Below are 248,540 nucleotides of genomic sequence, written 5' to 3' on the forward strand. Positions count from 1 at the left end.
AAAAATGGTACAGAGAAGTCCCCTGTACTCTTCACTCCATGTTCCCCACTGGTAACATTTTACATAATTTTAGGATAAAAACAGAACCAGGAAATTGTTATCAGCACAATTCATAGACCTTATTAAAATTTCATCAGCTTCACATATATGCATCTGTGTGTAGGTGTGTGTGCCTGTGCATATAATTCTAGGCAATTTTATCACTTATGTAGATTTGAGTAACAACCACCACTGACCAGAACAGTTATTACCAAATGTAAGGGGAAGTTTGAAATGAGACATTTCATGAGACAGAAGGGGGAAGGGACAGACACAGAGAAGGAGAGGGAGAGGGAGAGGGCAAGAGAGTGAATTAAGTCTAAGAGACTCAAGATCTTGTGGAAATCAGCTATCTAAAAAGACGATCAATTCAATGATATGCAAGAACTACATGTGGCCAACAGTGCAGTGAAATCTTCTCATTGAGGAATCCCTTAAGATTACTAAAGATAAGGAAACAATTTATATGAGACACAAAGACACAAAACTATTCAGGTAAGACCAGATCTGCCTGCAGGAATATCAGAATAGTACACAATAGCCAGAATGCATATGTAATGAGTCCAGGCAAGCAGATGCAGAGGAATGCGAGAATATCTCCCTTTATCAGAGAAGAGATCAAGGGGCACGTGTCCACCAAGGTTGGGCTGTACGATTTCTCTACAGGGACACTGGGGGCTTTTGGGGCCAGACAATTCTCTGTTGGGCATGCTTTTATATGCTGCCCAGATCTTTAGCACTTCTGGCCCTTGGCCACCTGACACCATGAAAACAAAGTATGTTCAACAAAATAAGTATCTAGAGGTTGTGATAATAACCCCAAGCAAAAAGCACAAACCCATTCTTCGTCAGAAGAATAATCTTCTCCCCCACTTCCTCGAGGCTGTGTTTCCACTCAAAGGATCTTTCTTTTTTGTTGTTGTTGTTTTGTTTTTTTCCCCAGAGACAGCCAATAATGGGAGATCTGGATTTTTTTTGGATCTGGATTTTTAAAGTCATTTTTATATGTGCTTTTATTATGGAAAGTGACCGTTTTCTTACACGTGACTGACTTCCGTCTCTGCTGGTCTATCCTGAGTAGGCCTGAGCTCATACCACCAAAAAGTGAACAGTACTGAAAGGAAAGAAGGGGTTACCATTCTATCACAGCTGAAATTTAAAAATAAGGGTACAAATTATACAAAAGGCCTTGGTTGGGATTTTATTAAAGTATTTTAATGACACTCAGGGAAGACTGATTTGTTAAATTCTAGCAACGCTTATTCTATCAACTTGAGTTAAGAATTACAAGGAGGTTTAACTTTTAAGAAAAGGAGAGTTCAATTCAATGTGGGCTTATCCTTTGTTGTATTAACACTAAGCTAAGTACTGTAGACTCTTCAAAAGAAGTACTAGTTTTGGTACTTGATCTCAAGAAACTTAGTTTCACTGGGGTAATAATTTATTAACCCTGAAAATAGAGATATTAGATATAGTTCCCATCAGAAGTAAGTATAAAAAGAGGTAAGCCTAGGGAAGAGGTGTTTATGACTCCTGAGAGGCACAAAAATCTTTCTAGAGGAGGATGGGAGTGGGGAGCTGGGGTAGAGGTTTGCAACAGGGTTGCAAAGGGAGAAGGAAGGCTGTTTAAGGAAACTTAGTTATTGCAGGTAATAGTCAACACATTTCAAGACAAAAGAGAGCAGAAGCTTGTTAAGCAAGACTGAAGAAATAAAATGTTGAGGAAGGGAGCCATTGTCTCTCTCACTTTCATCACCGTTTTAAAGTTACAGGCCAAGTAACAGCCTTTGACACCAGAGCATAAGAGGTATTCTAGGAATTAGAGAGGATGGACATTCTATTGCATCAACACCTATGACATTCTCCATTAGACTCTCTATGGTTCTCAGCCATGACCTAATTTCTATGCACTCTAACTAGGTTCCTAGGGGTCTTGTGGATCAATACCCCTTATTTTTATAGTCTTAATTTTAACACATGTAGGTGTTTAGAAGGAAGTAATTAAATGTTTTGAAGCTCCTTTCTAGTGGAAATGAATCAAGAATAATATCTTGGTATTTTGTGTAATTAGTGCTGTTTTGATTATATTCTCTGTTTTTATTCTGCTGTTTCCTTTGGGAGGTAAATCACAGCGTGGGAACAGGGATATTTAGCACCCAACTAAAATTTGCTTTGCCAAAACAGATAGTTCAGCTAAGAGTAAGCTTGTGTGCTATCAGAAGCACACTGTAAAGCACTGAAATACGGCATGTGGCATTAGTCTTTTTTTCTCTAACTGTGCAAGAACCCTGTCCTGAGGGGCCATGGCCTTGGCTCATGGGAACTTGTGTGATGGCCACTTTACATCAGCATTGTCCTGGCTTCATGAAAAGATATGGAAATGTGAGTAGAGGGAGCAGTCGAATGCTCTTTCTAAGTGGGAATGAAGAAGGGGTTGAATGGAGAGTGCTTCTTTCTTTGACTCTGGCAGTCATTTAAGTTTCTCTGTTCATAATGGAAATAATGAGCTGGTATTTAAATCTACTTTTTAAAATTATTGGAATTTTATAAAATGATTGAAATTGTCTGTCCCTGAATGAACTAATCCAGCAGAGGCTGGGGTTCCACTGTTCTGCCCATTGTCCCCTATGGGCCTCTGAGGAGTCCCTTCTTTTGTTTATTCATCGGTCTTTTATCTGCTTTGAGCACTCTGGCTCCAGTTTTGAGATAAATTCTGCTCAAAATAGCAAGAGGCAATCCTGATGGATGCTACTGCATTAAGAACGTGCTGAGTATCTTCACCAGAGGCAGCAGATTCTGAGGCTGGATTTTTCTCACTGGTGAATAAAACAAATGAGGACAATTAGGCACTGCTAAGATAAAAATCGCTGTCACAGTTGTTTTTCTGAGCATAGTGACTGCTTCTTTAAACATCTAATTGAATTCCAAAACGAATTATGCTTCCATTCAGGTAAAATGAAATTTATAATGTTGAAATTTGTATATTAATCTATTTTTTAAAGATTCTATTTATTTATTCATGATAGTCATACGGGGGGGCGGGGGCAGAGACACAGGCAGAGGGAGAAGCAGGCTCTATGCAGGGAGCCCAATGTGGGACTCGATCTCGGGTCTCCAGGATCACACCCTGGGCCAAGGGCAGGCACTAAACCGCTGCGCCACCCAGGAATCTGAATCTGTATTTATAATCTGCTAGTGAGGTTAAATGACCCTGTGGTTTTATTAAAGTTTGTGTATTAGTCACAGTTTTCCATAAAAACAGCTCTGTTCCCCTTTCACCCTCCCCAGGGCTGGAGTTTGTGATGGAGAATCCAGAGACACATCCATTGTATGGTCTGGCTTGGGACACTAAATCTAATTCAATCCTTACATTTTACAGAAGGGGACCCAGGCTCAGAGGAAACTCTTGAAATTTTTTCACAGGAGTGAGATTCAGTGTGGTATTTTTAAGCACCATAGTTTAAAAGTCATTTATCATAAGACAAAACCAATATTGCAAAGGTAAACTAAAGAGGGCAGCTCTTGAGCAATATTATATCAAGTTGTAATTGAGGTAAACAATCGATCAAAATCTAAGTTTAGCTAGTGTACATATTCCTTGGAGAATGAGATCCCTATCAGTACAGTATCTGATACATCACAATTTAAACACTCTTACTGCTTTCACGAGCAAGGGCAATTCTATACGACCAGAATATAGCAGTTTATAAACAAAGTCCCTGTCTTTCAGGTTGGACTCTAAGAAGCGATAATTATAGTGGAGAAAATAAATAATAATTAATAATGACAATTCTCATAGTTATCAAAGAATGAATATAATCATTGTGTACGAGCTACTGCGCCCTTCACTGGCATTTTATTTAAACTTCCCTATTCTTTGCAGCTACATAAAGATAAATGTACTTGGGTTGCTGAGGGTGGAACCTGCTTGGGTCAAGGTCCCCAATCCTGCTAGTCCTCGTGGACGATCTTGACTGAAACTGCACTTTCTCGTCCAGCAAGGAGGCAACTCTCTTTGCAATTGCTTCCCAAATGTAAACCGACAGGGTGCCAACTCAGACTCGCGGTTATTTGGGTGGGGGCAGGGTGGAAGACAGTTTGATAGTTTGTTCGGTTCGTTTAGTTAAAAGTAGAAAGATGGGATCCCTGGATGGTCTAGTGGTTTAGCGCCGCCTTAGGCCAAGGGCGTGATCCTGGAGACTGAGGTTCGAGTCCCACGTCGGGCTCCCTGCATGGAGCCTGCTTCTCCCTCTGCCTGTGTCTCTGCCTCTCTCTCTCTCTCTCTGTGTGTGTCTCTCATGAATGAATAAATAAAATCTTAAAAAAAATAGAAAGATGAGGATGGAGGAAGTGGCGATCTTAAGTTGTTACATGTGTGTAACAACCCTTTTGACACAGCCCCACCCTTGAAACCACACGCCGTCAAATCAACTGTTAGAGAAGCGTTCTTATCTCACAACCTTGTGGCCGGTGTCCCGGCAGCAGGTGGCGCGCAGCCTTAAAGCCGTCCACGCCTCGGGTCCCTCCTGCCGCCCTTGGCCGGGCGCGGACGCGGGCCCAGCGCGCCCCCCTCGCGGGGTTCCGCAGCGCGGGCATCGCCCACACTCCCCGCCCAGCCCCGGCCGCCCCTCCTCCTGCCCACCCTCTGGGCGGGGCCCGGGGGGCGCGGCTCTCGGCCGGGGGAGGCGGCCGCGCCGACTGCCCCGAGCTGCGGCGGCTGCGAGGCGGCCAGTCTTCCCCCGGCGAGCCGGGCGCGCGCGGCCGCGATGAGCTGGGAGCTGCTGCTCTGGCTGCTGGCGCTGAGCGCGCTGCTCGCGCTCCTGGTGCAGCTGCTGCGCTTCGTCCGCGCCGATGGCGACCTGACCCTGCTGTGGGCCGAGTGGCAGGGGCGACGCCCAGGTGAGGCCCGGCCGCGCGCCTCCGGAGCGGGAGGCCGGGCTCCGTGCGGCCGCCCCCGCGCGCCCCGCAGCCCTGGGGGCGTGCAGCCTGCAGCCTGGGGCGGCCGGGGGTGGGGAGGACGGAGCCGGGCCGAGGTGGCTGGCGGTCGTGCCCCGTGGTCTCCGGTCGGGGTCGGCGAGGGCTTGCCCGCGGGCCGAAGCAAGGGGGCGCTGCGCTGCGCTGGGCGGGGCGGGGCGCCCTCGGGGCTCGCGGCTCCGACCGGCTCCCCGCTTCCCTGCTGCGTCAGCGGCGGGGCCCCCTTGGAGAAACAGCGCCCGGCCCCGCAGTTTGTGGGCAAGCCTTCTTTCGAGAACCGGAGCCCGGTTTTTCTACTTCCTGAACTTGTTCCTTCTCCCTGAATTGTGAAATAAAATGAGATAATCCGGAGTGACTCCCCTAACTAGCCGAGGTCTAGAAGTATCTCCCCAGTTAGAACTGGATTTGGCGTGGAGAGAGATCATTACTCGCATGCTCAGGGGCGTTCAGCCCATCCCACTGTTACCTGTACCCTGGTGAAAATTTGGTGTCGTTCACTAAACACATTCTTTGTGCGACAGCGATGTGCTCCGCCCTTTGCACACCTGACCCCTGGCCTTTACGGACTCTTACAAAGTAGGCATCATTAATCTTACTTTCCACACAGGGAAACCAGGCTTTGGATCCCTAAGGACTTGGGGCAGTGGGGTTTCCCTGGACTTCGTTTCCTGGACCCAAAAAGCATGTGAGGAACTTTCCTGGGAAGCGATAGCAGTTCAGGAGATAGACTCTGCTTTCAAAAAGGTCCTGGGAGGGAAGGGAAGAGATAGGGCTCCTCAGGGTGTCAAACCTGGTTCTTGAGAATCAGATAAAATCTCAGATGGTACCGTGTTTTGTGTCCCTCCAAAGCCCAACCCTACTGGACAAAATTTTATTCCTTAATGTTTCATTTCTCTCGTTGCATTTTCTTGGGAAGAACATCTGGAGTGCTGCCATTATTGGGTGCATGGGAAATGCACCTATGCGAGGTCAACGCTACAAAGCTATGGCAAATAGATGGTTGGGATTGTCAGGCCTTCTCTTGATGGGTCTTTCTCTTGCCTGATGGCTGCCTTGTGGCTGCTTTGTGGACATTTACATTTGACCCCCAGCGCTTTTGTGTTAACTTGGACTTTGAGATTACCTAAAAATAGCTTTTTTAAAAGAATTTAATTCTGCAAAAGTCATTGGATCCATCAGTTATGGCAAGTGGTGAAGAGGAAGAATGTTGACGATGTCTGAATGAATGAATATCTGACAACTAGTTATATTAAGGTTTTCACCTATTAAGCAAAAATTAAAAGTTGACTAAAACTAATTTTTAAGAAATTTGTTAATCTGTTCAATGTTTTGCTGGAAAAATAATTTTGAAGGATTTTAAGATACATTTAATTACATTGCTATTATTATGAACTTATGTAATAGGCTAATTTGCATACTAATTTGATAGGTTATCATTTATCTAATTAGGTTATTTATCTAAGTAGATAAATGACATTAAAAGTTATTCTGCAGGGATCCCTGGGTGGCGCAGCGGTTTGGCGCCTGCCTTTGGCCCAGGGCGCGATCCTGGAGACCCGGGATCGAATCCCACATCGGGCTCCCGGTGCATGGAGCCTGCTTCTCCCTCTGCCTGTGTCTCTGCCTCTCTCTCTCTCTCTCTCTGTGACTATCATAAATAAATAAAAATTAAAAAAAAAAGTTATTCTGCAAATACTATAATAAAATTACATGGTAATGGCTTTTAAATTTTAATTTAACTTTTAACTTAATTTTTAAATTTAGTCATTTAAAAAAATGCATTGACTGAAGAATAAGCTTTCTTGAACTTTTTTATGTATAAAGCACAGATATATGTATGTACAGTACATAAACAGATATATAGTATATCTGGTGTTAAAATTTCATGGGAGAGTTTTTTGGAAACAAAAATGCTTAGAAAGACTACTGAGGTTTGGGAGAGTGATAATAAAACAAAGTTAAAGGCACATGGAGGGGATCCCTGGGTGGCTCAGCAGTTTAGCCCCTGCCTTCGGCCTAGGGGGTGATCCTGGAGACCCAGGACCAAGTCTCGTATCAGGCTCCCTGCATAGAGCCCGCTTCTCCCTCTGCCTGTCTCTCTGCCCCCCTCTCTCTCTCTCTCTCTCTCTCTCTCTCTCTCTCTCTGAAATGTCTCTCATGAATGAATAAATAAAATCTTTAAAAAAATTGTTTAAAGGCACATGGTGATGCACTCAGGTTCCCATCAGGTTCTCAGAATAATTTAGACTGGAAAGATGGGCAGACTCTATTAAGGTACAAAATATATGTATTTTAAATAAATAAACAAATTCTCCTTGTCTTCTCCATAGGTTTATGTTTTTGTCACCTTAAAAAAATAGATAATATATTCACATGCTACAAAATTTAATGATACAAAAATAATATGGTGAAAAGTTGCCCCCAGCCACCACATATGCCTCTCTGGAGGCAACTAATATTTCCCACCTAGAGAAATTCTAGAGAAATTCTCCATCTTCCAAGCATATATATCACATGGTAAAATTTAAGGGTGACTAATTTTAGATCCTGCTCCTAGTTCCAGAAAGATCCCTGGCACTAGTCCAGAGTAGGGAATGTCACCAGCAGCACTGTGCCAGAGGAAAACTTGGGTTTTAGTTGGCAATAGCCTCCATCTGAGTGACCTGTGAGATGACTGCCAAGAAAGATTAGGCAAGCCTAGGAGGCTTGTCATGTCTGAAGCAACAAATGGCAGTGCACAACAGATGCCTTCTAAATAACTGCTTGTATGTATCTGCCTCTGTGCTGGACCCTGGGACGCCCCAGTGACTGAGCCAGCCGTTGTGGAGACCCCATGGGTATCCTGGATCCTTCCTTTCTGGCCACTTCTCTTCAATAGGAATATTGACCAACTAGAGTTTGTGCAGAGGGATATGAGCCAAAGAGTGGGGAAACCTGAAGCCACGTCCTCTGAGGGAAGGTCGCAGACGTTGGAAGTGTTTATTTAGCCTTCGAGAAGCAAGAGATGAGAGAATTTAGGGAAGACACGTAAGCCATCTTCAAATTCGCCAAGGATTGTCATGTGCAGTCAGGCCTGATGTATTCTTAATGTTGGCACAAGGCAGAGCCGCTGCCAACTGCCACAGGGCAGGAGAAGTTAAAGGTATATCACAGTATAAGAAAGAATCCTTGGGGATCCCTGGGTGGTCGGCGGTTTGGCGCCTGCCTTTGGCCAGGGCATGATCCTGGGGCCTCGGGATCGAGTCCCACGTCGGGCTCCCAGCTTGGAGCCTGCTTCTCCCTCCTCCTGTGTCTCTGCCTCTCTCTCTCTACGTCTATGATGAATAAATAAATAAATAAATAAATAAATAAATAAATAAATAAACCTTTTTTTTTTAAATAAATAAATCTTAAAAAAAAAAAAAAAAAGAAAGAATCCTTGACCCCTTGAAGGATGAGACTCCTCCAGAAAAGGAGGGGGTGCTTTGGAGATAACTAGCTTCCTCATCCTGTGAAGGAATTAAGTAGACATTAGTTAGTAGCTTGAGGAGAAAATTCTCAAACTGGGTTGGGGTTGAACTCTCTCGTGAAGTTTTCTGTCTAACTCTGAGAATCTGCTTTCAGAGACTCTGTAGGGGTGCCATTATGTCTGCTAGATTCTATGGAAGTGGTAAACAAAAATTGATGCTAAATACAAGTTTTCTTCTTCAGGGTGGGAAGAAGGGGGCCAGAACTACAGGTGAACTAAGGTCAGCATGAGCCTGGGGGGTTTTCATCATTGGTTTTAAGTAATATTTGCTTAGTAGTGTAAACATGAAGAAATTTTTATTAATTTTATGCTGGTTAATGAGTAGTTAACAATATTTACTCTGTAGTCTTGGGTATTACAGAACTTTGGAACAAGGAGTTTTCAATGAGTGAATACATGATTATCTGAATATACATTCTGCTATTCCCGATGGAGTCCTCTGTTGTGCATTTCCATAAAAGCACATCATATGATAGGAAGACGTTGTAGCCTAGACATAGGCTATTTGGGATGTTTCCAACTTTAGTTCAGATCTTTACATGAAACCTCTTTTCTGAAGGCAAGGTGTATTTTCTTGAATGGCTAAGAAACAGTTGGGCTTTAAAATATTGATCATATTAAAATGTGGACACCATGGGCTAGTCGTCAGAGTGTGGGCTTTGGAACTAGATGTACTTGGGCTTATATCCCAGCCCTGCTAGGGTTGTTGGGTCTTTACTCAACAGTTACTGGGCATCCCCGGTGGCGCAGCGGTTTAGCGCCGCCTGCAGCCCAGGGCTGATCCTGGAGACCCTGGATCGAGTCCCCCGTCAGGCTCCCTGCATGGAGCCTGCTTCTCCCTCTGCCTGTGTCTCTGCCTCTCTCTCTCTCTGTGTCTCTAGGAATAAATAAATAAAATCTTAAAAAAAAATACTCAACAGTTACTGATGGAGTTCTTACTATATTCCAGGCTTTGTGCTAGGCCCTGAACAGTGAACAAGGCAGACAGGGTCCCAGCCTTAAGGGAGTATGCAGTCTAGTGAGGCAAATTCATGTGTATGATCCTCAGTTTCCTTTTTTACAAAATTAAGAGAATTCTTATTTCATAAGTTTCTTGTGAAGGTTTCAATAAGGTAATGTGTTTAAGCACATAGAAGTCATAGAACTATATTAAGCCATTATAGTTAGTAACCCCATTGCCCCTGGCTGAACACATGAGAACACATACGTTATTGCGTGAATATTTTATGTTTTGCTGCTAAAAAGTCTATTTGTTAAACAGGTTAGCAATAATTAGTTGACATTTCATTAGGCACTGAATATGTATCAGACACTGCTCTGGAGACTTATTTTAACTCATTTTTCTCAACAGTGCTATGAGGGAGGTTTTATTATTTATCCAGTGGAAAATTAAGGAACCAAGTTTTCTCATGGAGGCATTTCATTGTTCTGGGTGACAGAACCAAAATTTGAACCCTGGCCGTCTCCAGAGCTTATACCGTTAACCTGACAGTTAGGTTTTAGATTTGACTAAAAGAGTAAACTGATTTCCCAATTTTAATTTTTATGATCTAAAATCAGAAGTCTGTGTGGTAAGTGATGCCTTGTTTATTGTTTTTTGCAAAGATATTTGAGAAAGAAAGAGAGCACGAGCGGGGGATGGGGGCAGAGGCAGAGGGACAAACTCATTCCCCATTGAAAAGGGAGACGGATATGGGGCTTGATCCCAGGATGCTGAAATCATGCGAAGTCCAATGCTTAACCGACTGAGCCATCCAGATAGCTTGCTGTTTTTGATAACACATATTTTAATAAAGGAAGTACACAGGAGTGTTGTACCACAATGTACCACAATACCACAATATCCTGTCCTACAATGCAAGTTAAGTTTTTCATTGGAGAAAAGGAGAATAAACCACTACTCATTGCTTGAGTGCTATAACATTTTTTACAGTCTTTAACAAGAACATAATTGGGCAGGCAGAGTATAGCATTTCATTTCTCTATCATGTGCATTTCATCTTGGGTGAGCAGTTATTTTCCAAGATGGAAGCTCAGGCATTTGGGGAGCACTTTTACAAAATGGCCTTCACTTGATAGGTATCAGATACGATTGGCAAATGGGGAAAACAAAAATCCAGAATGATTCCACCGTGCTGTACGGTAGAACTTGGTATATTCAGAGTCATCATCAATACCTCCATTGCAAGAAATCAGAATAATAGAAATCAAAACTGTCGTGGGGAAAAAAACAAAACAAAACTGTCATGGGACCTTTAGTGATCATCTTATCTGAATCCTTCATCATGGGTAATGAAAGTAAGAAGGTGAGTCCAGACAGACTTTTTGTCCACTTAGTCTTACCTTTCTTAGTTGAATATATAGATAAATAGACCCTTGGAGTCAGACCATCGAGTTTACAAGGCTCACCCTAAATAAAGTCTGGAAAATGCACCCAAGAGTGGAATATCCAACATAATGTGTTGATAATTGTTACTAGTAAGATTTGTATTCACGCTTTTTAAAAAAATTAGGTAGGTGCTTTCTGAGGATATTTAATTTAAAACATTTTTAAGTCACTTTATTGAAGTATGATTAGCATGTTAAAAAACTGTATATTTAATGTATACAACTCAGTTTGAGGTAAGTGTATACCTGTGAGATCATCACCAGAATCAAGACCAAAATATAGGATATTAAAAATTAGAAACTCCACACATTATGTGTTCATATTTAGTGGTAGTGTTTAAGACTATCCTTTTGGTAATCTTTTATTTATAGGTATAATCCATAACTTATTTTCTGCCTTTACTCCATACTTGTTTCTCACTAGAATGGGAGCTGACTGATATGGTGATATGGGTGACTGGAGCATCGAGTGGGATTGGTGAGGAGCTGGTTTACCAGCTGTCTAAACTAGGAGTCTCCCTTGTGCTGTCAGCCAGAAGAGTGCAGGAGCTGGAAAGGGTGAAGAGAAGGTGCCTTGGTGAGTAAATCTAAAATGGCAGCAATGCTTCCTAGAAATAAACCAGAATCCAAATTCAAATACAATTTTGAGAATTTTAGAGGAAAGAGTGGGATTTTCCTGGGCAATCCACTCTGGTTCCAAATGCTTCAAATGCTCAGATCCAAATCCTCTTCCTTTGGGCATCCTCTCATTAGCTGCCCTGGCCTTTTTCTTCTCTTTTTCTGACACCTTTCTACTTTTCTTTGTTTTGTTTTTTAAGTTTTAGTTTTAATTCCATTTAGTTTACATACAATGTTGTATTAGTTTCGAGTGTACAATGTAGACATTCAACACTTCCGAACAACACCCAGTGCTCATCACAAGTGCCTTCCTTAATTCCCATCACCTATATCCCCCATCACCCAGCCACCTCCCCTCGGGCCACCATCAGTTTGTTCTCTATACTTAAGAGTCCACTTCTTGGTTTGCTTCTCTCTCTCTCTTTTTTCCCTATACTTGTTTGTTTTGTTTTTCAGAGCTTGCTTTGGCAGCACATATACAAAATTGTTTTGTTTCTGAAATTCCACATATGAGTGAAACCATGTGGTATTTGTTTTTCTCTGAATGGCTTACATCACTGAGCATAATATTAACTCTATTGCATCCGCATCGTTGCAGATTCTTCCCATTTCTTTAGTTGGGTTCTTTGTTTTTTGGGGGTTGTTTTTGTAAGTATCCAATATATATTTTGGATACTAGCTTTTTGCTGGATATGTCATTTGGAAATATCTTCTCCCATTCCAGAGGTTGCCTTTTAGTTTTGTTGATTGTTTCCTTGGCTGTGCAGAAGATTTTTATTTTGGTGTAGTCCCAATAGCTTTTGTTTCCTTGCCTCTGGAGACATAGCTAGGAAAAAGTTGCTACAGCTAATGTCAAAGAAGTTACTGCCTGTGTTCTCTTCTAGGATTTTTTTTATTATTATTATTAAGTAGGCTGCACACCCAGCCTGGAGCCCACCCAGCCTGGAGCCCACCATGAGGCTTGACCTCAAGCGACCCTGAGAGCAAGACCTCAGCTGAGATCAGGAGTCAGATGCTTAACCGACTCAGCCACCCCTCCCTTCTAGGATTTTGATGATTTCCTGTCTCACATTTAGGTGTTTTATCCATTTTGAATTTATTTTTGGGTATGGTGTAAGAAAATGGTCCAGATTTCATTTTTTTGCATGTGGCGGTCTAGTTTTCCCAACACCATTGTTGAAGAGACTGCCTTTTTTCTATTGGATATTCTTTCCTGCTTTGTCAAAGATTAATTGACTGAATAATTGTGGGTTTATTTCTGGATTTTTTCTGTTCTGTTCCATTGATTCATGTGTGCCTTTCTACGTTTCTTTTGCTCTGACTCTTGGTATTAGGGAATGACCACCAATTCTCTCAAATGCTGGTGGGTTTTCAGTGACCACAAATCTTACATTCTTTTATCTTAAAGAACAGTTTGGTTCTTATGTATGGCATACATGTATGTAATCATAGAAGCTTAATTAGAAAGGATCCTTCATTTTGATAAAATGTCAGATATTAAAGTCATATGGGATACTGTAATATTTTTATCAAAATGAAAGAACAAAAAATGAAAGAACAGGCATTAAATTAGGTCTTAAGATGCAGCTTGAGATAATATTCGTATTCACAGAATATAGAGCGACAATGTTCATTTTTATTTTTTGGTTTGAGTTTGGTATAGTTATGTTCACTTGAAAGCAGTCTCAAGTAATAAAATAAAAATGTCTCATGGGACATTTAGTACCTAAAATTAGATAATTTTGAATTTTCAAGCAGACCTTTTTTTTTTTTTTTTTGGTCATCTCTCTACTTGTCATTCCTTTAACATCTTTGTTTTAGTTTGCTGATGATGTTAACCACCCAAAAAAGAGAGTCAGTAGCCAAGGCCTCTTGTGTTTTGCACTGGAACACTTCTTATGGTGATTGTTCCTCCAGCTGTTGAGTTTGCAAGTCCTATACTGGCAGAAAAGCACCATGTCGGCATTTCTTGGCTGATTATTTTCCTTTTTTCTGTCTGATCATTGGTGCAAACATTTCCATTTCTTTTAAAACAGGTCATGTTTCACAGTTTACACTTTGCCCATAAAACCTTTCTACCTCTTATGTTTTCCCTACTGGCTTATTTTTCTTATTGGCATTCTAGTTGTATTTTGAAGTTAGAGTCTTATTCTTCTGATGAACAGTAATAGAAAGGGCCAGTATAGGTCAACATGTTTTTTTTTTTTTTAAGAATTTTATTTATTTATTCATGAGAGACACAGAGAGAGAGGCAGAGACATAGGCAGAGGGAGAAGCAAGTTCCTCGCAGGGAACCCAATGCGGGACTCTATCCCTGGACCTGGGAACACGCCCTGAGCTGAAGGCAGATGCTCAACCACTGAGCTACACAGGTGTACCTCAACATATATCTTGATTGGCAATTTCAGGATTGTGTCCTGTTCCTTGTTTGCTTCCTGGAATCCTTTTCTCTGGAAGGAAGATTCTGTGTCATGTGACTGTGGAATTCTGAATGCCTTACGAGTATAAAACATAAATGTTTTTTTTTTTTTAATTTTTTTTTTTATTTATTTATGATAGTCACAGAGAGAGGCAGAGACACAGGCAGAGGGAGAAGCAGGCTCCACGCACCGGAAGCCCGACGTGGGACTCGATCCCGGGTCTCCAGGATCGCGCCCTGGGCCAAAGGCAGGCGCCAAACCACTGCGCCACCCAGGGATCCCCATAAATGGTTTTTATTTTTCTTTCTTTTTTTTTTTTTTTAATCTTTTTTTTAAATTTTTATTTATTTATGATAGTCACAGAGAGAGAGAGAGAGAGAGAGAGAGAGAGAGAGGCAGAGACACAGGCAGAGGGAGAAGCAGGCTCCATGCACCGGGAGCCCGATGTGGGATTCGATCCTGGGTCTCCAGGATCGCGCCGTGGGCCAAAGGCAGGCGCCAAACCGCTGCGCCACCCAGGGATCCCTGGTTTTTATTTTTCAATGTGTGTTAAAGAGCAGCTATACTCTGTGAACCTATCATAAGACAAATATACCTCTGTACTTGAAGAAATAGCTCTAAAAAATTTTTTTTAGCTTGTAGCATAATCTTGATTTCTTCTAGAGTCTGTTCCAGTGTTAGACTATATATATTCCAATTGAAGAGAGCCATTCTACTTCCTGTGTACCCAGCCAGCTTTTTGTCTGATAAGATGTTTCCTTATTACCACCAGTCCTCTTGGGCACTGAGAGAAATTCTTCTACAAGGCCACCCAGAAATGAGTTCGTTGCCAAGTCCAGTTGTAAGAGCAGGTATTAAACTGAATTCAAGTAGAAAGAAGCTTGATTGAACTATCTCATGACTTCTACACTAATTTTTAAATGTTTTTATTTAGAGAATGGCATTTTAAAAGAAAAAGATATATTCGTTTTACCGCTTGACCTGACCGACAGAAGTTCCCATGAAGCCGCTACCAAAGCGGTACTCCAGGAGTTTGGTAAAGTAAGGAGCTATTTTGAATTGATAAGTCTTGCCTTGATATAGCAACAACAGAGATTCCTGTCTTTGTTCTATCATTGAAAGGGCTTGGGGCAAATGGGTCCATGTAGTGAGATCAGTGCCCATGAGTCTCTTACACTCGAAGTCGTTGTCTTTATGCAATTAGTACTTTCCATACCTTAACAAGTGCTAATTCCTTGATATGGAACACAAGAAGGTAAAAATTCACTCTGCCTTTCATTTTTATGACATTTAGAAATTCCGTAGGTGAATTCTGGTTTTTATTTTATCTCTTTATTGCTGACTTCTGGAAATTCACCATTCCGTTGATTTTCCAAGTTAATGATACCACCAGCCATCCCTAAGAATTCCATCGTTCCATTTACAGGTCATCCTCAAAGTGCCCCTTTTTCTGATTTTATTTAACTAGATCGACATTCTGGTCAACAATGGTGGACAATCCCAGCGTTCTTTGTGTGTGGACACCAACCTGGATGTGTTCAAGGAGCTAATGGAGCTTAACTACTTAGGGACAGTGTCCTTGACAATGTGTGTTCTGCCTCACATGATCGAGAGGAAGCAAGGAAAGATTGTTACTGTGAATAGCCTCCTGGGTATCATATCTGCACCCCTCTCTAGTGGATATTGTGCCAGCAAACATGCTCTTCGGGTAAGGCTGCTCAAACTCAACTCTGATGGTACTGATCTAAATAGGCATATGGGAGATATGGCCATCAATGCAAGAGGTCATTGGAATTGGGCAGTGATGTAGGGAGACAGCAAGAGACCCAAGGAGACCTTTGGTGAGGACATCCCCAGAAGATGCTAAAGACTTAAATCTCACATGCCTCTTCTGAATTCAGCAAACATGTATTGAGTATCTATCTACATTTTTGCCATGCCCTTGCACTGCCACAGATCCTGGGGATATAAAGATAAGAAACTGTCCCCACCCTCAAGAAATGTATAGTCTAGTCAACCTGTCACCCATATCCTCATGTCTACCACATTTTCATGGCAAATTTGGGATCTACCCCTCGTTTCTTCCGCACACACTTGAGGATGTACTTGTCCTTCCTGTTTCTGTGACTTCTTTATCCTTCCCCATTGTAGTTGGTATTTATCACACACACACACACACACACACACACACACACACACACACACGAAATAGGAGCTCCCCATGGGATGATTAGCCCTAGGTTTTATATCACTACTGGGACTGGGCTTGACTCTATTGACCAAGGCTTCACTGAAAGAAGAAAATCTAGTCAAAGCAGAGGCTAGGAGAAAATCTTGATTTGGGTTGCATAACTTACTAGATGTAAATGTTGGAAGCAAATGCAGTTTTAGTGCTGGCTTAAGAGTGGATATGAAGAGGTATTAAATTGTAACATGGAACAAATTAGAGCCTAAAGCCAAGACACATAATTTATAATTAATGCTGTTGAGGGTCAATGTAAGTAGAATGTTTCACTGTTGGAATAATGAGATGCAACATCTGAATGGTCATCACACTTTCATGAAGATCTGAAACTTTGGTTCTTTAGGGTACCCTGTTTCTGCTGTGGAGAGCAAACAGTTGCAAACTGGTGAACCAGGATGCTACCCTAATGATTTCCCCATATTTGGTAATAGGGTAGTAGTCACTTCCTGCAAAACAACTGGGCAAGTCTCAGGCAGACAGATGAGGGAAGGCAGCCAAGTTTCTCATTGACATGCACAGTGCTTTCAATAAAACACAACTGCATTGTCTGGCCTGGCTTCCAGGACTCACTGTTTTATTACTGGATTTGATCCTCTGATACAAGGTAGCAGGTTGAGACTCTAGTTCCTTAAGCCAGTAGCTGAACACTGGCACCAGGAGGCACTTTTTTGAAGAACAGTTTCCTACCCTGATTCCTGATAAGCTGTAGAGTCAATTTGTTTATCGCTGGAAAGTTCACACCCTATACCAGTTGTGACTTCAAACAAAGAGATGTATTAGCATCTGAAGGATTTGTGTTCATGGTGTCCTGTCTCCTCTTTTGTTATAGAAAGGCAAAAGGTTAAGGGTAGGGGAATTCCTGAATTTACAAAGCCTTTTTTCCTGTCCATCTGGGTCAGGTGCTTTGTAAGTCTGTCTGACAGTGTGAACCCTTACAGTCTGTTCGTTAGTGGTCAGCATTAAGAGCTGGTAACTGTTTAATGTTACCATAAATGAACACACTCTGGGTTAGCTGTTTAGGCTTTTCAATAGTTAACTCAGCTTATACAAATGTAGTCTTTGAACATTTCCTAATTTAGGAAAAAGAGACGAGGAGAAGTAGATGTTTACTCCCTAGTTGGTCTTGAAATGGCCAGTATCTTAAAGTCTAGAGGGTCTGGCTTGTTTTTACAAAAGCCGTCAAGTTAAGCAGTCGTATTACATTTTTAACCAGCCATGTACTCTCTTGCTAACCCTAAACATTTTGCTGAAATGAATTGTCCATTAAAATAGTAATAGAAATAAAAAAAGTTAAATCCTTTCTAATAATTTCTGTTAAGTACTACTAACCCCTCTCACTGCCTCTGGTGCTAACATTGGCACTGTAGACCACTTTGAGGGATAAAAGAAGCCCAACCTCAGTGATTCTTAAAGGAGAACATACACCTTTGGAATGGGGAGCTGGGGACTGGTGTGAAGGTATGTCTGAAAAATCTCCAGGGATAGTTTTTCACTTGTGTAGCACCTACCATAAAAAAAATCACTGATGTTATGAGCCACCACTGTCAAAGGGGTGAACTATTCATACTGGAAGATGATGACACCTAAGGATGCCTGTTCTAGATTCCTCCAGTATTACAGTTAAAAATGTTTAATAAGCTTGCCGAGTTCTATTACTTTGTCCTTTACTTGGCATTTCAAAACATATTTTGATAATGGGCCACTCTTGTCCCTCATAAAAAGTTGAAGAAAAGTAATTCCATGCTAATAGCAAACATGAGATATGTATATTTAATTTTATTTGTTGCCCTTTTTTTTTTTTTTTGGCCTCTTAGGGTTTTTTTAATTGCCTCCGGGTTGAACTTGCTGAGTACCCAGGTATAGTAATTTCTAACATCTGCCCAGGACCTGTGCAATCAAATATCGTGAAGAACTCCCTAACTGAAGAAGTAACAAAGGTAAAAATGTCTAGCTGGAGAATAATTTGGATGCTTTATTAGTTATCTATTTGTATTATACCACTCTGTCTCAGGGCTTAAAATTTTTTCTAACATGTTAGACTAACATGTTATCACATTATGAATTGTTTACAAAACTTAACTCATGGCATTAGGAACACTGTTAAGGTTAGCTGATGGTGCTTTGGCATTCAGTTTTAATAAAGGCTAAAGAAATTGATAAGATACTGCTTAGAAGTAATCCACTATTATGTGGGCTGTCAGTATTTTTAAAACCCAGTTTCTATCAATTCACAAGTTATAGCAACATTGAAAGGTTCTATGTGGCTGAATTTTAGTACATCAAATCTTACTGGAATTTCAAAGAGGGGCTAAAAGTGAAAAAGCCTTGGTGAATTGTGATAATTTAGGTTAGCTTCACCTGTACCAACCAACCACAAGCCTGTGTTTCCCTTGGCTCATGGATTACGCATAGTGAGTTCCCCAGTAGATGACAAATGTCTTCTGAAGAATCCAGTATCACTCAATAATACAAAATCCCACTAAAGATCATGAAATTTTCTTTCTTCTTCATAAAGATCACTTTCTACTGAGATGTAGATCGATTTATGATTCTATGTAAAAGTTTACAAATTTATATTTTCACATTTTCTGTGAGGCTCTAAGGTAAAATAGAATGAGCATGCTGTTATAGGAATCAAGTGACTTGGAATGTAGACCTGGTTACTGCTAATGATCTGTGTGAGCATAGAAGAGTCACTAACTTCCTGGCCTCAGTTTATGTATTCATAGAGTGGTGGTGGGTTAACTAGATGAGCAATACCAGATTTGTTCACTACCAGAAACTGCTTTTATCTTCTTCCTCCATTTTATCCCTATGAACTCCACGTTTTATAGAATTTCACTTGCTAAATATATTAATACTTTGTTTAAAAACTTTCATTGCCAAAATGACATATAATTACCAGTAAATACATTAAAGGCGATCTAATAAAAGCAAAGAACTTTCATCTTTTATTTAGCCTGTACAATCTTATCTGGTAAGTGTATGATTTCTTTTAGCTTTTTGAAATTTTACAAATAGCTTATAGACAGACACTCATTAGTACCTGTGGGGCTACGAAGGGGAATGAGGTCCCAATGAAAAAGTCACTAAATGACCTATGCATCCTTTCTAGCTTAAGAGTTCTATGAAATATCTTGGTTAAAATACTCAGCATTCACTTATTTTTTTTAACGTTTTCTTAGTCTATAGGCATTGATACAGTCCAGTCCCACAAGATGGCGACCAGTCGTTGTGTGCGGCTGATGTTAATCAGCATGGCCAATGATTTGAAAGAAGTTTGGATTGCGGATCAACCTTTTTTGTTAGTGGTATATTTGTGGCAATATATGCCAACCTGGGCTTGGTGGCTAACCAACATATTAGGGAAGAAAAGAATTGAGAACTTTAAGAATGGTTTGGTAAGACCAGTTTATACAATTCTTAATCAGTCTTGTAGTAAAGTTATGGTATTTTTTAGTGCTTGAAAACTTTTTAGTAACCCTCCACCAACGTGATGTAAGAATTGTGTCCCCCATGCCTATCTGTTGGTTTATTATAAATTACTACTGGTCTTGGAGAAAGAAGTTTCTACAAGGTAAAAACAAATCATACATTGCCATTTTATCTTCAACACTTCCTGACTGATTGGTGTATGTGTCAGAATACTCTTTTGCTCCTGTTCTTCACCACAAGTTCCTACCTCGTATCATCTCCTTGGGTTGCTACCTGGCATGCCCTCCCAATTTCTCCCCAGGACATGTACCTTAGCTCTGTGCTTAATGCTCTCAAAGCACTCTTAACACTCACACACTCTCTGTATAGTGCTGCTTCCTTTGGCCTCATTCTGGAAGCACTGTGTACCTATGAGATGTACCAAAATGTCCGTGTCTGAAAAAAATATAGTGATTATTCATTCTTTAGGCCCTCATTCTTACAGAAAAGTGAGGAATGTTTTGAACTATTTCTCAGAAAATTGTGACCATCACAGGAGTTTAATGTATAAAGAGCACAGAAAATGTAATGGGTTAAGCTAAAAATTATGGATACAATTATGCAAAGAAAGCCCATTTCTGTGGATAGTTTTTATTGTTAAAGTATTTTTTCAATGACTACTAGAAATAAGGTAGCAGGGATCGATACATAAAGAGAATTATTCAGTGGGAGCATACAATATGTATCATTATATAACCTACCAATATTTAAACAATCCACAAATTGTTAGGCACTTAATTTGTTACCAGTTTTTGCAGGACAGTGAACATGAATCTGTGAAAAAAGCAAAAACAAACTAAAATACTTAAAGAGACTTAAAGATTATAAAACTTCCATGATACACTAACAAGTCCAGAGCTTGAAAAAAATCATGAAGGGGGCTATTCATTTCTACCAAGGTGTAATGTGGGCCGTTTAGAAGTGTTTTGGTAATGTTGGGATATAGAAATGTGGGATGGCTCCAAAGGTAGAGCTTCAGCAAAGATTTACATGTGAATTTTAAAGTCAGAGGACAGCTGATATAGTGATATTGTGCCCATTGATGGATAAGAGTTGAGAATGAAAGGCCTCCATACTAGAGAGGTGACATAGCATCCTGGTTAAGAGCTTGGAGCCTCGTACCAGGCTCCCTGCAATGAAATCCCAGCTCTATCCTATGACCTCATCCCTCAGTCTCAGGCAGGTTCTTTCCTGTAAGTCAATCTTCCCATCTACAAAATGATGCACTTAGTCATAGGATTGTCATGGCGATTGAGTTAGTTAGTTTATGGAAAGCACTTAAAACATATCTTGGAACGTTATGTTAGAAACTAGCCCTTAATGCTTTTCTTTTGATGGTAGTAGGATATTTAGCTAATAGTAAAGATCATAGAGTTAAGCAATAGGGTGAAGAGAGAATACATTATAGAAGTGATTGTTTTTGAAGGAAGAGGGGACCAGGGCTAGAGTTTTGGTACTACAGTATCAATTGTGCTATTTGGAATGTCCACAGTAACATTATTTTGTTTTGTGTACAGATCATCTAACTGTAAAATGTAAATATTACTCAGTAAATCAAGCATTTGATTATGTCTAGTCTTTGCTAAAATGATGGCCTTTCTCTTCCTAACACCAACTTTAATATATTGCTTATTACGTGGTCTTTTCTTTTTAAAAGATTTTATTTATTTGAGAGACAGAGACAGCAGAAGCAGAGGGGAGGGGCAGAAGCAGAGGGAGAGGAAGAAGCAGTTTCTGCTGCTCAAGGAACCCAACATGGGGTGGGGCTCAATCCCAGGACCCCAGGATCATGACCTGAGCCGAAAGCAGGTGCTTAACTGACCAAGCCACCCAGGTGCCCCTGCTTATTGAATGGTCTTATTGCTAATCACTTTTTAAATGATTATAGACGAGGCATCCTTTCATGTCTCAAGAACATTTCTGAGATAAAATACATTTTTTACACTCCATATGACCTTAAAAATTTTTTTTCCTTTTGTACTCAGTTTTCTCTTCCCTTTTTTCCCCACCCATTATTTTGTATTGCATGTATATATGCAATACAGATATATATATAGATCTCCTTTATTAAAGAACTTTTTAAAATATTTATTTATCTATGAGACACACACACACAGAGAGGCAGAGACACAGGCAGAAGGAGAAGCAGGCTCCATGCAGGGAACCCGAGGTGGGACTCGATCCCAGGACTCCAGGATCAAACCCTGGGCCAAAGGCAGGCCCTTAAGTGCTGAGCCACCCAGGGATCCCTCATATATCTATCTCCTTTTTGAAATTTGCCTATAAGGCATATATATTAAGGTAATGCCAATAAAGCTAAATGTACTTGTTGATAATACTTGAATTTCTGTTTAGAGTAGGAACATTATGTCTGGAACTTTGTTTTTATGAGTGTATATCATTTTTCAGGATCAAGAACAATAACTGCACTGAATTGTTATATTTTTTTATCTTAGTGCAAATTGTTAGAAGTGGTAAATGCATATCTTCCCAAATGAAATGTCATGTTTTAAGGATTATTGAGTTGCCTTGGTTTACTCTGTTAAGCAGTGTACTAGAAATTCATAAATCATTTTAGAGTTGTCTGTCAGATACTTAATTCTAAATACCCTGACCAATTCTTTGTATTTATTTAGTTTTCTTTTTTAAAGATCTATTTTTTTTTTTGAGAGAATGCACATGCATAGGTGTGAGCAGTGGGGGAGGGGCAGAGGGAGAGGCTCTCAAGCTGACTCCATGCTGAGTGTGGAGTCCCAATGCGGGGCTTGATCTCACGACCCCGATATCATGACTTGAGCTGAAATCAAGAGTTGGAGGGCTTAACCATGTGAGCTACCCAGACGCCCCAATTCTTTGTATTTATTATAGGTATGAAAGACATGTTGGTCCAGAATAATAATAAGACGTTTCAGCATTTAAGAAGTGGCATGAGCAGATGCCCATGATATTTATGCCTGATAGAGGATGTAATAATACTAAGCCCTACAGAGATATTTTTCTGTAGATCTAGAATTCTGGCTATGACTTTTATTCTAATTTGAGCATTTGCCAGGTTTTAAAGGATTCTTAACAGTGAATCATAATGATATAGCTCCTAAAAACAGAAGGAATTGGTAAAATAAAACAAAAAAAAACTAGTAAATATGAGGTAAATATGAGGAGTTGATTCATGTTCTTTCACTTTGTTATAGGATGCAGATATCTCTTACTTTAAAACCTGGAAGACAAAACATGATTGAAGGAGTGCTTGCATTTTTTTAGACCGCTGGAGGAAGAAATGAAAACTGCAATCTTCTTATACACTGAAGATTAACTTCGGATTTTATTTTTCAGTAGATAAAGCTTTTCTTTCAACATGTAATAATAAATAAAAGATTGCCACGAATCTTGCAATAAAGATATTAACACATGCTGCATTCTTGGATAAAATGGTTTTTGTTTTTTTTTTTTTTTTTTGGTACTTGTTTCATTAGTTTCAGAGGTAGAGTTTAGTGACTCATCAGTTGCATACAACACCCAGTGCTATTTCAAATGCCCTCCTTAATGCCCATCACCTTGACAACCCATCCCCCTACCCATCTCCTCTCCAGCAAAAAGCATTTTGAAATGCTTCAGCATATATTTTTAAAATCTAGGTTAGTAGAAATGCTAACCAAAAAATTATAGCAACCCACTAGACATAAACGTATGGACTATTATATGAAACAGAGTGCGGGATAATGAGCAGATATAAAGATGTAGCTGAAGTGGACCTGCCTCTAAGGTACTTAAACTCTCAGAAGACCTGACAGGTACAAGTGACTATAATTTGAAGCAGTGGGTAGGGCTCATAGCAGCCATTATTAGACATCTGTCCTATGGCGTTTGCTGTTGAGGTGCTTTGTAGGAGATAATTCATTTATTCCTAACAGCCCACTAAGGTATGCATGGTATTATCCACCTTTATAGAGGAAGAGATGCTCAAAGCAAGTAGGTATTACTTTCCCAAAGTCACAGAGCTAGTAAGAGGTAAAGCTAGGATTAAATTCAACTCAGGAAAACTCCATTGGCAACTCTTTAGTTATTATTAATTTTACTTTTTTTATCATCAAGAGGGATGTAGAGAAGAAAAATGTTTCTTTTTTATAAGCAGTTAATAGTTTAGCTAGTCAACATACATAAAATAACTAGAATAGTTGGGTAAGTTCGAGGCCACTCAGGTGGCTATCCTTAACAAAAGGGGGGAGGTGACAGGTATACCATGGGGTACAGCAGCAATGGAATAAATGAACACATGGCAACATGCTTATATCCTAGAAGAGTGGCAATGAGTAGAGGACATAAATGATGAGCCATAACACAATTCTGTTTACATGCACTTAAACTTACATGCATGGAAGGTAGCGCTCATTTTATAAGAAAACATACAATAAAAAGATATACATTAGATTTATTAAAATGGTAACTCAGGATGAGGAAGGCAATGAATGAGGGTACAGTATGGGGATAAAATCTAATACACAAGAGGGCTCTTGCACAACCAGTGATGAAAACGGGCATTATGATTAATTGAATACACCACACCTGAGGTTAAAAAAAAAATTGTTGGAACAATTCTAGAATGCTACAAAATAATGTCACATGGCATGGTACTATAAGCACAAATAATTAAGAAAAGGGAGAGATTTGAATATAGAATAGTGCAAGGTGAACATGATAATCACTATGCTATGGAAACTCCTCCGGGGCAGTTAGAATAGTGTGGAAATCCTTTGTGGAGAAGGTAATTTGCACTGAGCCTTGAAAGGGTGGAATTTAGATGGTTTCAAGAGACTGTTATCCAGGTCAGTTCTGTCATTAAATCTCCAAGACCTTGTCATTATGGTCACCAATGTTTAGGGTTTGTTGAGAGTATGCCAGTCTTCCAGAATGTAATGAATGAAAACTCACAGCATAGTATGAGGATGAAGGAACGAGTTCGGTTTGCTCAATTACTCCAGCCAATGAAGAGTAGAAGAGGCATAAACAAAACGATCTTTACAAATTCATCTGTATGGCATTTTTCTATGACATATACAATTATGTACCTTTCTGTGTTATAAACCCTCTCTTCCTCGGTCTTTTTTGTGAGCAGTCCAAGATGGAAAGGCAGCTTTTTGTCAAAGATCGTCAAGAGCTATGAAACCAACTGTTCACATACATTTAGAAGTTTATTATTTTGCTCTGACCTCTCATTTCCTAATCATCTCGACTGGCCCTTTGAAATAGGAAGGAAATGATGTGCTCATTCTATCAATGCTGAAAGTGAGGCAGAGATGGGGTTGTGCAAAGTGACAACTGGTGAGCCGGTTAGAAGAGTCACCAGCAGAAGCTATGGCTTCAGGCTTAGTCTGCTGACTACTGGGTGCTGCAGTAAGTCACATCAGACCTCAGGCACAATCAGTTATTCAGGGGCGAAATAAACATCTTATTAAGTAAATAAATAACCTATTATTTTTAACACCTCTACTGAAGTATAATTGATGTACTATGGCTCCACATATTTAAAACATACAATTTGAAATGTTTTGACATGTAGGCCACACTTGTGAAACTATTATTAGCACAATAAAGAGAGCAAACATATCCCTCAGCCTCCAGAGTTCTTTTGTGCCCCTTTTTAATTGCTGCCCCTGCCTATCCCACCCCAGGTGACCAATGATGTACTTTCTGTCACTATAGATTTGTTTGCATTTTCTAGGGTTTATATACATAATGCTGGTGGGAATGTAAAATGGTACAACTGATTTGAAAAAGTTTGGCAATTTCTTAAAAGTTAAAAATACACCTACCATATGATTCAGCCATTCTAGATCTAGGTATTTTCCCAAGAGAAATGAAAACATATGTCCATACAAACACTTGCAAATGAATGTTCGTAACAGCTTTTACATAATAGTGCCAAACTGTAAAAAACCCAAATGTCCATCAACAGATGAATGAAATAAACATATTGTGGATTATTCCATACAATGGAGTATTAGCAAGAAAAATGATCTATTGATACATGCAACAATATGGCTGAATCTAAAAGAAGAGCATCTGAGTCTGGATTATTCTTTTTCAGGAGATTTTAAATTAAAAATTCAATTTATTTAATGGTTATAAGATATTGGGATTGTCTATTTCATCTTTTTAAATTTTGGTTGAGTTTTAGTAGTGTGTGGCCAAAATCAAGAGTCGGATGCTTAACCAACTGAATCACCAGGCACCAGGAAGCAGCCATAGCTTAATATTTTTTATTGGCTACAATGGATATGGAATTTAGAAAATGCTTACCATTTTTTAAAAATTGAAATATCACTGACAGATAACATTGTATTAGTTTTAGGTATATATAATGATTGAATATTTGTATATATTATTCTGAAATGATCACCACAGTATGTCTAGTTAACATCTGTCACCATACAGAGTTATAAATTTTTTTTTTTTGTTTGTGATGAGAACTTTTAAGATATACTCTTAGCAACTTTCAGGCGAGCGATATGGCATTATTAACTATAGTATCATGCCTCCCCATGACTTATTTATAACTGGAAGTTTGTACATTTTGATCTTCACCCATTTCATCCTCCCCTACCCTCTTCCTCATGCAACCATCAACTTCTTCTCTGTACCTATAAGCAGCAAAAGAATGAAAATTCTGTTCGTATTATGAAAATTTTTCTCCTATTTCTTTCTGCCTTTAGATATCTAAGACACTAGTAACCACTAGTCCTAGTGGGTCAAGTAATTCTCCAGAAGCAGTATATTTAATTGAGAAGAAATTCTTAAGGAGTCACATCTACAGAATGGTCTCTAGCAGTCACTCATTATGTTGTACCCAAACACTTAATTCTGATGAACAAGATAAACCTGTATCCTTTCACATATATCAAAAAGATACTGGGAAAGGAAGGAAAATATTTTATTGGAAGATGTTTTATTAAAAGCTTTTAAGGTTTCTGAATTAAAGCATATGAAAAGAAAATGAATAGATCATATGAAGACACTCAGACCATGTTAAACGTTAAAACAGCACGAAGTTTGAAAATACTATAAAATTTAATATTTCGAATAAATATAATCACATTATGCAACTTTCAATAGGACCCATTATCATTACATGAAAACACTGATATATGTGTATATCTTCTAAGTAAAAGTCAACATTGTTGTTGACTTCTGTAAGGCAAGTCACTTATCACATATTTAAGAAAACATTAAGAAACTCATTACATATCTTATACAAATGTTTCATATTTGCTAAAGTCTACTACAGTTCATAGGGCACAAATATTGGCCAACTAGTTCTAACTTTTATGTTAGACAAAGTTTGTTTGCTTTTTTAATCATTAAGATAGCTAAGAGAATCAACTTTACACAGCTTGCTTTTCCCAGGCATCTGACTTGTAGGAGGAAAAAGAGAAGTTCAGTGAAATTATAAGGAATAACATTGTTACTCTTCTAGAATGAAAAAATAAAAACATCTCAATTGATGATAATACACTTACAAGTCAAAAGGGGCTCTAATACAAGTGTATGTGGAGAGGTTTTGAAGAATAAATTGGATATCCCAAGGGAGGATCAGCTGCTTGTACCGTAAGGTTTCTTAAAAGTAGTGGATGAGCTTGTATACTATATCGTTCCTCATCATCGTTTGTGGCATAAAGCAATTCCCATGAAAGATTGGCCCACTGACCTCTAACAGCTTCAGCATTTAACTTCCCAACTTGGACCAACATTTCTTGAAGAGTAAGTACTCTCCCAGTGTAAACTCCCTTTAAAGTATAAAAAGGGGGATAAAGAGATTACATTCAAGCCTTTATATTTTATTTATAAACTCAGAGAAAAATTCCATTGTGGTTAGGCAAATTTAAACAGAAAGTAGTGTATTAAAATGTACACACAAGTTACTTGTCTTCATGATCAAGAATCACCTCTATTTGGTAGCTCTCTGAATAAGCTTGAAATGACATTCATTCAATAACCCAAACAGCAAAATCTCAGCACTTCTCTTTCCTTTCCTTCTCTATTCCTTCATCCCATCCGGCTTCAACAGAGTTAAGTCAGTCATAAATACTAGTCAGTGGATAATTACACAATAGACTCTTTTTAAAAACAGTGTTATTGAGATATAATTCACATTCCATACCATTTACTCATGTAAAGTGTATAATATTTTTAGCATATTCAAATATATATAAATATCTCTACAATTTTAGAACATTTTCATGACCTCAAAAAAGAAACCCTGTACTCTTTAGCAATTACCCTCCTATCCCTTTATTCTCTCAGTCAGAAGCAACCACTAATGTACTTTCCATCTCTATAGTTTTGCCTTTTCATATGAATGGAATAATAAAAAATGTGGTCTTTTGTGACTGGCTTCTTTAACTTAGCATAATGTTTTCAAGCCTCATTCATGCAGCATATATCAGTATTTCATTTCTTTTTATGGTGGACTAATACTCCATTGTATGGATAAAACACAATTTCTTATTGATTCATAGTTGATGGATACTTGGACTTTTTCCACCTTTTGTCAGTTATGAATAATGCTACTATAAACATTGATGTACAAGTTTCTATGTGGAACTATGCTTTCATTCCTCTTGGGTGTATGTGTACTTAGGAATAGAATTGAGTCATATGGTAACTCTAAGTTTAATCATTTAAGAAACTGCCAAAATGTAAAATGATTCTGCCAGCACTATATTAGGGTTCTAATTCTCCATATCCTCACCAATACTTATCTGCTTTTTTAATTCCAGCCATCATAGTATGTCCTATATGAAGTGATATATCAACGTGGTTTTGGTTTGCATTTCTCTTATGCCAAATGATGTTCAACATCTTTTCATGGGCTTATTTTTGCCCATTTGTATTATCTCCTTTGAATAGATTATCTATAGAGATACTTTGCTCATATTTTAAATAAAAATGCCCTTTTATTATTGAGTTTTAAGAGTTCTTAGAATATTCTAGTAACAAGTTCCTTATCAGATATATGCAAATATTTTTCCCTTTCTGTGAGTTGTCTTTTCGCTTTCTTGATTGTATTTTTTTTTAAAGATTTTATTTATTTACTTGACAGAGAGAGAGAGCATAAGCAGGGGGAGTGGCAGGCAGAGGGAGATGGAGAAGCAGGCTCCTCACCAAGCAAGAAGCCTGATGTGGGGCTCATTCCCAGGATCCTGAGATCATGACCTGAGCCAAAGGCAGATGCTTACCCTACTGAGCCACCCAGGTGCCTCTGATTGTATCTTTTAAAGCACAAAGGTTTTTTTTTACTCTAGATGAAGTCCTATTTATCTATTTTTGTTTTGTTTTCATGCCTTTGGTGTTATATCTCAGAATCCAAGGCCATATTTGAGATATAAAGATCTACTCCTATGTTCTCTTCTAAGATTTTTATAGTGTTAGCTCTTATATTTAGGTCTTTGAGTTCATTTTTGAATATAGTATGAAGTAAGGGTCTGCAGTTGGCTGAATACTATAACTTAAAGAAGACATATCCCAGTCCTAATGGTAGCTGTAAATTTTATTTGGACTATGTCTTTGCTGATGTAATTAAGAATCTTGAGTTAAGATCATTCTGAATTTAGGTCATCTTAAATCCAGTGGTTGATACCCTTAGAAAGGGATGGGAGAACTGACATGGGGTATATAGAAAAGGCAGCCATGTGAAGACAGAAGCAGTGATTGGAGTTATGCTGACACAAGCCAAGGAATGTGAGAGGTCACCAGCAGCTGGAAGAAGCAAGATTCTTCCCTAACATCTCTGGACAGAGTGTGGCCCTGATGGCATCTTGATTTCAGGTTTTTGACGTCCAGAATTGTGAGAGAATAAATTTTTGTTGTTTCAAGCCACTCAGTTTGCAGTAATTTGTTGCAGCAGCTCTGGAAACTACTACAGAGTCCAATGGCATTCTTTGAATGTGACTGTCTCAATACCACTTGTTGAACAGGTTTGAAATTCCTATGAATTTTAAAATCAGCTTGACAATTTCACAAAAAGGCCAGCTGAGATTCTGATAGGGACTGTACCAAATCTGTGAATCAAATGGGGAGTATTGCCATCATATCATTTTGAAGCACGAACGTCAGTTGTTTTTCCATTTTATTAAATCTTTATTTCTTCCAACGTTTTACAGTTTTCAGAGAGTAAGTTTTGTGCTTTTCTTGTTAAATTTCTTCCTAAGTATTTTATTCTTTTTGATGCTATTAAGTAGAATTGTTTTAACTTCATTTTTGGATTGTTCATTCCTAGTGTATGCAAATACAACAGATTTTTGTATGTTTATCTTGTAACCTGTAACCATGCTGAACTAATTAGTTTTAAGTTTTTTAGAGAATTCCTTAGATTTTCTATATGCAAGATCATGTTATCTGTGAATAGAGATAACTTTACTTCTTCCTTTCCAATCTGAGTATTTTTTTCCTTGCTTTATTACTTTGGCTAGAATCTCTAGTATAATGTTTAATAAAAATGATGAATAAAATCCTTGTCTTATTACTGATCTTAAGGAAAGCATTCAGCCTTTCATAAGTATGAATGTTAACTGTGGGTTTTTCATAGATATCTTTATCAAATTGAGGAAGCTCCTTTCTATTCCTAATTTAAGTGTTTTTAGTATGAAAGGTATTGGATTTTGTCAAATGCTTTTTCTGTATCTACTGAAATGACTACACAGTTTTTTTTATTCAATTGATATGGTATATTACAGTAATTGATTTTTGGATGTTAAAGAAACCCCACATTCCTGGGATAAATACCACTTTGTCATGGTGTCTCATTCTGTTTATATGTTGGTGGACTCAGTTTGCTATTATTTTGTTACAGATTTTTACATCCATATTGATAAGAGATATTAGTCTGTAGTTTTCTCTCCTTGTAATGTCTTTATGTGACATTAAAGACATTTTAATGTCTTTAATGCTTTTGGTATCAGGGTAATGCAGGCTTCATAGAATGTGTTGGTAAGTGCTCCTTTTTCTTCTATTTTTTTGTAAGAGTTTTTGAAGAACTGGTACTATTCTTTAAAATATTTGGTAGAACTATGTAACAAAGCCATCTAGTTCTCAGATTTTCTTTACGGTTAGTATTTTGATTATTACTTGTTATAGGTCTGTTCAGATTACTTCTTCTTGAATCAGTTTCAGTAGTTTGTATTTGTAGGAATATGTACATTTCATCTAAGTTATATAATTCACTGGCATACAAGTGTTCACAGTATTCCTTGATCATCATTTTTATTCTTATAAGGTCAGTAGTAATGTTCCCTTTTTTTGTATTTCATAATCACCTTTCTTATCTTTATTAATTTTTCTTCTGTATGCTTTTAGTTTCCTCTTTTTCCAGAAGTGTTATAAGGTGGAAAGTTAAGTTATTGATTTGAAATCTTTCTTCTTTTTAAATAGGCATTTTAAAGCTACAAATTTTGTTCTAAAGACTGCTTTAATTGCCTCTTACAGGTTTTGGTATACTGTGTCTTCTTCATTGTCATTTATCTCTTGGTATATTCTAATTTTTTCTTTGACCACTGGTGACTTGGCACATGTTGTGATTTCCATATATCTGTAAGTTTCCTAAATTTCTTCCTCTTACTGATTTTTAATTTCATTTTCTTTTGGTCAGAGGATAACCTTTGTAGAATTTCAATCCTTTGAAATGTATTTTGTTTTATGTCTTAGTATATGATTTATCCTGGAGATTGTTCCATGTACACTTCAGAAAAATGCATATTCTACTGTATTTAGGTGGAATATTAAATAGATGTTTGTCTGCTGTTACAGGTTTATAGCATTGTTCAAGTATTTTTCTGCTGATCTGCCTACTTGTTCTATCCATGACTGAAAGTAGGGTTTTGAAATCTTAAATTATTATTGCTGAATTTTCTATTTCTCTATTCATTTCTGTCAATTTTGCCTCATAGATTTTGATGATTCATTTAGCTCCACTGAACAGGACTGACACTTTTATCACTATAAAATGTCCCTCTTATTCTCTAGTAACATTTTTTTTGTTTCAAAGTCTATTATTTTATTCTTTATTTAACTTAAATTCAATTAGCCAATATATAGTACACCCTTAGTTTCAGATGTGTTCAATAATTTATCAGTTGCGTGTAAAACCCAGAGCTCATTACATCATGTACCCTTCTTAAAGTTTATTATCTTCTGACAGTAGTCTAGATACTTCAGTTTTCTTGTTGCTGCTTGCCTGATATATCTTTTTCACCTTTTTACTTTCGGTTTTTTTTTTTTTTATCCAGTCTGACAATCTCTTTCAACTGTTTAATCTTTTAATGTTAGTTACTATTGATATAGCTGGATTTAAGTCTGTCATTTTCCTTTTGTCTTCTAATCTCATCTTTATCCCTCTATTCCTCCTTTACGGCTTTCTTTTGCCTTAAGTGAATATCCTCTAATGCAGAAGTTTAATTTCTTTAATGATTTATTTTTTAAGATTTTACTTATTTATTTATGAGAGGCACACAGAGAGAGAGGCAGAGACACACGCAGAGGGAGAAGCAGGCTCCATGCAGGGAGCCTGACTTGGGACTCGATCCCGGGACTCCAGCATCAGGCCCTGGGCTGAAGGCGGCGCTAAACCGCTGAGCCACCCGGCTGCCCTGATTTTTTTTTTTTTCTTTTTTCTTTTTTTTTTGCCCTGATTTTTTCACTTAAAACTATTTCCTCAGTGGTTGCTCTAGGGCTTGCCATGAATAACTTATTAGAATCAGCATTAGTTTATACTTTTTGGTGAGATATATAAAAAATAATCCTGTATAGTTCTATTCTCCTTTTGCCACTTTTTGTGGTATTGTTATACATATTACATCTTTAATGTTACAAACCCAATAGTATATTGTTATAATTATTTTACATACTTTTATATCTTTTAAAGAAACTGAGAAGAAAACAAGTATATATTTATTGCTTTTGCTACATTAACTTTTTATTTATTATTTCTGGTTCTCTTTTACTCCTATGGATTCAAGTTACCATCTGGAATCATTTCTTTTGCTTAGTATAGCTGTGCTTCCGCTGACTTCCATTCTGCAATTATTGGCAAATACACCTTTCTATGTGATATAGACACAAAAATGCACTGAAATCAGGAAGAATGACACCTTCAACTTTGGTCTTTCTCAGGATTGCTTTGGGTATTTGGGGTCTTTTGTGTCTCCATACAAATTTTGGATTGTCTGTTCTATTTCTGTGAAAAGTGCCACTGGAATTTTGATAGGTATTGCAATGAATCTGTAGACTGCTTTGGGTAGTATGCACATTTTAATAGTACTAATTCTTCCAATCCATCTTTCCATTTATTTGTGTCTTCTTAAATTTCTTTAATCAATGTATTATAGTTTTCGATGTACAGGTCTTTTACTTCCTTGGTTAAATTTACGCCAAGGCATTTTATTTTTTTTGATGCAATTGTAACTTGTTTTAGCTTCCCTTTCTGATAGCCTGCTATTAATGTATAGAAACACAATAATTTTTGTATATTGATTTTGTATCCTGCAACTTTACTAAATTTGCCTATTATTTCTAAGTTTTTTAGTAGAGTACTTAGGACTTCCTATACATAATATCATGTCATCTGCAAACAGTGACACTTTTACTTCTTCCTTTCCAAACTGGATGACTATTTCTTTTTCTTGCCTCATTGCTGGGGCAGGACTTCTGATACTATGTAAGAGTGGGTATCCTTATCTTATTCCTAATCTTAGAGAAAAGGCTTTCAGCTTTTCACCATGGAGTATGAAGCTGGCAGTGGGCTGTCATATATGGCCTTATTATTGAGGTACTTTCCTTCTATATCCACTTTGTTGCCTACTTTATTTTCTTCTTTAAGTATGGTTTCTTTCAGCCCTTTGAACATTTTTATAATGGCTACTTTGAAATCTTTGTTAAATCTGACATCTTAGTCACTCATAGGCAATACCCCCTCCCTGGTGCATGGATCTGACTTTCCTGTTTCTTATGTCTTATAATTCGTGCTGGATATTTTATGTAACACCACTGCAATTCTGAGCATTGAACCTTGCCCCCCTGTCCCTTATCCTAGGGCTTGTTATTTATTTGCTTGTTAGTTTAGTAAGTGGCTGGATGACTTTAGTGAAATTAATCCCTAACCTTCCCAACAAGTATGAAGCCTCTGATGTAGTTCCTCAGGGACTGCAGCCTTGTGAATGTTCACAATTACGATGAGATGGCAGTGGTTTTAGCAGGGCTCTCTTCATCTATAATTGCTCACACTCAACTGCTAAGCTCCAATGATTGCCAGGTGGTTGCTTTGTTTTCAACAATGACCTGGGAAGTAAATTGTTTTATAGACTGATCCAATTAAACATGGACACTTTTGACCCCAGGAGGGCTCTTCTCTATGGATTCTTTCCCTGGATCTATTTACCTATTCAGCCTAAAGTTCAGTTTATGTCTCTAACAAATTTACCCGCAGCCCCTTAATTACTTTTTACCATAAGCTCCATTGTTTTTGAGAGCATCTTAGGTGTCAATGTATACATACTGCTGCAAATAAACTAATTTTCTGTGGGAGAAATTTAGAGTTCTCTTTTTCAATGGTCTGCTTCTCCCACTGGGCAAAATCTCTGAGCCAGAGCTCTGTATCTGGGGATGAGACAATGGCATGCTTCTCTCTGAGAGACACCTCTGCTTTAGGAGGCAGAAGGGGAGCAGTACCTCAGGCCTTCTTGGCTTGCCTCTCCCAGTGTGGAACCTCCACCTTCCAAGGAGGTAAGGGTGGCCAGGGCCCCATTATTCTCAGTGGCACCAAATACAGGGTAAAGTCTCCACCCAAAGTGATGGGGTGGCCAAAAAGGAATTCTCACCTCTTAACTATACATGCTCAGAATCTAACCTCACAACAGGCAGCTAAGATAGGAAACGCCGAAGCCCTGACTCTCCCAGGAAAACAGTCCTCCAACTAGATAGGAGCTGAAGTGAGGGGGAACTCTTCTTGTTCATATCAGTCTGGGTGGAATTTCTGTCTTAAGTTGGGAAGGAATGGGTCTTGGTTCAAATACTGCAGTCCCTCACTCTTCTTACTGGGTTTTAGTTGAAACTCTTGAATAAATGTTTCTTCATTTGCATATGCCCTGAGGACCATTCCAAGTCTTTAAATGGTTGTTTTTTAAAAATAACTTTTGGGTGCCTGGGTGGCTCAGTCCGTTAAGTGTCTGCCTTCAGCTCAGGTTGTGATCTCAGGGTCCTGAGATCAAGCTCCATGTCAGGCTCCCTGCTCAGTGGGGAGCCTACTTCTCCCTCTCCCCACTGCTTGTTCTTTTTCTCTCTCTCGCTATCTGAAATAAATAAAACCTTAAAAAAAATAACTTTCATTATTTTTGATGGAGAGCACATCTGTGGAGCTCCTCAAGCTGCAATACCAGATATGAAACCTATAATGAGCTTATAACATTGAATCACATTGTGCACACTTGATGACATTTTAAATGTAATGAGAAGAACCACTAATTTCTTTAAAAAAAAAGAAACTCCTGGGGATCCTAGGTGGCTCAGTGGTTTAGCGCCTGCCTTCGGCCCAGGGCGTGATCCTGGACTCCCGGGATCATGTCCCACATCAGGCTCCCTGCATGAAGCCTGCTTCTCTCTGCCTGTCTCTCTCTCTCTCTGTCTCATGAATAAATAAATAAAATCTAAAAAAAAACAAAACAAAACTCCCGGAGTCTCTGATTTTTCACAGGTCAGAGTTGCTTCAAATAAAAAATAGAAAAAAAATATAACATAGAAGTCAGCAAAAGAAATACTCTGCCACTTATAAATTAATTTTTCTTCTAGGAGTCAAGTCCAAAATGATAAGTCATGACTCAAATTTGGCATAGGAATATAATCCATGTAGTCAAATATGTTATAGCAATTTAAGAAATTAAGTTTACTTGGCTATCTTATAGGTCAGTTATTACACAATGGCTACACATTTTTAATTGGCTCACATTACGTTTCCAAAAGTAAATAGTCATTCTAGGATTGTACTATGTTGGCCATAAAGTCACGGTTGCAAATGCCTTAACAAGATAATTAATATATCCATACCCAGAATGTTGTATCTCTATCAACTAGTTCAAATACTTTATAACTGATTTCTGTTAATATACAAAAATGTTTAAAAACACATTTTTAACCTTACCATATTAGGGTCATATCCCAGAGAAAACAAGTATGGTTTTTCTTGTAAAACTGCTTCCTTCCACTTTTCATCAGATACCAAACCAATGTACCAGTCAGTTTCATATTCTTCAAGGCAATTAGTCAGCTCTTTAAAGTCTTCTAATGAACCTAAACTTGCTTTATCAATCATTAATTTCAGAGTATACCTTAAAAATGGAGAAACAAAGAATTTTAGAATTTTTAATAAAATTTATAAAATCAACCTTATAGGTGAAATAGATTTTGTTCAATCAATATTTTTAAGACACTGCACTGAAATCATACATATTTCAGATAAAAAGATCAAGGAGAATGATGGAGTGAAGTGAAAGTGAATACATTAAGTCATATGAAAAACAGGTTCTCCACATAAACAAAATAAAAAGAAGTCGAAATTAAAATGTACTCTTGATATAATCACTGTACATGCTAAGCATCTTTTTCCCCATTTTTAGGAAAGTGATTATTTCTGAAAGTTAGAAATGAAGTATCTCCTTCTAGGTTATTTTAAAAAAATCAGTATTTTCTACCAGTAATTTACATATAATCAAAATGAATTACCTGAAAGCTTTCAGTGCTAGTTGGAACAGTTCTGGCTTTTCTGTGAGCCAATCCAAGGCAAGAGACCAAGGCAAAACACCACTGTAAACTCTCAATAAATGACCAGGACTGGGAACCATATTATCTACTCCAAATAAACTAAAATAACAAGTCATTACTGCATGAACATAAAAGTCTTTTAAAACTTTGTCCTTTGCAATTTCTTCCAGTACATTTGAGGCATTTTCTTCTGAATGAAAACATTCCAACTGCCTTAAAACAAATTGATACCACTCTTCTGGAAATAATGAGCTCATCTCCCTCATTTTGGAATTAGGCAAACAATTAGATGTCCACTCTTCAGGTAAGCTTAACAAGTGAGAATGAGAACAACTGAACTCCAGGAGAGGGATATATGCCATATCTTTTGGTTTTCCTTTGTCAACCACAGGGTATCCCAATATAACTGACTTGTAAAGACTGCTTTCAGGAACTGTGCCTAAAAAATGATCGCCAACCTCCTGTGCTTCTAGTGATCCTGGAATAGGCAAATTTATATCTGGTACAACCTTTAATTGATCTTTTTCTTTTCCTTTTTTGATAGTTGGCTCATCGCCAAAAATATTATCATCAGACCAGTCATCCAAAATTTCTGAATTTAAACTATCTGTGTCTTCTGGCGATTGGGTTTGTAGTGAAGCAGTCAAAGCAGGCAGGATTATTGGGGATGCTTTCCCTTTATTTTCCATTTTGTGAACAACCTCCTGCACGTTGGGTCTTCTGGAGCAGTACTGAACAAGTATCCACACAAGTACTTTAATAAGGTCACCATTAAATTCTTTTAAATTGTCATGAGAATCGATTATGCCAGATAGAACATTCCTGGCATCAGAATAGAGTTTTACTGGCAAAACAGTACAAGGTGTCAAGACATTTCCAAAGTGTTCATTAATAGAACATATTCTTGAAGATTCTTGTTCAAAGGCACTTTGAAAAACTTCATCAACTCTTTGAGCTTCAGCAGTATGACAGGACGTCTCTTGCAATTCTAACCCCTAAACAGGAAATAAAAAGTACTTCAGTTTATGATCACTTATTACACAGAGAAAAGCAACTACTTTTGTATGTGCCCACATACTGGATTATAATTAAAATATAGAAAACGCAAAAAAATTTATTTAACTCAAGAACTATACCTTTACTCAAACTTATTGCCACTTAAACACACTTGATGTTGCATACAGATGAAAAATGCTATTTTAAAAGAAATTATAGAAATGCCACTAGAAATTACCAAAACAATTTAATTGACTATGACTGCAATTTTGAATGACTATATGTATAGTCAAGGTCAAATCACACTTACAAAAAACTTTTTAATATAAAATTTTTTTGGAGGGTAAGAGGTAAAATTGGAATTATATAGCATATACAGTTTTTTATCCTACTTTATATGAAAGCATTATTCTACTGTATGGATATGCCACAATGATTTACTCATTTTCCTGTTCCAGTTTTTAATTATAACATCATCATCATCATCATCATATAGATTTATGTATTTGGTTACTGCCTGTCTCATCTAACTATAATGTAAACTCCATAAAGCAGCTCTCTTTTGGATACTATACCTGCAATGTCTAAACCAGTACTTGGCACACAATAGGTATGTAGCAAATATATGCTGACAGAATGAATATTATGGATGTGTTTTTATTTACTTTTTACTTATTTCCTTTTTATTTTTTTTAAAAGACTTTATTTATTTATTCATGAGAGACAGAGAGAGAGGCAGAGACACAGGCAGAGGGAGAAGCAGGCTCCATGCAGGGAGTCTGACGCAGGACCTGATCCCGGAACTCCAAGATTACGCCCTGGGCTGAAGGCAGGCAATAAACCGCGGAGCCACCCAGGGATCCCCTTATTTATTTCCTTTTTAAAGATGTATCCATTCATTTGAAGGGAGGGAGGAGTAAAGGGAGAGGAGACAGTACCAAGTAGACTCTGCACCCAGTGTGGAGCCCAATGTGGGGGCTCAATCGCATGATCCCAAGATCATGACATGAGCCAAAACCAACTCTGATGCCCAACCAACTGCGTCACCCAGGACCCCTGAATGTGTTTTTATGTGAATTTTAAACACATTTTTGTTACTTCTCTACAAGGAACCACTTGAAGAGGATGAACCAGGTCACTGTTTTCTGTTATTATTGCTACCATTGTTCATTTATTTACACATATTCACAAAATTACCAGTGCCTTTAATAAAAGACAATGCTGTCAGGCTGTATTAGGATCCAAGCAGTGAGTCGGGAATGTGACATCAGAAGCCATTTTTAAATCATGGCTTTACCAGGTGTTAGTACATAATCATGAGTAGATCACTTATCCAGAGAATCCTTTTCTTTCTCTTTCAAAGAAAACTAATCCTTGCACATAGGGTTGTGAAGATTTAAGTAATAAAAGTGCCTTGTTGGGGTGCCTGGGTGGCTTCATCAGTTAAGCCTTGGACTCTAGATTTCGGCTCAGGTCATGACCTCAGGGTCCTGAGATCTAGCCCCACTACAAGGGCTCCATGCTGGGCGTGGAGCCTGCTTAAGATTCTTTCTTTACTTCTCCCTCTGCCCCTCCCCTCTAACAATCTCTTTCTAAAAAATAATTTTTTAAAAAGTGCTTTGTAAACTTTAAAGCATACAATAAATAAATATTGGTAAGATGATATTGCTAAGCCACCTTGTGTCCAAATAAATGAAAAAGAAAAAAGTATGTCATCAAAAAAGTGTAATCTTTACATATATGACAGAGCACAAAAGATCAATAAAGGATCCACATTATTTGGTATTATTAAACATACCATTTTAAAAATACAGCCTAAATGAAGCAGTATGTCCTCAATATTTTGCATGAGTTTTTGCCTTCTCTTACCTGTACAGGTTAGACTAGGTTCTCAAACTTTAGGTAAGTCAGAACCACTGGAGGGCAGTTAAAACAGACTGTCGGGCCCCCCCTTCTTGTTTCTGATTCAGTAGGTCTGAAGTGGTGCCCAAGAATGTCCATTTCTAATAAGTTCCAGGAGATGTTAGTATTACTAATCTAGGGAGCTTAATTTAGAGAACCACTGGGCAAAAGAAAAAGCTTTTCAGTCACCAGCAATTTTATCCTGTTGGTGCTAAGACAAAACATTCATTCATTCACCACTATTCATTCAACAAATATTTATCAAGGGCCTATTATGTGCCAGACACTGTTCCAGGGGCTTAGGATATGTCTCTTCAGAGAGCCCTGCCCTTGTGACATTTACATTAGAGAGTAAAGGGGACACAGACAATCAACAATGAAAATAATAATTATATAGTTTGTTAGAAGGTATAAGTGCTATAAAAATAAAGAAAAAGTAAAGCAAGCCAAAGATGACTGGGAGTGCCAGGATGGGTGTGGGAATACAATTTTAAATAGGATAGCCCTAGTAGATCTCACTGAGAAGGTGACATTTGAGAAAGACTTGAAGGTGGTAAGGGAGTTAGCTGTGTGCTTATGTGAAGGAGGGGTGTTCAAGGTAGAGAGAAGAGCCAGTAGGCTGGAGTAGAGAAGATTCAAGATTCAAGTAGTAAGATGAGGCCAAGAGGAAATAGAGAGCCTGACCATCCAGGGCCCTTGGCTTTTACTCTGAATAAAAAAAAAAAAAAAAAGAGATACACTGTATGGTTTTGAGTAGAGAATTGACATGATATGAGTTAGATTTTAAAGATAACTAGTTGAGAAAAGACATAGGGAGGCACAGGTAGAAAGAAGCAGGGAGACCATTTAGGAGGCTATTGCAATTACCTGGAAAGAGATAGAGAGCTAATTGTAGGGTGGTGAGAAATGGTGGGATATAGGATATGGCTTAAACACAGAGCCAACAGGATTCTTGTTGGAGTGCATGCGGGGTATGAAGTAAACAGAAGTGAAATATCACTGGACTAAAGATCAGATGCTTTGGGGCTGAGCAACCAGAAGTATGGGGTTGTCACCAAAGACTGCCAGGCTCTGGGGCAGTCTGATATTAAGTAAGAGGTCAAGAAAGGTACCTGGGTGGCTCAGCTGGTTAAGTGTCTGCTTTGGGCTCAAGTCATGATCCCAGGGTTCTGGGATGGAGCCTGGTATCCAGCTCCCTGCTCAGCAGGGAGTCTGCTTCTCTCTCTTCCTCAGCCCCTCCCCCACTCATGCTGTCTCTCAAATATATAAATAAAATCTTAAAAAAAAAAAAAAAGAGGTCAAGTGAAAGAGAAGGAACCATTAAAGGAGACTGACAAGGACTGACCCATGAAATAAGCTAAAAAAAGACACTGTGTCAAATGCTGCAGACAGGTCAAATAAGACCAGGTCTGAGAACCAGTCACTGGATTTAGTAATGTGATAGCCACTGGAAACTTGGACAGTTTTGGTACAGTAACAGACAACAGGGTCAAAAACCTAGGGTAAGTTGAAGAGAAATGGGAGAAATGAAATTTGATGTTTGATTATAAGTAATTCTACTAAGGCATTTTGCTTTAAAAAGAGGAGAAAAACAGGGTGAAGCAGGGGAGTAAGGATCAGAATAAGCTTTTTTATTACATTGAGAATGCTTACGTGATGTAGGAGTGAAAAAATATTACTGAGTCACACTTTTGAGATGCTCAACTGAATAAGGATAAAAAGAACAGGACTGGACAAAAAGAGGGCAGGTGTATTTTGTTACTATGCTCTATTATGCAATCAACAGTAGCCTACCTATCAACATGTGCGTATTGAAATACACTTTAAAAATCCCTAGGTGTTTTCACAGGTTGATAAATTGATACTTTTTTTTTTAAATTGATACTCTTAAATTGAAATATTAAGTGTATGATATGTCTGTAACAGGTAAAAAAATTTTACACACGTGCTATAAAAATACTAGAAAGAGGTTTCAAATGTACAATGACCTTAATGTTAATACAGCAGTACGTATAACCACATTCTAGAATCATTATCCATATTAAACGATCCTGAAAACGGCCCAAGTAATGAGACCCAGGTAAGAGGAGACCTAAAACAAATTAGAGAAAAAAGGTAAGTAATATTCAAGCTTGTTTTATTTTTCCATGTGAATCTTCAAAATTGATAGCACATTTGGAATGATTCATAGCTCCTTTTATTCTCTCTTTATATCAAGAATAGAAACAATTATTCATTGCATATCAGGGGGCTAAATTAAAGCTCTTTACTGGAACTGGAACAGGAACAGAAGAGAAAATCTATAGGTGATAATAAATAAAATTTCAAGGATATATTTTCTAGAGAAACAAGTAGAATCTGCTATATAAAATCCTAAATACAGTAGGAAAAATACTAAAAGTATCAAAGTATTAAATGTAAAAAATGTATAAAACTCAATTTCACATTAATTATTTACTTAAAGCATTATGGACACTTTTATAGAGGCATATAAAAATGTTTTGTGGTGTTAAAATTTACATTAAATGCTAACTATCACACTGTACAAAAACTTTAAAAAATTAGTTTTCTCTCAACATTAAGTGTCTGAGATTTGCCCATTGTTGACTGCAAATAGCTCATTATTCATTGTACCTATAGTTGAGAATTCACTGTATGACTGTAGCTTAATTTGAATATTCATTTCACTGTTAAAAGCACATTCAATATATTTCCTATATTTCCAGTTTTTCTCTATCATAAATAATACTGCAGGGATTAGCTTTGTGTAAGTCTGCTTATACAATGTGCTGTACAGTAAAGAGTTAAAATAGCAGAACTGATGGCTACCCTTTAAAAGTCCTACTTGCAAAGCTGGTTGATGGTGGTGACCCTGATAAAAGTCTCACTGTGCCTAAACAGTTTGTACAACCAATAGTTTATTATTTTTTTAAGATTTTATTTATTTATTTATGAGAGACACAGAGAGAGGCAGAGAGAGAAGCAGGCTCCATGCAAGGAGCCCGATGTAGGACTTGATCCTGGGACTCCAGGACCACACCCTGGGCTGACAGCAGGCACTAAATCACTGAGCCATCCAAGGATCCCCCTGTACAAACAATACAGTTTATACTGGACACCTGCTTTCCTTCTGGGAGTCTGGAATTTTGGTACATGCTAGGTAGAGGGTCTCAAATAAGCTTTCCTAGTAGTCACCATATATACAAGTTGTGACAACATATGGGTGGGGAATTAAGCACATTCTGTGGCATTCTATTGGGAGAGGACATCTGGAAGCTTGCACCATGTTTTACTCTACCTAACTTTTCTGTTCATTGATTTTATTCCGCATCCTTTTGTTATAATAAATCTTAGCCGTGAGTCCAAAGATATATTGAGCTCTGCCAGTCCTCTCGTGAATCACCAAACCTAGATATGGGCTTGGGGACCCCCAAACCACATGTGTAGAAGTTCCTCCAGGGATCCCTGGGTGGCGCAGCGGTTTGGCGCCTGCCTTTGGCCCAGGGCGCGATCCTGGAGACCCGGGATCGAATCCCACGTCGGGCTCCCGGTGCATGGAGCCTGCTTCTCCCTCTGCCTGTGTCTCTGCCTCTCTCTCTCTCTCTCTGACTATCATAAATAAAAAAAATAAAAAAAAAAGAAGTTCCTCCAGAATTAGAATCTAATTAGAATTATGGAACCTAAAGCTAAATCCCTAGGTTATGGGATATGTACACCTTTACTACAGACTATTTACTCTTCAAGGTGGTTCTATGAATTTATATTTCCTTCCGGGAGGGTATGAAAGTTCCCATTCCACATACCCTAGCCAGTATTTGGTAATTTTAAACTTTTATATTTCTGCCAGCCAGATATATGTGAAATGCTATCTCATTGTTTTTTTTTTTTTTGTCCCCAGGGAAACTTTATGACACACTTCTTTGGTGAGTATAACTGATTTGATTATAAAGTATTAATTTCTACCTATTTATTACTTCAGATGTAAGTCAAATCTCACAGGTATTTTTATTTTTATTTTTTTTTCCACAGGTATTTTTAAAAGTGGCATAGTATTAGATAATAAACATTAATTAGAAGTGGATGAAAAGATTAAAAGGGTATTTTCTTTGAGAAAGAAATATTATTCATTAAAGAATTTATACTACAAAGTTTTTCCTAGATTACCTAGCATATTTTAGATAATAGATAATTAGAAAAGTTCAATCCAAGTAAGCATTTCATTAAAATTCCAATTTGAAATTGCTATTCTGCCTGGAATAGGTTTGCCAAGATGTCACTGGAGATTTCTGAAACAAGTTTCAAGAGCTAAGGCATATGGTAGGAGACAACACACTACTGTCATCAGCTTGTGCCTAACCTAAAACTAACCTCAAGAAGTTCAATATAGTTGAATTTGTAGTTGGCAAACAATGAAAGTATTAATTCATAAAATTAGTTCATCCTCATCAAAAATATTTTTCCTTATGGATACTTGCATAGTACTTCATTTTTGGGAGACTACCGATCATTGACCACAGCTTTTGTTATCTTGCCCTGTAACCTTGTCAGACTGCTTACGTTGCTATACAATAACTAATAAGATATGAACAAACTCTCATAAGCCCTTCAATCTGATATTAAAGCTAATTCTTCCTATTTATGGATCTAAGCCATTGCATCTACTTGATGTGAACACCCTATAAATTCATGGAAATTTTGGGAGATAGGTGTTTTCATGGTATAGTGGTGGGATTAGAACCTGATTTTATTCAAGGAAATGTTTTTAAAAAATGTCAAATTACCTTAATGAAATTTTTTCTTACTATTTTTATATTATTTACCTCAAAATAAGAAGAGATATACTTCTATTTCATATTTAGTCCTTCTGCCATATATCAAAAATATTAAAATCTACATAATGGTTGGATAAAAGACTTTTTCTCTATGTTCATGTTTTTGTACTTTACATTAGTGAGGATTTTTAAAGCACAACCCATGTACTTACCTAAACTTCCAGCTGCCATTGCAGACTGCAATGCAGTGGTCAAACTTGGGATCATCTGGTAGTAGTATACTGTATCTGCACACACGCAGGCTGTGGTGCCCACTGCTCCTGGCCAAATCTGAATAGGTCGGGAAAAGCCCACCAAGAACAAAGGAAGGGTGAAGAGGGGGAGTAAGGGAGAGGAGAGTAGTGTAGAAAAAACTATGAAGACCAACACGAATGGAAAGAAGACAATGTTGAGTATACATAAAGAGGTGGTTGACTTTCGACGTTTTTTCTCAGTCCACGATGCCAAAAGTACAGTCACAGCGAATTGTAGTTTAGAGATGAACTGAATCAGACGATCACGCATGATACCAACCTGTAGAAATGTAAAAATGATTTTTTTTAATTTTCAAAGACTTCATGAATTTTCAAGATCATATAAGGAAAACTGTAGAATTTTATTATGGCTGTAACATTTTTGAGGAAATAGTCCTTATATGAGATTCTTTGTTATAATTTTTTCCAACCTCACAAATAATAAATGTCTACATTTTTAAAAGTTTGGGCTCTCTTAGAAAAAAAGTAATACTAAAGAGAACCAACAGAGTGCTAGCTATGTCTCAAGGTTGACTAACTTTTCTATTTTATGCTTGTTAGGTCACAAGAACCAGAAGTGGTAAATAGCTAAGCAACTATCCTTAATTCATCCTTATTTTAGAGAGTATTTTATAAATTAAGAAACAGAAGCCATGCCAAAGACAAACTTAATAGATTGCAGTTATACTAAGTTATGTTCATACAAATCATGCAAAGTATGTTTTTTTTTAAAGATTTTATTTATTCATGAGAGAGAGAGAGAGAGAGAGAGAGAGAGGCAGATACACAGGCAGAGGGAGAAGCAGGCTCCATGTAGGGAACCCGACGACGTGTAACTTGATCCCGGGTCTCTGTGATCACACCCGGGCCAAAGGCGGCACTAAACCACTGGGGCACTGGGGCTGCCTGCAAAGTATGTTCTTTAATCAAAACAGAATTAAATCAGCAATAGGAATAAAAAAAAAAATAGAAAGACATCTTGAAATTAAAAGACACATTGCTGGGGTGCCTGGCTGGCTCAACTGGTAGACCATGCAAGCCTTGATCTTGGGGTTGTAAGTTTGACCACACTGAGTGTAGAGAGTTCTTAAAAATAAAATCTTACAAAAAAAAAAAAAAAAAAAACTTACCAAAAAAAATTTAGACATTTTTTTTTTAATTTTAATTTTTTATTTATGATAGTCACACAGAGAGAGAGAGGCAGAGACACAGGCAGAGGGAGAAGCAGGCTCCATGCACCGGGAACCCAATGTGGGATTTGATCCCGGGTCTCCAGGATCGCGCCCTGGGCCAAAGGCAGGCGCCAAACTGCTGCGCCACCCAGGGATCCCCCCCCCCCAAAAATTTAAAAGACACATTGCTAAACAACCAACAGGTCAAAGAAGACATCACACAAAAAAATGAGAAAACATTTTGAGGGGATCCCTGGGTGGCTCAGCGGTTCAGCACCTGCCTTTGGCCCAGGGCGTGATCCTGGAGTCCCGGATCGAGTCCCCGTCGACTCCCTGTATGGAGTCTGCTTCTCTTCACCCTCTGCCTGGTTGTCTCGGCTCTCTCTCTCCTCCCCTTCTTATGTCTATCATGATGATAAATAAAAATCTTTAAAAAAAAAAAAAAAAGAAACATTTTGAGAGGAATGAAACAAAATCCAACATACCAAAACTTGTGTTTCAGCTAAACATGCTCAGAGGGCGAATTTAATAAGCTATCTTTAAATGACTACTTTAGAAGATCTTAAATCAATAACCTAATCTTCCACCTAGGAAACTAGAGAAACTATAACAAAGAACATACTGAAACCTCAATAACAGAAGGAAGAATATAAAGATAGGCAAGAAATTTAATAAAATAGAGGCATATAAAAACAAGAGAAAATCATGAATCAAAAGCTAGTTTTTTGAGATCAATAAAAGGACAAACTTTAGCGACACTGACCAAGAACAGAACAAGAAGACTCAAATTATTAAAATCAGAATGAAAGTAACTTTACACCAATCTTACAAAAAAAAAATTAGATTATAAGAGAATACTAGAACTATAGCTGATAAATTTAATCACTTAGAATAATTTGGCAAGTTCTTGAAAAACATAAATCTACTCAAGAAGAATAGAAAAACTGAACAGAGCTGTAAAAAGTAAAGAAATTGAATCTGTAATTTTAAAGCTACTCACAGAGAAAACTGAGGCTTACGAATGGCTTCATATAATATAATACTACATACCAACAAAAATTTTTTTAGATACTCTCAAATATAATCAAAACTTTTAAGAATAAGTAATGAAATTCTACCTCATTCTAGGAATTAGTGCTATTTGATATTGAAACCAAAAAGATATGACAAAAAAGAAATCCACAGATACCAGGTAAATACAACCACACAAACATACTAGCCACCAAATCCTGCAACCTATAAGCAGGATTAGACACCATGACCAAATGGGCATTTATTCTTAGAAGGCAATGTTGGTCTAACAACCAGAAATCAACATATTACACCATGTTAACCAGATTAAAGGACAAAAACCACACATGACTCAGAAAACGTCCTCTGACAAAATCACTTTAAACACTCTTTAATGATGAAAAGATCAACCAATAGAAGGGAAACTTCCTCAACAGTGCAAAAGAACATCTACAATACTGATATTGTTCTAATGGTAAAAGACAAACATCAACTTAATGGAGAAGACTGAATGCTTTCCTCATAATATGGTCTACTTTTCTTTTTTCTTTTTTTTTTTTGATGTCTACTTTTCTACTCAATATTATTACTGAGGTTGTGGCATAGGACATGTAGGTAAGACATTTAGAATAGAAAAGGAGAAGTAAAAATATCTCTATTATATCTAATTTGCAGATAATCGTAGATGTCTTACGCATTACAAAGTGTCTTAAAAAATCTACTAAAAATCGGGCAGCTTGGGTGGCACAGCGGTTTTAGGCACCACCTTCAGCTCCAGGGCGTGATCCTGGGATCTAATGGAGTCCACATCAGGCTTCCTGCATGGAGCCTTGCTTCTCCCTCTGCCTGTGTCTCTCTGCCTCTCCTGTCTCTGTCTCTTGTGAATAAATAAATAAAATCTTTAAAAAAAAATCTAAAAATCTGCTAGAACTAATAGAAGTTAGGTTTTAGGACACAAGATTAATATTAAAAAAATCAACTGTACTCTAAACTCAAGCAATAAACAAGCTAAAAAATGAATTAAGAAAACAATTCCATTTATAATATCATCAAAAATAATAATATACTTAGAAAAAAATTAATAGAAGTGTAAAACTTGTAACACTGAAAACTACAAATCATCGTTGAAATAAAGATCTTAAATATAAAGACATGTCATGTTGATGGGTCGGAAGAATTAACATTTTTAAGATGGCAATTGATCTACACATTTGAGGTAATCTAGCAAAGTTTTAGATATCTTCTTGCAAAAACTGAAAAGCTGAAACAATTATTTACATGGTAATGCAAGGGCACTGGGTCAAAACAATCTTACTTCCCGACTTCAAAACCTACTACAAAGTATAGTAATAAAGATAGGATAATACGAGCCTAAGGATAGACACACAGATAAATGGAAAAGAATTGAGAATCCAGAAATAAACTCTTACATGTTTCATTTGATTTTTGACCAGAGTATCAAAAAAAGACATTTCAATAAATGATGCCGGGACAATTATATATACCATATATAAAAGAATGGATTTGGAACCCCACCTCACATCATATACAAAAATAAACTCAAAGTGAATCATAGACTCAAATGTAGGACCTAAAACTGTAAAACTCTTAGAAAAAAACACAGTAAATCTTTATGATTTGGGATTGGCAGTGTTTATTAGATATGACCCCAACAATACAAGAGATGGAAGAAAAACGAAATAAACAACTTCAGCAAGATCAAAAACTTCTTTGCTTCAAAGCATATTATCAAGAAGGAGAAAGACAGCCTATACAATGGGGGAAAATTTTTGTTCATCATATATATGTCAAGGAACTTGTATCCAGAATATATAAAGAACTGTTAAATTCAACAATAAAAGAGCAAGCCATGAAGTGGAAGTGAAATCCCAGTCCTAGGTATATATAGTTAAAAGGAATGAAAACATGTGTCCAAAAAAAGCCCTATGTTCAAAAACATGTACACAAATGTTCATAGCAGCACTACTCATTATAGACAAAAAGTGAAATCAACCTAAAAATCAATCATCTGATAAATAACACAACCGGAGAAACAGAAAGTACAATAATGGTTGCTGGGGCTGGAATGGGGGGACGTGTGAGATGGAGAGTGGAAATAGGAAATGACGTTAATGTGTGTGAGATTTCTTTTTGGGATGTTGAAAATGGTCTAAAATTAAGACTGTGGTGATGGTTGTAGGATTCTACTACTGAACTAACAGAGTAAGCGGGTGATTTATGGTATGTGAAATACGTCTCAATAAAGCTATTAAAATACAGGATGCCCGGGTGGCTCAGCGGTTGAGCGTCTGCCTTCAGCCCAGGGCATGATCCTGGAGTCCCGGGATTGAGTCCCACATCGGGCTTCCTTCATGGAGCCTGCTTCTCCTTCTGCCTGTGTCTCTGCCTCTCTCTCTCTCTCTCTGTCTTTCATGAATAGATAAATAAAAAAAATAAATAAATAGAGCTATTAAAACATATGCTTACCAGTAAGAGTCTGATTCCTGTATCCAGGCTTCTGTTCCACCACACATCCGTACTGGAGATCAGCAAGTGTACTACTGACACAATGACTGTCTCTAATAAAGCATTTTCTGTACTCTGCCATACCTGTAGTACCAGAGAATCCACTTTATTAGGTAGAGTTTAATGATTTAAGTAAATTGGTAGAATAAACAACATTGCAATTACATTTAGCAGTACAAAAATACTGTTGGATGCTTATCTGGATTACCTTTCTAAAGGCTCTTGTGAATCCAATGGAGACAGACACAGAGTGGAGCCCCTGTAAGGAACTGTCCAGTGAAAGAAATGCTATCATAGCAAAGGGTGACACTAGGACAAAAAAAAAAAAAAAAAAAAGAGAGAGAGAGAGAAACAAATTTAAAGCAAAATAACTGCTTCTACCATATTTTATTTTGGCTAATATGATTTTTATGAGCACATTTAAGCAATTAACTGAAAAAAAATTAAGAAACAAACATAAAAGAATAAACGCCTGCATGCTGTATACTGCAAAAATATGGGAATTCCATATAGATTTTATCTTCCTACCTAGATTTAGCAAAATCCGTCTGACAACACCAATCTTCACGAGTCTTGTTTGCTTCTCTAAGAATAAAGTCACAGTTTGCACATCCTTTGGATACAAAGGGTTTCGGACAATTCCAAAGATATAAACACTTTGAATTTCTCTAAGTATCCATAGTATTATAAGCAATATCATCAAAATATAGCCAACAATAGCCTGAGGACTGTTATTGGAAATCTGTGGGAAACGAGCAAAGTGATGCAGCAAACTAGTTTCTGTGAGAGCCAAGACTAATATGATGATGTAGAAAAGGCATTCTTTCCAAGTAAACTGTTTTTCTGAACCACTGGGTGAAGCTTTAGATTTGGTTCCAACTCTGGTGACACTGTGTTTGAAGACAAGACTCATGTCACTTAGGTTAAGACTTAGTAAGAATCCCAGTCCAGTCATGAAAAGAACCACACCAACAGTACTGGGAATGAAATATGATGTTACAGCTGTTCCAGCAGAAATGGTGAACATTATTAATAACCTGTAGAGAAAAAGAAAGATTTGCTTTAAAAATTTAAAAATTATACTTTAAGAATAAGTTACATACAACTTTAATATTTAAGATGATTACCATAAGTGAGTTGACATAGATGAGCCTCCAAGGCCAAACTCTAAAACCTGCTCCATTGCCCATAAGAAAAGTGCATCAGGTGGGGGCAGAGTCCCAAGTGCCCAAAGAAAGGGTAAAAATATAAATAAGATGTGTAAAATCTGATTCATTTGTTCTAAAGCTGGTACATTTACCATAAACCTATAAGAAAAAGGATACATTTAAATCATACCAAATGATATACCGAAGAGGATCTTTCCAGGAAAAACAATGCATGCAACCCACTCCCCAAAACAAAGGAACACTTACAAAAAGATCCTAGTCCCAAACTGCAAAAGACCGACATTAATAAATTGTGACCATTGTCCTTCCCCTTTATCAGCGACTATCCTTACTCAATTGCGTAGATTAGCACTTAGAAAATATGTGGATTCAGGGATGCCTGGGTGGCTCAGTGGTTAAGCACCTGCCTTCAGCTCAGGGAGTGATCCTGGAGTCCGGGGATCAAGTCCCACATCGGGCTCCCTGCGTGGAGCCTGCTTCTCTCTCTGCCTGTGTCTCTGCCTCTCTCTTCTCTCTGTCTCTCTCATGAATAAATAAATAAAATCTTTAAAAACAATTTGTGGATTCAAATGTAGAAAGAAGGAAGAAGTCAATAAAAGCAATTTACTTAGAATATAATTGAATTTAGGGATTTGTAAAGCTGAACTGAGCCAAGAGCAGAAATATTTCACTCTTAATTGTCTAAACTACATTGGCTGAAACTCTACCAATGATTCTTGAGTTTAAAAATTTCTAATTTAAAATTGTAACTCTGGGAAAGCCAAAGCCTTACTGATGTTCTTACCATTAGTTGCCAACAAAGAGAGCTCTTCTTACTTCCCACCATACTGTCTTAACCCCCAGACCCAGAATTTGAAGTCAGTAGAATTAGTATCAGGAGTCGAGAATATTACATTATGAATGTGCCTCTATGGGTTAAAGCCTAGGAACTTAACTAGCATTTTTTTTTAATTAAAAAAAATTTAAAACATTTTATTTGACAGAGAGAGAGAGAGAGACTGAGACTGTGAGAGCACACAAGTACACAGAGTGGCAACAGAGGGAGAAGAAGCAGGCTCTTAGCTGAGCAGAGAGCCTAAAACGGGGCTTGATCCCAGGACCCTGAGATCATGACTTGAGCTCAAGGCAGATATTTAACCTACCGAGCCACCCAGGTGCCCCTTAATTGGCATTTATAATACTGTTTTTATTTTATATAAATAGTGGTATGGAATTGAGAATACAAACTTGTAAAATAAAATCTCATAAATTAGAGATGGCTTCTATAAGGTGGAGAAATCGGTTCTTGGTACAGCACATACCCGTTAAATATAGTATTATATGGTTTTAAATAATTTAACAAAAATGTAGAACATAAGAGAATAAACACTATGAATATCTTACTAATTCTTTAGAATAAAGTTGACCAAACATTTTGTCTGGAAACCAATAATGTCAGAATACAGGTTCCAAAAATAACTTGCAAAAGAGAAAACTAAATCTCAAAACTTATAGCATAATTGTACTTGAATACCTGAGCTGCTAAGAATCAAAGTCAAGGAGAAGGCAACTTCTGTAATAATTACCCACTTAAGTGTATGTTAACAGCCCAGAAGCAAATGTATAGCAAATATGGATTATAATAATGACACAATGTGTTTGGTTACACAGATATCAGGACTATGTTGGTTAATGCACTCTGTCTCAGAATGTATGTCCTTCAAATTTTATAAGCAGAGAATTAATGAATACAAGGTTAACAATGTGATGCTAAATTAGAGGAGAATCTTTTTTGTAGTATAGTTTTAAAATACATTTCATTTTCATTCTGGGAAGAAAATACGCAAGTAACAAAAAAAAAAGGAAAATCAAACCACACATAATAAACTGCAGGAAGGTCAAGGAAAACATGCAGATCTGTAGTTATTTTTCTTGTTAACGACAACATTTCTAACATATTCAACAACAGTATAATTTATGTAAAATAATGTATACTCAAGAAATATTTTACCCAAATTCGATTTAACCTCCCCAAATCTTCTTATTCTTAAGCAATGACACAGAGAATCTGTCTATATAGAAGAATATCATACACAAAAATAAGCATACATAACTTAAGCAACCAAACACTGTGATCACTTTCCTGTATGACTTAGACTCAAATAATGATTATTGTGGTTAAGTCTTTCAAATAATATGATTATTGTGGTTAAGTCTTTTTATATGGAAAATATGTTTAAATTCTATTTCTGATAATGTAACAGGAATTTTCTATGGTAAAATATCTCAGCTTTCAAGAGATATTTTTGAATATCTAACAGTTATAAAAACATTTCCAATTCTGTATATTCACTAAGATCCACATGCCCAGAAAAAAAGTATTTATAGTAACTAAGATAATATAAATATGCATCATTCATTGAAACAATTCCTGAGATCTAAGAACTAAAAAGCACTAAAGATTTAACACTTGTCTTTAATAAAAATGCACAGAAAAGTCACTTAAAATTATTAATACACAAGTATACTGAGTAGAATAAACAGGGAAAGAGAAAATATTATTATACTGTGACGCTGGTCTCTTCAACTTTTACATTCTCTGAAATAAAATTAAGACACAATTTAATTTATCTGACAACTGTCCAAACTTCAACAGTGCACACATTTCATACATTATTTATCTACAGTATCATACCTACCATATAAAGATCATCTTGATTCTTATTTTGTTTAAATTTCTAAGTTAAGTGGGAGGTAACTGTTATGCACAAATATGTCAATCTTTTTCTATAAAAATAGATTTTGGCCTGCTTTTGTCTTTTCCTTTTAGTAGAAAAAAAAAAGTGAACTGTCTTTGTAATGATCAAACTATAAACATTAAAACTGTATATTAAATCCAACTAGAATTTAGTAAAAAACATTATGCTTTTTCATTTAGAAATGGTAATGCAGTCAAGGTAACCAAATTATAAATTAACTGAGATTTAAAAAAATTTTCAAGTACTTAGGGCATAGTTTTAAATGTAAAGATGTAATATAGGCAGGTATGGAATTTCTGATTTCAAAAATAGCACAATGAGACAATAACTACAGAATCTAAATTCTGGGGGTGCCTGCGTGGCTCAGTCGGTTGAGTGTCTGCCTTCCACTGGGTACATGATCCTGGGGTTCTAGGATGGGCGTGGGACTGGGAGTCTCAGAGTCAGGCTCTCTGCTCAGAAGGGGGCCTGCTTCTCCTTCTCCCTTTGTGCTCTCTCATGGTGGAGAAAGAGAGAAAAAGCTCTCTAGTTTTTCTTCTTATAAGGGCACGAATCCCATTAGAATAGGACCACCCTTATGACCTAATTACCTCCCAGAGACCTCCATCTCCAAATACCATCACATTGAGGGGTTAGGGCTTCAACATATGAATCTTGAGGGGGCATATACATTTATTCCATAACATTCCATCCCAGTCTCCCAAATTCATGTTCTTCCTACATGCACAATACATTCATTCTATCCCAACAGTCTTAACAAATTCCAGCATCAACTCTAAAATCTATAGTTCAAAGTTTACCTAACTACCATCTAAATCAGATATAGGTGATACTTGAGGTACACTCTATACTGAAGCAAAATATCTCTCCAGCTGTGAACCTGTGAAATCAGGCAATTTATGTGCTTCTAAAACAAAATGGTGGGACAGCCCCAGGATGGACATTCTTATTCAAGAAGGGATAAACAGAAAGGAAGGAAGGGGTGGCAGGCTCCAAAAAAGTCCCAATAGCAAGGCAAATTCCATTAGATCTTAAGGCTGGGAAAGAATCCTCTTTGGTTTCTCACACTGCCCTCCAGGCCTCCAGGGTTGCAATAATTACCCAAACAGCTCTAGATGGGGGGTCCCATTCCCAAGGCTCTGTAGGGCAGTACCAGTCCCAAGGCTTCCAGCTTCTAGTTTGTTGAAACCAAGGAAAAATATCCCTGACAATCTCTGAATCACTTTTGGGGTCATTTTTCCCTCTTCTTAAACACCTGTCAAATCTAAGAAATCTAACAGCCTTAGTTCATTCATCTTGTCTCTGACCCCTTTCATTGAAACAGAGTATTTTTGGTCATACAACCCCATAAACTATTTAGTGGTAGGCCAGTCACACTCTTGGTGCTCACTTCAGAATATGCTTTCTCTCTCTCTCTCTCTTTTTTTTTTTTGTAATACAGATAGGCCAAAAATTTTCCAAACCTTCAAGTTCTGGTTCATTTTTACTTATCAATTCCTTCTTCAATTCATCTCTCCTTTCATACAGTCAGGAGGAATCAAGGTGTTCTTTCAAACACTTGCTTAGAAATATCCTCACCTCTATATCCAATTTCATCACTCTCAAGTTCTACTTTCCACAAAACTTTAGAAAATGGTTTGGCCAAGTGCCACTTTATAGCAATAATCACCTTTCCTCCAGTTTCCAATAATAGATTCGCATTCCTAACACTTCACCAGAAATGCCTTTAAGTCCATATTTCTAGCATGTACCTCAAAACTCTTCAGCCTCTACCCATTACCCAATTTTAAAGCCACTTCCACATTTTTACTTATCTGTTACAAGAGCAACCCACTTCTTGGTATCAAAATCTGTCTTAATCAGTTTGGGCTGCCATAATGAAATGCCACAGACTGAGTGGTTTACATAACAGAAATTATTCTGGAGGCTAGAAGTTCAAGATCAGCATGCCAGCATTGTCAGGTTCTGCTGAGAACTCTCTTCCTGGTTTGCAGACAGCAGCCTTCTTACTGTATCCACATACAGTGGGGAGAGAGAGAGATAGATTAAGCTCTCCAGTGTTTCTTCTTAAAAGAGAACTAATCCCATCAGACCAGGGCCCCATCCTCATTTTCCTAATTATCTGGCAAAGACCTCATCTCCAAACACTGTCACACTGGGGGATGGGCTTCAACATATGAATCTGAGTTTGGACATGAATATTTAGTTTATTACATGCCTATACATTTCTACCTGGACACAAACTTGTGAAAGAGAAAGCTACAATCTACAGAAACAGAAAAATAAAAGTCAGATTTAGAAAAGGCAAGTAAAGAGGGTTATCTAACAATTATATAAATAGTTTGGTAAACAATTTTGTTTAAAAACTCTTATTTTCTATTTTTCTACTATAACATAAAAATTATCACTATTCCTTCTAATAGTTACAACAGAATTAGAAATGCTATTCATCTTAAATTTACTTAATCTGTACATAATATTTATGTGTATAATTTAAAATTCTTCATTAGACCCTCATAGGAAAGTTTCATCTCTTTTCATAAGTCTCAGCCAGGCTATCTTACAGATTCACAGATCCTTACTTAAAGTGAAACAAAGAATTGAAATTTTGCTTATTTATCTTACCTTATAAAGGATTTTCTTTTACTTTTCAATAAAGTTTAGAGACTGTGTTAGCATTCATGTTTTAACAGAGATTACTCCTAAGAGATTAATCATCAAAACAATCTTATCATCCAATGGTTTGGTCTTGATGATTTCAATTCATAGATCCATTTTCTTAATACTAAGGAGAGCTCATATTATGCATGCTTAAAAACAAAGCAAGTTATAAAGTATCTGATAACTTATTACCTGTGTGCAAGATCTACAGAAACAAAGACAAAAATATAAAGAGGTCTCATAAGAGGAGTGATTTCATAAGTATCCTGGGTTTGGAAAGTCGCAGTCTCTGCAGCTGTGTTTACAATTAATGAATATTCTCCTATACATAATGTCATCCATCCAAAGACAAACAGTAGAACAGTGCCTCCTGCACTGTTATACAGCAGGGATATTCTATTTGGGAGCAGATACCATGTTCCAAGACCACACATTAACCCAGCAAGAAAAGAATGAAGAACTGTATTGGCTATGTATTTCTTGCCAGGAATTAGAAATTTGATCGTTTCAGCACCAGCACAACTTGTAAAGTCATGTTCATCTTCCTCTGCTAAGATATCTGTGGTTAGCATTCTTTCTACTGAAACCGATTTGTTTCTGGCATATAAACTTGTGAACTGGACGATAAATGCAGCAAAAAGCATTAGTCCACCTGAAAGTGCTGCTGTGTAGTAGTCTTCCAAAATGCCCAATTGATACAAAAGTGTTCCTAAACCACCCCAAACCCATGGCATCAGAAAAAGGATAATTTGATTAACATATACATAAGGAGGGGCACAATAGCCTAATTTGAATCGAGGGCCTCCAAGAAAAGTCTGTGGAAAACGCTTCAGAAAGAAGTCCTGTTTGTAATCATTCAGCAGAGGCACATCTGGACTCATCCTTCTTATTCAGGATTATTGTGAAAGCCGCATCTTCTTCTGTAACACAGCAGTCTCTAAGAAAAAGAAAAAAAGTCACTATTTGACCATGTCATACTTAAAAGATGGTGAGGGGAACCCCACATTTCTATTTTATCTCCTTAATTCCTTCAAGGACAAGATTTATAATTTCACCTCTCTAGCTCTTCCCCATTGCCTCACACACATGGGGCACTAAACAAATAGTCATGAAGTTGTTTTTTCACTTGAAAAAGAATCATTCACTACTATTTATTTAGATATTTGGGATTAGATCTTAAATTAGCTACCATTTTTAGATTTTTAAGTCAAAGAAAAGTGCAAAAAGCCAGTTCTTCCAATGCAAATCCGCCAGTGATTTAACTGTTTCCCTAAGAGTTTCTGATGTTTGTTTTTAAACTCTCCCTCTATTATAATGGTTAGTAAAATTTTTCTCTAAGGGCTGAAGAGTAAATATTTCAGCTTTTGTGGACCATATGATCTCAGCTACAATGACTCAATTCTGCTGTTGTATATTTGACAGGAGCACCAAGACCATTCAATGGGGGAAAGGATGGTCTTTGCAATAAATGGTGCCAGGAAAACTGAGTATCCATGTGCAAAAGAATGAAATTAGACCCTTAACATCATATACAAAAATTAACTCAAAATAGATCTAAGTGTAAGACCTAAAACAATAAAGCTCCTAGAAGAAAACATAGAACAAAAGCTTCCAATACTAGATTTGGCAGTGGCTTCTTGGATATGACACCAAAGATAACACACAGGTAACAAAAGGAAAATAGACAAATTAGACTTCATGAAAATTTAAAAATTGTGTGCATCAGACACTATCAACAGAGTGATATTTTGTCACAGAATGGGACAAAATATCTACATATCTAACTGATAAAGGATTACTATCCACAATATATAGACAGCTCCTAAAACTCAACAATAAAACAATTCAATCATTGGCAAAGGACTTGAATAGACATTTCTCCAAAGAAGATATACAAATGGCACAATAAATACATGAAAAGATGCTCAACACCATGAATCATTAGAGAAATGCAAATCAAAACTATAACAAGATATACTACACACTCATTAGGATGGCTCCTATCAGAAAAATAGGAAACAAGTATTGGTGAGGATGTGGAAAACCAGAACTGTGGATGACAGTATGATGGTTCCTCAAAAAGTTAAAATCGAACTACCATATGATTTAGGTATTTGACTTCTGGCTATATACCCAAACAAGTGAAAGCAGGGTACCAAAGATATATTTGTAACTCATGTTCATAGCAGCATTATTCACAATAACTGAAACACAGAAGCAACCCAAGTGTCCACCAAAGGATGAATGGATAAACAAAATGTGGCATATACCTATAATGGATATCATCCAACCTTAAAAGGAAGAAAATCCTGCAATATCCTATAACATTGATGAAACTTAAGGACATTATGCTAACAAAACAAGTCAGTTACAATAAGGCAAATACTGCATAATTTCACTAAGACAAGGTACTTAGTGTGGTCAAAATCATAGCAGGTTGAATGGTGGTTGCCATGGGCTGAGGAAAGAGAATGGGAGTTCCTGTTTAATGGGCATAAAGTTTCACAAGGTGAAGAGAGTCACAGGGATGAATGATGGTAATGACTGCACAACAATGTGAATGTATTTAATGCCATGGACTATACACTTAAAAATGGTTAAGACAGTAAACATTGTATGTATTTTACCACAAATGCACAAATTTAAAGCCATCTTAAAATAGCCTTTCTTCCTTTCCTTTTCCTTCCTTTCATTCTTTTCTTTAGTTTAAAACAGTCTTTCAGGGGCACTTGGGTAGCTCAGTGGTTGAGCATCTGTCTGCCTTCAGCTCAGGTCATGATCCGGGGATCCAGGGATCGAGTTCTGAATCAGGTTCCCCACAGAGAGCCTGCTTCTCCCTCTGCCTAAGACTCTACCTGTTTCTTTGGTCTCTCATGAATAAATAAATAAAATCTTAATCAAAACAAAACAGTCTTCCTGCAAGTCAGTTCTACTCAACCAACATCAGTCCTAGAGAGAGCTTGCAGGCATCATGAAAGTTTTGAGGAGTGCCATTAAGAATCACTACCTTAGAATACCTCTTGTTCTACTGTTAGGAAGTTCTTTAAACTGTAAACACTTACCATTTTTTTTTTATCTTTTGGCCATTGGTCTTAGTTCTACACAGAACAGGTCATAGCTTTTACATATGTGACAGCCCTGCAAGTACTCACAAAATAAGAGAACTACAGGGCCAAATGGAACCTTAGTCATTGATGGTTCAATCTCAAGGAATAAAAAGTAGTCTCCCCTCTGGATGAGCTTAACTCCTGTCCTGATGTCAGGTTCAGTGTACTCCTCTATTCTAATATGATTGTTCGGGGCGACCCGGATGGTTCAGCGGTTTGGCGCCACCTTTGGCCCAGGGCGTGGTCATGGAGACCTGGGATCGAGTCCCACATTGGGCTCCCTGCATGGAGCCTGCTTCTCCCTCTGCCTGTGTCTCTGCCTCTCTCTCTCTGTGTCTCTATGAATAAATAAATAAAATCTTTTAAAAAAATATGATTGTTCTATAGAAGCCAAAGGGTAAGTAAGGGCATACTCCTGTGAATGGGTATAAATATTCTGGTTTAAATTATCCACAGAAGATGCCATCAGAAGGGAAAATGAACTCAGATGTCTGGCCTGGGCTTTTTCAAGAGACTGGATGTGCCTGGAATTTATTCAGAGTCAGGTAAAAGCTAGTCCTTTCTGCTCCACTGAGGCAAATCAGTCAGGAACAAGGTGAGATGGCTTGCTGGGAAAGGAAGCCAGAAACTGAAGACACCTTATGAACCAGACTATCTAGCTGCATATTACTACCCATATTCATTTACCTTTTACTACTTTGGAATCTTTGGTAGAGCTTAGTTGAAATGTTATTACCCATTTGATGGAATACTCTGTGATTATATTCCAAACTGAAATATTCTGAAGATCTGTTGTTTATGTGGAAACAGAAAGGTGCATTAGTTGAAAAGTGAAAGACACACTGATGATCTCATTTGCACTTTCAAAAATAAAAAGTACACACACTTATGGTTGTATACAGTTTGTACAGGTGTAAAAAATTCCAGATAGTATACACGCTAGGGTGTGCTTGTGTGCCTGTGTATTTTACATGGAACATTTTGATACCTCCTCAAATTACCAAATAACCTCTAGAACTCTCAGCCCCATGCCCCACAAACAGGTTCATGCAGTCTTTTCTTTCTGGGTGCTTCTGCTCATGCCCTCTCCTTTGCCTAGGATGTCCTTTCTTTTGCTCCCTAATTGGTATTCTTGATCAACTTTCAAGATTGAGTCTAATCCTTTCTGAAAATTCCCCAGAGTACTCTCTTCTCTTTGCGTAGTAAACATTGATTGTTCATACCACTCATCTTGTAACATATATCAACATAGGGCATTTCTTCTATTGTTCACCTCTTTATGTGTTATTTTTTCATATATACATCTTTACTAATACGTTATTTGTGGGCAGGGGTCAAATCTTGAGACACTTCCAATTCTCCATTAATATTTAGTAAAATATTTTGGCATGGAGAGAAACGTGATACATTAATGGTGTAGCTTAAATAAGATGATTAAAATTAAAACATTAAATACTGCTGTTTACAAGGGAAGTTGGGAGTGTTTACTTTTATTTGTTTTGTTTTAAAGATTTTATTTATTTATTCAGGAGAGACACACAGAGAGAGAGGCAGAGACACAGGTAGAGGGAGATGCAGGCTCCATGCAGGGAGTCTGATGTGGGACTCGATCCCGGGTCTCCAGGATCAGGCCCTGGGCTGAAGGCGGCAACAAACCACTGAGCCACCTGGGCTGCCCAGTTCACTGTTTTTGAAAACCTCTTCCTACATACTCTGCTTCACTCACAACAATAAACTTGTAAACTCTTTATTCTTGTTTTTTAAATGTTTAAAAATATCTTAATTTATTTTTAATATAGAATAAATAATGAAAGTACTTCTTGATAGTAATAAACATGGCTAGGTTTCTGCAATGGAGAAGGAAATGGCTGGAGAATTTTAACATGTCAGAAATCCATGCTACATTCTAACTTCCTTCATTATCAGGAAAGAGAAGCTAGATCATACTAGTGAAGAAAAGCAGAGATAAAATAGCAAGTACAAGAATGAAAATGAGGCAGGAGCAATCAATAAAGAAGTGAGAGCACATTGAGAAGTATGCAAAGAGTGTTCATACTTGAGTTCCCTCAAGACACCTTAGAAGCATTTGGGAGAGGGGCACCTGGATGGCTCAGTTGGTTAAGCATCTGCCTTTGGTTCAGGTCATGATCTCAGGGTCCTGTTCAGCAAGGAGTCTGCTTCTTCCTCTCCCACTGCACAGGCACTCTCTCAAATAAATAAAATCTTAAAAAAAAAAAAAAAGCAGCAGCAAGTGGGAGGACACTGAGATGGTGATTTGAATTATTTTTAATGTGACAGTGAAAGCAAGGCTGTAATATACAGAATTATTTGCCTTATACAATGTTTCTTAAAAAGGGGCTCATGGCCAAAGAAGTTTGAGAAATAACACACTAGACTGTTATCTTGAAGGGTCACAGTAGATATCAGCAAACTGAAGACTTTGAGACATCTTTGAAGTTAAAAAGAAAAAACAAAACACAACAACACACTACTGCAAACCTGCATTAAATGTATCATTTGAATTTTCCAAAATTACTTGAACAGGGAACTCATCTTTCCCAAGATATCTAGCAACAGTTCATGTGTGTAGTGTTCTATTTAAACCACTTTAAGAAATATTGGTTGAGCTTCAGTTAGGATCTTAAAGATTTAGCTAAGCCAAGAGAATTAAAAAAGATATACCAATCAAGTAGAAATTCACAACGGTAGACAAGGAAAGAGATTATGATGGAAATTTGACAAGTGACAAGTATATCAGGTTGCTGAAAAGCTTATTTCTAATATGGGTATATTTTCTCTAATATTTTAAGGATAAAGGAAGATTGTAGGACAGATGCTAGAAATTCATTAAAGCAAAAATTATGATAAACTGATACTGTGATTTTTAATTACAGATTTAAATATTTAAAAAATATTTTCTTCATAGGAAGCAACACTTAACATTTATACAGAGACCTTCTAAATCCTAATCTGGATTACTGGAATGGAAAGTAAAATCAGAATAATTAAAATTTAACTTCCTGAGATTTTTGCATATATTCTTAGAGATAATTCCTAAGGAGACTAATGCATTTGTATGGCTGCTGCCTCCAACAAGTTAAAATGAAATGTGTCTCAAGGCTTAGGGGAAAAAAAAATGCCATAAAAGAAAGGTTAAGGGATAAAGATGGCATCACAACATTGATTTTGGCCATATGCTTTCTTCATATGCTACTCTGAAAGTGGGCCAACAAAGTAGCCATAGAAACGCTGCTTTGTTTGGAATTTGAGCCATGTTTCTTATGCATTATCCAGAAGGCTGAGAAATAGATCAATTTGGCAATATGCTAGGAGGGAATTCTTATTTTTCAGCTTTAACGCAGGAATCAGGCATGATATCAACCTGAAAAACCCCTTTAAAAAAAAAAAAAAGATAACAAAAAGTAGCATTTTGGTGGGATTACAATAAACATATAGTTTTCTTAGTTTGGCAAACAGAATTCCTAAAAAAAGAAGTTTTAGCCAATTGTCTGATTTTTATTTAGTGAAGTTTACTTGTTTTTAACCTATCATATTATTTTTATTGATTGGTTAATTTCATTCATTGAACCCACAGTTTTTTTTTTCTGTTCTATTAGATTCAGATTTTTTTGTTGTTAAGAACACTTAACATGAGATATATCCTTTTAACAATTTTTTAAAAAAGATTTTATCTATATATTCATGAGAGACACACAGAGAGAGAGGCAGAGACACAGGGAGAGAGAGAAGCAGGCTCCATGCAGGGAGCCCGATGTGGGACTTGATCCTGGGACTCCAGGATCACGCCCTGGGCCGAAGAGGGGCGTTCAACCACTGAGCCACCGAGGTGTCCCCTTTTAACAAATTTTTAAGCATATAATACAGTATTGTTAAGTAAAAACAGAATGCTGTAGAGTAGATCTCTAGAACTTACTCATCTTGTACAACTAAAACTTTATATGGCAAGTCTTCCACCTATTTCTTCCTCTTCTAAGTTCCTAGTAATCTTCATTTTACTGTTTCAACAAGTCTGACAATTTTAGATACCTTATATAAGTAGAATCCTACAGTATTTGTCCTTTTCTGACTGGCTTATTTCACTATGTCTTCAAAGTTTACCCATGTGATCACATATGGTAGGATTTTCTTCCCTTTTAGGGCTAGCCAATATTCTATCATATGTATATAACACATTTTCTTTATCCATTCACCCACTGACAGATACTAGGTTCCTTCTACTTTTTGGCTAAGGTGAATAATGGTGCAATGAACACAGGAGGCAAGTATCTCTTCAAGATTCTGATATCAATTCTTTCAGATAAATACCCTTAAGTGGGATTGCTGGATCATATGGTAGCTCTATTTGTAATTTTTTGAGGACCTTCCACACTATTCTCCATAGCAGATGCATCATTTTGCACCCTACCTACACTCTACAAGGGTTCCAATTTTTCTACATCCTTGCCAACATTTGTTATTTTTCTTCTTTTTTTTTAAATAATTGTCATCCTCACAGGTGTGAGGTAACATTGAATCCACATATATTTATTGAGCACTTCTGCACTGTGCCTCAACTGTATTTTATTATACTTTCAGGAAACTTACTATATCCTAATATATTTGTCAAATTTTATTAAATCTGCTCTCATATTTTATTTTTTTAAAATTTTAAAAAGATTTTATTTATTCATGAGAGAGAGAGAGAGAGAGAGAGAGAGAGAGAGAGGCAGAGACACAGGCAGAGGGAGAGGCAGGCTCATGTGGGACTTGATCCCGGGACTCCAGGATCAGGCCCTGGGCTGAAGGCGGCCCTAAATTGCTGAGCCACCTGGGCTGCCCTTATTTTTAATTTTTAAAAGTACATCTTTAATTCCTAGATGTTCCCCTTTTTATAGGATCCTATTATTTCATTAATATGGTCTTTCTGAGAATATTCACTTTACATGAGTGTGTACATGCAGATAAATGTCATTTAATTTCTCTGTAAATTGTCTCTTTATGTCCTTTGCCCCTTTTTCTTTTAAAGTGTTCATTTCTCTTATTAATTTGAAAAACTTTTTTTATATGAAGGATATTAAGTCTGACATATGTTCTAATCTTTTTTTCTCCCCCTATGTTAACTTGTGCTTGAAGCACTGTTAGAAGATGCTGGTAAGAATTAGAGTTCATTTTGACAGTTGTTAATATAGACAAATATGTTAACCTTCCTTTCATAGAGAGATAGCTAGCTAAATGAAAATTTAATACTCTCCACATATTTAAACTTTTGAATTCCTACAATGTACTAGGTAATGGTAATAAGACTGCTATCTGATCCAAAGAAGTTTATAATGGGGGGGGGGTAGTTTATCATTTCCCTCTCAAATAATTATTACTGGTAAAAGTAACTCTGGATTTACTTTCATTTTCATGATCAAGAGAATAAGCAATACACAGTTTATAAATAACATAAAATTTTTAAACAAAATTAACTCATCAAGAAAAATTAATTTCTGCTTTTTTTTTTTAAAGATTTTTAAAAAATCTTTTGGGATCCCTGGGTGGCGCAGCGGTTTGGCGCCTGCCTTTGGCCCAGGGCGCGATTCTGGAGACCCCGGATCGAGTCCCACGTCGGGCTCCCGGTGCATGGAGCCTGCTTCTCCCTCTGCCTGTGTCTCTGCCTCTCTCTCTGTGTGTGTGTGACTATCATAAATAAATTTAAAAAAAAAAAAAAAAAAGATTTTTAAAAAATCTTTTAAATCCCGGGATCCCCAATTTCTGCTTGTTTAAAAAATGCCTACACAAACTTTATCAGCAATAAATAGAATGTCTTCATCCACGTTCCTAAAAAAAGTATTTTTAAAAATCTGAAAGGAAAAAAATAAATAAATAAAATAAAAATGTGAAAGGAAATATACTGAAGTTCTACTTTTCTAAGCATCACACCTTTATTAATTTGGAAAAAAACACAAATTCGGGATGCCTGGGTGGCTCAGTGCTTGAGTGTCTGTCTGCCTTTGGCTCAGGCTGTGATCCCAGGGTCCTTCTCCCTCTGCCTATGCTTCTCTGTGTGTGTTTCTCATGAATAAATAAATAAAATCTTTTTTTTTTTTTTTTTTTAAAGAGGGGATCCCTGGGTGGCTCAGTGGTTTAGCGCCTGCCTTTGGCCCAGGGCATGGTCCTGGAGTCCCAGGACCCAGTCCGTCGGGCTCCCAGTAAGGAGCCTGCTTCTCCCTCTGCCTGTGTCTCTGCCTCTCTCTTTCTATCATGAATGAATAAATAAAATCTTAAAAAAAAAAAAAAAAAAAGAAAACAAAAACTTGATGTCTGGAAAAGAAACAAAATGGTTTACTCAAAAACATTCTAGAACACAACCTAATTCTCGTTTGCACTGGATACAATGACTTGTTACTGTGAAAGAAGTTCTAAAAAGCAAAAACCCGTGGACTTTTTGATAGCCAAGTGCTAACAGTTGAGGATATTAATAGGAATCTAGAGATGCAAAGATAGCTACCCCTATAATCCTGAAAATACTCTATGAATCTTAACTAAATGCCATACAATGGACAGTTAAATTCTTGAAGAGCCTTTTGAAAGACATTTAGTGCTAAAACATGAAAAACACATTTCATGTTATAGTTTATCAATTATGTAGTAAGCACCCAAAAGAGTCTTAAAATGAAAGACTGTATCATCTCCTTATCTACAAAATGGCATTTATTCAAATTCAAGATTTTAGAAGGGTCTTTGACTCTAAGAGCTTTCTGTAAATTCACAGGAATTAGAGAGAAAACTATAACTGGATGGAAAGGGTAAGTAGATAGCTCAAAGGATCTATTTATTGCAGAAATTGGGAAAGCTTCACAGGTAGAATGATGAGTTGTCAGTTCTACAATTCACCTTTCCCAAGTGCACAACAGTAGAATATGAATTGTTAGCATTCTGTTACTTTAGGGGAAAAATAAGATGGTAGAAAATAGCCAAAAGTCACATCCTCACATCACAAATGTGCAGCAGGGCCAGCTGACACGTTTCCTTCTCTCCCAATTTACCCTTTCCACACTGTATATCTTACCAATTATAAATTCAATTAATTCAACTTAATTAATTCAAGTTTTTCTTTCAAAATCAAGTATCAGGTAAATGAAGTCTACCATTCACATGGAGTACTAGAAGTAAACCAACTTACTTTACAGAAAACTGAGAACCAGTGAAATTAAGTGACTTAACCAACACACCATGTCAGTTGGTGCCTGAGTTTTTCAGTCGTACTAAGTCATTGCCAAATGAAAGGGAATTTTATTTTTTGAGGCTAGAAAAAATAGAAGGTAATTTGGGAGAAAGAGTTTTCAGGGAAAAGAGGGCCTAAGAGGAATCTCCAAAATGTCAAATTGGAAACTTTTGTCAGCCTAGCCAGCATGAGGACACTGACATGCAAGCAAGACTCAACAAGAGTTAACAAGTGGGAAAGTGTCTAGAAGAAAAAGGTTCTCACTATCAAGAAAATGAAAACAACCCATAGAATGGAAAGAAACATTTTACAAATCACATATATGATATGGGACTTACACCTAGAATATATAAGGAACCCTTATAACTCAATGGTGAAAAAAACAAGTCACTTTAAAGGATTAAAATAGACATTTCTCCAAAGATAATATACAAATAGCCAATAATCACACAAGACACATCAGAAAAGAGAAATGCAAACCAAATCCATGAGTTATCACTTCAAACCCACTTGACTGGTTATGAAAAAGATGGACAATAACAAGTATTGTTGAGATTGTGGAAAAAATAGAACCTGCAAGTCGCAAGTTAAAATGGCCCAGCTGAAAAAAAAAATAAAAAAATAAAATAAAATAAAATGGCCCAGCTGCCTTCAAAACTAGTCTGGCAGTTCCTAAAAAGGCTAAACTTAGAGTTACCATATGACTTAGCAATTCTATTCCTGGGTATTCACCTAAGAAGAATAAGAATATAAGACTACACAAAAATCTGTACAGGAACATTCACAGCAAAAATATGAATAGTCAAGAAGTGGAAACACCCGAAACGTCCACTAACAGATGAATAAAATGTAATAAATCCACTCGACGGAATATTAGGCTACAAACAAGAATGAAGTCCTGACATATGCTACAACATGGATGAACCTTGAAAACTGAATGCTAAGTGGAAGAAGACAATCACAAAAGGCCACACGTTGATGTTGTATGCTTTCATTTATATGAAATGTCTGGAACGTGCAAATCTATAAAGACAAGAGAACAGGTTAATGTTTGCCTAAGGCTGGAGGAGATAGTGACAAAGACGGGAGGGAATAATCCTAAAGGGTACAGGGCTTTTTTGAAGGGGGATGAAATGTTCTAAAATTGACTGTAGTTATAACTGCACAATTCTCTGAATATACTAAAAACAACTGTACACTTTTTTAAAATGTTTAATACATCCAAAAATGTGTAATGTACACTTTTAATGAGTGAATTCACTTTTAATGAGTGAATCCTACGTAATGTGAATTATATTTCAACAAAGTTCTTACAAAAGAAAAAAAAAAAACAGGTAAGGTCCCCAACCAGGTCTTGTCTAATAACTCGAAGGAAACTTAAGAGTGGCTGACAGATGTCTCAGTTAAATTATTAAAATGGCAGTATCTCTGGTCATGAGTCTGGCTCTGGATGTTACGATAAAGGTTTGGAGATTTGGCATGGGTGGCAGTGGACACTCAATAATATAAAGGATAGCCTTTACCCTAATCGTAAGAATGATTTAAAAAAAAAAAAAAAACCTCACCTAACATTATATAGTTGAATAAAAGAGAAATGGTTGGTAAAGAACAAATAATCAGGGTAGCCCGCGAAGCGCAGCGGTTTAGCGCCACCTTCAGCCCAGGGAGTGACCCTGGGGACCCAGGATCGAGTCCCACGTCGGGCTCCCTGCATGGAGCCTGCTTCTCCCTCTGCCTGTGTCTCTGCCCCCCCCCCATGTCTCTCGTGAATAAATAAATAAAATCTTAAAAAAAAAAAAACCCACCCAGATAATCACTCCACAGGTCTGATAAACAACCTCTGTTGCTGCAGAGTTCACTGAAGTAAAACGCTGGTCCTTGATAGGGTTGTGAAGAGACCCAGCAGATGGTCATTCATGTTCAAGGGGCCAGAAGCTGACTACGTTTGGGCAAAAGTGGTTTAGCTGGAGGTAAGGAATGAGCGCAGTATTACCCTAGGGACGCAACTTACAAACTTTATTGAGAATAACAAGGACATCACTAAATCAAGACGCAACGGGCCACTGTCCATTTCGCAAGCATCTCTTAGAAACAAAACGCGGCAACTCAACGGGCTACAGCAGTCGTTTGAAAGAAAGTTAAAGTCCCACTGTATAGATGCCTCCAGCCACTGAGTTCACCTTCTGTCTAAAAAGCGCAATAACCGCACTTAAAGGTCGTATAACGAAGAACGAGGAAATCTGTGGGAATCAAAACTGCAAAGAAACGCGTAGCTCTGCACGGGCTTGGAAATCAAGGTGGGCAAGAAGTCCCCAGGTGGGTGTCGGGGAATCAAACGTACCTCGAGTCACCCGAGGGAAGAGGCGAGGCGAAGGAATCCCGGGAACTGCATTTCTGCAGGTAAACCCGGGGTGGGCGACGCCGCCCGGAGGCTCCCTGCGACCCGAACGCGGACGCGGAGAAGCGCAGGCGGCCGCGCCGCCAGCTCCCCGCGCTCGCTCCGGCGCCCGCTCCGCGTTTCCATGGCTAACGTCAACTCCCGCGCGCTCCGCCGCCGCCGAGGGCTCGCCCCGCCCCTCGGCTTGCGCTCGCCTCAGGGGCGCTTCCCCGCTCGGCGGCTGGGCGGGGCGAGGCGGGGCTGGCGGGAGAGGCCCAGGCTCCCTCCTCAACCCGCGACTGCGGGCGGCGGGAGCCTCTCGAGTTCCGGCCGCCCCCCGGGGCCGCGAGGCCTCCACCCGGGCGAGAGAGAAAGGTCTCAGCCTCAGCCGTGAACTTTCACCCGGAGCCCCGCCCCTACGCAAGAGCGTCGTTTCCCTGGTGACGGGACGTGTCCGAGGGGCGGGTGGCGCTTTCCGGCCGATTGACGTGCGTGTGGCCGCCATTTCGCGAGCTTTGGCTTCCCGAGGGTCTGCCTGCCGACTTCCGCTAACAGCGTCCGCGCTTTGCCGGTCCCTCCCCTGCTCGCCGCCGGTGATGCTTGCTTGTAAGGGCTGCTTCCTACGTCCTCTTCGGCTTGGAAGATTGGAGCTGAGTCGATGTGCCAGCGGTTGCCCTTTTTTGCCTGTTTCTTTTCTCCCTGAGGAGGTTTGTGGCTGCATTTTAAATGCAAGGAACCAGAATGTCCTTCACTGCATCATTGCTACTAAGGAGGCGTCTGTTTAATTAATAAGGCAAAGCCCCTCCCCCCACCCCCCGTATCCTAATCGGAACAAAACAACAAAACCAAACCCCGTGGCGGACTGTTGTACTTAGAGGCAGTTTAAGATGCGGGAATCTCTACAGGGTGGCCACAGAGTCCCAGTCCCAGTTTTGCTGGTTTAAAGTTACACGCCCAATGGAGTTAGAGTCCTTGCCCGTGTTCTGGACATCACCAGATTGCCAGTTGGAAGCCCACGAGGCGGCCCCTCAGAGCGTTAGACTGGTTCATTGGTCTCCAGTGATTTAGAGGCTCTTTGAGGGAACCCAAGTCCATTTGTCAGTGTTGAGGTGCTTGGGTTTCCCTAAGTGATTGACACTCTAGCAGTTCTGCCTACTTGGGACTCCTGAGCGCTCCAGGACGGCCTTGTTTGGATCTCTTTAACCTCAAGGCTGTAAATGCGACCTTTGTTTGTTTTCTGGCTTTCCTGGAGATGATGTCTTAGTTCTTAAGTATCTAGGTTTTCAGGCCATAATAGGACGACTTTTTGTGCTATGATGAAAAGAAAGCCAAAGCATTCTTTTATATATAGATATAAATATATGTAAAAGGTACTATAGATATAGATACCTATATACAAAAGATACCACTCTATTCAGAGGGAAAGTGTAGTTTATTTTACGTGTGTGGAAGACAACCCTGTGCAGTTTTTTTTTTTTCTTTTTTAAGGTTTATTCAGAGAGAGAGAGGCAGAGACAGGCAGAGGGAGAAGCAGGCTCCAAGCAGGGAGCCCAACGAGGGACTCGATCCCGGGTCTCCAGGGTCACGCCCTGGGCTGAAGGTGGCGCTAAACCGCTGAGCCACCTGGGCTGCCTCCCTGTGCAGTTTCAATGATGTACCTACACTTGTCTTCAAAGACACAGTTGGTGGATAGAACCCTTCAGGTTGGATCTGAAGGGGGAATGGACTCCGTGATTCCCCACATTGTGGGGGAAAGACATAACCTTAGTCATCGTGGGTCAGGGTACCACATTAAGCATCTTTGGGGCATCTGCAACTGCTTGGAAGTCAGGGTAGTGTGTCAAGCAAGAGTAGAGGCTCTGGAGTCAGGAAGCCCAAATTGTTGGAACCCTGACATAACAGCTCACTGCTTGTGTGATACATGATTGTAAAGTAGCAGTAATAATAGAGACAATTTATTGCACAGGGAATTGGGTAGATTGGATTACATTAACTGACGATCGCTTAGTTAGGCACAGCTTCAGTGCTTAGAGTGAACTATTCTCTTTACATAGAGAGGCCATATTTTTGTCACCTTAAATTAGTATAATTCAATCAGAATATTTTTGTTTTTGCGGTACCTGCTGCAGATACTTGGTTGTTAAAATTTTCTCTTTTTTCTAGTATGTTTATTACTTTGCACTAGGAATAAAATTAGTAAATTTACAGTACAAGGCCTTTGGTTATTTGTATATAAAAAGTATTCATTCATCATTTATTGAAATAGTGGAGGCTGTTTGCCAGGAACCATAACTATTGCTATAGATACAAAATCAAGTAACACAAGATCTGTATCCTCAAGGAATTTACCAGAATATAATGAGAGACTTAAGGACATCAGTAATTACAGAGTGTGTGATAAACAGGCACTGCAGCCGATAAACAGGCACTGCAGCCATAGAAACACTGAAGTGGGACATAGGAATCATTCTAGGGAAATTCAAGATGGCCGCAACGGAAGTATAAAAAAATAAATACTAGTTAGCTGGTGAAGATGCGGGAGAAGAGGTATTCCAGAATGAGGAACATTATCCATTCAATTAGCAAATATTTTGAACATAAGTCAGGTATATATGGACCCTATTTAATCTTGACCTTATGGAGGTAGCTTATTCTCATTTCATATATAAGGACTCTGAGCCTCAGAAAAGTAAGTGAGATTTGGAATTGAGCCTATATCTGTATGTCTTCAAGATCCATATTTTTTTCTGTTTACTCTGCTGATTGACACAAAATGAAATATTACCAAGAATCTAAAGCTGCTGCTTCAGCCAGAGAAAATGTTTAACCCAGCCATTATCATGGCATACATGTTTTTGTGTAATGGTGATGCCTGTTTTCAAGTTACTCCTCTTGCCAAAGAGTAAAAAACAAATGAACAAAAGAATCCAGAATTATAAAATCCTCACTCTGCCCTATTGCCCACAGACCACTGACCAGAGGGCTCTGAAAATAATACAGAGCTGCAGCACAGGGTAAGATTATTTAAAATGGAGAAGTGGCTTCAGGGAATTTGGAAGCTGAGTTTCCAGGACAAAGAAACAGAAAAGCTAAATTTTGGGAAAGGTTTGAGCCTAAGCTTCAAGCTGTGTGACCAAAAAGTCTGAGGTACCCCAAAGTAGGCATAAGAAGAATAGATTTGGAAAGAAAGATCATCCACTTGAGACATTATGTGTTTTAAAGGCCTGTGGGACATGTCCAGTTGCAGATACAGGATTAGACCTTGGTCACGACCTAGAGATTTAGAAGTGTTCTACGCTTAAAATAAGTTATATGAAATCATGAGATTGAAAGAGAATGCCAAAGTTTGGATATTAGTAAACATAAAGGAAACCATTAGGAGAGAGAAAAGGGCCTACAAAATGAGATGATTTTTTACACGGCTTTTGAAATTCATCTAATTTCTTTATGTCACAAAACATGATGATGTATATAAATGTATATAAAGACCCTGTGAATGGACATGTCATCATAGGTAGCAATTTTAGTATGCTCACAGGCATATGAGTTGGGTGACATTGAGTTATGAGGATATTAAAGACCGGGAGTAGGATATAATGGTAAGTGAAATAAAGTCCGAGAAAGACAAATACCACATGCTTTCACTTATATGTGAAATCTGAAACAAAAAGCAGAAACAGACCGATTAATACAGAGAACAAATTGATGGTTGCCAGAGTGGAGGAGGATTGTAGAATGTGCAAAATGGATGAAAGACAGCGATTCAGGCTTCCAATTAGGGAATGAGTAAGTCACAGAGATAAAAGGCTCACCGTAGGGAATATAGTCAGTGGTATTGTAATAGGACAGTATGGTGACAGGTGGTAGCTGCACTTAAAGTGAGCATCGTATAACTTATAAACTTGTCCAGTCTGTGTTGTACACCAAAAACTAATGTAACATTTTGTATCAACTATATTTTAATAAAATAAGACAAGGAGTAATATAAATATAATATATTATATATATATTTATATATATATATAAATAAATATAATAGTTAATTATAAAGTTTCATATTGAAACTTTAATATAAAAAAGAATTTCATGCTAGGTAAACATTCATAAATAGGACCATAAACAATACATAATGTAATTGTAGCTTGTTATTAGTTTTAAACTGTCGTAAAATACATTACATTTGGAATTACAATTCTGAAAAGTTTAATTTCTGATGAGCATAGGGTGAAAAGGATAGAATTTCTCAGATATTGGTTTTAAGAATTTTTAATTTTCTTAAATTTCATTATTCACATCAGTAACTTAACAGATTAGATTTTTAATTTTAGGAGTGCTTTAGTTAATACTATTTTAAAAAGTTGTTCCAAAAAACGTTTTAGGTATTCATTTATTTTTATTTATTTATTTATTTATGATAGTCAGAGAGAGAGAGAGAGGCAGAGACATAGGCAGAGGGAGAAGCAGGCTCCATGCACTGGAAGCCAGATGTGGGATTCGATCCCGGGTCTCCAGGATCGCGCCCTGGGCCAAAGGCAGGCGCCAAACCGCTGCGCCACCCAGGGATCCCTAGGTATTCATTTAAAAAGAGCACAGTAGAATTATTGGTAGATTGAAAAATCACTAAAATTGAAATATTTAAAAGGCCAGAGTTTTGTTTTTAAAATTATGTTAAATTTTGTAAGAGTTTGTGAATATAACTTTCACTGAAAGATCAAACTCTGTAAATATCCACGTGTATTCATGATTTGACTCTACAAAAATTAAGGTACACATGGATCTGAATTAAAACAATTTCCCCTTATTTTGGCACATGTAAATAAGAACTGACTGCAAATGAAATTTCATAATCTATTCCCAGGGTTCTACACTAAGATTGGAACATAAATTAACTTCTATTGATGCAGTTACCAAGGATATGTCTTAGTAATACTAATTTCTAAAGCTAGAGGTGGAGTTCTTAGACGTCCTTTTCCCGGCATTTAACTGATAACTTCTTTATAAATGTACGGATTGTTTACGATTATGTGAATGTTATCATCACTTTCCTTTAGAATGAACATATAAGGATGTGCAGTGAGCAAGTTGCCTGATAAAATTTCTGTTTGAAATTGTAATTGAATGTGTGTGTCGGGGGGAGGGTGGAGAGGAAGTTCAGTGTAATTAGTCTAAAGGTAGAAGAAAGTTTATATACTCTCACAGTCTTTCCAGAGTCATGATACTATTGCTGTTGAATGGAAAAGTCCACACTTGTTAGAATTACTTCCTACAGCTTATGTTGTGATGCCTGCTTTAGGTTAATAAGTTTAAAAATATAAAAATTGGAGGTTACTCACAGATAAATATTTAAGGGAAATGAAACCACATCTAGCAAAAAAAAAAAAAAAGCCACAAAAACCTTGTACATAAACTATATCAACAAAATTTATACATGAAATATAAATAACAGCAATATCAACAATAACCAGTGTTGGTGGGTTAGTTAGTAGATTGCAAACTTTGAAACTTAGTTTGGCTCTTTAGTTCCCTTTGACAGAGAAATTTCATTTCTAAAAAAGATATCCCACCTTTACAGATTTCTCACCTAAGTATGCAGTGATATTTGTACAAAGGTATACTCAGAACTTAGCAAAACACAAAACATTCTTCCATAGAGAGCAGGTTAAATTAGGTTAAAAGGGAATATATGTGTGTGTGTTGCTCTGCAAATGTGTCTAACTTAAAAAATTTAAAAATTCCAGTTTTTATAAAGTTATAGTATGATCTTATGTTAAAACCTAGATGTAAGCATGAGCATGCTTTGGATATGCTTATTTTGAAGGATACATAAGGAGCTATGAAAGAAGTTAACCTTGAGAAGTTAATTGGGGATTGATGAGAAGGGGAACTTTTGCTTTTTATGTCACTCTTTTGTGCTATTAATGTATTTTTACAACACATATTACTTTTATCATCTTCAGATAAATAATTATACACAAAATTAAACTGACAATAAAAAATATCTCTACACTTCCAAAAAAACCCACTTGGCATAGGGGAGTTTTGTTTTTTATAATAGTACACTTATGCAGAAAATGACTGAAATATATAGTTGGCTAGTTTCTATGAGTAAATGATTACAGTATTCATGCTTTCGTGGGGAGAGAAATGCTGTTATTTTCAAATATTATATTACAGTTGGAAATCACAATAAGTTACTTGGCATATCAGTGCATTTTGAGCTCTGGTAATCAGAGACTGCTTTAGAATCTGGACTACTCCAATGATATATCTGTAGGAATCCCTAAAGTGAGTTTATTTTATACTAAATGAGAGCCTTTGGGCTGAATTTATATATATATTCTCAAGATTAGAATTTCTTTGTAATGTTGCACATAAAATTTTTAGTATGTAAATTTTACATGTATTAGTGTTATTTATACAGATATGTATATGTAAACTACTTGTACATACGTAAAACATATATAACAAAATATATGGGAATCCTATTTTATTGAACTAGCAATAACTAAACGTTAATGGAAATTTTCATATGTGACTTATCTTTTAGCAATATAATTTTTTTGTAAGATTTTACTTTTATGTCATCTCTACACCCAACGTGGAGCTTGAACTCACAACCCTGAGATCAAGTCCCATGTTCCACCAGTTGAGCCAGCCAGGTGCCCCTAGTAACATAACTTTTTAAAAATGATTTTATTTATTTAAGAGAGAGTGAGTGAGCAAGAGAGAGAGAGCACCAGCTGGGGTTGGGGGGAGGTTGTGGGGAGCACAGGGGGTGAAGAAGAAGCTGACTTCCCACTGAGCAGGGATTCTGATGCAGGGCTCCATCCAGGGATTCCAGGATCATGACCTGAGCCAAAGGCAGACACTTAACCAGTTGAACCACCCAGGCACCCTTAGAAACATAATTTTTAAGTACAGCAATTTTGGTGGGTGCCTGGGTGGCTCAGTCAGTTGAGCATCCCAACTCTTGATTTTGGCTCAGATTATATCAGGGTCATAGATGGAGCCCTGAGTTGGGCTCCATGCTAGGTGTGGAGCCTGCTTAAGATTCTCTCTTTCCTCCTCCTGTTGCCTCTCCCCACCCCACCCCTAAAAAAAAGTACAATTTTTAATAAAACTTATTCCAAGAATTAGACAAATTTTTTAAAAATGAGAGCTGCATTTTAGGCTTATAATTTAAATGAAAACCAATGTATAGAAATGAACATTAAAATAATAATTAAACCTACTGAATTAAAATACTGTTACGGGGACACTTGGATGGCTCAGCGGTTGAGTGCCTCAGCTCAGGTCCTGATCCCAGGATCTGGGATCGAGTCCCACATCAGGCTCCTTTTGGGGAGCCTGCTTCTCCCTCTGCCTATGTCTCTGCCTCTCTCTCTCTCTCTCTTTGTGTATTTCATGAATAAATAAATAAAAATCTTTAAAAATAAATAAACTGTTACGTATGAATTTCAAGCCAAATATTGGATTCACTTTTCACGTAGAAATTTTCCTCCTAGGGATCCCTGGGTGGCCCAGTAGTTTAGTGCCTGCCTTTGGCCCAGGGCGCGATCCTGGAGACTTGGGATCGAATCCCATGTTGGGCTCCCGGTGCATGGAGCCTGCTTCTCCCTCTGCCTATGTCTCTGCCTTTCTCTCTCTGTGTGACTATCATAAATAAAAATTAAAAAAAAAACTTAAAATTTTTCCTCGTAAAAGACTTTGTAACTAGAAAACATATATAACAACAAAGAGCAGCATATGCAGGAAAGATGTATTAACTTGTGGAAGCAACCATGTATTAAGAACCAAACAGGGGAGGTAAGGGGGGGGGGGAATAGGGTAACAGGTGATGAGGATTAAAGAGGACACTTGTTGGGATGAGGGTATGTAAATTCTACACCTGAAATGAATCTTACACTGCATGTTAACTGGAATTTAAATAAAAACTTGGAAAAAAAAACTATGTATCATTTTTGTGTTGTTTTTTTTTTTTTAATATAAAGCTAGTCTGAATTTTTTTTTCCTGTGAATCTTCTCCCTTATAACTTTTCCTCTTGGCAACAATGAATAAAATTTTAGAAACAAGCTTTCTTTAAGAGCACATAGGTCCTGTCAAACACGTGTAATAAAAACCAACAAATATGGGCTGCCCTGGTGGTGCAGCGGTTTAGCACCGCCTGCAGCCCAGGGAGTGATCCTGAAGACCCTGGATCGAGTCCCACGTCAGGCTCTCTCCATGGAGCCTGCTTCTCCCTCTGCCTGTGTCTCTGCCTCTCATTCTGTGTGTCTCTATGAATGAATAAATAAAATCTTAAAAAAAAACCCAACAAATATTCATGTTCTCTGCTGAAAAACTCAGATGAAACTATTTGTATTCTGAATGGCACAGTTAGTGTAGAGGCATATACTTGGCATCCCACGATTCAGTCTGTATCCCTGTGCAACTTGTCCCTCCATCATTGGTATACTCACATATACTCTGGGCTAGAACACTGGATTAGGAAAACTTACAAGTTATATTTACTCTGTAAAAGGACTTCTTTTTTAAAATCTGTGTCCCTTTCCCCCAACATTTTCTTTAAAAATATAGTGCATCTTAAAAATTCTAACCTGAATGTGATGTGGATTCCTCCAGGAAAAATTTTTATTAGTTTTTGTTCTGGTGCACATAGTGAATAATGTTTGCCTTATGAGAAAGTGAACAGTAGGGCCCTAAGCTAATTTCCCCTCCTTTTAGTTACAGCATTAATATCCCATCCATTATTACCTCCTCCCAAGGAAAATGACCCATTCTGTTCAGAAACAAAAGTCCTACTGGAGAATGCTCTGAAATACTTTGTCCCTTTTTCATAATCCCTATTTGCTAGACAAATATTTTCTTCACCCCTTATCAAAGCATTAACTTAAGTGATTTCTTCCCTTTTGGATAAATAGACATGGGAACCTCAGATAACAGCATGGAAATTTAAGAAAACAGTATTCTTAGTGTGAAAGAAATTCATGCAAATTTTTTAAATAAAGATTTTACTTATTTATGAGAGATGCAGAGACTTAGGCAGAGGGAGAAGCAGGCTCCCTGTGGGGAGCCCGATGTGGGACTTGATCCCAGAACTGGGATCATACCCTGAGCCAAAGGCAGACGCTCAACCATCGAGCCACCCAGGCGTCCCAAATTGATGCAAATTTTTAAGGTGTGTAACTTTTCTAAATAATCACACTTTACACATAGGAATGAGCTTTATTTACTGTTAAGCAGGCCAAAACATGATTATCATTGGAAAATTGAATTCTACTGACTTCAGTATTGACCACTTTTCCTGGGACAGTGATTGCTGTCAGTATTAACATTAGGTAATTTGTCACCCTAATCAGAATTCATTAACAATTTACTGAGGGCTCTCTCTTTAAGATCAATTAAATAAAAATGTGAAAGCCAGTATTGTTAAGATTTCTGGTACATAATAGTCAAATTATTTTATGTTTAGCCTCTTTGATTAAAAGTAATGGTCAAGGATGTTGAAGCCATGGAAGGTGATTTTGAAGATAGAGAAGTGCTGGAGCTATCCAGGCAGCAATCAGAAACAATTAGGAAAAATGGTACCAAATGCTTCATTCTTTCTCTAGGCTGCATGACAAATTACATTTAATATTTCAGGCTTGTTGCATTTTAAAATAAAGGCCTCCAACTAAGCAATTTTCAAGATAACTCCAATCAAAAGATATTGCTTAAAATTTTCTTATTGCCATAGAAATGAAAAGAGTGATTGTCTATGTTGATTAAATTGAAAATTGCTTTGGGAAGAATTTGACAGTTTTGTAACATTCCCATTATCATTTACAACCCATGAAGAAGAATTGAGTACTACATTGAATATCAGGATAGTTTAAATCTTTTTATTTGATAATTTTATTCTAGTAGTTTAACATAAAGAGGGTACCTTATGTGTATTTTTAATGGATATATAATTTATTTTTATTATGATTCTTTAAAACTATTCTCAGTTAGATCAAATAAAACATATAGCATAATGTATATACCAAAACTATTTGTTGATTCCTACTATGCAAAATTTTGTCAGTTTGGCAGATACAAAGATGAAAAAGAAACATTAATGTCAGAAACTCAGTTTAATGGCTAGAAAATTCACAAGAAAAAATAAGACAAAGAAAACTTAAAACCAATTACATTTTGGTTATGACGAGTTGATGGCTGATACTATTTTGTTTGCTTATACATAAATGCTAAGTAGAAGTTATATCTACCCAATACTTAAGATGGCAAGTTAGGAAAGTGACCCCACAATACAATTTTATGTTTATTTATTTTTTTAATTTTTATTTATTTATGATAGTCACACACACACACACACACACAGAGAGAGAGAGAGAGGGGCAGAGGGAGAAGCAGGCTCCATGCACCGGGAGCCTGATGTGGGATTTGATCCCAGGTCTCCAGGATCGTGCCCTGGGCCAAAGGCAGGCGCCAAACCGCTGCGCCACCCAGGGATCCCCAATTTTATGTTTAGAAAGTTTGTAATTGAATGAAATTACATTACACCCGGAAATGTATAGTAAAATATTTACATACCAAGAAAGACCTTTATGCTGGCAAGAAGATTCATTTTTTAATGGACCTTCTGATTTGCAGGCCAAAAAATTTTTAAATTGTTTAAGGTAGTCTAAAATGCAATGGCTATCGTAAATTAGCAAACAAAATAAAATTCAGTAATGCTGAGGATTAAGTTAAATGGAATTCTCATTTATTTATTCTCGAATTCAATTAGTAAACATAGATTGTGTGTTTACCAGGTGATAGGCAGCTTGTTAGAGAATTAGAGATGCCTGGAAGGATAACTCCCTCCAGTCATGGGTCACTGCAGTGAGACTGCTAGGGTGATACAAATTGTTATGATCCCTTTGGAAATAAATTTAGTGATATTTGTCAACTCTATAAAAATGTGTAAACTTTTTAACTGATTAATACCTTCCTATGGAATATATTCAACAGAAGAAAAGGATTTATGAACATAGGTTTATCACATATTTCTAAAGTAAAATTGGAAGCAACTCGAATATTCAAAGTTTCAATGATTAAGAAAATAATAGTGTCTCCCTTTGGTTGAATATAATCCAGATGATATATCCAAAATGATAATTTGGGGCTTTGTAATATGGAAAATGCTTAGATGTATAATGCAGAAAAAATAAAAAATATAAAGTATTACAATTCTGTAAAAATAAACAAATGAGAAAACTTTTGGATTTTAGAAAATAATAGCCATGTTAGCATGGTTAGATGATCATTTCAGTGTTTGTTTTTGAAATGCACACTATTTAAAAATAATAAAATATTTTAATATATAAAAGTAGTTCTCAACTGAACTCTTGTGCATTGCCTGTGGGAATATAAAATGGCACAGCTGCTGTGGAAAATGTTATGGTGGCTCCTCAAAAAATTAAACATAGAATTACCATATTGCTCAGAAATTCTACTTCTGGGTATATACCTCAGAGAAGTGAAAGCAGGGAGTTGAAGAGATATTTGTACACCAATGTTCATAGTAGCATTATTCATAACAGCAGCATTATTCCATGAAAGGTGACAGCAAACCAAGTTAATTGATGGATGACTGGGTAAGCAAAAGGTGGTATGTACTTACCATGGAATATTATTCAGCCTTAGAAGGAAACTGTGACACATGCTATGACATGGATGGACTTTGAAGACATAATGCTAAGTGAAATAAGCCAGTCATAAAAAGACAAATACTGTATGATTCTACTTATATGACAATAATCAAATTCATAGAGACAGAAAATAAAATGGCTTACAGGAGGGGGAATAGGGAGTAGTTTAAAGGGTACAGAATATCCGTTTTGCAAGGTGAAAAGAGATCTAGAGATAGATGGTGGTGATGGTTACACAACACTGTGAATGTACTCAATGCCACTGATCTGTACAATTGAAAATGGTTGGGGATCCCTGGGGGGCTCAGTGGTTTAGCGCCTGCCTTTGGCCAGGGTGTGATCTTGGAGTCCCGGGATTGAGTCCCACATCAGGTTCCCTGTGAGGAGCCTGCTTCTCCCTCTACCTGTGTCTCTGCCTCTCTCTCTCTCTCTCTCTCTCTCTCTCTCTGTCCCTCATGAATAAATAAATAAATCTTTAAAAAAAAGGTTCAGATGGTAAATTTTATGTATATTCCACCACATTTGAAAAAAATATTAAAATGGTAAATTTTGTGTTCTGTATATTTTACTACAATAAAAAGTTTTTAAGTGGTTGAAGCTACGAATGGATTTCTAGATATGCATCAGAAGTTGAAAAGAGGGCTAGTCAATAGACTTAAAAGTACAGTACGGTGAAAAAATCAAAAGCATAAAGCTGTTAGAAAAAGAATTTGATATCATCAAATTCTGTTGCATTATGCTCAAATTTATGATTTGAAATTTTTCTACTTACTCTTCATGCTTTTCTAAGCTTGTGTATGTTGGTAGTAGCCAAGAAATTTAATTGTCAGACTGAAATGAACTTTTAATGTTCAATCACAATTTTAGGGGTGAAAAGAGATGCTTGTGTTAGAGGTGAGAAACCAGAGGTCCAGAGAAGTTAGGATTTTATAGATGGGTAATGGGTCCTTTGACTTTTATTACTATATTATTTAAGTTGTATACCACCTTATACAGGCCAGATTGTAATCTTAAAAAAAAAAACCTTATGAAACATTTAATTATTTCTTCCCTGTTAAGAAAGTCTTATATCAAATGTGATTTCCTATGGTATAGCTTCACTCTATGTCTTACTCCTGCTTTTGAGTTTCTCAAGCAATTAACTTCGCAGCTTTTCTTTCCCCAGGCCATAGTTCCTTTGATCCTAAGAGAAGTTACATTTTGTTTACTTTTAAAGCTAATCTGTTTTATGAATTGATGACCAAATATCCTTACTATTGTGGGAAGTGGGGGAATTGTATTTCTTCGTTACTCTTTAATTGTAGAACTCAAAACAGAAAGGATATCATCTTCTACATCTTATGCATTGCACTATGTCAGAACACTTTCGGTTGCAAATGACAGCAATTGAATTCCCCAAATGACTTATCAATTCATGTAGGATTGATTAAGGATAGATTTTAAGAAAAAACTGCATCCAAAGGCTCAAAGACCATCGTCAGGACTTTCTCCACTTTTGGTTTTGCATTGCTTTATTCTTCAAATAGATTCCTAATGGCCTACAAATGCCTTCAGAGGCTTCACACTCATAGTGGAAAAAATTAATCACTGTCCCGATGTCCATATCTCAAGTTCAGGTCCTGTGTGCCCACCCCTATCATCGGCAGCCCCAACACTAACCTGATTAGAAATTCTTTTCATCAGTAAGTTAAGGAAATGGTAGAGACGTTTGTGAAAGTTACAGGAAAAACTGTATGGATATATTATTTGTAGCATTGTCTACTTCTGCTGAGAAGAGCACAATGAATAATCCAGTTATTTCTATTTATTTGTAGGTTCCATATGATTTTTGATGGAAGCAAGGAACTTCTGTGTTGACTCTTAGTTCTAATCCCACTTTTCTATTTGTGCAGAATAAACCTGGGCCCATAGCAAAGGATGGGGAAAGCTATGTAAACAACAAAGAACTGGAACTCCCTAAATCCCCAGCCAACTTATACTTGACAGGAAGATAATAAGCTCCTTCATTTTCTCAATGTAAAAACTCTTCCAGGTTATGATTGCCATAAGTACAACGGATAAGTTACTATGGATACATAACACTTGATTACATTATCTGATTATATACAGCATAAACCACACTCAGACTTAACATCCCCAGACATTTTCCCAATATAGAGCTAGCCAGACTGTAGGTTATTTTGCCTTTAATTCTCATGTACTTCATGTGTGTGAGTTTGGTTGTTTTTGTTTTCATCATAATATCACTTTCATATGGTGGGGCTCCCATTGCCAGGACAACCTATAGTAGTCATGAGGAAGTCTTCACCAAAACCTTAATCCTTGGTAGGTAGCATCCTTAGCTTTCTTTCAACTCCTTGGGTTGAAAAAAATGCAAAACATTCTTTTTTTCTGTTGGGTTTCCCATTTTGTCTAATGTTCCTCAAAGTTTCTTTTTTTTTATTTTTCTTTTTCTTTTTTTTTTTTTCAAAGTTTCTATGTATATACTTCTTGAATATACTAATCAAACACATTTTATTTCTACTAACCTTGATAAAAACCAATCTTCAATACACTACATTCCCTTTAGATTGATATAGCTTTACTCAGCATTTTGGACATTAAAGACACACATGAATTATTTTTAAGTGTTTAGGAAAGACATGAAAATCTTCATTAAGAATTTCTAGATTAAGATAGGCAAATGAATCACTGTCCCCCAATTTCTAACAAAATAACAACTACAACAACAGAAACAATAAAAAAAGTCACCATCAGCAACCACAGAGGAGGGCCTAACCATAAACCTTAAATACTGGTTGCCAGTAAAGGAAACAGAAAAATTCTGGAGCATGGCACAGGGCTACAGCTAATAAGATTTAATAATAAAGAAAAAGAATTCTTTAGGCTTTTAGCCCAAAATAGTAAATTACCTACAATTGAGGGGGGAAAAAGCCACAGTACAGTTGGCGGTGGAGTGTGGCCGGGAGCTTAATGAGCTGGATGCGCAATGCTATAGATTGCTGTACTGCACAACAGATTTGGTGCTTAGTCAAGCATGGTTTTGAAGAGAGTTTTTTCAACCAGGAAAACTGATTTGTGCAAATTATCCACAAGATTCTTGGCTCAGATCACAAATGAAGATTTGTTTAAGGACAGCCTTTTGGCAGATATTACATCTAAATGCTCTGAAAATTTCTCGGGAAAGACATTCACTAGTTACACAGATGTATGGTTTACTTTACTCAATCCTGGAGAAATTTAATCTTTGCAAACTTGACAAGGGTAGTCTGGCCCCTTTACTTAGGCTGAAATTAATTTCCAGAAAAATCAGTGATGGTCTGATGACACTTCTAAAATTATGGACTTTAAGACTAAATTTCAATGTTTACAGGATTTCAAACTTTAAGAATATGAACTAATTGTGCAGTTAGTTTTCTCAATAATGATAATGAGAATGAATAGTTATAAGTGGAATTTAGTGAACTGAAAATTAAATAGTGACATTGGAGTACCAGAATTCTATAGACCTTGCAGGAGTAATATGTAAAAATACTGTGCAAAGATTTTTATCCATAATTAAAGTTCCTGTATTTGGGAACACTTTTTTTTTTCCATGAGGCTGATTTAAAAATATGGCTCCCAGAATTGAAGTCTGTATTTCATGCAGCACATCACAACTCCAACCTCACATTAACATCTTGCTGTAGAAGAAAAAGATGTCAGGTATCAGTTCCAAACAGATGAGTAACAAATAATAAAAAAGACCAGCTTTGGTGAAACATTACAAATTTGCAACCGCCTTAGGCCTGAAGGTAAGAGGAGGGAGTTTGCTAGAATCCAGAAAGTTTTAGGAGAGCCCAAGAGGAGCTGGGGCCCTTGTAAAGGAATTACTACTAAAGCCTAAATTTTATTCTTCTCCCTTTCTTTGATATACTGCCAGTGTGTCCCATTGGCTAAACCCACCTGCCAGATAGAGAGACAGAGATCTCTAATTGATGTTGTCAGTTGATTTTTGTCAATTGATGAGTTATTCTCTAGAATCACAACGTAGGAAAAAGGTGGTGAGTATATCTGGAAGGGCAAATGGAAGCTAGCACATTTTATTTTAGTAAGAGTGCAGTCAATTATATTTCTGGCTGTTAATTTTTGTTTTATCTGATCTCCTTTATTTAGGTTATATGACAGGTCCTTGAAGTCTTCTAAGATTGTAATTCTTAGGGGAAATAATTTCATAGATCATGGAATTGGCTCTGATATTGTTTTCTTTGTTATACTGATATGTTCAGTTGAAGATTTGATACGGTATATATTTGAGTTTTTGGTCTCCCAGATGGTGAAGTATACATCTTTTATAAATGTAAAAGAACAATAATAGTATATTGTCATGAACTAGAAATGATCTACTATGTGGAAAGACAGCTCTTTAATTTATATATTTCTTTTTGTTACTTGTGTATCTTCTATTCTCTGCCAAAACATTATTCATGTGCTTAGCTGTTTAATATATAGGCCATTTAGGGGTACCTCAGTAGCTCAGTCGGTTAGGTGTCTGCCTTTGGCTCCAGCCATGATCTTGGGGTCCTGGAATTGAGCCCCATGTCAGGCTCCCTGCTCAACGGGGAGTCTGCTTCTCCCTTTACCCCTACCTCCCAACTGGTGTGTGCATGTACTCTCTCTGTTTCTCAAATAAATAAATAAAAATATTAAAAAAATAGTATATAGGCCAGTTAGCTGTAGTAGGCTTGATCACACATACATGAAAAAGTGACACATATCAAAGGAATAGTTATCAATTTTTAAAAACTTATAAGCCCATAAATTTCTAGTATTTTTTAAATGATCTTATACCATCAGTTAAATTAGTGAGTAGATTTTAGAATTTTTTTAAAAAATCATTTTTATTCTTTTCCCGCCACATATTATTGAAGGACTCATTATAAACACAATAAATACAATTATAAAATTCAGTGAGAAACAAAACAGTATATATTAATAATTGTTCTCTGGGTAAAATAACTTAAATGTTTATGATCCAATAAGGGAGGTAAACTTCTTTATAATCAATATGAATAAAATTACCTTGATACTAATATTCTGCTTTGTTTTCACTTGATTTTCCTCATCTAGGCTTCTCATAGTATTCTTTTTTGATCTTTTGAATATGATTGAAAGTGATTAAAAATATGCAGCATCTAACATTAGAAACAACTACTTCACTTTCTGAGTTATAAGAGAAATGGCTTCCAACCAAAAATTAATTTTCTTTCATTTTTTTGTTTCTGCCATGAAAATAATACTCTTTAAAAATTAAGTTTGGCCTTTATTATCTTTAATAACTGTTTTTGATGATTTCTTTTCTAAGTATTGAAGTCAACCAAAATACTCATGTTGTAAGTACATATTTCTACTCTTATTTTCTTACGATGCACTGAAAAAAACCTGAAATTAGCATTGTATTGAAACGGTTCTTGTGACACTAAGAAATCTTCAGTGTTGTAGAAGTCCATTGTAGCTGTTGTTTAAATCCTTGATAATGTCAATATTAGTCAGTTAATAATACTAAGTCTAAAGAGAATAAATAAATATGTAGAGCACTTAATAACAGAAAAAAGGATGATGATTATATGGCTAATTCTTTTTTTGAGAGTTAACAAATAGCCCAACCTGTTAACATTAATACATGTTTGGATTTTAGTCTTACTCAGTTTCTAAATTATTTATAGATGTTTTAGATTTGGTTCTATAGATATACCTTCATTCAAAACATAGTAGTAATATAATACGATATTAGTTCTTGGCCATAAGCAACTTTCAAGGTTATGTCCTCAGTACAGGACATACTTTATACACTTTCTTCAGCTATATTTTTGTAAAATTGTAAATTATTAACAACTATCACCATGAGGCTCTCACTATAAATCATTGAAAATAAAATTTTATTTATTTTAGTTACCAAAGGAGGAAAGAATATTGATACATTCAATAAAAGTTTCCCCAAAATGTAAAAAAAAACTTTTCTGATTGACTGTCAGCTAATTAAGAAAACATTAGGCCATTCAATCACTCCACAGTATTCTATGTGTTACATGAGTTATTCTAGATTAGTTTTCTTTTTCAAGTTTTTGTAATTGTACACTTGCATCTTTGTCACTAACTCTAAATTAGCCTTGTTTTTAAAGAATGGTAAGTTTGACATATATAGTGTACTTATTGCTATAGTCTATAATGTTAAATTGTTACAATTATATGAGACCTATATGTTGTATTTTTATTTGCATGTATATGTGTATGTGGTATGTACATATGAAATTCACAGATGTACACTATATTGTTGCTTAAAAACTCCAAAGGTGGCAATTTAAAGACTATTCTGTTGCTAATAATGGCTTAATATCTAAAACTGAACAGAGTCCTTCACAAGGTAAATTAACCAGGGAAATATGCCAATTTTGACTTCATTTCCATCCTATTGAATGACTGCATTCATTCTCTTTAGATTTAAAGCTCTTCATTCTACTGTTCCTCAACACTCTTTATAGAATTCCAGCTTGCTTTTCACCTTTTAACAGTTTAACATAGATGGCTGGATCAAGTCCATTGTTCCAATTGTATGTAGCTTAAAAAGCTCTGCAGTATTTTACTCTTTCCATTGTATCTGGCTTCCCTGAGTGCTCTGCTCACTGCATTTTACTCCTGCTCTCTCTGTTTTCTAAATCCATTTATGCCTATTCTTTCTCAAGACACTTGTTCATCTGGGAGCTCAAATTGACTTCTCCCCATTCTATTTCCTTAACTAAAAATGCACCATTAAGGTTGATTGAACTCTTTTAAAGCACTTCATAAAAAAGTGAAAGACCATAAGAAAGTAGGCTACCAGTGTTTGTAAATACCTGTTTTCAGTCAAAATGATGGGAAGAAATAAGAAATAACTAGAAACTTAAAAATGTCATTGATATTTTTTTTACAGATTAGCCTCTTTTGGTTGATCTTTGAGAAACATACTTGCAAAACATTTTGGGGAGGAAGAAAAGATAAAGGGAGCATTATGCTATAATTAAAGATTATAATTATGTTATAATTAAAGATGGAACTAAAGTTTAGTAGAGCTAAACTGCTAAAATGAACTAAAACATTTTCTAGAAAAGAATGTTTTATAGTAAGCAAGGTGTAAAACATGCAGGTCCCTGATTAAAATCTACAGCTTTTATACCACATGATCTTATTTTTTTTATTTAAAATAAAGATGTTATTTAAAAATAAATGTAACCAAAAATGGCTTACAAAAATAGTAAGATCATCACTAACCTTTCCCCCCCTTTGTAATATTTAAAAATCTAACTCTTTTGGTATGAAATATATTTAAACATTTGTAAGTTATTTAGAATGTTATCCATAGCCTATGGAAATACTAATTTTTAATGAGAAAAATAAAAATCTATTTTAATTTTAAACAGCATTTCAGAATCACGTGTATTTTATATAGAAAATGATGATGTTGGTGAATTGGTTTTTGATATCTTGAAGAGACCATACAGTTAAAGAAAGGTCTAATAAATAAAACATAAATGGCTAATAATTTGATTTCAGATGATTACAACTTTCAAAGCTACTTCTGAATTCCTTTGAATATTTTTTTTCTTTTTTAAAGTTTTTATTTATTTATTCATGCTAGCCACACAGAGAGAGACAGAGACACAGGCAGAGGGGGAAGCAGGCTCCCTGTATGGAGAGCCCAATGTGGGACTCGATCCTGGGACTCCAGGATCACACCCTGAGCTGAAGGCAGACATACGCAACCACTGAGCACCCAGGTGTCCCTCTGGATATTTCTACATTCAAGTTACTGCATTTCACGTTTTGGCTATAAAATCATTCATTTTATCGTAATTGTAAGGAAAAATCCTCACCAAAACAAAAATTTAAGATAGAAAAAATGCACAAATTTGGTTTTTTTTTTTTAAGACTTTATTTATTCATGAGAGATACAGAAAAAGAGAGGCAGAGACACAGGCAGAGGGAGAAGGAGGCTCCATGCAGGGAGCCCGACTTCTGGACTCAGTCCCGGGACTCCAGGATCACGCCCTGGGCTGAAGGTGGCGCTAAACCACTGAGCCACCCAGGCTGCCCACAAATTTGGTTTTGAGAAGTGTCTTTTCAGTAGTTTGCAAAACATTTCTTTTTCTTTTTCTTTTTTTTAAAGAAGGAGGGAAAGGAGGGGCAGAGGGAGAGAGAAAATCTTTAGCAGGCTCCATGCCCAGCACAGAGCTTGACGCTGGGCTGGACCTCACAACCCTGAGATCATGACCTGAGCTGCAATCAAGATTTGGATGCTTAACCAACTGAGCCACCCAAATGCCCAGATTAAAAAACATTTTTATTCATCAATAAAATAAAAATAGTAATAAAGAATATTATAATTCATATTTTTAAAAGATAAAAACTTCTGGAAATAAAATATTACTAAAAAATAACCGTGTGCTTCTTGACTTAGTTCTTAAAGGCGACTGTGAACTAAAATTCCAATTTTTAAAAAAGATTTTATTTATTTATTTGAGAGAGACAGAGAGAGAGAGAGAGAGAGAGAGAGCACGAGCAGGGGGAGGGGCAGACGGAGAGGGAGAAGCAGACTCCTCCCACCGCAGTGGGGAGCCTAACTTGGGGCTCACTCCCAGGACCCTGAGGACCTGAGCTGAAGACAGATCCTTAACTGACTGAGCCACCCAGGTGCCCCCTAAAATTGCAATTTATACAGTTTTTCTTTAAAACTATTTCAAAACAAAACAAAACAAAACAAGAAACTATTTCAATAGGGGCACCTGGCTGGCTTAGTTGGTAGAGTGAGACTCTTGATCTTGGGGTTGTAAGTTTGAGCCCCAGGTTGGGTGTACTTAAAAAAATAATAAAAATCTTAAAAAGTAGCATTCAATAGTGAAGGCAAGCACAGAGAGATGAATAAGAAAGCAAGTAAGCACTTGGAAGTCGTCCAGAAGCTCTAAGTATTATAACAGAGGAATCTAACAAATCAGCCAGTTTCTACCTCATAAAAATAATTGATTTGATCTGATTCATTGAATAGCCAACAGAACTTGGCCATAAGTGCTTGCTTCTACTCTTATAGAACTATAAATATTTTACTTCTTTTTATGTAACATTTAATTGAAACTAAAAGCCTATAGCATAACTAACAATAAGATCTAATGTTCTAAAACAAACACTTCTCATAATATATGAAAGATACGAATAAATAATGAAATGGCATGTTACTTAAATATAAGGATTATTTTAAAACTGGCCATTGGGATCCCTGGGTGGCGCAGCGGTTTAGCACCTGCCTTTGGCCCAGGGCGCGATCCTGGAGACCCGGGATCGAATCTCACGTCGGGCTCCCGGTGCATGGAGCCTGCTTTTCCCTCTGCCTGTGTCTCTGCCTCTCTCTCTCTCTCTCTCTCTGTGTGACTATCATAAATAAATAAAAAATTTAAAAAAATAAAACTGGCCATGAATGCCTACAAACATACATATGCAGTGCACATTAAATATTCTAAGCAAAACTATGTTCACAACCATAGTTAATTTTGTGTCAATAATCAGAGAAGTCTAGAACTATAAAAATAGAAGTAAATAATAAATTTCTTATTGAATAATTATAGTCAATCTTCATATATAGAAATTGAAAGATCACTTTGATATTGTCTATATTCAGTTCAGCATTGTAGGCTCCTCATTTATAAAGTGCCCTAATTTTTAGCTTTCCACATTGTTTGTGGAATTGTTTTTAATTTAAAACAAGTCATGTATTCATGCATATGGCTACATACAAAATAAATCTATCAGGACATTTGCTGGGAGCAAAGGACTAATTTTACTGTAGAAATTATGCATTTTCCCTAAGCTAAATACACTGGAAGATAATGATAGTTTACAGTTTTTAATATATTAGGGCTCTATGACAGCTGGTTACATAGCACATGAATAATAATTAAATGTTGATTCACTCATAGTAATTGAAAAAGTAATGAATTGGGAGTTGAAAAAAAATCTAGGATTTGATATGATATCTACTCTTTTCCTTATGCCCATTTCTTTATCTATAAATGGAGAAAATACATTTCATATCTACTCCATAGAGTGGGTTATTAGGATAACCATGTAAAATATGGGCTAGTGGTTTGTAAATTTAAAGTACTACTTGCCTGTTTTATCGTAATCAGTTGTGAAGTATGTTACAAAAAATTTGTAACTATAACTTAAATTCCTCAGTGTGTGTATTATTTACTTAAATAATTCAGGGCAGATCTAAAGTCACTCTTATAAAAACATCCCTCGTGTTCAATTACATCTTTTTGTTTTGTCAAACAGGAAAGGGATGAAGTTTTAGCTATTGTTTTATGAACTGCACATAACCAATGGCTTAACCCATCTAAGCAATCCCAGGGGAGCATGTTGTCTATCATGTCAGTGTCATCTGCTCTCATGGCAGAAAAGATTCAGAACTGTGCAACTTATGCTAGTAATCATCTCCCTCATTGCTTTATATGAAATTATTTAGCATGTATTCATATTAAAATGTTCTAAAGGTTGGATTCATGTCTGTTTTCTGTATAGTACCTAGCAATGCCTAAGTACATGTTCACATTATTTTTCGTGTTACTATCAAATTATGTATTATTACTGGGGTCCCTGGGTGGCTCACTTGGTTAAGCATCTGACTCTTGATTTTGGCTCAGGTCATGATCTCAGAGTTGTGAGATTGAGCCCTGCATGGGCTCTGTGCTGAGCATGGAGCCTACTTAAGATTCTCTCTCTTCCCCTCTTCCCTTCTCTCTCTCTAAAAACAATTTTAAAAATTTAAACAATTTAAAACAATTAAAAAATATGTATTACAAATTAATTTACTTTCAAGAAGAAATTCAGATATAATTAAAAATTTACAATAAAATGGTAAGATATATCTAAATTTAATGATGTATAGTACATAAAAATCAAATGATAGATCTCAAATATATTACAAATGCATAGAAAAAATGGCTACAAGAAAGTGTGCTAAATGTTAAAGGAATGCTGAATAATGAGGTATGTTTTTCCTGCTTCATACTTTTCTAATTCTTGAAAATTCCTTTTCTCTAAGTGAAAGACAGTTACATTTACTTTTCCCACTCAGTTTATTATTTAAAGATAATTGTCATTACAAAAGCAACATATATTCAGTATTTCATTTATACAAAATCATAAAAGAAAAAAGCCGATGATACCAAGTTAGTAACAGAGAACAGACCATCATTGGAGCACTGCAAGGAAAGCAGTTGTCAAAACTAAAGAGCAATAAAGACATCTTCTGGACATCTTAAGAACTGCATAGTTGTTTTTTAAACAAAGGATCTTATTTCCACCTAAGAGCAATAGTTGTTTAAAAACCACCCATTAAGAAGTATCAAATCAATCTATTAAGTTTGAAATTTTAAATGTTACATGATTATTTCATAAACATACAGCATTTAAAGACGAAAAGATACAAATTATCGCGTATGCATTGGAATTAGTTTCCAAAATATCTTTCAGCCTATTTCCAGGTAGATATAAAATACACACATTTTAGTAAAAATTTATTTTCATGTAAGGGACATCTAAAATAGTAGGAAAACTACATGCAGTGTTGAACCAATACCTGGAAAATTTTAGTAGAATAATTCATGAATCATACAGGCCATTTATATAAAAATATGATTGGCAAGTTAGTCATTAATTTAAAGAACTATATTTAATAAAACAATGTAATTCAAAACCATATTTGATTGATTTGTGATCTGTCTGAGTACTATGCAGCGTAACGTTTTAGAAAAATTATTTCCAGTGAAATACAATTGTTAAGGGTCTTGAATTTAAATGTGTCCACTCAGTTTGTCCTTTTTAGCCTAAAACTGCTTGTAAAATTATATTACTATGGGTACAATTAACAAATCCTTTATTTGAAATAGTACTTTTTTATTCTTAGAGCATGAATACATGGTTGCACCAACTCTTAGCCACCTTTAGAAAGTACTACTGATGCCCATAATTTGCATCTCTAAACAAATCCGAGGGAAGATACGGTTTAAGGTATTTTTTCCCAATTATAGTCCTAAAATACTAATTTGTAGCTCAGTGAACAAAGTTCAACTTGCTTTAGTAATAGTTGTGTTTGGTAAGAAATGTATGCTTTAGTTTTAGGTAACTCCAACTAAATAATTATTCAACAAATAAAATATACTTATTTACTAGAATTGCCTTTTTTAGTATCTTAATATGACAGGCTACAATAAGATTTTGTAACTAAATGCTTCCAATACTAGGACTAAATATTTGATTCTCTGTTTTATGACTTATTTTCTTAGTGGATCAGCTAATTTAAGGTAATTCTGCAGTAAAAAATTTTATATGTGTTCAATTTCAAAAAGACAGTACAACAGAGAAAGTGATCCTATTCTCGGACATCTAAAAATCAGGTTATCCTAAGGAGTCAGCAGAATGTGACCAGACTAGCAGGGAAGTCAGTAGAGCGAGAGCCAGGCCTACCCTAGATCTGCTGCTGAGTTGGTCACTGATATATGACTGGAGCTTGGCTATCAAGAAGCTGGATGACAGGAAATAACTGGAAATCTAGGTGGACAGGTGTTGAGCAACAGAGTGGATTCCTGATGAGAAGTTGCAGGTTCTCAGGCACTGAGCTGGCTACTAGGGCTAGCCTCTCCCAGAGGAGAGGCTTGAAGAATTTAAAAAATTCTTGGGCTTTGTGATTTCAGAATTGAATTTTTCTCTTGTTGAAAATACAAGTGAACTGCTTTGCATATTTGAGAAGTGATTTGGGAGAGAATGCAATTACAAGTGTTTATTTCAGTGTTCATATAAGTATTAGATGAGCACTATTCTACTTCTACAGCCATTACTAAGCCTCTTAGAATTATGATCTAAATACACAGGACTTTGGGAAAGTTGGGTGAATGTGGGAGAAGAAGCCTTATGCTGACAGTTTTTCCCAGCTCTCAGTAAGCAAATAATAGTAAAACACAATATTTCCTATTTTTATACATGACTAGCAGATTTGGGGAGTGTTTTTTTTTAATGATGAGAAATGATATTAAAACACAGAATAATTTTACCTTCCCTCATCCGGGTTGCTCTGGTACATCTGTGTAGTTGGAGATGGCATACTCTGATGTGATAAAAGAGGTGGAGAGAGATTTATCCCTCTGAGTTGCCGAAAAGCTATTTCTGCATGGATGCTCCGAGGATTATTTGTCAGAATGCCTGCATTCTTGTTTTTTTTGTCTGAAATTAGGAATTGTGGAACAATGAGAAACACACTAAGTAATAAAATGAATTAAGTAATAAAGCTTTGTTGCCCTTTTGTTGAATGTGTGCTGTACATATTTCGTAACATGTATTAAACATCTTAAATAAAAATATAGAATTGGAATAGATTTCTAGCACTTAATGCTGCTTAAATTTCTCTGAGTTGGTGAATCTATTTGATTGTTTCTAGGTAATTTTTTAAAATATAAATATCTAGAGCTCTGTATCATAATAAATGTACAGATAAAGTGACCATAATTCTATTTTTTTATTATTTATGATAGGCACACAGTGAGAGAGAGAGAGAGAGGCAGAGACACAGGCAGAGGGAGAAGCAGGCTCCATGCACCGGGAGCCCGATGTGGGATTCGATCCCGGGTCTCCAGGATCGTGCCCTGGGCCAAAGGCAGGCGCTAAACCGCTGCGCCACCCAGGGATCCCAGTGACCATAATTCTAAAACAAACAAACAAAACAAACAAACAAAACAAAACTGCAGCAACAGTCTGGAAACAGGAGAGAAATTACAGGACTTTTCAAGAAAAACATAAAAAATAGTCACACTACAAATCCTGAAGACAGAAATCTGAGAAGGATGTTATGGAGATGAATCCAGGGTTGAACTAGTGCCGAAAAAAAAAAAGATATTAATGACATTCCTGAAGATGACGTTGTACTGTTGAGGAAGCTAATAATTTGGCATTATCTCACTTTATTGACAGTTATGTCTACTAGACAAAAGCATAAAAATTCTCACTATGACTAAAATCTTAAGTATTTAGAAGTATGAGATATAAGTTGAACAAAAAATATCTTTTTTTTAAATTTTTTATTTATTTATGATAGTCACACAGGGAGAGAGAGAGAGAGAGAGGCAGAGACATAGGCATAGGCAGAGGGAGAAGCAGGCTCCATGCACTGGGAGCTCGACGTGGGATTCGATCCCGGGTCTCCAGGATCGCGCCCTGGGCCAAAGGCAGGCGCCAAACCGCTGCGCCACCCAGGGATCCCAACAAAAAATAATATCTTAACAAAGTAAATTATTTTGGGTTTCTTTTGACTGAGCTTCCTTTAAAAATAATCACACAGAGCAATCTATTATCCTTAGTAGACTCTTAGACCATTTTATAATTACTGTGATTTTGAATTTTATTCTCTAATAGTGATCCCATGCAAAGTGGGATGTAATAAGGAATGGAAGAGGTGAAGATCTGGAAATACACAAAAGTCTTTATCTACCCTAAACTAAAATGTATATGATAGAAGGAATTATTTCCATGCCCTGTCCTTTTAATGGACTCCCTGCTTTAGAGCTCTTCCTCTTGAAATTCTTCTCTAGTATTAGCTTCATGGTTTACTTGTGGTTTCAAGGATAAAGTCTGATCTCTTTGTGCTCCAAGAATTGTTGTCACAGATAGTTTTAAACCTTTGACTTTCTACTTTTAGAGGGACACACAGATGAATTGGTTTTAGCAGTCATGTGCTATGAAATACATAAAATGAAACAAAAGCTTTGAAAATAATTAATTCAAGAAATAATTGTGCAAGTATCACAAAGTTCACATTATGAGCAAATGTTTAGGTACAACATATTAGTAGTTGAGCAAAACCTCAAAATACTATAGTCTCTGAAGTCAGAATGACTACATGAAACTTGAACAAATGTGCAATTTTAGGAAATGTAAATTTAAAAATGCAGTTTTAAGAAATAATGGAAGTCAAAGTGAGATTTTTGTTTCAAATGCAGTGTTTTGTTCATTTGCTTTTACATTCACTAAGAAACTCTGTGAAAATACCTTCAACTTCAGGAGTTAAAGTGAAGTCAGATCCCAAGTAATGGCTAAATCCCCCAGGCATTATTACATTCGTAATCTTTATGGGAGGAGCTTTCACTTGGCCAAATGATCCACCATCCATTGGAGAGCTGGTAACAGGAATAAACTACATAATAAAAGAAAAAGAGTTAAGAACAGCTCACCTTCCAAAATTCAGATCAATAGATTCAGTCCTTATCACAAGCCCTTTTTGATAATCAACTTAAAATTCTTTAGTTCAGGAGTTATATGACTAAACTGAGTTGGTTTGAGGCAGAACCTGTGAGAGACTGTTGAACCTTTAACCTCCTTCAGAACCTTACTTCTGGCTTTTCAGATGGCGTCATCCTCATCACGTATGATGGCGCTTCCCCCTTTCCAAAGGGTCTTAACAAGGTAAGTGCAGAAATGAGAATTAAGTTTTCCTCCTTTGTTTCTTTTTTACTGAGCGGGAGTTTTCAGTTGGTAAGAGTTGTATCTTCTACATCTTCATTTTCCTCATCAGGTGCCTTGCAGTTAGTTAATTAGTTTTTCAAAAACAAACAAGTAAATAAATTGGGGACTAAGGAAAGCATCTTATAACAATCACTTCTAATGAACGTGCTCTCTAAATGGTGTTTACATTTTAAGTTAATTGAGGATTAGGAGGCTTTTAAAAGAATTTCAGGAATCAGCAAACAGAAGAGGGAAGTATTTTAGGCTGGAGACTCTTGGTTTCTCTAGAATTTTATGCTTGCTCTGTCTTAAGACTGACCTTGTTTCTATTTTTAAAAATATGAATTCTTAATATATGATTCAACTTATTTAGACATACAGGCTTTTGTCATTTGTGTAAAATGACTGATTGCCCTGTTTCAATAGTCGTTACCAAGAAGGTAGCTTTATAATGAGCACTAAAGTATCAGGCTTTTTACTAAAGCTAGTCATCCCAAATTCCCTAACTAATTCTTTTGTAGGAGTTCCCATCACTAATTTAGAATGCTGTCCAATTTTCTTCTGAAGCCAAAAGCACTAGAATCTTCTAGTTTAAAGGTCAACTTTAGAGTTCATGGATTCCCTCTTTACTTGCTGTTAAAAAAGGAGGAGCAGTAACTGAAAGAAAAATAAATTAGACTGAACTGACAAATTCTGTTTTTGTGTCTCCTTAGTAGCTCAGTTTTGTTCTAGCCATGAAAATAAACATTATTATTGAAATTTTAAAAAGATTTTATTTATTCATGAGTGACACAGAGAGAGAAGCAGAGACATAGGCAGAGGGAGAAGCAGGCTCCCTGCAGGAAGCCTGATGCGGGACTGGGCCCCAGGACCCTGGAATCACCACCTGAGCCAAAGGCAGATGCACAACCACTAAGCCACCCAGATGTCCCTGTTATTATTGAATCTTAAAATAGATTTCTCTAAAATAAAGACTTGAAATATTCCCTTTATTTTATTAACCTGTATAGATGAATCATAAAAAAATAATGATTTTTAATAAAATGTTCACATATAGAGTAAGTGGAAAAATCATTAAGTTCTTATTATAGATGGCACTGACTCAAATGGCAAGATTATGTGTCTAGATCCACTCAAGACATATTATCGTATCATAGTATGGTAATGGGAAAAATCTGACTTTACTATGTGAAAAATGGAAAAGAATAGCCGAGAAGCAAATCCTTTAGTGAAATACTCATCAATTAAAATTTGAGTTTATGGACTTTTTCTGCTATATGAAACTAATCAAAAAATACATATGAAAATTGGGATCTTTAAAGCTAAGTGATTTCTTTATATGTAATTTAGCGAATTTATACATAATTTTTCAAATTTAGTCAACATTACCTTAAAATAGAATTTATAAATTTCAATGTGATAGTTTTTATAGGTCTCTCACTGGAGCCCTTACAAATATGGTATGGGAGGCCGAATAATGCCCCCTCAAAAGATGTCCACATCCGACTCTCCAAAACCTGTGAATACATTACCTTCCATGGCAAAAAGGGACTTTGCAAGCATAATTACATTGAGTTTAGAGATGGGGAGATTATCTTGGATTATCTAGGTGGTGCCAGTACAGTCACAAGAGTCCCTATAAGAGAGATGGATCAGGAGGATCAGAGACAGAGAAGATGTGATAATGGAATCAGAAGTTGAAATGATGCTATTGCTGGAAGAGGGCCATCAGCCAACGAATGCAGGTTGCTTCTAGAAATTTGATAAGGCAAAGAACAAATTCTCTCCTTGAGCTCCAGAAGGAATGCAGAACTAACTGCCAATGTTTAGCCCTGTAAGACTAGTTTTGGTTTTCTGACCTCCAGAATTGTCAGATAGTAAATTTGTGTTGTTTCAAGCCACTTAATTTGAGGCAATTTGTTGAAGCAGCAATAGCAGGCTAAAGTTTCCTTTAGTTTTCCACTTCTGGAAGTAAGAAGTGACTTGCTCCTGGAATACAGAATAGAGAAAAGGAAAGGAGGCTTAAATCACTGACCTAATTTTTTTTTTCTCTCTTTTGAAAGACTGGGGCCTGCGACAGTAATTTCAGTAGATCACATTAGATGGTGCTCTTTCTTAGTTATAGCATAGAAATAAGCAGCTAAGATTTTTTTCACAAAGCATAGTTTTCAGAACAATTTTTGTAGATATTGCCTACAGAGGAACCAATTTCCTTTGCCTAATCCAGATAATCTTTATTAACATTGTACAACTTTAAGTCTTGCAGGCCTCTGTGGCTACTTTGACCTATAATAGAAACTCCTTGGTTAACCAAAAAAAGTTAAGGTTAATGAAAATATTCAGGGAATAGTAAGGAATTATGTGTATAATTCATGTCTATTTTTAAAATTTAAAACATAAATGCACATGCACTCATCAATCTTGTGATGAAGGGCTAAGGCCTCTTCTGTAAGTAAGAGTCCCTCGATTGGTATTTTATCTAATTGTTCGTAGACAAATCCATCCTTAAAGTTTTGCCTACAATTTCCAGTTTGGGTTTCTTGAAAGTACCAAGAATTTAAAGACATGTGGAGAAAATTTGAACACAAAAGCTGTCAAAATTTTAAAAATAATTTTTCCACATACTGTGCCTGAATTTTTATAATTTTTTCCCATATTTTACAAATTTTTTTCCCCAACTTAATCTGACATTATTTGTGCATGTATGTTTGAGATTGATCTTTACCCAGATTTTTCAAAGTATCTCATTTTGGTTTTCATAGAAACATAGAAATAATAATTTTAAATTTGCATTTGTAGCATTTCTGTTTATTTAAGATAAAAGAACTGACATGTAAGTTTTTGAAAAAACATAGCCAACTCTTGATAAATGTGTGAATCTATTGCTGAAGGCAGAAGTGGACTGGAGAGGAGCCTCTAGTATCAAACTTCCAGTATGCTCTGAGAATCAATTTGGTTTGCAGAAGGGATGGAGAGTATTGGGGAATCCACTGACTTAACTAAAAGTATCTACAGTAGTCTTACCTCTTTTCTCTTCAATATGCATTTTAAGAGTAATTTTTGTTCACTGACTAATGTCCTTGCTCTCTGACTTTCACTTACATTAGAGGTTCACTTATCTTCTTACTGCCCCACCCTAGTCTAAATCTTATAATCTCCCTCTTGGATTATTCTAAAAGCCTCTTAACTGGTTTCCCTGCTTCCAGCCTCTTTCTCAAACCTTGCAAAGGCACAGCTCTATTAAGGTTACTTTTTGTTCAGAAACCATAGCTTTTCTCTGTCTAGTCTTGTGAAGGATGGTCATGAAGAATCCTGGTGGTCAAGGACATAATTTCCTAATGATATCCTTTTGTGGCTTCTGTCTCTAATCTCTTTCATGTCATGGTCAGATACCTTTTTTAGCGTTTGTGGGTAAAATGTGCAATTTTTCTGGCCAACAAGAAAAGCAGTTCACATCTCCCTTCTTAGATGAACTACCTAGTCTGGAGAGCTGAGGTCACAACTTCTCTTCCTATCTGCTAAACTCTAAGAGCTTGTTAGTTTCTGTTTATAGAAGTGATATGTTATAGATTCTTACTCTCTAGCATTATCTTGTATATTGAACAAGAGGTACACAGATTTTAAATAATTTTCTTTATGCCAAATTACATTATGGAAAAAGGAGCTTCCGTGGAAATTTGTGGTTGTGTGGATGTGCTCTATTCACCAGGTCAAGGTGCTTTTGACAGTAATCACTAAAATACATATTAAAGAAATCTACAAAAACATCTTAGCCCAGATTTACCCAGTAAATTGATTTTAATTTACTAATAATTACATATTTTAAAAGGAAAAGTATAAATAGAAATATTACCAAAGTTTTCTTTGATTGTAGCTCAGAGAAGTGAAATTCAGCTTTTGCCCTATCCTCTGAATTCACAGGAATTCCATCTAACATCTGTAAGTTAGGCAACCGAAATATGAGCACGTGGCGATGTAATGTTTTCCTGCAAATCTGAATAAAGTTAAAAATAACAATTTATTCCTTTAAAAAACCTTTTATTTCAAAGATTAACCTTTATAGAGAAGGCAATTTAACACAGGTAGTAAAAATGACAGGTAATAGCTAATTTGTTATAGTAGATGATACAAATATGGGCTTCCTTTTTGAAAGTTTTCTCAGTTCCCTATTATACTAAATGAAGATCCAAGCTTTTCTTTATTGTTATTTTTTAAAATTTAAATTCAATTAGCCATCACCAGTTACACCTACCTCCCCTCCAGCGACCCTCGTTCCTTTCCCATAGTTAAGAGTCTCTCATGACTTGTCTCCCTCTCTGATTTCTTCCCATTCCGTTTTCCCTCCCTTCTGCTATGATTCTCTGTGCTGTTTCTTATATTCTTCATATGAATGAAACCATAAGATAATTTTATTATTTTGCTCAGCATAATACCCTCCAGTTCCATCCACATTGATGCAAATGGTAAGATTTCATCCTTTCTGATGGCTGAGTAATATTCCGGTATATATATATATATATATATATATATATATATATATATATATATATATACCACATCTCCTTTATCCATTAATCTGCCAATGGACAAGTCAGCTCTTTCCATATTTTGGCTATTGTGGACATTGCTGTTATAAACATTGGGGTGCAGGTGCTCCTTCAGATCACTACATTTATATCTTTGGGGTAAATACCTAGTAGTGCAATTGCTGCCCTAGTCAATTAACTTCTTGAGGAACGTCCATACTGTTTTCCAAAGTGGCTGCACCACCAGTTTGCATTCCCTCCAACAGTGTAAGAGGGTTCCCTTTTCTCCACATCCTTACCAGCATTTGTTGTTTCCTGACTTGTTAATTTTAGCCGTTCCGACTGGTGTGGGGTGGTATCTCATTGTGGTTTTGATTTGTATTTCCCTGATGCCAAGTGATGTTGAACATTTTCTCATGCATCTGTTGGCCATTTGTATGTCTTCTTTGAAGAAATGTCTGTTCATGTCTTCAATGGATTTTTTGACTGGATTATTTGTTTCTTGGGTGTTGAGTTTGGTAAGTTCTTATAGATCTTGGAAACTAGCCCTTTATCTGATAAAGAGATTTGCAAATATCTTCTCCCATTCCATAGGTTGCCTTATAGTTTTGTTGTATCCTTTGCTGTGCAAAAGTTTTTTTTATCCTGACGAAGTCCCAATAGTTCATTTTTGCTTTTGTTTCTTTTGCCTTTGGAAACGTGTCTAGTAAGAAGTTGCTGTGGTCAAAGTTGAAGAGGCTGCTGCCTATGTTCTCCTCTAGGATTTTGATGGATTCCTGTCTCACATTTCGGTCTTTCATCCATTTTGAGTTTATCTTCACGTGTGGTGTAAGAAAATGGTCCAGTTTCATTCTTCTGCATGTTGCTGTCCAGTTTTTTCAACACCATTTGTTGAAGAGACTATCTTTTTTCCATTGGATATTGTTTCCTGCTTTGTTGAAGATTCATTGACCGTAGAGTTTAGGGTCCATTTCTGGGTTCTCTATTTTGTTCTTTTTTTTTTTTTTATAAATTAATTTTTATTGGTGTTCAATTTACCAACATACAGAATAACACCCAGTGCTCATCCCGTCAAGTGTACCCCTCAGTGCCCGTCACCCATTCACCCCCACCCCCCACCCTCCTCCCCCTCCACCACCCCTAGTTCATTTCCCAGAGTTAGAAGTCTTTATGTTCTGTCTCCCTTTCTGATATTTCTCACACATTTCTTCTCCCTTCCCTTATATTCCCTTTCACTATTATTCATATTCCCCAAATGAATGAGAACATACACTGTTTGTCCTTCTCCGGTTACTGTGGCCAAGTTCAAAAAGGGTGTTGCCTGAGTTCTCCTCTGGGATTTTGATGGAATCTTGTCTCACATTTAGATCTTTCATCTATTTTGAGTTTATCTTTGTGTATGGTGCAAGAGAGTGGTCCAGTTTCATTCTTCTGCATGTGGATGTCCAATTTTCCCAGCACCATTTATTGAAGAGAGTGTCTTCCAGTGGATCGTCTTTCCTCCTTTATCGTATATTAGTTGAGCATAAAGTTCAGGGTCCACTTCTGGGTTCTCTGTTCTGTTCCATTGATCTATATGTCTGTTTTTGTGCCAGTACCACCCTGTCTTGATGAACACAGCTTTGTAGTACAACCTGAAATCTGGCATTGTGATGCCCCCAGATATGGTTTTCTTTTTTTAAAATTCCCCTGGCTGTTTGGGGTCTTTTCTGATTCCACACAAATCTTAAAATAATTTGTTCTAAGTCTCTGAAGAAAGTCCATGGTATTTTGATAGGGATTGCATTATACGTGTAAATTGCCCTGGGTAACATTGACATTTTCACAATATTAATTCTGCCAATCCATGAGCATGGAATATTTTTCCATCTCTTTGTGTCTTCCTCAATTTCTTTCAGAAGTGTTCTGTAGTTTTTAGGGTATATTTTGAGAACCATTTGAATGGTAAATGGTTCTCCAACCTTTTATTTTCAGGTTGTAGGTGTCCTTCTGTCTAAAATGAGTCTCTTGTAGACAGCAAATAGATGGGTCCTGTTTTTTTATCCAGTCTGAAACTCTGCGCCTTTTGATGGGGTCATTAAGCCCATTCACGTTCAGAGTTACTTGAACTTCTTCTTAAAGGGGAGTTTTAAGAGTCCCCCTTAAAATTTCTTGCAGAGCTGGTTTGGAGGTCACATATTCTTTCAGTTCCTGCCTGTCTTGGAAGCTCTTTATCTCTCCTTCCATTTTGAATGAGAGCCTTGCTGGATAAAGTATTCTTGGTTGCATGTTCTTCTCATTTAGGACCCTGAATATATCCTGCCAGCCCTTTCTGGCCTGCCAGGTCTCTGTGGAGAGGTCTGCTGTTACCCTAATATTCCTCCCCATGAAAGTCAGGGACTTCTTGTCTCTTGCTGCTTTAAGGATCTTCTCTTTATCTTTGGAATTTGCAAGCTTCACTATTAGATGTCGAGGTGTTGAACGGTTTTTATTGATTTTAGGGGGGGGATCTCTCTATTTCCTGGATCTGAATGCCTGTTTCCCTTCCCAGATTGGGAAAGTTTTCAGCTAGGATTTGTTCAAATACATATTCTGGCCCTCTGTCCCTTTCGGCGCCCTCGGGAACCCCAATTAAACGTAGGTTTTTCTTCCTTAGACTGTCATTTATTTGCCTTAATCTGTCTTCATGGTTCCTTAATTGATTGTCTCTTTTTTCCTCAGTTTCCCTCTTTGCCATTAACTTGTCTTCTATGTCACTCACTCGTTCTTCCACCTCGTTAACCCTCGTCGTTAGGACTTCTAGTTTGGATTGCATCTCATTCAATTGATTTTTAATTTCTGCCTGATTGGATCTAAATTCTGCAGTCATGAAGTCTCGTGAGTCCTTAATGCTTTTTTCTAGAGCCACCAGTAGCTGTAGAATAGTGCTTCTGGATTGGCTTTCTGACATTGAAGTGTAATCCAGATTTTGTAACTCTGTGGGAGAGAGGACTGTTTCTGATTCTTTCTTTTGAGGTGAGGTTTTCCTTCTAGTCATTTTGCTCAGTGCAGAGTGGCCAAAAACAAGTTGTATTGGAACACGGGGGAGTATCACTGGTCCGTCTAGCTGGTCTTCTGGGGGAGGGGCCTGCTGTGCTGATTCTCAGGTGTTAGCACTTGGGGGAGCTGCTCTGCCCCTGCCTGCTGCAGGGCTCAGCGGGGGTTGTTTACCCCGTGGGGCCCCAGGAGGAACAGCAGCAGTTGCTATGGCAGCTCTGGAAGCCTGGATTCAGCCTCCGCAGGAACTACGGGGCTCTCCGTCCGCAGGGCCTGGAGACTCCCGGGCAGGGCCGCTGACCTGCTCAGCTCGGGGCAGGAGCGTCCTCGCTGTCTCGGGCCCTCCCGGCCTCTGCCTGTCCCGGGGGAGGCCGGATCCTGGGCTGTGTCCCGGCGCCCTGTGCTCCGGGGCCTGCGCTGGTGGATTCGCGCTCCCGCCCCGCAGCTCCCTCCCTGGAGCCGCTCCCGAGCCCCTCCGAGCTGCTCCGGTCGGTCCCTCCGTGCGCGCTGCAGCCCTTAGGGAGCTCGGAGCACTCCCCTGCGCTCGCAGGTGCCTGTTAGTGTCCCCGGGAGCCCGAGGGCATCCCCGCCCTCCTGGGTCCTGCTCCAACTCCCTGCGAGCCCCTTTCCGCCCGCCCGGGAAGGTTGGTGCAGCTCCTGCTCCTCCGGGACGGGGCTCTCCTGTCCTGGGGACACTCGCCCCGGCCTCAGCCCGGCTCCTCGCGGGGCCCCTCCCCCTCGGAGGCCTTTTGTTCCTTTATTTCTTTTTCCCCGTCTTCCTACCTTGATAGAAGCGCGGACTCTTCTCACTGTAGCATTCCAGCTGGTCTCTCTTTAGATCTCAGGCCGAATTCGTAGATTTTCAGGATGATTTGAAGGTTATCTAGGTATTTTGGTGGGGACAGGTGATTTGGGGACCCTGCTCTTCCGCCATCTTGCCCCTCCCCTCTCTATTTTGTTCTTTGATCTATGTGTCTGTTTTTGTTCCAGTCCCATACCATCTTAATGATTACAGTTTTGTAATATAGCTTGAAGTCTGGCATTGTGATGCCACCAGCTTTGGTTTTCTTTTTCAACATTCCTCTAGCTATTCTGGGTCTTCTGGTTCTATACAAATTTTAGGATGATCTGTTCTAGCCTTGTGAAAATGTTGATTTTATTTTGATAGGGATTGTACTGAATGTGTAGATTTCTCTGGGTAGCATAGACATATTAACAATATTTGTTTTTCCAATCCATGAGCATGGAAAGTTTTTCCATTTCTTTTTTTTTTAAGATTTTTATTTTTATTTATTTGAGAGGGAGAGAGAGAGAAGGAATGGGGGTGGAGGGGCATAAGGGGAGGAGGAAACTGACTACCTGTTAAGCAGGGACCCTGATGTGGGGCTTGATCCCAGGACACTGGGATCGTGACCTGAACTGAAAGAAGACACTTAAGTGACGGAGGCACCCAGGTGCTACCATTTTTCCATTTCTTTGTGTCTTCTTCAATTTCTTTCATAAGCGCTCTGTAGTTTTTAAGAGTACAGATACTTTATATCTTTGGTTAGGTTTATTCCTAGGTATCCTATGGTTTTTGGTGCAATTGTAAATGGGATTGACTCCTTTAATTTCTCTTTCTTCTGTCTCATTGTTAGTGTATAGAAATGCAACTGATTTCTGTGCATTGATTTTATATCCTGCCACTGATGAATTCCTGTATGAGTTCTAGCAATTTTGGGGTAGAGTCTTTTGGGTTTTCTGTATAGAGTATCATATCTGCAAAGAGTGAGAGTTTGACTTCTTTGCCAGTTTGAATGCCTTTTATTTCTTTTTGTTGTCTGATTGCTGAGGCTAGGACTTCTAGTATTATGTTGAACAGCAGTGGTGAGAGTGGACATCCTGCCATGTTCCTGATTAATTGTAAAACTGAAAAAGCCATGCTTTTATGCATGGAGGACTGTATCATTTATTGATCCAAAAATTTTGATCAACCTTAGGGGAAAAGCTTCAATTTTTCCCCATTGAGAATGATATTCACTGTGGGATTTTCATATATGGCTTTTATGATATTGAAATATGTTCCCTCCATCCCCACTCTGTGGAGAGTTTTAATCAGAGAAGGATGCTGTATTTTGTCAGGTGCTTTTTCTGCATCAGCTGAAAGGATCATATGGTTCTTTTCCTTTCTTTTATTAATGTGATGTATCATGTTGATTGATTTGCAGATGTTGAACCACCCTTACATCCCAGGAATAAATCCCACTTGGTTGTGGTGAATAAACCTTTTACTGTACTGTTGGATTTTATTGGCTATATCTTGGGGAGAAGTTTGGCATCCATATTAATCCAGGATATTGGCCTATAATTCTCCTTTTTGGTGGGGTCTTTGTTTTTTGGATCAGGGTAATGCTGGCCTTATAGAATGAGTTTGGAAGTTTTCCTTCTATTTGTATTTTTTTGAAACAGCTTCAGAAGAATAGGTATTAATTCTTAAATGTTTGATAGAATCCCCCTGGGAAGCCATCTGGCCCTGGACTCTTGTTTGTTGGGAGATTTTTGATTACTGCTTCAGTCTCCTTGCTGGTTATGGGTCTGTTCAGGTTTTCTATTTCCTCCTGCTTCAGTTTCAGTAGGTTATGCATTTCTAGGAACGCATCCATTTCTTCCTTGCCTAATTTGTTGGCATATAGTTGCTCATAATTTCTTAAAATTGTTTGTATTTCCTTGGTGTTGGTTGTGAATTCTCCTCTTTTATTCACGATCTTATTAATTTGGGTCCTTTCTCTTTTCCTTTTCCTTTTGATAAGATAATAGAAAGACTAGGAGTTTATCAATCTTATTCTTTTAAAGAACCAGCTCCTAGATTCATTTATCTGTCCTACTGTTCTTTTGGTTTCTATTTCATTGATTTCTACCCTAATCTTTATTATTTCTCATCTCCTGCTTGGTTTAGGCTTTATTTGCTGTTCTTTCTCTAGCTCCTTTAGGTGTGTGGTTAAGTTGTATATCTGAGACTTGTTTCTTGAGGAAGGCCTGTATTGCTACGTACTTCCCTGTTAGGACTACCTTTGCTGCATTCCAAAAGTTTTGAATATTTGTGTTTTCATTTTCATTTGTTTCCATGAATTTTTAAAATTCTTTAATTTCCTGGTTGACTCATTCATTCTTTAGTAGGATGCTCTTTAACCCCTAAGTATTTGAAGTTCTTCCAAATTTCCTCTTGTGATTGAGTTCAAGTTTCAAAGCATTGTGATCCGAAAATATGCAGGGAATGATCCCAATCTTTTGGAACCAGTTGAGACCTGATTTGTGACCCAGTATGTGATCTATTCTAGAGAATGTTCCATGTGTACTTGAGAAGATTGTGTATTCTGTTCCTTTGGTTGGAATGCTCTCAATATATCTATGAAGTCCATCTGGTCCAGTGTGTCATTCAAAGCCCTTGTTTCCTTGTTGATCTTCTGCTTAGATGGTCTTGTCCATTGTGGTGAGTAGGGTGCAAAGTCCCCACTATTATTGTATTATTATCAATGTGTTTCTTTAATTTTGTTATTAACTGGTTTATATAATTGGCTGCTCCCATGTTAGGAGCATAAATATTTATAATTGTTAGATCTTCTTGTTGGATAGACCCTTTAAGGATGATATGGTATCCCTCTTCATCCCTTACTAGTCTTTGGTTTAAAATCTAATTTATATGATATAAGGATTGCTACCCCACCTTTCTTTTGATGTCATTAACATGATAAATGGTTCTTAATTCCCTCACTTTCAATCTGGAGGTGTCTTTGGGCCTAAAATCAATCTCTTTGTAGACAGTATATGGATGAATCTTGCTTTTTTAATCCAATCTGATACCCTGTGTTTTTTGATTGGAGGATTTAGCCCATTTACATTAAGAGTAACTACTGAAAGATATGACATTTAGTGCCACTGTATTACCTATAAAGTCACTGTCTCTGTATATTATCTCTGTTCCTTTCCAGCCTATGTTGCTTTTGGGCTCTCTCTTCATTTACAAGATCCCCTTTAATATTTTTTGCAGGGCTGCTTTAATGATCACAAATTCTTTTAGTTTCTGTTTGTCCCGGAAGCCCTTTATCTCTCCTTCCACTCTGAATGACAGCCTTGTGGGATAAAGTATTCTTGGCTGCATATTTTTCTCATTTAGTACCCTGAATTTGTCATGTCAGTCCTTTCTGGCCTGCCAGGTCTCTGTGGATAGGTCAGCTGCCAGTCTAATGTTTCTACATTTGTAGGCGGTTAAGGATCTCTTATCTCAAGCTGCTTTCAGGATTTTCTCTTTACCTCTGAAATTTGTAAGCTTCACTATTATATGTCAGGGTGTTGATCTATTTTGATTGATTTTGAGGGGGGTTCTCTGTGCCTCCTGGATTTGAATGCCTGTTTCCTTCCCCAGATTTGGGAAGGTCTCAGCTATTATTTGTTCAAATATGCCTTCTGCCCCTCTCTCTCCCTATCCTCTTTCTCAGGGGAAATAGTTATTCTAATTATTCTATAATAGTGTTATTCTAATAGTGTTATTTTAATAGTGTTTAGCTTTTATGGTATTGCTGATCTCTTGAAGCTCCCCTGCCCCCATGAACCAGTAATTGGTAATTGTTTATCTCTCTTTGCCTCAGTTTTCTTATTCTCCATGATTTTATCTTCTATATCACTGATTCTCTCCTACGCATTTATCCTAGCAGTAAGAGCCTCCATTGTTGATTGCATCTCAGCAATATCCTTTTTTTTTTAACCTGATTAGATCTTTGTTCTTATATTTCTCCAGAAAGGGATTTTCTAGTGTCTTCTATGATTTTTTAAGCCCAGCTAATATCTTTATAATTGTTATTCTGAATTCCACCTCCAACATTTTACCAATTTTACCAATATCCATATTTATTAAGTCTCTGGCAGTGAGTACTGCCTCTTGTTCTTTTTTCTGGGAGTTTTCCTTCTGATCATTTTGTTCAGAGAAGAATAGATGAACGAAAAAAGAAAACAATAAATAAAAATATCAACCATGAGCCTAGCAAAATATACACTAGACAAATCAGAAGAGATCAGAAATGAAAAAAGAAAAAAAGGGGGAGGGGAGAAAGAGAGAAAAATATAATCAAACAGGTGGACAGAACAGAGTGATACATTTGGCCCTCAGTGTATTTTGGTCTGTTTGTTAGAAGACCCAGATCCCAAAATTGTAAAGAAAGAAAAACTTTTATATATAAAGAATAAAATTGAATACAGTGAAAGGAAGCCAAAAATGAAGAATATATCTATAAAAGGTAAATGTAAAAATGAAAATTAAAAAAAAGACTTAAAAGAGTTAATAAGAAACTAATTGAAAAGGAAAAAAAAGAAAAAAGAAAAAATCTTAAACTGAAAGACTAAAGAATCATGAGGAAAAAACCTTGAATTCTACATACTATTTCCCCAAGTGTTGAGGTTTTTCAGTTCTGTGTGATCTGTAAAGTTGGTATTAGCTGGATGTTCCTGTTGGTCTTCTGGGGGAAGGGCCTGTTACACTAATTCTCAGGTGTCTGCCTGGGTGGAGTTGTACCACATTTGCCAGGGGGCCAGGCTCAGGGTAAGTTGCACTGGATTGCTCTATGTGCCTTTTGTTCCCTAATGGCTTTCTGCACCTCTTTAGAGGATGAAAATAAAAATGATGGGACCCTGATCTCCAGCCCTGGAGCTGCAACATCGCAGCCCCCACTCTTCAGTACACCCTCATGGAAAAGCAGTTAATCACTTTTGTCTTCCTGATTTCCAATCTCACTCTGTGTTCACCCAGCCTGTAACCAAGCATTTTTTTGTTTGTTTGTTTTGTTTTTATCTGAGACACGCCCAATTTTGAGTCTCAAAGCCCTGCAGATTCTTGCCTTGCACACTCACACCACTCCTTCCTGGGGAAGGGAGAGGGTCTCCCTGCAGTTGTGCCACTTGCCGGGCCCCTGCTCAGAAACTGGTCTCCATATCCTGCCCCAGTTCGCAGTTTATGGCAACCCCAAGCTGAAGACCCACCCCTGTGTTTGCTAATTGTAGCTGGCTCCCTCCCCCTCCAATGCTTGGGATCTCTGCCACACTCAGGCCCCCTCATTCTTTCTGTGACCCTGGGGGTTCCTAAGACTACACTATTCCACCTAGAATTCTGTCCCGATTCATTACCTGAGCACCTTTCAGGGACGTTCCTCACCAGAGCAGATTTCTAAAAGTTCAGATTTTGTGCTCCGCTGCTATATCACGTTCCAGTAGCCAGCTTAGGCTCACGGAGGCTCCCTCCCACCCTGTGGTTTATCTTCCAATAAATCCCCTCAGATTCACTTCTCTGCACTGCCTACCCTGCAAAAGGTGGTCCCTTTTCTATTTGTAGAGTTGTAGCAATTCCTTTTTTTAGATTGCAGGTCAAATTTACAGGTGTTCAGAATGATTTGATAGCTATCTAGCTGAATTCATGGGACCAGATGAAAACTAGGATCCTCTGCTCCTCCACCGTTTTCCTCCCTCTCTTGAACTTTTAAAAATTTTATTAAAAAAATATTTTAAAAATATTTTATTTATTCATGAGAGAGAGAGAGAGAGAGAGAGAGAGAGAGGAGAGGCAGAAACATAGGCAGAGGGAGAAGCAGGCTCCATGCAGGGAGCCTGATGTGGCACTCAATCCGGATCCTGGGATCATGTCCTGAGCCAAAGGCAGATGCTCAACCACTGAGCCACCCAGGGGCCCCTGAATTTTTTATTTTTTAATCAAAACTACCATTTAGAAGTTTAGTCTCTTTTTAGAGTATATAATATTGTTCATTAACTATAGGCAACCCAATTCATGGATAGATTATGTTATAAAAATTCACTTATAAGTAATTACTTTGAAACTTATATAGTATTTTCCCATAGGTACTATCCAATATAATTCAATACACGTCTACTGAATTGTATTGTATGATCCTCACTTTGTAATTTGTCAGCCTACTTTAAAAAATATTTGTATGTGTGCATAAGAAGGTATACAGAAGGGCATTGGTGGCGCAGCGGTTTAGCGCCACCTGCAGCCCGGGGTGTGATCCTGGCTTGTGTCCCATGTCCGGCTCCCTGCATGGAGCCTGCTTCTCCCTCTGCCTGTGTCTCTGCCTCTCTCTCTCTCTCTCTGTGTCTCTCATGAATAAGTAAATAAAATCTTTTTTTTTTTTTTAAAGAAGGTATACATTAGGGCATCTGGGTGGCTCCGTCAGTTAAGCATCCAATGCTGGACCTCAGCTCAGGTCTTTTTTTTTTTTTTTTTTTTCAGCTCAGGTCTTAATCTCAGGATTGTGAGTTCAAGCCCCATGTTGGGAGCCTGCTTTAAAAACAAAACAAAACAAAACAAACAACAACAACAACAAAAAACAGAAAGAAAAAGAAAAGGTGTACAGAAAGAGTTAATGTAGTAGGCCTGAAACTGCTGTCTTTAGAAAGGTCTGCTTGTGGGGATAGCTCTTGACTTGTGTTTCGCACTTGAATTTTGGAAGTGTTCCTACCATTCCTTAACTGATTAAGGGTAGTTCACTGTGCCTAGATTGCTTAAAAAAAGATATGACTTATGTTCAACTTGCTCTCCTTCTGGGAGTCTGGAATTTTGGTATGTGATACGCATAGGGTACATATGTGACCAGCTTCCCACAAAATTCTTGAATGCTAAGTCTAATAGAATTCCCTGGGTAGAAACATAAACACATGTTGCTGCATTTTTGTTGCTGGGTGAAGAGTGAAGAATGTGTCCTGTGTGACCCCTCATGAGGGAGAAAGAACATAAGGAAGGCTACATATCAATTCCTCCAGACTCTGCCTGTGTCTTTCTCTATCATCACCTGGCTGTGCATCCTCACTATGTCTTTGTAATAAATTTTAGCCATGAGTACAATTATATGCTAAGTCCCATGAGTCCTTCTGGCAAATATCTGAATGTGGGGGTGATCTTGGGGACTGACAACACAGAAAAGCTATGTAGCACTGTTTGTGATCATGAAAAAAAAGAAAAAGAAAGAAACTTTCATCAAAAGGGAATGAATAAACAATCTATTTTTAAATGTAGTATATAAATAAACATTAATGGAGAGAGATCTCTCTAAGATATATAATGGAGTTAAACATAATTAACTGCATTCTAGGCCAGAAAGAAAGTTTCATAAATACCAAAGAATATATAAAATAGACTGTCTTCTCTGATTAAAATGCAGTAACAGAAAATGACAAAAAGATAACCAAAAAAGCCTCATAGGTTTGAAATTCACACACACACTCAGACAGATACCTCTCAATCATTCACGAATTAAAGAAGAAATCTTTTGGAGATTTTAAGAAATAAAGAACAGGAGAAACACAACATATCAAAACTTTTAGGATGCTGTTAAGCATATTTTGAAACCTAAAATTTATTCAGTTAGAAGAAATATTAGAAATTAATGAGCTAGATATCCTACTTAAGATTTTTTTTTTTTAAAGTATATTCCAGGGCAGCCTGGGTGTCTCAGCGGTTTAGTGCTGCCTTCAGCCCAGGGTGTGATCCTGGAGACCCGAATCGAATCCTGTGTCAGGCTTCCTGCATGGAGCCTGTTTCTCCCTCTGCCTGTGTCTCTGCCTCTCTTTCTATGTCTCTCATGAATAAATAAATAAAATCTTTTTTTAAAAAAAGTAAATTCCATTTTAACATTTGTTCTTCCAATCCATGAGCATGGGATATCTTTCCATTTGTTTGTACTCTCTTCAATTTCTTTCATCAGTTTTTATCATTTTCAGAGTACAGGTTTTTCACCTCTTTATCAATTTTAGCAGCTTTTTGGTGGAGTCTTTCAGGTTTCCTACTTAGAGTATCATGTCATCTGCAAATAGTGAAAGTTTTACTTCTTCCTCGCTGATTTAGCTGCCCTTTATTTCTTTTTGTTGTATGATTGCTGTGGCCAGGACTTGCAATATTAGTTGAATAAAAATGGTGAGAGTGCACATCCCTATCTTGTTCCTAACCATAGTGGAAAATTCTCAGTTTTTCCCCAGTGAGGATGATATTAGCCATGGGTTTTTCATAGATGGCCTTTAATATGTTCCCTCTAAACCTACTTTGTGCAGGGTTTTTTTTTTTTTTTAATCATGACTGGATGTTGTACTATGTCAAATGCTTTTACTGCGTCTATTGAAATGATCATGTGATTCTTATCCTTTCTTCTATCAATGTGATGTATTTGCACATAATGTGAACCACACTTGCAACCCAGGAATAAATCCCACTTGACGGTCGTGAATAATTTTTTAAATATTGGTAGATTTTGTTTGCTAGTATTTTGTTGAGGATTTTTGCATCTATGTTCATCAGAGATATTGGCCTATAGTTCTCTCTTTTTTTGTGGTTTATTTATTTGGTTTTATTTGAAAGTTTTCTAGTTTTTGGATTAGGTTGAGAAGAATAGGTAATAACTCTTCTTTAGATGTTTGGTAGAATTCACCTATAAAGCCATTTGGTCTTGGACTTTGTTGGGAGCTTTTTGATTACTGATTCAATTTTTTTGCTGGTTATTCATGTATTCAAATTTTTTATTGCTTCCTGTTTCAGTTTTAGTAATTAATATGTTTCCAGAAATTTATCTATTCCTTCTAGATTGTACAATTTCCTGGCATGTAGTTTTTCATAATATTCTCTTATAATTGTATTTCTGTGGTGTTGGCTGTGATTTCTCCTATTTCATTTGTGCTTTTATTTGAGTACTTTTCCTCTTTTTCTGTTGGTTTAAGTCTGGCTAAGGGTTTATCACTTTTCTTAATTTTTTTTAAAGAACCAACTCCAGATTTCATTGATATGTTCTATTGTCTTTTTTTTTTTAGTTTCTGTAATATTTATTTCTGCTCTAATCTTTATTATTTCCTTCCTTCTGCTGGTTTTATGCTTCATTTGTTGTTCTTTTTCTAGATCCTGTAGATGTAAGGTTAGGTTGTTTATTTGAAATTTTTCTATCTTCTTGAGGTAGGCCGGTATTTCTATATACTTTTTTTTATATATATATACTTTCCTTTTAGAACTGCTATTGCTGTATCCCAGAGGTTTTGGACTATCATGTTTCCATGCTTTTTTAAAATTTTTTTCCTGACTGACCCATTGATTGTTTAGTAGCATGTTATTGAACTTTCCATGTATTTGGAGGTCTTTCCAGATTTTTTCTTATGGTTGACTTCAAGTTTCTTTTCTTTTCTTTTCTTTCTCTTTTCTTTCTTTTCTTTCTTTCTTCTTTATTTCTTCTTTTCTTTCTTTCTTTCTTTCTTTCTTTTCTTTCTTCTTTCTTCTAGATTCATTTTTTGAGAGAGTGTGTGCACAGGGGCAGGGGCAGAAGGAAAGAAAGAATCCTCCAGCAGACTCCCCACTAAGTGTAGAGCCTGATGCAGGGCTTGATCCCAGGACACTAAGATTGTGATCTAAGCTGAAATCCAGAGCCAGCCTCTCAACCTACTGGGTCACCTAGGTACCCCTGATTTCAAGTTTCATAGTGTTGTGGTCAGAAAAGGTACATGGTTTCACTTTGATCTTCTTGAATTTGTTGAAACCTGTTTTGTGGCCTAATTTGTGATCTTTTCTGGAGAATGTGTCAGGTGTACTTGAAAAGAATGTGTGTTCTGCGTTTTAGGATGGAGTGTTCTGAATATATCATTTAGGTCTATCTGGGCCAGCGTGTCATTGAAAGCCATTGTTTCCTTGTTGATTTTCTGTTTAGGTGATCTGTCCATTGATGCAAGTGGGGTATTAGAGTCCTGTACTATTATTGTGTTATTATCAATTAGTTCCTTTATGTTTGTTTTTAATTGTTTTATGTAGTTGGGTCCTCCCATGTTGGGTGCATAAATATTTATAATTGTTACATCTTCTTGTTGGATTATCCCCTTTATTATTATATTGTACCCTTCTTTGTCTCTTCTTAAAATGTTTATAGTAACCAAAGCAATATACACATTCAATGCAATACCTATCAAAATACCAATGGCATTTTTCACAGAGCTAGAACAAACAATCCTATAATTTGTAGGCAAACACAAGAGGCCCCAAATAGCCAATGCAATCTTGAAAAAGAAAAGCAAAGCTGGAGGCATCACAATTCCAGACTTTAAGTTGTATTGCAAAGCTCTAATAATCAAAATAGTATGGTATTGGCACAAAAATAAGACACATAGATCAATGAAACAGAATAGAAAACCCAGAAATGAACCCACAATTATATGGTCAATTAATCTTCAACAAAGCAGGAAAGAATATCCAATGGGAAAAAGATAGTCTCTTCAACAAATGGTGTTGGAAAAACTGGACAGCTCCATTCAAAAGAATGAAATTAGACCACTTTCTTACACCATACATAAATTTTTTTTTAAATTTTTTATTTATTTATGATAGTCACACAGAATGAGAGAGAGAGGCAGAGACATATGCAGAGGGAGAAGCAGGCTCCATGCACCGGGAGCCTGACGTGGGATTCGATCCTGGGTCTCCAGGATCGCACCCTGGGCCAAAGGCAGGCGCTAAACCTCTGCACCACCCAGGGATCCCACCTTACATAAAAATTAATTCAAAATGGATTAAAGACCTAAATATGAGAACTGAAACAATAAAAGTCCTAGAAGAGAACACAGGGTAGTAACTTCTTTGACATCAGCCATAGCAACTTCTTTCTAGATAAGTCTCCCGAGGCAAGGGAGACAATACAAGCAAAAATAGACTATTAGGACTATATCAAAATGAAAAGCTTCTGTGCAGCCAAAGGAAACAACCAATAAAACTAAAAGACAACTTACTGAATGGGAGAAGATATATGCAAATGACATATATGGTAAAGGATTAGTACCCAAAATTTATAAAGAACTTAAAACTCAACACCCCAAAAATGAATAACCCAACTAAAAAATAAACAGAAGACATAAATAGACATTTTTCTAAAGAAACATACAGATGGCCAACAGACACATGAAAAGATGCTCAACATGACTTATTATCAAGTCAAAACCAAATCAAATCAAAACCACAATGAGATATCACCTCACATCTGTCAGGATGGCTAAGATCAGAAAGAGACAAAAGGTGTTGGTGAGGATGTGGAGAAAAGGGAATCCTCTTTCACTATGGGAATGCAAACTGATGCAGCCATTCTAGAAAACAGTATGGAGGTTCCTCAAAAAATTAAATATAGACCTACCCTATGATCCAGCAATCATACTACTGGGTATTTACCTAAAGAATACAAAAGCACTAAAAAAAAAAAAAAGAATACAAAAGCACTAATTCAAGCATATATGCACCTTGATGTTTATAACAGCATTATGTACAATAGCCAAATTATGGAAATAGCCCACCTGTCCACTGATTGATGAATGGATAAAGAAGATGTGGTATATAATGGAATATTATTCAGTCATTAAAAACTAATGAAAATTTGCCATTTGCAATGACACAGATGAGCTAGAGTATAATGCAAAGTCAAATAAGTCAGAGAAAGACAAACACCATATGATTTTACTCATACGTGGAATTTAAGAAACAAAAAAAAATGAGCAGAGAGAAAATCAAGGGAGAGAGACAAGCAAACCAAGAAATAGGCTCTTAACTACAGAGAACAAATTGATGGTTATTACCAGAAGGGAAGTGGGTGGGAGGATGGGTTAAATAGGTGATGTGGATGAAGGAATACAGTTATAATTATGTAATGAGTACCAGGTGATGCATGGAAGTGTTTAATCACTATATTGTACACTTGAAACTAATATTATGCTGTATGCTAACTGGAATTTAAATAAAAACTTAATTAAAAGCTGAACCATAGAATCAGTATTATGCTAAAAATAGTTTCAATAAGTAATGCTAAAAATTTCAATAAAAATGTTAAAAATAATAAAGTCAGAAAAGTGAATTCCAAGAAACAGAGAGAAGGAAATAATAAAGGGTGGGAATTATTGAAATAAAAACCAAATAAATAAACCATTGATAAAACCAAAATATGGTTCTTTGAAAAGATTAATACAATAGACAAACCTTTAGCAAGACTTATCAAGAATAAAAGAGAAAATGCAAAAATCAACAAATTTAGGTATAAAAAAGATGACAAAACACAAATATAGTGGAGATTTTAAAAATTCATCAGTTTTATGATAGCAATACATTTAAAATTTATATAAAATGGACAAATTTATAGAAAAATATAAATTCTCAATATTGACTTTTGAAGGAATAGAAAATATGATTGAATTGATAGCCATTAAATAATTTGAACAGGTAGTTTTAAATCTAACCTCAAAAAATACTGAGTCCAGATTGTTTTAGAGACCTAATTATCCTTCAGGGAACACATGGGTTTTTCCTATATAAGCTAATTCGTAGACTAGCAAGAGAGAGCTCCCAATTAATTTTATGAGGCAAGAACAGCCTTGACAAACTTAAAAGAATAGCATAAGATGATAATTATAGATCAGTTTTACTTATTTCCATAAATACAGATATAATACCTGAAATCTTGGCAAACTGAATCCAGCGAAGTGTAAGAAGTGTAAAACATGACCCAAAAGTATTGAACTCAGGATTAATGATGGTTTAACACTATTGTCTATTGATGTAATTTACATATTAACAGATTAAAGAGGAAACTGCATTGCCAATTATTCAAAATCCATAACCATTCATGATAAAAATAGGGTAAACTGAATTAGAAAGGAGCTTCCTTAAAATGCTGAAGATTATCTACCTACAACCTATAGCAAACTAATATTTAATAGCAACAATTTCGAAGCATTTTTTAAAGATTTTATTTATTTATTCATGAGAGACACAGAAAAAGAGAGGCAGAGACATAGGCAGAGGGAGAAGCAGGCTCCATGCAGGGAGACTGAGGTGGGACTATCCTGGAACTCCAGGATTGCACTCTGAGCCCAAGGCAGAAGCTCAACCCACTGAGCCACCCAGGCATCCCTGGAAGCACTTTTTTTTTTTTTTTAAAGATTTATTTATTTATTTATTTATTTATTTATTTATTTATTTATTTATTTATTTATTTATTTATAGAGACACAGAGAGAGAGAGAGAGAGAATGAGAGAGAGAGAGAGAGACAGGCAGAGGGAGAAGCAGGCTCCATGCAGGGAGCCCGTTGTGGGACTCCATCCAGGGTCTCCAGGATCACGCCCTGGGCTGCAGGCGGCGCTAAACCGCTGCGCCAATGGGGCTGCCTAGAAGCAATTTTGAAGTCAGTTACCTAAGATCAGTGCTTCTATTTAACACTTTTCTGGGTGAAAAGAGCTCTCTGATATGGCACTACTGGGCTCTCTCAACCCCTTTACCCCTCTACTAGGAGCAGAGTGACCTAATTGATAAACTTGGGAAAATTAAACTGAGCATGTTTAGCTTCTCCTTCCTGTCTTGGGAAGGAATATATTGCTACAGAATGCCCTCTCTTCCTCCAGCAGCTCTTCTTCTCCTATGTGGAAAGAATTTGGTTAAGTATTTCCTGTTGTTGGGAGATCATGATTACCTATTTTTGGGATCTGTTAGCGGGCCTGTTTGACTTTCTTATGAAGCTAAGCAAAATATTTTCACCTCTCCATCTGCCATGTCATATTTGTCAATTTGTTCAGATGTTAAATGAAAAGGTGCTACTTATTTGATCCTTCCAAAGCCTCCAACAGCAAAAACAGCAGATTTTTCCTCAAATTAATTTACATATTCCATGCAATTCCAAATAAAATGTCAACAAGACTGTCACATAACTTCAAAAGCTGTTTCCTAGAACTCTTAGTAAGTGTAAAGGGTCAAGAACAGCTGAGACAGTGAGGAGAGAAAAAAAGGAGAAGAAGGAAGGGAAGGAAAATTGGAAGCACTTACTCTACCTGACACCAAGACTTAATATAAAACCTTAGTAATTAACTAGTATAATATTGGTACAGGGGTTGACAATAGTCCAATGACTAGAACCCTGAAACAGATCCTCTTATATATGACAATGGCAGATTATATTATCATCAGTTGGAAGAGGACAGTAAATAAATTATGCTTGGATAACTATCTATATATATGGAAACCAATAAATTCTCACATATAAAAATTGATTATGTACAAGTATAATTGAATTAACCGACAAATTAGAAAAGTAACATACTCACAGGATTGCCATACACTGTAAGCTCTCTGAGAGAAGAGATACCATCAAGTTTTTCCAGCTCTGCCATATCCTATTGAAAAGTTAATCAATAAATTACTTAGTGGTTAGATCTAATATCTTTAAATATATGCTAATTTGAAGTAATCATATGGAAGTAATGGATTGCAGCTAGTTCTTGATTGAATTCTCCAAAGTGAGCTTGAGTGACACATTCTGTATTGTTGATTAAGAACAAATCTATGTACTATTGATTCCAAATGTATGACTGGTAAAGATGATATTTTAGCAGGGAAGTTGGCCATGTGGCAGCAATTGCAAGAAAAGACCAAATTTCTTCTCAGAAAATTATGGTCTAGGTCTGAGATTATATTTGGTTAATTCCCCCAGAGGATTGACCCAGAAGTGTGGGAGAGATGGTGAATCCAGTCTAAATAATTTTAAATACATCCCTAACCGTAAAGGAACATGTGATATTGAGTGGACTACATCCTTATATATTTTCTTAGTGTATATATAGTTGAAAAAGTATTTTTCTAGTGGAATGACTTGTCTTCCCTACTGGATGGGGTTATTTATTATTACCTATTTAACACTGGTGAAAGTTTGCAAGTACATTTTAATTTTTGCAAAATTATTTTAAAAAATGCTATTTCTGACAAAATTTAGGTGACAAGCTCAGTTTCAGTTTGCTGCTAGTTTATAGTATTAAAATAAAATTATTGATATGTTCTTATTCTTATTTGGAATGACAAGTAGACATAGCAAATTCACCCAGTAACTATAAAGAAACTTAGACTTAATTTTAGACCTTTGGAAGTGGAATTTAAATGCTGATTTTCATAATTTTGATCTTAGAAGTATCATAAGGGAGGACTCTGGAAAAGCTTTGATAGTCCATTATCTGTAGAGATATTATGCATTTGACCTACAGGTAGTTCCTGTATGTGGAACCAAAGCCTGACTGGAAAGCACAGAAATGTGAAAAGTCTTCTGAATTATTTTCTCAAATTAAACAGATTTTGGCAGTGTTCACTAGTGAAATATTTCTAATTAAAATGTTTGTTTCTCCAAACAATCCAATCATGAAATGGGCAAAAGACATGAAGAGAAATCTCACAGAGGAAGACATAGACATGGCCAACAAGCACATGAGAAAATGCTCTGCATCACTTGCCATCAGGGAAATACAAATCAAAACCACAATGAGATACCACCTCACACCAGTGAGAATGGGGAAAATTAATAAGGCAGGAAACAACAAATGTTGGAGAGGATGTGGAGAAAAGGGAACCCTCTTACACCGTTGGTGGGAATGTGAACTGGTGCAGCCACTCTGGAAAACTGTGTGGAGGTTCCTCAAAGAATTAAAAATAGACCTGCCCTACGACCCAGCAATTGCACTGTTAGGGATTTACCCCGAAGATTCAGATGCAATGAAACGCCGGGGCACCTGCACCCCGATGTTTCTAGCAGCCATGTCCACAATAGCCAAACTGTGGAAGGAGCCTCGGTGCCCATCGAAAGATGAATGGATAAAGATGTGGTTTATGTATACAATGGAATATTACTCAGCCATTAGAAACAACAAATACCCACCATTTGCTTCAACGTGGATGGAACTGGAGGGTATTATGCTGAGTGAAGTAAGTCAATCGGAGAAGGACAAACAGTGTATGTTCTCACTCATTTGGGGAATATGAATAATAGTGAAGGGGAATATAAGGGAAGGGAGAAGAAATGTGTGGGAGATATCAGAAAGGGACACAGAACATAAAGACTTCTAACTCTGGGAAATGAACTAGGGGTGGTGGAAGGGGAGGAGGGCGGGGGGTGGGGGTGAATGGGTGACGGGCACGGAGGGGGACACTTGACGGGATGAGCACTGGGTGTTATTCTGTATGTTGGTAAATTGAACACCAATAAAAATTAATTTATAAAAAAAATGTTTGTTTCTCCTGGAATATGTTAATATGAGAAACCGAGTGTTAAATTTGTAGAGGATAATGCTGGTATAAAGAGACATCAAGAAAACTAATATGTTCATAATTGGGGAAGAGGGCCAATGGCTTCCCAATTTTAATGTAGAGTAGTTTTTACAATGGAGTTGCTGTGCCACCTAGATTTGGTAAATTTTCAGGAATTTTGTGAGATGGTGTTCAGCTTGAAATTGACCATGGTGGAAAAAATCATACTGCCAATTAAATTGGCAAATACTATTGATAAGGACCCCCTCCTCCCCTGAAGAGCAGGCCATTAAACATTAACCAGCACACCAATAGTGGTTACCTTTTGAGTACATTTTCAGGATAAGCTCTATGGCAATCATGGTAATAGTTAGATTGGCGCCTTTCATTTAGGGCAAGAAATAGCAGTGGATTATTTCCTGGAGTCATTTCTAGCCTTAGGTGATTACTGAGATGTTTTTTTATTTTTATTTATTTTATTTTATTTTTATTTTTTTTTTGATTACTGAGATGTTTAAAAGCAGACACGGTTGTTTGATCGCAGATAGGGGAATCATTTAGACACAGAAACCAAATAGGACTGTAAAGCTGATTAAATAAGTCACCTTTCAGTCATGTTTCTGGGATTCTAACAGCAAAGGCAGGACTATAGGCAACAATTTTCCAAATCTATATTATAGGTCCTGATGGCTAAGTGAAAAGTTTCACACTGGAATCTTATCAAGAATATGCAGTTTATGAAAGTTTTTAAAATTGGTTAATGCAGGGCAGCATATACCTTCATCTGAAGTATTTGTTTTCTTAATTTTTCTATGCCTTTTCCCTCCTACTCTAGACATCTTTATCAACCCAAGGGTTATAATCTGATTTCCCATTTGTGGGAATTAATGCTGGTGTTAGCTTACCCATGTTGGTCTAAATCTAGAGAAAAAAAATCTCTCCCATAAAAGAAAATATGAATGGAGAGTTAAGAATTTTGAAGAACATAATATCTTCAGTAGAATTAAACAGAATCTCCAACTCAACTTCTTACTCCTCTTAATGTTTCCCAGCTAAATGTATGTTCATATTAAGGTACTATAATATTAATAGAATGAGTTTGATTGTATAATGATCAATCTAAATTAAAGGAAAATACTATTTCAAGGATAAAAATAATGTTGGGTTGATCATTAAATAATCAATATCCCTTCATTCCATGTTATATGCATAATTTCTCATGATTTATCATATAGGTTGTCTATTAGCTACATTAAATTTTTATAAAAAATTACCTTGACTAGCATTATCCTGCTTTTTACTGGGTTGGAAGTTGTTACAACAGTGGATCTGCCATTCATTCTCTTCTTTTAGTGGGTTAGAAGGGTGGGGATGTGAGGCAAGGACACTCCTGGGGAAAAGCAGGTTACCTGGTCTAATCACTTTATAATTATGTGGATAAATAGCTCTGCTGTCAAATAGACCAATGATATTTGATAGGAAGAAGGTCCTTATTTATGAAATATTCTTAGTACAGGATCTCCCTGGTTATAGTGAATAAACCTACAACAATGGAATTATCAAGCATGGTTCCCTATTAAAATAATCACATAAGCACAAGAAGAAAATGGAGGTATTTCATAAATGAAACATTCCCTTTTATATGGATCACTCAAAATCTCTCTTTTTTTTTAAAGATTTTATTTATTTATTCATGAGAGGCACAGAGAGAGAGAGAGGCAGAGACACAGGCAGAGGGAGAAGCAGGCTCCATGCAGGGAGCCCAATGTGGGACTTGATCCTGGGTCTCCAAGATCACACCCTGGGTGGAAGGCGGCGCTAAACCGCTGAGCCACTGGGGCTGCCCGGATCACTCAAAGTCTCACTTGGAGATCTTATATTTTACTCTAAGCTAGAGAGTATGTAAAAAGAAAGGACCTGAGAAGCCACAGGAGTGTATCCTTGAAATTATAGTAAAGCTTGATACTGGGTAAGATCTCTTAAGTCTGATATGACAATCCTTTGCGTCAGCTTAGTTGCTATCACTGGAAAGATTTCCCATAGGATTGCAATTTTCCCAATTTAGATATCCTCTGGATAAAGCTTTGTAAGAATCATTGCATTTGGAAGGCTTTTCTCAGATGAATGTTTGAATTTTGAAAAATTAGTTGTATGCCATTTTTCTCTGTATGTATATTTCCTAGTTGCTATGTAGGACAGGGCTCATGATTTTTTTCTAGCATTGAACAGGCTTTTATATCACCCCAGAAGGGGCTCCCTGAACTCTAGCAAGTAAAGCCACAAATATTAATGGCATAATTACTATGTATCAGGTACTATGCTACATACTGATACAAATGTGGGCAAGATATAGTTGGTCTCTGTTCTTGGGTAGAAGTCCACATTTCATTTTGTCTTTGAGATTGTTTAGAGGTATGGGCAGAAGTAAAATTGGTAAAAGGAGAGCTAACATCATCACCAAAACACTGAGAGAAATGTTAGGGCTGTGTTAGGCTATGTATACCTTCAACAGTCTTATCTGCATACTGTATCAGGAGAGAGTCTGAGCAGGCTCAGTTGGGATAGGGCCTAAAGGAAAGCCTAATTCAGCCTAAAGGTTGAATTCTGAGCAGGTAAAACCAAAGCAGGACCTTATCTAAGGGAAGCCTTAAGTGTGTAGAGATGGAATATTAAGGCTAAATAAGGGCCATTATCAGGAACCAATTCAAATGTCAGTCAGATCAAGGACAAATGCCAAGTTTAAAGGGCCACAGGAAGGCTGGGATTGAGATGCAGAAATAGCTTGGACCAAGAGTAGCTAGGAACAAAAGAGATCTATTAGAGAGAACTGCTGAGAGGAGCTTAGAACATTTAGAGCTAACTCTTTTTTTAGCAGGTGGATGCATGTGGGTTGGTTGGATTTATAAGTCAGAGTGGACATCTTTGCATCATCAACAGACTATTTATATACCTTTGTTTCACAGAGTATTTACATGACATAAAACAAGTTAGCACATTAGCAAAGTTTTCATTGGTGTGTTTGGAACTTTTATGTTTAAGAGGAGTTAAGTCTTATAAATTTCATTTAAAAACTCCAAAATAATGTTACCTGGATTTTATTATATCCTAGGAAGAGTTTCTCTAATTTTACCAAAGGTTGTAATCTGCTCAACTCTCGTAGTCTGTTTTCCTCCAGGTGAAGTGCCAACAGAGAGCTTGGTTTGGCAAAGGCACTGTCATTAAATGCTCTGATGCGGTTATGGTCCACTACCAATTCCTGAAGGACTACTAAATTGTCAAGCCCTTCAATTTGACTGATTTCATTTCCTGGAGAAATATAAGTCATGATATGTCAGGTGAGCCCGAACTTTCTGAATAAAAGGTTACCCATTTTACTTAAATATTTTTTTTAAAGATTTTATTTATTTATTCATAGAGACACAGAGAGAGAATGAGAGGCAGAGACAGGCAGAGGGAGAAGCAGGCTCCATGCAGAGAGCCCGATTTGGGACTCCATCCAGGGTCTCCAGGATCACGCACTGGCTGCAGGCAGCGCCAAACCGCTGCGCCACCGGGACTGCCCTTTACTTAAATATTTTTTGTAAAATGATTTCTTAAAAAGTAAAACTGTTAAAAAGAACATATTTACAAAGAGAAATAGAATGTATTGCTCCATCTCCATTTCAGCCATCATCATCAAATAATATTTGGTAAAATTTCTCCTTTATGTTTGAAAGACCAAGATATGATGTATTAAATGTATGTAATTGACCCAATCTGTCTGTTTAGTAATTGAGTACTAAAATAGTTGGTATTGACAAAAGTAGATGTATAAAAGTGCTGCAGAAGAGATACTTCCTGAGGATCTATTATTCTAATATTATTCTATTACGCATTCAAATAGGTATATTTAAGTATTTATTAAAATAAATGAATTATTGTGTTTTAATTTGGAAAAATGTACCTTAGTTATGCTGTTATTTCCTTCCCAACATATTTTTGCACCACAACCACATACAAAAAGTAAAAATGAATTAAACGTTCATTACATTCTTTGAAATTTCAATCCTTTCTTTATAACCTGATTTCTCTCTACTATAGCAATCACTAACTTTGTAAGTATTAATGGTAATGATATTCATGAGAGGGGGACCCTTGAGTTGACAAAATGCTTTTTTTTATATATATAAAGATTTTATTTATTCATGAGAGACACAGGCAGAGAGAGAAGCAGGTTCCATGCGGGAGCCTGACATGGGACTCGATTCCAGGTCTCCAGGATCACACCCTGGGCCAAAGGCAGGTGGTCAACTGCTGAGCCACCCAGGGATCCCGACAAAATGCCTTTATACGTGTTTTCTACTAGACTCTCAGGATAGACAGGGAAAATATCATTTTTTAAGAATCAGAAAAATGAGGGTCAAGAATTAAGTAACTTGGACATAGACATAAAAGTAGGCCTAGACAGCAGGCCTAACCTACACAGCAGGCCTAACCTAGATCTTTACATTTTAGGCTCAGTGTTGCTTCTATTATACCATACTATATATCATTTTCATTCACTACTCATCCTCCTCGTTTGTTATGGGCGCCTACCAAATTCATATATTGAAGTCTTACCTCCTAGTATCTCAGAATGTGACTGCATTTGGGAATAGGGTCTTTAAAGAGGTAACTATGGTTAAATGAGTTCATTGAGGTGAGCTCTAATCCAGTATGACTGGTATTTTTGTAAGAAAATATTCGGACAAAGATACCCATAGAGGGAAGACCATCTGAAGACACAGAGGTCATCTAATAAACCAAAAAAAGATGGCCTCAGAACTAACCCTGCTGACATCTTGATCTTGGCCTTCTAGTCTAGATCTGTGAGGAAATAAATATGTTGTTTGAGCCATCCAGCTTGTGGTACTTTGTTATGGCAGCTCTAGCAAACTAATACATCACTGAATGTGTGATCCTGTGATCTTGGAATTTGTCTCCTTGAAATGTAACATATTTTATCAAATTTAAGGCTACAAAAATTGTTAAGATATGTCAGTATTTATGTATACTAAGAAAAAAAATTGGTTAGGTAAACTATGACATGCTATCAATTAATAACATAGCCAGATTTCAGATATGTTAAAGGAATAAGTGTCTCAAAATTGGTGAACTATGGTAAATTTATTTTGTACCATTCTTATAAAGAAGTTTATAAATCACAACCTTCAATAAAATTGCTCAGATAACTAAATCACAGATTTTGGAACTTTACCAGTGCCTTACTTATAAATGAAAAAAAGTTTATTCAAGTCAGATTGAGAGAAAGTGTTTCAGTTGTGTTAATATATTAATTTTATAAGATTATGTAGTTAGACTATCACTTTTAATATTTTAAAGCCAGGGGTATAAAAATTATACAGAATAGTTTCAAGTGCTAAATAATGTTTGCCATAGCATATTTTTGGCCACTACTCATTTTAGAATGCTCATTAAACATATTTAAGAAAGGAAATTCCAAAAACAACTATACGGAATGTGATTTCAGGGATCTTACATTTCTTTAACTAGGAGCATTTACCATTGTTTGAAAAACTCCCACTTACTTAACTAAATAGTTAAATTTTAGATAAATTTGACCTCTAATCCTTAAGATTCTAACTTGCTTCCCTACAGCCTCACTCTGCCTTTCCCTAAAGATTCCACCTTCCCCATATTCTTGCAAATTTAACACAACAGGTGAACTGTAGGTTCATAAGCTCTCTCATGGACCCTGGCATGGCTTCATCTAATCACTGCTTATGTTTGTGTACTCTCCTACAGCTTTTTCCCCTCTTGTCCCTTTAGATTGATCTTAGAATTATCTCTTCTGTTTAGTCGTTAACCTAACTTATCTCTTTATAAACCTCCAAATGTGTTCTGAACCTCACTAGCCACCTTCTGAATTCTTACCTTCTTTTTAGGGAGAAGCTTCTTGAGTATACAACCTCTATCTGTTGCCTGTAGTATCTATGCAACCACTTCCCTCTACATTGTTTTTGAGTTTTACTCTTCCCACATTTCCAAACTGGATTCTCTTAACACTTACCAGTGGTCTTCTTTTTGTTGAATCCAGTTTTCTTTAAAAAAAAAAAAAATCCAACACTTTTTTTTCAAAGGTCTCATTCTTCCCATCATTTGACTTTGAGGCCATTTATCCTTTCTTTTTCTGACATTTAGAGTCTGCATTTCTTGGTTTTCTTTCAAAATTTCTTGTATGACTGCTTTGCTATTTCTTTTTTCACCAGCCTTCTTAATGCTGGGTTGGGGGCATAGTGGGATGTGTGTATGGGGGTTTGTCTCCACACCTCTTTTGGCCTTTCATTCTTTCTCTATGCTTTTTTCCTAAGTAAGCACATATACTTCACCTGTCACCTCCTTTGGTATAATTCCAAAATACACATTTCTAGTCCTAACCTGTGGTCCAGTACTACTGCTTTAAAAAGTTTCCATTTTTACATCTCAAAATTATCACAACACAAACTGATTGTTCCCTATTGCAAATTAGCAACCTTTCCCAGTGACTTTACCTAGCTTTAGTACCTCCTATTGCCCAATCTCCTAATGAAATAATGAAAACATCTTGAACTATTTTTCCTCTCCTTATATATCTAATTAGTCACTAAGTCCTACTATTTCTTTCTTTTAAAATGCATTTTTGAATTACCATTTACTCCTCCTTTCCACTGACACTACTCTAGCCCAGACCTTTATTATGTCCTTTGTGTTGAATAGAAGATGCATGTGCTTTGGAGTCAGACAGAGCTGTGTTTGACTCTGCAACACACCATTCACTGGTGCAAATGTTGGCAAATTACTTAGCCCTACTGAGATTTAACTTCTTTCTTTGTAAGATGCATATAAAATTATTTACCATGTTGAATTACTGTGAAGATCGAATGAGATAATCTATGTAGACGAATACCTTGCCTAATGACTCAATAAATGATAACCATAATTGTCAGAGTCAATTGCCTCAGTCTCTGTATAAGGCTGCTCCAATCTGATTTGCCATGCTAGACATGGCAAAAGAACACATTCCCTTTTTACATTATTAGATTTAAACAGACTTTCCAGGGTTAAGTTGTCTGCTTTTTTCATATGTTACTGTATCTTTTAAAAGATCTGTCATCTGTGCTCATTTTCTTATTCTTTTAAGGCTAAGTCTCTGTGTTTTTGATGCAATTCACAGGACCTTTGATAGGCAAAAAGGTGCATTAAAATTTTTTAAATATGGTCTAGAAAAGCCTGTCTTTCAGAAAAAAGTTACCATATGCAGATCAACTATACAAGTATCTCCCCACATGTCTCAATGATGGGTCTTCCAACCTTTCTTCTATGTCATTAAATAATTGTTAGACTAATGTTCCAAACTGTTTCTTCCTCATTCCACTTTTCTAAAGGTTTATAACTCCTACCCATTTTCAACTGCAAAATGAGCATTCTATATCAAATTGGTCATGTTTAGAGGCTTTATAACTCTCTCAGAGAACTGCATACTCTTTGTTTTTATCAGGTTGGTCCCTTTTCAAATGCTGGCCCACAGACAACACAACTGTGCTCTTGTGACTTTTTTCCTCCCCACCACTTGCAAAACTCTTGGTCATACTTAACCCCAATATAAATTCTATCAATCATTCAAAAAGTCCCGTATATGTTTCAATTTCAGAGAAAACTCTAAACTTCTACAGCACTTAGGGACGCCTGGGTGGCTCAGTGGTTGAACGTCTGCCTTCAGCTCTGGGTGTGATCCTGGAGTCCCAGGATCGGGTCCCGCATCATGCTCCCTGCATGGAGCCTGTTTCTCCCTCTGCTTATGTCTCTGCCTGTGTGTGTGTGTGTGTTTCTCATGAATAAATAAATAAAATCTTAAAAAAATAAACTTCTGCACTTAAATTAGTAACACATAGTTACTCAGAACTAATTCATCATTAAAAAAAAATAAAAAGAATTGATTCATCTTTCTTTCAGTATGTCTCCAGAGGCAGATCTTAAACTAGTTTAGAATAAGGATCTCAACTATATGTAATGACAATAATATAGTGTTTCTGTATATTTCTTATACTTAGCCCAAATCTGGGTTTAATAAGTACTTGTGAATTACTGGTTATTTCTATTGGTTTTTTAGTTGAACGTGAGGTAAAAGTAAATTATGATATAATACCATACACAGCCCCAGAACATTGCATTTTCTAGGGCTAGAAACACAATATTCTCTAGCCCTAGAATATTGCATTTACATTATTTATGTAAATAACACAAGAAAAACCAATTTGTGATTACTAAAACATTTTTATCAATCTGTTTTAAGTAAATGTTGATGCTAATTTTGCTTATTAAAACAATATTTTCAAATCAATTTATTAATAAAGACTCACACATTGACAATGTTGCTACTCACCCTGCAGAAAGAGGAATTTTAAATTTCTTAGCCTATTAAGTTGTAGCTGAATTAAATTACAAATTCCATTGTAGCCCAAATGAAGCACTTCTAAACTGTGCATTATTGGAGGCAAATTTTCACTGCTCATTATATCTCTGAAACACAAGCATAAGTTTGAGCCCATAAATTTAATTTCAAATGAGTTGTATCAGAAAAAAAAACTGACATGTACTTACTATAAGTTGAAGTTTAAAAATATTAGTTTAGTAGTAAATCAGAATTAAATGATAATCTTATCTTTTTGTATTTCATATAATAATCACTTTTTTAAATTTAAATTCAGTTTGGCAACATATAACACTCAGTGCATTATGCACTTTTTATTCTTAAAAAAATATTTTTATATGGTAAAGAACAAAGTACAGAAAGACTTAAAGACTTACTTGAAATGAAAACCAAGTGCCAGCACAATCAATCAAAAAAACGGAAAAAAGATGCATCCAGATTGGAAAAGAATAAGTAAAACTGTCTTTATTCTCAGATACATGATTTTGTATTTAAAATATCCTAAAGAATCCACCAAAAAACTATTATTGCACTAATAAATGAGTTAAGTATGATTAATATACAAACATTAATTGAATATCTCCATATTATCAATAAACTGAGAATGAAATTAAGAATTCTACTCATAATATTTTTAAAAAGAACAAAATGCTTCAGAAAAAATTTAACAACAGTTGTATAAAATGTATACACAGAAAATACAAAACATTGCTGAGATAAATTAAAGATTATGTAAATGGAGAAATATTTTATGTTCATTGATTAGAAGACTCACTATTACTAAAACAGCAGTTCTCCCCAAATTGATCAATTGATTCAATGCAATCTCCATCAAAAGTCTAGCAGGATCCTCCCCCCCATTCAAAAAATGTCCTTATTTATAAGGAAATGTAAAGAACTCAGAATATTCAAAATAATTTTTAAAAAGAAAAAAAGTTGAAGGGTGTATAATCTCTGATTTCAAAACTTTTAAGCTGTGGTAATCAAACCAGTCTGGTACTGGCAAAAGGACAGACAGATCAATGGAATATGATTAAGAATCCAGGAATAGGGGAATCCCTGGGTGGCTCAGCAGTTTAGTGCCTGCCTTTGGCCCAGGGTGCGATCCTGGGGTCCCGGGATCAAGTCCCGTGTCGGGCTCCCAGCATGGAGCCTGCTTCTCCCTCCTCCTGTGTCTCTGCCTCTGTGTGTGTGTGTGTGTGTGTGTGTGTGTGTCTCTATCATGAATAAATAAATAAATAATTAAAAAAAAATCTTAAAAAAAAAAAGCATCCAGGAATAAATTTTACTGGTCAATTGATTTTCAACAAAGATACCAAGGCAACTTAATGACAGAAAGGGAAAGGATGCTTGGACAAATGGATAGCCACATACAAAAAGAAGAATTTGAGCTAACATTATACCTTGTAAAATACACAAACATTAATTCAGAATGGATCTTAATCCTAAATGAAAAAAACAAAAAATTGTTCGAATAAAATGTGAGAAAATCTTTTTGATGTTAGGGTAGCACCAAAATCACAATCGGTAAGAGGAAAAGTTGATAAATTGGACTTAGTCAAAATTAAAATTCCTTTAAAAGACACCATTTAATTAAGAAGGGCACATGATGTGATGAGCACTGGGTGTTATACATAACTGATGAACTACTGAAAACTGCATCTGAAACTAATGATGTACTATATGTTGGCTAATTGAATTTAAATAAAAAAAAGACACCATTTAAGAAAAGATAAGTCCTTTAGAGAAAATGCTTATAAATCATGAAATACCACTTCAAATCCTTAAGGCTATAGTAAAAAAGACAATAAGAAGTATTGGTGGGGATATAGAGAAATTAGAATCCTCATAAACTGTTCTTATTAATGAAAACTGGTGTAACCACTTTGGAAAATAGTTTGGCAGCTTCTTACAAAGTTAAACATGAAATTACCATATGACCCAGAATTTCACTCCTAGATTTCTACTAAGAAATGAAAACATAAGTGTTTCCAAATACATCTACACAACTGTTTATAGCAGCATTATTATTATTACTAGCCCCAAAGTGGAAGCAATCCAGATGTCTATCAACTGGTGAATGGATAAATGGCATGTGGCATATCCATCCAATGCAATACCCAGAATATTCAGCAATAGAAAGGGATGAACTACTAACAGATGCTACAGTATAAATGAACCTCAGAAACATTATGTTAAATATAAGAAGTCAGATACAAAAGACAACATATATGATTCTATTTATAGGAAATGTCTAGAAAACATAACTCTATGGAAAGTGAATTTTAGTGGTTTCTTGGAGCTAGAACTGGGAAAGGGAACTGACCAAAAATGGACATGATGATCTTTTTTGGTGTGATGGAAATGTTCTAAAAGTGTATTGTGGTAATAGATGCACAACTATGAATTTAGGAAAAATTATACACCTAAAATGAGTGAATTTGGTATGTAAACTGTACTTCAGTAAAGCTGTTGAAAACTATGGATAGTCCCAATATAAAGGATATGTACAAATCAAATATTCATAGGAGCTTTAATCAAACTAGCCTCAAATTGGAAACAACCCGAATGCCCATCAACAATAAATGGATAAACAATTTGTCATATAATCTATAATGGTATGCTACTAAGCAGTAAAATGAAGTGAATGGCTGACACTTGCAACAACATATATGAATCTCAAAAGAATTATGCTAAGTGAAAGAAGCCAGACACAAAAGACTCCTTACTAAATGATTGCAATCATAAGAAATTTTAGAGAAAGGCAAAATTATAGTGATAGAAAACAGATCAGTGGTTGTTTCCAGGATCCAGGGTGTTGGGGAGGAGATTGCAAAAAGATGTAAGTTTTGGGGATGGGAATAGTTTACTTTGATTGTAGTAATGGGTGCTCGCTTCGGCAGCACATATACTAAAATTGATTGTAGTAATGGTTATATGACTGAATATATATATTTTTAAAGATTTTATTTATTTATTCAAGAGAGAGACACACACACACACACAGAGAGAGAGAGAGAGAGAGAGAGAGAGAGAGGCAGAGACACAGGTAGAGGGAGAAGCAGGCTCCATGCAGGAAGCCTGATGTGGGACTTGATCCCGGATCTCCAGGATCACACCCTGGGCCGAAGGCGGTGTCAAACTGCCGGGCCACTGGGCTGCCCTGACTGAATACGTTTGTCAAAATTCATTAAACTTAAGTTGGTGAGTTTTATTATATGTAAATTATACTTCAATAAAGGTGGGTAAAACCACAATTCCTCATTGGAATAACTGGAATGAAAATATTCTGTGTTGGAGATATGTGTATCTCTTCATGTTCTACCAAAAATGTGTAGGAAGGTGGGAGTTAAGTCCTCATCTTCTTTGTCAAGGATCTTTTCCATTGGTACTGGGGCATTAAGTGACCAGATAAATAATTTAGGAACACAAACAAAACAAAGGTTAAAAGAAACCTAAGTCCATGCTACTTTCATGGGGTGATGAAAACACTTTGGAATTAGATGGTCATAGTGGTTGCATAACTTTATATATATACTAAAATACTCGGTGAATTGTATATAAAGGATGAGTGTTATGGTTTGTGAATTGTATCTCAAAAAAAAGCATTAAACTTAGAATATCTTTTCTTTTCTTTTTTTTTTTTACAATATAGGTATGAAATGCAGGAAGTAGGGAAAAAGCAATGACAAAGGACTATTTTGAATATCTTTTTATTTGTGATATTTATTATTACAATGTAGCTATTAAATAAGTATTAAAGTAAGATAAATGTAGATTACTGCTATCACTAATGTGACTAACTGCTTTATAAACTCCCAACCAAAATTGTTTATAATTGTGGAAGAAAGATAGTACCTGTTTATTTTTGAAGTTCCTTGTTGTCCATAGCCACTTGAAGGCACTTTCTGGTAGAGTAACTGCCTGTTGGTCAAGTGAGTCTGAGGTTTTACTCTGGGTATGATGGATTCAATATGATTATAATTGAGGCACAAGACCTACAGAAAGAACACCTTATTAATAAGACATTTAAATATGAAAACTACTGTATATATATTTTTGGCTTTAGATTATTAACATCCTAAAAACTATTAAGATGGTATAGGCAAAATGTGAACTATCCAACATAATTTAATAATATATCAGTGTTAAAAATGGCATACATTTTTATATCCCAAATGGTCTGGACTTGGCTTTGAATGTGTTTTTTTTTCACAATCTGACTTACTGGGAAATGACAATATTTTAAACAAAATAATGGAGACCCTAGAAAGCTGTTCAACATTCTCAATCAGCACTCCTGACTTCTTCAAGCCTGATATAGGTGAAATAATTCTTTGTTGGAGAGTTTAAAAGGCCTTTGTAGATGGCTTAGCCAAAGGTATAGGACAGGAGGCAATAAGGTTGCTTTAAGAACTTCAGTATCTTCCAATTTCATTCCATACCTGCTCATTATAGAGGAACCCTTCCAAAATAAATGATAGCCTCAGAAGGAAAAATCTATGTATAATTGGGGTTCCAGAGAGTGCTGAGAGGGACAGAGGGCCAAAAAGCATATTTGAACAAATCATAGCTGAGAACTTCCCTAATTTGGGGAGGGAAACAGGCATTCAGATCCAGGAGATAGAAAGATCCCCCCATAAAAACCAATAAAAACCATTCAACACCTCAACATTTAATAGTGAAACTTGCAAATTCCAAAGATAAAGAGAAAATCCTTAAAGCAGCAAGAGAAAAGAGATCCCTAACTTATATGGGGAGAAATATTACATTAACAGCAGACCTCTCCACAGAGACCTGGCAGGCCAAAAAGGGCTGGTAGGATATATTCAGGGTACTAAATGAGAAGAACATGCAGCCAAGAATACTCTATCCAGCAAGGCTCTCATTCAGAATAGGAGGAGACATAAAGAGCTTCCAAGATAGTCAGAAACTGAAAGAATTTGTGACCACCAAACCAGATCTGCAAGAAATATTAAGGGGGACTCTGTAAAAGAAAGAGGAAGCCCAAAGAAATAAGCCACAAAAACAGGGACTGAATAGGTATTACGATGACACTAAATTCATATCTTTCAATAGTAACTCTGAACGTGAATGGGCTAACTAATCCCATCAAAAGATGGAGGGTTTAAGACTGGATGAAAAAGCAAGACCCATCTATTTGCTGTCTACAAGAGACTCATTTTAGACCTAAGGACACCTACAGCCTGAAAATGAAAGGTTGGAGAACCATTTACCATTCAAATGGTCCTCAAAAGAAATCTGGGGTAGCAATCCTCGTATCAGATAAATTAAAGTTTATCCCAAAGACTGTAGTAAGAGATGAAGAGGGACACTATATCATACTCAAAGGGTCTATCCAACAAAAAGACCTACCAATCATGAATATTTATGCCCCTAATGTGGGAGCTGCCAAGTATATCAATCAATTAATAACCAAACTAAAGACATACTTAGATAATAATACACTAATAGTGGGAGACTTCAACATGGCACTCTCTGCAAATGACAGATTTTCTAACCACAACATCACCAAAGAAACAAGACCTTTAAATGATACACTGGACCAGATAAATTTCAGATATTTACAGAACTTTACATCCAAACGCAACTGAATACACATTCTTCTCAAGTGCACATGGAACTTTCTCCAGAATAGACCACATACTGGGTCACGAATCAGGTCTTAACTGATACCAAAAGATTGGGATTGTCCCCTGCATATTTTCAGACCATAATGCTTTGAAACTTGAACTCAATCACAAGAAGAAATTTGGAAGAAATTCAAACACGTGGAGGTTAAAGAGCATCCTGCTAAAAGATGAAAGTGTCAACCAGGAAATTAGAGAAGAATTAAAAAGATTCATGAAAGTAATGAGAATGAAGACACAACCATTCAAAATCTTTGGGATACAGCAAAAGCAGTCCTGAGAGGGAAATACATTGCAATAGAAGCATCCCTCAAAAAATTGGAAAAAACTCAAATACACAAGCTAACTTCACACCTAAAGGAACTGGAGAAGGAACAGCAAATAAAACCCACACCGACCAGAAGAAGAGAGTTAATAAAAAGATTCAAGCAGAACTCAATGAAATATAGACCAGAAGAACTATAGAACAGATCAGCAAAACCAGGAGTTGGTTCCTTGAAAGAATTAATAATATAGAGAAACCAGTCTTATTAAAAAAGAAAAGAGAAAAGACTCAAATTAATAAAATCATGAATGAAAAGGAGAGATCACAACCAATACAAGTAAATACAAAAGATTTTCAAAACATATTATAAGCAGCTATACGCCAATAGATTAGGCAATCTAGAAGAAATGAACGCATTCCTGGAAAACCACAAATTACCAAAACTGGAACAGGAAGAAATAGAAAACCTGAACAGGCCAATAACCAGGGAGGAAATTGAAGCAGTCATCAAAAACCTCCCAAGACACAAAAGTCCAGGGCCAGATGGCTTCCCAGGGGAATTCTATCAAACGTTTAAAGAAGAAACCATACCTATTCTACTAAAGCTGTCCCGAAAGATAGAAAGCGATGGAATACTTCCAAACTCGTTCTCTGAGGACAGCATCACCTTAATTCCAAAACCAGACACAGAACCCACCAAAAAGAATTATAGACCAATATCCCTGATGAACACAGATGCAAAAATTCTCAACAAGATACTAGCCGATAGGATCCAATAGTACATTAAGAAGATTATTCACCATGATAAAGTGGGATTATCTCCAGGATGCAAGGTTGATTCAACACTCGTAAAACAATCAATGTGATAGGTCATATCAACAAGAGAAAAACAAGAATCACATGATCCCCCTCAATAGATGCAGAGAAAGCATTTGACAAAATACAGCATCCATTCCTGATCAAAACTCTTCAGAGTGTAGGGATAGAGGGAACATTCCCTAGCATCTTAAAAGTCATCTACGAAAAGCCCACAGCAAATATCATTCTCAATGGGGAAACACTGGGAGCCTTTCCCCTAAGATCAGGAACACGACCGGGATGTCCACTCTCACCACTGCTACTGAACATAGTACTAGAAGTCTTAGCTCATCAATCAGGCAACAAAAAGAAATAAAAGGCATTCAAATTGGCAAAGAAGAAGTGAAACTCTCACTATTCGCAGATGACATGATACTGTACATAAAAACCCAAAAGACTCCACCCCAAGATTGCTGGAACTCATACATCAATTCAGCAGTGTGGCAGGATACAAAATCAATGCCCAGAAATCAGTGGCATTTCTATACACTAACAATGAGACTAAAGAAAGAGAAATGAAGTAATCAATCCCATGTACAATTGCACCCAAAAGCATAAGATCCCTAGGAATAAACCTAACCAAAGAGGTAAAGGATCTATACCTTAAAAACTACAGAACACTTCTGAAAGAAACTGAGGAAGACACAAAGAGATGGAAAAATATTCCATGCTCATGGATTGGAAGAATCAACATTGTGAAAATGTCTATGCTACCCAGGGCAATTTACACATTCAATGCAATCTCTATCAAAATACCATGGACTTTCTTCAGAGAGTTGGGACAAATCATCTTAATATTTGTGTGGAATCAGAAAAGACCCCGAATAGCCAGGGGAATATTAAAAAAGAAAACCAGAGCCGGGGCATCACAATGCCAGACTTCAGGTTGTACTACAAAGCTGTGGTCATCAAGACAGCGTGGTACTGGCACAAAAACAGACACATAGATCAATGGAACAGAATAGAGAACCCAGAAATGGGCCCTCAGCTCTATGGTCAACTAATACTCGACAAAGCAGGAAAGACTATCCACTGGAAAAAGGATAGTCTCTTCAAAAAATGGTGCTGGGAAAATTGGACAGCAACATGCAGAAGACCATGTCTTACACCATTCTCTTACACCAGACACAAAGATAAACTCAAAATGGATGAAAGATCTAAATGTGAGACAGGAATCCATCAAAATTCTAGAGGAGAGCACAGGCAACCCTTTTTGAACTTGGCCACAGCAACTTCTTGCAAGGTACATCTATGAAGGCAAGGGAAACAAAAGCAAAAATGAACTATTGGGACTTAATCAAAATAAAAAGCTTCTGCACAGCAAACAGAAACAGTCAACAAAACTAAAAGACAACCTACAGAATGGAAGAAGATATTTGCAAATGACCTATCAGATAAAGGGCTAGTATCCAAGATCTATAAAGAACTTATTAAACTCAACAGTAAAGAAACAACCCAATCATGAAATGGGAAAAAGACAAGAACAAAATTTCATGGAGGAAGGAAGACATAGACGTGGCCAACAAGCACATGAGAAAATGCTCCACATCACTGGCCATCAGGGAAATACAAATCAAAACCACAATGAGATACCACCTCACACCAGTGAGAATGGGGAAAATTAACAAGATAGGAAACAACAAATGTTGGAGAGGATGTAGACAAAGGGGAACCCTCTTGCACTGTTGGTGGGAATGTGAACTGGTACAGCCACTCTGGAAAACTGTGTGGAGGTTCCTCAAAGAGTTAAAAATAGAGCTACCCTATGACCTAGCAATTGCACTGCTGCTGATTTACCCCAAAGATACAGATGCACTGAAATGGCAGGATACCTACACCCCAAAGTTGATAGCAGCAATGTCCACAATAGCCAAACTGTGGAAAGAGCCTTGGTGTCCATCGACAGATGAATGGATAAAGGAGCCATGGTCTATGTATACAACAGAATATTATTCAGCCATGAGAAAGGACAAATACCCACCATTTGCTTCAACGTGGATGGAACTGGAGGGTATTATGCTGAGTGAAGTAAGTCAATTGGAGAAAGACAAACATTATATGGTCTCATTCATATGGGGAATATAAGAAATAGTGAAAGGGATTAAAAGGGAAAGGAGAAAAAAAATGAGTGGGAAATATCAGAGAGGAAGACAAAACATGAGAGACTCCTAACTCTGGGAAATAAACAAGGGGTAGCAGAAGGGGAGGTGGGCAGAGGGATGGGGTGACTGGGTGACAGCCACTGAGGGGGACACTTGACAGGATGAGTACTGGGTGGTATACTGTATGTTGGCAAATCGAACTCCAATAAAAAAATATACATAAAAAGGCGGGGGGGGAATCCTTCCATCTCAGCTCTACTGCAGAGTAAGATTTACTGCTTACAAGACAATCATATATAACTGAGGTCAACTGAAATAGTTTTGGAAAGTAATACTTTTTCTTTCTTGGCAAAAAAAAAAAACCCTTTAGGAATAATTTCTCTTCTTTAATAACATTAAAATGAATTTTAATCCAAAGTAAAGATTACAACTTGCACTGAAAACCTTGAAAGAAAAAAATTCATGAATGACTCACCTTCACATTAGGCAGATAGATTAATCCACTGAATGACGTAAGATTATTGTTTTGTAGGTTCACATTACATACACTTCTAAATTGGTCAACTGGAATCAAATCCACGGTTCTGAATTTAGATAAATAGTCACAATTTTAATAGAAAAATTATGTAGGAGAATAATTCATGTACAATCCCAAAAACATTTTAAAAACAACTCTGACAAATGCTACAAAAAAGAATTGCTTTGGTGTAAAGTGTATGGGTCAAATAACTGGATAAATATATGTTTTTATTGGACACATATGTAAGAAAGTGACATAGAATTTGATTACTTTAAAAATATCCATAAACATAGCACTATCACAAAAGAAACTTTTAAAATAAACACCTACAATTTCTTTATAAGTTTACATACATGTTCATGAAATTGCAGTGCAGTGATGGAGTAAATCATAAGATTTTCAGGTTATAAGCTGCAGGGGATATATGTGAAACACGTTATTTCTGAAATACCAGGAAGAGGTTTGGGATGGGAAAGAAAAAGGGAAAGAAAGCAGGTGAGGTCTTTGGAAAAAGAGTTTTTGTGAAATCTCCTAAAAACTTTTATGGCATTCCATCTTGTAAGGATGCTTTCATAATTAAAAAGAATGCTTGATTCCTAGTCCATAGCTGTACAACTGTTCCACCTTTCTTTAAGCCACGATAGAGAAGATTACCTGCCTTAACCACTTCTTTAACTAAATCCTAAATCCTGTAGTTAAAATTATGACATACTTTTATCCATTAAGAAGGCATTCATTCAATATATTTTTATTAGTATTTTCTAACTACAGACTATATGTTTGGAAAGGCTACAACAAATATGAAAACGCACTGTCTCTGCCCTCATGAAATGGGATCCCCAAAAATTAAAATAATAAAGGAAAGTGAATATACTAGAGTTAGATGTTATGGCATTTTAGGGAAAGAAAAACTGATCTGGAAAGTCAGGAGTCACTTCACAATGGAGAAAGATCTTAAAATGAGCCTTGGGAAATTTACAGGCAAATTAGAAGAAGAGTTCCAGATAGTGGAACAAGCATAAACAAAGGCAGAAAAAGAATCATAGCATCTTGTGATTGAGATTAAGGAATTGAATATTTTAGAACTTCTGGAGTATAAAGAGTAATGGGCAGTAAAGGTAAGGATTATAAGAGATAAAAATAGATAGGTAATTAAAAGAATCTTCCATGTCATATAAAGGAATTTTACATTTTATTTTGTAGACAGTGGAAAGCCACTGATCAATGTTGAGAAGGAAGTGATCTGATAAATCTTGCATCTTAGAATAATAAATGGATTTGCGAGGAAGTTTATGAAACCCAAAAAAACCCAAAACTATCACCAAGAGTTTCTAAAATAGTTCATTTCCCAATGTAGGCCAGTGGTAGTGACTGTGGAAAGAAGAGGGGAATTATGAGACATACTTACAATATGGACTCTGAAGAACATGGTGATCAATTACAAATGGAAGACAAAGGAGAAAGAAATGATCCTTAGATTTTTGGCTTGGGCAACATCAGGTGGATGTTGTCTTTTAGATGCTATTTGAAGAGCAACTGAATATTCAAGTAAAGAGCTCAAGTTTGGGCTAAACTTAAAGGGCCATCATATAAATTAAAAATATGGCTAAAATGTCTGTCTGTGAAAAGTACAGAATAAGAAACAGAGACGAGAGGAAAGATTTGCCAGGGGGACAGTGAGAAGAATAGCATCAGAGGAATGATGGCAGTAGAAGCCAGACTGCACTGGGTTAGAGTAATATGATGACATCTTATTTATTTTTTTAAAGATTTATTTATCTCTTTGAGGGAGAGAAGCAGACTCCCCACTGAGCATGGAGCCAATATGGGGCTTGAGCTCACAACCCTGAGAATATGATGACATTTAAAAATTTTTTTAAAAAATATTTTTATTTACCTATTCATGAGAGACAGAGAGAGAGAGAGAGAGAGAGAGAGAGAGAGAGAGAGAGAGGCAAAGACACAAGCAGAGGGAGAAACAGGCCCCATGAAGGGAGCCTGATATGGGACTCGATCCTGGGACTCCAGGATCACGCCCTGGGCTGAAGGCAGGTGCTATACTGCTGAGCCACCCAGGGGTCCCTATGATGCCATTTTAAATCATAGTGTGTGATAATGCATTTCAAAGAGTGGTGAAGTTACCATGAGATTTTAAAGTAGGGAAGATGATTTTTTGAATTATTGGTTATATCTGGATAAGATGTATATTAAATTCTAAACCTTAGAAAATGACAATAATTACATATTTATAATATCAAAAAAACATATAATGAAATGATTGTACCTGATGGATGATGAAGTCCAATTTAGTTCTTGCATTTTGGTGAAGTTTGAATGTCCTTGTCGTTCTGCAATCATGTCAGAAGTAAGTCTGCCACCAAATAAATCTTTTGCACATTCAGTCTCTGGTGCTTCCTATATATGAGGACATTTAGAAAGTGATGTCTTCTCTTACAAATGACTAAATGGCATTAATTCTTTGGTTTTAGGTCAAAATGGAGCGGACTCATTTCTTCTTATTTCCTCGTCTTAAATACAGCTGAAACTCCTACACATTATATATATGAAATAAACATAAAGTAGACCAAAAGGTGCAGAAAAGGTAGACCAGCTAGGAACCTTGGGACCTGAGGAATGGCACTGTGGTGAGTTCCCTGGCATATTATTGTGATTTATAATAAATATATATTTAGTCTTTATCCACTGTTCCTGGCCTGGCCATGTGGTTAGGCAGGAGAGCAAGGGAAACCTGGCCTATTAAAGGGATGCCCATAAAAGTCAGGGCCCCATGGAAATTTAAGGAGTACAGTACAATAGGACACATTGATGCCTATCAGAACTCCCTTCCAGGTTTGAAAGGTGATGGGAATTGACAAGCAGATATCCCCGTATGCTCACTTAGGGTGGCTTTATGAAATAGACACTGGAGGGTCTGCAGCAATGCAGAGGTATTCTGAATCTAGACATTTTTCTCTTGCACCCTCTGAGGCACAAAATACCAATAAGTACTGTTCTGTCTGCCAGCGAAAGAGACCAAGACTGCAGATGACTATGTGGCAGATCTCCCTCGTGGGAAGGCCTTGAACATAGCTGGAAAATCAGACTGATTCTGGTAGCCCTAAGGACTGCAGAAGGGTCTTGACAGAAATAGAAACTGAATCTGGACTGGGTTTTGCTTACCCAGTGGTAAATGCAAGTGCTCAGAGTGCTATAAAAGAACTGAGACAGAAGATGTCAATGCCAATTTAGACAACTGACTGTTCTTTCTTCAGACCAAGGAACATATTTGAAGCCCAAAATGTCGAACAATGGGAAGTAAGATCTCTTCAAGAGTAATTGCTTGATAGAGAATTGGAATGGGAATTAAAACATTGGTTGTCTACAGTGGGAAGATAAAAGCATGAAGGGCTGGTTTACACATCTTCATGAGAATGCTCACACTCAGTGTGAACATGAGTGAGGCTAAAGAGATGTCCATAGATTTCTGTTTTTCTCCTGGTTCTGAGGAAGTATGCTGGTATGACTGTGCTATTCTTGCTAAGGGAAGATGATGCTCATACACCACTATCCTCTTTCATTCAAACCTAAGTTTGGTATCATATTAGTCATAAGGCAATGTTGAAAATGATTATGGCCTATGGATATATGAATATGAATTGGACCAAATGCTATGAGTCATAAAACAGCTTACAATAGAGATTCCATCCAAAGCTTTCAGTTCTGGAAGATGAAATATTACAAACAACCGGTAGTTTTCTTGATTCCATACAATAATGTTTCCATACATGTCGAGAATGACCAGGTTGCATAAACCCTGGGTAATAAAAACACATACATTTAAAAATATATCTATATATCTCTATCTATCTCTGTTTCTATCTCTACCTACCTACACACACACACACACATACGTGTAGCAAGTTTTTTCTACTACTCTAGCAAGTTTTTTCCTCATAAGAGTCTAACCATCCTTGAATTTTAATAGTTGAATTGCTCTATCATTTAATAGTGATTTCAGTGTTTTTAAGTATATATTTTATTGCAGGAGTTATCTTTGCAGACCAGTAAGTTCTGATTTTGTAGAATATTTCAGTGGGATGTGTTAGATGATAAGAATCTCTTTTAGGATGCTGTTGCTAAATGTATTATCAGTAGTAAATTGGGGAAGGAACTTTGGTAAGTCTAAAACCATATGTTTTGTGTATGGGATAATAGTCTATTAAATAGTATGCATGTTTGTATATAGATATAACAGGAATAAGAAACACTGCCTTCTGATGAGGGATAAAACTGATGTGCTTCTATCTTTTGAGAAAGTGGCAGAGTCCATCTTAAGGGAAAATGTGCTTTCTTATTAGGACATGCCGATGTGCCTTCACTGTGCAGGAAGAGCCCAGAGCAGAGGTGGATGGGAGAGGTTAAGATCAGTGGGAGTAACACTACTCTCATCATGATGTAAAATGGTTTATTTTCCTGCTGCTATCATTGGTTAGGTTGCCTCTGCAGCTTTAGAAGAAGTAATTATATTGAGGGAGTAGGAGGGGAGAAGACTGAACACAAGGAAAGATAGAAAATGGACATAAGTTTTTGGTAGGAGGTAAAGTACTACCTAGTGATATGGTATCAGCAAACAGAAAGAGGCTTTCCTGAGAGTCCCAGTGGTAGGGAATGGCCATTGAACTTTAGAAACAGTGAAGTCACACAATGCATTTGAGCGATTCCCTATTCTGTGCTACAGTAAACTTCCCTTTTATTCAAATTTTCAGATGGGGCACCTGGGTGTCTCAGTGGTTGAGCATCAACCAGGTTGAGCCTTTGGCTCAGGTTGTGATGCTGGGGTCTGGGATTAGAGTCCCGCATCAGGCTTCCTGTGAGGAGCCTGCTTGTTCCTCTGCCTATGTCTCTGCCTTTCTCTCTGTCTCTTATGAATAAATAAATAAATAAATTACTTAAAAAATTTTCAGGAAAGCCTATTATATAGTAGCCTTGACTTAGACATTTCGTTGGGAGAATTAAAGAGGACAAAGCTGGGCAAAGTCATCCAAAAAGAGTTGGGGTCACCAGTAAGAATCGATGAGAGATAATCAAGAATTCCTCTGAGAACAGGAAATGTTAAAGACTCTAACTCCCCAACCACGGTGACATTATACACGTTTATGTATGTATAAATAGAATGCAAATACGTTTTAGTAAACCTTGTTATTCTTGACTTTTACTTTCTTTATATTTTTCTATATCTTCCAAACCTATACATTGAACATGCATTATTTTCATAATATAAAAAGACAATACATATTTTAAAAAACAAAAACTTTACCACCTCAAATAGTCACCTTTAAATTGTAGATCTCCTGATTGAGAGCAATATAGTTGTTGCTTATGTATAATTCAATCAGAGTAAGAGCTTTTTGTAAACCACTCAATGAAGTTATTCTGTTGTTCTCAAGAGAAAGGGAGTGAAGATGAAGCATGTTATCAAAAGTATGTTTTTCCAGACCAGTGAGAAGATTATTATTTATGCTGAGGCGGGTTAATTTAGTCAGCCTGGAAATGCCTAGAAAAATAAGCAAATACAAGAAAAAATTCAGATAGCACTGAAAAGCTAATATAAAAAATGGCTGGACATTTTACTCTTTCTCTTTAGACTCTATAGTATTAGCTATCATTGTTTGAACTTCTGTTTAAGATGGATATAATGTATTCCAGCTAATATATTAAATTCCAGTTTTTTATTTCTAAGTAGACTCAGTCTTCTTAGGTGTTAAGGGAAGCTATTATGTGGGAAATATTGAGTTTTGCTTTCAAATAACCTTCAAATAATATAATTAATATTTTCACCATCATAGTCACACAAAGCTAAAAAAAAAAACACCAGCCCCCATTTTAAAACATTTAAAATAAAGCACTAGATACACCACTTTGGAAAGTATTGTGGCGGAGAGGAGGGGCAAGATGGCTGAAGAGTAGGGTCCCCAAGTCACCTGTCCCCACCAAATTACCTAGATAACCTTCAAACCATCCTGAAAATCTATGAATTCGGCCTGAGATTTAAAGAGAGAACAGCTGGAATGCTACAGTGAGAAGAGTTCGCGCTTCTATCAAGGTAGGAAGAAGGGGAAAAAGAAATAAAGAAACAAAAGGCCTCCGAGGGGGAGGGGCCCCGCGAGGAGCCGGGCTAGGGCCGGGGCGAGTGTCCCCAGGACAGGAGAGCCCCGTCCCGGAGGAGCAGGAGCTGCACCAACCTTCCCGGGCGGAAAGGGGCCCGCAGGGAGTTAGAGCAGGACCCAGGAGGGCGGGGATGCCCTCAGGCTCCCGGGGACACTAACAGACACCTGCGAGCCCAGGAGAGTGCTCCGAGCTCCCTAAGGGCTGCAGCGCGCCACGGCTGGACCCGGAGCAGCTCGGAGGGACTCGGGCGGTGGCTCCGCGGAGGGGGCTGCGGGGCGGGAGCGCGAATCCAACAGCGCAGGCCCCGGAGCACAGGGCGCCGGGACACAGCTCAGGATCCGGCCTTCCCCCGGGACAGGCAGAGGCCGGGAGGGCCCAGGACAGCAAGGACGCTCCTGCCCCGAGCTGAGCAGATCAGCGGCCCCGCCCCGGAGCCTCCAGGCCCTGCGGACCGGACGGAGAGCCCCGTAGTTCCTGCGGGGGCTGACTCCAGGCTTCCAGAGCTGCTGTAACCACTGGGGCTGTTCCTCCTGGGGCCTCACGGGGTAAACAACCCCCGCTGAGCCCTGCACCAGGCAGGGGCAGAGCAGCTCCCCCAAGTGCTAACACCTGAAAATCAGCACAACAGACCCCTCCCCCAGAAGACCAGCTAGACGGACAAGTTCCAGGGGAAGTCAAGGGAATCAGAAGTATACAGAATCAGAAGATACTCCCCGTGTTCTTTTTTTTTTTTTTTGCTTTTTGATTTCTGATTGCTTCCCCCACCCCCCTTTTTTTTCTTTCTCTTTTTCTTCTCTTTTTTTCCTTTTTTTCCTTTTTTCTTTGTCTCTTTTCTTTCCTTCTCTCTCTCTTTTTCTCCTTTTCTCAATACAACTTGTTTTTGGCCACTCTGCACTGAGCAAAATGACTAGAAGGAAACCTCACCTCAAGGAAAGAATCAGAAACAGCCCTCTCTCCCACAGTTACAAAATCTGGATTACAATTCAATGTCAGAAAGCCAATCCAGAAGCACTATTATACAGCTACTGGTGGCTCTAGAAAAAAGCATAAAGGATTCAAGAGACTTCATGACTGCAGAATTTAGATCCAATCAGGCAGAAATTAAAAATCAATTGAATGAGATGCAATCCAAACTAGAAGTCCTAACGACTAGGGTTAACGTGGTTGAAGAACGAGTGAGTGACATAGAAGACAAGTTGATGGCAAAGAGGGAAACTGAGCAAAAAAGAGACAGACAATTAAAAGACCATGAAGACAGATTAAGGGAAATAAGTGACAGCCTAAGGAAGAAAAACCTACATTTAATTGGGGTTCCCGAGGGCGCCAAAAGGGCCAGAGGGCCAGAATATGTATTTGAACAAATCCTAGCTGAAAACTTTCCCAATCTGGGAAGGGAAACAGGCATTCAGATCCAGGAAATAGAGAGATCCCCCCCTAAAATCAATAAAAACCGTTCAACACCTCGACATTTAATAGTGAAGCTTGCAAATTCCAAAGATAAAGAGAAGATCCTTAAAGCAGCAAGAGACAAGGAGTCCCTGACTTTTATGGGGAGGAGTATTAGGGTAACAGCAGACCTCTCCACAGAGACCTGGCAGGCCAGAAAGGGCTGGCAGGATATATTCAGGGTCCTAAATGAGAAGAACATGCAACCAGGAATACTCTATCCAGCAAGGCTCTCATTCAAAATGGAAGGAGAGATAAAGAGCTTCCAAGACAGGCAGGAACTGAAAGAATATGTGACCTCCAAACCAGCTCTGCAAGTAAAAATTCCCCTTTAAGAAGAAGTTCAGTGGAACAATCCACAAAAACAAGGACTGAATAGATATCATGATGACACTAAACTCATACCTTTCAATAGTGACTCTGAACGTGAACGGGCTTAATGACCCCATCAAAAGGCGCAGGGTTTCAGACTGGATAAAAAAGCAGGACCCATCTATTTGCTGTCTACAAGAGACTCATTTTAGACAGAAGGACACCTACAGCTTGAAAATAAAAGTTTGGAGAACCATTTACCATTCAAATGGTTCTCAAAAGAAAGCAGGGGTAGCCATCCTTATATCAGATAAACTAAAATTTACCTCGAAGACTGTAGTGAGAGATGAAGAGGGACACTATCTCATACTTAAAGGATCTATCCAACAAGAGGACTTAACAATCCTCAATATATGTGCCCCGAATGTGTGAGCTGCCAAATATTCAATCAATTATTAACCAAAGTGAAGAAATACTTAGATAATAATACACTTATACTTGGTGACTTCAATCTAGCTCTTTCTACCTAGATAGGTCTTCTAAGCACAACATAGCCAAAGAAACGAGAGCTTTAAATGATACACTGGACCAGATGGATTTCACAGATATCTACAGAACTTTACATCCAAACTCAACTGAATACACATTCTTCTCAAGTGCACATGGAACTTTCTCCAGAATAGACCACATACTGGGTCACAAATCGGGTCTGAACCGATACCAAAAGATTGGGATCGTCCCCTGCATATTCTCAGACCATAATGCCTTGAAATTAGAACTCAATCACAACAAGAAGTTTGGAAGGACCTCAAACACGTGGAGGTTAAGGACCATCCTGCTAAAAGATGAAAGGGTCAACCAGGAAATTAAGGAAGAATTAAAAAGATTCATGGAAACTAATGAGAATGAAGATACAACCGTTCAAAATCTTTGGGATGCAGCAAAAGCAGTCCTGAGGGGGAAATACATCGCAATACAAGCATCCATTCAAAAACTGGAAAGAACTCAAATACAAAAGCTAACCTTACACATAAAGGAGCTAGAGAAGAAGCAGCAAATCGACCCTACACCCAGCAGAAGAAGAGATTTAATAAAGATTCGAGCAGAACTCAACGAAATCGAGACCAGAAGAACTGTGGAACAGATCAACAGAACCAGGAGTTGGTTCTTTGAAAGAATTAATAAGATAGATAAACCATTAGCCAGCCTTATTAAAAAGAAGAGAGAGAAGACTCAAATTAATAAAATCATGAATGAGAAAGGAGAGATCACTACCAACACCAAGGAAATACAAACGATTTTAAAAACATATTATGAACAGCTCTACGCCAATAAATTAGGCAATCTAGAAGAAATGGACGCATTCCTGGAAAGCCACAAACTACCAAAACTGGAACAGGAAGAAATAGACAACCTGAACAGGCCAATAACCAGGGAGGAAATTGAAGCAGTCATCAAAAACCTCCCAAGACACAAGAGTCCAGGGCCAGATGGCTTCCCAGGGGAATTCTATCAAACGTTTAAAGAAGAAATCATACCTATTCTACTAAAGCTGTTTGGAAAGATAGAAAGAGATGGAGTACTTCCAAATTCATTCTATGAGGCCAGCATCACCTTAATTCCAAAACCAGACAAAGACCCCACCAAAAAGGAGAATTACAGACCAATATCCCTGATGAACATGGATGCAAAAATTCTCAACAAGATACTAGCCAATAGGATCCAACAACACATTAAGAAAATTATTCACCATGACCAAGTAGGATTTATCCCCGGGACACAAGGCTGGTTCAACACTCATAAAACAATCAATGTGATTCATCATATCAGCAAGAGAAAATCCAAGAACCATATGATCCTCTCATTAGATGCAGAGAAAGCATTTGACAAAATACAGCATCCATTCCTGATCAAAACTCTTCAGAGTGTAGGGATAGAGGGAACTTTCCTCGACATCTTAAAAGCCATCTACGAAAAGCCCACAGCAAATATCATTCTCAATGGGGAAGCACTGGGAGCCTTTCCCCTACGATCAGGAACAAGACAGGGATGTCTACTCTCACCACTGCTATTCAACATAGTACTGGAAGTCCTAGCCTCAGCAATCAGACAACAAAAAGACATTAAGGCATTCAAATTGGCAAAGAAGAAGTCAAAACTCTCCCTCTTTGCCGATGACATGATACTCTACATAGAAAACCCAAGAGTCTCCACCCCAAGATTGCTAGAACTCATACAGCAATTTGGTAGCGTGGCAGGATACAAAATCAATGCCCAGAAATCAATGGCATTTCTATACACTAACAATGAGACTGAAGAAAGAGAAATTAAGGAGTCAATCCCATTTACAATTGCACCCAAAAGCATAAGATACCTAGGAATAAACCTAACCAAAGAGGTAAAGGATCTATACCCTAAAAACTATAGAACACTTCTGAAAGAAATTGAGGAAGACACAAAGAGATGGAAAAATATTCCATGCTCATGGATTGGCAGAATTAATATTGTGAAAATGTCAATGTTACCCAGGGCAATTTACACGTTTAATGCAATCCCTATCAAAATACCATGGACTTTCTTCAGAGAGTTAGAACAAATTATTTTAAGATTTGTGTGGAATCAGAAAAGACCCCGAATAGCCAGGGGAATTTTAAAAAAGAAAACCATATCTGGGGGCATCACAATGCCAGATTTCAGGTTGTACTACAAAGCTGTGGTCATCAAGACAGTGTGGTACTGGCACAAAAACAGACACATAGATCAATGGAACAGAATAGAGAACCCAGAAGTGGACCCTGAACTTTATGGTCAACTAATATTCGATAAAGGAGGAAAGACTATCCACTGGAAGAAAGACAGTCTCTTCAATAAATGGTGCTGGGAAAATTGGACATCCACGTGCAGAAGAATGAAACTAGACCACTCTCTTGCACCATACACAAAGATAAACTCAAAATGGATGAAAGATCTAAATGTGAGACAAGATTCCATCAAAATCCTAGAGGAGAACCCAGGCAACACCCTTTTTGAACTCGGCCACAGTAACCTCTTGCAAGATACATCCACGAAGGCAAAAGAAACAAAAGCAAGAATGAACTATTGGGACTTCATCAAGATAAGAAGCTTTTGCACAGCAAAGGATACAGTCAACAAAACTAAAAGACAACCTACAGAATGGGAGAAGATATTTGCAAATGACGTATCAGATAAAGGGCTAGTTTCCAAGATCTATAAAGAACTTATTAAACTCAACACCAAAGAAAAAAACAATCCAATCATGAAATGGGCAAAATACATGAAGAGAAATCTCACAGAGGAAGACATCGACATGGCCAACATGCACATGAGAAAATGCTCTGCATCACTTGCCATCAGGGAAATACAAATCAAAACCACAATGAGATACCACCTCACACCAGTTAGAATGGGGAAAATTAACAAGGCAGGAAACCATAAATGTTGGAGAGGATGCGGAGAAAAGGGAACCCTCCTGCACTGTTGGTGGGAATGTGAACTGGTGCAGCCACTCTGGAAAACTGTGTGTAGGTTCCTCAAAGAGTTAAAAATAGACCTGCCCTACGACCCAGCAATTGCCCTGCTGGGGATTTACCCCAAAGATACAGATGCAATGAAATGCCGGGACACCTGCACCCCGATGTTTCTAGCAGCAATGTCCACAATAGCCAAACTCTGGAAGGAGCCTCGGTGTCCATCGAAAGATGAATGGATAAAGAAGATGTGGTTTATGTATACAATGGAATATTCCTCAGCCATTAGAAACGACAAATACCCACCATTTGCTTCAACGTGGATGGAACTGGAGGGTATTATGCTGAGTGAAGTAAGTCAATCGGAGAAGGACAAACATTATATGTTTCTCATTCATTTGGGGAATATAAATAATAGTGAAAGGGAATATAAGGGAAGGGAGAAGAAATGTGTGGGAAATATCACAAAGGGAGACAGAACATAAAGACTCCTAACTCTGGGAAACGAACTAGGGGTGGTGGAAGGGGAGGAGGGCGGGGGGTGGGGGTGAATGGGTGACGGGCACTGAGGGGGGCACTTGACAGGATTAGCACTGGGTGTTATTCTGTATGTTGGTAAATTGAACACCAATAAAAAATTAATTTATTAAAAAAAATTTTTAAAAAAAGGAAAGTATTGTGGCATCTCATTGTGGCATCATTTGTATTAAAAAGAACCATTTGGCCTAATTCTACCTTTAGATGCTTAAAAGTACTTCAAGACAGAACTTTAGAAAATGCCACCCCGGGAGGGAGGGGCAAGATGGCGGAAGAGCAGGGTCCCCGAGTCACCTGTCCCCACCAAATTACCTAGATAACCTTCAAACCATCCTGAAAATTTACGAATTCGGCCTGAGATGTAAAGAGAGACCAGCTGGAATGCTACAGTGAGAAGAGTTCGCGCTTCTATCGAGGTAGGAAGACGGGGAAAAAGAAATAAAGGAACAAAAGGCCTCCGAGGGGGAGGGGCCCCGCGAGGAGCCGGGCTGAGGCCGGGGCGAGTGTCCCCAGGACAGGAGAGCCCCGTCCCGGAGGAGCAGGAGCTGCACCAACCTTCCCGGGCGGGCGGAAAGGGGCTCGCAGGGAGTTGGAGCAGGACCCAGGAGGGCGGGGATGCCCTCGGGCTCCCGGGGACACTAACAGACACCTGCGCGCCCAGGAGAGTGCTCCGAGCTCCCTAAGGGCTGCAGCGCGCACGGCGGGACCGACCGGAGCAGCTCGGAGGGGCTCGGGCGGCGGCTCCGCGGAGGCGGCTGCGGGGCGGGAGCGCGAATCCACCAGCGCAGGCTCCGGAGCACAGGGCGCCGGGACACAGCCCAGGATCCGGCCTCCCCCGGGACAGGCAGAGGCCGGGAGGGCCCAGGACAGCAAGGACGCTCCTGCCCCGAGCTGAGCAGGTCAGCGGCCCTGCCCCGGAGCCACCAGGCCCTGCGGACAGAGAACCGAGAGCCCCGAGCCCCGTAGTTCCTGCGGAGGCTGAATCCAGGCTTCCAGAGCTGCCATAGCAACTGCGACTGTTCCTCCTGGGGCCTGACGGGGTAAACAACCCCCGCTGAGCCCTGCAGCAGGCAGGGGCAGAGCAGCTCCCCCAAGTGCTAACACCTGAAAATCAGCACAGCAGGCCCCTCCCCCAGAAGACCAGCTAGACGGACCAGTGATACTCCCCCGTGTTCCAATACAACTTGTTTTTGGCCACTCTGCACTGAGCAAAATGACTAGAAGGAAAACCTCACTTCAAAAGAAAGAATCAGAAACAGCCCTCTCTCCCACAGAGTTACAAAATCTGGATTACACTTCAGTGTCAGAAAGCCAATTCAGAAGCACTATTCTACAGCTACTGGTGGCTCTAGAAAAAAGCATTAAGGCCTCACGAGACTTCATGACTGCAGAATTTAGATCCAATCAGGCAGAAATTAAAAATCAATTGAATGAGATGCAATCCAAACTAGAAGTCCTAACAACGAGGGTTAACGAGGTGGAAGAACGAGTGAGTGACATAGAAGACAAGTTAATGGCAAAGAGGGAAACTGAGGAAAAAAGAGACAATCAATTAAGGGACCATGAAGACAGATTAAGGCAAATAAATGACACTCTAAGGAAGAAAAACCTACGTTTAATTGGGGTTCCCGAGGGCGCCGAAAGGGACAGAGGGCCAGAATATGTATTTGAACAAATCCTAGCTGAAAACTTTCCCAATCTGGGAAGGGAAACAGGCATTCAGATCCAGGAAATAGAGAGATCCCCCCCTAAAATCAATAAAAACCGTTCAACACCTCGACATCTAATAGTGAAGCTTGCAAATTCCAAAGATAAAGAGAAGATCCTTAAAGCAGCAAGAGACAAGAAGTCCCTGACTTTCATGGGGAGGAATATTAGGGTAACAGCAGACCTCTCCACAGAGACCTGGCAGGCCAGAAAGGGCTGGCAGGATATATTCAGGGTCCTAAATGAGAAGAACATGCAACCAAGAATACTTTATCCAGCAAGGCTCTCATTCAAAATGGAAGGAGAGATAAAGAGCTTCCAAGACAGGCAGGAACTGAAAGAATATGTGACCTCCAAACCAGCTCTGCAAGAAATTTTAAGGGGGACTCTTAAAACTCCCCTTTAAGAAGAAGTTCAAGTAACTCTGAACGTGAATGGGCTTAATGACCCCATCAAAAGGCGCAGAGTTTCAGACTGGATAAAAAAACAGGACCCATCTATTTGCTGTCTACAAGAGACTCATTTTAGACAGAAGGACACCTACAACCTGAAAATAAAAGGTTGGAGAACCATTTACCATTCAAATGGTTCTCAAAATATACCCTAAAAACTACAGAACACTTCTGAAAGAAATTGAGGAAGACACAAAGAGATGGAAAAATATTCCATGCTCATGGATTGGCAGAATTAATATTGTGAAAATGTCAATGTTACCCAGGGCAATTTACACGTTTAATGCAATCCCTATCAAAATACCATGGACTTTCTTCAGAGACTTAGAACAAATTATTTTAAGATTTGTGTGGAATCAGAAAAGACCCCAAACAGCCAGGGGAATTTTAAAAAAAGAAAACCATATCTGGGGGCATCACAATGCCAGATTTCAGGTTGTACTACAAAGCTGTGTTCATCAAGACAGTGTGGTACTGGCACAAAAACAGACATATAGATCAATGGAACAGAACAGAGAACCCAGAAGTGGACCCTGAACTTTATGCTCAACTAATATACGATAAAGGAGGAAAGACGATCCACTGGAAGAAAGACAGTCTCTTCAATAAATGGTGCTGGGAAAATTGGACATCCACATGCAGAAGAATGAAACTGGACCACTCTCTTGCACCATACACAAAGATAAACTCAAAATAGATGAAAGATCTAAATGTGAGACAAGATTCCATCAAAATCCCAGAGAAGAACTCAGGCAACACCCTTTTTGAACTTGGCCACAGTAACCGGAGAAGGACAAACAGTGTATGTTCTCATTCATTTGGGGAATATGAATAATAGCGAAAGGGAATATAAGGGAAGGGAGAAGAAATGTGTGAGAAATATCAGAAAGGGAGACAGAACATAAAGACTTCTAACTCTGGGAAATGAACTAGGGGTGGTGGAGGGGGAGGAGGGTGGGGGGTGGGGGTGAATGGGTGACGGGCACTGAGGGGTACACTTGACGGGATGAACACTGGGTGTTATTCTGTATGTTGGTAAATCGAACACCAATAAAAATTAATTTATAAAAAAAAAATGCCACCCCTTACTACCTCTAGGTCTTATGGATACTAGGTACTGGAGGCACTTTTTAACTATATGTAGGTAGGATGGTGCAATTTGAAAGATGAGAACTTTGGGAGTCAGAGTTTGTTCCAAAGTATTACTAGATTTGGGATCATAGGTATATCATGTAAAATGTTGTAATTTCTGTGCTTCGTTTTCCTCATCCATAAAAAGAATGTACTAAGGGGAGCCCGGGAGGCTCAATTGGTTGGGCATCTGACTTTTGATCTCAGCTCAGTTTTCTATCTCCTGACTGTGAGTTCAGGCCCCATGCTGGGCTCCACACCTAGCTTACTTAAAAAAAAAAAAAAAAGGACAGACTGAAATCTGCTTCTTTTTTTTTAAATTTATTTTTTATTGGTATTCAATTTGCCAACATATAGAATAACACCCAGTGCTCATCCCGTGAAGCGCCCACCTCAGTGCCTGTCACCCAATCACCCCCACCCCCCGCCCACCTCCCCTTCTACCACCCCTAGTTCGTTTCCCAGAGTTAGGAGTCTTTCATTTTCTGTCTCCTGCTTCTACGGGGTTATAGAATCAAATGGAATGGCATTTGGAAAACATCATTTATAGTTTTGGCAAATACATTTTGTGTATGCTGGCTTTTCACACCAGCCTTCATCATGGGACTATGCAATGCTAAATTAACCTGATCTAGGGCAAGTTAGGATAAAACCATCACAGCAAAAAATCTTCAGATGGATATTAAACCTATCTGTGTCTGGAGAAAAGAAAAGAAATACCTGTTAAAGTTGAGTGAGGTAAAACTATCATCTCTGAAAAATGGGTATAGGAAAAATATAGGTTAGAGGATTTTTCCCTTCAGTAGGCTTATGGATGAGAATAAAAAGGAAACCAGGTTCTCATTATACATACAAAGCAAAACTAACACCTATTGTATAGGAATGGAAGACTAGTGATGGTTCTAAAGACAGATGTCTGAGCTACCCCCAGGTTTACTCAATTGAAATCTACAAAGGAGAGGCCTGTGAATCTGTATATTCAATAAGTTTCCCAAGTGATTCTGATGATCAAGTTTTAGAAGCAGATTGTTAAGAGTAAAAATAAAGTATAACAAATGTTATACATACTGTTTTTTAAAGATGTTTATTACTTGATTTTGCATATGTAATTTTTTGAAATAGAAATTTTCTATTTTATGAAAAAGCACACATACAAACAAGCTCAAAAGAATCCAACAATTCAAAAGTGAGTAAAGTATAAATTAAGTCTCTTCCAGCCATGATTTTCCAGATCTTACCTTCTCTCCTTGACAAGAACAAACATGTTAGCGAAATGCACAACCAGAAATATTCTATACCTAGATAAACCTAACATTAGTAAAGCTGCTCAACAATACTTCTTTATATGGATCCCTATAAAAGGTTATATAGTACATTTGCTTTTCAACCTCTAGTGAATAAAGTTTTCATTTTTGTTAAAGTCTTCACATTTCCAAATGTAACTTTAATTCCATATTTTGAAAAATGAACTGGGCTGCTTTATCTTTTTCAAAAGCACACTTCATTCATTCATTCATTCTTCACATTCTATAGATATTAATTACTGCCTAGTTTGTAATGCGCTAGGTTTGGTAATAGGTGGTAAACACTGTCACAGAAGAGAGGAGAGGAAAGTTAGAGGAGGTAAAAGTCTGCTAGCTGGGCTCATTACGTATAGCAACTGGTCACAGATCCTACCAGCACGAGTGTAGAACGCTCTGCCCCAAACCTTCTTGGAACTTCTCTAGACATCGTCCTCCTCAAACTCAGAAATTCTGTCCTCAGTGTTATTCATTGTTTGCTCTTGCTAATTAGACGTTCATACTTTAAGATTTTCAAATTCTCAGATACCTTCTATCTTTGAGATGCAGTTTCCATCCAATGTGAGCTCTTCCAAGTTAACACAAGATTCTAAACCTTCCATTTTGGTGAGATTATTGTTGCTGAATGACGCCCATTTCAAATTTTCCAATTTTTCTAAGTTTGTGATTTCAAAGAGATGTTGCCCATCTAAATTTAAAGCAGTTATCTGTAGAATAATTCACATTTTATATTACTTCCGAATCTTATAAACTCAGTGCTACAAAAAGGCTAATGAAATAATTAGTGACATCAAAGGAATTAAAAACACAGTGAAGCTTACAATAGAGTAAAATTTGATAATATTATAACTCCAAGAGGACTTATATGGTTTATGGACACTGTGCTGTGCCAGATTCACACCAAAGTGAAAGACTTGTCCCAGCTGCTGAGAGTGCTGCTAGCAGAAAGCCTTTGGCTGTCAGTGCCTTTTGGGACAGCCTCAGCTGCACAGAGCTGTTTTGCCCAAGGTCCTGCTTTTTCCCAGGCTGGCCCACATCCAACAATAGAGGGATATAAAGGCCTGGCCATCTCAACCCAACCTGGGGCAAATTTATAAGGCCATTAATTCTAAAATTCACTGTGAGGTCAGCCAGAGCTGTCACTGGGCCTGTATCACAGCTAAATATATATATAAAATCTGGTAATAAAAATAATGTATAAGGCTGCTTTGTGCAGCAAAAAGAAGCTGGTGGTGCTCTATACCCTTTCCCTTATCCTTGGCTGAGTTCTGACCAGTTTCCCTAGTCCAATGCCAGGATTCTTAATTTCTTTTACATTGCTGCCCAAACTTTTGGCTTGATTTCTGGTTCTGAGCTTTAAAGCTTGCCTGCTTATTTTGTATTACCAAAACATACCTTTTGGTCTTACAGTGTATCTTTATCTTAAATCTCCAGTTTTAAGATGACCACCATTAATGCCTAGTCCCTGTGACATTACCACTCATGACTTGACCTCTCTGTCCATTTTATTCTTTAAATTTATTTTTAAAATAGATTTTATTTACTCATGAGAGACATGGAGAGAGAGGTAGAGACATAGCCAGAGGGAGAAGCAGACTCCTCGCAGGGTGCCTGATGTAGAACTCAATCCCTGGACCCTGGGATCATGCTCTGAGCTGAAAGCAGACGCTCAACCATTGAGCCTCCAGCCATCCCTCTCATTTGGCTTTTCCAGTTTTCTGCCCCTTACCTCTTTGTGCCCTCTTTATGATGCACAGACCAAAGCTGACTAAAAATCAACTGAATTAAGTTTTTATATTAGATTTAATAGAATTAGCTTTTACCTTCAAGTACCAATTTCCACTCAGATGTAAATGTGGTCCTAACTTGGAAATCTGTGTCAGAATTTTGGCAGAAGGCCATATACTAAGTATCCGTGGTCTCTCCTCTTTAATACTAGAATGCCGTAAGAGAGATAACTAATAAAATAAAAAACACATGATGAATAAAGGAAATGGCATAAAGAAGGGTCATTTATATACAGTTAAAAGTATTGTTTCCTAGATGAGTGGCCCAATGTATAATCTTAAAATGTGTCATTTTCTTTGCCTTAAAATGTTTTCAGTATCTAGATATATGTTATATATTTAACTTTTTGTTTTAGCAGATATTTAACCATTAGAAAATAATATTTATAGAACTATAAAAGGATTGCTGTAATACAAATATCCATATAATCTATCCATTAAACAAGTTCCAGAGCTAGAATATTCCTCCCTGTGTGCCCATCCTAATCCTTTTCCTCTCCTTCCCCTCAGAAGCTATCACTCATCTCACGAATCAATCAATGACCTAAGAAGCAAATGATCTCCAACTTTATATCTACCATTCATTTGCTTTATAGACCTATGTTTGTGCCCATACATAATATATCATTTAGTCTTATACATATTGGAACCTAATGCACATTGCATAATAAATACATATTCTTCTATGGGTTGCTATTTTGCTCAACATTGTGTTCATGAGATTCATCTGTGCTGCTGCATGTGGTTGTAGTTCATTCATGTGTCACTGCTCTCCAGTATTTCCTTAGTGATTCTCCCATCAATGAACACTGGGGCTGATTTCAGTTTTTCACACTGTTGATATGAATATTCTTGACTCCTGTTGCATACATGCAAGAATATCTTTAGCGTATATACAACTTGCTGGGTTTTAGGGGAAGTATATATTCAGCTTTCCTAGATAATGCAAAATTATTTTCCAAAGTGGTTAAACCAACTGTAACTTTTACTTCAAATTTTTGCTAAAACTTGATATTGTCAATAAAAATAAATAATTAATTCCTGAAGAAGAGTTGGGGATTTACCCTACCAGAAATCAAAACTTACTAAAATTGCCAACTGGTGGCTATAAATTGGTAGGTTATGTGGTTTTAATGTTTATTTTCTTGAATGCTAATGTGGTGAAGCATCTTTTCCTGTTATTTGGCTGTTCTGATTTCCTCTCCAGTATCTTTTGCCTATTTTTCTGTTTGATTGGTTGTCTTTTTTCGGATATGTTCTGGATATGTAAATAACATCTTTTGTCAGTTAGATGTGTTGCAAATTTTTCTCCCAGTATGTAGCTTGCTTTTTCTCTTTCTTTATGGTGTGCCCTTTATGGAACAGATATATTAATTTTAATGTAGACAAATCCAGTCTTTTATATTTATGTTCTTGTTTTCTTGAGTAATAAATTCTTCTCTCATTCAAAGTCATAATGATAATCTCTGATCTTTACTTCTAAAGCATTCTTGATTTTGACTTTTACAGTCAAGTCCTTAATGGACCTGTCCCAGTGCCTTTTATTGACTAGCCTCCCTGATCTGTAAAGGTAGCTCAGTTTGTTATTTATCAAGTTTCCGTATATATATGGGTCTATATTGGTTCTGTTCTCTTGGTCTGTGCCAAATCTACATTTTTTTTTAAAAGTAGGCTCCACACCCAGCATGGAGGCCAATGTGGGGCTTGAACTCATTGACCCTGAGATCAAGACCTGAGCTGAAAATCAAGAGTCAGACACTTAACCAACTGACCCACCTAGATGCCCCAAGTCTATTGTCTTCAGTGATTTTGTAAGTTTTGATTTCTGGTAGGATAAATTCCCAGCTCTTCTTCAGGAATTAAATATATTTTTATTGACAAAGGAAGTTCTTTCCTTCATTTTGAATAGATCCCAAATTAAACACCATATTAAGGAACTAATATTCAAATATCTCACAAAGAGTAAATAGCTAGAGAACTAGAGTAAAGATATTTAAGATGAAGCTACTTTGGCCAAAGTATAGCATTCTTAATCTGGATAATATGAACTTTCTCCATGCACCCCAAGTTAATAGGTTATGTGTTTTTTATTTTTTTATTTTTATTTTTTTTGCCAGATACATATCATATCAATACTAGGTAGGTAGTTCACTAAGTGCTTTATTAAGGCCTCTAAGCTTACCTTATCCACAGAAAGTTATTTTCATTTCTATAAAGGACTCTGGTGAGTTCAGGTTGACTAGGAAAAAAAGTTACCCTAGAGGCATTTTTGTTGATTTTTAGGGTAGTGCATTAGGGATGAGTATCCACACAATCAGCTGGTATTTAAACGGAATATATTTAAACAGGAAAAAAAGTTCAGGTGTATGATTGTTATATATTAACTGACTTTTTTATTAGAATGCTAAGAGAAAAAAAAAGAATGCTAAGAGAGAATACAACATCTTAATAACAAAGCAAGAGTATGGACAATATAATTGTATATTCTAAATTGCACAGGAAATATTAGACAGTAAAACCCAACCTGAGTAATCTTTGTTCCAGTAATAAATTTCATAGCTGCTATTGCTTCTTCTTCAGAAATGAGGAGTCCATCTAAATGAGTGAGAGTCTTTAATCTGCCAATAACACTCAGCCTTAATGTGGCTGGCTTGGGAAAAATAACAAAAAGTTAATTTTTACAATATATATATATATTATGGCATGGAAAGGAGTGCTTCTTCATTCCTTCCCATGTAATTCAAAATTATGCATCTCCCACTTTATTAGATATATCTACAAATAAGGGCTTAACTTAGTTCTTTAATAGCTGAACTTAAATTATATTTAAGAACTAATCTGTTTTGTTTGAAGGTAGATGGCTCTATTCTTATGAAGGAAGGGAGTCCTATAACCTGTTGAAAAGTATGGTGAAAAAAGTGTTCAGAGAATTGCAGTGTCTCTGCTTATCCAGATCAGCAGTTAGTCAGCTCTATTTGTGATTCTGTATCGATCTTTGACATTTAGTTTGGCAACAGGAAGATAGCTGTACTATGTCCAGGCACATTCTGGGTTTTCTTTGGCAAAAGAAAAATATCCTTCAATTCTTCTGAGCAAAAAGGAAGAGATACAACAATGTAAACACAGTAAATATGGCGAATTTAATAGAACCAATCATTAGCCTTTTTTGAAAACGTTGAACACAGTCATATATATTTTTGAAAAGCAAAGGAGGATTTTTGAATATATAAAGTTGGGGCTTATTTTAAATACTTGAAGATTCTTAAACCTAACTATTGATACTGAAATTTCTAGCATGAATCTATGTCTTTTTGTGATGAGAAGAAAATAAGTGTTCAATCAAATTTCCATTTACAGCAGAACATAAGCCTTTATAATACAGGTTTATCATGGGAAGTGACAAATTTGTTCCCCTGTAATGGTATGTCTCTGTCACTGTATTCTATTATCCTTGACCCCACTGCCTCATTACCATAGGTTTTAGCACACTGAACTATATAAATTCTCCCAAGGATTGTAAATGGCAGTGGTATCTAACACTCTTTAAGCCATAATACTCTCAAGCTATTAGAGCTTATCAAAAAAATCTTTTCTTATGTAATATTTGATTCATTTGATCACTACACTAAATTCAGCTTATGAAATACTTAAAGGAATTCTAACAAAACACAGATAGTTTGCCTATTTCTGGCTATTACTGAATAGTAGTAAGAAACTGGCTTTGAAATAAAAATGATCATTTGCTTTTTTATAAACACATCTGCTGCATACCTTTTGCCATGGATTATGCCTAATATCAAGAGTAAGAAGGCTTGTGGTGTGTTTGCATAACATATTTATTTCATCACCAGATTTTTTCAGTTGATTCCAGCTCAAGTCTAAGTGCTTCAGTTTCATCAGACCTCTAAATCCCTCCAGGGTTATCACATGGTTATGGCTTGCATCCAAATATTCAAGGTTATACTGCAAAACATACAAACAGAAGTGGTGCAAAAAAGGATCATAGATTGTATTTACAGAGTTATTTTCTCTAAGATTCACTAAGTACTTTATTTTTTTTGATTTTTATTTATTTATGATAGAGAGAGAGAGAGAGAGAGAGAGAGAGAGAGAGAAGCAGAGACATAGGCAGAGGGAGAAGCAGGGTCCATGCACCGGGAGCCCGATGTGGGATTCGATCCTGGGTCTCCAGGATCGCTCCCTGGGCCAAAGGCAGGCGCCAAACCGCTGCGCCACCCAGGGATCCCTCACTAAGTACTTTATATAATTTTTGGTAATTCTTACAGAAAACCTACAAAGTAGATATATTGCAATTATGGTATCAGTCTATATATTATCCCAAAGAGCTACAGACATTTTATTTGTAGATTTTTCTTAATTCTCACTTCACCCTTATAATATAGAGTGACCGTGTTTGTTTTCATAGAAAAGAAGGTGAAGAGTAACTGACAAGATAATTTGTCCCTAACAAACAAAGAATTACACATCATGCTATCTGGGCACTGACTTATACCATTAAACCCATACATAGTCTGGCTAAAAAAGGTTCATCTTTAGAGGTAGAAATTAGGCCTATTCTATAATTCTCTCTTTTAAAAGTACATGACTTTTAATAACTTGAAAAGCATTAAATTTATGCACATTCTAAATTGGAAATTTGGGAAATATAAATAAATTGAAAGAAAAATAGAAAGCACATATAATTCTATTGCTCAGAAGAAACCGCTGAAAATCTGTTTTTAAATTATATGCACATATTTTCTTACAGACTGTATTATATAGAAATTTGTATTCCTTTAACATTCACACATCATTAAATATTCTTCAAAATTGTTTTTCACGATTGTATAATATTTTAATGAGTGAATTATTAGGATTATTTTAAACATTTTACTATGAACAATTATGTGGCTTTAATTATTGGCAACATGACAACAAACATCCATAATCATGATACTTTAACTAAGACTCTACTATTTTTTCAGAAAATATTTTTAGAAATGAGATTATTAGTTTTAAGGATTTCTATATTGTTAGATTTTTTTGTTTTTTACATTTTCTTTTTCTTTGAAGTAAGCTCCATGTCCAGTGCAGAGCCCAATACAGGGCTCAAACTCATGACTGTGAGCTGAGATCAAGAGTCCGATGATCAATCAACTGAGGCATCCCTATATTGTTAAGATTTTTGATAAATGCTACTAAATAATTTTCAAGGAAGTTTGTACCAATTTTTTCTTCCAACAGTAGAATATGGGAATGGTCATTTTCTTTTTTTTTTTAATTTTTATTTATTTATGATAGTCACAGAGAGAGAGAGAGAGAGAGAGAGAGAGAGAGGCAGAGACATAGGCAGAGGGAGAAGCAGGCTCCATGCACCGGGAGCCCGATGTGGGATTCGATCCTGGGTCTCCAGGATCTCGCCCTGGGCCAAAGGCAGGCGCTAAACCGCTGCGCCACCCAGGGATCCCCTGGTCATTTTCTTAAATACTAATTCAACTGCCTTTTTAAAATTTACATTGCTTATTACCAGTGAAGTTGAACATCTTTCCTAAGTTTTGTATTAGTCATTTAAAAAATTTTTTTGTTTATTGTGTTTCTTATCTTTAGCCATTTATCTGTTCAGATCTTCATCTAATTATTTTTAAGAAGTCTTTAAGATTTCAGGGGCAACTGGGTGGCTCAGTTGATTGAGCATCTGCCTTTGGTTCAGGTCATGATCCCAGCCAGAATCCTGGGATAGAGTCTGGCTTTGGGCTCCTTGCTCAGCGGGGAGAATGGTTCTCCATCTCCCCATCCCCCTCTCTCCTCTTGGTTGAGCTCTCTTTTTCTCAGATAAATAAATAAAATCTAAAAAAAAAAAAAAAGTCTTTAAGACTTAAATTTGTCACAAATAAAATTTTCTTTTTTTAACATTTTATTTATTCATTTGACAGAGAAAGAGGGAGGGTGCACAAGCAAAGGGGAGTGGCAGGCAGAGGGAGAGGGAACCATACATCATAAAAAGATAACTGCCTTCTTTCCTTGAAAATGGGGATGGGGCCTTCATGTTTATATTCCCACGGGATAAAATAGACTCTATGAACTCAGTAGATATTCATGGAACAATATTTTCAGTTTGGTAGCAGGGGTCTTAATATTTTTGTACTTCAGTTTGCCTTTCTTAAATTACAATACACTACAGCCAGCTTACAAAGACTGAAACCTACAACACCTCTTTTCAGTATTCTTAGAGATAAGGTTCATTCTCTAAGTATAAATTAGCTCTCTCTAGACATCAGGGACACTTTAGCAATATATTTTTCATTGGAAAAGATAAAATGGAACTATTATCTCAAAAAAAATTAGCACATAATCTACATTAAGATTGCAAATAGCCATACATATCTGTCTTTCTCTGGCCAACTCTGACTGTGGTGGAACTATTTTCGGAGAAAAAAAAAATCTCTTCCTGTTCCTTTCTCTTAGATACTCTCTTTCCCTGATAGTTCAGGTAAGAGAATGACAAACATGCAGCTTAGGACTTTTAAATTTATCTTATATGGATGTCTTGTTTAGAGTTTTAAAAACTCTATAAATACCATATTGTGTATATCTTTTTCCACCATTAATGAAGCCTAAGTCTTCCATTATATAAGCAATGTGAGGTTGGGTATTTTGATTTAAAAGTCAAGGTCTGGATGATGAACATTTAAGAACAATATATTTACTTTCTGCAATCTAGTAGAAGCAACTTCTAACACCCAAGAAGGGAAACTCTCCATGTTAGAGACATGCTTAAGGGAAATGATAATAAAAATGAGATATCTCAAAAGCAAATTAAAAAATTTAGAAGATAGGGATGCCTGGGTGGCTCAGTGGTTGAGCGTCTGCCTTTGGCTCAGGGCGTGATCCCAGTTCGGGAATCGAGTCCCATATCGGGCTCCTCCCCTGCTTCTCCCTCTGCCTATGTCTCTGCCTCTCTCTCTGTCTCTCATTAATAAATAAATAAAATCTTAAAAAAAAACTTAGGGGGATCCCTGGGTGGGTCAGTGGTTTAGCGCCTGCCTTTGGCCTAGGGCATGATCCTCGAGTCCTGGGATCGAGTCCCATGCTGGGCTCCCTGAATGGAGCCTGCTTCTCCCTCCTTCTCTCTCACTCTCTCTCTCTGTTTCTCTCATGAATAAATAAAAAGCATAAAAAAACAACCTTAGAATACAATAGGAATGACAGGCAAGTGATGAAATTAGATCATAACCTTTTATAATGCCAGGATAAACATAATTAATATATTTTTAAAGATTATTTTATTTATTTATTTGACAGAGAAATAGAGAAAGCCAGAGAGCACAAGTAGGGGAAATGGAGAGGAAGAAGGAGAAGCAGGCTCGCCACTGAGCAGGGAGCCTGATGCAGGGTTCTATCCCAGGACCCTGGGATCATGACCTGAGCTGAAGGCAGACGCTTACCTGACTGAGCCACCCAGGCATCTCCATAATTCATATTAAACATGCATACAAAGCTCAGTACTGGCAGCACGTTTTCAATCTCTCTGAAACCCCACATGAAAACAGAATAAATAGATAAAACCCAAATTCTATGGACATTTCTAATAAAGTTACGTGACAAGGTAGCCTCTCATAAGCCCCCAAAGAAGTTGTAAGGATAAACCACCAACAATAAGATCTACATAGTATCCATGTCTATGTGAGAGGAAGAAGGAAGTATCAGGGCAGTATCTGATCCTAAGAACAAAAGAGCCCCCATATAGCCAGCCAATGTTTCCTGGAAAGTATGGGAACCAATATGATACAGCTGGGAGGAGTTTTGCCAGATGAACACCTGGAACCCACAGGAGAAAGGTCTGAAGCAGCTGGAGTGGTATAGCACTTACAAACCCTAAAACTGCCCTACCAGGGCTCCCTCCTAGAACAGAATCCTTCTCAAAGAAGCAACTGTTGAGGTTAAGTCAAAAATTAAACAGGCAAAAAAAGAAAAGAGAGAGAGAGAGAGAGGGAGAAAGTAGAAGAAGGGAATAGAATAGAAAAGAAGGAGGAGGAGGAGGAGGAGGAGGAAGAGGAAGAGAAGAAGGAGGAGGAGGGGAAGGGAATAGACTCAGGAAATCTCACTACAGGTTTTTTTTTAAGCCCATATAAACAAGAGAAGGAAATCTGTGAAGGTAGGAAAGCTTTCCCAAACCTCACTTCATTTTAAAAGTTAAAAAAAACTAACTTCACTAAAAAATGAGCAACAGAAAAGTATTGAGATCAAATCCCAGACAAAGCTAGGAAAGCTAGCACAGGAGTGGGAAGGAGAGGGAGGGAGATGGGGGTGCGGAAAAAGAGAGAGACTTTGGTGTGGGCAATAAAATTACACCAGAAAGATATGCTCGAAATTTATGACTATTAACTATTTTAAGACAAGCAAAAAGATGTTAATGATACAAAACATAAAATAACAAATATGGATTAGAAAAACTCAGCAGTGAGGTAAAAGAACCCGGAAAAGAATTTGAAATAAAATAAAAGCATTTCAGAAACAAAGACTAAATAGTCAAACACAAAAGCAATTAAACACAATAGATAATGCTTTGACATAGAAGGTAAAAAAAAGAAAAACTATAAAATCAAATCAATTTGAAACTTTAAGAGATAAAAAGGACTCAAGAGAAAGTGATAGACAGTGAAGATAGCTAAAGATTCAGCATATGGATAATGTGAATCCCTGAAGAAAACCAAAGCAAGGAAACAGAAAAATAGCTAAAAACTTCCAGTTTAAAAAAAGAAAAGAAAGGGGGTACCTGGGTGGCTCAGTTGGTTAAGCATCCGACTCTTGGTTTCAGCTCAGGTCATGGTTTCAGCTCAGATTATGGCTTCAGGGTCATGGGATTAAGCTCCAGTCGGGCTCTGTACTTAGTGGAGAGTCTACTGGAGATTCTCCTTTTCTCCCCATCTCTGCGCCTCCCCTCACTAGTGCTTGTACTCTCTTTCTCCTAATTTATTAAATAAAATCTAAAAAAGAAAGAAAGAAGAGAAAAGAAAGAAAACTAGGGCTCCTTGAAGAAATAGCTGATCCCATGTCTACAAAGAAAATACAGAAAATGTATGTGGAATATCTTTTATGCCAGGTGGTAAAGAAGCTATCAGAGACCACTAGGATCATGGCGAAAGAAACTAACTTTAAGATGCTCCCATTGAATAAGGATGAGACAATCTGAGCTTCAATCACGATAATAATTGCAATGGATGGACTCTCATCAAATCTATTTAAGTCTCTCCATTCCTAGTGATATTAAAAAAGGAATTGCTCATCTTTGGGAAATCACAAAGAACCAATTCATTATCTTCAAAATTGGTAAATAAAAGCAAATAAGCATCTATTCTGCACTTTTTTCCTTTTTCTTTAGGTAATTCCTGCACCCAGCATGGGGCTCAAACTCACAACCCAAGATCAAGAGTTGCATGCTTTACCGACTGAGCCAACCAGGTGCATTTTCTGTATGACTGGTACCACTGGTAACCAACTAACAGATAAGGGGAAATGTCTATCCAAAAATATTCCAACTAATAAATGAAAAAGAAATGATAGAATAAGAATATTGCCATTTTGTAATCATTGATGAATTAATGGATATAGGCATTAATAATAGCTACTGGCATCAGAAAAGTAAGTCAACAAGGATCTTCTGCTTCCTACACAGTCTTGCCAGAGGAACAGAACCCAAGTCCCAATCTCTGGATCTAGTTGCTAGTTTACAGAAAATATGGAGGGTGGAGGGCATGTAGGGTTTTATTATAAGCAAATCAGCAGAGTCCAGACCCTGGGACACTTTGGGGATTGGAAGGTTGAAGTATTTCTACAGATAAACTATGGGGAGTGAAAAGGGACAGAGGGAATAGAAAGGAAATTTATAAGGAAATCTATAAATTAAAAGAGATTTACACAATTTTTAGGATAGCAAAACCAAACTGGGGATATGCTTTTGGGTGATGGAAATACGGGGGGAGAGGATTACTATAAAGTCAAGATAATGATTTCTTGAAGGGAAGGGGAATATATAGAAGGGGCTTATGATGTAGGTTACAAATTTCTATTTCTTGACCTGGGTGCTAGAAACAAGCACATTCACCTTATAATAATTTACTGAACCACATGCTATGTAGTTTTCAGTATCTGTGTTTTATTTTACAATAAAAAGGTGAAAAAATACACATAGAGTACCTCCTCTCTCTGATCACCCCTAACATCCCCACAGTCATTTTTTGAGACATTTATTTATACATCAGATACTTGATGTTTGAGAAGTTTATATCTAGCTACCTTTGCTAATCTTAAAGTTTGAAAATAACACTTGGGCATAAAAATCTGTCCAGTTCTCTTGTCTGTAAAATGGCCACAGTTGTATTAATCCAATAAATAGGCTGTGTAACTACGAAGTTAAAAGAAAATCTTTTGGGCAGCCCGGGTGGTTCAGTGGTTTAGTACTGCCTTCAGCCCAGGGCGTGATCCTGGAGACCCAGGATCGAGTCCCACATCAGGCTCCCTGCATAGAGCCTACTTCTCCCTCTGCCTGTGTCTCTGCCTCTCTGTGTCTCTCATGAATAGATAAGTTTTAAAAAAAATTAAAAAATAAAGTCTTTCCATCTAAGGAGAACAATGAAACTGTGCTGCAAATTATATGCTGAGCAGCTGGCTAAGTTCACTCACTATCCAAGTGCCTTGTGTGACTTAAGAGTTTACTTTTTTTTTTTTAAAGATTTTATTTATTTATTCATGGAGAGACACACACAGAGAGGCAGACACAGGCAGAGGGAGAAGCAGGCTCCACACAGGGAGCCCGATGTGGGACTCGATCCCGGGTCTCCAGGATCACACCCTGGGCTGCAGGCAGCGCTAAACCACTGCACCACCAGGGCTGCCCCAAGAGTTTACTCTTTTCAAAAAATATTTATTTATTTTCAAGAAAGAGGGGGAGAGAGAGAGAATCTCGAGCAAACTCTCTGCTGAGCCCAATTTGGAGCTCAGTCTCAGGACCCCAAAATCATGACCTGAGCCGAAATCAAGAGCTGGATGCTTAACTAATTGAGCTACTCAGGCACCCCAAGAGTTTGCTCTTTAAATTTTGTGCCTAAGCAAAATCATGACTGTCATTAACCTCTGGAACCACTGGAAAATCATCAGAAAAAAGTTAAATAAGAAATGCCAATGATTTACATGATCTTGGGACCTCTATTAAAGTACTTTTTTTCTTCACCTACATATCAAACCCAGACTATCAGGGATTTGTTAAACAGGACTTCAGCTTACTAAAAGAAACAAGGATGAGGATTTAGTACTAAAAATTAAGGTCAGTAAGCAAAGCAACAGATCCCACCACAGTGGGAGAAACAGCAATGATATGGTTGAACAGCTTTGATATGGTTGAAAGGAGGTAGGGAATGAATAAGAGCTGAGAATGACAATATATTCTGAAAAGTTAGGTCAGTAGCTTGGGACCTTTATCTATTAAATTAATAATTTTATTTTACTTAAATAATTTCAAAAGGACAGTTCTTACCAAGTGGTATACATCATCTAAACAAGTAAATTCATTAAAGCTGATATTAAGTTTTCGAAGTCCTGTTAACTTGGAGAGATCTTTAAGTTTACTCAAGCTGTTTCCATGGAGATTCAGACTCTGAAATAAAATGAAATGTAAATAAAAAAATAAGATTATGTTCTACATCATAGTTATTTAAATAACATTAAGAGAGAGCCAATAAGAAATAAATCTAATGTATGATTTTAGAAGGTAGAGTTTATAATAGCATTATTGGACCCTGTTCTGGATTGATTTGATTTTCCACTTGGTCTAAAAATTCTTTTAGAAAACAGGTAAATACATTGTTAAAGTATTTACTGGGGCATGTCTATTTCTCAGGCTAGCCAGCGAACAATGTAGGCCCTGAGGATTTGGGGTATTGATTAGGATACCTCTCAAGAGAGAAGATGGCAAAGCTGTACCTTGACTGCAGGAAACTGTAGGAGGGCACTGGACTAAGGAGCAAAGGGTGAGGATGTGAAAGCAGGAGGACAGATGCTCAAAGGAGGAGGCAGGAAAGTGTTTTCCATAATCAGAAATTGGCCTAGACTTTCCCTGTCCATTTGATCCTGGGCTCAATATAAATAAGTGTTATTACAGTTTTACATTTGGGGGATATCCTGATGATGACATATTTTTCTGTCTTTAGACAAAACCATTGTGAATGATACCAAGTGAAGGTTACATTTATGCATAGTCTACAGCATAAGTAGTGGCACAAGAAAATGTATTAATATAATTGACTGCAATATTCACAACAAATGGGTATTATAAGAAAATCAAGTGTCTACCTCCCAACTCTCTTCACTCACCACCACCATTTTATACCTTATTATACTGTGGACATAACATACATTCCTGGCAGGGAGAAACATTTAAATGTCATTTAGTTGTCAAAACTTGGTTAAATAAATTGTTAAGAAATTGTAAGATCAATTTACGCAGAGTAGTTTATTCTACAGGTCACATATAGGTAACATCTATGATAGATTCTACAGATACCTTTTGCTTAACATGTCCAAAATGAATTCATCATTTTCTCTCTATATATATGCCTGGCAGTCTATTTTTTTAGTCCTGATTAAGTTTCACTGACCAAAAGATATTGTTGACTACTCCCTTTACCTCTTCTCCATATACATTTGATTCTAGAAATGCTTCTCAAACCATTACCACTACAAGTGCCTAGTTTAGACTACTATTTGTCCTTTGGACCACTACTGTAGTTTCCAATGGATATCTATACATCGGTCTGACAAATCTAACCACAAATTGCCAAAGTTGAGGTCTTTAAAAACACAGAACCTGTTCCTTAAAGAAAATGTAAAGTTTATAATTTGCCTTCAAAAATCCATCCTGTTGTGGTATAACCTCCTACTCTTCTAGCCAGAGCCTCATTTATCTTCCTTGTATTTCAACCTACACCTTTACCCTCCTACCAGCAGTCATCCTATGGTTCCCTGATAACTCTAGGATCTTTCAAACCATGGGCTTCTAGATAGAGTAATTCCTCTGCCTAGAAGATGTAAACAACTAAATTTCTCGTATCCTTTGAAAATCTGCACAAAACTTTTCTCTTTCTGTGGAGCTCTCCCAGCAACCTGAAGCTTTCTATGTTTGTTTACATATCTGTCTCCTTCACTAAAATGATGTCCTTGAGACAGGGAAAATAACTAATTCATTTTGAACTCCCAATACTTACCTCATTGCCTAAAACATAGCAAATGCTCCGTAAATGCTAGATGGATTTATCATTGCAAAAGCCAGACATGCAACCAACAACTCTATTTTTCTTATTCAAGTAAAATTAACATACAGTATTATATTAGTTTCAGGGGTATAATGTAATGATTCAACAATTCTATGGTCAATAGAATTGCTCAATGCTCATCAGAATAAGTATACTCTTAATCTCCTTCACATATTTTACCCATCCCTCCCCACCTCTCACCTTTATTTCTAGATATTTTATTTATTTTTATGGATGTCCTCAAAAAACTCCATCTAGTGGAGAAAGCTGAAAAGAAAATAAGAGGTATGTACCCTGAATTTCTCTTACAGTACTGGCACAAAGGAAGGAGAATAAAGGATGTGATGTCTAAACATTCTTATTGTAATATCTAGCATTCTTACTAAAAGCTCTAGAAGGTTTTTCTGGCTTTTCAGCCATATAGGTAAATTTAAGATGAAAAGTTATTTCACTCTTATGAGTGTTGATTAAATGAAGGCAGTCAGGCGGGAGTTGTGAGCAAGCCAGAGTATTCTGAAGCTTTATACTCACTGTTTTTTTTTTATCTTATAAAAGATAAATTGGTAAGATTATTTTACTAAAGATAATAAAAAGGATCTATTTTATTTTTTGTTTAACTTTTATTTAATCCCTTTAAATCTATAGAAATATTTCTTGTAGAAGCTCAATCCAATGAAAATTCATTTATTAAACCTTTCATTAAAGGTTTATTATCAAAAATAAATTACTAACATATGAAATCCTGACATTATAGTGCAGAGACAATAATTTCCCCATACTGTCAGCTCAAAAATTGTTCCTGCAATCACTATACCATATAATTATGATACAGATGGTGATATTGTCATCACATTATGAAACTTTCCTTCCTCTCTAATAATAACTAAGGTCAAAACGTAATCTTTTAGGCTTTAAGATTTGGTAGGTAATGCTGATATAGTTGGACAAAAGCAATCCCATAAACAACTTGAAAAGAGATGTCTTTTAAATATTTTCAGAAGCAAACTCAAAACTATCCACCCATTATTTTAAAAAATATTTTTGCATTATTTTTGTTTCACAGTCACTTGAAAAAACTGCCATCATAAACAAGCGATCTAGAAATGTCACGTTGGAACAATGTGGTTGACTTTCAAGATCAAAATCATTTCTGAATATTTTTTTTTATCTGTAGCTCAGTACACACATAAATAGCGTCACGTGAGAATAACTTGTCGGGCAGCCTGGGTGGCTCAGTGGTTTAGCGCCGCCTTCAGTCCAGGGCCTGATCCTGGAGACCTGGGATCGAATCCCATGTCGGGCTCCTTGCATGGAGCCTGCTTCTCCCTCTGCCTGTGTCTCTGCCTTTCTCTCTCTCTCTCTCTCTCTGTCTCTCATGAATAAATAAATAAAATCCTTAAAAAAAAGAGAATAACTTGTCTTCTCAAATATTTTTATCAGCGTATCAATCAAATATCAATTTGCTTGCTACTTCTGCAGGTTCAATCAAACCCACTTTCTCTGTAATAAACACCTGCTACAAACATTTAGAAGATACTTTTTTTTTTTAATGAGTAGCTGAGGTGTGCCGGGTATTGTGCCAGAGAATGGCAGAGCTGATGCTAGTCTACACAGTGTTTATTAGTAAATTAGAAAATGGCATTCATCCTTTCCTTGAGACACCTTTATTTTTAGCTTTTAGAAACTTGTCCGGATATGCTGATTTTGTTAGTGCAAAAAATTTTATGAAGAATTATCAGAAAATTGTAGTAAAGATACTCTATGACTTCAAGGGTACCATTGCATATGGCCCTCTTGTGCAATGCATGCTGCACCACCTTACATTGTTGCCTTGGTACTGAGGATATACATATTGGAGAGCAGCCATAGCCTCCGCTCCTGTGGAATTTACAGTCTAGTAAGGATACAGAGCATATAACAAAGGAATCTGGCCTTGACTCAGAGGTAGGAGAAAAATCTAATGCTTCAGTATAGACCTAAAATGTGTGTGGGAGTTTACCAAGAAAAGGGGATCAGGGGAGAATATTCTATGCAGAGGACTAGCAATAGCAGTGGCTCTGTGTTGGCTGCAGACAAAATGCACATAAGAAACAGAAAGGAGGCTGAAAACAGAGAGCTAAAGAGAGGGTAATATGAAAAGAGACTGGAAATGTAGGCCAGGGATCAGGGCATGCAAAATCGCATGGGCCATATTAAGGACTTTGATTTTATTTTTATTTTTTTTATTTTTGGTTTTATTTTTAAAACAATGGAAAATCATTTGAGGATTTCAAGTAGGAGTGGTGAGGGATGACAGAGATGTCATGATCAGATTTGTTTTTTGAAAATATTGTTTTAGCTTCAACACGGAGAATGAGTTGGGGGCTCAAAGTGAAAGCAGGACAGGGCCTCTGTTGCACAGTTCTAGGAGGCACTCCCTAACTCCCATATTGAGTTATATTCAATCAGATAATGAATGGCACCCAAAGAATGCATTAATAGAATATAATATGAATTGCATTTTCTGGAGCTGTGCAGTGGTATGATGGTAGATTGCAGAGAGTCCTGTTAGAAGGCCAGGCCAGTAATCTAGGTCAGGAATAATGGTAGTTCAGACAGAATGGTAGCAGATTTGAAATAGATAGATCTGAAAGTCAAGGTATGGAGGTAGGCTTAACATCTCAATAGAATTGCCTCAGTATAAAGTAAGTTGCTTCAACAGTAACTCAAATTCTGTTAATTTTGTAAAGATAAAGCTCTGATAGTCTATGTTGATTGATCCTGGAAACTGATTTGAATCTTATCTGTCTTAATCATTTAAAGAGAGCTTATTTGCTATTCAGGAATAAAATACCTTGTAAACTAGAAGGCTGTCCTCTAAGTCTATGCTGTCCTGTAATGGTAATCACTAGTGACATGTGGCTATAGGGCACTTAAAATGTGATTAGTCTGAAAGTGCTGTAAATGACAAAAATATTTCAAACATCAAAGACTTAGTTGAAACTATCCGATTAATGACTCTTCATACTGATGGTATACTGAAATGATAATATTTTAGATATATTGGATTAAAATTAATCTTACCTTTTAATTAAAAAATTTTAACACGGCTAATAGAAAATTTAAAACTACACGTATGGTTCATATTCTATTACTACCAGACAATACTGATGTAGATCCACATAAAAGGAAAGCTCAAGGCATTTTTAACTTTTTTTTTCATTTTTAACTTTTGACAATACTGAGGGCTGGCATCACCAGATAGGTGTTTTATTTTTTTATTTTAATTTTTTTAATTTTTAAAGATTTATTTATTTATTTATTCATGATAGACATAGAGAGAGAGAGAGAGGCAGAGACACAGGCAGAGGGAGAAGCAGGCTCCGTGCCGGGAGCCCGACGCGGGACTCAATCCCAGGACTCCAGGATCGTGCCCTGGGCCAAAGGCAGGCGCCAAACTGCTGAGCCACCGAGGGATCTCCCAGATAGGTGTTTTAATATCTTTAGACTTCATATGATAGATTATGATTCCGAATTCAAGGTTTCCATCCCCAAATTTTATTCCTTATAATACTTACCACAATATGGCTGTAAATGCTAGTCTTGGCAAGAGAAAGAATTGTTTTATCATCCAAACTAGTAAGTTTTGGTCTGGCCTTGATCCTGGGATCCATTTTTATAACTTCATCATCAAATTTCAAATCCTGGGACAATACTGATCCTTCTGAGTTTTTTTTGCTTTCTTCTAGAATAACATTGTTGAATGAGGAAAATAAAGAGTGAGCCTTGACCTAAAAAATTTATTAAAAATATTGAAGATTTGGTTGCTATCATTTTGAACAAGAAATAGGCTATGTAGCAAAGATAAATTATCTTTTTTTCAATTATATAGTAATACCTATGATGATTAGAATCACATTAGGAAATCCATGAGAGTAGATTAAAATGTGGACTAAGAATAAATGGGTTCATCCTCTCCCACTGAAAATTCCTTAAAACTGGCAAAAGTTAATTTTTAGTTTTTCAGAAATGAGAGGGCACCAACAAAAGACTAGAAATTGTGAGATATAAATGAGAAGGGACTGAATTGAATAGGAGGAGAAATGTAACTTGTAGTCAAAACATATATAGGAGATAATCACTTTGAAAAACAGACCCAGAGAAACTTGGTGTTCACAGTGAATAGGTAAAATAGTAGGATGTTTGAGGTAATTAATAGGTAATTAAATAATTATGGTAAGAACTGTAGATGAATGAGCACAAACAACATAAACAGAAATGGCTCTACAAAAAACCAAAATGGTCCATAAGATAATTTTTTAAAATCTGGGAGAATAAAGCATCTAGAATAGACTGCTATAGGAAAGAATAAACACTTTAGAGTCAAAATGAAATCAATTCACGAAATAAAAATAATCAATAAATGCTCAGAGAAACCAAAATGGATATGGCAGCAGATCAAATTAGCAAGGTGAGGCTATTATTAAGGAAATCTTCCAGAACAAAGAATTTAAAAATGGAGGTGTGTAAAGTATGAGAGAAAAAAATTTTAAAGTCATGGAAGATCAACTCAGAATGTCCAATGTTTAATCAAGCTTCCAGAGGGCTGAACGCAGGATGGAAGAGAAAAAATAATCAAGCAATTAAGAGAAGAAAACTTCCCAGAAGTGAAGTGAGACCTCAATCTTCAGATGGGAAGAGCTAATGAAGTGGCAAGGAGATGGATGATGGAGCTAAAGTCTCTGCTGACATCAATCACAGCAGAGTCATAACAGCTGGGTCTGCTCACCTCTCAACTTCTTGTTATTTGAATCATTTTGCTTACTATTTGTCTAGGCTGCTGTGTCTTTTTGCTGGAAGCATACTTGATTGAAACAGTCCTACTCATAATAACATCATAAAATATAAATGCCCAGAAGTATACTTAACACCTGTATGACAACTGTAAGAGATGACTTGAGTGAATGGAATCACATCTCATGTTCCTGAATGAGAGGCTTTGACGTTGCAAAACAGTTCACCCCAAATTAAGTTTTAAATTCAACAAAAACTCAACAAAGTCCTAAAAAAGATTTTTAGAACTTAACAAGCTGATTCTCAATTTTATTTGTAAGAGAAAGTGTTCAAGAATAGCTGAGAAAATTTTTAAAAAAATGAGTGGGGGCAGAGGAAGGGAATTTGCTCTATAACATATCAAAGCGTATCATCGAGGTTGTGATAATCAAAACAATATGGTAGGGGTCAAAGATTAGATAAGAGGACCAAAGGAACAGATAGAAGGATCTATAAATAAATCTCTTATTTATGAAAATAATTTTAACAATAAAGATGGTATTTCAAAATAGAGCAAAAAGATGATGCTTGGTCAAGTAGCTATCCATTTTTAAGAAAAAAATTATTTGGTGAGACGCCTGGTTGGCTCAGCGGTTGAGTGTCTGCCTCTGGCTCAAGATGATCCGGGATCGAGTCCCGCATCAGGCTCCCTGCATGGAGCCTGCTTCTCCCTCTGCCTCTGTCTCTGTGTCTGTCATGAATAAATAAATAAAATATTAAAAAAAATATTTGATCCCCCTCTCCTGCAAGATATAAAAGAATTTCCAGATGGAAGTTTAAAAAGTTGAAAGCTGTAGAACTAACCTATATAAGTATTGGAAGAAAATAAAGGAGAATATTTACATAAGCCTTCTGAAATGAGACATAACTCTCAGAATCCATAACAGAAAAGATGGACAGATCTGACCTCTTGAAAATGACAAGTAAATTACAAATTAAAATGACAGGTAAGGTTTTTTGCTACAAATAAATTTAAAAGACAAGTGACAGAAAATACTTGCAATGTATATATAAGATAAAGGTTTAACATCCAGAATACATATAATGGTTTTTCCAATCATGTGAAGAAGATAGAGTCCAAGAGAAAATGGTCAGATGATATAGGTGATTTATAAAACTAAATAACCCATAAGCATTTGAAAGAGTAAAGTATCTTTTTCTTGCCCAGCAGAGTGGAAATGTAAAAGATTAATAATATCTTATTTGGGTAAGGATACAAAGAAATAAGCACTGTCACATACTGTTGGAAATTTGTAAAATGGCCAAGCCTTTGTGGGGATCTACCAAAATTTAATAAGTGTATATACTTTGACTATCCAATCTTTCTACAAATCTATTCTGCAGAGAAACTTCCATTATTTGTATAGAAATGCAATGATAATAATGTTCACTGAAGCACTGTTTTAAAGAGTAAGAAACTGGAACAACCTGTATGTTTCATCAACAGAGGAATAGTTAAATGAATCAGAGTATGACTAAGTAGTATGCAGTCACCAAAAGAATAAAGTATACACCTATATGCATTAAAGTGGAAATATGTCCAAAATATATTGTTAAAGGCAAAAAACATCACAAAATATTTAGATCTTGATTCTACTATGTAAAATGGTATTTGTTGTTATATATGTAAATACACAGAAACAGGATTGAAAGCAACCCACAAAGCTATTAGCAGTGGATTTCTTCATGAAAGGGAGTGGTGCTGGGGTTGAAGTGAAATCAGATTTTCACATTTACTGTATACTCTTCAATATAGTTTTAATCTTTTTTCAGTGAGACTATAGCTATATGTTACTCAGGTAATATATTTATGCATATATAAATATTTAGGTGTCATAATGATTTGTTTTGAAAATTAAACCCTTCACCAAATAACCATTATATATTTATTTATGTATAAATATATATATAAGTATCAACTTGACATTACATTATTAGACTTCAAATTACTGTTCTGTTCTTATTTAAGGAATTCCAGTTTTATTTTTTTGTTTTATTTTTTTTATTTTTTTAAAAGCCTACAGGTTTCTTTTTTTTTTTTTTTTAAATTTTTATTTATTTATGATAGGCACACAGTGAGAGAGAGAGAGGCAGAGACACAGGCAGAGGGAGAAGCAGGCTCCATGCACCGGGAGCCCGACATGGGATTCGATCCCGGGACTCCAGGATCGCGCCCTGGGCCAAAGGCAGGCGCCAAACCACTGCCCCACCCAGGGATCCCAGGAATTCCAGTTTTAAAAATATATCCATACCACTGTAATATACTCAAATTCAACGATGTATTCTGGCAAAACAAGGTCATGATCAAAGACAAACCACTTGCACTGTCGAATGCTGCAATCACAGTTTCTTTGTCCCATGATGGAATCTAGAGTAAAATCAAAAGCAAAATAAGAAAAACTCTCTTCAAAATGAAACATAATATACTTTTTTATTATTACATAGATTAATAACAATAAACTCAGTATTTTCCAACTACGGTTATTAAGAGTGTTTTATTTCTTATATTTTTCCACCCTTCCTAGACAGTTTTTTAATTCTAGAAATACTAATCACCCTTTCACTTTGTAGACTAGTAGGGTTTAATTTTATTCATGTCCTTTTCCTTTTCATACTTTTCCATTTTTCAATTCAATGTGTGGGCCATATATTTTTGACAAATGTATTATTTGAAAATCTTTATTGTTAAATGTGGGTGGGTTCTGGGTGCCTGGGTGGCTCAGTTGGTTAAATGTCTGCCTTCAGCTCAGGTCATGATCCTGGATTCCCAAGATTGGGCCCCATATTGGGCTCCCTGCTCAGTGGGGAGTCTGCCTCTCCCTCTGCCCCTCACCCTGCTCATGCTTTTTATTGCTTTCTCTCTCAAATAAATAAATGAAATCTTCTTAAAAAGTGGGTGGGGTTTTTATCTTTTGAAATACATATACATGAAATATACAGACTACATGAAATACATAAAACATATACTATATAATATACATAAATATATGGGAGACATATAATATATAGTATATATGCACAATATATATGAAATATGTTTAACAGTATGTATGGGTCTGTGAATATAAAATAAAAGTTTGCAAAATAAAAAATCTGCATATATACATATATAAATGTTACTGCAGTAGGGAACAGAAAAATCGAAGCTTATTAGTAGCTAGCAAAGGATTTTTTAGAAAAGTTTACAGATTTTGTTAGGTAGAGGTTAAACTCTACACATCTGTATTAAATACAAACATTTTATACTCAGAAAAATTAAAGCACATTTCTCTTTATGGCAGACATACTTAGTATATATTTTCGAGGAACAAACACTGAATTAACCATTGGATAGTTAGCTTGATTGATGGAGTCCTGTTCACGAGCTTGAACACTCTGGCCAAGGAAGACCTTTGTAATGAGGAGGATGCCTAAATATGAATAAAAAAATTTTTAACAAGAATTCATTTTGGTAACTTTCCCATATCACTTTACTTATTGCTCCCAGACTTGACCAGATGTTCTATAAGGGAAGAAATCCTGGCTACCTTGTTTGCCATTGTATAGTAAAATAGAAGCTCACTAAATATTTGTTGACCAAATGAAATAATTATGAAAGAGGATTCTTGTGGTTATATCAAGCAAAGCTTTATAGAAAAAGGAGGAAAGAAAATAATAAGCCGGCAATGTTTTTTATTAAGTAATCTAAAGTAAGAAACTTTTTGTTGTTGTTATTTACTGGGTAAAAATTCATCTCTCTATCATCAGCACCAAGCACATAGCTTAGGTCCTAGGAGGCACTCAATACATGTCTACTGAATGGATAAACATTTCTTTTCCTTTTAGATTCCTAAGGAATCTTTGGATTCACTCAATCCTAAGGATCTCTAGGAGTCAGTGAATCCTATAAAGTAACTTGTAATCACTAGACAGAAAACATTTAGACGACTTTTTTTTTTTACCATGTACAAGTTATAAAATACAAATTAAGAGAACCTAATTATTTTGGGAAATATATTTCAGAAGGAACTAGAAAAGACAACATCATGAAATGTTTCTTAAGATGGGAATAGAGGAGAATGAGAAAAAAGTAGCAAATGGTTTTTTCAAATAAGGAGTTCTTTCTAGATTCAATAATCCCTTAGTTTTCCAATTATTATTAACTGAATGAAAGACTGCAAAACACATGTAGTTCAACATTAATAATCATAGCAGAGCTATTATCTGGGATCTAGAATATTATTACTCTTGTTGACTTAACCAAATTTCTGACTGCCTAGTCTTTGTAGGTTGAAGAGTAGAGACCAAAGAATAGGTGTCCCTTACTCCATGACCTGTTTAATTCCCCTTATTATATGTGTGATTATTAAATATTTGTCAATACCATAAAGACGCACTGTGTCTAGTTTGCATAGACTGTATCCCTACTACCTACTGAGTGCCTAACGTGCATGCAGTAAGCATTCCATAATATTGGTAGAACTGAAGAATGAACAGTGGGAGGATGAGGCAAGAGGACCTGATGAACTGTTTTTTTCCCCAATCTGTGGTTACCAGGGGACTTCTCCCAGATGTCCTGCAAATTGGCTCATATGCTTTTATTTACCTGTATATTCAAGATGCAAAATAAAGAGTACTGATCCCTGTGAATAAATTTAAGTACCAAAAGTTTATCTTCTATGATGCAATTTATAAAGCAGACTCTACACTTCTGTTTGGTCTTTAGCCAGTTTTAGATTTACAACCAGGTTTTCTTATCTTCTATTACAATGATTAAAGACAAATAAGGCCTGCCTTCTCAAGTGCTTGGGTATGATGATGATTGCATAATTAAGCCAGGTTCTCTTTTCTCTTTCCTGTGAATTAGGGGTGTGGTGTGTGCCTCTGTGTGTGGTGTGTGTGTGTCTGTGTGTGTGTGTGTGTGACATGCATATATACTGAGTTTATTTTTAGGACACAAGTTAATGAAAAAAGGAGACAGAGAGAGGAGTTAAAATGGCGATGTAGTAGGAGGGCCCTTGTCTCTTGTGTCTCCAGTGAACAAAGGAGACTGTGAAAAGTGCTTGTTCCATATAAATTGGATTAAATATGAGTAACAAACAAGTCCCATCCTATTAAATTGACACTATAATTGTAAATATTTGTTCACAACTTGCTTAAATAGATCAGAGAGTCATATATTACTACACTGGTAAGTAATAAGCAAAATAGTTTTTAGAAAATCTTCCTGATTGATAAAACCAAATATTAAAAACATTATGAAAATAATTAATGAATACTTAGAGCTAAAAAGTTCAGAAATACTGTATATTTGTATTACCATGCCTGAAGAGCTCATGCTCAGGGGAGTTCTTCTCATCCTTATACTTTTGCTGTAAAAATTCAATTCTGGGACATTCACACATACTGAGGCTGTTAGCAAGACTAACAGCTTCTTTTCTGAGAGGCACCTATGAAGAAAAAACAAAGTCAGTATATTTATAAAATTGACATTACTTCAGCTTCAATACAGATGGTTTACTGTTTATGTTTATGAGTCTGGGCAAAGGGAAGTCAGGTTAGATTCGCTGAAAGGAAGTAGATGACCTTCACATGCAATTTTGTTGTGTAAGGCCATTTATATTTTAAATTTACAGCAAAAAAGTTTATGAAAAGTGATACAGAATAATATTTGTTCCTGTAAAAGCAGCCAGAGTCAAGATTGACAACACTGTGTGGTGAAGGAGCTGTAGTTTTTAATCTTTTCAACGATCCTCCACTAGTAATTGTTCAAATTACAAAAAGAAAAGCCAGTGTGATATTTTATGAGTGAAGGTTCTAATTTAGATGTGATGTATACATATAGATATGAGATATATAAATAAAGATTTGATACAATAGCAGTTTTGGCTTAATAATCTACACTGCTTTCCAAATATATCTCATTGTGCTAATGCATAGAAATCTTAGTTTATGCTGTGACTAAATTTAATTCTTGAAATGTTTTATCAGAAATACAGTACTACAGTAAAATTCATATTACTTGCTATGAAAGCAGCTCTGAAAAAGCAAATAAAATCTCTATTTTTAGTAGTAGGAAACCTAGAACTAAGAGAGATTAAACAATCTATCCAAGAACAGAAGTAAAAATTAGCAAACTCATGATTTGAACTCAGGTCTGCATCTCCTTGTCACTATCTCAGAGTTTTGAAATTATTACTAGTTTAATATTAGTAGCCAAATTATCTAAAAATATGTTTTCTATAAATACTGAATTGCTTATATCTTTTTTCTCATTGAAACCTGTTATCCAAAGAGGTTTTTTAAAAAAATAAATAGAGGAGGAGGGGCAAGATGGCGGAAGAGCAGGGTCTCCAAATCACGTGTCCCCACCAAATTACCTAGACAACCTTCAAATCATCCTGAAAATCTACGAATTCGGCCTGAGATTTAAAGAGAGAACAGCTGGAATGCTACAGTGAGAAGAGTTCGCGCTTCTATCAAGGTAGGAAGACGGGGAAAAAAGAAATAAAGAAACAAAAGGCCTCTGAGGGGGAGGGGCCCCGCGAGGAACCGGGCTGAGGCCGGGGCGAGTGTCCCCAGGGCAGGAGAGCCCCGTCCCGGAGGAGCAGGAGCTGCACCAACCTTCCCGGGCGGGCGGAAAGGGGCTCGCAGGGAGTTGGAGCAGGACCCAGGAGGGCGGGGATGCCCTTAGGCTCCCTGGGACACTAACAGACACCTGCGCCCTGGGGAGAGTGCCCCGAGCTCCCTAAAGGGCTGCAGCGCGCCACGGCTGGACCCGGGAGCAGCTCGGAGGGGCTCGGGCGGCGGCTCTGCGGAGAGGCGGCTGCGGACGGGAGCACGAGTCCAACAGTGCAGGCCCGAGAGCACTGGGCGCTGGGGACACAGCCCAGGATCCAGCCTCCCCCCGGGACAGGCAGAGGCCAGGAGGGCCCAGGACAGCAAGGAGGCTCCTGCCCCGAGATGAGCAGATCAGCGGCCCCGTCCCGGAGCCTCCAGGCCCTGCAGACAGAGAGCTCGTTAGTTACTGCGGGAGCTGACTCCAGGGCTCCAGAGCTGGCCGCTGCCACTGGGGTTGTTCCTCCTGGGGCCTCACGGGGTAAACAACCCCCATGAGCCCTGCACCAGGCAGGGGGCAGAGCAGCTCCCCCAAGTGCTAACACCTGAAAATCAGCACAACAGACCCCTCCCCCAGAAGACCAGCTAGACGCACAAGTTCCAGAGGAAGTCAAGGGACTTAAAGTATACAGAGTCAGAAGATACTCCCCTGTGTTTTTTTGTTTTTTTTTTTTCTTTTTGATTTGTTTGCTTCCCCCACCCTTTTTTTCCCTTTCTTCTTTTTCTTTCTCTTTTTCTTCTCTTTTTTCTACCTTTTTTTTTCTTTTTCAATTTTCTTTCCTTCTTTCTCTCCTCTCTTTTTCTCCTTTTCCCAATAAAACTTGTTTTTGGCCACTCTGCACTGAGCAAAATGACTAGAAGGGAAACGCACCTCAAAAGAAAGAATCAGAAATAGTCCTCTCTCCCACAGTTACAAAATCTGGATTACAATTCAATGTCAGAAAGCCAATCCAGAAGCACTATTATACAGCTACTGGTGGCTCTAGAAAAAAGCATAAAGGACTCAAGAGACTTCATGACTGCAGAATTTAGATCCAATCAGGCAGAAATTAAAAATCAATTGAATGAGATGCAATCCAAACTAGAAGTCCTAACGATGAGGGTTAACGAGGTGGAAGAACGAGTGAGTGACATAGAAGACAAGTTGATGGCAAAGAGGGAAACTGAGGAAAAAAGAGACAAAGAATTAAAAGACCATGAAGATAGATTAAGGGAAATAACAGCCTGAGGAAGAAAAACCTACATTTAATTGGGGTTCCCGAGGGCGCCGAAAGGGCCAGAGGGTCAGAATATGTATTTGAACAAATCATAGCTGAAAACTTTCCCAATCTGGGAAGGGAAACAGGCATTCAGATCCAGGAAATAGAGAGATCCTCCCCGAAAATCAATAAAAACCGTTCAACACCTCGACATTTAATAGTGAAGCTTGCAAATTCCAAAGATAAAGAGAAGATCCATAAAGCAGCAAGAGACAAGAAATCCCTGACTTTTATGGGGAGGAGTATTAGGGTAACAGCAGACCTCTCCACAGAGACTTGGCAGGCCAGAAAGGGCTGGGAGGATATATTCAGGGTTCTAAATGGGAAGAACATGCAACCAAGAATACTCTATCCAGCAAGGCTCTCACTTAAAATGGAAGGAGAGATAAAGAGCTTCCAAGACAGGCAGGAACTGAAAGAATATGTGACCTCCAAACCAGCTCTGCAAGTAATTTTAAGGAGGACTCTTAAAATTCCCCTTTAAGAAGAAGTTCAGTGGAACAATCCACAAAAACAAGGACTGAATAGATATCATGATGACACTAAACTCATACCTTTCAATAGTGACTCTGAACGTGAACAGGCTTAATGACCCCATCAAAAGGCGCAGGGTTTCAGACTGGATAAAAAAGCAGGACCCATCTATTTGCTGTCTACAAGAGACTCATTTTAGACAGAAGGACACCTACAGCCTGAAAATAAAAGTTTGGAGAACCATTTACCATTCAAATGGTTCTCAAAAGAAAGCAGGGGTAGCCATCCTTATATCAGATAAACTAAAATTTACCCCGAAGACTGTAGTGAGAGATGAAGAGGGACACTATCTTATACTTAAAGGATCTATCCAACAAGAGGACTTAACAATCCTCAATATATATGCCCCGAATGTGTGAGCTGCCAAATATATCAATCAATTAATAACCAAAGTGAAGAAATACTTAGATAATAATACACTTATACTTGGTGACTTCAATCTAGCTCTTTCTATACTAGATAGGTCTTCTAAGCACAACATATACAAAGAAACGAGAGCTTTAAATGATACACTGGACCAGATGGATTTCACAGATATCTACAGAACTTTACATCCAAACTCAACTGAATACACATTCTTCTCAAGTGCACATGGAACTTTCTCCAGAATAGACCACATACTGGGTCAAAAATCGGGTCTGAACCGATACCAAAAGATTGGGATCGTCCCCTGCATATTCTCAGACCATAATGCCTTGAAATTAGAACTAAATCACAACAAGAAGTTTGGAAGGACCTCAAACACGTGGAGGTTAAGGACCATCCTGCTAAAAGATGAATGGGTCAACCAGGAAATTAAGGAAGAATTAAAAAGATTCATGGAAACTAATGAAAATGAAGATACAACCGTTCAAAATCTTTGGGATGCAGCAAAAGCAGTCCTGAGGGGGAAATACATCGCAATACAAGCATCCATTCAAAAACTGGAAAGAACTCAAATACAAAAGCTAACCTTACACATAAAGGAGCTAGAGAAAAAACAGCAGATGGACCCTACACCCAGCAGAAGAAGAGATTTAATAAAGATTCGAGCAGAACTCAACGAAATCGAGACCAGAAGAACTGTGGAACAGAGCAACAGAACCAGGAGTTGGTTCTTTGAAAGAATTAATAAGATAGATAAACCATTAGCCAGCCTTATTAAAAAGAAGAGAGAGAAGACTCAAATTAATAAAATCATGAATAAGAAAGGAGAGATCACTACCAACACCAAGGAAATACAAACGATTTTAAAAACATATTATGAACAGCTCTATGCCAATAAATTAGGCAATCTAGAAGAAATGGACGCATTCCTGGAAAGCCACAAACTACCAAAACTGGAGCAGGAAGAAATAGACAACCTGAACAGGCCAATAACCAGGGAGGAAATTGAAGAAGTCATCAAAAACCTCCCAAGACACAAGAGTCCAGGGCCAGATGGCTTCCCAGGGGAATTCTATCAAACGTTTAAAGAAGAAATCATACCTATTCTACTAAAGCTGTTTGGAAAGATAGAAAGAGATGGAGTACTTCCAAATTCATTCTATGAGGCCAGCATCACCTTAATTCCAAAACCAGACAAAGACCCCACCAAAAAGGAGAATTACAGACCAATATCCCTGATGAACATGGATGCAAAAATTCTCAACAAGATACTAGCCAATAAGATCCAACAACACATTAAGAAAATTATTCACCATGACCAAGTAGGATTTATCCCCGGGACACAAGGCTGGTTCAACACTCATAAAACAATCAATGTGATTCATCATATCAGCAAGAGAAAATCCAAGAACCATATGATCCTCTCATTAGATGCAGAGAAAGCATTTGACAAAATACAGCATCCATTCCTGATCAAAATTCTTCAGAGTGTAGGGATAGAGGGAACATTCCCCGACATCTTAAATGCCATCTACGAAAAGCCCACAGCAAATATCATTCTCAATAGGAAAGCACTGGGAGCCTTTCCCCTACGATCAGGAACAAGACAGGGATGTCTACTCTCACCACTGCTATTCAAAATACTACTGGAAGTCCTAGCCTCAGCAATCAGACAACAAAAAGACATTTCAAATTGGCAAAGAAGAAGTAAAACTCTCCCTCTTTGCCGATGACATGATACTCTACATAGAAAACCCAAGAGTCTCCACTCCAAGATTGCTAGAACTCATACAGCAATTTGGTAGTGTGGCAGGATACAAAATCAATGCCCAGAAATCAGTGGCATTTCTATATACTAACCTTGAGACTGAAGAAAGAGAAATTAAGGAGTCAATCCCATTTACAATTGCACCCAAAAGCATAATATACCTAGGAATAAACCTAACCAAAGAGGTAAAGGATCTATACCCTAAAAACTATAGAACACTTCTGAAAGAAATTGAGGAAGACACAAAGAGATGGAAAAATATTCCATGCTCATGGATTGGCAGAATTAATATTGCAAAAATGTCAATGTTACCCAGGGCAATTTACACGTTTAATGCAATCCCTATCAAAATACCATGGACTTTCTTCAGAGAGTTAGAACAAATCATTTTAAGATTTGTGTGGAATCAGAAAAGACCCCGAATAGCCAGGGGAATTTTAAAAAAGAAAACCATATCTGGGGGCATCACAATGCCAGATTTCAGGTTGTACTACAAAGCTGTGGTCATCAAGACAGCGTGGTACTGGCACAAAAACAGACACATAGATCAATGGAACAGAATAGAGAACCCAGAAGTGGACCCTGAACTTTATGGTCAACTAATATTCGATAAAGGAGGAAAGACTATCCATTGGAAGAAAGACAGTCTCTTCAATAAATGGTGCTGGGAAAATTGGACAGCAACATGCAGAAGAATGAAACTAGACCACTCTCTTGCACCATACACAAACTCAAAATGGATGAAAGATCTAAATGTGAGTCAAGATTCCATCAAAATCCTAGAGGAGAACCCAGGCAACACCCTTTTTAAACTCAGCCACAGTAACCTCTTGCAAGATACATCCACGAAGGCAAAAGAAACAAAAGCAAGAATGAACTATTGGGACTTCATCAAGATAAGAAGCTTTTGCACAGCAAAGGATACAGTCAACAAAACTAAAAGACAACCTACAGAATGGGAGAAGATATTTGCAAATGACGTATCAGATAAAGGGCTAGTTTCCAAGATCTATAAAGAACTTATTAAGCTCAACACCAAAGAAAAAAACAATCCAATCATGAAATGGGCAAAATACATGAAGAGAAATCTCACAGAGGAAGACACAGACATGGCCAACATGCACATGAGAAAATGCTCTGCATCACTTGCCATCAGGGAAATACAAATCAAAACCACAATGAGATACCACCTCACACCAGTTAGAATGGGGAAAATTAATAAGGCAGGAAACCATAAATGTTGGAGAGGATGTGGAGAAAAGGGAACCCTCCTGCACTGTTGGTGGGAATGTGAACTGGTGCAGCCACTCTGGAAAACTGTGTGTAGGTTCCTCAAAGAGTTAAAAATAGACCTGCCCTACGACCCAGCAATTGCACTGTTGGGGATTTACCCCAAAGATACAGATGCAATGAAATGCCGGGACACCTGCACCCCGATGTTTCTAGCAGCAATGTCCACAATAGCCAGACTGTGGAAGGAGCCTCGGTGTCCATCGAAAGATGAATGGATAAAGAAGATGTGGTTTATGTATACAATGGAATATTACTCAGCCATTAGAAACGACAAATACCCACCATTTGCTTCAACGTGGATGGAACTGGAGGGTATTATGCTGAGTGAAGTAAGTCAATCGGAGAAGGACAAACATTATATGTTCTCATTCATTTGGGGAATATAAATAATAGTGAAAGGGAATATAAGGGAAGGGAGAAGAAATGTGTGGGAAATATCAGAAAGGGAGACAGAACATAAAGACTCCTAACTCTGGGAAACAAACTAGGGGTGGTGGAAGGGGAGGAGGGCAGGGGGTGGGGGTGAATGGGTGACGGGCACTGAGGGGGGCACTTGACAGGATTAGCACTGGGTGTTATTCTGTATGTTGGTAAATTGAACACCAATAAAAAATAAATTTATTAAAAAAATAAGAAAAAATAAATACAAAAATGTGGCTCCTGTTAGTATAAGTTCCACATCCTAGTAAATACAACCTTCTCAGATTTCCAATAAACACCACTAAATATCCATTAGATACAATGTATGTGGATGGCATTATGCAGCTACATAAAGAATATTCTCAGCCTTCATGAATAAGAAGGAAGGACCCTAGAGAGAGTACAGGCAGTAATCTTTCTGACATCAGCTATGGCAACATATTTCTAGCTATGTCTCCTGAGGCAAGGGAAATAGAAGCAAAAATGAACTGTCAGGACTGCACCAAAGTAAAGTGTTTCTGTACAGCAAAGGAAACAATCAACAGAATAAAAAAGGCAATCTACTAAATGAGATATTTGCAAATGATTTATCTGATAAAGTGTTGGTATCCAAAATATATAAAGAACTTATAAAACTCAACACCTAAAAACCAAAAACTCAATTCAAAAATGGGCAGGTGACAAAACATGAGACTCCTAACTCTGGGAAACGAACAAAGCGTTAGTGGAAGGGGAAGCGGGTAAGGGGATGGGGGTAACTGGGTGACAGGCACTGAGAAGGGCACTTGATGGGATGAGCACTGGGTTTTATACTATATGTTGGCAAATCGAACTTCAAAAAAAAAAATCTCAAAAATGCGGAGAAGATATGATTAGATATTTCTCCAAAGAAGACATACAGATGGCCGTGAGACACATGAAAAGATGCTCAACATCACTTATCGTCAGGGAAATGCAAATCAATACTACAATGAGACATCACCAAACACCTGTCAGAATGGCTAAAATTAACAACACAAGAAACAGCAAGTGTTGGTGAGGATGTGGAGAAACAGGAACTTTTGTGTACTTTGGATGGAATTCAAACTAGGGCAGCCAGTGTGGAAAACAATATGGAACTCAAAAAGTTACATATAGAACTACCCTATGATCCAGTAATTGCACTACTATTTACACACCAAAAACAAAAGCACTAATTCAAAATGATTCACATACCCCCATGTTTATTGCAGCATTATTTATGATAGCCAAATTATGAAAACAGCTCAAGTATCCACTGATAGATAAATGGATAAAGAACATGTGGAATATATGTACAATGGAATATTATTCAGCCATGAAAAGGAATGAAATGTCATTTGCAACAACATGGATGGATCTAGAGAGTATTGTGCTAAGTGAAGTAAGTCAGTCAGAGGAAGACAAATACCATATAATTCACTCATATGTGGAATTTAAGAAATAAAATAAGCAAGCAAAAGAAAAAAGAGAGAAACCAAGAAACTATAGAGAATAAACTGATAGTTACCACAGAGAAGGTAAGTGGGGGGCTAAGGGAAATAGGGAATGGGTATTAAAGAGTACACTAAATTGTTATGATGAAAAAATGATTTAAAAATAAAAAATACAGGGATCCCTGGGTGGCACAGCGGTTTGGCGCCTGCCTTTGGCCCAGGGCGCGATCCTGGAGACCCGGGATCGAATCCCACATCGGGCTCCCGGTGCATGGAGCCTGCTTCTCCCTCTGCCTGTGTCTCTGCCTCTCTCTCTCCCTCTGTGTGTGACTATCATAAATAAATAAAAATTAAAAAAAAAATAAAAAAAATAAAAAATACAATCAGACGATGTAAAAAAAAAAAAGAAAGGGGGAGACAGAAACAATACCCACTAATTAAAAATAAAAACCATCAAAAGATATGTCAAATAAGATCTCCCTTTTTTCTTTTTTTTTAGGTGGGGGAGGGGCAAAGGGAGAGGAAGAAAGAATCTCAAGCAGGCTCCCTGCCCAGCATGGAGCCTGATGTGGGGCTCAACAGGGCTCATTGTGGCTTGATGCAGCTTGAATAGGGCTCAAGTGAGGCTCAATCTCACAACCCTGAGATCATGACCTGAGCCCAAATCAAGAGTTAGATGCTTAACTGAATGAGCTACCCAGGCACCCCTCCTTTTTGAAATGAAATGATTAAGAACAAGTTTGTAGAGGTAAGGGATCAGTGCTAGACTTTGAAGATTAGACATAATTCCAAATATCAGAAATTTTAAAGGAAAGTCTTTTTAAGAAGAGGAAAGCATATGAAGGTATAGAAACAGGTATGATTGTTATCCACCCACCTATTCAACTATCCATCATGCATGAATCAGATTTCCACTAAGATCTCTTAAGAAAGTCCCTGTCCTTAAGGACTTGTAGAGAAATGCACACACAATTGTATTTCAATATATGAATATTTTTCAATATAACAAATGTGCTACAATTCTCAACTGCCACTGATTACCACTTAACAAGCTTCTACTTAACCAGTACACAGAATTAAGCAGTATTTCTATCCTTTCTAGAACCTATGGTATGGTGATAGTTCAAGGATAAGACAGTACTTTAAAAAATACTGATGTGCTAGCATAGGGTCAATAATACTGTTAATAATGTTAGTGACAGATGGTAATTACACTAAGCGGTGGGGGACACTGAGTAATACACAAAATTGTTAAATCAGTATACTGTTTACCTGAAACTAATATAACATTGTATATCAACTATACTTCAGTAATACAATTTTTTAAAAAAGCATATGTATTTCTATTCCACCCAGGTGTATTGCATGCTTATGAAAAGTCAATTGTGTTCCTAAACTTTTTTATACCAGTTGTATTTGTTATTGAAATTATACAGATTAAATAAAACAATGAAATATGAGAAAAAATGAGAGCTGTTTCTCTGAAAACTAAGTGGAGAGCTTTGATAAGATTGCAGAGTGAGTAATCATTAAAAGCTTCTGGTAAAGCATGTGTAGGTGAGGCAAACACAAAAGTTTGGTGGTGGCAGGGAGGATCATACAAACTAGAACTAAATTGATTTTTGCACTCGAGCTGCTTTGCAAGAATATTTAGTTCATGCTCAACTTTGAAGAAAATGAAACTAGCATGTAATATGGTTGTGGCCTGATCTAAAAAAGACTATCAGGAGTTCCAATCTCATATCAAAGGATCAAAGGCTTTGGCCCCACATAAAAAGATAGACAAATGAAAGGTGCCTGCGTGGCTCAGTCAGTTAAGTGTCGGCCTTCAGCTCAGGTCTTGACCCCAGGACCCTGGAATCAAGCCCCCAGTTGGGCTCCCTGCTCCATGGAGAGTCTGTTTCTCTTTCTCCCTCTGCCCTTCCCTTCCCCCTCTCTATTCCTGCCCCCCACCCCTGCAACCCTACTAGTGCTCTCTTGCTCTTTCTCTCAAATAAATGAAATGTTTTTTTAAAAGACAAATAAGACAAATGTAATCTAAGTTTATATGTTTTTTTATTATTTTTTTTTAAATTTAAGTAAACTCTACTCTATACATGAGGCTCAAACTCATGACCCTGAGATCAAGAACACATGTTCTCTCAACTGAACCAGCCAGGTACTCCTGTAAGTTTATATGTTGTAAGTCTGCTAAAGGGGTGCTCATGTTGGCAGCATGTATATTGTTTGCTAAAGAGTTCTTTAAGTAATCATTTGTTTATAGTTCCCCATATTAATTGACTTTTTGTTAAACCTGTAAACGAGGTAAGAGGGCTCCTACTGTTTGAGAACTCAGGGAAGGCTGCATAAGGTGGAAGTCCTTGAGCTGAGACTTGAAGGATAAGTTTGCCATAAGAGCATTTCATCAAAGGAAGCGTGGCACTGAGGTGTGTTAGGAGAATCACAAGGGAAGTACATATTTCATTTGAGATATTTGTTATATTTGGTACTAGGGAGTTAGGTTGAAGCTAGATTTTGAGGGGCCTTAAATGCCAGGCAGAGGGATTTGGATTTCATTCTGAGGTTTTTTTTGTTTTTTTTTTTAATCTTGAAACAGTGCGGTGTGAGCTATGAAAACAGTATTTTATTAGGAAAGATTGCTTTGTACTATTAAAGGAGATGGACTAGAGAGTAGCCCAAGGGCAAGAAGGTTGCCTACTAGGAAACTACAAGCAAAGATTAGAGGGAAATTATTATTATTTCTTTTAAAGTAGGCTCCACACCCAGCATGGAGCCCAAGGCAGGGCTTGAATTTATGACTCTTGATCTCAAAGACCCGAGCTGATATTAAGAACTGGACACTTAACCGACTGAGCCACCCAGGTACCCCTAGATGGAATGTTCTAAGTGGTGGTGGGCAATGGGAACAGGGAGGAGAAGGAAGAATGCAAGTGATACAGTAAAAGGAAGAATCACTACAAACTATAAATGATTAGATACAGGGGATGATCGAAGAGGGAGTGTTCATATGTGATTTTAAGGCTTTGAACCCAATGGGTGGAGAGAATGACAACATTAAGAGTAGAAATAAGACAAGAAGACAGGGAGAGAGTTGCTTATGGGCAAAAGATGAAAGGCTGGTTTTAGATATACTGTATTAGGAGATAGGGCAGATTAACCAGGTAGGAATGGCAGCTGTGGGAGTCGGAGCAGACAGAGATCAGGAGGCAGGCTGGCTGAGGATGTACATTATGGAGAAAGCCAAAATGGAATAAATGATACTTTCTATGGCTATTGACCAAGTCCTTGGATATCAAAGAGAGTATCTTATCTTCCCCTCTGACCTCCAGCCCTCTGCCTTACAAAGTCACTGCCAATCTAAGCCAGATTAGTCTTCTAAACTGCTTATGCAGCTCATGTTTTTAGTCTTATTCCATCTCTTAAATGATGCAGTACATAAGTATTTATTTTTGCTCCTTGCATGCATACCATAGCATAAAAATCTAGTTTATCAGATCTATGTGCTACACAGTGATTTTTCTAGCCAATTATGTTCCCTTGTTTCTAAGATTTTAACAACGAGAGTAATTGGTAGTGTGTGGAGGAAAAAGGGCAGATTAGTGAACCTTAATCTTGTGGTATTCTCAGGTTTAGAGAGAAGGGGGGGAATAAAAAGAAAACAAAGGCAGGACAATCAGAAAAATAGGAGGGTAACAATAGTGTAATATCATGGATGCCAAAGGAGAGTTTTGAAACAGAAAGAGCAGTCAATATTATCAGATAGCTTAGATAATAATGGTAAGTTTTACATAAAAACTTTCCATGTGCCAGGAACTGGTCCAAGAACCTTTGGGTAAATTTTAAGAATACATTTTATTTAATCTAATATACCTGAAATATTACCATTTCAACATGTAATCAATATAAGCAATTATAGTCTTTTGTCTATACTAAGTCTTTCAAAACTGGTATTTGTTTTAAAACTTTTAGCACATCTGAATTCTGAGGAGTCACATTTCAAATGTTCAACAGTCACCTGTGGGTAGTGGCTACCATACTGGACAGAGAGCCGGCAGAAGGTTTATAGATACTGTATCTCTTAAGGGAGGTGCAGGAGATAAAGCAGTAGCAGTGTCAGGCAAGCAGAAAACACCAGGAAATGTTAGCCCCAGTCTTTCTGCCAACCTTTATGCCCATGGTAGCCCACACACAGTTCTCTGGAAACACCCTGAGCACTCCAGTCAGCCTTCAAATCCTCTATTCCTCACCTCCTTCTCACCTCTCTTCCAGAAAGTACTGTGAGGGTACTCTCACCATACCACCTGCTAAAGCCGCCACCACCACCTCTAGCATGAGCTGCTGCAGTACTTCCCCCAGAAACTGCCTTTGTCATCTTCTCCTATGCCCTCTAGTCCCTATTCCACTGAGTGGCTAGAATGTTCTGTTGGTGATTTTTCTTTATTGTGGTAAAAAATACATCAAGTAAAACTACCACTTTAATCATTTTTAAGTGTACTATTCATTGGCATTAAGTGCCTTCACAGTGTTGTGCAACCATCATCATTAACTCATTTCCAGGACTTTTCATCATCCCAAATAGAAGCTTTGCACTCATTAAACAATTAACTCCCTATCCTTCCATCCTGCTCATCCCTGGTACCTCTATTCTGCTTTGTCTCTACCAATTTGCCTATTCTAAGTATCTCATACAAGTTGAATTATACAATATTTGTCCTTTTGTGTTTGGCTTATTTCATTAGCATAATGCTTTCAAGGTTTAACCATGTGTCAGAATTTAATTCCTTATTATGGCTAATAGTCCATTGTATGGATATACCACATTTTGTTTATCCATTCATCTGCTGAAGGGCATTTGGGTTGTTTTTAGTATTTGGTTATTGTGAATAACGGTGTTATGAACATGGACGTACAAGTATCCAAGATCTCTTTAATGGTTATCTCACTAAATCCTAACAACAACTCTGTGGAATACTTACTATTATTACTTTCATTTAGATAGGAAGAGACACAGAGAGGTGAAGTCACATAGCTGGTGAGCAGGAAAGCCAGGATTTACATGCAGCAACATTATCATTTCACGTGTGCCATACTGTCAAAAGGATTAGGAAGCACTGCTTTATACCTGTGTGTTCCAGCTGCCTCATCAAGAGGGTGGAAGACTAAGAAAGGATGAATGGATACTTTAGAGCTTAGAGGACCGGGCGGCAACGTGGGGACAATGAAGTAGAGAATAAAGGAGTGGTGGCAGTAAAAAAGAAAAAGAAACACAGAATGGTAGCTAGACAGCACAGCAATGTTGAGTGAATGGATTTCTTTTTTCAAAATGGGGAGTGTTTTTAAGATGGACATTAGAGAGTTTAAAACAGAGAAGTAGATTTCAGAATCAACAATAACAGGATCACAACAGAAAAATAAAATACCTAGAAATATTGTATATGTACATGAAATATATGTACAAAAACGTGAGAGAATTAATTCATAGCAAGAGTTAAACCTATATGGGAATACAATATATATTATTTTTATATATATATATATATATATATATATATATACAGAAATATTAGATAGACAGATAAAGTAATTGAGGGACTTACTCTGGTATAATACAAAGAAGGAAGATGCTATACTTTCCAGCACCAAGCTCTCTGTGAAACAGCAGTTTGCTATAAATATGGATAAAAGGATTGAGAATTGAATCCTGTCTAACCAGCAGCAAAGCTTTATTCATTAGGAAGAAAACATTATTCTGAAGGACATTTTATGCTACCTTGCTTGTTTCACTGTCTTTGAATCCCTTTTCAAGTATTTGTAGCAGATGCTTTTTCTTCACTGTAACTTCAGGATCAAAAACATAGAAAAGACATTCCAGCATCTTTCGATAGCTCCTTAAAGATAATTGAGAAAAAAAAGAAGTGTGAGAATTGATTTCAAAGTTTAGCTATAGACAAGGCAACCGTATATCCTGCCCAGGATATTTCACATTTACAGTGAATGTTCCAGATTCATTATTAAGCCTCCAATCCCCCTCAGTCTCACAAAGAGCCTCAGTGTGGTTATCCCACTAGTCGTCCTAGTCAAGGGAGACACAGGAAAAGGAAATATTTACCAACATGGTATATTATCAACATTGTAAACTTTTAAAAGACTCTTTTACACCATAAAATCAGACTTCTATAAAAATGTTCCTTATGGAATTTAACTTCTTACTCTGAATCATGCATTTCTTCATTGTCAAAAAACTTTTGGAATTTCTCTTCAAATTTTAGTCTCAGAATCCGGTTGTTAACTTTGATGACACGTTTTACTTTCACTCCTGTAATACCATATGTTCTGAAGTCCCATGTACAAAAACGTGAGAGAATTAATTCATAGCAAGAGTTAAACCTATATGGGAATACAGAATATATATAAAGAAGACAACAGATTGTCCTTAAAATGTTGAAGAACACTAAGTTACACATGATAAAAGTTACAGCCCATATTTTATGTTTTTTGCTAAAGATACATTGTCCTATGTAGCTCTGTTTTCAAACTAGGTACACTTAATCAATAAAAGAGATGCTAAACTTTGAAACATAAAAGTAAGAGTTGTTTTACTAATTATTATATATGTGCTTTGAGTAAAAGATATATTGGTTGAGTAATCCTCTATTATTGAAACACTTTTTTTTTGGCTTCCGTGAAAACTATACATTTTTGGCTTTCTTCTTATTTGCTGCTCCTTCATGGTTTTCTTTGCTGATTATTTTTCCCCTGACAGATTTCTAAATGTTGGATTGTAGCAGGAATCCATCTTTGGCTGTCCTCTTGCTTCCATGAACACTATCCCTAGGTGATTTCATCTGGTTCCTTGGCAATATATAGAAAAATACTTTTTATATATACCAATCCAACATTTTATTTCCAGACTTTATTTCTACCCAACTTAGGTGGATACCCTGACTTGAACATCCAACTGCCTACTTGGTATGTTCACTTGCATATGGAACAGGCCTTCCAAGCTTATTCATCACCTGCCACTGAGCCTGCTCCTCCTGAGTGTTTTCCATCTCAGTCTATGGTACCAGCGTCTAACTGGTAGCTTAAGTTAAAATCCCAGGAATAAACCTTGCTTCTTCTCTGCCCCACCACTAACCAATTCTTCAGCAAGTCTGTTTGGGCCCTATGTCTAAAATAACATCCTGAATATAACCTTATGTCATTAGCATCACATCTCTCATTTGGACTACTGCAAATAACTTCATAATTAGGGATATAGATGTGAAAGGGGCAGGGTCCCTGCTCTCAGGGAACCTCTAATGCAAGAAGTTGGCCAATAAATAAACAAGACATAAATAAAATCATTTCTAAACTGATAAGGACTTTGAAGAGAGAGAATTTTAGGGTAAGGGTTGGAATGAGGGCTACTTAAGACTGGTCTTGGATAAGATCTTTCAGAGAAGATATTTGAACTAAGAAAAGAAGGAGGGGCCAACTATGTGAAGATCTCAAGAAAACGTATTGGAAGTGCTCATCTGCTCTCTACTGCCCTTACTGGGCCATGTCCTGTCTTAAAGTAGCACAGAATTTGGATTAAGATGAGATTTTAAAGTGGATCAATTTGAAAATGTTAGTGATCTTATACAGGATACACTCACTTGTAATGAGATGTCTGGTTCTTACTGGCTTATCAACCAAGGCCTGAGTAGGGTGTGGGCTAAGATCACAAAGGTGAGCTTCCGGGTGGATGGTCTGTCCCTGAGACAAACCTATTTAAGAGTGTTTGCCTTTCTTACTAGCAAAGACTAAATCAGTACAGCTAGGAGTTGCCCAGTTACTCTTCCTTTGGAATTGAAAAGTGAGCTGCCCAAATCAAACCATTCCCACAGGAGCACACAGTCTGTTAGGAGACAGAGATAAGTAGTATTGCAACCAGCATCATGCACTGATAATTAGTTCAGAGGTCTGGCTAAATAGCATCATCATCATGAAGAGTGGGAAACCTACAGTCTCATGCACAGAGGGATCGTTCCAAGTCACCAGTTATCTTTACTGATTGATTAGCAAATACCAAGTGCCTATTACATTCAGACACTGTGTTAGATGTTGTAGAATAGTCTAAAAGGAATGTTATGGAGACCTGTGTGCATGGGATCTGGGTCACAATGGAGAGGAGAGAATGAATGCAAGAGACATCATGGAAGGTCTTGGCCTGATTGGATGTGGATACTGGGAGTCAATGTTTGTTGAGTCTGACTGGTAGGATGGTAGCACCACAAACGGGAATGGAGGAGTCAGTAGAGAGGGATGGTTTGTACTTAGGAAGAGGGAAACAAAACCTAAATATTAAAAACTAAGCATTTTCACATGATCTTATTTAATCTTAGCAGTAATATTTTGTGGTAGATTTTTTTTTCTCATTTTTATAGATGAGGTTCGAATGGGCTAAGGTTCAAATGGGTTCCAATGGGTTAAAGTTATTTTTCTCATTTAATAGATGAGGTTCAAATGACTGTTTCAAGGTTATGTAGATAGAATTTGACCTAGGTTTTCTGACTCTAACTTTACTGTGTATTTTATTATTCACAGCTGAGTTCTCTTTTGAATGTGTTGAGTTTGCCTTGCCAGTTGGACATCCAGATAGAAACATGTAACAGGAATAGAGTAAAGGAAAAAGACTGTAACTTTAAGTATTTTTTAAAAATTCAGGAATACAAGCAACTGGGAAGAGGATATAGAAAGGAAATAGAAAAATATCTAAGTACAAAAAACAAGAGAGGTGAGGGACACCTAGGTGGCTTAGTTGATTAAGCATCTGCCTTTGGTTCAGGTCATGATCTCAGGGTCCTGGGATCAAGCCCCACATTGGGCTCCCAGCTCAGTGGGGAGTCTGCCTCTCCATCTACCTCCCTCACCTGGCTCGTGCTCTCTCTCTCTCTCATATAAATATATAAAATCTTAAAAACAAACAAACAAACAAACAAAGAGAGGTGAAGTTACAAAGAAGGAATAGTTAGCAGCATCAGGTACAGTAGAGGCCAGGAGAGTGAGGGCCCATCATTTCATTGGGTACTGTCACTCATCCAGTGGTACCAGAATTTGTGAGCATCCCTAGTGGTGATGATATACATCATTGACTGAGATTAGTTACACAGAGAGATGGCTATAATCATTCAATAATCTCCAAATGATCTACTCATTTAGTAAATGTACAATGCCCATTTTTAAAATGGCTGGAACTCAATAAAACCTATTAAAATATACATTAAAATCATAAACAAGGGTTTAATAAATACTGTCAACTTACTTGCTGACTTATATTAATATCCTCAGTATAAAACAAGTTTATGCTGCTGTAACTCCCTGAAATAGTACAGGAAGAATGAAATCTTTATATATGAGTTAGATTACAGAAAGTCATTATATATATAAAAGTGAAACTGTTAAGTATATATTAAGTGATGTGGAAACAACAAATAGTAGTTATTTATGGAGTTATGAATTCAGCCAGCCCTATGCTAGGTGTTGTGATTTATGAGGTACATGAAACATTTTATCTGTCCCCAAGGAATTTACCTATTGTTTTGTGATGTTTTGAACTTATTTCTTTAAGTTTTAAATGCCCCATATCTATAACCAGGTTCAAAGCTTCTCAAACACAAGGACAGTGTCTTTTAGGCTTTGGAGTCTTGACTTGACCAATGACATCTGTTGTCAATGGCTAACTCAATTGGTAATACATAGATAGATAAAATGAATCTGTAATAATGCCACAGTGGCAAAAATCTACTCATCAAGGAAGTCTCTATAAAATAAGGTCTTTTTTAAACTGAAAAATATAGTCCTTTTATCTTATAAAATAAATGAAGCTAAGAATATATGATACACAATTAGAAATCTGCAATGCTCTTTTGCTAAGAAAATAAAGGCTATTTTGACAGAAAATCTTTGTATTTGGGTTTTAGCTCTACTAGTTTTTTAATTTAAATCCTAAATCATTGGCTTTAAAAGTATTAATAAAAGAGAAGCCAGTGTTGAAATAAAATAACTAGATGTTTAGCACATAGAGCAATTTAAAGCACTTTAGTAGTTATTTCCTTTTTTTAAAAAGTAATCTCTACCTCCACTGTGGGGCCTGAAATCATGACCCCCAGATCAAGAGTTGCAAGCTCTTCCAACTGAGCCAGGCAGGCACCCCAGTACTTATTTCTTAACATCTGTAAAAAATCACAGCTAAGGTGGTCAAGCTGTGGTACACTAAAAGTAAAAAACAATTCTTCAAAATCTGCCAACATATATTTGATTTTCTTCTTTTTAAAACCAAGTAAAAAATTGCTAATGCTTATCAAAATCCATCAAAGTTGGGGCGCCTGGGTGGTTCAGTTGGTTAAGCATCTGCCTTCGGCTCAGGTCATAATCTCAAGAATCCTGGGATCAAGCCTGACCTAGTCCTGGGATAGAGCTCTGTATGGGCTCTGTGCTCAGCCTGCTTCTCCCTCTGCCCCTCCCCCTGCTCATGAGCTCTCTCTCTCTCTCTCTTATATAAATAAAGAAATAAATAAATCTTTTTTAAAAATCCATCAAAGCTAATTTACAGCAGGCTGAATAGTTACCTAAATGGCTTTTTAGTCATTTTGCTTTTATGTATATTTTTTCTCTATAATCTACTTGTTTTGTGAAGACCCTCCTCTGCAAGAAGTTAAAAAGAAACAAAATAATAATACACAAATCTGTGTAGGTTGAGTGAATATACATGAAAGACTGAAAAAATATTCATGCATCCTGTAGGCAGACACCATTCAATTTTTGCACTTGAAAAATCAAGGCCTTTGTTTATATGAAAATTGGGATGAAAACCTTTTATATCTTTGTACATAAAAATCAAGTATTGTGTTTAAGCAAGCAGTGGTAACTGCTGGGCAAATGGATGCAATGACACAAAAGAAAGTATTTTAAAAGGTCTCTTTCTCGCTGGGCAGAACTTCCCAGACTTTTCTACCAATGTACCCCCAAGGCCCTTGAGAAGCTTTTACTCACAGAGGTAAGAGCTACATATAATACAAACCAGGGGTTTGTTTTAAAATAATCCATAACAATCATTTATTTTTCTTTATAAAAAGTTAATGCAAATGTTGCATTTTACTCCATAAAAGTCGGTGTTTGTTTCAACGCTGACTGTGAGTAAAATCCTCTGGGATGATATATCAAGTCCATTCTGTAGCTTTATGTGCTTCCTGGTTTCTCACCACACACCCAGATTTGCAGTATGTTTCTAGGATTCTATGGCAATCTTTGGCTTGTTCGTGGGCTCCCTAATTTTGAGAAAATGATTGCAGATATGTGAAAGTAAAAATGAGTAATATGTTTGCGCTGCAAATTTTCTTTCCCTTCTTCCTTCCCTCATTTTTCTCTTCCTTTCCCCTTCCCTCCCTCTCTCCCTTCCATTCTTAAGAATCACTTCCTTGGGTTGTACCCTGGAGTTGAGGCAACACAACCACTTCTTTTTTTTTTAATAATAAATTTATTTTTTATTAGTGTTCAATTTGCCAACATACAGAATAACACCCAGTGCTCATCCCGTCAAGTGCCCCCCTCAGTGCCCGTCACCCATTAACCCCCACCCCCCACCCTCCTCCCCTTCGACCACACCTAGTTCGTTTCCCAGAGTTAGTCTTTATGTTCTGTCTCCCTTTCTGATATTTCCTACCCGTTTCTTCTCCCTTCCCTTCTATTCCCTTTCACTATTATTTATATTCCCCAAATAAATGAGAACATATAATGTTTGTCCTTCTCCAAACACAACCACTTCCTTGCCTATACCAGTAGGCTTCGATTTTGAAGTGTGTGTATGCCTGTTTCCTGCTTCTGTTTCTGGTGGCTCTCTCCATTTTATCTAAATGGGCTTTCCACCCAAATTTCTGGTTTTTAAGTATATGCCTTGTTTTATTTTTTTTTTTTAATTTTTAATTTTTATTTATTTATGATACAGAGAGAGAGAGAGAGAGAGAGAGAGAGAGGCAGAGACATAGGCAGAGGGAGAAGCAGACTCCATGCACCGGGAGCCCGACGTGGGATTCGATCCTGGGTCTCCAGGATCGCGCCCTGGGCCAAAGGCAGGCGCCAAACCGCTGCGCCACCCAGGGATCCCATGCCTTGTTTTAATTTACAGAGTCCATGTGCACTCTGACCCTGGCTACTTCTGGACAACTGGTTTGACTTTTATGGATCCCCAGGAAATTTGCTAGGGAGCCTTCTCCAGTGTTTGCAACCTGCTGTTGATAATCCTGCTTTTGGCTTCCTTCTCTATTCTAGCTTCTTAAACAATATTCAAAATCCAAGGCTATGTTCGGTTCAGAAATGAACAATATAAACTCATATAAAATGAATACTTGGCCACAGGCTTTTAAAACTTTTATTCTGGCAACAGAAAATGTACTGGAAGCAAATTAGGTAATGGCCAATTTACAGTGGATGAATATTCTATATGAGAAGTGTTTTGAAAATTATACATTTTGAGACTTTATAAGTTGATATTTTGGTTATCTTAAGCACCTAAAATTATTTTGAAAGCTGTAACTAAATTTCAAACAGATTTACCAGTAACTAAATTTCAAACAGATTTACCAGTCATCAGATCGAGTGCCTTCTTCAAAGTGGATATTTCCCACAGTCTCCAACTCAATTGACAAAAATGGGATCAATAATCCATGACTTTTCTTCTTTTGCTTTACTTCCACACGATAAATTGCTTCAATTCTATTTAAGAAAAAAAGAAATTAGCAAAAACAAAAAATTACATTAAAATTAAAATAGTTTTTCTTTAAAGCTGATATTAAAATATAAGGCTTTTGTCAATGGATAAAGAAAGCCTGGTGTTAACAGTTAAACCAAGTAAAAGACATTCTATTTCTGGCAATTAAAATCACTTCAAATTATATTAACTTCAGGATACATGAAGATTAGAAGGCTACCCTGGCTTCACCACTTATGGGTCTCAGATTTTTTTATGCTGTATAGTAAAATGGGAATATTAATAGTACATACACCTGAAAAAGCTTTTTTGAGGATTATATGCAAAATACTTATAAAGCTCTTAGCAAAGAATTTGACACAAAGTAAGAACCCAATGTATTAGTAGTAGTAGCATTTACACGGCAAACTAACTTATCCATTTAGTACCCTAGTAGATAAAAAATTCACAGTATTTACTAAGTCTTTCTGATTTCTATTTCTAGTTGATACTCAACCAGTTTGTTTCTCCATGATTCTAGACAACTGTGTATGTGCTTTGCTCAGTCAGATCTATGTGATGAGTTTCTGCATCAGTAGCAGCTCTAATGTGTTTAGTCTGCAGACACTAGAGCAGTGATGTGACAGGTAGCCACTGGGGGGAGTTTGCTGTGCCTAAGTATTGATTGCCTCTGGAAAAAAACGAGATATGTCAGCTTTGAACCAATGATGTCTAGCTCTACTGGGACCAGAAACACATTCCATGTTTTACTTCATAATATAATTCTTTCCACGTGTGGAGAAGGGAACAGAGCTCAACCAATAGCCTACAATGTTCTATTCTCTCATGTTTCAAATTTGAACAACTAGACAATTCATAAAACATACTCATCTAGTTTTTTGTTCCAGAATGTTACCCTTTCATTCAAGGCATTTAGTTTGGTCACTATCTTCTGTTGAAGATTTGGTTCTTCTGTGACAGTTTCACAGTTCTTTGATTTTTCAAGTTCAGTTACTTTATTGTTATTGGATCTATCATTGTGCCCTTTGCCAGGTCCCTTGAGCTCAGCAAGTTCCCGTTCCAGCTGTTGAAATCAGTGTGCCAGAGAGCAAAAACTTTTAGTGGAATTATTAAATATATACTTAATGTAAATGAACAAAATAAAAATCTAGATAATAAGTAGGTCAAACTTCATAAAAACAAGCTAAGCATGTGAAAACAACTTCAGTACAAGTTTAGTCAGCTAATTTCTCTTGACCAAGGGACAGTCTTAAATACTTCAAATGTGGCAGTTCTTTTAATCAAATATGAGAAAAAGCAAAGAAATGGATTTTTAAATATTGAGTGATGAGTTTGCTTCTATTAAAGCCAAAGTAAAATTGTAACAAATAATGGTTTTGGTATAAATAAAATATCTAAACTTCAAATTAATGTGACTTCTAGCACACCTACTTCTCAACTTTTCAATATTTTTTCCAAGTACTTTGATATTCTGGGGAAAAAAATCCACTATAGAAAATATACAAAACATATAGAGAGAGAAGCATATTTTTCCTTTTGCTTCAGTCTCCTATATATGGCTCAACATAGCAAGGTCTTTATTTAACATTTTGATATTTTGTTTTTTCTTGTTCATATTGGGCTTTTTTTGGCATTCATTTGCATTTTTAAGAAATACTGTATTAGGTATGAATTATTGTGATTACTGAAGTTTTTAGCATTCAGATTTTGGGCCCACAGTGAGTGCCTCACTTGCCTTGCCTTAATTCCAGCTTTGCAGGTTTTCAAGATAAATTGTACTATACATGGAGAGGTGTATATAAATAGAAATTTGCTAATTATCTGTACTCCCCCTCTCTAATGGCTATATCCAGCTGTTAAAAAATAAATTAAGCATATTTATAAAAATGTCTATGGTTTATCTAATCTAGAGGTATTATTTTTTCACATTTGCAGGTTTTACTTAATACATGCATTTCCATATAAAAATAGATACAAAGTGATTTCCACATACTGGCTCATTTTTTATTCAAAAATAAATTTTGTTAATGTTTCACCTTAAGGATAACTTTCTGTTATGTTATTAATTAAAACCTGCTTGTTTTAGAAATATAGTATGTTATATATCAATATAATTAATTATAATTAATGTATTTATAAATATTAAATATATTTTTAAAACTTGGTTTTTAATGGTAGTATACTATTCTATCTTAAGAAGGAATAATTTTTTTCTATCTGGTTAAACATTTAGGAAGTTTCCAATTTTTTTGTTTATAATAGTACAGTGATGAATATCTTATTATGTAAATATTTATCTAGATCCTTAGAGTGCTACATATAGATTTACTGTGTCAAAGGCTACAAGCATTTTCAGATTGTGAATACATATGACCCAAATTACATTCCACTGTAGTAGTGTCACACTCTTGTTCATCAGCCTGAGTACTATCATGTATCATGCTTTGACAATTTTATAGGCAAAATGGTTGTTATCTTAATTCACATTTGGAAATAATAATCAAGTTGAGCTCTTCTTTCAAATATTTATTAGTCATTTTTAATTTCTTCTTTTATAAAATAGAGAAGTTTATGTGCTTTGCTCAGTTTTTCTATTTGAATATTTGCTTTTTGTTTTATTTATGACTGTTTATACTAAGAATATCATGTTTGTCCAGGATATTAGTTGAAGACATTTTTCAGACTGTCATTTGTTGTTTATTTTTATTAATGATGCTTTTTTTAGTACCAAAGCATTTTACTTTTATTTTTTGCAATCAGATCCACATTCTGTTCTTTTGTGATTTCTAGTATTTCTTTTATTTAGCAGGCTGAAATCAGGTAATATCATCTGTATATCTTCTACATATTCTTCAGTTTTTCCAGGTTTTTAAATTTTTACATTTAGTTCTTTTTTTCCCACTGGCATTTATTTTTGGTAAAGTGTAAATTAAGAATCTAATTTCCCTACTCTCAAATAGTTTATTTTTCTGACACCATTTATTGAATGATTATATTTTCTTGCCTTAAAAAAAAAACAGTAAGTTCTAATATATACAAAGTTCTATTTGAGGTTAATAATCCTTAATTTTTCAGAGTCTACTTTTGGTAAAGGAAATCCAATTTACTCCAAGTAAAAAAAGCACACATAATATAACTACTAAAGTATAGCTTGATTTAAAGTTCCCACCTTGTTTTAATACCTGAATAGTATAAACAAAGGGCTATTTTAACACTTTAGGTAAAAAAATGAATTTTGAGCACAGCCTGAAGGTATCTAATAAAAATACAACTGAAGTAACTTTAATAAATCTCTAAAACTTTTGGAATCATACTGAATTACGCAGCTTTTAAAACGTTTATAAATTAATAAGTCTATACCTTTTTACAGTTGCAGACTTCTAAGCACACAATGAAGCTTAGTCAACATGTGGAATCAAAAGTTTGGGGACAAACTTGGAAGTATTAATAAAATAATTACTTCTATACATGTATGTAAATATAAAGTTTAAAAGATAATGCTGTCTTATCACCAGTTTTCTTAAGATATGGCTACTGAAATTTTACAGTATTATATCTTACATTTTTTTTCACAAAGCTAAATAATTTTATTCTTTCTTCTGGCAACTTCTGTAATTTGCATTTTCGATCATTCAGTTTTTCAAGGTCTTCATTAAGATGCCTCTGAACAGTTTTTATACGCATATTGTAATACATTATTTTTTTCATTGCTGTGGTCTAAAATTGAAAAAAATAGATTAGCTGAAGCAAAAAACATTATAAGTAATTATTAGTGGCATTACAGAAATGTGCTATGTTCTATATAACCACTGGAAAGTTTTGCATGCTCAATACTAATAATGATGATAGTTGAAATGATAACGGCTACAGTGTGCTGTATTTATTTATTTTATTTATTTTTTTAATTTTTATTTATTTATGATAGTCACACAGAGAGAGAGAGAGAGGCAGAGACACAGGCAGAGGGAGAAGCAGGCTCCATGCACCGGGAGCCCGACGTGGGATTCGATCCCGGGTCTCCAGGATCGCGCCCTGGGCCAAAGGCAGGCGCTAAACCGCTGCGCCACCCAGGGTTCCCCAGAGTGCTGTATTTAAACTTAATAAGCAAAATACAAAATTCCAAAGATTTTCTTTGTGGATAAGTGTAAGGCATATTCGCATTTATTTTGAGGATGACAACGTAAAGAGCCTCCGGACAGAATTCAGTTTACAAAATATCATTTAGCTTAAGAGGTAGTACTATCAAAGCAAAAATGTAACTACATTATTCATATTTGATTATTTTAGGGAAAAATACACTGAAAAGCATTAAAAGCAAATGTAACATTATTCAATTCAGTTTTTTAAAGCATAGCTAAGAAACCATTGATTTGATGGAGATTTTTCCTCAATTCTCTAAAAGGATCCTCTAAATAAACTTGTTTTATTTAGATTGAGCAAATAACTAATTGTCAATCTACTCATTACCCAGATACCTTAATAAAAGTGGATCACTCAGTTATTAATACATGATGACAAATCAATTATTGAAAAGTACACCAGCTATACTAATACTATAAACACAGCTAATATTCATAAGCAATATTAGTAAAAAAAGAACTAGCTGGCGACAAAATAAACAAATAAATCAGTTGCACTATTAAATGTGACCTAGTTTTAATTGTTTACCTGAAATTCTCTTCATTAGGAAACCTGTACCTCAAATAATTTGGAAGGCTTCTACACTGTTCTGGGATTGTATTTTCAGATGCAGGCTCTTGTTATGTGATTTATTTGGTAAAGAATGGATAATCAAGGCCCCATCAAAATTATTTGGCATAAAAGATGGAACAGACACAAATATGTGGCATGATGAACAGGCCAAAAGAATTCCTTTGCCCACGCATATTATAAAGTTTTGAAACTGAAACCACTACATTCCTCCACCAAAATAAGGTACTAATAACAGAACAGTTCTGGGGGGAAATGTGTTTTAGGATCATGATTAAGATATAAAAAACTTCCTGATAAAGAAGAGCTTATTTTGGAAGTGCAAACTGAGTTTGAAGAAAAACTATAACTAAGGAAATGGCAAGTCATGTTTCTTAATTATTTGTCTATTTGTAGAAAATGGAAAATCCAATAAAGAACGCTTTGAGTCAACAGCAGCTAAAAAATTTCTAATGAATTCTTAAATCTAAAACAAGAGAACATGGGTAGAGACAGGATTGCTAGATCAAATATAAGATGCCAAGTTAAATTTGAACTTCAGTTAAACCATAAATAATATTTGAGTATAAGTGATTAAGTATAGCTAAGTTTAAGAAGTATGATATTAAGACAATATTTGTTGCTTATCTGAAATTCAAATTTAACTTGGAGTCCTTAGGTGGGGGACAAAAAAAATACTGCTTTTCTTTTGTTTTTAATTTTTTAAAAATATTTTATTTATTTATATGAGAGCAAGAGAGAGAATGCATGAGTTGGGGAAGGGGCATATGGAGAGGGAGCAGACCCCCACTAAGCAGGGAGCCCAACATGGGGCTTGATCCCAGGACCCTGGGATTATGACTTAAGCTGAGAGCAGATGCTTAACCATCTGAGCCACCCACGCACCTCTAATTTTTATTTTTGGGTAAGTAATATATTCATGTTTCTAACACCAAAATAATTGAAAAGCATATAATGAAAAGTCTACTTCCCACACCTGTTTCCCATCTGCCCAGTTGCCCCACCTTCCACAGATAAGTACTGATAGAAGTTTCTAGTATATCCCTGCACAGTTTCTTCCTCTGTACTTTTGTGTTTTATTAAGAATATATCTTTACCTGCATTTGGGCACACACACTGTGATATTTTACTCTTCCTCAACACTTTCAAAATCACTTACTGTATCATAACAATAAATAAGAGTCATCAATCAATCAGGGTTTTTTGTTCTTGTTTGAAATTATATACTAAGACTTTGGAAAAGTAGGGTAGATTATGTTGTAAGTTATAAATACATGGCAAATCAACTTTGTAGGCTTACTATATTCAATTTGTTTTGTGTTTGGACTTTTGGGAATGTCGAAGTCATTTTTCACTCAAGTCCACTTTGGTGGAATTACTTGATTACAGTAAAAAACTTTTTTTAAAAAGTCTAACTAAAATGGTAAGTCCAGTTGCATGTTTGTGCTAACAAAATTTGTTCCATTTGCTTCTTTGATTACCAAAAATAAAGAAAAGTCATAGGCTTAGCTACAGTTTCATAGTGGTTATTTTTATAGCATTTAACAATTAAAATGGACTTTTATGCCAATTAACTCATTGGATCCCTACAATAACACTCAGGACAGGGACTGTTTTTTATCATTACTATTTTAATAGTTCAATAAACTTTAGTTGGGAAGGGAAAGGCCTTGCCTAAGTGACAGGTTGTAACAGATACAACTGGAGCTTGAATCCAAGTCTTCTGTTTTGAACTCTCATATTCTTCCCTCTTTTCCATGCTGACTCTCTGGTGGTCCTCCTGACTTTACTTGCCATTTATAGTTTACATAAACAGCTCCACGAGTGAAAATCTGAAGAATCAACAGTATTCTGCTCAAGAGTTTATCACATCAGAGAATTGCCACAACCTGGCACAACCTGTCTTCTTATGAATGGTAATGAAGAAAAAGCATCTTGAAAATTCATATGCAATAATAAATACTTTGAACTTAAAAAATCATCTTGATCTAAATCAAAACTTGAGCCATATTATATATCTTATTTTTGCCTTAAAAGGTTGAAGAAAGAGGATATTATATATATATATATTATATATAAGGAATTATATATTATTATATATAAGGAATATAAGGAATATATATATATAATAAATTGCATAACAATTCCCAATTTGTTCTTTTAATGATACTACTGACATACACAAAACTAAACCAAATGTATGAGTCTTACCCAGAATGTCAAAAGAACCTGCCTCTCTTAGTTCTCTTCTTCCATCTCTTCTGCAAATTCCTCCTCTCTCTGCAGTTTCTAGCACTCAAATGACACACTTCCCCATTTATACCATTCCCTTAGTGATTTATCCAGTCTCTAGCTCTATGCACCATCTTTCTGCCTTCAACCCTCATATTCATATCTCCAACCCAGGCAACTCTTATATAACAGACTCATATCCCCAACTATTTATTGAATATATCCTCTTAGATGTTGAAAAGATTGCTCAGAATTTACATGCCTAAGGGGCACCTGGGTTGCTCAGTTGGTTAAAGTCCGACTTTTTATTTTGGCTCAGGTCATGATCTCAGGGTTGTAAGATCGAACCCTGTGTCAGGCTCCATGCTCAACAGAGAGCCTGTTTCTCTCCTTCTCTCTCCACCCCTCTCCCCACTCTAGCACAAGTGTGCTCTCTCTCTAAAATAAATAAATAAATCTTTTAAAAAAGAAATCTTTTACATGCCTAAAATTAAACCATGATTCTTCCTTTTAACCTACTCCTTCCATATTCTTCCTCATCTCATCAAAGAGCAACTTCTTCCCTCCTGCTGCTCAGGCCAATAACTTGGAACTATCCTCTATTTCTTTCCTCTGCACTTCACATCCAATCTATCACCAAATTCAGATGGGTTCCACCTTCTACTACAGAATTTGACTACTTTTCACCACCTCTTCTATTAACACCTTGTATCAAACCATCAACATCTCTCATCCAAGTGACTGGAATCTAACTGGTTTCTCTGTGGTCACCTTCTCCTTCAAATCCTCCATTCTTAATCCATTAGCCAAAAGGATCCCTTTAAAACAGAAGTCAATTTGACTCTCCTCTTAGAAATTTTCCAGTGGCTCCACCTTATTCAAAGTAAAAGCCAAAGTCTTTATAACATCCTACAATCTCATATGATCTCCCCTCACCACCATTCCTGTCTTCATCTTTTCCTTCCTCTCACTTACTCAGCTCCACCCACACTAACCTCCTGTTCTTTAAATATGAGACGTATGCTCCTGTCTCAAGTTCTTTACATTTGCTGATCCCTGAAAAGCTTGCTCACTTACTTCCTTCAGGTCTCTGCCTGACTGTTGTCTGAGTAAATCCTCTCCCAACTCTTCTGTATCCAATAGCCAACATTCCTCCCTCTGTCCCTAATTAATAATCCTGTTTCCTTCATGCTTGCTTTATTTTTCTCCATAGCATTTATCACTACCTGACATACTAGTTGTTTTCCTATTTGTTTGCCTACTATTTGTCTGCTCTCACAAGAATGTAAACTCCAGGGATCCCTGGGTGGTGCAGCGGTTTAGCGCCTGCCTTTGGCCCAGGGCGCGATCCTGGAGACCCGGGATCGAATCCCATGTCGGGCTCCCAGTGGATGGAGCCTGCTTCTCCCTCTGCCTATGTCTCTGCCTCTCTCTCTCTCTCTCTCTCTGTGTGTGACTATCATAAATAAATAAAAATTAAAAAAATTTTGAAAAAAAAAAAAAAGAATGTAAACTCCAAGCAAGCAGGGAGTTTGTCTGTTTCGGCTACTCTATATATCTAGGGCCTGATCTGTGCCTGTAATGTAATAGGTATTAAATAATTGTTAAATAAATTAATAAGCCAAGTAATTTCATGAAGCATGAACCAGGTCACCTTTGAAGAAACTGCCTAATGTAAAACTCTACAGATAGTAATGGACATTTCCAAAAATGTGTTACTGTGAAGTTGTACTGTTATTTCTGACTCAACACTGTTAGAGAAGACGAATTCTTCTCTGAATCTCTAATGACTCTGAACATCTGCTAGTAGAGAAGGACTCTAGCCCTTTGCTTTATATTGCAAGACAGTTCACTTTTTATTTTGGGGTGGGAGAGAGGATAATCTCAGTTAAAGAAAAGAGAAAGGAGAGAATGGAACCTAAAATAAATCCTCAGGATAGCAAGAGAAGAGAAACAAGACAAATAGACAAAGGCATGCTTTATGTTGAGATGATGGATGAGCCACAGGGAAAGGATGGGAGGGCTCATGTGGGGGCATCCTCATGCCTGGCACACTCTAGATACTCAAAACCTATTTAGTAGATGGTTAACTCAATGAACGAATGTGGCCCACTGGCCTGGAAGGAGAAGAAGAAATATAATATAGAAAGACTATTAATAAATATAGAGAATTACTATCCATTCCATTCTGAAATTATAGATTCTTCGATGGCATGCGCAAGTAGCCCCTTTACTGTGAGGTTCACCATCAGTGGCAGTCTAGGAACAGCTCTCTTCAGGATTTGAGAGATCTTCCAAGATCTTGGCAGTATGGGCATTTCTGGGAAATCCCAAATCATCTTTAATTAGATTAAAATCTACCTAATCCTGGCATACTACCAACAACCATGGATATTTTCTACTTTTGATATATAGTATTACAAATGAGAGGAGGTTACTTATTTCATTTGTACTTTAGTTAGGCCTTATTACTTTTTGTATAATAGCACAAATTCAATTATTCTTAACACTCATAATAATTTTTCAGATTTCTTTTAGATTTGTATAAATTCTGTTTTTCTACTAACTCAACTTCCAGTACTGTCATCAAATTTGAGATTCTAGTACTAATATTATTATTTATACATATTTATTTGAAATATCCAGCTCACTGGGGCAAAAATAGAGTTGGTGACAAGACTTGACAAGATAATACTACCTACCATATGTGGACACAGTCAGAAAGAAGCAGTTAATTAAACTTAAGGCACAGATATCTGATTAAGGATGCACTTACATCTGCCAGTTCCTTGATCTGTTTTGCTGACACATCAAATGTGTCAAGTCTCTGAAGGCTAGGCAAGTGATACAATACATGTGTGGAATAATTACATAGCAGACAAACTGGATTGGTTTTATACTGAGGATCATTCAGGCACAAATCCTTTAAGCGATGCAGCCTGGTTAAGTTAGTAAGGTCCTAAAACAACAGCAATAATAATGTTCAATTAATTAACTGAAACTGATAATTTCTAAGGAAGGCATTTAAACACTTAAGATCACCCATAACTTAATGCATTTTAATATGTGCTTAAACATGTTAAAAGTGATTTGGATGGATAAAATGTTTTTCTCTAGTGAAAAACATGTCAACTACATGAAGAATAGAGAGTAATAATTAAACAGCAGACTCTTCTATAACTATGTATTTTTAAATACAAAAGGTCAAAGAATATTTACTAAATCATGTATTTTACCTGGAAACTTGGAGCCAGTCACCTGAACACATTTATTTTTTATTAAGACAATGTTGCCTCCTCTGCACACCCCCTCTACTAACAATTGTCCCCACTGTATCTGTAGGTCTCCTGCTTCCTTTGCCACCATTTCCCACACTTACCACTCTAGTAACACTGCTCACTATTCCCCCAGGCCACCAATCTGCTTTTCTCATCAAAGGTGAGGAGACTCCAATTCTATTATAAATCATCATTGAATTCCTGATTTTTAAGGGGTTTTGTTTCTTTGTTTTTCCTGTAAATGTCCTTTCTACCAGTTAATGGCAACTGAAACCTAGCTTTCTCTTCATTTTCCTCACACTCCAAGGAGGGGGGTGGGATTGATAATGCATTTCCAGACCAGTGCTTCTCCCGAACACCTTTGATTCTGAGGTTTAAGCCATTGTTTACACCTTTCTTTATTTGGCATCTGGCCCTTGCTTAACTCGTCTGTCTTGTCTCTTCTGCTTCAACTCTAACATTTCATGTTTTAGCTGTACTATACAAGTGGAGATTTTAGAATGTGCCAGACCCTATCTTATTGTTAAATCCTCACTCATCTTACTGCCTTTGAGGGCACTGAACTTCATCCCAGTTTCGCCTCTTAATCTATCAAGACTCAATCTAGTATCATCTTTTCTGGAAGTCTTGTTTCATCACCCAAGCTTGAGGAAGATGCTCCTCCTATGAACTCACTTTGCCACTAGGTTTACCTTTGTTATAGAATTTATCACAAGTCAATTACCAATTGCTTATGCATATAAGGTCTATAAGCTAAAGGTCTATATGGGCTTTGGCCCTCAGTCTCTAAGCTAGGAATGATGATTATATTTCTAAAGTGTTGAAAAAAAAAAAAAACAAAGAAGAATTCACAACAGAGGCCTGGTAGAAGAGGGTATACTGTGATGGGGTTGGCCTTAAACTGATGTGATGCTAGTTAGTAGAGTCAGAATCAGAGTTAAGGGAAATCCAAACCAAACCCAGGAGGCATTAGTTCTAAAGATGGTGTACAAATGGAATGGGGAAGTAAGTAGTGAAGTCAGGCCGCTAGAGTAAAAAATAACACAGGGTCAGGTAGCTAATGTGTGTCCAAACTCTCTCTGGCAAGTGAGAATTTGGCTCGCTGGCTGGCCTTGAGGCTAATACTGGGCTCATGGTAGAAGTAGAACTAAACAGAGTTGCTCTGAAATGGACAGAGTTGTGTAGAGAATTATTTGGTCAAGTTCTGCAGGGGCAGGGAAGTAACCATCAGACTTTTCCAAGGAGTAAACACTCTGATTTCTGGGTGGCTATGTTGCTTGACCATCAGTCTGGGCTATGCTGGGTAGGAACTTTGAAGTTTTACGCAGGAACCACTCCCCTTCAACTCCCCACCTATAGTCAAAAGTCAGATGACATTGGAGTTTATGAAAGCACAAAATCTCCCTGAAAATTAGTGTTGTAGTACCTATTATGGACAGAAAGTGGAACAGAAATTATCCCATCACTACCACTATAGTATCTTTTTAGAGTGGGTGGAAAAGTTAGAGATAAAAATTCAGGATAATAATAGTGTTTCAGGAACATTCTTAATGTGAGAAGAGTAAAAGTTGTGAATCATGTTTCAATGTTTTTCTGAAAAACAGTCATATTATAACCAAGAAACTTTTTAAATGTATGCCATATAATACATTTTTATAATCCAATTTTTATCCTCATTTTTTTTATGAGGAGATTGAAACAGAATAGGTTAATGTAATTAAGGAGATAGTAATCATAATATAGCGTATCTACTGAGTGCTTACTGTGTGCTAGTCATTATTTTGAGAGCTTTACATTATTATTTTGCTTAAACTTCATGTTAATACACCACAATGCTGCCTCTGGCTTGTGGTAGTGCTAGAAGTGACAGATTATTCTATGAAGCTATGCTCTTCAGCACCACAAGGCTGAAGCACCACATGCCAACCAGGGTAAGATAAGCTTCTACGTGGCTTCTTGGTAGGACAAAACCTTATCCAGACAGCACTGTGTACTTATTTCTTTCAGTTTAACTCATGATTCTCTCCCTCACTCTGTTCCAGCCACAGATTTCTAGATTCTTGAATTTGCTATGCTCTTTCCACCACTTAGGTCCTTCACACTTTGCCTGGAATGCTCTTTCTCTAGGCACTTCCTACTCATGTCTCATACGTTAGCTTAAAAATTACCTCCCACAACATTCCAAATTTATCTTTCATAGCTCTCTCTGCTCTCTTCTGCTGACATTACTCAAATAAACCCCTTGATTTCTTACCACCACATCTTCATGCATATTGTTCTCTCCATCTTAGAATGCCTACCTCCCACCATATGTATATATATTCTTTTCAGAAATCTCTCCACCCAACAGGAGGCTTGAACTCAAGATCTCAAGATAAGAGTCTCCCCCACTGCATTGTAGATGATCCTTCTACAATTGAAATTCTGTCAGTCCCTCAGTGTTCACATCAACTATTTCCTTTTGAATTTGGCCAATAAAATTTTGTTTAAACTTTTTATGTTTTTAAAACTTCTGGTTAAAGCCTTTATAATATTCTGCCTAATTCTATAGCTTTCTGGAGTCTTATAGTCTTCTCTGAGTAAGAGAATATGTGTTTTAATAATGATCAATTCAAAATTATTTCTATAGTGAATTTACTCATCTTTCTTCATTACTCTCTAGAGGAAGTGTTCGAGTATGCACTTTCAGTTTGACACTGCCAAAATTATAAATGCCATATGTTTTCACCTACATTATATGTCACAAACATGAAGTCTTTTTGTTTTCCTCTCTTTCATTCAAATGTTTTTTGAGATTTTACATGTCAAGTACTGTTTTAGGTATTGTTGATACAGCAGTGAACAAAACAGGCAAGATTCCTATACTCATGGAGCTTGTATTCTAGTAAGGAATGTGGATAAGTGCTAAGAAGAATAAATAAAGAAAAAGTGATGGGAATGCTTCAGGTTAGGGAGGGTAGTAGGAGTTATTGCTATTTTACCTAAATTGGCCAAGAAAGGTATCACTAAGAACATAACGTCTGAATAAAATCCTGAAAGAAATGAGATGAGCCATGAAGATATTTAGGGGAAGAATATCCCAGCAAATGCAAAGGCCCTAAGGTGAGAATGCTAGCTATCTATATTCAAGGATCAGCAAGGAGTCCAGAGTAGCTGGAATGAAGTAAACAAGGGGGAAAGTGGTAGAAGCTGTGGTCAGAGACACAGTGGGGGTGGGGGGACTTATATAGAGTCTTGTGGGCCAACATAGGAACTGGCTTTTTCTCTGAAAGAGATGAGAAGACAAGGGAAAGTTCTGAGCAGAAGTTTTTGAAGGAGCAGGTTGCTGTGTAGAAAACAGACTGATAGTAGTGAAAGGGTAAACACAGGGAGACCTGTTTGGAGGCTTTTCCCCCCAAAATGCAGGTTAGAGACGATGGTGTCTTGAACAAGGTTAATAGAGATATAGGTGGTAAAATAGTCAGACTGGACAATCTAAAGGTAGAGCCAAAAGAATTTGCTGATGGATTGGATATGGTTTATGATGGAATAAGAGGAGTAAAAAAATAATCCTAAGCATTTTGGCTTAATTTTTTAGAAAAATAAAGATGCCATTTAGAGAGGTGGAGAAGGCTGCAGGAGAAAAGGATCATAGAGAGTAAGTCAGTCTGAGTTAGGATACAAGATGTCTATAGTTCTGGGGAGTTATTAAGGAAAGTAGAAACAGAAATAATTGTTAGGGAAAGTAGAAAGTTAGGAGTAATAAAAGGTATTTAAAGCCATTAGATGATGAAATTATTTAAAGAATGAATACAGATAGTAGTGAGAAAAGATCCTGGACTAACCTGGACCAGTTCATGTTTTAGATGCTAGGAGAAGATGAAAAAGCAGAGGTGTAGCCAGAAAGATCGGAGGAAAACTAAACCAAGTAAATAGCTTCTTGTTTGGTTTTAATAGTGTCAGATCATTAGGGTCAACTTAATCAGCTGCCTCTAAAATTTCCTAGAGTATCGAGTAGTCCAAAATAATTAAATTCCTCCATGAAAGGGAACTATTTAGTACATTTTCTGCAATAAGCTGGTTCATCTAGGTTGGTAAATAGACTGTTCCACTTAAACATACCTTGAAGGAACATATTTGGTTACCAGAAAGGTTTAATCTTTCCAGCTGTTCATTGGGATCAAGACATCGACCTTTAATTTAAAAAACAAGATGAAAGAACAATTAAATTTCTTATTTTGCCTGTTGTTCATATCCTGTAATATTTCTTGCCTATAACTAAGACTAACAGTAACACTGTATAGTTAGTAACAACTGATTAATGGGTAATATTTTCACATCCTATAATCATAGATTTAGAGATACTATGCAAAATATCATACAAAACAGTATAAAAAAAGAAATCCAAGAATGTAGTTTTTATACCGATGAAAAATTATTGTAGCACTATTTCATATTCCAAGTGAAATAATACATACCAATGCTGCTTATTAGATTTCCAGCAAGATTGAGGTCATTTAAATTCTTCAAAGTTTGCAAGCCCTAAAAATTTAGACAACATATCATTTAGAAGTTAGTAAAATACATATTTATAAATGAGCTGATCAATCTGGTTAGTTCTCCAGGTGTTCTGGACTGGGTGCTGTGTACTTCTCAAGCACAGGGCGAAGTGGTGCCTTAATGAAATCATGTTTGTTTCTCTGCAATGTGGGGAGAATTATTGGAGGAGGAGGGAACAGGGAGGGAAGGGGAGAGGAAAGGAGAAGATGAGTAGGAAGAAAAACACATCAGAGTGTGTTTATAATCTTTGGCAAGTTATATATATAATTTCTCTGAATCTCTATTTATTTAACCTTCAAAGAAGAAATAATACCTTACCTCCAAGGCTTGGTGGGAGGAATAAAGAAAACAATATATATGAAGTTTTCTACACATTATAAATGCTGTATACATGTTAGTTTGTCTTAACAATAATTAAACTAGTCCTAAATATGTCCATAATATGATCTTGGACTTTGTGGTTAAAACTCCACAGGACTGACTTTACATATAAATTATCGAAATTATCTTACCTCAATATTTTTAATTGTATTGTGGTTCAGCCAGAGAACCTCCAATCTGAGTAATTTCTCTAAATTTTCTATTTTGGAAATTTTATTATAATATAAATACAGTTTTTCTAAATTTCTACATTCTTGAAGACCTCCAATTTTCTGTAAAAAAAAAAAAGAGAGAGAGACTGAATAGTGTTAATTTATGGTTTTGGAATTATCCTTTTTAATAAAATAGATTTTAGATACAATTTCTTTTAAAAATCATATTTTATTGCAAAGTGTATCCAACAAAATGAACTAAATAATTTAAATATTTTATTTATTTATTTTAGAGAGAGAGAGAGAGAGAGAGAGCACTCACCTGTGAGCAGGGGGAGGGGCAAAGGGAGAGGGGGAGAGAGAGAGAGAGAGAGAGAGAGAGAATCTCAAGTAGATTCTGCTCTGAATGTGGAGCCTGATGCAGGGCTTCATCTTATGACCCTGAGATCCTAACTTGAGCTGAAATCAAAGAATTGGACACTTACTGACTGAGCTACTATGAGATAGAACTAAACATTTTATTTATTTATTTATTTATTTATTTATTTATTTATTTATTTATTTATTTATAAAGATTTTATTTATTTATTCATGAGAGACACAGAGAGAGGGGCAGAGACATAGGCAGAGGGAGAAGCAGGCTCCCTGCAGGGAGCTTGATATGGGACTTGATTACGGAACTCCAAGATCACACCCTGAGCCAAAGGGAGACACTCAACCACTGAGCCACCTAGGCGTCCCTGAACTAAACATTTTAAAAGAAAAAACATGGAATCCCTCCACCTAACTGCAGTATTTTCAATATTTATATTCTTTTAAAATTTTAATCAACTCTATACTTATTTTTATATTATAATCATAATACCTATATGATTTTGTGGATTTTTTAAAACTTAAGACAATCTAAAATGTTTTCATAATCATTCAAATAATAATATCTAATAATTACAAAATATTTCATGAAGTTATAACAACTTTCTTAAAAATACCTGGGTGAAATATTTGTTTCAAATTTTTAGCTCTTATAAATAGTACTGCAATGAATAACTTCACGTTTTTCTCTGCTGTTGAATTACTCCTCTAGGTTAAAATCTTAGAATTAGAGATTTCTGAGTCAAAAAGATTTTTCTTAACTCATTATACACTTTGCAATATTGCTTTTCAATATAAGTGTTACAATTTTCTTTTTTTTAAAGATTTTATTTTTAAGTAATCTCTACACCCAAGGTGGGCTTAAACTCATAACCTCAAGATCAAGAGTTACATGATCCACTGAGCCAGTCAGGCTCCCCTAGATGTTACAATTTTCATACAACCAATAGTGACTAAACCAATTTAAACCAATTTACTATTAAGCAATACTGGATATTATGTGATCTGATCTGATTACTAAAAGGTAGAATATGTCTATATTTTGATTCTTTATATGTATTTTCTCCTTTGTAGAAATCTATTACCCGTTTATCTGTTTTGCTCACTGGGTAAAAGGTTTTATTTCAATCCATCATGTATGTCCCTCCCCAATCATCTGTTTTGATACATGACTCATGCATGTATTTCAAGAACTATTTTTCCAAAGCCAAAGAATTCAACATAAAATACTTCATGTAAGGTTATATTCAGACTTACCTCTATGCAGCATTCAGCAATCCAAAGTTCTTTCAGCCGTGAACAAGTTTCTAGCCCTGAAATTTCTTTTATGTCTTGAGCAACAATTGTGAGGCTTGTTAAATTAGGAAATAATGACAATCCAACTATACGGGGATACCCTGAGAAGAACATCTCCAGTTTTGACGTATCTGATCCTTCTTGTCCAACCATCTCATAAGACAAACCATTGCATAAACACTGTTTCAAAAAAAGAAATTGGGTTTCCTTTTAAATATATTTAGTACTTAAATAAATATTACTTATTTAAAATAAAAAAAATTTAAAAATTATATTTGCTGTTAGAAATGACAAACTGTGAATTGCACTGATGTCTTCACAAGAAGGAAAGCTATACCATATATATGATTTTTCTCTGCTTCCAAAGGTCATGGAGTAGAAGAAATCTCTAGGTAAGCTCCAGAAAGGAGGGTAAAAATGTTCCATTTAATACTTATGCAAATGTAATTGAAAAGAAATTTGGCTTTGACTCACCAGTTCCTTAATTATTTCTTCTTGGTTTAGGTTTTCACATTCAATCATCTTCCATTAAAAATAAAGATCATAATAATATATCTGTTAAGGAAAATGAAAAGTTGAAATAAAATAAATTCTAGAGTTCTGTCAGTCTAAGTTGAAGGAAGCTTAAAGCTACTTAGGTGGAAATTTTCATTCAGTAAAATGAAAATTGTGGCCTGAAATTTTCATACTGTATAATACCAACTGTTTGTCTAGGCCCCAAGACAATCCATTCCATCTCTAACATTTTCTATTAGAAAGTCTTTTTTATTTTGAATTTAATTCTCTCTCCATAACTCCAATCTATTGTTATTCTACCTGCTGAGTTCAAATAAAACAGTATTTTTCTTCTACACTGTAAGCCTTTAATACTTGAAGAACATAGTCATCTCTCGTCTACAACTTTACCTCACTCCCCAGTTCATGTCTTTCAGTTCTCTCACTAGAGATATCCCTGTTTCTCTCCTTTGAACATGCTCCAGTTTATCCTTCCCATTATACTGTTGTGTACAAAAGTGAACATAGCTCTCCAAGTGTATGAGCAAAGAAAAGAAACCTCAGGGCTTAGTGACATACCTGGCATGGGAATAAGTATTAAAGTTAGCCAACGTTTTTGTTTTAGATGTTATGAACTAAATACCTAAGTAGCTACAATAAAACAACCCCTTAATATATTCTTTATATGATTCCAGACATACACTATTTTTAAAATACAAGGATCTAGGTTTTACTTATTTATTTTTAAAAAAGATTTTTATTCATTTATTCATGAGACACAGAGAGAGGGAGAGAGAGAGACAGAGACAGAGACATAGGCAAGAGGGGAGAAGCAGGTTCCCCGCGGGGAGCCTGATGCAGGACTCTGTCCCAGGACCCCAGGATCATGGCCTGAGCCAAAGGCAGACGCTCAACCACTGAGCCACTCAGGCATCCCAGAACCTAGGTTTTAATATGATGACACAACAAAGCAAAATGTAGGTATGATATTACTGTGATCTTACTTTTTACAGAAATTCCCCTGTAGTTATATATGGGTGTACATCTGTGTATGTATATGTGTGTGTGCGTGCGTGTGTGTATACTCCTTTCTCTGTAAGGAGAAAATATGTAAAGATACATACTAAATTGTTAACATGAGTTATCTTGGATGCAGGTAGTTTGGTTATAATAGGCATTGAGAGGTTGGATAGGGATAGATCTAGGTAAAAAGGAAAAGAAAAAACAACTTAAAATCATGTTTAGTATTGTATACTATGAATATATAAGCCATTTATTTATTCATTCTATTAGTAGACATTTGGAATGTCTCCAAGCTTGAAGGTAAATAGTGCTTCCTTGAATAGTTTTATCATGCAAGACATTTGGTACACAATTAGTCTGAGTCTATACCTATAAGTGGAATAAGAAAGAAACTATTGTATACAATATGGATGATTCCCATAAACACAATGCTGAGCAAAGGAAGATACACATACAGTGAGATTTTTACTCTGTGGCTCTGTTCACACAAAATTGGAAAACAAACCAATTTATGGAATTAGAAGAAGTCAGGATAGTGGTTACCTTTCAGGAGTGAGTGACTAGGAGGAGATAAAGAGGGGCTCCAGAGTACTGATGATGTATTTCATAATCTGTGTGCTGGCTAAAGGAATGCATTCACTTTGAGAAAATAAAATTAGATATCCAAGATCTGTGTGATTTCTAAATATATGTTATACTTAAAATGAAATTTTACTTAAATATTTAAAAAGTATATGTTTACTTTTGTTCATTCATGCAAAATTATACATTGTACACATAAATTTAAAATTTTAAGAAAAAAAGATGGTGACTTGTGTCTATCTACCTACCTTCTCTCCCCAAATACCACTAAAATGAGTAGGAAAATATGAAAATAAGAAGGGAATATAGAGCAGTGCTAGGAAAAGAGCATTGATTGCCAGAGATGTTGAGAAAGGTATTTTGTTATTGTTTTTATTTAATTTCCAGTATAGGTAACATACAGTGGTAAATTCGTTTCAAGTGTACAATATAGTGATTCAGCAATTCTATGTATTATGCAGTGTTCATCATAAGAGTACTCTTAATCCCCTTCGCCTATTTCATCCACCCACCCACCTCCACTTTGTTAAGCATCCATTTGTTCTCTCTAGTTAAGAGTCTGTTTTTTTAGTTTGCTTTCTTTTTTCCCCCTTTGCTCATTTGTTTTGTTTCTTAAATTCCACATATAAGTGAAGTCATATGGTATTTGTCTTTCTCTGACTGGTTTATTTCACTTAGTATTATACTCTCTAGATCTATCCCTGTCATTGCAAATGGCAAGATTTTATTCTTTTTTATGCCTGAATAAATAACATTCCATTGTATGTGTGTGTCTCCTCTGTGTGTGTGTGTGTGTGTGTGTGTGTGTGTGTGTGTATCTCCATTCTTTATCCATTCATCTATTGATGAACACTTAGGTTGTTTCCACAGTTTGGCTATTATAAATCATGTTGCAATAATCATAAGGGTGCATATAGCCCTTTGAATTAGTGTTTTCCTATTCTTTGGGTAAATATCCAGTAGTGCATCTACCGTATCATAGGGTAGTTGCTAAAAATATCATAGCTATTTTTAATTTTTTAAGGAGCCTCTATACTTTTTTTCCACAGTGGCTGCATCAGCTTGCATTCCCAATAGTGTATGAGGGTTCCTTTTTCTTCACATTCTTGCCAATAACTGTTGTTTCTTGTGTTTTTATTTTAGACATTCTGACAGGTGTGAGGTGATATCTCACAGTAGTTTTGATTGGCATTTCCCTGGTGATGAGTGATGTTGAGCATCTTTTCTTGTCTTTTGGCCATCTGCATGTCTTCTTTGGAGAAATGTCTGTTCATGTCTTCTGCCTATTTTTAATTGGATTATTTGGTTTTTTGGTGTGTTAATAGTTTGGATACTAACCCTTTCTCAGATATGTTGTTAACAAATATATTCTCTCATTCAGTAGGTTCTCTTTTAGTCTTGCTGTTTCCTTTTCTGTGCAGAAGCTTTTTATTTTGATGTAGTCCCAATAGTTTATTTTTGCTCATTTCTCTTGCCTCAGGAGACATATCCAGAAAGATATTGCCACTCCAATGTCAGAGAAATTACTGCCTGTGCTCTCTTTTAGGATTTTTATGGTTTCAGGTTTCACATTTAGGCATTTACTCCATTTTTTATTTATTTTTGTGTATGATGTAAGAAAGTGGTTCCGTTTCATTTTTTTTGCATGTAGCTGTCCAGTTTTCCCAACACCATTTGCTGAAGAGACTTTTTCCCATTGCATATTCTTGCCTCCTTTGTTGAAGATTAACCATATAATTGTGGGTATATTCCTGGATTTTTAATTCTGTTCCATTGATCTATGTATCTATTTTTGTGCCCATAACATCCTGTTTTGATTACTGCAGCTTTGTAATATAACTTGAAGTCTGAATTGTGATACCTCCAATTTTGTTTTTCTTTTTTAAGATTGCTTGGGCTATCTGGGGTCTTTTGTGGTTCCATATACATTTTAGGATTGTTTGTTCTATTTCTGTGAAAATTGCTGTTAGTAAGTTGACAGGGAATGCATTAAACGTGTAGATTGGTTTGGGTAGTATAGACATTTAAATGATATTTGTTCTTCCAATCCATAAGCATGGAATATCTTTCCGTTTCTTTGTGTTGTCTTCAATTTCCTTCATCAGTGTTTTATAGTTTTCAGAGTACAGGTCTTTCACACCTTTGGTTAAGTTTATTCCTGGGGATTTTATTAAGGAAAAGTCTTTTGAATGGAAATGAAGTAGACAGATTGAGACTGAGAGAAAAGCAAATCAGTACAAACCAGCCCCCAAAATTCAAGGTACCAGGAAAGAACTTTTACAAAACTATCTTTAAAAATTCCCCAAACTTGGAGCAGCAGTGACTGGGAAGGTGGCAGCTGTGAGCCACCCAAGGGAACCAAATCAAAGGGCTTTGAGATCTGTGTCAGAGTCTATTTGTATTCAGGCTTTGTAAATTGGAGACACAGGTTGACCTTGCTGAGTTGAGAAGATGGGCTCCAGCTAACATCACAGATACAAACAGCTAACATCACAGACATAAAAAATACAGCCAGAAAATTATCCTAGAATCTCTACCTATTTATCCACTCATTCATTAATATTTGTGTTGACATATTGATAATCTACCTGTCAGAAAGTGATAGGGGTAGGAGGAAAGAAAAAACTTTTCCAATAAGGTAGCATGTGGGCAAAGAGCTGAAGGAAATGAGGGAGTGTGAGCTCTGAGGAAATCTGAGGGAAATGCATCTAAGCAGAGGGAAGAGCACATGCAAAAAAAGAAAATAGGGTAAAAGGGTACTTGGCATGCTTGCAGAATTGCAATGAAAATGATATGGCCACAGCACAGCTAGGGAAATGGAGACCGGTAGGATGTGACACCAGAGAGGTACTGCGGGCCAGATCATGTGCTAGTTTGATTTGGAGGCCTTTGTGAGGATTTTAGATTTTATTATTATGAGTAAGATGGAAAGCTCTACAAGGACTTTGAGGGGGAGAGTAATGTGAGCTGTCTTAAGTTTTGAAACGGATTACCCTCAAAGGATCTGTTGAAAATAGACTGTAGGGGTCTAGGGTAAGAAGCAAGGAGACCAGTTAAGGGATAGTTGTAATAATATAAAAGAGAGAGGATGGTGGTTGGAGTGGGGTGGTGGTAGCGGTGCTGGTGAGAAGTAGTTAGATGATGGATTTACACTGAAGGTAGTACTGATCTTTCCTTTTTTTCTTGCCATCAGCAACTGTCTCTTTACCCCATTCTTTGGTACCCCCAAGATATTACAGCACAGGCTGCAGGAGTGGCTAGGCAAGGGAGCACTTTGCAAGGAACAACTTGAAAGAATTTAGAGACCCGTTAGAGGCCCATATATGGATGCAGGCTACAGTCATCCCTCCCTAGGATTATTCGGATGCCATACTAAGTAAAGGAGGGCTTTGTGCCACCACTTCTCATCAGAAAAGAAGCCCCTACATGCTGGTTTAATGTCTGCACACACTAAATGAAAGCCTGCCTTCCCACTACCACACAAGGAACAAAGCCTGTTCTCAGTACATCCAAAGTCACCCAGTGGTGATCCAAGTTATCTAATCTATATCCAAGATGTCTACTCCAAAAAAAATTAACTATTGTCTTTGTTATTCACTAAATTATCACATATATTTGAGCCTAATTTTGGACTTTTCTTTTCAACCTGTATTTTCCCTTAGCGCTGTCTTTTCCTATAGTATCATTCTGTTTTAATTATTGTGATTTATATTAATTCCTACCTCATACTCTTTTTTAAAAAAATTATTGGCTATTCTTTCACATTTACTTTTCCAAATAAATGTGATAATTTCATATTTAGTGTCTAAAAATTCACTTGGGGTTTTGAGATTCTATTGTAAAGCTTAATTTAGAGAGAACTTCCACCTTCACAGTATTCTGTCTTCCTTAAGAACATGATATAGCTCTCCATTTATTCAAAGAGACTACTTTGTCTTGATAGAGAAATATGCATATTTTGGATACCAACTTTACTTCCCACTTCATTTTATTTAGGAAAAAATCTGTTCTAATTCAATAGTTAATCAGCAAAACAACATTCAATTAAAACGCCTCCAATTCTATAATTTGCATAACTACATCTGCATTAAGTGGAGCCTGAACCTCCGTGGTACTTCCAAGCCTCCTATGTTTCTTCAGTCACAAGTGGGCCCAGGGCTTCCAACTCAAGCTTTTGATTCCGTCAAGAATCAAGAAATGTGACCCGTTGGCCAGCTTGTACCCACTCTCTTCCACTTCGGGAAAGTACTTTTCAGGGCCTGACCATCTAAAGAGACCACAGGTCTTCTTCTCTAGTCCCTTTAGGGAACCAGGAGGCACCAGGAGCTTCTAGAGCTTTCATCTTTAAAATCCCAAATTGATCCAGTCCCCTCCCCTCCCCTCTCCACTCTGGAGTGCTACTGGATGATTTCACATAACCATGGATCTTGGCATGGCATCTGACAATGTTGATAACTCCCTTCTTAAGTTGTCTTCTTTGGTTTGACTTTATCTCCTTGGCTTCTCTTTGTTATTTCAAATCTACTTTTCTGATCAATTGTTTTCCATCTTGATGAAAAATTACTAATCTTTATCTTCCTTTTTCCTGTACAATAAATCCAACTTCCCATATGGAAAGCTACATCTGAATGTGTCATAGCATCTCAAATTCAGTGTGTTTGATACTGAAGTCATATTTTCCAGCCAGCCTGCTTCTCCTAGTGTATGCCTTCTCTTCTTGGCAAATGGCACATCTTTGTAAACATCCATATCAGAAACACAAGATTTAACCACTCTTTTACTCTTTCTTCCAAGTTCACTCACTCATTAAATCCTTCTGCATGCTCTCTCTCTCTCTGTCTCTCATGAATAAAATAAAATCTTAAAAAAAAAGTAAAAAAAAAAATCCTTCTGCATGTACCTCTTAAATGTCTATCATTTTCCCTCTATTCTCTATTCTATTTGCCTCTCCATTCTATTTGCCTCTTTTGGGTCAGGACTTCATTACTTCACCCTAATCAGATGCCCTCTTTATAGTCCTACATCCCTCCAGTCCATCTTACACTACTGTGACACTACTGTGCTACACACAGTAGCACTACTGTGCCAGCCTCCTGAAAGGTAAATTTGTTTAGGCTACTCCCCTTGGAAGGTATTCACAGTATCCATGCTCTGACTCCTGCCTACCTTTCAAGCTCATTAACCACAAACTCCCAACACCCTAGGGTCTGGCCATAACTGGAGTTCTCTGTATGGGCTGAGGTATTTCTATATTTTGGCATATGCTGTTTTCCTTACCTAAAATGTTTTTTTCCCTTGACTTTATGGTATACTCCGTACATCCTTAAAGATTTAAATCAAGGGTCTTCTTTGGGAAGACTTTAGTTCTCTCTGGTAGTATTACAATCATTCTCCTCCTTGTGATTCCAGTTAAGGCGTGCATATGTTCTTTTTTTTTAAGATTTTATTTATTCATGAGAGGCAGAGAGAGAGAGAGGGGGGAGAGAGAGAGAGAGAGAGAGAGAGAGAGAGAGGCAGGCAGAGGGAGAAGCAGGCTCCATGAAGGGAGCCCGATGTGGGACTCGATCCCAGGACTCCAGGATCATGCCCTGGGCCGAAGGCAGGCGCTAAACTACTGAGCCACCCAGGGACCCCCGCATATGTTCTATATATAGTATCTGTCCCACTGTATTGTGATGCTTGCAGGTCTTTCCTCTCTACCAGGTTACAGGTTTGCTAAAGGCAGGGACAATAAAACTATCACAGGCCTGGCACTTGCCTGGTGTTCCATAAAATTTGTTGAATAGTTTGAATTACTTGCCATGCTACCGAGTCCTATTATGGGATAATTTGGAATATAATAAAATATATAAATACTTGCTGTACATGACCACAGTATAATTAGAATATAAAGCACTATGTTTCTGTCTGCCTTGAGAGCTGGGTGGAGTATTATCCTGAGAAAATCAAATTTCTTTTCTACAAACTAGAAGCCCTGTATGATCAAACTGTCTGCTTCCTTGGGTAGAAAGAGATGAGAATCCATGTGTTGGCACTAATGGGCCCAACAGACGCCCTTTGGGTTGTAGGCGAACAGTGTCAACTTTGGTCAAGGAGCAGTTGGTTTTCTCAGTTCTATACCTTAACGTGTACAGTAAAGGCTGCACAGGTGACACCTTCCCTTTCCTCTTCCTCTTAACCTTTGCTCTGGACACCCTGAAGGCCTCCAATAAAGACACGTCACTGTCTCATTATTACTGTCATCTCCATTGCGCCATTACTGGGGTCCTTTGACTTCGACGTTGCCTCTCTCCGGTCTTCCACTCGGGGGGGGGGGGGGCGGGCAGGCAGAGAGTGAGGAGAGGAGAACAAAGACTCCCGGGGCCCGCCCACAGGTGATGTGGGCCCGGAGGCGACAAGGTGACACACTCACCTTATCCCAGAAGGATGATGGATTCCAAGGCAATCCGACACAGACCAGAGTCCACTCTGACCTCTCAATCCCTGTCTTGCAACAGCAGGCACGACACCTTCTCTAACCCGGGGCCTGGTGTGTATACACTCCCAGCTCCGGTTGCCTAGGAAACCTGCCCTCCGCCACGCGCGACCTTGGAGTGGGGAGGGGGACCACAGAGGCGGGGAAAGCGGCGGCCGAAGCCGTTTCTGGTCACGTGGCGGCACCCTCCAGCCAATCAGCAGAGGAAGGGGTCCACCCGGAAGACCCCGCTGGTGCTGCTGGGAAACGGTGGGGAGCGGCGGGTCCGCGGGTGTCTCTGACCCGGAGCGCATCTTTCAGTCTGTCTGCGCTGGGTCAGGGCAGCGGTCGGAAGCACCGAGTTGTGGGCATAGTGGCAGGGACCTAGTCGCGAGGCCTCCTCCAGCCCCGGTTCTCTTTCATCGAAAGCCTGTGGCCCTCGGGGCCTGGAAACCCGGAGCCTGGCTGGACTGGAACCTCGGAGTCCCGGCGCTGTGACGTCATAAGGCTGGGGTCGCCGGGAAAGTAGCCGACGAGCCGGGGGGAAGCACGGCGCGGCAGAGATGGGCCCTCCGAGGGACTTCTCAACCGTCCTGGGCCGGCTCTTGAGGGTCCTTTCAGTAATTCCAAAGTTACTGAAAAAAGAAAAAAAGCAAAGTCAAAGTAACTAGCTGTCATTTCATTTCCTAGACCTGCCTGCCCCATGTGGGAGCCACTAGCCACAGGCACGCGTGGCTCCTGTGCTCTTCACCTTCCCGACCTAGTCCGAATTGAGACGTACCCTAAACTACGCGCTGTACTTTGAAGGCTTAATGTGGGGGGGGGGGGGCGGGGGCGGGGGCGGAAATCTTGTTTGTTGAAGTCATAATATTTTTGATATATCGGGTTAAATAAAAATGCGGTATTAAGATTTTACTTTTTAAAAGCAACGATTAGAAATTTTTGAATTACACCTGTGACTTCTATTATGTTGTTGGACAGCGTTCCTGGGTTTTGTTTGTTTGTTTTTTGTGGTTCAGTTCTTTTGCGTAGAATATTTATGACGTCCAATTCATGCGAAATAATGCCTGTACTACCCTTTTTCCGTCACCAGATGTCCGCCTCACTCAATAGACTACAGTTTTAAACTGTTTTCCTCAAGAAAAATAGAAGTGTAGATTTGAAATATATTTCCAGGGGACTTGTGTGGCTCCGTGGGTAGAGTATCCCACTCTTGATCTCAGAGTATAATAAGTTCAAGCTCCACGTTTGGTGGGGAGCCTGTTTTAAAAAATTTTCTATTTATCTAGTAACAGCATATTTGTTATGATTCCGTTATTTTTTTCTATCATGTTGACTGTAAACGCATAAACGTATAAAAAAGTAAATTAATTTTCCCTCTACATTTTTTATTTTACAGGAATTTATTGTCCATCTGTCATTGATTAGTTAGTAAATTAATTAGAATATTTATGACTTAGGGTTTAAAACAAATACGGGTGAAATCTGATTCGTATTTGCATTCTTAATATTATTTGAAAATCTAGTTGGGGACGCCTCGGTGGCACAGTGGTTGAGTGTCTATGACTTTGGCTCAGGGCCTGATCCTAGATACCCGAATCAGGTCCCACATGGGGGTCCCCGCATGGAGCCTGCTTCTCCCTCTGCCTGTGTCTCTGCCTCTCTCTCTCTTTCTCTCTCTCTCTCTCTCTCTCTCTCTCTCTCTCTCATGAATCTCATGAATAAATAAGTAAAATCTTAAAAAAAAAAATCTAGTTGAACAAGATGACCTGTCTTAGCAAATATTCATCTTAGGGTACAAAGACTAGATAAAGATGGTTTAGAAATCTAAATTTGTAGATTAAGAATTTAGGTCAGAAGTCAATGAGGATTTTATACATCATTTAGGGGGATGGAGCTCTTTTGGATACAGTAAAGAGATGATTAAAGTATATTGTTAGCAATCTGTTATGACTTTCCTAACCAGTAAGGAGAGAACTAGCACACAGTTTTCTTTATATAAACAAGTAATTTTAAGACCTATTTCTAAAAAAAAAAAAAAAAAAAAAAAAAAAAGACCTATTTCTAGGTTTTGTATTCTTCCGATGGCTTTTAACTGTAATCACCTTTTGTTCCAGATACCATCTAGAGTATGTTAACAACAGGCAATTCTTTAAGAATTATTCAGGACAAAGGCTTTAGTTTGGCAAATCACTAATGGTATTAGCCTACAGCTACACAAGAATTCTTTTTTTAAAAAATTTATTTACTCATGAGAGACACACACACAGAGAGAGAGAGAGGCAGAGATACAGGGAGACAGAGGAGAAGCAGGCTCCATGCGGGAGCCTGATGTGGGACTCGATCCCAGGTCTCCAGGATCAGGCCCTGGGTCAAAGGCAGATGCTCAACTGCTGAGCCACCCAGGTGTCCCTACACAAGAATTCTTTTTTTTTTAATTTTTTTAAATTTTTATTTATTTATGATAGTCACAGAGAGATAGAGAGAGGCAGAGACACAGGCAGAGGGAGAAGCAGGCTCCATGCACCGGGAGCCCGACGTGGGATTCGATCCCGGGTCTCCAGGATCGCGCCCTGGGCCAAAGGCAGGCGCCAAACCACTGCGCCACCCAGGGATCCCCCTACACAAGAATTCTGATTCAATTGCTGACTGGCCCATCCTTGAGCTTTTCCAATAAATATAGAAGTGCATGTATCTTTTTTAAGTTAGTGTTTTATTTCTTTGGGTAAATACCCAAGAATGAATTACTGGGGAAATGCAAATCAAAACCACAATGAGATACCACCTCACAGCAGCCAGAAAGAAAAGAAATGACAAGTGTGAGTGAGAATATATATGGAGAAAAGGGAACTCTTATGCACAGTTGGTGGGAATGTAAGTTGGTGCAGCCACTGTGACAAACTCTATGGAGGATCCTCAAAAAATTAAAAATAGGAATACCATATGATCCAGTAATTCAACTACTGAGTATTTATGCAGAGGAAACAAAACACTAATTCAAAAAGATATTTGCACCCCAGTGTTTATTGCAGCATAATTTACAAGAGTCAAGAAATGGAAGCAGCCCAAGTGTCTATTGATGGATGAATGGATAGAGAAGATGACCTCACAATTTATACATCACAACCTATAGTTGAGTACTACCTTACATATTCCAAACAAGTGCTGCTTTGATTCTGTAGAGATTTATCCACATTTTTTTCCAGCTGTAGTATTTTACAATAAAACACTTGAGAAGTTAACAAATCAAATGTAAGACACCCCCCCCACACACACACACACATACACAAACATCATTGGTGAAGCTAATCTATAGCATTAAAAATACTGGGGATTTGCTCCTGTTTTCATCTTTCTGTGCCCCAGAGTAGTAGGAGGCAATTTTGCCTAAGTGAATCTTCATTGAACCAAACTTTCCCTCAGATGGACTGTTGCAAGATCCAGTGGAAAGAGGGAATATTAGTGAGCACTTTTCTCTACAGATATACAGCCATTTTGCCAATGGCATTTCCAGGATTAAAGCTGGTATTTTAAGCTCTATTTATATGTCTCATGACCATTTCCCAGTTGATTTGAAGCTTAGGAGGGAAAGAAAGGGGTATTATTTATTCGCCTTCTAAAGCCTGGTTCTATAGTTTGGGTTAAGTGTATTTTCGTATAATCCAAATGTTTGAAACTTAAAACGCATATTGACGCTGAAAAATGATATTCTGTTAAGTCAGAATAAAGAACTCTCTTTCCATTTTAGGAAAGTGAAAGCACTGCTTTACTGTTACTGTAGATCTACCTCCTAGCCACATGTACACAAAGAAGATAGTATCTGTAGAATTTAGAGCCAGTCTACAGAGAAACACTTGATTTGCTTTATAAACCATGGCTAATGTCCACATCTGTGTACTTGACCAGTGGTCTTGGGAAAGAGATCCAGCACTGTTATCAAATACAGGGAACTCTAGGACAATTGCTATTTGTGGCCAGCACCATCTTGCTAGCTCTGCCCAGAATGATCATTGCATGAGCCAACCTGCAAATCCCACACCTAAGTAGAAGCAGAATTTTAATTGTGCAAACACAAGATGAATTCCACCAAGCAGGACATTAAACTGTAATTAGTAACTTCAAATGACCCTCTTAAGTTATATCCAGGGCATCAAAAATAAGAAACGCATACATGCCCTTGAAAACATACAAGAAAAGCTGATACGTATACAATGTGAATGTCTTAAATGTATTTTCATTTGTTTATATTTATAAAAATAGAAGAATTTTGCCTAAGCAGGTTTTGAATGGGGGTTATCAGAGTTTTTAAATTATTGTGCTTAGGAGACTTTAAGCATTTAATTCATCTTATCAGAGTTTTTAAATTATTGTGCTTAGGAGACTTTAAGCATTTAATCCACCTTTGTCTTAATATGGAATCACATTTAAAATCATCCTAGATATTCTTTCTTTGAAAGCTATATTAGCAGTCTTCTGTTTTTATTTAAAAAACCCCTATTGGCAGGACCTGTACCCCGTGCCTGACCTAGATCTGAAATGCTATGGACTCTGTCATCTTTGTCTTTTTTGATCTTCAGAAAAGATACTTATCCTCATATTTAAAAGTCTGTGTTCAAAAAAATAATAATAAAAAGTCCATGTTCCCATCAGTTCTGTTCAATAGAAATAAAATGTGGCCCATATATGTCATTTTAAATGTTCTCTTAGCCACCTTAAAAAAGTAAAAAGAAACAGGCAAAATTAATTTTTATATTTTTAAAATCAATTTAGCATCAGAAAAGTCTTTTTGTTTAAATTGAAGTATAATTAAAAAAATAAATTGAGGTATAATTGACATACAACATTATATTTTAGTTTCAGGTGTACAAATTTGATGTAATATAACAAAATGATCATAATAAATCTAGTTAATACTCATTATCATATATAGTTACAGAATTTTTTCTTGTAGGAAGAAATTTTAAGATTTACTCTTAGCCATTTTCAAATATACACTGCAGTATTATTAACTATAGTTATGATGCTGTATATTGCATCCTCACGATTTTTTAATTTTATAACTGAAAATTTGTACCTTTTTTTTTAATTTTTATTTATTTATGATAGTCACACAGAATGAGAGAGGGAGGCAGAGACATAGGCAGAGGGAGAAGCAGGCTTCATGCACTGGGAGCCCGACGTGGGATTCGATCCCGGGTCTCCAGGATCGTGCCCTGGGCCAAAGGCAGGCACCAAACCGCTGCGCCACCCAGGGATCCCGAAAATTTGTACCTTTGACTCCCTTTATCTATTTTGCCCAATACCCACCCCCACCTCTGGCAACCTCCAATCTGTTCCCTATATTCATAAAGTTGATTGTTTCCTTGTTTTGTTTTATTTTTGTATTGATATTTCATTCTTTTTTTGTTTCAATGTATGCATATGTACCACGGTGCCTTTATTCTTTCATCTGTCAATGGGCACTTAGAGTGTTCCTATACCTTGGCTACTGTAAATAATGCTTCAAGTTACTGTTTTCATTTTTTTTGAATAAATACCCAGAAGCGGAATTAGTGGATGATTTGGTAGCTTTATTTTTAATATTTTTTATGAACCTCCATGCTCTTTTCCACAGTGGTTGCACCATTTACATTTCTACCAACAGTGCATGAGGGTTCCTTTTACTCCACATCCTCACCAAAACTTGTTATTTCTCATCTTTTTGATAAGTCTTTCTGACAGGTGTGAGGTGATACATCTTGTGGTTTTGATTTGCATTTTTGTGATGATTAGTAATGTTGAGTATCTTTTCATGTGTTTATTAGCCATCTGTATATCTTCTTTGGAAAAACATCTATTCAAATCCTCTGCCAGCTTTTTAATCAGATTGTTTGGGTTTTTTTTCCTCTCTCTTGAGTTTTATGAATTCTTTGTATATTTTGTACATCAACCATTTATCAGATATATGGTTTGCGAATATTTTCTCCCATTCAATACATTGACTTATTTTGTTGATGGCTTCCTTTCCTGTGCAGGTGAAATCAATTTTAATCTTTTTAACCTAACATATCAAAGTATTTTCATTTCAACATGTACTCTATATAAAAAGTCATTAATAACTTATCTTCCATTCTTTCATATGAAATTTTCAAAATTCAGAGTATATTTTGTCTTAACAGCACATCTGAATTCAGACTAGCCACATTTTAAGTGCTAATAGATACCTGTGAATCATGACTACCATGTTCAATTCTATAGTTCTAAATGATAGCCTTTAATTTTTTTTAATTCAGAATTTAGGTGAACGTTGGGCCTAGATTTGTTGCATTGACAGAAAACACAAAATAATCATAGCTTTAAAAAGATAGAATTTTATTTCTTTCTTATACAAATTTGAGACCTAGTGGTCTGGGGTTAGAAAGGTGTCAGGATCTGGCTTTTTTGTCTTCTCTGCTGGGTATAGCCTTTATTAGAAGGTCGCCTCATGGTCTAAGATGCTTGCTTCTTCTCCAGTCATCACATCTGCCTGCCAGTCAGTAGATAAGAGGAAAAAGAATGGGGGGAAGTTTTATATAATAATCATGTACCATCAACCAGAACTTAGGCACAGGTTCACAGGTTGCACAGGGTGCAAGAGAGATTGGAAAATTTAATGTTAATTTAAAGCAGTCTGTTGTCCAGCTTAAAATCGGAGGTTTTGCTACTACAGAAAAGAAGGGAATGGCTAAGGAGGAGAAATCAATAATCTTTATTTCAAGAGGGTCTTTGAAAATTCAATAGGTTTTCAAAGAGATTGTCTTAAATATACCTGTCGCTGGAAGTGAAACAAGGCCTGTTTAGGGTTATGCCTTCTCTAGTAGAATTAATCCACAGATTTCTCAGTTTACTGGCAAATCTGCTGATACTTAACATCCAAAAGGTAGAGATTCCAACAGGTTGTGTGACCTTAGTACTCTAGGGGCACAGAGAACTATGCTTGGGTAACATTCAGAGAGGTTTCTGCCATAGTAGAAAGGTCTCCTCAGTCTTGGCTTATAGCCAGATCATCTCACATGACCCAGTTTTGTGTTCATATGTGCAGATGTTTAATTTCTTAGTTATTAAATTTCAGTTGTAACGTATATAACATATGAGTTCTCTGAACAGGGAGCTATTTTCTGGAGAAAAAAATGGGCTAAATGGGGGATAGCTCCATTTTGCTCCTTTTGGCAGGTGGCTTTGTTACCATTTAGCCATTCTGTTAGATATCTTTTTTTTTTCTACCTAAACATAAATAACCAGAGGTCAAGGGCCTATATTTTATTACTTTTGTGTTTCCCACACACAATGTTAGTATTTAAATAAATCCGTATTTGGTATTTTTAATTAAATGCACTGCTCCTTTAAAGCTCTGAAATCTAGGATAAATACCTAACGATCAGGATTACTGAGAGTATAAAACACTCAAATCCATACTCTTCCTGCTTTTATTCAAAGATGGTTTGCCTACTTTCTCAAGATATATCTTAAAAGTTGAAATCAAAATTCCCTTATTCCCTCTCCGTCAATCAATATTCTTGATTTCTGATCCCACACAAAGCATCACTGTTCCCAGAAAATTATTTAAATTATGTGGAGACTTGGGCAGCCTGGGTGGCTCAGCAGTTTGGTGCCGCCTTTGGCCCAGGGTATGATCCCGGAGTTTCAGGATCGAGTCCCGCGTCAGGTTCCTTGCATGGAGCCTGTTTCTCCGTCTGCCTGTGTCTCTGCCTCTCTCTCTTTCTTGAATAAATAAATAAAATATTTTTTAAAAAAAGCTGAAAATTAAAAAAAAAATTATGTGGAGACTCAAAGCCTGGTGATAAGTAAATGAGTTTCCAGCTCAGGTTTTATTACAGTGAACTTTGGTAATCCAAACAGATACAGCAAAATTCTTAAAATGAATTAATTTTAATTTAGTAAGTGAATGCTTAAATTAATAGATAGCTTGGGTTTGTTTGAGAAAGGAAGGAGGAACCAATGAAGGGAAATAAATGCCATCCAGCCAAATAGATGGGAGAGATTCACTATGTGCATTTGAGTCTCACTGCTACATTCTCTACTAGACAAGGCAACTCTCAGGGAATGGGGTCCCTGTCAGTCTCCATCTTCAGGTCTCAGAAGTGCACTTGCCACATAGCTGTTAGTGGGCACGTGTGTGTTGTGAAATGACAGAGCATTCTTCCTCATTGCAGTCACATCAAGATATTGGCTAAAATACTGCCAATATCCTTTCACTAACTAAAGTTGGTTGAGTTAAAAAGAAACTTGAGTAAAAGTGATTATTTTAAAGAACGCACTTGCCCTTCCCACATCAAATTCTTTTTAATAAGTATAATTATGGTTGCGATTCTCATTTAGAATGATGTCAGCAGCCTCTCGACTGTGTTCAAAGGGAAAAGAAACTAGGAAAGATTGAAGTCCTTTCTAAAGGTGTAGATCAGAGAATAGAGATGAGAGTATAAATGAGATGCTTGCAGATGAGATCTTTGTGTTTCTTGATTGTAGATGTTTCTCCTTCCCTTGGATGCCCTTTGTATCTAATTCTTCACTTACCATCTTTAGTTCTTGTTCCATTGAAACGATTATAATTCATCTGAAATCATTGTTTTGAATGCCTCAGTTCTTTTTTTATTTATTTGTCAGAAGAATTTTTCTTTATTCTGTAAGTGACTTCCCCTTCCCTGGAATGAAATAGCAACACTAACCCTTTTTTTTCTTTCAGTTCTTGAATCATGAATATAATTAAGTCTTCAAATCTAGCCATGACATTGTTTTATAAATATTGTGAGTTAAATTTTATATTTGTTGGTTAATTGAATAACTTCTGCTAAATATATTTATATTATTTCTTTTCAAATAATAGCATCATTTTTCAGGCAATTTTTTTAAAGATTTATTTATTCATTCATTCATTCATTCATTCATTCATTCATTCATTCATGAGAAACACACACAGAGAAAGAGATAGGCAGAGACACAGGCAGAGGGAGAAGCAGGCTCCATGCAAGGAGCCCCGGGCCTCCAGGATCACACCCTGGGCTGCAGGCGGCGCTAAACCGCTGCGCCACCGGGACTGCCCTTTCAGGCAATTTTAAATGAGCTAAACTGATTTGAATAAAAAAATGTGTTGGTGACAAAAAAACTGTTGTCATAAAGTGAGATTTGGGTGATGTAAGATGGAATTCATGTCTCAAAAATTCCAGAGGGAGACACTTAGGTGGCTCAATTCTTTAGAATTTTCCAATTGGATATTCCATCTAAAGGGAAGGTCATTTCTTCAAGACTTTTCAAAATATTCTCAGATTTTTGTCACTAATTTTCTTCCCTTTAGTTTTATTTCTAAGTTCAATTTAAATGAGTTCCTAAGCATTAGCAGTGTTATTTGAGCATAAATACAGGGACTCAAATGAAAGCCACGCTAGACACTGATGAACAGCTGTGATAAGTGACTGACAGGTACTTTGAATTCTAAGTTTATTGTGTTGTATTTTTTCTGTAATAATGACACACTGTCCTAATTTGTAGAATATCCTTATCTTTCCCAGCTTTCTAGACTATCAAAGCATATTTACCAGAGAGAACTTTAAATTTAGAATTTCGTTACAAAAATTTCTTGATTGGAACAAGTATTCTCAAGCTTTTTGGTCTCCTTTATAGTCTTAAAAATTACTAAGGACCCCAAATAACTTTGTGTGAGTGATACCAACTGGTATTTACCATATTAGAAACCAAATCTCAGAAGTTCAAACGTGTTTATTTAAAAAAGAATAAATGATTACATGTTAACAAATAACATGTTTATATAAATAATTATACTTTGTGAAAGAAAAACTTTAGTGGGAAACACAGAATTGTTTTACATGTTTTAAAAGTTCCTTAGTGTCTGACTTAAGGAAATATATCTGACTTAAGTGTCTGACTTAAGATTTTTTTTTAAAGATTTTATTTATTTACTCATGAGAGACACACAGAAAGAGGCAAAGGCTCCTTGCGAAGAACCTGATGCGAGAGTTCATCCCAGGACCCTTGCGAGGAACCTGATGCGAGAGTTCATCCCAGGACCCGGGGACCACAACCTGAGCTGAAGGCAAATGTTTAACCACTGAGCCACCCAAGTGCCCCTGACTTAAAATTCTTACATATGCTTTTTTAGTCAGTCTGTTGTAAAATCTCAGCTCATGTATCTTCATACATTCATGAGAGAATGAGAGTGAAAAGCAAATTACATCCTAGTATTGTTATGAAATCGGTTTTGACCTCACAGACCATGAGAGTCATCCACCACATGTTGAGAACCACTGGTCTTGAATAACATTTGGTCCATGAAGAATAAAAGGTTTAATATTCATAATTGAGAGTAAAGGATTTTAGAATTCTAGGCCTAAAAGCTACCCCATTAGTTATTGGGACATAAGTTTTAAATCCATTTGAAAATAATTTCCTCACCATTTAGCTTGTAGAGGTCAAGATTAGTTTTAAAATTCTGAAAAATTCGGGGCACCTGGGTAGCTCATTGGTTGAGGGTCTATCTTCGACTCAGGTCCTGGTCCCAGGGTCCTGGGATGCAGTCTGATATCAGGCTCCCTGCAGGGAGTCTGCTTCTCCCTCTGCCTGTGTTTCTGCCTCTCTCTCTGTGTGTGTCTCTCATGAATAAATAAAACCTTTAAAAAATAAAATAAAATTCTGAAAAAATCCACATGTGTACTTGACATTATTGAGTGTATGACACTATTGACATAAGGATATATATCCACATTGAGCAGAATTTTAAAAAATGTCTTCACAAGTTGTCATTTGTGATCTTACTATTTTAAGTAGTTACTACCATCATGTTGCCTAACAGAGTCAGCAGGGTGCAGTAGAAATAGCTCAAGGTTTTGAATTCTAACTTCTGAATTTCCTGGCTTGTGAATGTGGGCAAGTTATGTCACTCCTCTAAACTTCAGTGTTTCCATTTGTGAAATGGTCATAAAAGTGCCTGCAACGCAAAACTGTCAGGACTAGAGGGTCTGTGTGCGTGTGTGCAAGATGGTGTTAGAGAGCTAATAGCTGTGACTATAAAGATGAAGGCCTCTACCTCATCTTTTGCAATCCATCCTTTTGCATGGATTTTGATGGACAGCCATGCTGAATTCCACCTGGAAACAGGTGAGGGCAGTGGTGAACTGCATAAGTAGGAAGGCTTTGGCAAACCTTAGCAGGCAGATAGACTGCATAGACCCTACTGAAAGCACATCAGGCCAATTCCAGCAAGATTCAGCAGTGGCATTGGAGGAGTGCTCAGATCAGAGTTATCATGAGGTATAGAGACACAGAAGCCAGTGTGAACCCAAGAATGAAAGCCAAAGAACAAGCTGCCACATCACCAGAGAGGAGAGTCAGATCAAGACCAGGAATAGGAACAATTAAGGACCTGGAGAGAGTACAAAGAATCTTGAGAGAGAAATTTCAAGGCCTGGTTGAGATTAGTGAGGGATGAAATCCTTTGAGGTGGTGGCCTGGGGCCAGTCATACAGGCCCAGTCTGATCTAAAAGACAACCTGCCCCATTTTGGCCATAGAGAAGGGGAGAAGCTTTTACCATGTGGCTTCTACCCAGACACCAGACAGACCCAGCCTGGATAAAATAAATACTCTCCCTGCATCAGCACCTCTTTCTTCTTCATCTATAACAAAATGCTTGTTCCCATGGGGAACTCATGCCATGTAGAGAAAGTAAGGTGACCAGTTTTCCCAGTTTGCCTAGAACTGAGAGGATTCCTCAGGACACAGATTTTCAGCCTCAAAAATGGAAGAATTCCAGGGGCATTAGGGGGGTTCAGTTGATTAAGTGTCTGACTCTTGATTTTGGTTCAGTTCATGATCTCAGGGTTGTGCGATCAAGCCCAACATGGCTCTTAAGTGCTGGGCATGGAGCCTGCTTAAGATTCTCTGTCTCCCTCTAGAAAAAACAAACAAACAAACAAGAAACCTGGAAAATTCCAGGTAAACTGGGACATGTTGGTCACCCTGTCCCATAGTACAACCAACCCCCACTCTAAAGCAATGTACACATATCATAAGTGAGGGTGATGGAAGTCCTCTCTGAGACATTCTTGTCAGAGCTATCAGTAAAGATATTTCAAAATTAGTGGGATGGATGTCAGGATCTGCCAAGGTCATTTCAACCACTACAGGGAGTATTTCTGTCTGAGACATAAAGATAAATCCTGATCCCTAATGATCATCTCGATCCAGCTGAGCCTGAAGCAACACTACCCAGGGACCTTTCGGTGACATGAACTTATAAATTCTTTCTTCTGCATAAGTTTGAATTTGGCTTCTAGCCTGGTTTAATATAGTGGGTACCTTGAACAGAAGTCAGCTTATAAATCATGGCATATACTTAGCTACTAGAAACCTTTCTCACTTTGTAAGAAATTAGAGCTAACTGGGTTAAAAGCTATAATACAGGACTCCTATACTATAAATTGTTCTGCTTTGACCAATGTCCTATGATATAAATTGTTCTGCAAGACCAATGTCTTACATTGGCTTGATATGTCTGGTCATATAGCCTTTACTGGATTACTCTGTTTCTTGAATACTGCTAGGTATTGTCAGTGATGTCTTCCTGCCATAAATGTCCTCACTATCTCCTCGCCCCCTCTGTCTTAGCTCTTCTAGCATTATACCTTGCTTTAAATATCCATCCACACTTCTTCCAGCTACTTGCTAGTATTTTTTTTAATTTTTATTTATTTTATGATAGTCACAGAGAGAGAGAGAGAGAGAGGCAGAGACAGAAGCAGGCTCCATGCACCGGGAGCCCGACGTGGGATTCGACCCGGGGTCTCCAGGATCACGCCCTGGGCCAAAGGCAGGCGCCAAACCGCTGCGCCACCCAGGGATCCCTACTTGCTAGTATTTAATGCTTTCAGCTCCACCAGTATTTCTGGGTTCCTAGATAAAACACGTTTTGACCTCCTTGACTACAACTTGGCCATGGTTACCTGTTCCAGTCCCTGCTTAGCCTGGCCTGCCCTGACCTTGGTAGGCCAGGAAGGACCGAGAACCAAGGAATGAAACTTTGGCTTAATCTTTAGACATTTAAATGATGTTCTTGGTTGCAGCAGCCTGTTTTTGTCATTATTGGAAATACAGTCATTTTCCAAATAATTTTTTCAGGCTTTGTGCTACTTTAGTGGTCAAGAACTTCCTCTCCCATATTATATAAGTTTGACTGGGTGGCTGGGTACGGCAGGAGATGGGGAATGGTAAATTTGCAGAATAGATTTGTGAAAATGATGAGTCAAGGCTGAGTTAAGAAGGATACTGCTACAGCTATAGTTTTCAGATTTTAGTGGATATAAGAATAACTTGAGTTTATTTAAATTGCATATTTCTGAGCCTGTTTCCAGTGAATCTGACTCAGTAGGTCTACTCAGTAGGGCCTATGATCAAGCATGTTAAGCAAGAATATCGTGATTCTGATGTAGTTAGGCTCTAGAATATACTTTGGGAAATATTTCTCCATAGTGTTCAGAACATGTGCTTGGGGGAGGAAAGGCCCTGATAGTCTGGGTGTACTGGACTAGATGCAGGGCAGATCATCTTTGTGATTTTCAAATCCTTTTGTGTTCTTTATGATGCTTGGCTTGTTTTCCTTAAGAAGTTTGATAAGCTTGAAAGTCAGGAGAGAGAAATATAGCTATGTGGATATATATATATATATATGCCATAGTATTCCACAAAACCCAAATTTACCAGAGACTGTTGGGGCTCGATGGCCTGCCTAATCTGTGTTTATCATTCAATGTTTTGAGGGATATGAATCTAGAGAATTGGCCTTTACAGTACCATTTTGATTGATTCAGCTCGGTAAAGAGCCAATATTGCTAGCAACAATTCAAGGTCATAAGAGAGAGGGGGCCAGGTCCCTGGAATTGTGAGACAATTATCTAAAATATAATTGCACTCCAATCCAACATGCATCAAAAGATGTTGTTCCTTATTTGGAGCATCTTCACAGACTGGTTAGAAGGAAATCTTGGAGTACCTGCATCTGCATTCTGGGAGGGATGAACTTGGCCCATAAGAACTAGGGCTCCTAGCACCAAGATAGTAGCTTCCATCATACTACAAGTGTTCTGGAAGTTTTGACACTTCCAGCATATCTCAGGAAGGTTTTGCTTGGCTGCTGGTTTCTGGACAGAATCCAGGAAAACCATAGACCTCTCTATGGGAGCAAAGTGCAGGTCTAAGGTGGACCACAAATTCTGAGACCTATATGGGAAAAAGTGGGATTTGTATTACACTAAAGGTTAGAGTCTTTTAGTAAAACTGAATAGTTATCATGAGTAGCTGGTTTCTCAAGTTGGCCACCAATGGTCTCAATTTCAGTGGGGCAACAAAAAAGGCTGCTGCAGTATTTGGCTTCTCAGGACATTATCCACATAGAATACAATGGGCAAGGAGCTCCATGGTATATTTGTAATATAGTAACACTGGAGACAACACTGTACAAAAATGGATGTGGTCTTTAGTTATCAGGCAAAGTTATAGTTCCTGAAACTATTTAGGTTGGTAGAACTTTTGGAGGATGTAGCTTGATATATGGAGGTGCTGGGGTTGTCCATGATGAGATTGATCCTTTGATAGGGACCTCACTTACACCATAGCTGTTTTTTCTCACTCTCTTTCTCCACTGGAGGCTTTTAAATGGCATACTGCTTCACCTGTCCAAGCTCAAAGAAGAGAAAGGTTGGAGTCAAATCTGCTTAAGTGCATCAGTTCAAGGCGACCTCTATGGAGGCCACCAAGTTGGAGCATAATGAAGATACCTAAGCTGGTATTTAAAAGGGCCTTGAATCAGCTTCGGTTAGTAATAGGCACAGTAATCTGGACAGAATCACAACTATTTCCATTTAGGTGGCCCAGACCGACTGACTATTGAGAACTTCCTGAAACTCATTAACTAGAGTGGCTTTATTTCAATCCAAACTGAGTAAGCTAAATGAAATTAGTAATCTAGACCAAGACTAAGCTATAGCTCTGCTATTACCACTGACACTTCCAGACCCAGTCACCACCTCTCAGCACCCTTCAGAATCCACCACAGTTAGGCTCCGGATTACCCAAAACAGTAGAGCAGGAAACTATTATCATTGCAGGTTTTTTCTTTAACCTTCCATCTTCCTGGAGTGGTGGTTTATGAGAAAGTCCAAACTTTAAGTCACCTAAGATGACGTCTATAGGTCCAAGATTTTAACTAAAATTAAATCCATGCCAAGAGGCTGGAAAGAGTCTTATGTTTCTTTCAACTGTATTTAGAAGGCTAAGGAGAAAGATTATAGGAGAAACAAAAGAATTAGGTGATGGACTTCAGCTCTCAAATTATTTAGGAATGCTGTGAATTTCTATGTGGCCTTAAGCTGGGGGTGGTACTCCTCTCTGCATATTTGGGGTCAATGGGCAGCATAGGAATGATTGACAGGGCCCAAGAGTTTAACTTCAGAGCCTGCAAGTACTAGAGCTTCACAAAAGCCTCTAGGCTATGGGTGACAGATGTAGAGAGCAGAAAGCCAAGGAGTGGAGAGCCAATGATTTGGGTTTAACTTGGTGGAGCCTTGCGAGGTAAAATGAGGCTGAAACGAAACTGAGGAAGGACAAATCACCAATCACCAGAAGGGAAGGCTTGTCTGAGGGAGAAACCAGGACAAGCAGAGACTGAAAGCTGAAATCTCAGTCATCCATCTCCAGAAGGAAAATATTGGTTAAAGCCAGGACCCAGGATATCACAAGATCTGGAGGTGCCTGATGGAGATATCTCAGGGTTGAGATGGAAAAGCAGTGTTTCTTAAAGGAGGAGACCCTGCTAGTCTAAAGGATCCCCAATGTGTCTACTTCTGCTTCTACTCCATACTTGGCTCATTTATTCAGCCATCGTTTATTAAGTATCTACTATATGCTAGTCACTGCTATAAAATATGCATATAAACCAGTGGGAAGAAAAAGACATCCAAGAACTCAGTGCTACCCTGTTCAACACAACATATAGGAAGAAGTTCATTTTTACAAGACCAAAATAACTCTTAGTCAACATGTGTCCGTCTTCACAATGCTCTTTCACAATCCCTCTCCTAGCAGTGGGCCCAGCTGGTCCCAAACACTGCTGTTTCTTAGCATTTCTTAACCAAGCAAAAGCATCATTGTCTGTGGCTCTGCATTCATTGATTTTTTATTGTGTTTCTTCAGCTTGAAATTATTTCACTTTTTTGTTCATGTCAGAGCAGCTACCTAAAGTCTTAAGAGCATTCATGCTTTATATGTGTCTGTTCAGGTGCGGTGTTAAATGCATCCTTATTTCTAACATGATTTAGTTTTAGTCCAACTTTCTACCACTGTGTAAAATCACATTCCACTAATTGTAGTTGGAATGCTGACGTTGTCAGTTAGGCTTTAGGTAAACCAATGTTTGTTACTGGATCAGAATCGTCTTGAAGAGAAACTAAAAGCATTCCTTTGAGAATCATTTGAAACTATTTATTGAGTGCTGACTATATGTCAGGCACTGTGTTAAATATATCATAATAATAGTGTTTATTATTAAGAACTGACTATATGTTAAGTGCTTTATATTATCATGTCTTTCAATCTTCACAACAGTGCCGTGAAGAACATACCATCATTCCGATTTTGAATTGAGAAAACTGAGGCATAGAGGGTAGCTCACCTAAGATCTCACAATTAGACTGTGGTAGAACTGGTATCCAAACTCAAGCGGTCTGATTGCAGAGCTCATTCTTTTAACCATAAATCTGTAACCCACCTCATGTAATGGCCACAATAATGAGGTCTACACTATGACTGCTGTCTTAAAGGTTATAATATTATTATTATGGATATAGATACTAGAAACTGAGGCTTTAGGGGTGTTATTTGCCCCTAAATAAGTAAGTAGGAGAGTTATAATTTGGATCCAGGAAGTCTGATGCCACAATGCCCCTCTACTCTTGTTACACTATACTGCCAGAATGTGACACAATTGAATTCAAATCCTGCCTGACTTCACAGTTTCTAACCAATTCAATATCAGTCAATCTCACACAGTTCCCTTTGTGTTTGTTTGTTTTGGTTAATGATTTGTACTAAGACTTAGAAGTAGTGGGATAACTACTGCGGCCACTTAACTCCACTGGAATTATTGAAGAACTTTTAGAAATACAATGTCTTAAAATACTTTGTGTATGAAAGTTTAAGTTGATTATTCATTTGACTATATTACCTTCCAGAGAGAGCATATTAGAATGCTTTTGATAAAGAACAATCAGAAAGCTCTTTGATAATGTTGGAATTCTGCATTTGAAGAATAGAGTCTGGCAGAGCTGAGTAAGAATGTACTGTAAAATTATAATAGCAATCACTTTGAAAAAGCAATACAAATTACAAATGTTAGGTTTATATGCAACCTTTCCTAGTCTTCTGAAACCCTGATATTGTCACCTTCATGGTTTGATGATGACTCTGTCTTATACTTCACTGAAAAGTTATAAGCCATTTGATATGAACCTCCCTCATCTACAGCTCAAACTTTTTCTCAATATTCATTTCCTCTGTGTTCTCTTTTCTATTTCTGAAAAAGAAGTAGATTTACAACATTCTAAATTTAATCCTTGCTCTCAAGGACATGTATGAGGTTGGGGGTCCTTCGGAGAGAATAAATTAGGTAAGATGTTTTCCTACAGTAGATGGGAGCTGGTTAAATTCTAGGGGTGAGTGTGAGCTATGTACCAAAAGGAAGGCCAACATTAGTATTGGAAGTAATTATGAAGCATCCACTTCAAGGAGAGCCTGGAAGGCTACAGGGAAGCAGTCAGGATCCAAGAGACGTACAACAGACCAGAAAGTGGAGTTCTGGAGGGTCCAGATGAAATGGTTTAGGACATAGGCAAGGACAAAGGGAGCGAGTGGGAAGTTGCTTCTTTTGGGAGATGAATATAGCAGGTAAGGAGAACAAAGTGTGGATTCCATCTTTATCCACTGGCTTCATCAATATTTCCTCTTTTCCTTGAATCTACAGTTTTCCTCTCTCCATATTATCTTTCCCTTTAACCTATATTCTTTTCCTCTCCCTTTCTAAAAGGCCACATTTTCCCTTAATCCCTTTATTTCTGTAAGCAAGTATCATCTTTTCTCTTTTTCTCTTCCAGTGGCCAAATTAAATGGCCAAATTCAGGGCCTAATTGAGCTATCATCACCATTAGGTTCTCTGTGGCATTAAATATTGTCAAAGGTGGTCACACTTGAAACTCCTCTCTTGACTGTTCTTCCCCCCTACCTACCTCCCTGGATATTCTTTCTTCTTTGGACTCTTAAATATTTATTTCTTAAGGCTATGTTCTTGGCCTGCTTCTTAGCCCTCTACTGTCTGCCCTGGTATACCTATCAAGCCTTATGACGTGGATTATCTTCTCTACCCAGGTGACACCTCAGTCTGAATAACCAGCTTTGACTTTGACCTCCTTTTCACATTTCTAGTATCCAGCTAGATAACATCACCTGTATCTCATCTGGACATTAAATTCTGCATGGCCAAACATTAACTAATTATTCTTCCACAACTAGCTTCTCTTCCTGAGTTTTTAAAAAATCCCTGTTAATGACACTTATGAACTCTCCATCCCCCAAATTCTAGACTTTTGGGTCATCTTTACTTTTCCCACATTTAATCAGGTATCAAATTCTGTTGATTGAAATATTTTTAATATATGTCCCTCTATTTTTATTATTCCTCTTTCCCAGTGCCTTTCATCAAAAACAACTTTAATAGCCTGATAGCTGGCCTCCCCCTACCATTGTTTTCCTTCTCCAAATCATTTTATTTGCTACTATCTTTTCCTGAGTAATATCTGTCATACCTCTCGTTAAGACTCTTACCTATAAAAAAAATCCCAACATCTTAACCTAGCATTCTAGTTTCTTTACAAGCTGAGCCCAACCAATTTTTCTATTTTTATTTATGACTTTTCCAGACCTTTATTCTAGAAAAAAAAAACAGACTTAATCTTCTCTGTAAGTGCCCTATAACTTCTCTCTTCCGTGCCCTTAATGTTTCTTAGATCAGAATTATCTCTATTCATCAGCCTTCACGTATAAATCCTACAACTTTCAAAGCCTTCCTCAAGTACTTCTCATCCCATGAAACTTTTCTTGATCTCTCCAGATAACGGTGATCTTTATATCTTCTGATTTGCCATAGCACTTTTTGTACCTTTTTCCTAGTGCTTCTCACCCTCTACTTTGGATTTTGATTATTCACACGCACATTTTGTCATCTCCATGACTTGATTATATACCTATTAAAAAGTGATTCACTTTTGTATTCCCACAATGCCTGGTATAAATATTTGAACAAATTTGATTGGACTAACCAAGTATTTCATGTACTTCTTTATATTTTCCAGTATCCTTTGCCATTAGACTTGGGGCATATGATTAGTTCTGGCAAATACTCTGTAAAGAGTTACATATAACACTTCCAGTTTGAGGTATTTTGGAATAGATGAGAATCCTCCACTCTTCCTTCCTTCTTCTCCTTCTGTGGCAGTCTACAAAGCCATGTATTCCAGCTGCAGCCTGGTAGAGTTTTTATGTCTGAGTTTCTGATTGATCTGTACTAGAACTGTACTAGATGTGAGTCCAACAGAACATAAGAGACTCCTAACTCTGAGAAACGAACAAGGGGCAGTGGAACGGGAGGTGGGCGGGGGGATGGTATGAACTGGGTGACGGGCACTGAGGGGGTCACTTAACAGGATGAGTATTGGGTGTTATACTATATGTTGGCAAATCAAACTCCAATAAAAAATAAAAAACAAAAACAAAGATGTGAGTCTAAGTAAGAAATTTTAAAATTTCAGAACTAATACTTTACTGCAGCAAAGTCTATCCAAGACTGACAAATAGAGGAGTATTCAATACATTTATGAATGAACAAATGAAGAGGATATCTATTGAATAAATTGTGTTGGTGGAATTATTCAAGAAACTTGGTCCACAGTCTGTAGGGAATTTCAGTTTCAGAGGTGTTTGTGCAAAAGGACAATATCAGTTTGTAAGTAATCTACCATTTGATATCATTCTTCTTACAAATATCTTATAAACTCTTTGCTTTGAAAAATTTATTTGGTAGTTTCATAGAGTGTTTTTGGGTAGCAAAATTTGAGGTTAGGCATTAAGAGATGCATTTCTCATTGAAAGGTATACATGAGGCTTTCTTAATGCAATCAAATGCATAATCCTTACCTTCCTCTGGCTTACTGACAGCCTGTAGTGCTCCTTTAATGAATTATTTTTAAAAATATTTTATTTATTTATTTGTGTGTGTGAGAGAGAGTGAGCACAAGTGGGAGGAGAGGAGAGGGAGAATCAGGCTTCCCTCTGAACAGGGAGTCTGATGAGGGGCTCAATCTCAGGACCCTGGGATCACAACCTGAGCTGAAGGCAGAGGCTTAACCAGCTGAGTTAAGCCACCCAAGTGCCCCCATGAATTGATGCTTGATGCTTAAAATGACCTTACATGGAAAGTTTATAAGCAAAACTTACTAGTATCCAAAAAATACTGACTGTTTACCTTTGAGACTTTTAATATAACCTCTTTTTTTTCTCAGAGAATTCAGAAAAGATGAAAAATGTTTAAAGAATAAAATAAATGTTTTCACAATTCTAGAGATAACTTCTGTTATAATATTACAATCTACAAGGATTGGTGAGAAGGTTTATAGTTTGTTGAAATGAATTCAGCCTTGGGGAAGTTAAGCATCTTCTCTGACTCTCAAGGACCTGCAATGTTAATCCTGTGGGCTATTGTCCTTGGGCAATGTGAAATACTTTGGCTTTAGACTTCTATCCTTATCAAAATTTAAGCTCAGCTTAGTAAAGTTTTCTGGTAATTCACTATGAGATATCAATACAATGAATGCCAAGTTACCATTTCTGGAGATGCTGCCATTTATAACAGTACTGACCTGACAAATTTATATACTGAAAATGTTGAATTTCCAATACCAATTACAGGCTAGAATAGGAGCAATGTTTGGCAGAAAGATCTTTCTGAAGTCTCCACAGTTAAGCTGCACAGGAAGCCATTATTCTGTTGAAGAATAACATTATTTCAGAGTAACACCTCGATGATTCTGCAGAGCAGTTGTCTCTCTACTTAAGATAGGTGACCTATTGCTTATAAAACAGAAAGCTAACCTCATGACTAATGTTGTAATATGCTATATCCATTTCCAAGAGACAAATTTCAAGATTCTCTTTTTCTCTTATTTCTTCAAGTGAAATGAAACAGATCCAAAGTGTTTCTATCTCTTGATTATGTGCTAGGTATCCTGTACTATCTTCATGCTCAAGACTTTTATTTGGAACCTTCTACTACCATTAGGACTTTCACCTAGGTTGATTTCCTAGTCATTATAGGCTTACCTTGATTTATTACTGTCCTGTAATCAAAAAGGCTGCAGTGAGAGAGATGACCAATGACTCAGGACAGTTCATAAATGCATATAAGCTACAGATTTTTTTTTCTTTTTCAAGTTTTATTTAAATTCCAGTTAGTTGACATACAGTGTAATATTGGTTTCAGGCGTAGAATTTAGTGATTCTGAGCCATAGAATTTTGTGTGGTCCCATCTTCCTTATTAATTTGTATTACGGTACCATAACTTGTGTTACAGTATATATGGAATCATAAATATAGCCTGGCTCTGAGCACTTTTACATCAGCATGCCTCTCAACTCTTCTTGGCACTTTCATGTGAACTTAACCTTTTGCCAAGTAATGTCTCAGGACCCCACTTACAGTGGAGTTCCTGTTAGTCCCTAAGTTTGATGGAAAGGCAGCTTTATAGATAAGGAGCTCCAAACAAGGAGAGAAAGAAAACAATTTATCCTCAGACTAGACTAATCTCTAAGAAGCCCCAGGTAACTTAACATGTTTGTCAGGCCCAAAAATGAGGCCATGTCACTTCACAAAATGACAGACTCTTGGAAGATACTA

General features: G+C 37.1%; 3 protein-coding genes across 4 annotated transcripts; 1 reads left to right on the plus strand and 2 right to left on the minus strand.

Annotated features, from left to right (window-relative positions):
* The first annotated feature begins 4,696 nt into the window (after nt 1–4,696).
* Nucleotides 4,697–23,082, plus strand: DHRS7 (dehydrogenase/reductase 7). Its single transcript, XM_055303632.1, has 7 exons — nt 4,697–4,938; nt 11,334–11,486; nt 14,882–14,988; nt 15,416–15,655; nt 18,007–18,129; nt 19,378–19,593; nt 22,858–23,082. The coding sequence occupies exons 1-7, from the start codon at nt 4,806–4,808 to the stop codon at nt 22,903–22,905; spliced, it is 1,020 nt and encodes a 339-aa protein (XP_055159607.1). The 5' UTR covers nt 4,697–4,805; the 3' UTR covers nt 22,906–23,082.
* Nucleotides 22,858–68,806, minus strand: PCNX4 (pecanex 4). 2 transcript variants are annotated; one of them, XM_055303630.1, is made up of 11 exons: nt 68,365–68,806; nt 55,899–56,641; nt 50,266–50,445; nt 49,667–50,175; nt 49,347–49,447; nt 49,100–49,222; nt 44,349–44,709; nt 41,353–41,456; nt 36,428–37,461; nt 35,847–36,033; nt 22,858–27,447 (listed from the first exon to the last, which is right to left on the minus strand). In XM_055303630.1, exons 2-11 carry the CDS (start codon nt 56,585–56,587, stop codon nt 27,196–27,198), a joined length of 3,540 nt encoding a protein of 1,179 aa, XP_055159605.1. In that variant the 5' UTR covers nt 56,588–56,641; nt 68,365–68,806; the 3' UTR covers nt 22,858–27,195. The 2 variants fall into 2 exon arrangements, with proteins under 2 accessions (XP_055159605.1, XP_055159606.1); XM_055303631.1 differs by lacking the exon at nt 68,365–68,806 and having other exon boundaries at nt 55,671–56,041.
* A 23,653-nt stretch (nt 68,807–92,459) lies between these two features.
* On the minus strand, nt 92,460–226,656 carry LRRC9 (leucine rich repeat containing 9). The gene is made up of 32 exons (XM_055303561.1): nt 226,458–226,656; nt 218,420–218,500; nt 217,907–218,125; nt 216,257–216,397; nt 215,663–215,726; nt 215,307–215,377; nt 210,704–210,886; nt 204,547–204,702; nt 201,852–202,048; nt 200,859–200,990; nt 194,463–194,639; nt 194,023–194,140; nt 179,861–179,990; nt 177,849–177,971; nt 176,814–176,929; nt 173,307–173,519; nt 167,976–168,095; nt 160,214–160,405; nt 158,967–159,092; nt 156,479–156,613; nt 155,185–155,362; nt 143,447–143,667; nt 141,805–141,927; nt 140,398–140,528; nt 138,069–138,177; nt 132,576–132,715; nt 128,670–128,806; nt 123,357–123,574; nt 118,306–118,374; nt 99,488–99,628; nt 95,182–95,326; nt 92,460–93,363 (listed from the first exon to the last, which is right to left on the minus strand). The coding sequence occupies exons 2-32, from the start codon at nt 218,465–218,467 to the stop codon at nt 93,191–93,193; spliced, it is 4,446 nt and encodes a 1,481-aa protein (XP_055159536.1). The 5' UTR covers nt 218,468–218,500; nt 226,458–226,656; the 3' UTR covers nt 92,460–93,190.
* Between the last annotated feature and the right edge of the window lie 21,884 nt (nt 226,657–248,540).

The sequence above is a fragment of the Nyctereutes procyonoides genome, unplaced genomic scaffold (assembly GCF_905146905.1).
Source record: "Nyctereutes procyonoides isolate TBG_1078 unplaced genomic scaffold, NYPRO_anot_genome, whole genome shotgun sequence".
Taxonomy (NCBI): domain Eukaryota; kingdom Metazoa; phylum Chordata; class Mammalia; order Carnivora; family Canidae; genus Nyctereutes; species Nyctereutes procyonoides.

Coding starts and splice junctions, on each gene's coding strand:
- DHRS7 (XM_055303632.1), top strand. CDS start 4,806: ATGAGCTGGGAGCTGCTGCTCTGGCTGCTGGCGCTGAGCGCGCTGCTC. Junction 11,487..14,881: donor GGTGAAGAGAAGGTGCCTTG/GTGAGTAAATCT, acceptor GTTTTTATTTAG/AGAATGGCATTTTAAAAGAA. Junction 18,130..19,377: donor TAACTGAAGAAGTAACAAAG/GTAAAAATGTCT, acceptor ACGTTTTCTTAG/TCTATAGGCATTGATACAGT.
- PCNX4 (XM_055303630.1), bottom strand. CDS start 56,587: ATGAGTCCAGATGTGCCTCTGCTGAATGATTACAAACAGGACTTCTTT. Junction 50,176..50,265: donor TCTATGTCAACTCACTTATG/GTAATCATCTTA, acceptor TTTTCTCTACAG/GTTATTAATAATGTTCACCA. Junction 27,448..35,846: donor TGGGATATGACCCTAATATG/GTAAGGTTAAAA, acceptor TATACTTTAAAG/GGAGTTTACACTGGGAGAGT.
- LRRC9 (XM_055303561.1), bottom strand. CDS start 218,467: ATGATTGAATGTGAAAACCTAAACCAAGAAGAAATAATTAAGGAACTG. Junction 176,930..177,848: donor TCCTCGAAAATATATACTAA/GTATGTCTGCCA, acceptor ATTTTACTCTAG/ATTCCATCATGGGACAAAGA. Junction 132,716..138,068: donor TCTATCTGCCTAATGTGAAG/GTGAGTCATTCA, acceptor TTCTTTCTGTAG/GTCTTGTGCCTCAATTATAA.